This window comes from Ctenopharyngodon idella, chromosome 7 (assembly GCF_019924925.1).
Source record: "Ctenopharyngodon idella isolate HZGC_01 chromosome 7, HZGC01, whole genome shotgun sequence".
Lineage (NCBI taxonomy): Eukaryota > Metazoa > Chordata > Actinopteri > Cypriniformes > Xenocyprididae > Ctenopharyngodon > Ctenopharyngodon idella.
Genome location: NC_067226.1, coordinates 4,789,122 through 5,077,479, shown reverse-complemented (window position 1 = coordinate 5,077,479; position 288,358 = coordinate 4,789,122). Strand labels below are relative to the sequence as shown.

The 288,358-nt window shown below is 38.4% G+C and overlaps 4 protein-coding genes across 13 annotated transcripts; 2 read left to right on the top strand and 2 right to left on the bottom strand.

Annotated features, from left to right (window-relative positions):
• Positions 1-21,854: 21,854 nt before the first annotated feature.
• Positions 21,855-52,196, top strand: lmo1 (LIM domain only 1). 3 transcript variants are annotated; one of them, XM_051899071.1, is made up of 5 exons: positions 21,855-22,498; positions 38,596-38,655; positions 41,905-42,118; positions 49,708-49,833; positions 51,627-52,196. In XM_051899071.1, exons 1-5 carry the CDS (start codon positions 22,477-22,479, stop codon positions 51,730-51,732), a joined length of 528 nt encoding a protein of 175 aa, XP_051755031.1. In that variant the 5' UTR covers positions 21,855-22,476; the 3' UTR covers positions 51,733-52,196. The 3 variants fall into 3 exon arrangements, with proteins under 3 accessions (XP_051755031.1, XP_051755033.1, XP_051755032.1); XM_051899073.1 differs by lacking the exon at positions 38,596-38,655 and having other exon boundaries at positions 21,858-22,498; XM_051899072.1 differs by lacking the exons at positions 21,855-22,498; positions 38,596-38,655 and adding an exon at positions 22,740-22,894.
• A 55,939-nt stretch (positions 52,197-108,135) lies between these two features.
• On the top strand, positions 108,136-117,344 carry ric3a (RIC3 acetylcholine receptor chaperone a). The gene is made up of 6 exons (XM_051899059.1): positions 108,136-108,394; positions 109,046-109,254; positions 110,013-110,091; positions 110,718-110,805; positions 112,784-112,929; positions 113,020-117,344. Exons 1-6 carry the CDS (start codon positions 108,277-108,279, stop codon positions 113,856-113,858), a joined length of 1,479 nt encoding a protein of 492 aa, XP_051755019.1. The 5' UTR covers positions 108,136-108,276; the 3' UTR covers positions 113,859-117,344.
• tub (TUB bipartite transcription factor) lies at positions 114,780-231,168 on the bottom strand. Of its 5 annotated transcripts, none has more exons than XM_051899049.1 (12): positions 230,745-231,156; positions 150,287-150,338; positions 139,780-139,942; positions 136,696-136,830; positions 130,482-130,658; positions 129,758-129,879; positions 121,240-121,431; positions 120,574-120,686; positions 119,983-120,097; positions 119,611-119,709; positions 118,386-118,557; positions 114,780-118,150 (listed from the first exon to the last, which is right to left on the bottom strand). In XM_051899049.1, the coding sequence occupies exons 1-12, from the start codon at positions 230,804-230,806 to the stop codon at positions 118,017-118,019; spliced, it is 1,536 nt and encodes a 511-aa protein (XP_051755009.1). In that variant the 5' UTR covers positions 230,807-231,156; the 3' UTR covers positions 114,780-118,016. The 5 variants fall into 5 exon arrangements, with proteins under 5 accessions (XP_051755009.1, XP_051755011.1, XP_051755012.1 ...); XM_051899051.1 differs by lacking the exon at positions 230,745-231,156 and adding an exon at positions 159,149-159,707; XM_051899052.1 differs by lacking the exon at positions 136,696-136,830 and having other exon boundaries at positions 230,745-231,168.
• Positions 231,169-239,265: 8,097 nt separating this feature from the next.
• On the bottom strand, positions 239,266-287,542 carry rras2 (RAS related 2). 4 transcript variants are annotated; one of them, XR_007930820.1, is made up of 7 exons: positions 287,167-287,542; positions 252,169-252,256; positions 248,401-248,503; positions 245,821-245,929; positions 245,101-245,219; positions 240,313-242,491; positions 239,266-240,199 (listed from the first exon to the last, which is right to left on the bottom strand). XR_007930820.1 is itself a non-coding variant. In XM_051899068.1 (6 exons), the coding sequence occupies exons 1-6, from the start codon at positions 287,266-287,268 to the stop codon at positions 242,404-242,406; spliced, it is 609 nt and encodes a 202-aa protein (XP_051755028.1). In that variant the 5' UTR covers positions 287,269-287,542; the 3' UTR covers positions 239,266-242,403. The 4 variants fall into 4 exon arrangements, 2 of the variants coding, with proteins under 2 accessions (XP_051755028.1, XP_051755029.1); XR_007930821.1 differs by having other exon boundaries at positions 242,138-242,491; XM_051899068.1 differs by having other exon boundaries at positions 239,266-242,491.
• Between the last annotated feature and the right edge of the window lie 816 nt (positions 287,543-288,358).

The following is a 288,358-nucleotide window of genomic DNA, read 5'->3' as shown; positions in this document are numbered from 1 at the left end:
GGTGGGTTTATAACTCTAATTATCATGCACAATTACAGTATATCAATTTTTAGTAGCCTATTGTACGCCTGTAATACATCATGTAGACAGGTGCCTTGGCTATGGAGTATTTGTCTTGCAGTAGACAGTAAAAAAAACAAAAGTTCACAGAGATGTAATGTCCTACCCGTGGGTGATAATGAGGAAGGCACATCGCGATTTTAATAGAGTGGCATAAGGGGCGATAGAGCATGTCTGTTGTAATACAGTAAGTCACAGTCAGGCAGGACAAAGACATTCCATTATTTTTTAATAACGCTGAAGGTTTCTTCAGTTTAAACATGATTAGGTCGAGAGTATATGAATATATAAATATATACAGGGAAGAAATCATATGCATAACCTTGAATGATTCAGCTCCTTCAAAACCGGATCCACTGATTGAGTCAAGAGGGATTTTGAGCTTAGCTTGAACTTTTAAGCTTAATTTGAGTTTAGCTTGAGGAACTGCCAGATAAATAAACCTAGTCCTAGTTCTGAGCAAGGCGTTCTGTACAAAGTCGGTTTCAGCCCTTAACAAAGCTGTTAATGTTCTGCAAAGAATGTGCAAATTGCAAGTGCCAGTCTGCAGTACGAAGCCGAAAAACACTCCTGCTACTTAGAGCCAGTGATGGAACAAATTTGGTCAAATTGGTAAAGTGCCCAAAGGGAGGAGGGAGACGTTCCACGGAAAACCAATTCCAAGCTTGGGTGAGCCCAGCATTGTTTGGAAACTCTCCAATCTGAGAGGCCCAGCATTGAGTGTTAGGCATAGACTGTTAAATAAGATTAGAACAACGGGCTGTCGGAGCAACCCCCAATACTAGAGAGAGGGGGATTTCTGTCACGATGTAGTAAAGTCATAGTCTCCTTGTGCACCTGTCATTATAACATTTGGAAAATGTATGTGTGCGTTGAAAAGCAGAATGCTGCTAAGTGGCCATTGGGCGATACAGATTTAGAGGTTGCTTTGTGGATGCTGTTCGGAGAGCATCCGGTTTCCTGCTTTGATATATTCCTGGTAGCACCAATTAAGCTCAGCCAATTCCTACAGGAGATGAAGAGAGGGCTGATGGATCTGTCATGGGACCACATGATCAAAGCACACAGAGTGAAGAGAGAGGGGGAAAACACATCACATGCAATTTCACATTTATTAGAGACTTTAAGAGGCTTGTTGTGCGCCGTGTAGCCAGTATGAAAACAGTGCTACTTAAATCATAGAGAACACAGCGTAATTGAGACCTTGGAATAACGTGGCAAAGCGGACATGCGCGCTTTCCTAAGATAATGGCTGAGAGAGAGCCTTCAAGCCTCCAGATTACCCATGATGCCACTTCTACCAAACCTCTCAACAAACCCCCCCTCTATCTCATGTGAGAGTAGCTTCTGATTCATAAAATCATTATTAAATCCCAAGGTTGTGTCACGAGCCTGCTGCTTTAAAAGGATGCGTTTTAAGCGGTGATAAGCCCAAGGAGGCTTTCATTGTGAGTCAAAATGTAAAAGCATGTACATTATTTGGCCACATGTCATGATTATTTAAGAAGCTAAAACATTTTCTTTGACAGTGAGGCAGCTTCAAACCTCAATAATGAATAAATCCATAAAAGGTCTTGTTAAACCTTTCAATTCCACATTTGTAGGGATAAAATATTGTTCAAAATTTTGGGTTTGAAGAAGCCTCATATGCTCAACAAGTCTTTATTAATTTGACAAAAATAAATAAATTAAACAGTAATATTGTGAAACATTATTACAGTTTAAAATAACGGTTTTCTATTTTAATATATTTTAAAATATTATTTATTCCTGTGATGGTAAAGCTAAATTTTCAGCACCCATCGCTCCAATATTCAGTGTGACAATATGCTGATTTGGTGCTCAAGAAACATTTCTTATTATTATCAATGTTGAAAACAGTTGTACTGCTTAATATTTTTGTAGAAACCAGGACTTTTTCAGGATTCTTTGATTAATAGAAAGCTCAAAAGAACAACATTTATTTGAAATAGAAATCTTTTGTAATATTATAAATCCTTACTGTCACTTTTGAATAATTTATTGACTCAATGTTTAATTTAATTTCTTTCTTTTAATTAATTTCTTTAAAAACAAACCGTACTGACCCTGAATTTTTGAACGGTAAATGTTTAAATCACTCAAAAATGAAAATTTCTAAACCTGTATAACTTTATTTCTACAGTGGACTTTCATTGTATGGACCAAAAAAAAAAAAAAAAAAGGTTTAAAACCACATGAGGGTGAGTAAATAATGACACTATCACTTTAATTAAAGGGATAATTCTCCCAAAAATGAAAATTATCCCATGATTTACTCACCCTCAAGCCATTAAAGGTGTATATGACTATTTATCTATCTTCTTTCAGACGAACACAATCGGCCGTACACATCGAGTTACGGCGGAACCTCTGACGCGACAAATGATGTATTGACAAACGTGGAAGCGCAGAGGATATAGCAAAACACTGGTCACACAAATTTACACAAATTAGAAGTCTAAAATTAAAGCTGCAAGCAGCGAAGGGCCCTCGCATCCGTGCCACCGCCACCCAGTGGCTTGAAGAAAACAGAGCATGTGGGTAATATGCATTTAAGTATATAAATATAGAAGGACAATGTCAGTCATTTGTATTTGCCACACTTCCTGCTACCAGCTGGTGGCGCTATGACTATGACTAAATTTTGGCATGTAGATGTCTTCAGGCCAGGGCACTTATCAAACATGTGAAGTTTGAGGCAGACTGGACATTGTCTGCTCGAGTTACAACAACTTCCTATTTCATGACGATAATAGCATGCTTTAGCACTCAGCTAAGTGTTGCTAGCATGTTTTAGATTGTTTCTAGCATGTTTAGTACTCAATTGCATATTTTAGTATGTTGCTAGTAGTGCATCACAGTGTTAAACATGACACTTCCTGTTGCCAGTGGGTGGCGTTATTACTATAACTGAATATTGTCATGTAGATGTATTCAGGGCAGGACTCTTTTCAAACATGTGAAGTTTGGGGCAGATTGGACATTGTATGCCTGAGTTACAGCAACTTCCGGTTTCGTGGCATACTTTAGCATCGCATACTTTAGCACTTAGCCAAGTGTTGCATGATTTAACGTGTTTCTAGTATGTTTGGTACTTCATGGCATATTTAAACGTGTTTCAGGGAGTAAATTACAGTTTAAAGTATGTCATTTCCTGTTGCCAACAGGTGGTGCTATGACTAACTAAATATGTCCATGTAGATGTCTTCAGGCCAGGACTCTTATCAAACATGTGAAATTTGGGGCAGGTCGGACATTGTATGCCTGAGTTGCAAAAGCTTCCTATTTCATGGCGAAACATCAGACTTTGTCAGGCCGCCACGGACACGCTGTTCAACGAAAACTCAAGATATTTGCAATTTAACATCGCTAAGGCCTTAAGATTATACTGACCAAATATGATGTTGTTCTGGTTAAATCTCTATGAGGAGTTAATCACAGTGTAAAACATGACTTTTCCTGTTGCCCGCAGGTGGCGCTATGACTGTAACTGAATACTGGCATATAGATGTCTTCAGGCCAGGAAGTTTGTGAAGTTTGGGGCAGATCGGACATTGTATGCCCGAGTTACAACAACTTCCTGTTTCATGGCCGCCACGGACAAGCCCTTCAACGAAAACTCAAGATCTTCACAATTTAATGTCGCAAAAGTCTTTAGATTAGACTGACCAAATATGATGTTTATCTGATAAAATCTCTAGGAGGAGTTCGCAAAAATTTTGCAGAGAAATTTCAAAATATCTCACTTCCTGTTGGGTTTTCAGATTTTGCACCCAGGGTCTTTTTTTGTAGAAGACTTTTTTTTTCTTTTGTAGATTTGTTACATGTGTCTACCGAATTTCATACCTGTACGTGAAACGTAGCACGAAGGGCGCTTAATTGAAATTTTCTAGGTGGCGCTATCGAGCCATTTTGCCACGCCTGATTCTGAAACCCATATCAGATGTAAATTTTCACCACTTCTGACGTGTGTGCAAAGTTTCATGAGTTTTTGAGCATGTTTAGGTCCTCAAAAATGAAGAATAATTGACTAAGAAATTACAATAGGGTCCTCACACCATCAGTGCTCGGCCCTACAAGAATTTTTAAAGAGGAATGTTGGAGAATTTCGATATAAGAGAAGAGGAGCTTGAGTTTGTTGCCCAGCCCTATTTGTTTGAACAGCGAGATGTGTCTAAGCTTAAGCAACACCTACATCTATACGTCCTGTCCTGCGTTGAATCAGGAGTTACTCTTCCGCCGTAACTCGACTTGACATCACTTGACTTCAGAAGGTCTTTATTAACCCCCTGGAGCCGTGTGGATTACTTTTATGATGGATGGATAAATTTTTTGGACTTCAAAATCTCGTCCCCCCCTTCACTACCATTATAAAGCTTGGAAGAGCCAGGATATTTTTTAAATATATCTCCGATTGTGTTCGTCTTAAAGAAGATAGTCATATACACCTAGGATGGTGAGAGTGAGTAAATCATGGAATAATTTGCATTTTTGGGCGAACTATCCCTTTAAAATGGCAGAAATGTAAAAAGTCTGACTAATGTGTATTTGAAATGCTAATATGCACTAAACTAAAGAATGACCCATACTGAACTGGTCCAGAGCATTAGTCCTGTTCTCTGTCCTGTCTTGCCTGACTAGGACAGATGGGGGAGGTAAATCAAGGCAGCTGAGTGGAGAGCGCTGGTGACAGTGCATTAAGGCCTTCTCCCAGAGAACTGTCACAACTGAACATTGGGGGTGGGGGGAGTTTGATCATACGTGGCTGCCGTCCTGTCAGACATCCTTAAAAGCAAATGGGGCCTAAGTGCAGTTCAGCTCTCTCACTGAGACGACCGCCACTGTGTACAGGAGCATCTGCTCTCCCCACTCTCCGCCCTTCATCTTCATCGCACTCCTCTTCCTCCGTACATTACTCACAGAGGACAATGAGGTGAGAAGTGATGGCGGAACCGTCTCTGTGCACTTTCACCCTGCGCCCATAAAAGCCTCTGACAAAGTGTCAGTCTTCAACATCATCATCATCTCCAGCCCCGTCATTAAGAGCCAGAAGAACTTTTATGCTGTCTTTGCAGACCGTCAAACATACAGGCCACTTTTAACTCCCCCTCTCCAGCCAGTACATTTTCGTGCCAACACTGGGAAATCTAATTGGGAAAAGGTACTATTTTATTCATCAATATGGTGGAGCTCCAGGGGCCTAGCTGTCAGAGATAAGGTTTGTGTGAGTGCTGCAGTGTGTTGCAGGCCAGACACATCCTGTATGCTTGCACATACATGGACGTCTATGGAGGTCTCTAGAGGTTCAATGACCCTGGTCAGTCTTACGACATCGTGCTTTAAATCTAAATAAAGCTACCCAGATTAGGCTGCCTTTTGACAATTTTTGTGGCCCTTTTTCTATTGTTATTGATAGGACACAGAAAGAGAACCACACATGATAGGGAGGAAAGGAGGTGTGTGTGATCAGAAAATGTCAAACTTGTGTATAACACAATGAGTCGGAACATCATTAGGCCACTGCTCCAAAAACAAAACAAAACAACAACAACAACAACAACAAAAACAATGTTACAGTCAGTGTTTGGAAAAGTTACTTTTGCGCTACTTTTTCCTGGGCTGGGCTTACTTGTTTGTTTTTTAATAACAACAAAAAAATTCTATTTTTGTTAAATGTTAAGGCCCTTTCACACCAAAAGTGAAATGAATAAGCCTCAGGCTGAAGGAAATGCATATTTATGCCTGTACATTAGAGGGCGCAGCTCAAACAAACCTTTCAGCTGTGCTGCCATTCTGGGTTAAAGAAGAATAGGATACAGGAGAAGGAAGTTCAACACTCTTATTTCTAAATCTAATCTAAAGTAATTTTTGCTTATTAGTATGGTTGAATTAGGTCATTGAAGGTCAGCAGCAAAGACATTGGTTAATAAAGTGAGATAAAGTATATTTGTGTAATTTATATAGTTAATTATTACAGGTTTGCATAAAATTCTGAGATTGCATTTCACTGTTTTTATTCATTTTGAGGAATACTGAATGTTTTCGTGCAAGTGATATGAGTAAATGCATGTTCACATTTAGTCTAGAACTACAATAACCATCATGTTCACACAGCGCATAACACCTCTGCACTTTATTTCTCTCAGCATGGGGACAGGAGAGCTGTCAGTCAATAAATGTAAAAAAGTAACTTGCGTTATTTATTTGAAAAAGTAACTTAGATATTTTGTTGTAAATTGAAAAAGCAATGCGTTACTTTACTAGTTACTTGAAAAAGTAATCTTATTACATAACTCAAGTTATTTGTAATGCGTTACCCCCAACTCTGGTTACAATATGTTGCACTGTAAACATAGATTACTGTAAACTTTTAATATGCTTCTGGTAAACAGAACACATTTTATGACTTGATAGTCCATAGGAAATCATTTCTTTCTTAGAATAATAGTGTGCAAGCTTATCCTGTAACCTTTAAGTTGCGATGTAACAGAAGTAGCTACAGATCTTTTCTTCCATATTGTACTGTACATTCGAGTGAACGCATTAGGCTATTAAAAAAAAAGAAAAGAAAAAAAAAAAACAGGACAGAGACTTGGTATATCCATCGGTTGTTGCTTGGATGAAGGCAGATCTGAATGCAAGTGTCCAATCAATTTTCAGAAAGGGGCAGGGTTTAATCATACTAAATGATTGGAGAAGTCTGGCATGTCACTAGACAGAAGTCTGTGGTTTCAGTGGAAGAGAGTAAATTAAAAAGATGTGGTAAAAAAAAAAATTACAATTAAACAAATGCATGGATGAATCGTACACAATAAGATTAATAACATGCATTAAGAAAATAGATTTTAAGACTTTAGGAAATAACAATTGGGCCCCTAGTGGCCCATATTTGAAAATGCATGCTAATTGTTTAGAATGCTAACTGTTGGCTTTCCAGGGCACATCTACTATATGAAAAAAGTTGACTGAAACTGAAAAAAAGAAAAATATGCAGAACAGTTTACACATTACACATTGCAACTACATGTCAACTAACTCTCATTAGAGTATTAGCAGACTGTCTGCCTAATATCTGCTAACACTTTATTTTGATGGTCCCCCCAACAGACATTTTACTGACTATAAGTAACTGTGCAACGACATGTCAAATTATTTTACCAACACGTAACCCTAACCTACAGTCTACTAATTCTCTAATAAGAGTTAGTCGAGATGTAGTTGGAAAGTTAGTACAATGTCTAAAGTGGACCATCGAAATGAAGCGTAACCAAAAAATATTGTTATTCACTACAGAAAAAAAAAAAAAGTAATGTAGATAACAGACTAAGGAAGGCACTTTGTCCTTCAGGGCTTCTGTACATCTTGCACTTATTATGGAAATAACTGTATAAATTCCAGAGACCACAAATGACATCAAGTCGGCCCAGGCCACCTAACACGATAACTCCATAATGCTGCATATTATAAACAAATCTCTTACATGAGAGCAAATGTACAAATGGCTCCCCAACAAGTCCACCCACTCCATCTTTAATGAGTGTCTAAGACCACACACCAATGAGAGGAACATGTTTACAGCACTTCAGTCCTCCTCCTCTAAGTAGCTCCATGGTGTTTGCTACTTCACTCTTCCATTTGGCCCGGTGTGTGGATGATGTGCCCACTGTTTAGCCTGACTCAGAGGTGCTCAAAGCTGGATGCAGCCGATTCCCCCATCTGGCTGAAATCCACTTTCCTTTCGTCCCTTGCGGACCTCTACAATATCCAGGATGCAAAAACGCACTCCTGTAAGTGCCCGCCGCAGATGAGGAACACAGAAATATTCAAACATAGATTGAACTTTGTTGTTCTCCACCAATTTGTTTGGTGGGGGGTAGCGAGCAAATGGGCTGTTTTTCAAACTGAGCGTTTTAGATGCTAAAAAATTTACTAGATGTATGTGTAACACTTGTACATTGAGCATGGGATCATCATTAAGACATTAAAAATGCACACGGTTCCAGAGGCCATTTAGCGTCCCAGTGAGCACATTTTTGGGGTCTATCTGAGGGCCCTGAGGGATGTGAGCTCAGTCAGAATGAGAGGATGAGATCACGGGCCGGAACTTTCAGAGAAGTACAAAGCTGTAGATTTAGAGATACTTAAAAATGTTTATGCACAACAAGAAGATGTTTCCAGGATATAATCCCGAGCCTGGTTTGAATTTGTAGCCATTTTTTTGGCTAATACCATTTAATACCGTTCAACTATTTATACCACACATCCTTCTGAGTTTCATCACTAAACAAAAGCCATCATTTCTGAAGCCTTTCTAGACACTCGAAGCTGGTATGTGGTACTTTAACCATTTTTTCTGAACTCTAACCAACGGCCATTAGGTAGAATTCAACTGGATGGATGAGTGCTTGACAGGTCCAATTTCAGTGAAAGATGTCATTATATACTATAAAATGCAACATTGGCACTTTAAGGTTATACTGCCTTACGCTGAAGACTCTGCACTCTGCTTGTCTCGATGTCTCTTTGCTTTTATCTAATTGTGAGCTATCATAATCCATACATTAATTCTAAAGAATCTAAAGAGATTTTTTAATAAAAATCAATGTGAAAAACATAGTTTGAAAATTAATTCATTGACATATACACGTTCAAATCCATGAGAATAATATAAAGAGTTGCTAAGTAACACAGCTTGTACATCATTACATGACTACCACAGACTTGTTAGTTGATAACACATATATATATATATATATATATATATATATATATATATATATATCTCACTTCATCACACCAAGCCATGTGAAGTCCTTGGAAAAAAAAAATTGGAGCTGTTAAAAAGCACATTAGCGTTACACCATTCAGGGGACAATTATATTAGTGGCAGGTCTAATCGTGGCATCTGTTACTTCATTTTCTCAATGTCAATATGAAGCACTATCAAAACAAGCAGCTCCCGACTAGATAAGCCTGCTCAGCCATACAAAGTTCTTATGAAGGAAAAAAAAAAAAAATCGATGGGCTTGTTGCAAAGCAACTTGCATGTTGTCTTATTCTTACGCTATATCCCCCCAACGTCCACCCTCTCTCTCCCCGTTTTTTTCTGAAAGCCACCCAAGAAGAGATTAATCATGAAGGGAAAACTCAACTTCACCCTCTAGCTGCAGGTCACAGTTCTTATTTCGTGTGGAATTGGCTTTCGGAAAGCAGAAGGCCTGCCTGGGGGGCAGGGACCTGATATGAGAGGAATTTGAGAATGAGGCAGAGGGGATTGATTAGCCCACTTCATATCCCCATACTCGCTAAGCACACTCCAGCTGCAATCTAACACACCGCTGAGCTGAATAGACAAGAGAAATTGGATTCCTTCCTAATATTTAACCTTCAAGTCAGCTCTAACAGCTGTTGATGGGTTGCTTTCCCAGGTAGTTACAGAGCAGACTTTTTTTCCTTTCTGTGTTGCTGCATAGAAGGCGAAAAGGATGAGCAGAGTTTTTTTTATGTGTGGGTAAGTTATTCAATTACAGCAGTGAAGGAGCGAGAGCTACTCTAAGGTTAAGGCGGCTGTATTTCAGCAACTTATGATCTAATGTAATGATCCTTATTCACTCACACACACAATCAGATGACAAAAGATGTGACCTCTAATGGACGGACACAATAGTGGTGCTGACCCTGAAACACAGCTCAATTTTAGCTCTGGCTGTGGAAAAATATATCCAGTAACGCCGCATTCCAACCAATCATCAGATGTCACTGACAGATGTCAGAACAAAGGCCGTTGGCATCAATCCGCTCACTCGCCCATCTGAAGTACATCCGTACAGGCATCTTTTTTTTTTTTCAGAAAGCCTTTATGACTGTGACTTTGCACTGGAATCCAACTCAATTAGCCTGATCGGGAATGCAATTAGAGATCTTGTTGGTATACGGTAAAATATAGAGCTCCATTCACTGCACTGGCAGGAACTTGTACGTTAGCTCAAAAGAGGCACTTTCTATTCATATGCCAATCACAGAGCTTTTAAAAGGTTGACGGCAGTGGCAGGGATCCATGTGCTCTCAAATATTTAGCAGTAAAGAAGGGGACAATTTATTTCCTAGCACAGTCGTTCGATGGAGTTGACTAAATTGTGAGCACGTTTATGATAATATGATGCTTAGATTTGCAGAATATTAAGAGGGTCTCATTAGTGGATTCACACATTTTTATATTATCACTATTTCAACTCCAAGCCTGCCTGAAGACACCCACACAAGCACCAACTGTGGCCAACACCTGCATAAACTCATATCTAATGGCAGCGACAATCTATTCACACTTGAATCACAAGTATTTCTGACGCGACTGAGTACATTTTAATCAGAAGTTAATAGATTTTCTTCACCTTTCAAGTCGGTGATAGAAAAAACAACAAAGCGGCACTATAGATTGTTCTTGTGCAAATCTATATCTAAATGTTGCTTCACTTTGAAGAGCCGTTTGGAATTCAAACTCGACTTCTTTGTTTGATTAAGGTCTCTGAGTTGCTTTTATTCATCATGTTTTTTTGTTTTTGTTTTTTTTCTTAATCATTGATTGATACTTGAGTAGCATTTCACAATTACAAGATTGTTCTCATGTCCAAGAAGCGGTCTGGTCTTGCATTTCTACTGAGCCTCTGATTACTGTATTCTATGAACTAATGCAGTTGAATTCTAAGGAAATATCCTGATTGCCTGGATCAAAGGGTTGAAATAACTTAAAAATGTCCTGCAGCATCAGTAATTTTCACTGTAGCAAATACAGTAACAACTTACAGTTGCCATCAATGTGAAATCTTCAGTATACGCTCCATTGTTGAAACTCTGCCCGAATAGGAGACTTTGCATTCATTGCTTCAACCATGAGGTCAAAACATTGACAAATACATCACCTTGAGTCATAATGCTGCAGAAACTAAATGCAATCGAGTAAATACACAAATATCAAAACCGCAAGGGAGCTGGCAACAAGAAAAGTATCTCACAACACCAATTAACTGGGAAAAAAAAAATCTTTCATTCCCTCAAGATACCCTTTCATCTTATAAATAGTGACATTTTTTTCTGCTTAAACAACATGGCAATGCTGATAATACCATTCGTTGAGCTGGTCTCTGGGGAATGGCAACACAAAGCCTTGTTGAGAACACTGTGGGTCCCAACATGAGTTGAGACTGTGGCGCACCGCACCTAGAAACCGTCGCAATTTGCATTCCTAGTGTCTCAGCACCACACCACCTTGTCCCAAAGAAGCCACTCAGAAGAACGCATAATTAGTCTTCCTTACTTCCCCTCTCCTCCCTCTTCTGCACTATAACTCATGCTCTGGTTCAAACAGAGGAGAAATCCACATTCAACTTTCAAGTTACTCCCTTTTAATTACTTTTGCTGTTTACTTTTTCCTGAGGCTGATGGGTAAATCAGAGTGTCCTCTTTTATGTTTAGATACATGTGTTTGGGTTGGGAAGAGTATGTAGAATACAAAAAATGAAGTCACGCTGACATTAACTGAGGCTATTTCTCTGGTGTTTATAAGTTTACAGCCACTGGACTTCTGTATCTATGAGATTTGAAGCAGAATACACGGTGATCTAAGAATTTATGGCAAATGCTAATTCATTTGCACTGTCCTGCCTTGGGAGTTGAAAAAAAAAAAAAAAAAATCACTCCGCACACTCTTGCCTAAACTGCAGTCTCACTTTCTGGTGTTCCTGTCCATGACATGTCTTTCTCTCTTGGGCACATGTCTCACTATCTCTCTTCCACCTATTCATTTTTCTCCTTGTGTAACCGGCTATACCAATCGCCATCTTTTTTTCTTTTTCTAATTAAATATGTTTTCTGAGCCCTTTTAAAAATCCAGTTTCATCCAAATACACAATCTAATTTTTCATTTGCTTTTGTAGATGATATAAGACATCAACTCAATAATTTATTAAATTACTTTTCCCATTCATTTCCTTCTATCTATAATTGATCTTCTCAGTTGAAATTTCTGTTGTTCCTCTCACTCAGGCTGACTCGCAGAGGGGCTGGTTGACATCGCTGCACAGGGCTAAGGAGTGTGGGTAGATACCCACTTCAAGACCAGATCTTTCTCTCTCAGACACACTCACTGCTATCTGTCACACCCCTCCATCACAACATGAGCGAATGAGGTCTTCTGATATGTCAGATGACTGAGGTCTATAGCTGGTGAACTGTGCAATGTCTGCGCCACTAGAGGCGCTAGACAGAATTGCAAAAGTAATGGCAAATAACTTTTGACCAACTGGACTGGCTGTACATTATTATATCCTACTTATTACATAGCTATTCACCATATAAATTAATATGTGGACATGAAATATTGAGGAGTTATTATAAATTATGTTTTATAGCCTTAAATCGTTTTTCCTGTCTGTCACAATGTATAAAACAATTAGCCTAGCAACAAGACAAATAACATATTACAGTAATATTAATACTGAAATCCTATTAGTCCATTTTCACTACAACTGATAATTGAGATGCACAATAGTGACAGCTGCATTTGTATGAAACAAGCAAGAGCGAGTTTGCGGTGTGATACTAGAGACATAAATGCAGCGCCGCTTTCAGTTACACGGAAGAGTGGTCTGATATACAGCGTTGCCATGGAGACAGTGAATAACTGATTACTAGATCGCGTAACTGACCAATCAGAATCAAGTATTCCAGAGAGCCATGTAATAATCAATGCTAATGCTGAACACATGTCACTGTCACTACAAAAACAAATAAAGAGTTTATCAACACATAATGGATGAATAAAGACTGGTTCTTTTCCTTTACCTTATCAACAATATAATACTCAAGGGAAAACATTTTTTATTGCTGTTTCTCGTTCTGTGCTTTCAATCAAAAATATAGATGATTTCTGTATACAAAGTCAGATAAAGTTATGTGATAAGAACATAAAAAAAAGAAAAAAAGAAGTCATCTAAATATATTGAAGGTGTGCAGCTAAATGTGCTCCCTTTGGTTCTCAAACACAGGATAAAGACAGAACAAAATATTTTATGAAATAATCACGCTGGTTGTGAATGAAAGCATAGAGAATTAAGCTCTCTTCCTGATCCTCTTTTCAGCAACTCACGCTGAGTGACTGTGAAGAAGAGGAAAGAATAATAAGTCCAAAATAGAAAGATGAACAAAGAGAAAAAAAAACTAACAGTCTTGGCAAATTGAACCATAATTAAATGCTTACAAAATTCCATGCTTAGCTCGTTTCAAAATCAGGTGGTTCTTTGAGGCAATTTCCTTTCTTTAATTACAATTTCCTGTGTGGTTTGACATTTACAATACAATCTTCTAGGAGGACCCGTTTATGATTTATTATTCGTGCCTCTATCACAATGTCAGTCTGCAGAAATGAGTTTATAAAGCAGGAGCTCAAATGATTATGGCCTTTGACCAATAAAGCAGGCTCATTATTGCAGGCCACAGGAAAGATTAACATTTCTGACAACCAAATCGAGAAAGATTAGCGGGGGAAGAGATTGTTTCAGTTTCTATTAAATAAGCAGTTGTTCTTATTCAAAACTTGATCTTCTTGCCGTGACTGTGAGAAAATACAGAGGGAGGTTTCATAGATTTCATAGGAATCCACGCAAACCAAGTCTAATAACTATAGTCTTAATAACTCAAAAAGCGGCTGCTTTTCAGGGCACAGAAATGCCTAAAAGGACAGACTCATAGCAACACAGAAACAGACAAGTTAAAAAGATTCACTCGCATCTTTTTGCTGAAACTGCTTATTAAGTTTCATCATATAACAGACATTCTTTCCGAAACTGATTACAATCAAGGGAATACAAAACATGTTTCTTGCAATAGCCCATTTTCTGCATCACTTTCCCTTCCAGAATAACATTTCCTACTCAATAAAACTATATTTGCAGCAAAAGAAAAGAAAATCTTCCCATCTCTTCATCTCGCATCCCTTCGAAGGCTTCCAGCAAATTAGCACCGCTGCCTGATTCCTCCAATCACTTCCTGGTCAATGGATCATGTTTTAACACCATCCCTGATCCATCACCATGCTGGGAGTCAGTCAGTCATATCAATACTTTGCCATTTTCCCCATTTGTGGAAGATGAGCAGATCAATTCATTTATAGCTAGTCTGTGCCTGACATCTGTTTGGGAGATTAGAACTTATTGGCTGCTTGTCTGATAGAAGGCACAAGGTTCATTAAGTCAATGGAATCCTTAATCAATGGGAAAACTTCAAGTAGCTCTCTTGCCATTAGAGCTTCATCTGCTCTATGGAGGCACTTACGATACATTTAAAGTAAGGCCTGTAGTACAGATTGTACTGTATTGCATTTGACTGTTCTCAGCAATTGCAGAAGTACTGCAAAACGCAACAACGTTCTTAAAGACATGGTACTGTATGTTACGGTTCATTACATTTTGTGGTAAAGTCTACTGCACAAGTATTTCTGCTTGGGTAAATGTATTTTGCTTTTTTGCAGAGCTTTGTTTGTCTGGTGTATTTAAATTGGTAGGGAAACAACAGAATGCCTGCCAATCCCAAAGACAAGCTCTTCTCATCAAGTGCCAGCTGAAACGTACACTGACTCTTTGAAGGTCATGCTCTCAAACACCATTCAAAACAAAATATCAACTTTCAAATCTCCCCTATTATAAATAATGACCAAACATTCACCAAACTGAATACGAATAGCATGTCCTTGTCCACTACAACCCTCCCTCACTCTCCACTCCACCGCTGATAGGGGCTCTCTTCCTGGTGATTCTTAAACACTTCTGACCACCTGAATGGTTCTCCAGCTGAATGCGTGTGGTGTGTAGGACGGCCTCTGTATGCAGTTGGAAATAGGTCTGGACCTTGCTGATTGATCGTTAAGTGTTGTCCATGAGCCCATCATGTGGCTCCCACTTAACAGCCTCCACCACAGAAAGCAATCAGTGGATGTTACTGAGAGTCCCAGTGGGAGCAGCTCTGCAGTGATTGATCTGCAGTAGACCTCCAGGAGGAACATGGACAAATCCGTCCTCTACTACAACCCCCGTGTCCCTGCATGATCTCCACACAGCAACGGCTGATGGACCGCCCTCAGTCTTGCGAGAACTTTATGTGACATCCATGGAATCCATGCAATGTTCAGTGAGCAAGACGTGGTGCTTGTGATCACTTGAGACAAACCTCTACATAAAGGATTATAATAAAATCAGCTCATTATTGCTAAATAAATCAGTCCTGTATCACTCACAATACAAATATATATATAATGCGATAATGACTGGCTGATTGTTCATTAACCAGCATATTACATCAATCGTCCTAGCAACAAGACAAACACTGCAACAATATAAATACTGAAGTCTTCTGAGGTTATGTCATGAATAGATAAATGAGATGCATGATGATGCAAGCGTCGCTCTCCGAAATCTGATTAGTCAAAGTCTATGTTTATATATGTGTATATATATCTTCAGTAACGAAAATGCAGTACCAGTTCTTTATTTACCTGTGCATTGCAAACAAGCAGAGACGGTCCAAAATGTGTGGAGGCACTTCATTCAGACACAGGCGGAGTGGAGTTATGAGGTTTTGCTGACAGTTTGAGGATCCAATGGAGGTTTAGTCACAAGATTTTTTAAAATACTTTTCATTTGTTAAATATTTGTAAAATGCACAGACAGATGTAAAGGGTGACCAACAGTAATGATTTATGAAAAAAAATAAAAATGGAGATACGAGGTTTCTGCCCCAGTGATGATATTTTAAAATGTATTAATTTATAAAGTAATTGTCTTACAGAGTTTTAGCATTAGAGTGAAAGAATAATAATAAATTAAAAAAATATATTATTTCTCCTCATTGTAAGAGAGATATGCCAGCATAAATCTAGCCCTGATCAGATGGTATGTGGTTTAATCCACGAAAAGATGTTAACGCACACCATATTTTCAAGTTCAAGTCCACCGATGTTAATCTACTAAATCTGATTTGTTTGTCAGACAAAATAGCAGATTCTGCATTATGATTGGTCAGGTCACCTGTCAATCAAACTCCCGGCGAAGAGTGAATTGTGGCACTCAGCAGCCAGATATATAATATTTCAATATATGATAATATATTATTCGTTGTCGTCAATGGAAAAGCTGTATATAAGACAGAGAAAAAGAGATATACAGCATTGGCAGTGACCTATCAGAATCAAGTATTTCAGAAAGCCCCGTAATAAATATGTAGAATATATCTACACTGACTGATGATGATAATGCAAATATAAGTTGAACAACAAAAGTATTCATCACAATAGCAATCTACATGGTAGATGTCACCAGCTGTTCTGCAGTCTATATTGGCCTGCTCTTCAAGTAAAGGAAGAAAAAAAAAAAAAGGAGTAACCTAGATGAGAATTTTGTGCTTCAGTGGCTATTGAAAGATGAGGCAATAAACTGCTAAACTTGAGTAATCACACTCTCCCCAAGGAATGTCTCAAATGGGGATGGTCAAAAACCTTGAAATTTGAGCCCCTCGCACACGGCCCGGCCCGGAGCATTTGATGAGATTCATTATTGTAAGGGAGCTGAATACAAGTGTCTTCTGATTACAAGATCCTCCATTAAAAGTTCCCACCAGTGTGCATTTCCATGCCACAACGTCAATGGGATTAAAATCTCAATTCAGCCCCAGTCAATTCTCCAGTAACAAGATTTCATTAAATGAAGGCAGGGAGGCAAATGGACTCGAAAGCATCGAAACAGCTGGCGTATAAATTATAGAAATGTGCTTTCTGCTAACTGAACACACCTTCTTCTTGCAGACGCATTATTATTTAATGTTCGGAGAGTCTGATTTTATGTAAATTGGAGTCATCCTTTTTCTCTCTCTAGGCCCCTTCTCGGTGCCAGGTACTCTGAAACCAGGCACGGGGAAAGATTATGCAAACCAATTAACATATGAAAATAACATATTAATATACTGTCTGTGAACTGTGTCCAATCAGTTCCTTTTCACTGGCGTGTGTACAAAACAATTAAAATTAAATTTATACCGCTTTTTCCTTAACGTATTCCGTCTCGCGAATGGAATCACTGAGCAAGCGCTGACAGAAGTTTTACAGGCCTTGCGCTCTCCCTTAAAGGCACACAGACTTCTCAGGGATATTTACAAGAGCCCGTGCTAATAAATTCTCATCTTTTGTTTGCTCCTAATGGTGTGCACATCTAAAACAAAGCAGCGAAATCCATAGTGGTACCCGTGTGCTAATGAAGGACGTACATTATGCTGGCCACTAATTACCGCCTTTCCATAAATAAAACAGAAGACAATCAATTAGCCAAGAACGTGTGTCTTTGTTAGTCATGGGCAGCAGGTTCCTCTGGGCAAAAAGAGCTTCTGCAACACGAGGGTCTCTTCAGGGTGCAATTTCGAAATGGCCAGGAAGAGGACAGATAAATCACATTTCGAATGTTGTTCCTAAAAGCTCTTCAGGCAATCCACTTTGACTCACTGGGATTACAAGTAAATTAATACCTATGCAATTTTCCAACCGCCAGCACCGAAATATTAATGCAAAGAGCAGAAATGTCTTTCTCCATGGGCGAGTGCTAGGCAAAAGAAACCAACATGTTATTATCGTAACCTTTTAGAGCAGCTCCGCTAAAAAGCTCTCTTTCTAATTCAGAAATGGTGACTCTCTTATGATGTCCCACATGCTAGCCGACTGATGTATCACACTTGATGCTGACCAGACCAGGGCAAATCAGTGTGCATTAACAACAAACCTAAAAAGATTGTATCCAAATGATGGGAACATTATGCAGGCTATGGGCCAGGCATCACTGACTACCATAATGCATAATTTGAGCATTAATGTAATTTACATTTTAACACAGGCCCCTGAGTAAACTGATTAGTAGATGCTTATCTCCTAATGTGAAGGGGGTTGTTGCGACAGTGACATGTGAGGGGATATAGGCAGGATTACAGCCAGCCAGGTCTGGGCCTTACTGGAGCACAGGACCGCTGCGTCTGGCACACTCTAAACGTTGTCTTCAAAATCAAATGGCTGTCATTCAAGATTGCCCGGGAAGCAATTTCGTGTAGCGGGATCCATCGTTGCTTTTTAGCTTCAACTACCTTTAAAGAGATGGTACCCGCAGCAGGAAGCCTTTCCTATAAAGACACAGTAATGCAGGTATCCTGCTCACATTGGTCACTCAGTGAGAAAATGAATCTGAAAATAAATAAAGTTTGGAGAGCAATTATTCATCCGGCATTTGAACATTCAATAAAAGCACATTTTCCTCCATCAAATGTCTTTTATCTGCATCCCAGCAGACTTCTCTTTTTATGGGACAAATTAGCGCTCGGAAAAGATGGCAGAAGCCCTTTAAAAAAAAAGTGCGACAAAGTTGCAGTCCCATGATGCAACGCTCCCAGTGGTTACATCTGCTCCACTCTTTCATCTCGCTCTATTGTTAGGTGGGAGCTGTCACATTAGGAGGAGAATTGGTGGCTCTTTCCCACCCCCAAGTCCTCCTTTTCCCCCATTCCAGTAGTTGGCAGGGTGGCAAACCCCATACAAAGGCGAGTGTACTGGGAGCATGGAGGGGAGCGCCGTTAGAGGGAAAACAGTTTGGGAATTAAGGTCATTAATTTTCCACTTTCAAGGGCTGCCACACAGACGGAGATAAAGTCAGCATAAATATTCTGCACAAGTTTCTCCTGTTTTTCTCCTCTCCCCTTTTCTCTCTCTCTCTCCTTCTCTCTTTTTTCATCGGCAGCCCATTTATCTCCATACTGTCAATTAGAGGCAAAAGCAAAGAACTAATTAGGAACTGTGCAATTTTAATTAGCTGTTTTGATAATTAAACTAATTGGTTCCCTTGTGTTTCTGCAATGTGCGCCGAGCACTTTTTTGATATCTGGGCTGCAGATTTCCCATCCGTTGGTTAATTAGTCACTTTTGCATTAAAAAGGAGCCTTTCTTAATAGCCTTAATTTGCAGTTGAAAAGAGAATCTACCATCAATAATTTGTGTAATTGGTAACCGTTTGATTGTAATTTAGAGGCACGGCCGGACAGCTCTGCATGTCTAATTCTTAATGACTGGGATTAAAGTTGGATTAAATGTTTGGGAAGAGGATTCTTTGCCCCCAAATGACACCTAAGCTATTTTTGACTAGTCCCATTTGGACTGAGTAGGTGGACTGCAAATTGCTGTTTCGTGCAATCAAACGTTGAGGAGCATATTCAAGTGGTAAGGCTCTCTAAGGTCATAGGCAGTTTCTTGGATTATAGGCTACGGAATATATTGTTGTAACAAGAAGGAGAGCTGAAAAAGGACCTTGCTGGTTCACTTAAAAGTGAACATGCATTTTGCAGCCACTAGGAGGGGCTACGTAAACTGTCAGAAGAATAAACAAACAACTATTGACCACTGCTTCAACCTGATGTGGTCCTGTGGAACATTAAAATATTGCATTGTGATATTAAAAAAAGGTTACTGCATCCATTACACAACACAAAATTAAGATCTAAACTGAACTCACTGCCAGAACGCAAAGGATGTGCTCAGAAAGTGGGAAAAAAAGAAGAAAAAAAGACAATCACAATTATAAGATAAATATCTGTGATGAAGCATCATTCTCACACATGAAATGAACATCTTAAGTGCTGCCCATCGAATGAAAGAAAGCGTGGATAACTTTCAACTAGTATTTGAATTCATTTAAGACAATGTAAGCAAGTGCCATCTATCATGTGCATCATTTATCTCATTTATCCAGATATCATCACAACAGGCCTCTCCGAGTCTTTCCTCCAAGCAGGACTTTCCATTGAACGCAGTTAGAGAAAAGTACCATGTCTGATATTGGTTTATAATCAGCTTAACCATTATGAAATATAGGAGAGGCTCGTGTTCAACCTCTCCCTGACTCCACCATCCACTGATTGTTTGCCCCAGGATAAATGGGAACCCAGCTCGGCTCTATGCTATCTGATTAGGTAGGGTTAATTACTGTGCTGTGTTTTTGAACTGGCTGTATGTGAGCCCCAGCAGTAAATAGATGGGCCTGCTTAATTCCCAATCAAAAATGAATTTTAATTAACTCAGCAACACAAGGCCCACACTCCAGGATGGTTTCCAGTCACTGCTGACCCCGTATGCAATGTGCCATAGAACACGGATACACTCCAGGCCTCCTAATAATAAAGAAACAATGGATCGCTCGATCACTGACCATCAGCACAGAAGGGAAGCATGATACGTGTCACTGCACTGGTGGAAGTAATTCCTAGTGGGCTTCATAAGAAGCCAAAATATTCCAACCTGATGTTTCCCAATAATGAACCACTCACTGTCAGTCAGAAAATGACCCTTAAAATATAGAACATCATTTGTGTTCATATTTAATGAGATGAATCTTTCTCTTTTTTGTAAGAAGTGTCTTAACAGCATGGCTTTTTAAAACACTTAGCAGCACTTAAAAAGACCGGCCATGTTATTGTTTCCCCATTTAACTGTCAGGAGGCCTTTTGTAGCCCAGCATTCAACAACAAGGGGCCACGCTTTCCTTGTTCCCTCAGTTTGTTGTGATTGGATTAATTGGGTGTCATTCACTTCTGCAAGAGGTCAGCAGACATACATTTGTGGTCAAAAGTCATCCATCTATCACACTGCAGAAATGAAAAGTCAGACATGTCAAGCAAGAGAGGCAGAGAGCAAAGGCTCAAACAATGGATTTTAGGGGCATGGCAATGTCCCAATCTGCTAGGGTTGCGACAGCCTATAGTTTGAATTAAACTATAAATGAATGTCTGGGGGCATAGTAGGTTTGCACCCTAATGTCTTATGAGGAGATATGAATTACGATTTCATAATTTATGTCTATTCATCACCTTCAGGGAGATCCAGATCTCAAAGACATTAAACGAGGCACATTTTCATCTCTACTTTGACAGGGATGTACAATAAAAGTAAAGGAAAACTAGTACGCCAGATTACTTGCTAGCAAACAGAGCACTTGTACCCTCTGCATTGCCCCTAATGGTTAATCTCGGGTGGATCTCTGCCTTGATTGGTTAAGAGTCTCCGCAGGGCAGGTGAAAGCCCCACCAATTGCCCACCATGAAACAGTAACACTTTTATCAGTGAAGTAACAGCTAACAATTATATTACCAGAGCCAAACGCGGTCTCCTATCTCACCGCTAATCAAAACACAGCCCATCTGTTGTGTTGTTGCTCTCAAAATGACTGTTTATCTGAATATGGAAAGTGAGTCGTCTAGCCGATCATACACATCCAGTGGAAATATTATAACGACAAGAATGAAGAATATGAACAAATTAGATCATGAGCATTGTTCAAAATGTTTTTAAAAGCTCAAACCCTCTTTTCTCTATTTATAACACACATCACAATCACACAAGAACACACATACACACACATCCCCCTGTGAGCACTTCACATAAATACTCACACACACACACACACACACACACACACACAAGGGAAACACACACTTTCCCTTAGCTGTGCTTTTGTGTTTTGTCAGAATTAATGAGAAAAGTTCCCTTGCCCTAGGGGTAATTAGTGTCCTTGGAGTTAAATAAGCTAATACTTAGACACCTCTGGCACAAGCAATTATGTTTGTGTATTGAATAATTGATTCAAAGAGGGGGGAAGGGCTGCTAATCAGATCTGAGCATAATGAATTGATTTAATTAACAGGGGAATCCGTGGCTCTCTGGGAAGCGCGCGCATTTATTCAGTAGCAGGAGCGCGCGGAGCGCATAAATTGGGTGAGAAAGGCAGCGTGAGCATGCTGTTAGGAGTTGTCAGCCTCAGAATTGGATTTTTTGAATATAGTTACAGTTTCGGAGCAAATGAGAACTGGGAGGAACACGTTTCTACTCCGAGAATAGCTTCTTCGCGGCAGCTCAATTTAAACGGCTGTTTAAATTAGATTTGAGTTAGTGTAGTCGTTTCATTTTCGCATGGAATGCACCGTGGCGTCTCACTTTTAGTTTTAGACATCGTTAATTGCAAGCGTGGATATTACTGACGCGCTGCGCACGCGAACACAACTGGGGGGACATCGCTGCATGTAATCTCCGAAATACATTAAACAATAGAATAACAGACACACATATGCTTCTCTCTACATGGCTTTCCGTCTCTGAACAGCGGAAAACCACACAGACGAGCTTGTATAATTAAAGCTTGTGGCAGCAACGCGGACGATCATTATTTTGTTGTTGCAAAGCAATTTCTTCTCAGAGACGCGAGCGGCGCGCGCAGAAGTGTGCTGGAGCCGAGAACGGATCGCCTGGAGCCGGACACCTCGCTCCTCAGGACGATGGTGTTAGACAAGGAAGAGGGTAAGTGCACGGATGATTATTAGTGCATTCATTTGCTCTCTACGACTATGAAGAACGCGGGACAGTAAGGAAATGCAGCATTTAGCGTCCATTTTCTCTCCGAACGGCACTTTCATGCTCCAGTTCGTTTGTCATATCAAACGGACACGTTCGTTCGTCAGGATCACATGAGGGGGAAAGCGCGTACGGTACTCTAAAAGACTTCGAGTCGGGAGAGACATGCAGAATGCGGTGTACTTCTCTACTGTTCCCGTGTATGAGATATGATATTATCTGTTTAAAAGACGTAGATAGAGCTGAACCAACGTCGCTATACTGCGGTGTATCAGTTAGCGCTCGTGCAAATCTGTGAAGTTACGGAGATGTTTTATTCGCAGCGGCTGCCCTCGCTCACAGGTGAGAGCATTTGAACCTTAACCCTACTGATAAGTCTAATCGAGAACTATTTTATCACCAAATTGATATCAGTGTATTCAGTTTGTAAGCATTTTCGTGTTTTTACAGGCATATGAACAATGAACGTCTCTGTATATACGCTGCACTCTGGTTCCTATGGAAACCGTTTATAAACTTTTCTTTTGGAGCTTGTGGTGCTGACAAGTTTTTGGTGAAGCTGTATCCGTTTTTGTATTTTGATATGTTTCTTTAATAGTGTTGAGAGAGGAAAAAATCCCTACAAAGCGTCTTTGACCTAAAAATGCCGTTCTTGTCATCTTTCATGGAATAGTGTCATCACACACACATTTAGTTTTAGCCAGGGGCCCTTTCCCCTCTAAAGTAATGGCTTGCATTTCAGGCCCATATTTATGTTTGAAAATGGATATTTCATATCTCTTTGAGCCAACCATCCTTTCACTAACCCATCTAAAAACCAATAAAGGGATTGCCGTAGAAACATAAATTGGTCTGTCTCGCTCAATCCATGTTGCGCTAATGTACCCAGATTAACTCAACTGTAAATTGTCTCCTTTGGATGTCTGTCCTGCTAAAAGTTCCCCATATGATTCATGATTGAGATTGCTTTTAACAGCTATTGGCTAAGCAATATGGTAAATGTACAAGGTGATGCAAATGGCATTAGTAAGAGAGGATGCACAGGAGCATGTAATGCAGTCAATACTACATTAACTACTGATGCCCAATTACAGAAGCAGGGAGAGTGGCTTTTAGGAGCATTAGGACTTACAGAAAAGCTTAGATCACCTGCTGCTCATTGCCTAAAAGCTTCACCCTTTGCTTGCTGGTGCCGACCAACTGCGCTGGCATTTTGGCAGGGATGGGGAGGCAGCTTGGATCTGCTCTCTTTCCCTCTTTCTCTCTCTCACACACACACACTCTCTCTCTCTCTCTCTCTCTCTCTCTCTCTCTCTCTCTCTCTCTCTCTCTCTCTCTCTCTCTCACACTCACACACACACACACACACACACACACACACACACACACACACTTTTAACTAAGACGGGAACAGGCTATGTTCAGATAAGTCTGACTCTAATAAAAGGCTGTAGTCTGAATCTAAATATATCAGTTGAGGTATAGTATCATCATAGTTCAGTACATCTTGTACTGAATTCAAAGTGAGGGAAGCTAATGAATAAGATGAATTGTACTGAGCCTTGTGAAAAAAAATATAACCATATGCGCAACCCTCATGTTCGCTCACGTCACCCATACGCCTCTGTATAAGTCACCAGATCCTCTGTAATTATGAACTTGCTTATGCATTGTGATATTTCAGATTTAGAAAATATGTTCTTCAAACAAAACATTTTATAATGCGGTTTTGTAACAATTCTGAAAATTACAGTCTCAGCTCTGTAGCCTATTTGGTTTCCATAAGTGAACTTTCAAAGAGTCTCAATGTGACTCTGTGAAATAACAAAGTCCGGCAATACAAGAATTATCCTGTTACCTTCTTCCCGACATCCTCAGAAAAGTAGGATACAAAGTAGTTTTTACTATTTTTACTATACACTCTAAACTTGCTTTAGTTTTCTGACCTAAAATTCACCCTGTGCTATTAGGAAGCTTTATTAAGAAGTTTCAAAATATGTAAGTTTTTCTATGTGAAATTTTGGGTCATATCTCTGTTCTGTGTATGCGATGATGTATTAAGCGCAGGAGGTTGAAAGTAGAGCGATGTGGGGCTTGTGAGGGATTTTTGCACACACTCGCTGTTGTACTGCTATTACACTGCCTTCCCAAATGATCAACACTTTTGCATTTTAGCATCGTAGGCCTTGTCATCAGTGGTCCTTGCACTGTATTTGATCCTTGCAAAAATGCCGTACTGCTTTCAGGCCATGACACAATACCATACAGTACTTGCTCTTGAACTTTCTTACCATGACTTGGAGGAGGAAGTGGGGAAATGTTTTAAGGTACAGAACAAGCACAACTCCTTTTCATGACTACCTTTAAATAAAAGAAGTTCTCGGTTGAAGTTTAATTCTCTCTGGAGAAATACGCTATTCAGCCATTTTCTTTCCCTTCAAGGTATTTAAAACTATCTGGATTGGGAGGAATAATTGGGTCCTCATTGTGGACTTGTTCAGGATTGATCATTCGCATCGCTGGGCTTCCTAAGAACCTGGTGAAGAGAAAAGAACACCATTCTATTCTTCATCCTGATGATAAATTCTTGGTTACCGTTCGCCATTTAATTTACGAGCCATGCATGCCGACTGACCAATGAAATCTGTTCGTTTGTAATGCGTGTATTTGAATGCAATGTTTCAAATGAATACTAGACCCCTGATCTGTCTGCCGCTGTAATAAAACTCGGGGCTTCAGGCACCCGTTTTTATGTTGAAAAAAATAAGAATTGCCTCATTCTTTACTTGAGTTACCATGGTAATTCTGTCTCATAGCAATTTTATATTGATTTAGAGAGTGGACAGTAATATTTCTTTTCTGTTATTCGCCTTTCTGTGGGTTGATTTCTAATTTCCACTTGGAGATTACTTTTATACATTCCTTAAGTCTTTTCACTTTTTTTCATCCTGCAAGGTAATTTTCTCTCTTGTATTTGCTATTTTCTCAGCTTATTGGCTTGTTCTTACTCTAAATTAAACTTGCCAATTTCAAATATTGAAATTACATCAATGTTTCTCTCGCCCTGGGTCTCTCGCAATATTGCGCCTGGATTCGGGGCCTAATGCTTGTGTTCCTGCCACTTATATTGCTTCAGCCTGAAGAAATTCCTACTTTATAAACATTTCCTCCTGATGCAATTACAGTTCAATATATCTGCAACTGATGTGTCCTCAACGTAGAAATCCATCATTGCTGTGTGGTCTTAAATTGGCATGCTTTTTTTTTTTTTTTTTTGGATGATGGTTTTGAATGCATGATGGTCTGACACATTTTGATGATGTTGAAATGTTAAACATTACAAGGTGATGCATCCTTTTCAATAGTACAAAACTAGCTGGTTGTACAATTTTATTATAATTGCATGCAGGGTCGTCGCTTAAATCCTGGGGACACAGGACCAGATTTTATGAGTCCCCCCACCCCCCATCGCAGGACCTGGGACAACGTTTAAACCCCGTTGACGAGAATTAAACTGAGCAAAAGAGAGAATCCAGATCTTATGCGTACAGTTCACCAAACTCATTTCTGTCTCTGTCCCAAGGCACTTGATCACTATCAAACTTGTGCTTTCTCACATCAGTGACTACAGATATATATCATTTCCCATCATTTCACCACAACTCAAAGGGGACCTGAATAAAGACGAAGGTGAGAGAGAGAGAGAGAGAGAGAAAGTTACGATGCACCTGTCTATGATGCAAATGGTTGCGTTCATCAGAACCGCTTACTAGCTCAATCAGTTTCCCTTCCTGTGTTACGTGCAAACACTTTTATTAAACTTTACACCCCAGGATGTTTACATTTCTAAACACTCTGTCAGACATCAAGGGAGCTTGCTAAGGTTCATGTTGCATCCATACGGACTGTCACGACAGAGTGTTTCTACGAAATCTTTCCCAGTCTTGCTTCTACAATATTTTCCTGTGTAAAGATGTAGTTATTGGCAAGTTTTTAAATAATTTCAATAAACATGGGATTTTTGAAAAGCTCCAAGGACGTACAGTCCATCACTGAAGCACTGGGAACACAGAAAACCTTTTATAACATCCTCAGACATGCTGCCAGTGAGATGAATCGTCATTTTTAGGCTACCTTTTAAAATGTCTCGGAGCAACCTTATCTTTCACCTTGAGTCCTGAGATGAATGCAGACAGGTGCAGTGTTCAGTAAAAAAAAAAAGGAACATGAGCAAGAGAGGTGCACAAAACAAAGTCAAATATCAAAGTGTTGTGTATATGGTATGATGTTTACTCAAATCGGGCCCATCCAAATCTAACTTTATCTTAAAAACAGAAAAAAACACTATATAAATGTTACACTTTTGCTACAATGTCTGTACAAATGTGTGCCTTTTTTCTTTTCAAATTTCTTTCTGCTCTGGAATTCTCTACAATACTAGCTTCCCCCCAGTGGACATGCTCCAAGTAATAGTACATATGCTCTGCTGAAAAAGGGATATACAGCTACATATTGATGATTTTACACTAGGTGGTTTTTAATTTACTTTCCTTTGGTCTTTAGACCACATGTTATTCCCTTGTGTCACCTTGTCGCAGCACCTCACAGTAGCACGTCTCGTTGCAAGGGTGAGTTGCTTCGTCTATTGCATTTGTGTGCGATCACTTTCTCTTTCCCCTCACACACACTCTGCTTCTCTTGCAGCAGGTCGTCACACTTGGCTCCATTTCATCAGTCCCTCTTCCATTCCTGTATTTATTTATTTGTTTATTTTCCCCCCTCCTCCCTTCATCTCTCATCTTTTGCGCCAGTTGTCCCGTGAAGCTCTAGGAATGTTACTTTACCACTGACTGTGACCTATAGCACTAGGTAAAGAACGACGCAGTGACCTACAGCTTGACACGTGCACGCAATTTTCCAAGTTCTGCTGCTGCACTTTTGAGTGTTACTTTTTGATGTGACCTTCTTGTTTTAAAAGATTCAGCCTTTCAAAAAAAGTACAGGTGGCCATGCTAATGAAATAAATGACTAGCATACATTGCTTAAGGTCTCATCCTCCCTGCCAGCTCTTTCCGTCCGCCAGAGACACTTTTATAAACTCCTCATTAACCTTATCACATTCTGTAACTTGATAAAAGCTTTCCTAATGATACCTACACTGATATCCACATTTGGCTCTAATGAAGTTAGAAAGTGCAGCTCGAGGTATCATAGCCGATCATTAGTGTTGCCTTTTTATATATTTTATTATATATATATATATATATATAATATTTCACATTATGATTCTGCACACCTCACCTTGCTGTCTTTATCCTGTAAATATCAACAGATTCACATATGATGAAACAAGGAAAGATACCAGACATGAGTTGTGAAATGTATTTAGACACAGAAAGGGAAAGCATTGTGAATGTTTATGAGGGTGCACTATGCAGTTATGAATGATTAATGTAGAAATAGAATCTTGTGGCATAATTGTAACGGGGTCTATTTATGCATGAGAGTTTCCATCTTGTTATACATTGATCTTCCATTATGCCTATTAGTTGGAAGGCCTTTTTTAATCCCTTCTGAAATGTTCCCTAGATACATATTCGCAAGAGTGTGTTTACTGGAGAACTGCATGCACACACTGATAACTGTTGTTGTTTTTAGGATGGTGTGTTTTCTTGTAGGTACAGGGGTATGTAGGCATGTGTGCACACCTGTGTGGGTACATGTTTACCATGTGCATTAGTGTGCATGTATACGTGTGTGCGCAATCGTTTTGCGTGTGCAGAAAGTATTTACTGTGTATGTTTATAACACGTTTGAATGCACACACGCAGCATGTCTCAGGGTGCCGTTGAAGTTCTAGTCCTCATTATAGCTGATGTGCATCTGTGTTTCGCAATGGAGCTGTTGAAGATTACTGAATGGTGGAGTGCAGCGAGAAGTATTTTGAATTGAGTAATGATACACTGTTCAATGTATGATTCAATTTGTCATTCCTGGAGTGAGGAAGATAGTCAAACTAATGCTTTAATGTTTTTGGAGATTGTAGCCTCTTGACTCACCTCACAACACTCACTCACTCACTCACTCACTCACTCACTCACACACACACACACACACACACACACACACACACACACACACACACACACACACACACACACAGTCTCTCTCTCTCTCTCTCTCTCTCTCTCTCTCTCTCTCTCTCTCTCTCTCTCTCTCTCTCTCTCTCTGCATGTATAAAACATATATTATGTATATTTGTTTTTGAAAAGTCTCTTATGCTCATCAAGGCAGCATTTACTTGATCAAAAAACATATTATGAAATATTATTACATTCTCAAAGAACTACTTTCCACTGTCCATATTGAAATTTTAAATTATTCTTGTGACGACAAAGCTAAATTTTTACGAACCATTACTCCAGTTTTTGTTTTTGATCTTTCAGAAATCATTATGATATGCTGATTGGGTGCTCATGAAATATCAAGGTTTTAAACTTGTGCTGCTTAATATTTTTCTGGAAACAGTGATATTTTTCTTTTCAGGATTCTTTTAAGTACTTTTTTTTTTTTTTCTTCCCAAAAAAAAAAAATGTAAAAAAAGAAAGGAAAGGGAAAAGTATTTATTGTCTTTTTATTTTATTTTTATCATTTTAGTGCATCCTTGCTTAAAGAATGTAAAAAATGCTTACTAACCACAAACTTTTTAACGGTAATATTGTATTCATTTTAGATAGCTAAGTATACATGTTTATTATTTTTTTTGTTTATAACTTAATGCAGTCATAGGTTATTATAATGAATAATAACACTGTCAAAGTTTGTACTCTTTGCTGTTAAAGGAGAAACCGAACCATTTATCATAATACCTTTATACACTTTTATTTATTTATTTATTTTTTAAAATCTAGGGATTCAATTCATCAGTATTTGAAATGCTGACTAGGTCACTGTTATAAATATAGGAAACATGTAGGCCAGAGGGTTTTTCTTTTCTATTGGGACAACATAATGAAAACTCCCCCCAGCTCAATAAACTTTCCATATATATGCCACAAACCGATAATAACAAACCTCATGTAAAGTACTTAAGAAAATAGTTGGGGGAGAGAAATCCAATATAGCCTGTGTAAACACATTCCATCCAAATATTACATGGATATTAAAATCTATTTCTTTTTTTAATAAAAAAGCCACAACATATAAGGGACGACGCTGTTAGAGAAAGTGCTGGAGGGAGGCTGGCAAATAGAAACTCAGTCCACTTAATGAGATACTAACTTCCACAACTCATTGGCCGACCTTCGATAAATCAGATCTTGAATACCTAATTAAAGGCAGTGATTGCAGGTTAGTTTGTATTGTTCCTTAAAGGGGAAGGACACAGTATTGGTGAGGATGATTTAATCAATGCTCAGCGTGAGGGTTCTGATCCATTAGAGTGGCAGCTGTGGTCCAAAGCACTTGGCCACTCTGCTCGGCTTTAATTGAAATTGGAAACTGAGCACAGGCTGAATAATGCTGTCCAGCCCCCTTTTCTGCCGGCCGCTGATTTTACCCTTTCTTGACACATTTAAACATGACAGTCTCCTGTGCACGGTTGGAGCCTATAATGGAGTGGCCGTTTGATTTAATTCTTGAATTCTCCAGCAACATCAATAATCTTGTATGGTGTGGCCATTCAATCATAGTGCTCTCAATGCTGCTATGGAAAAGGTTAGAATACACACCCATTGACGTTGCAATTTTGAATAACGTGCAAACTTTGCGCAAGAGTTATGCCGGTGAAAAGTCCTAACCTCGGTCAGTATTCACTACAGAAAGTGAACGTAAAAAGTGACGGAGCTGTCTGACGCTGCATTATGCGAATTTCAACATAATATGGTGATAACAATATATAACAGTCTTAATTTATTCCATTATTTCTCTTGTGGCCCGTACATATAGTGAAACAAATGAGAAGAATAGTATTGTGTGTTAAACAGGGTTTTTTTTTTTTTTTTTTTTTTTTTTTTAAGTTGGTGCTTGAAGTAAAGCTGCTCTTAATTTTCATTGATGACTGCAGTGTTAGGAAATATTATAGACTGTTAATTTTATTTATAGGCCTAATTCATTGTATAATAGAACTAAAAAATGTTTAAAACATTTTCAAAGAGGAACTAATAGCCTAATCTTTTATTAACCTCACAGCATGTCAGTTATGCGGTGATGCGCTATGAAATTATTGCGGGGCAAATTTATTATAATACTAATTTAATAATAAAAGTAGCCTAACCTAATAGTAATAATAATAGACTAGAAGAATGTAACGGGCCTACATTAAGTGGAAATACCAAATCCTCTTTGCCATATATTTTATGTTTTTAACAATATCTCTGGCTATCGTCAATATGATCATCATCTGTTGATGCAACCCAGCACGGGGGTTATCGCGGGGCCCCCCTCCTGCAGTGCGTGCCCTGTGTGCCCGTCCACTATTAGACATTTAAATAAAAGAAAGTTAAAATACACAACACTAAATAGTTTGTATGATACAAGTACACTTTTTTTGCATCATAGTATTATACTGTACAGTATAAAAGATTTATGACGGACATGTACACGGACAGCACGGATGCAAACTACTTGTATAACTAACTATGTACTACGTGTGTGCTGGGGTCTGCTCGCTGGACGTGTTCCACACATGCACAGTAGTTTGGCTTGAACCGTAAACAAACATGGATTATTGCACATCATTATTATTGCACATCTGGCTGTCTTTATATTGTTTTAACAACGGATTGTAGAGGTGTGGATATGAACAGATTTCGTCACACAGCCTCTCTTCAAATTCGAAGTCCATGTTGTTTTTCCAGCGCATGTGAAGTTGGTGCTTTTGTAGCCTAGTGACCGCACATACTTGTCCGCATGGTCACAAAAAATGGGAGACACACAGATGGCTGAAAAGAGCCTCCGCGTACACAAATCTATGCCATAAACTATCACTATCCTGAATATGGAGTTAATCTAGATCTTCTAAAATCTAGATCTTAAATGCGGAAATTCAATTTCGGACTATAAATATATATTTTATCGTCCTATACAGATACATTAAAATATTGCAAATAACTGTCAATATTGTGCACCAATAAACATTGATACCTAACAAAGTTTACCCAAGTAAAACCACAAACTCAAAGGCTTGAAATACTGTAATGGTGTACTGATAAGAATAAAAAAACAAGAATCTGATCATTTGTTAATGAAGACATGAAGCTCTGAAGTTATGTTCACCGATGACTTGGAAACTGTAGTAACTACAACTTGTCAAATGACCGCTAATATAATACGTAATGTTAATGTTCACCTGATTAAGCCTGTACAGCCTGTACAGTAAAGGCTGGTCCCCAATGTAATTTGCAAAAGGCCTGCAAAAATGAAAATGTAACTGTTGCAATCCAAACCCTGCTTCATTATTTACCCCATAAGGAAATGGGCATCTGAGACAGTGTTCGAGTGACAGAGGCCCCACATACAAAACAAATACCCCCTGTGGTGGATTTGCATTATTCAGCTCTAAACGGGGCCCAAATGGAGTTGTGCTGCATGCCGTTTCCTCCATTTTCAATCTTCCAGCATGGTTCTGAATGGCACACCTGTCTCCTGGCATATCTTTTGAAACGCTAAATGTGTAGTAATTGCCGGGAAAGGGGAATTTCATACATCACTCCCTAACCTTGGGAGTGACACAAACTTTAGAAGGCCTACATTTATGCCTAGCCAAATGCATTTTTAATGTTGGCTAAAAAGTGTTGGGGCATCATTGTGCGACGGATGGCGGAAAGAAGCTTCGACGGTGCTAATGGTTACATTCTTGCCAGAAGTCATGAAGTAGCAGATAAGATTGTCCTCCTTTTTTTCCTCAAAGACTGAAAAGATCTGGAGGGAGAATAGATGGATTTATTCTTTTATTCAGATGCAAATGCAATCTGTGGGAAAAGAGGGGGAAAAATGAATTGAGTTCATATATATATGAAGAGTCATTCATCAGCGGGGGATATTGACAGTTTATGCCTTCTGGTGGAGTAAATGGGTAGGCTGCCGTCTCTGAGCTCCGTCTAAATGAAGACCCAAAACAAACGCACACTCCAGGCCTACTGCCGAGAACAACTTCCAGACGGGTGACGCTTGATTGGCTAAATGTGAGGTCACACACCTCCCTATTCTTTCTCTATCAAGCGACTGATTGTTCCTCTGAAACTCTTCTAACCCCTGAGTTGGACGTGTTCTCCCTCTCCTTTTGCACAAGCTTTTCAGATTCTGGTCTGTCGACAACTCACCTTCCAGAGCTGTTTTCTCACCATGCTAGCGAGCAAGCACCAAAGTGTTGGAACAACTTGCCTCTTGCAATAACACTGCCAGTTTTCGCACGTCTCCAAAATAAGCAGTAATGAATTTAATTAGATAGCTGTTGCATATCTCTCTGATACATTTCTTTTAATTAACCCCATGTGAATAAATTAAAATTAATAGGAGAAAGAAAAGTGTAGAGCAAAAAATAAATAAAACACACACAAGCTAATGAAGTTATCCGTTAATTGGAATCGCATCTGTTAGCCAAAGCTTTAGCAGGGCACCAGGAGCTAACAATGTGTTTAGTAAGCCTCTCAATCTCCTCATCAGACAGAGAGAGAGAGAGAGACTGAGAGAGAGAGACTGAGAGAGAGAGACTGAGAGAGAGAGACTGAGAGAGAGAGACTGAGAGAGAGAGACTGAGAGAGACAGACTGAGAGAGACTGAGAGAGACTGAGAGACTTGGATCCTAGCGGTGACTGTAAGTGTAAGAAATGCACCTCTGACGTGATGGAAATGACCGCCAGGGCTTGGAGAAAAGAAACCCCCTGTTTCCCGGCCCTGCTCTACCAAGACTCCCCACACTGCTGTGCTTGAAGCCGGGCCAGTGTTATTGCAGGCCTAATGCGGCTGCCTCATTTGGGCCGGATCAGAAGTAATTATGCTCGGGGAAAGTGGCTGCCGACCGCAGGGGTCAGGACACTTGTAACATGTGAAAAGAGCAATTATTCCCGGAGACAAAACCCTCCCTTATCCCGGGCAGTGCCAGGGTCACTGCGAGGGAGCAGCGCTGCTCCGTTTCACCGGGGCTTATTAGCGGCAGCAGGCTGCTAAAGTTTGCGAAAGTGCATCATATTAATGAACGGTACTCTCGTTCCAACCGCACTGGTTGTGCCAGCCCTGATCTCTCACTTTTTTTCTTCTTCCTTCCTTCATCTTTCTCTGTCAAATTTACTCCCCATCCAAACTTTTCTGGTGTGTTAATTATATCATAATCATAGCAAGCAAATTATTTCATGCACAGAGCAGTCTTGAAAGGATGTAATTGCATCCACAACTACTTTACCTTAATTTGCTCACAAGCTACAACTGAACATATTCTATTCTCCTATTATGTGCTGCATCATGTCCATCAAACACATGAATCAATATGTTCCAGATCATTCTGCACTGGGCTTATCAACTAGTATCAAGCTCTTTATTCATTTGTCTGTGTTTCAGCTGGCATATTCTACCTGACATTATTACCAGATGTGTTTTGTCTTGGCAGTGAAGGAGAATGAGCGTCTACAGGCTCAATTACAGTAATGATGTGGACTGATTGAAAAGAACTTATTCACACAGACAATGGCAGGACATCTGCCTTAGTTCCCCATTAACCTCCACGGTGGCTGGCTGACAAATTCTAGTACACATTGCCATGGCTGCAGCGTTTACAGAGCTTACACGCTGACAGAACCAGCTCTTACGTACAACTGGAGCTAGCACAAAGCTTTGGTTTACGATAAAGTCTAACTCAGTTGCTAGTAGCTAGTAACTTTAAATACTTTTCACGAGTTTTAGAACAGTGACATTAAAATGCATCCGCCTTTAAATAAGTGGTCCATATATAATATTTAAATAGTCCAACTTTTTAAAACATTAAAGGGATAGTTCACCCAAAAATTTAAATTGTCATTATTCATATCAGTTAACCTGTATGACTTCTGCAAAAAAAAAAAAAAAGTTTATGAAAGTAAGCCATTGCCTAAAAGTAGTTTTGCCCATCCCTACTGGGTACCATTTAATTCCCAAAACCTCAACCAAAATATCAACACCATCCATTCAATAAGAAATGTATAATTCAGGACTGCATCTGCCCACTCTCGGGTAAGCTGCAAGTGCTTATCAAGTCCACAGAGATCATCTTCATCACATGCCTTGGAGACATGCAGTTAATATCATCACAGACCTCTCCCATCCCTGTCACCACCAAGACTCCCTTCTGGCAAATGGTTCAGCTCAATCAAAGACTACAACCTCCCATGGCTTGATCAGCTTTCATTTGTCACACTGTGGCCTTCTGGTCCAATCTGTCTCAACCACCGTACACTCTCCAACATGCTCTCCTGCCTCTTTTCAGAGTACTACCTTAAATTTATGAGTGTCTCTAATCTTACATCGCTTTTGGAATAAGACCTGTATTTAAACTAGAGTGCCACGATTCTGGATGAAATTGGAAATCGTTATTTTTATTTTTATTTTATTTTTTTTGTTGTTGTTGTTTCAAATAGAGATCGCGATTTGAATGAATGATTCAATGACTCATAAATACTTCACTTGTTTCGTGACTGGATGAATCAGCATTTTTGTACAAATCTCTTGAACGAATGAACAAGTGACTGTTAAGCCCGGAACACACCAAGTCGACGGTTGGCCGTTGGGCAGTTTTTGTTCGTCGGCCGACTAAGATTTCTCAGTGTGTTTCGCACCATCGGCTGAAGTTGGTCCTCGTCTGCTTTTTTTCGGCCATTTCGACATGTTGAATCGACGTCGGAGCTCGTCGGTCAGTCGGGCCATCTGATTATTCTGATTAGCTGTTCAGCTACTGCCCCCTTCTGGTACGGAAAGGCATGTCTTCTTACGCAGGCACAGAATGGACGTGCTACTTGGCTGTTTCACTGAATCGATTCAATGACAAATCACATTTTTCCAACAGTCACTTTTCACCATCTACTGGTGTAACGATGTAATTGATTCAGTCTTTATTTGAAGCGCAAGTTACTTTCAAAAGGTGATTTACTCTGTTAGCTTCCGTAGACATCAGTGTTTATATCTGAACAAACTTTTATCCCAGTACTTCTATGATATTTTAAATATTTGTAACACATAAATAATAATACTGTTTGTGAAGCTGTTTCATACTTGTACCTGACAACAGTTCTCTCTGGCTCAGCAGCGCCAACGCAGACCTGAATGTTCCAGTGTGATTTTGTCAAAGGGTTAATAGACATAGGAGAATCGTTGTCATTTAGGAATAAGACTGTGTGGGTATTTAAATCAAGATTGCAGTCTTTTAATGATTAATTGTGCAGCTCTAATTTAAACTAAAGAATTTGTTGCATCTTTTAACTAAAACTCTTTTTGTACATGCAAACTCTCCTGTCATTGAAAACAGTCCAGACACTTTTCATTCACTGCTAGTGTTTAATATTTTGGAGAACCCTTCTGCTCCATGCATGCATTAATGCTGTCATACATGAAAAATCATGCCAACAGCTTTGCGACAGATGACTGCCTGTAATCCCTCATACATCTGTAGTTCAAGTCTCCAGCACTTTGTCCCTCTAAATTGGTCCCTTTCTCAGATGTTTTGAGGTCATGGCCATGGTTTATGCAGTTGAGGTTCATTTAAGGGCATTGTGGGATCCATATGCAGACCCTCATAAAGCACAAAGCCATGTTCATACTTTAGTAAGAGTGGCTTTTGTCTGAAATTCATACATATTATAATTATTGGTGTTACTGAATTTGATGTGGCAATGGACATCTTCCCATAAATTAAGACATTCATTATTTACTAATGTCATTCCAAACCTGTATGAATTTCTTTTTTCCCATGGAACACAAAACAAAAAATTCATAAGACTGTACTAGTCTTTTTTTTTTTTTTTTTTTCATGCATTTATAATGAATGAGGACAGAACCTTTCAAACTTCAAAGTACTGTAGAATGTTTCATAAAAGTAGTCTGAGCTCTATATTTTAAGTCACACAATAGCTTTGCTGTAAATTTTTAGTTGAAAAATGTAAGTAATTAAAGTGCAAGTTATTCAGTGATGACTTTCACCTCTAGTTGGCCTGTTATCTGCTCTAATTTGTCAGCTGAACTTCAGTCTAAAGTCAGAAATCTGATTCTGAACAAATAATTCAAACCCATTTTGTGAATCGGATCAACCAAAAATTCATAAAGATCTGACTCAAACGAATGATTCATTCGCAAATCACTTCAGACAGGCAGAATTAGAATTAAGAAAAACTAATAAAAAGTGACTTAATGTATTTTAACATTTTAAAACTTTAAGGGCCAGATTTACTAAACGGGGGAAATTAGTGTGAGAGCGCAATTCCACAAATGCGCTGATGGGAGTGGCAAGTTTTGCACGTGATCTGCTGAGCTGATGCTCATCAGGTGCCGGTCGACACAGGCGCAACTTGTTACATGTAATCTGACAAACAAGTACACATGTACACGTACACACACACACCTACACACACATACTCTTTGTACTCTGCGGTGTCTCCTAGCAGCAACAATTGCAGCCATGTCACAAAATGGGTTAAGACATGTTTTTTTGGGCGTTAAATAATGTCGCAAATACCAGTGAAATTGATTAGAGCAAACATTAGTAAATTGCGCTGCGTGATTCATTTAAATACTCTCCTCCCATAAATTTTGCGTCTGAAAGGGAAACTCCTAAGTGCATATGCAATAAGGTCAGCCGCAAAAACAACTCGGCCCACGTCTTTTCAGCGCTGATTTTGCACTGCGTGTCTTTAGTAAATCCCGGCAGTAGTTTTTTAACGGCAAAAGAGGGTTAGCGCTGGTGCAAGCTGTTAGTAAATCTGGCCCTAAATCCTAAATCTGTTCTTCACATAAAGCATGTCTTCAGAAGTCATAAGGACCATCTTCATGGCTCTTTTTTGTTCCTTTTGAAGCTTGAAAGTTTCAGTCCCCATCCAATGTAAGTGCATGGAAAACAATGTTTGAAATGTCTTCATATAAGTTTATAGAGTGAGTAAATTGCGGGGGGGGAGTTTTTTTTTTTTTTTGGTGAAATATCTCTTTAAGAGTATATCATAGCATGCCTTTTAGAATGGCAATACAGTTCTCAAAAGCACGGCCCAATCAGTCACTTTCTTCCTGATCTCACATTCAAGCCTAATACCCTGGCAGTCCCCTTCACCTGCCCCCATGGAGGGGCCTCACACTGAGGTGTCCAGCTAATTGATCAGATCTATTAACAGTGACCCTGCATACAGTAAACTTTACATCATTACTGGCTTCTACTGTGTACTCATTAGAAGACACAATAAAGGAAAAAGACTCAGACTATAAAGACAAACAAATCCTTTTCTCCTAAATTGTGATGTAATGCTTTAAAATGATTCCTTGACTTTTTTTCCCCTCTTGCTCTAAACCTTAAATACATCAAAAGGGTACCACAATGATTTGAATTTTTTTATATATATATATATATATATATATATATTATATATATATATATCCACAAAAATGGAACTTGAAATGAAGGCCTACATAGAAACCGGATCGTATCTTTATAATGGAAAGTACATGGTCTGACAGTTTCAAATGCAAAAACGCATCCGTACAGACTCGACCGAGATAAGGTCTTTAAAGGGTGGATGGGTGGAAGAGAGGCAGATGACAGGGCACACACCAATTACTAATAGCGAATGATTTTCTTCCCTCCCTTTTATTTGTTTGGGAGAAATGTTTGACAAGGCAAACGCTGCCTCTTGAAGGAAAAAACGCATCTACTGTTAGGATATGAATCAAGTGGCAGATAGCAGGATATGCTTTTTTGTGACATGGAATGACACAGGAAGGTCAGAAACACTTGTATCTGTTAAATGGATTGGATTAAGTGGGAGCTGCCTCCTCAGTTTGCGTCTCCGTTTATAATGTTCCCCTTTTTTGTTCTGCAGGACAGAAATGGGGGAAGGGGCTACTACCGAGATTCCAAGCTGTTCAAAGAATGATGACAGGTGCACTCTTCTGTATAAACCCCAAAATACCAGTTTGCTGATGTCAGAGTCAACATTATGTACTTTTATTCAGTCATTTACTCTGTCATTTCAGGTTTAAAATGTGCTGAGGCTATATAGGGCTTCTAAAAGCATATCTCAGCTGGCTCTTTTTTTGGAAAACAACAGAGGTTTCTCAGAGATGGCAGAAACAAGATGATTAGCTCAGACAAAACACAGCGCTCCTCACATCAACTAACTCATCCTGGAGATTGCTCTAGCCCGGTGAGACAGGAAGCGTTAGCCGGCTTAAATCTGGGTTAGGAAACCTGTCACAATGTGACGTGTCATTCAGTCACTCACAAACCTGAATTCATCCAGGTAATTACAGAACGGGAATGCACCAAGGTTTCTGGTATATGGCTTACTACAGAAAGGGTTAAGCTCTTTACGGTAACTTTTTCTTCAACCAACGTGCGTGTTGTTAAAAGGTGGGTGGAAAGTGTAAGGGGGGGTGGCCTAAACCAATTATGTGTGGTTCTCCAGAGGTGGGGGAAACGACCTTTGTGTATAATTAGTTCTCTTATTTAAAGCAAAGATTTTGAATAGAATAACTAATTAGCTGTCATAAAAGGCAAATTAAAGATTTTTGTGCCATCCCTTGGGGAACTGAAGGAGCCTGATTCCCAAGCTCGTTTCCGTCTCGTACGCACACTCGCGTACAAACACAGACACACTTTTTCCTCACAGACGAGCTCTCTCTCTCCTCATTAAGACTGTTTCTAGTTCCGTAGAAGGCTGACAGGAGAGCACTGTTGGCATACCTGCAGAGTGCACCTCTAACAAGCCATGAAATGCAGGTAGAAAACGACCGCCCTCAGCTAGTGTGGCTTCAATTTAAAGGCTTTTTACCTTCATTTATACTGAACATTGGTATTTATAGCGAGTTTTGTGATCCTAATGCGGCGGCTTCAAGGGGCCCGTATTGGGGCCGGAGGAGGGATGGGGGAGGAAGCTGGAGGGAGAAGCACACCGCTAATTGATGGCTCCCATCAGTGGTGCTAGACCAATTAGCTTCCCTCTTTTTCCAGTTCTGATAAAGAAATAAGATGGTTGAATACCACCAGAGCTCTTATTCACATCCAAGTCATAAATTTAACTAACAAGCCCTCGCTCTCCTGCCCTCTCTCTCTTTCAGTCTTTCCTGAGTGCTCTCACATTTTTACCTCATTTTATAACCAAGGAAATGCTAATTATATTATATTCATAGCACCACTGATGTGTGGACAGTCCAGAATCATTGAACAAATCTGAATCCAATAAATGAACATGTGCATCACAGAGGGAAAGTGTGAGAATGAGCGGGTATTAGAGTTGTGGCTTTTCAGAATTGAATTAAGAATGCAGTTTAAATTCCAATTTAGTCTCAGAATTTGAATTGAGGTACCAAACAAGATGCAGAATTGCAATGCAAATAGTAGAATCAAATGAATGTGTAATTTTTAACTATACAAGTTTGTCAAGACAAAAAATTTTAATATTGGCTTTACAAAGCCTTGTCTGAAAGTTTGGAAAGATTCAGAAATTTGTCCAACCCTGCCGTGTACTAAACTAAACCTCCCTTGAAAGTACAGTGCAAGGTTATTCCAGTTAGAGGAGGATACACAAAAAAAAAAAAAAAAAAAAAAAAAAAAACATAAATATGCTGATAGTTGCATGCGGGGTAACGGATAATGGAGTTCATGCCCACTGGCGTACATTTGTTGATCATGTACAGTAGAGCCATTACTGGACATTAAAGCTGAACAAGAGCTGCTGCCTGTGACCTCTGCCATCAGGATACTCTTAACGGATACCTACAATGTACTAACAATCAGCTAAGCACAAGCATTATAAAGCATTATAAAAACATGGTGATACTTGGAAAATATAAATTTAAAGGGATAGTCCAACCAACAACAAAATCAATTCTGTCATTTACGCTCATGCCTTTCCAAAACGTACTATTTTCTGTGGAATGCAAAAGTTGTTGTCTATGCAATGAAAGTAAAATGGGACCAAAACAACACTGACATTGTATTAGTATGGCCAAAAAATGACATTTGTCAAAATATCTTTTGTGTGCCACAGAAGAAACAGTCATACAGGTTTGAAACGACATGAGGGTGAGTAAATGACAGAATTTTGATGGGTCTGTCTCCATACAGGATTGGGGGCTTTTAATGGTTTGACCAACCGGGGCCCAATACACTGTTGAATGGCAGCGGAGAAGATGTGAAGGTGTGTGTGGTGTGGGGTGGGGTGGGGGTGTCAAAGAGGGCATCACACAGGGCTTTCTGAGAGAAATGTGTTTTGAAAGCAGAGAGCAAAAGAGAGGTATAGAGAGAGGGAGAGTGCCGGTTTAGCTGCGCGTTCTATTAGACGGATCAATAGCTCAGTGTGGGAGAGAGTGTCTTAAGAGCTGTTGTCCTGCGCTTTCAGCTGTGGCAGACCTGTTAGTGCTGGCAGAGGGGTGCCGAGTGCCAGTGTTACCAGCTCTGGCCCGGGGGCGGCTTTTAGTCCACACACAAATGTCAGACCGCAGATAGACTATTAGTGTTTAGTGCAGTTATTAAATGGACTTTATTTGTCCTTTAGGAGGCTAAAAGGCATGCTTAAAGGGGGAGGCTACATGACAGCGCGGCGATTTAGCCTGTTTGGTTACTCTTCACTGGTCGTGAGTGTAAAAGGAGATTGGGCTGTGGCGCGTGTGTGTGCGCGTGTTTGGAAGGCACTTAGGCCATACCGTATCTCACTGGAAGCTGAGAGCAGCCTTCTTGCGGTCAACAGTGCTCTAAAAGGTTAATGTTGATCTATACCAAACAAAGCCCACGGGAGGCTTTTAGCATGGCCAACAGTTCTCATACTGATGAAATAGGGCCACGGCTAATCTTCCAAACAACATAAATACCTCTGTCAGCTATCTAAATAGAGATGGTCCTGGGGCATCCCAACATAGAGATGCATTCAAGCCCCAATTAAACGGTGTATGTCACTTGCCAAAAATAACATCTGTTCTTCTGAGCGGGGGCAGTGACGGATGAATGCAGTCCAAAGTGACCCATGCGCCTGTCTGCGCGGAAGAGCGTCCTTGGCTAATGCATATAAAACATCGGCCCGAGCTTCGGCGATGTCGCCACCCTTATCAAAGAGCACGGAACATGAAAAGTCACCGGTTTAACCAGACAGTAAATCACAACACTCTCTGTGTTTGTCTCCCTATCGCCACAGGTGTGCCGATGCTCTCCGTCCAGCCCAAAGGAAAACAGAAGGGATGCGCCGGCTGCAACCGCAAGATTAAAGACCGCTACCTGCTCAAGGCACTGGACAAATACTGGCACGAAGACTGCCTGAAATGTGCCTGCTGCGACTGCCGCCTGGGGGAGGTGGGCTCCACCCTCTACACCAAAGCCAATCTCATCCTCTGTCGCAGGGACTACCTGAGGTAAGAACACGCTCCAGTCAAAGTGCTGCCAAAGCAGAAAGGGCTTGTTACACCTCAGGCTACATGACATTCAGAAAAGTACACCCTCATCTAACAGCCGATGATTGCCACCCTGCCTGTCTCATTTCTGGCCGTCCTCTGTCTCTCTCCTGTTGCATTTATCTGCTAACTTGTGGGGTTAGAAGATACATTTTTTTTTTTTTTAGCTTGTAAATTATGTTTTCTTTGAGGCTGTTACAGAAGATTAAGTGCTTGTTCTTTCTTCATCGCAGTGTACCGACCCAGACTCTGTGTGTTCCAATTAAATCCCAGTTGTGCAAGTGAGCAAATAGCTTAGAGTGGCATCTTGTAGTGACTGTTTATGTTTAGCTGGGTGAGGTTTTGCATGTTTACATGAATGTGATGTCGCCCATTTTCTAAGTTAAGTGATAAACTGCTGCATATGAGTGCATGTATGGACTTTCAGCTCACCCCAGGCAGCTGAGTGGCAGAACCGCAGGTCTAAGGATCTGTTTTGCCTCCTATCTCTGAGCCATCTGCTTGCTAAATTAAACATGATTATTTCCTGGGCGTTAAATCCCAGTCCCTGGGGTCTCCCTACCAGATCTAGTCATTTATCCCCAAGCTGCTCTCCCCAAAGAGCCCCCACTGGTTGGGCCCTTCTTACTAAGACATGCAGTTCAGCATTGTCGTCATTACCAGTGTTAAAGGGATAGTTCACCCAAAAAAAACAACAACAAAAAATCATAATTTACACACTCTCATGTAGTTCCAAACCGGTACAACTTACTTTTTTTTCTGTAGAATACAAAAGAAGATATTTTGCCTTTCAAAGAACATCAACAGGGTCAAAACAATCAAAGCATGAAAAAATTAACAATAGTTTTTAAACAGAAAAATTTAGAAAGAATAATGTAGAATAATGATTGAGCCACTTGAGCAGCATGAGCTGAAGCTGAACAGTGAATGAATGCTGGTACCCAAACACATCATGTATATATTAATCAGATATACTCAAAATGCACAAAATGTAATGAATACACAAGTGAATTATATAAGTGAATTTGTATAACTTACAAATTCTAACTAGCATGTAACTTGTATTCTGAATATGCTTTTCTGTAATGCACCAGAAAAATGTCAAACACACCTAAAACGGACAATAAATAAAGCATAAACAAATTCACAATATTGTACACATACTGTATGTTACTTCACAAACACGATTTTGTGAAGTTATCTTTAATTTAATATAATGTATAAAATCTTTGAATATTTGGATTCATATTTCACTCGTCAACTAAAATATTATTTTAGACTAAAATTAGATGGAAACTAAATGCAATGTATGTTGTCAAGTAAATGAAACAAGACAAAATATTGACTAAGTTTGAAAGATATTTTAATCAAAGTCCAAAAACTATGGATAAAACAAAAAACGTCTAAAAAATTAACATTGGCCATTACTCAATTTTCACATCCAGTCACAACTGTTACAATACTGTAAGAGTAGCCTGACAAAGTACCCAATAGGTACACTTGAGCATGTGAGGTAATGAAATGAATGGTATAAAAATCTAAATACCAAAATTTTGGCAGTTACGCTTTTGTTTGGTAGAATAAAAGTATGCTTTTCTCATCTTTATTCACAATTTGGATCAACTTGTTTGTGGGCAAAGGCCTGAAAGTTTAAACCTGGAAAGCAGTGCAGCTTTGTACACTTTAAAAACAGACTATGCATTGTTTGATATTTAGTTTGCTATACAGAGTTTAAAAATACAGCTAAGTATAAAACCAGTAAGATTTACTTTAAAATTACAAAGAACGTTAAATTGTTAGTATGGGTATCCCCCATTAATATAGTGAGCTACATGTTTAAGATTATTCATGTAATTTTACATGAATTTGTATGCAATTTAAGAAAACAGAAAAAAAATACTGTATAAATACAGTAATTTTACCGTATTAAAAAATGAGAATTACTGTAATTTGTCATTAATGATATAATCTGTAAAATAAGTCAAGTTGTTAATTTACAGATATTGTTTATAATTTTACATAGTTTTAAACATAATTTAAAATTACAGAAAAATACTGTAAAAAATTGAGTTATTTTCCATAAAATTAGGATTTTTTTTTTTTTTTTTTTTTTTTTTTTAACAGTGTAGAGGAGGGAGAAAGTGCAAAAACAAGCTTCCTGTTGCCACTGTACTGGCTCTGATGTCCTAATGAAATCTAGCCCACTCATCTGCTCTTCAGCCTGTGACAAATGTGTGCTACTTAATGCCTGGAGATGCTGGATATGAATTCTATTAAGGAACAAATTAAGTAGTATCCCTCTCCGTGCAGACAGAGTGAGGCAGCAGTGGTGCATTCGCTTTGAATGCGAGTGATTGAGACTCCACACAGGGCGTCCCACCTAAACTTCACCTCCAGCGCACTGCTGGAGAATCAGCCCGCTTGCCTTCAGTAATGAAGCTGAAATCTCACCCAGAATTAGCCTCCCATACAGGGAGGCACTTCATTAAAGACAGGCGGGTGGATCAAACGCATTTCTTTTATTTTCGGTTGGGTTTTTTGGAGCCCTGCCATGCGCACATTAATTATGAGCTGCGCTCCTTCTGCGTTTTGTCCTTCAGGAGTACTGTAGAGCCATAATGAACCCCCACCCTATGAAAAAACACAGCCCCACCACTGCACAAACTAGCTCAAGCTACTGTATTGCATTTGACCGTCTCCTTACGCATGACGGAAACGTGGGATTTATAAGCTTTCAGGCCATACTCTTTCATTACAGCGCACAGAAATAGATTAATCTGTTTTGCTTGGGTCAAGAATCCTCTGACCTCATGACCAGAGAGCAAGACTGCCTCTGTGTTTGACTGCGCTCACCCCAGACCTGAAATTATTTTTTATATCTGAACCATTGCATTATATTACGGGTGACACATCAGTCATTTACTAATCAAAGAAGGGTGCTTTTAATTGAAATATAAAGTAGATTACACCCCCTCCTAATGATGGCACAGCATGAGAGTATGATTAAAGGGCAGAGATAAGTCTCAGCAATCATTCAGTGCATTTTGATGTTAAAATAGTCTACTGTGCAAGCACGGCTATTCCTGAGGTAAAAAGAGACATCGGTCTTATTGTTTGAGTGGAAACACAATCCCAATGTCAACCATATCTCACTTTGAAGATTAACTACTACGCCTAAACACACAATACAGTGACCCCTGTCTGTAAGAAAAGAAAAAAAAACCTACAGTGGGGTCCAAAAGTCTGAGATCAGTAGTGAAAATGCATCGGTTTCAATCACAAATGATATTATCAGTATTACAATTTAAGATAATGGTTACTGTAAAATAAACAATTTCAGTTATTTGTCAATCTTTTACATAAAAATGCTTTTGTGTGTGTATATTTGTGTGTGTATATAGATTCAGCTTTTTTTATATAGTGAAAATCTCAGATCTTATTGTGGTCTCACACTTTTGAACCCCACTGTATTCAGAACTTGTGCAAATTCACACGTACAGTATTGAACTACAGTCTCTTTGAACGCAAGTAAAGGACTAGAACAGCTGAAGTCTAATCACAGAGAGACATTAAAGGGAAGGAAGCTGATGCCGGCTTCAGAGGAGTTATGAAGAAACACCAGAAGAGAAACACCTGTCTACACAGAGCCACGGGGAATCATAGAGAACAATGAGCAAAGGCTTTCAGCTTTAATACTAAAGTTTAGTTAAACACAAACAAGATTATGAAGGGAAAAGCTCTGTTCTCCTTTCCTTTATTGTCTTATGAATTTGTCTCCCTATTCAGTGGATTTGGCATGCTGGGGACTGTAAGATTTTTAGTTTTTCAAGGCTATGATTACATTAAAGGAATGCTACATTGAGTTGAGTGCTCATTAATCTTATCACCACTATCTGTTATTGAATAGACTGCTTTGTTTTCAAGGAAACAATTAAAAAGTTTGGTTACAAATGGTAATTCATATAGCAAACATTATGCATAATAGACGTTTTAGGCCTGGAAGTTCTTGAGTACATTTTGCTTGGAATAACACATTAAATGGCCTTGCTGATAAAATGGTTTCACTTTATCTTGAATTATATTGCCTGAAAATCCAAGCCATTGTATTCAAAGTTTGCTGGTGACCTTCCAAATGAGTTTCTGTAACCTCCTAATCCACTTAAATTAACCACCAGTAAAGTCTCCATTTTGAGCCGGGCCATCATAGTGCTGCAAAAACCTGCAATTAAACCACCGCAGATTTCTTTGCAGAACCCTGGTTATCTGTCACTGGGTGTGTGTGTGTGAGAAAGAGAGAGGAGTCCCTTCTCTTTTAAGAAGACTGTTGTGCTCTTAAACCATCAAGAGGTCCCTGAATTTTCACAAGTCAGTGACAACCCTCTCAAACTGCCATCCATGTGCTTTCTGTGACCTGATTTAGAAAAGAAGGGAAAATGGGTCTTGTGATGTGATCTGTAACACCCTCTACTGTGCAACATGATGGACATGAGCCATAAGAAATTGTTCAGGGTCCCCAGGGACTCTGACCACCTTTTCAGTACCAAGCCAGGATAACACAACATTGAACTCCCAACTCCAGTTACTTGCTCCAGCATTAAGGCATGACATTTGAAATGTGTTCGACCACAATCTGTGTTCTATTCCCTTTTAGAGAACACGGTCCTTCAGACAGATACCTTAATCCTTCCCTCTGCCTCTGACCATGTTTGTGTGTCTGCAAACATTAGGATTATGTGGCCCGCCATTCGAGAACTTGCCAAGATCGAAGAATGACTGGTAGATCTCAGCCAACTACAACTGGCATTCTCACCATTAAGGGTTGTCCTGTCAAATGCTGTGGCAAATTATTTGGCATAGTCTCTTTAATATGCTGCCAAAGGCCCTCATGAAAAGACAATTCTTGGACAGCTCTATCTTTGTCAAAAAGGTGATTTTTACCAAGCATGAAATACCAATACATAGGGCTGTGTAAAAAATATAGATTTTCCAATTAATCACATTATTTATTTTAATAATGAATCTTCAGCACCACAGCAAAATAAATATTTCACCTGAGTTGTGTGCATTCACAGTCTGAATCAATGTGATGCAATAAATACTGCAAAATAATGGCAAGGAAAGACTTTCTATTGAGTTGTCCTCACAGGCTACACACAAAAACAAACATGCAAGTAGTTCAGTGTAGTCCAATTCGTAACCTAATTCATGAACAAATGACTCTAATGAGCCAGTTCTTTTACTGGATCAAAAACATACAGCATGACTGGCATGGGCGACTACGATTTATTGTAGTCATGGAGTTTCCCGATGCGTGCCATCAGCTCCGCTACCATTTGGAGCATTTAAGGCCCGGGTATACTTCATTTTTTACTTCACTTCTCGATTCTCGAAAATACTTTTAATATTTTTTTCACTATGAAAATAAATTTGATTCATCTCTCATCGTCTCTAAGAGAATATGTGCCGTTAATGCAGCATCAGATGCCAAAAGCTTGTTCAGTTTTTACTTTCAGTTTCTGTAGTGTGATATCTTGTGTGATATCCACTGGCTCGCCTTCATGGTTTAAAATGAAATTATTTTAAATATTGCGACATGGCATTTATCTTTATAAACAATTGCTCGCAAAACGATGATGATTCACATTTTGTGCGCATTTTTTCCTCATTATAATAAAATTAAGTAAATTTAAATGAGTAAACAAGTAGGTAAATAAACAACAAGCAAACTTAAAGTCGTCTGCTTAATTTCTGCAAATAATTTCCTGATGCTGATACATACAAAAAGACTCTTGATTTTTGTTTTCTTTTTGACTAATTTTGTTTGAATAACGCCTTGAATAATTTACATTAGCCAAGTGTTCTGACATTCAATTCTGACATTCAAGTTATATTCTGTTGTATGTCAGCAAAATGCACATTTTAACTGAAATATACTCAAATGAATAAGAATCATAATTAAGCTTGTGAATCAAAATTTCAGAATCAAGGCATTTGTATCGATACCCAGCCTTATCAATAAAAAATAATTTGGAATACATTAGTTTTCTTATTACAGTGATGCACTAGACATACAAAAAAACATGGATAACAATTTTTTTTTTTTTTTTTTTGAGCAAATTGTACAATAAATACACTTACTATGATTATGTGTAATGTGTAACAGACACTAATGTAAAGTATGACTGTAAAATGTAAAGTATAAGCAGTATATATGCAATTATTAGTTAGTTTCTTGCATATTCTGCGCTGACCTTGGAACAGAGCTGCAGTCGAACCATTATTTTAATAAGCTGAACTCTTTTGTGAGGCAACACCTCGCTGGGGTTGCACGGCCTCCTCAGAGTGTCAGAGTTCCACATAAACACATTTTACTGGAGCAGTAACCCAATCTAACAATGGCTCTTTTTAACACCTCGCCTATCTGATATAACAACATGCCCTCTCCCACCACAAGACTCCTCTCTGCTCGGGTCTGTTGCTCTAATTAACAGCAGGGTCTGCTGGATAGATGCTAGCGGTGACGCAGGGCAAGCAGTCGAGAGAGACTAATATGGACTCGCAGCAACTTTGTTCTGTTTCCTTCCCTTTCCAACCAAGTCCTTAACTTTAGAATGTTTAGCATACTGCCTCATCCTGATCCTGCCTTATTTTTCCCCTTTTCCTCCCCCTGTTCTTCTCCGTTTGCTCTTCGTGTGTGCATAGCACCCCTGTTCTGCAAAATGTACATCTATATCTCTGACTCCGAATCTCCAAATTAAACATTGGAGCAAGGGCTTTGAAAATGAAAATGTAAATCCAACGGCGGGTGTAGTGGAAGAAAGTGATCTGCCTCGATGCCTTGTTCTGTTTGTGACCTTGGTGGTTTGCATCCCATCTAATAAGCTTAAACAAACAGCGGAGAAATGTGAGTTTTGTGTCCCTTTCTGTGCTCCAGTGGGCATCTACTTACCTCTCCAAGGTTACACACCACACCAACACTCTCTCTACATCTCACTCTGTTTTTAGCAGGTCACAGAGAAATAGGGAGAATGAGAGGAGAGGTACGGAGGATAGGGGCAGTATCCTTGTAAGGGGAATCTTTTGAACTTTTGACTACATTATAGTATTTAGCCTCTTGTGTAAAATCCAGCTGGCTTTGGTCTGAGCAAAGTCTCATTAGTTACTCCGGATTTAAAAGAGAGGGGGAAAAAAACTTTGAGCAGTTCAATTGCTCGCCTCAGACCTGTTTTCATTGCTTTTGCAGTGTGCTAGGCAAAAACTCTTTGAAGAAGGGGATTAGAACCATGTGATCATTTTAATTAGATCATTAGCTAAGAATTAACATCTAGGTTTGTACCCTCATTAACAAAAAAATACCTAATGTGTGCCAAGCTGGATTCACGTATCGCATTAGATGTCCAATGCTTTTTTTTTTTTCTTTTTTTTTTCTTTTTTCTTCTCCCTCCCACTTCTTCAGTTGTTTTCTTGCCTTTTTTGGTTTGTTGCACGATTTCGTAAAGGCTAAGAAAGGTATAAGTGAGTAAATCTGCTTTTTGTGTTTTCTCTCACAGGCTCTTTGGTACAACGGGGAACTGTGCAGCCTGCAGTAAACTGATCCCAGCCTTTGAAATGGTTATGAGGGCCAGAGATAATGTTTACCATTTGGACTGTTTTGCCTGTCAGCTTTGTAACCAGAGGTAAGCAGAGAAAGAGATCGCAACAAGCCTACAAGATTGTCTTTCTTTCTATCTAGAAATGCAGAAGAACTTATTAGCTCACACACAAATTAATTAATGACTTCTAGCATTGCGACTTTACACACTCCAGTTGGCCTGTAGCCCTGCGTTTTCGTCTCAAACCTACGTTTTTTTTTTTTTTTTTGTCCTGGTTTGTATTTGTGACCAGAAGCGGGATTATAAGCTCGAGTTGAGTGAAATTAACCAGCGCTTCAGTGGAGATACCGTTGGCAGACCAATACCAAGCCTGATCAAACTGTGAACGCCTTATTGAACACAGTCAGACAGAAAGCTCTTACTCAATACACAGCCAAGCTGAGCACGTCACCACTATGTGTCTCGCCGAGGGAATTAAGCGGCTGGACGAATGAACTTTTCAAGGATCATCCTTCCAAACATTCCTGGGGAGCATAGGAGTGTGACAGTGTCTTAAATGTTCTAGTGTGTGACCTACTTCTAAAAAAGACTTTTGTGTCATTCCCAAAAGCTGCTGCATTCACACGCTGCACTTATTGAATACTACAGTAAATACAAACAAGCTCAAACTTCATTTCAGAACTGATGCCGCAAATACAATATTTTTCAGCTATGTTGTAACTGATTATGCTCCTCTAAAAGATCTAGATGTTGGATGAATCAAACAAAACAAAGCATCTGGTAGGAATAAGGAATAAAATGTCAAGTGGCGTATTTGGTGAGAACCAGGAGAGTTTGGTGAGTAAAGCCCCAACGCTGAAGTATGGCATACGAGGAGCACAGTTCTATTCCCCCGCTTTATTCCTTTAGCAACGCAAAATATTGGTGTGGCACTGATTGATAAGAGAACATCACTGGCAACGCTTTCATCATGGCCGCTCTATTGTCCATACAACATTCATGGCTTTCATATGCAAACTTGGTAATGTAAAAATGCAGTGCACACATGGAATGATTTTCTCTTTAATTGGCATGAAATTTCATGGGAAGTTTTTAGAGGCTAACAATTTATACTTTGGCAAGCATCCCCAACATGGGGGGGGGGCGGCAGTGGGGTTTCCTTGGAAACTGGTGCGTTTTTTTTTTTTTTTTTTCCTGCCAATGAAAAGAAATGGTGGCATGCTTTCATTGGATGCCAGCCTTGTCCTGCTTTGAAAAAAAAAAAAAAAAAAAACTGCTGGTTTTAAAAACATTTAGTTAAAGCTGCACCTTATTGCTACATCACAGGAGACTTTGAAGCCATCACAGAAACAGTAGCATTCTTGATGCCACTGATGACAAAGACGGTCCACTGCATGTTTATTTACACTATTACCTATACCAAAAAACATAAAAAAAATATTAAATTAAAGATAAAACACTTAGATTAACATTTAGATAAAAGCTAAGCTTTATTTCCCAGAAACCATTATCAAAATTTTCTTTGAAATACAAGTCAGTAAATTCCTCTTCCTGCCATTTATTTGATTCTGAATGTTCTCCAACTAAACCGTAGTGTTTCAGTGTCAAGGTCTGTTCAAGTCTGACCAAAAAATTCACAAAAGTATTGAGTCTGATTCTGAATCATCATTATTTCCTGAGAGACCCAAATGATTTGTTATCCCAAATATAAATGAAACGACAAGAACAACCTAGCTGCAGAATAAAAATAAAAGTTCAACATAGTACAATATTTCAGACTTGGTGTGAAGGAGTTGATTTTAAAATCTGTTGTGGACTTGATGTGAATAAGCCAAATAAATTTGTATGTTAACCTATGTGTTTATTTTTTTCTTTAGGTTTTGTGTGGGTGACAAGTTTTTCCTAAAAAACAACATGATTCTGTGTCAGATGGACTATGAGGAGGGGCAGCTCAACGGGAGCTTTGAGACACAAGTTCAATAGCCAATCAAACGATGGCAGCGGCAGCTCTCGGTCCCCACACACAAACACGCGCTTCTGTGCGACGGATGTTCTGCTGCACTCAGAGAGAAGAGCATCGGTCTGCTTGCCTGCAATACTTTTTACAGTAAAAGCCCTATTGGTCCCTGAGGACTCTATTGTAAATGTACTACTTTTTGGCCCTTCCTGTCCCCAACACTGAGCAGTTACACGTTTTGATGTACAGTTGTGCCTGCTTAGCTGAGCACTGTAATGCCTGTATGGTTTTTGTGATGTTTTTCTGTTTTGGTCTCCAGCTCTTTCTCACTCTCACTCTCTCTCTTTCTATTTCTCATTCTCTTGTTCTTCTAATGCTTCTCTGAGGGTATGTACAGTCGGTTTTCTGTATATATAAACTGGAACATTTATTTTATGAAACTGTAATGCAATTTTATTACCAGTGTGAATTAAACAGATTCTTAAATGTTCATAGTTGAGTTTGTTTTCTGATCCCAATGCCAAAGTTTGAAGAGGCTGGCCCATGTATCAACAAATGTAATTATTGAACTCTCTTAAAATGGCTAAAGCTTCAAAAACGTTTATCAGACTACTACAAAGAAATAATAAATTATGACAATTTTATATACAGAATGGCATAACAGCATATTTTAATTGCTGATGGACTAAGACAAGTTGTTTTCAGATGAATTAAATACGGTCTTATTTCGAATAAAGCAAATTAATTCAAAAACTTGTTGTTGTTGTCGTAATAACATGACATTGAGTACCGCTACATCGGTCAAGTCTGGTCATGCAGAGTGTCTGATTCTGAGTTTGAGTCAACAATTTTCCTGTTTTTCAAACACTCACTTATTAAACTAAATCTTATACTTACCATTGGTGACTCAAGTCTTGATCAAATTACCTTTTGGGTTCATGTTACAACTCTATGAAAATATCTCAAGGCCTCATAATGAACTGTTGTCTGGAGAAAAATAACAGCATGGTATTTGTACGCAACACATACAGCGCAATTTATCGTGCCACCTTGGGTTTTTCAGTCTTTTTGAGGCATTGTGAGCGTTAAACTGCTCTCTCAAAAGCGCTGCATTTCCGAATGGCTTTCATGAACAAAAGAAGTGCAATTAAAGGATTGCGACTGAGGTGACACAATCTTCTGTCCCATTACTTTTGATTTTCATCTGTTGGTGGTAATTCTTGTTTCTATGAGCTCTGAACCACAGGAGAGCTGCTTCACCGAGGATCTGCCATTTAAAGCAATTAGTTTCATTCATTGTGGGTAAGAAATGGGAAGGGTATCAGTTGGGGTCTTACAGCATATTGAAATTTCATTTACAGATGTCCAATACTTAAAGCAGACTCTCCGGTATAATTTTGCTAAATGGAGCCTTTCATGCTATTCATACGGAAAACTTCTCCCAGTTTCCCAGAGTGCTTTGAAAACTTCAGACTTAAAAGAGCACAAAGTAATTAAAAAAAGTACAAACATAAACTTAAAACTGAAATGTTTTTGTTATAAAGGCTGTCTAATGTAGGGGGAAAAAATGTGAACTACAAAATGTCAATTTTTAAGGCGCACGTATAATATCTGCGAAGACATTATTATATTGTTTCTTATTATATTCTTACTTGCTGCGTAAACGCTCATATTATAGTTTTTTTTTTTTTTTCCAAAAATGTGTGTATCTGTGGCTGTTTACACCTGATATTAAGATTCTTTTTTTATTTGATTAGATTACAAGTCTACGAAGCTAAATACAGGTGTAAACGGTGTCTAAAACGTTTTACGCTTGTCCACTTTCGACCACTTCCAGAGGTAGTCGCAAACACATTCGACTGGATTGCTTTCATAGTGTAGATGCTCATATGGTCGGATGTGTTCAAACAGCCACCAAAGACTGCCTACTCTTCGCCTACTGACCTAATTTGTAAACATTATGGGAAGCAAACTAGCCAGATGGGATTTAAACTCAGTCGGCTGAAGACCCAAGTTTCGTTGAAAGATGAAAATCTTACCAAGCACATTGTTCTCTCACCATTCCTGATTTCTAACACGCACTCACCACGTTCGGTGAGGTCTTGCGGCTATCAGAGCAGAAACGAAAGCTGCTGCTCTCCGGACACATTCATATGTAAATTGTGCAAGCTTATTTTGTCTATTAGATCGAACAAACTTAAAAAAATCCATACATTTACCTAACCATAGTCCCTCCCCTCAAAGAAATCAGGCCAGAAGTGGATGAAAGTGGACAAAAGAGGTGGATTAAAACACCAGATGTAAACGGGTATGTATCTCCCTCATCTACTTGTGATCCGATCACCAATACACATCATAAAGGGTTAGTTCACCCAAAAATGAAAATTATGTCATTTATTACTCACCCTCATGTCGTTCTACACCCGTAAGACCTTCGTTCATCTTCGAAACACAATAAGATATTTTTTATGAAATCCGAGAGCTCAGTGAGGTCTCTGGTGCCAGCAAGATCATTTCCTTTTTCAATGCCCAGAAAGCTACTAAAGACATTTTTAAAACAGTTCATGTGAGTACAGTGGTTCACCCTTAATATTATAAAGTGACGAGAATACTTTTTGTGCGGCAAAAAAATATAATAAAATAACTTTTCAATAATATCTAGTGATGGGCGATTTCAAAACACTGTTTCATGAAGCTTCAAAGCTTTACGAATCTCGTTTCGAATCAGTGGTTCAGAGCGCCAAAGTCACGTGATTTCAGTAAACGAGGCTTTGTAACGTCATAAGTGTTTCGAAATTTCAATAGTTCACGTGACTTTGGCAGTTTGATACGCGCTCCAAACCAATGATTCGAAACAATAGATTCATAAAGCTTTGAAGCAGTATTTTGAAATCGGTCATCACTAGATATTGTTGAAAAGTCTTTTTTTTTTGCCGCACAAAAAGTATTCTCGTCGCTTTATAATATTAAGGTTGAACCACTGTACTCACATGAACTGTTTTAAATATGTCTTTAGTAGCTTTCTGGGCATTGAAAAAGGAAATGATCTTGCTGGCAATAGAGGCCTCACTGAGCCATCAGATTTCATAAAAAATATCTTAATTTGTGTTGAACGAAGGTCTTACGGGTGTAGAACGACATGAGGGTGAGTAATAAATGACAAAATTTTCATTTTTAGGTGAACTAACCCTTTTATACCAGATGTAAACAGGGTCTTAGTTTAGCCACACAGGTTTTCACCTGGTATTAAGATGTGTTTAGGTCAATTGGATCACAAGTAGACAATTTTTTTTTTCATATCATTCGATCTAATGTACAAACTAAGCTCGCACAATTTACATATGAATGTGCCCGGAGACGACGGAAAAACATACAGAGAGCCCCAGCTTTTGTTTCTGCTCTGATAGCCGCAAGACCAGAACAGAGTTAGAACAGTGTTAGAACAGAGAGAACACTGTGCTTGGTACGTTTTTCATCTTCAGCTGACAACGTTTAAATCCCGTCTGGCTAGCGCGCTTCCCATAATGTTTACGCATTAGGTCAGTAGGCGGAGAGTAGACGGCCTTTTGTGGCTGTTCGAACACATTCGACAACATGAGCATCTACACTACAAAAGCATTCCGGTCGAATGCGTTTTCGACTACCTCTGGAAGTGGTCGAAAGTGGACAGGTTCAAAACGTATTAGACCTCGTTTACTCCTTCGTACACTTGTGATCCGATTGACCAAAACACATCTTTATAATACCAGGTGTAAACAGGGCCTAAGCCCATAAGGTAATTTCAAACAATGCTACCACAAAGCCCGAAATTATACGAAAACAAACATCAAGCTAAACAAAAAGACTCATTTCTGTAATCAGTGCAACAGTGGTAAAACTGCTTGTTTTCACAGGTGCACACACACTGAGTGCATGTGAATATAACAGGCCATCAAGTCAAGGAATAAAGGCGCCCAAACAATTGCAAAATCACCATAAACTTTTAATGTTTCTCCCCACCTGCATCGGCGAGACGTTTATAACCACACATGGACAACATGTGGGTTTTGACCTTTAGGCCAGACATTCATGTGCACATTTTCACCTAAAATGTGGAGAAAGTATCCATACTGTGGATGACGGAAGGCTTTCATTAAAACACAGCTCCAGTAGGGAAAGCAGACCAGCCACATCATTTGCTAACAAATAAATCAAGTGTACAATGTGCATTAATTAGAAATTCATTAAAAATTCAGACTTACCGGCAGGTGTGCAAATAAAGGATTAGCGAGACAGCAATTACACCACATAAGAGTACCTTTTAATTGCAGCTCCTGGATTGATTTACAGAGGGAGACAATCAGGCTCTGTGCAAGATGCCTGATTGCTCATTTTCTAGAAAAATAATGAGGGAAAAGACCACATACACAACCTCACAGACACACACACACACGTATCATCCCCAGCTGCAGCATTACCTCACACGCACAGGCACACACACGACTGCACATGTACTTACTGGTGATTTAAAGGTGAGGTGTGTGTAATTAAAACTACAGGTGCCTTGTCTGTGCTACAGTGCATTTCCCTGGGCAGGAAAAAACTGCAATACACTGCATTTGAATGGTGGTCCAAACCAACTAGTATAGCATGGGAAATCATACTGGTCTAAGCGGGTTGTTTAAGCAAATATACTTCTACGCAGTGTTTATAGCTTTCATGGTGCACATAAATATATGGTAAAAAAGGGCAGCTGTGCATGCCAGAAATTTCACTGTACAAAAATATGGTGCTTTTATTGTTTAGAGTATCATTAACTGATGTTATTATATAAACTACTATACACTATAACTATATACAACTACTAAAATCTTCTTTGTATCTATATACTAATCACCATAATAATAAAACTTGTAAAACAGAGCAGAGAGTTCTTGATAAGTGGCCTTTCCGGACAACACAAAAATAAAAATAATTAAACTATAAAACGTAACAGAAAAAAAACCCACATACATAAAACAAAATCAAGAAAAAAATAATAATTCAATTTAAATCAAATGTGATGCTTCACGAAGGGACTTCAGGGAATGTCCTTTCACAGTTTTTCACCATAAATTATAAAGAAAAATTATATATTTTTACAAGCATAAAAACAATGCTTTACTGTAAAAGTGCATGTTTTGTCTTGCAAAATAAAATACAGATTTTCACCATAAACTGTATGATAATACAACTTTTTAGAAAACTTAACCGCCAAGTAACAGGTTTACAGTAGCACAGTCAAACCAAAAATTATTCAGACATTTTTGATATTTTTGATATATTTTTACTAGTGGGTGCAGGACACTATAGTTCATTTATGTAAATGAGGATAGCAAAATAAAGTAAACTTTGACATATTATACCCAAAAATTCTTCATACAGTGGACTACCAGTAAAACTGATAAAAATTTGGAACCAAAAATTATTCACTTTGACCTGACCATGTTTTGCTTAAGTGTTATTTGACATAATTAAGATTATTTTTTTCTGACACAGTTTTACTCTGAGATCTTGTCATATTTTATTACCTTTTTTTTTTTTTTAACTATAGTGAATAAACTGTATTAATGAATGAAATGTTCAAGGTGTCTGAATAAATTTTGGTTTGACTGTATATTATATTATATTATATTATATTATATTATATATGATTTCCCATGCTGGGTTATATATTATATATATATACCCAGAAATAGAACAGATTCATCATATGTTGTCCCTTCATCTACATATATAATCTATAAAATAAAGAATTTTATTTCCCCCCCCCCAACCTACACATTAGTTCCTGATATGCTCAGTTATGTCAAGTTTTAAGGGATCAAAAAATGAGGAAGGCATTCTACATCAAAGACATAAGTTATTAAAAGTGGTCAGACTGAGACTTCGTACTTCATTGTACAATATGTTAGCTTGATAACATACGCTGTATAGCAAGCTGACCTGCTTGTGCACCCCTGGGTGAAATTATTCCTGTTACACACTTCCAAATGGACAGACTGCATAAGAGCCGAAATAAATGCAGAAATACATACACTTGCCCCCGCAGCATTTTGCTTATTCTATGATCTCATTCTTAAATTAAACCAATTTGCCTAGAAATTGGTTTTAGGGTCTACACAAAGTGTTTTGTACTCTAGCCCCTGCACACACACAGAAGAAATTTCAGTCACATTCCCTCGTCTCTCTCCCCCCTCTCCCTCGCTGCAAATCATGTTTGACTTTGAAGTGCTAATTTTGGAAGTTTAGCCAATTTTTATTTGCTGCTTTGAAATGTATCCTCTAAGCTGCTGCAGCAGCAATGCAATATACAGCCTCTCTACAATGAGGGATAAGTGACCAAAATGAGAAGCGCCTGTTTCTCTCCCAGTACATTATATAACTGTGAATAATCTGCACGGTGCACTTTTCCTGCTCCATATGCCGGCTCAATTTATTTCTTCTAACATTAGCCACCCTCCCCCTTTCAGACATCCTCAGTCCGTATCCTATTTGAGCTAGATGGGCACTATTTTGGATGCTGGCGATGACACATTTGGGCAAAATGCATGGCAAAAAAAAGGAACATGTATCTAAAGTCAAGTCATAGTCGCTTTGATGAGGCTGTACAGAGACAATACGCTTTCAATCCTGTAGGACAAAGATCTGCTCAACCAGACGTCTAGAATCCAAATCCAATAATGAAAAGCTCATGAATAGCAGGGCCGTATCAGTGGACCCACTACACAAACAATACAATGAAATTATCATTTTTCTATTCCAGTAAATGAGCTCAACAGAATAATATGATACAGCTGTAACTGGGAGACAATTTGTCTCAAAGCACAGGCTAGGACCTTTTGTTCAGAGGGGGCAGGGGACAGGTGAGGCCTATTTATTGGAGCACACTGGCTATGTATTCCAATCAGGGAAATGTCGGGACTGTTGTGGTGGGAAAATATCATTATTGCAATCAGCCTTGGGTTAGAGAGGGACTCTGCTGTATGGAAAGCAGTCGGGAACAATGAGAGGCGGCCTCGGTAATGAAGGAGCCTTGAATTCCACTTCATTTGCTGCTCTAATGGATGCAGGGCTGACCCCAATCACAAACTCCTTTTTTATTTTCATCAGAAGACAAAGAAATCCCAGAAAAGTTGAGCGCATATGGATAAATAAATATACTTGCACATGGAGACCTACGCATACACGCTCGCACCTGGCCAATAACAACACGGCAGGCAAAAAGGTAAAAGAGAGAAAAGAAACCCCCCCTGTTCACCCCCCAACACATCTCTGCTCTGCTATGGTTTTGGACTTGGCAATAAATTGCTTTGGTAATCAGCTTTCTGAAAAGCTTATTTACTGCTTGTTCTCTGTTTATTGTGCTCCTCAGAATGAAATATAAAATTGGATTTCATTAGATGTGCAATTTTCTCTTTCTCGTAAAGAAAGGAAGAGAGAGAGAAAATCACCTTGTTGGATATAGAGAATGGATTTGGGGAGCACTGTATATATTACTGTTGATTAAGTTTCTCTCCGGGCTGACGTGGTCCTCTATTGCTCTAAGTACTGATACGAGCCAGAGTGCAATGTGAGCTTGGGCAGTTACAGTCAGATATTTCATCCGCTAATCCAGCGAAAGACTCCTCGCTTAACGTCAGTGCCAGCATTGTGCACTAGAACCGAACCGAGAATGGCATTTAGATTCCAATTCAATATGTGAATTTTAACTGATGTAGCAAACAAGATACCGAATTGCAATTCAAATTAAAATAAATTGAAATTTATATAACATATAGATTCATAACACACGCTGATTCATAATGCTCCAAAGCTTCCTGAAGCAGTGTTTTGAAATCGGCCATCACTATATAAGTCGTTATTTCGTTTTTTGGCCCACCAAAATATTCTCGTCGCTTTATAATATTAATATTGAACCACTGTACTCACATGAACTGATTTAAATATGTTTTTAGTACATTAATAATCTTGAGAGAGGAAATGTCATTGCTGGTTATGCAGGCCTCACTGAGCCATCGGATTTCAACAAAAATATCTTAATTTGCGTTCCGAAGGTTTTACGGGTGTGGAACGGCATGAGGGTGAGTAATAAATTACATTATTTTCATTTTTGGGTGAACTAACCCTTTAAAGACAGAACGATAGAATGATATATGATAGATATAGAACATTAGATATAAAGCAAATAGAAAAATAGACATAGAAAAATAGAACAATAGATATAGAACAATATAACTAGATAGACTGATAGATAGAACCACAAACAGATAGAACAATAAAATGATATAGATAGAACGACAGACAGACAGACATAACGACAGACTGATGAAACGATAAAATGGCAGAATGATACAGATTGTTAGATATTATAAAACGGATTGTTCCGGCCTTTGATTCTGATTGGTTGAGCCACGTTCAAAGCCGTTGTAAAATTCACGAAAACATACAGCTGACCGCATTATATAAGTATCGCTGCGCCACTGAACGTGTATGTTGTTGCAACAGTCTTAGTAACCACTCTTAGCAAAGTAAACGTTTGTTCTCTATTGATTTTGTTCATTGAAGTTTACCGCATTATGTAAAAGAGTATTGTGAGAGAGAGAGAGATCTAGTGACCGAGTGTATTACCTGCATTCAGATTTAGCATTTTCCTTCAGGTCAGTCCTATGTTCATAATAAAAAAAATCTGTTTAAATGTCCGCTGCGATCTTGTCCTTTTAACATTTAATGAGTTTTCCCATGCCCTGCTGACACTGACAGCGCTAGTCAAAGCATTTTCCATTTGCATCTTGTTCCGTGTTCACAACAAGTTTCAATATAAAAGTCTTTGCGACTGAGTGACTCGCTCATAAAGAATCTTTGCCGCCATCTAATGGCGTAATAAAGGTAACTTCTGTTGCTGTTGACGGTCAGGGACTATTTTTTTTTTCCCCAGCAGAAGGAAGCCTTATAATGATTTTACTTCATGAAAGTTGCATTGATACATATATTTTGGCTTTAATATCTGTATTGTGTGGTAACAGTTTTATAAAAGCAATAAGCCCTAAGAAGCCGTGGTTTTATATATATTATATATATAAGTATATATAACAGTATGTATATGGGTCACCGACGAATAAGGTTTTTAAGTGTAAAAAACATAATAAATCTTCAAAATTAATTATATCTCCATTAAGTATTAACAATGAGATTATGTGGTTTTTAATGATCAATTAACACTGCTTTTGTCATTTTTTACAAGATGGACAAATTTGGCACCAAAAAAGTCATTTGGTTTAACCAAAATTTCGGTTTTACTGAATGACTCTTTTGATTATACCGAATGACAATATTTGACAAACAATGCTAACAATGACAATATAATGACAAACAATGCTAACACGTGGATATCTAGCTAGCTAGCTAGCAAAAAGACAATCAAACATTTTATATTTAGTACAAGTTTTTAAAATATTAAAACATTTTCCATGTTTTATAGCGAATGACCTGATGTTTCGGGACATGTGTATGAGCAAGTGAAAACATGAATTTTTCAAATAGTTAAACGAGAGTTATTTACTTTGTTTCATGACCATGTGGTCCTTTGCAGGTGTCTGAATGATGTCCCATCCTGTTACATGATATTGACTGCATGACTTGATCCATAATGGTCCCTTTATATTGGTTACTCCAAATGACATCAATGAAATTAATTTTTCTGGACATTCTTTCTCATAACAAAGCAATGACTTCTACACATAATTTTAATACCAGTTTGCACTATGTTGATATATGATGTTATAAAATCATGCCAGAATAAAAAATATATACATTTAAGATATTTTAATCACAAAGGAAATTGCTGTATTGGCCTTTGGATGGTTAAACCGAATGACATTGTGACACTTCAAAATCTTTAAAATACCTTTATATGTAGCAAAATATAATTAAAACATTTTGGATTCAATAAAAGAGTTGTAGTACCTTACATACTCGTCATATCTTTGTTTTTTTATAATTATTAAGGCCTTTGGACAAAAAAATGAACCGACATCATTGACCCATATACTGATCAGTCACACCATTAAATCCACCTGCCTAATACCATCTAGGTCCCCCTCGTGCTGCCAAAACAGCTCTAATGTGTCAAGACATGGACTCCACAAGATCTTTGAACGTGACCTGTAGTATCTGGCAGCAAGACATTAGCAGCAGATCCTTTAAGTCCTGCATTTTGCAAGGTGGGGCCTCCATGGATCAGATTTGTTGATCCAGAACATGCAATAGTTGCTCAGCAGGATTGTGATCTGGGGAATCTGGAGCTCAAGGCAACACTTGAAGTCTTTGTCTTGTTCTTCAAACCATTCCTGAACAATTTTTGCAGTGTGGCAGGGTAAATTAATTATCCTGTTGAAAGAAGCCACTGCCATAAAGGGGTGTACATGGTAACCACTGCATACCAGGAACCCCACAAGACTTACCATTTTGGAGATTCTGACCCAGTCATCTAGCCATCACTATTTTAACAATTTAATCAATGTTATTTACTTCACCTGTCAGTGGTTTTAATGTTGTAACTGATCAGTGTATAGAGAACATTAGATATAGAATGACAGAACTACACAACTACAGATTTTAGGAAGAACTTCAGATAAATAGAACAACAGAAAGAATGGATGATAGAACGATAGATAGAACAAAGAACAGACAGAGAGATAGATAGTCAATAAACCTGAATGTGAAAGTGATTCCAGGTATGGTATTTTTAGTGTTTTTTACAGTAAATTGTTTGTAAATTATTTCTCAGAACTGGGGTCATGGCGTGCCTCGCTCCTGAGCCGGCTATAATTGCATGTGTTGCTGCTGATTGAGTGAGCTTTAATGCAACATTCATTTAACCACAGCTGTACTTTGCTAATGCACAAACAGTGTACTCAATCACTGCAGTCCTGCAGCTCCTTAATAACACAAGCACTTCTGCTCTCTTCCCGCCCTCTGGGGTCTTTAGTTTGTTGATGTTTTCGTCAATATCTGATTCTATGAAAAAGAATAGCCACTGACACGTTCTGAAAGCTCCCTTTGATGTTTAGACTTCGTGAACAAGTGTTACAGCTGCACCTTTAAGAGGACGTATTCAAGATATAAGAAAATGATGGTTGTAAACCTCTACTGTTGGTATGGCACAAACTAATAGAGTAGCCATTTGACTAACCATATCAGCCAGACATAGACAGGGCTTATTAAGAAGTGTTAACAGTAAGACAGAGTGCAGAATTGAGCACAGGAACTGCATTTCACACCACCATCCTTTTTAAAACAGCACCATCTGCAGGGTACACGTTGCTTCCAGGAGGGGTAGAGGTAGAGTGCTGATAGATCACAGGAGATGACTACAAGGGATCAGATACATTACTGTTGTATAGGTTTCATTTCCATACGGTTTAGCTCAGGCAGCCCTGAACTATTAACCTATTTTTGTTGAGCTTTGCTGGAATTATGAGACAAAGAAACTTAGTTCATCGCCAATCTGAATAAAGAGAAATGGTGGTAAAACTACATCTGTATGCGTGAGTGAAGGGAAAAAAAAAGTGAGGGAAAAAAACATTTTTGCATTTGTGTGCATGCCACACTATCAACAGGAGCACACTTTTTGACAATTAACATTTGCATGACCCTGCTCACAAATGTTAATTTGGTCAATCACACCAAAGTATGATAAGTATAATAATTAAATTAGCATCCATACTGATGGACAATAATGGTCAGTTTATTATAAGCGCACACTGCAGTTATGATGATGTCTGTCGCTTTAAATGTTTAAGCTTTAAAGTTGGGTGGGTTTTGACTGGCTGTTATGGTGTGGTCATATTAGCGAAATTGCTGCGAAATTTTGTGAACAAAAAACAGTCCATTGTCTATTGTTAATATTGTAAAGACATATGAAGCATTGATGACACAGAGGAACAACATTGTCGAAATCACTTTCAGAATGAGTTCTGTTGGAATGACTGAGCAATGGTAAATGTGACTGCACCTTTAATGTTCTTATTGCTCATCAGCTAGGAAAAAAATAATTCTGAAAGTGATTCCAGTGATATTGTTACTCTATGCCATTACTATTATTACAGTTGTTTTTGTGTATAGTTGTGGCTATCCTTATCAATTTTGAACAATTTTTAAAACTTCTTTATCATTATAGTTATTGTTCTTGGTGTTAATGGGCCTTAAAGGGTTAGTTCAACCAAAAATGAAATTTCTGTCATTACTGACCCTCATGTCGTTCTACACATGGAAGACCTTCGTTCATCTTTGGAACACAAATCAAGATATTTTTGATGAAATCCGAGGGTATCTGAACCACACATAGGCAGCAACGTCATTGCACCTTTTGAGGTCCAGAAAAGTAGTAAAAACATGGTTAAAATAAACAACGTGACTACAGTGGTTCAACCTTAATGTTATGAAGCGACAAGAATACTTTTTGTGTGCAAAACAAAATAAAAATAAGTTTATTCAACAATTTGAACCATTGTCATACGTAGTGAACTCAGTGCAGCGCTTCCATGTTTACGTCCGACTGCCAACTCAGTATTGGCCGAAGCTGAACACGTGAGCAGCACAACGCAATGCTAACACAAGAGCCGGCCAATAATGGGTCAGCGTTTGGACGTAAACAAGGAAGCGACATGAGAGTGAGTAATTAATGACAGAAATTTCATTTTTGGGTGAACTAACCCTTTAAGCTGTTTGGTTTAAACTGGTCACATTACTGTTCCACTAAAACCAGCCAGTATACCAACCTGACCAGGCTGGGAAACCAACTAAGACCAACAAACCAGCTTAGCCTAGTTTAAGATGTTTTTTTCACCGGTGGAGTCCTTGCTCAGAATGACAGGGCCACCCTGGCGTTAGCGTAGGGCAACGGGTCCAGACTCAAGGGCCCACACAGCTGCTGTTTTACAACATATCCATCTCTCTCCCTGCTCCAGGCCTCATGTCCACATTCATTACCCTTACTTTTATAATCCTTTAAACATACTTCATAGTGCTTTCATGGAAATTTAATTACTTTTACAAGGTGACAAGACTTTCCAAAGTAGTTTGATTACCTGGACAGCAATATATACAGGAGTTGCAAGACGGCAAAAATATGGTAGAAACATTGTCGCCATATGACGACCTGCAACAATACCTCCACATCAGCTTCCAACCAGTTCAGTCAACCACAAACAAAGCCTGCAAAGCAATAAAACACATGCAGCCCTTAAAATGCAAAGCGTTTTCTGTGGAAAAGTGTAGATTCACTTCATCTCATTATCCAGAAGTCTCTAGATTTAAAAAAGGTTAATATGGACGGTTTGTGAGATCTTTAAAAGGAGTTGACATTTTCCTATTTTCCCTCAAAAATGCAGTTCATCAAAAAGCTCAACAAACCAGAGACGGAAAAGTCTGTTGACAGGCGCTTTTGCATTGATATTCTCGCCGTCAGTGAATTTTACAGGCTAATTATAAAATAATGTTTGCTTTGAAGCAGATATGCCTTTCATTTTTTTTTTCTTACAGAGAGACGCACACATAATGTGCATATCTTCTGTTTTTATATCCCTCAGGTACACGACTAACGGGCCTAAAATGAAATTCAAGCCATACATCTAGGGTAAGCACCAGCAATGTTATTCAATGAGAGCCAAGTCAAATGAGAAGCTGTCAGTCAGAGGGGGATAAGGAGGTTCAAAGGCTGCACGCTGCCGCAACTTTTACAATACAGTTTACCAAGCACTAACTACGCTTGGCACTTTTCGCACAAATGAAAGAAGTTTTTTAACTGCGGGTCTTTTTTCTGTAGACAAATACTGAGGTACATCGAGATCCAAATTAGATCTCGGTAGCATTGACATACTTTCTGCTCACAGGTACCGGATGCTTCATATATGATTAATTAATCGAGGCAGGCTGCCATCTGTGTTTTAACTGATTAAATAGTGCACAAAGTGGGATACACCTTTTGATGTGATCCTTTGGGGAACCTGTGCCGGCTTTGTGTTTCTACCTTGATTAAGCACAATACTCCAGCATCTTCCTCAGCCAGTTCAAAGTCTCTTTAATTTGCGAAGAAAGGGCACAGAGGCATTAGAGATGCTTTAAAATCCTGCCCATCTCCATCGGCTCTGGTGGATTCCTTTTATGAGAGCATTTTTCACAGAGATCCGGGCTATTCTTTCACTCGCTCATGCATTCATTCACTTGCTCACTCTCTCATTTGTTCGTTCATTTCCTTTTTTGTGCGGGGGCCTCCATCTGGCTGAGTATAAAAAATTGATTCCAGTAAAATCTCACCTGAGATCTGTAATGGGGAAAGGCTTTTAAAGGTCACACGTGTAATAAGTTCCGATGGTCTCACTCACTCAGATAATGGCTCTTTAGTCCATCTTGCATTGCTGCTGTCCTGAAATAATGGAGCAATCTGTAGACCATTCAGTACAGTAGTGCTTAAGCTGTAAGGCAGCCAGGCATACAAGTTGGCTTGTGCTTGGGAAACAGTAACCCCAAGAGGAAGCATAGCTCTGGCCCAACACTTCTATTCCTTCTGCATTGCTATGGTTCACTGATACTCAGTTGCTTTACATGATCCTCATTCAGTCCCCGCATTGAGTGAACGAAATTAGGATAAAGGGGTGGAAAAAACTTCCAGTACAGTGCTAAATGATGAGCTCCCCGATAATTGTCCTCACTGCAAATTAATTAGCTTTCAATAGGCGCCCAGTATAGTCGTAAACCACGTTCATAATCGAATGGAAATTGTGCCCTGATTGCTCTAAAATAGAATCACTGTGTGATGATATATTCCATTTTATGTTAATTATGAGGGATAAGCTACCATTCTTGATGAAGTCCATAATTGAAATGTTAGCCCTAAATCCAAGTGTATTGCTTTCTTCCCCCTCCCTGATACTTACAAGGCAATGACAGAGCGACGATTGTGTAGCAATTCCAAATAACGTTTGGATCAGTGATGCACCGATCATGATTTTTCATGGCAAATTTATTTGCTTATATTGCTCAAAATTATGCCACAAATGCTATCGATTGAGCTTAATTCTAGTGAATTTGGAATATTCCTTTAACAAGGCCTTAGAACTGAATCTCTGCACCAACGTCCACTGATAACATTTAACACATACCAGCTGTTTGAATTAATACTTAAATTCAATTTAATATAGAGTGTGGGCTCATAATTAATTCTTGGTGCATCCTAAAGGCATAATTTCTAGGGTCTAATATTAACCCAAAGGTTGTGCCAGAACACTGTGGCATGGTGAAGTCAGGAATTTACTGGTCCCAGCAATACATTTGGCAAGACATTCCCAAGTTCGCATTGCAAATTACTGGTGGAACGTTCCAATGTCAGCCAACCAGCACAGAGTGCATGAAACTGCCTTATATAGCTCTATTTGCCTTCATACTACAATCATGACCTCAGCCAGAGTATGGACATTTCTTTGAGAGAGCACCAGAGCCACAACAGACATCTTTAAAAAAAGAACAACATAGTAATTCATTCTACATAATGGGACAAAAAAAGCCCTGTTTTATCCTCATTTCCTCTACTGAGAGGAAGCCTGCATTATAATCACAACTTTGAAGCTCAACTACTCCATGTTTCACTGTTCCCTATGAATATATTGTATGATATTTGAAAGAGGGTTGTTTAGCAGACTGTACAGAATGTGAAAAACTGACAAAAGGGTGAAATGTATTGTAATTGATTGTTACCAAAGATTACTTTCTGTGAGACAACATGTAATGATTGCAGAACTGCATCTGACTGCTGGGAGTGTTGTGTGGAAGAAAGCACCGCTTTTAGCATCACACATTCCCTCTGGCATTCAGCTCGAAAAACAATTATTGCACTTTGTTGTTTTGTCTCCAACTCTTGACTTGCCAAGGTACAAGCTTTGGTAGCTCTTCTTTCTAGACGCACGCTAAAAACTCTCTCCTAGCTCTAGCAATTACAGCCAAATTTTTAGACACCTTCTTCAAGTGATTTCACATCAACAGCAGATGCATGTCATCGCTCTCACCATCCGCTCCTCATCGCCCAACACAAAGAACTATGACAAACTGTCATAAACCAAGCAGCCTTCTACATGGAAATGAAGCAATTAAAATAATGCCACATTACGGATTTTACTGAGGACCAGCATCTGGTGATTTAAGCTTAGACAATGGCTTACATGAGCAGGGGCGGTTCTAGACCCCTTTTTTAGGGGGGCTTGTCTGTCGTCTCAGCCCGTCTAAAACTATAATCTGAACAATTGGGCCAGAGATGCTTCCTTCATTTTCACAAGCCTTGTTGTCAGTTTAAACATTTAAGTGATTTTAAGTCACTCTGTGATGGATCACACACACCTGAAGCGTGCACACAGAAAGCTGCCTCTCTGACAGCACACAAGTACCGAATTGAGTTCTCTTTTACATCTTCTTGAGCAAATACACACAAAATTGTGTCAAAATGCCCTTTTAAATTATATATATATATATATGATTATATATGACCCATAATAATATTTCATAGTATTACTGTTTTTACTATAGTAGATGAAAACAGAACAAGAGAATTAGATGAGAGAAAGACTACTGTGATAGCTGATGGGAAAGAAAAGAAAGGCTACCACTGCAAATCAGGTTTAACAAAAGCAAAGCTAGAAACTCTAATGTCTATGGAAATCATGAACAATCAGAAATGATTTTTTTAATCAGCTTCGTCTATATGGTTGATTCATCAGAGTCTCCTTTTTTAGAGGAGACACGTGAAGCCACAGGGCTGGCTGCTGCAACTTCTCAACCTTTTTGGTGACAGGTTTTATGAGCCTAATGCAGTTTGTGATGTATAGCATAATAACCTCTCTGACTGTAGGGCCCGGCTCCTAATATCAGCTGGCTTGTGTATCAGGCAAAATTATTGTAATGAGAGCCTATTTCCATATAACAGTGAAATGAGTTCATTATTCTAAGTTATATTGGTGGAGTAACCGAAAGAAATTGATGCTTTTATTTGGGTGGAATTGGATTCTGGGCATAAATAGAATTAAGTAAAGTTGCAGATAGAAAAAAAAAAAAAGCAATAATAATTATATTGTAGTTATCAAAAGGTCATCACCAGTGGCCCCCCTCCCTCACATGTCCCTCCAATCTCTCCCCGCATATTTCAAACGGAGGTGCGCTTGTCAGAACATTTGCGATTATTCCAGTCGCTATGCCCGTACAGTTATTGAAATTCTGTTGCATGTCAATTTCACCACAAAAAAGCAATTGTTAGACTGTGTCCTTGCATCGAACACCATTTCAAACATCTCCTTTGAAACACAAAACATTCGCATGAGTATGCCATCCATCACCGACATGCCGACATGAGCAAGATTTGGTGGATTCCACGGAAGGCTTGCGGTCCCCCTTTATCACCTGTGTTGATCATTCGCATTCCTAATTGCATTTATTTCTTTCAAGGTAACCTTTACATCAACCCGGTGTGTGGCTGCAGCAGCACTATTCAAAAAGCCCGTCGAGAGCAGCGCTGCAGTGTATCCTCTTCATCAGCTGATTATGCTATCTATCAGCCACAGCTGTCAATGCTCATTTAAGAGCCCTGCCAGACCCTCCGAGTGATGCAGTCGAGTGTAACCCCGCTGATTGCTGTTTTGTAATCCAACACCTCACCCTGTTCCTTCCTGGAACAAACATTGTAGCCCCTTTAAATACAAAATTCATAGGCCTAAGCTCTGCTGTTGAAGATGGGGGGGTGCAGGGGGTAAAGCCTAATTACAAACACATTGCCATCGAAGAAAACATTGTTTTTGTTGTTGGGGAAAGAAATGAACAGAGTGGAGGAGGAGAGAGAGAGAGAGAGAGAGAGAGAGAGAGAGAGAGAGAGAGAGAGAGAGAGAGAGAGAGAGAAAACAAGTCCAAATTCTTTTCTGTGTTGCCAAGGCACGCTTGGGATGCTGGCAGCTACAAAGATTCAATTATACAAAGTGCAAAAAATAATTAGAAAAAAATAATAGCACTTAAAAAAACAGGGCCCCTCTAGAAATTGCGTAGAACAATAAATCTGTTAATTAGCTCATTAATATTCAATTGGGGTCAGTGGACTTAATGGAACCTTTTTCATGGGCCAAGGAAATGTTTAACACTCAGTTCTTCCTCCGCTGGCTCCTATTATCAACTATGCACAGGCGAGTCTTATCAGCGCTCCAGATGGTGGAGAACAATGCCGACCCATTATCGTCCCACCGCAGCGTGTGTGCCTTGTAACCGGTGTGTGGTTGAGACAGTGAAGTATAGATACTGAGGCATTTAGTGTAATTGATATGTGGTATATATCGTATTGTTTAGGCCCTGTTTGTTTGCTCCGCCGCTATTCGAGGCGAAAAGGGAAGGCGAAGATGGATTCTCAGCGCTGCGTTTTCGGGGGCTCTCTCTACAGGTCACAGATAACTTGTCAACACTGAGGCTGGTGTAAAATGCATCAAAGCTAAAACTCCTGGGCGCAGAAAAGAGTGAAAACGAGAGAGAGACAGAGTAAGGTTTTTGTTTGTGCAAAACAGAGAAGCCGTTGTCAGCCATTAGCATGCGCTCAGCCTGATGTTTTATTCAACAAGTGTGATGAGGAAAGTTGTCTAGGTGCAGATTGAGCTCCTCAGCGTTGTTGAACTGTTTTAAAGGCTATTATGAGCTTATTGTCTCCCTTCCTCTTAGTCAATCACATTGCGCACCAACGGCAAAAGGTCAAAGGAAACGTAATAACAGTGCCGAAGTGACGTGAAGCGATTGGATGCATCGAAAAGTAATATTTTTCATACTCTCTGCTTATGAAAGCTCTCCTGATGTCTCCAGCATGGAGACAAATCTTTGAGAAAACGCAAGCTAAATGAATCAATAAAGGCCGAGAGCACAACCGGGTTAGCTGACACATATTAATAGCAACTGGTTATTTGGTGTAGGACATAAAAAAGTCAGACTTTCGCACAGCTCAATAAACAGCTAATGTAGAAACAGAGCATCTTGTTCATTATTTCTGATGTGAGAATATGAGAAGGCTATGAATTTTCTTATAAACACAGCGGCTTCTTTCAATCAGCTCTGTTTCTTAGTCAGGACAGAGAACTATTTTTATCATTGGCTCTTCAACTTGACACTAAAGAGAGAAGGCACAATCATCAAATCTTCTATCTTGCCACCAGATAGTACAGGTAGATAACTAGTCTTTGATGAGGTCACTTTCTGTGTCAGGTGCTCTGAACTCATGAGGACCTTCACTTCACTTTCACTTATTAAGAGCTGACAGACTCACAGCACTTGAAGTGTGTTTGCAGAAACCTTTGTGATCCCATTTCATATCGAGCTGGGAGTGTAAGCTTCTAATATTTGGTATTCTGTCATGTTTGATTAGACATGTAACCACCTTACACCACTAACTGTATCGCCATTAACTAAATGCACTGAAGGAGTGTTGTAAACACAAGGCGAGTTCTCTAATTTGATGTTTAACATGGTCCACACATGCTACAAACATAGCATGCGTGTATAGATCACACAAAGATGTAACTCTAATACATAAACACACAGGAGATCACAGGAATATAAGCATAACACAGGGGTCAGCAACCTTTTTGTCATGAAGAGCCATTTTTATGGTTTCTGAGTTAATAGGCTTGTTCGAGATGTACGGATTATGTGTACATGTCTAACCAAAATCACCACTGACCAGTGATTTCTGATATGTTATGATTCATGTACATTCAGATGTTCTTTGTCTCAAAATCATTTATTGTCAGTAAGTCAAACCAGTGACTAAGCGGTAAACTTCACATTGTTTCTCTTAGTAAATAATCTGTTATTTAAACTGTGATTAAATTGTATATAGAAAGCGATCAAAGTACGCTCCCTTTACAATAGCTGGAGCTGTCAATCAAACAGCGCGAATTTATCAGTGACTGAGTTCTGGACTCTGCAAAACTCCCGTTAGAATCAACAAATCTCTTATTTATATTGTGTTTGCTCTGTTATTTATGATAAAAGCATTTAATAGTGTGCAGAAATTGAGTTACAATGACGAGATCATTGCATTCATGCACTCAACATGTCTGTGATCTATTTGGATCAAATTGGTCTGCATGGCTGTCGTCCCAGAAGGAAGCCTCTTCTAAAGATGATGCACAAGAAAGCCCGCAAACAGTTTGCTGAAGACAAGCAGACTAAGGACATGGACTACTGGATTATTTACACTGTTATACAAGCTGTACACTCACTACTTTACATTGTAGCAAAGTGTCATTTCTTCAGTGTTGTCACGTGAAAAGATATAAAATATTTACAAAAATGTGAGGGGTGTACTCACTTCTGTGAGATACTGTAATACAGTTCATGACCCCTTTATTTAATAAAATATTATGCAGTAACATATCTTCAAAAATAAAGATAAAGATTAATTGGTTTTATCTTACATTTGACAGAATTCTTTTTAATTTCTGAATGTGTCTGAATGAGATTTGAGAGCTTTCGGTTTCTCCATAGACCGCAGCTGAAAATTTGAAGCTCGAAAAAGATCGTAAAACTAATCCATATGAATTGAACGGTTTAGTCCAAATTTTCTGAAGAGACTTGATCACTTTATATGATGAAGAGATTTAATTTAGCCTTTGATTCACAAATAAACATTGATTAGCGAATATAAACCGAAGCTCAACCGAACCTGCTAGATGCGCGAGAGCAAACCTCTTATGGACACCTTACAAGCTCACAAGTGCTTCCATTTACCACAACACACGAGAACGAACCTCATGGTTCTCGCACGTCAAGCAAACGTGCTTAAGCTTCTGTTTACCACAACTGAGTTGATGAATGTTTAATTTGAAAAATTTGGACTAAAACGCTCAATTGGTATGGTATAGTTTTACGATCTCTTTATGAACTTTTTGAAGTGTCAAAGTGTCAGTTGCGTAGCTATCTATGGAGAGACAGAAAGCTCTCAGATGTCATCAAAAAGATCTTCATTTGTGTTCCGAAAATCAATGGAAGTCTTATGGGAGTAATTAATGACAGAATTTTCATTTTTGGGTGAACTATCCCTTTAATACCATTGTTTTGATGTAATACTTATATCAACTTTGTATATGATATATTGCTTTTGCTGATGTCTGACACAGAACACAGACTCAGGATGGTAAGTTTATTAACAAACAGGGTGAATGAGATGATGGCAAATGTAGTGAATAACAACAACCAGAGTGGATGAGGAATGTAACAGTCCAAATAGGTAAGTTGCACCACACACCCCTTGATGATCACTGAAGATGATGATAATGTCTCTTATCTTTGTAGGAGCAGAACAGACGATAATGGAGGAGATGGGAATCCAGGGAAGCTGGATCACAGATGAATGGAGCACAGGAAGATGATCCAGGTAAGTAAATACAGGTAAGCAGCAATTAGCAATATAGGCAGTCCAAGACATAGACAAAGAAACAGTCCAAGTAACAAGGATGAGACCAGACAAGGCCTGTGTGTGTGGTGCTGGCATTTATGGACAGTTTATGAGGACGATGGCAGATAGATGTGATTGAGAAGTGCGTTCATGTGATTACCAGGGAGGATTATGGGAAATGTAGTATGTAGAGGAAACAGGCATGGTGACTGGTGAATGTTGATCCTGGAGCCGTAGCAGGTGATAGGCAGGTGAATGGGGATTTACAGGCAGGATAGGAAACCTCCAGGATGGCACCGCCAACCTAGGGGATCAGGGAGGTGACGGTAGTTCAGGGGACCATGGTGGTGAAGCCAACTCAGTGGGCCATGGCAGTGAAGGTAACTCAGGAATCATGGCGGCCTACTTGGCCGCATTGATGGAATTTGGGGAATAGGAGATCATATCGGCCTCTGTGGCTATTACCAGGAAGCTAGGAGAACAGGAGATCAGATCAGCCTCCGTGGCCGTTACAAGGAAACTAGGAAACCAGGAGATCCCATCGGTCACTCTGACCGTGGCGATGAGGGAGGAAAGGAGTGTTAACATAGTGAAGAAGTTTATCACTACCCACCTCCAAGCCCTCCTGGAACACTTTAACAGGTATTTCCCAGAGGAAACAGCTCCAGAATAATATGACTGGATAAGATCACCATTCACTGTAACAAGGGCAAATCATCTGACATCCGACATGGAGGACGCATTGGTTGAACTGTCAAGCAACCGCACCTTAAAGACAGCATTTAATTCCAAGACACTGGCTGAGTTTTGTGCTCCAAGCATTGTGGCCACCCATGTAATTAGGTGAGGTTAATGTTGAAATGAAAGTAATGAGTGAATTACTATAAACTAATATTATGGTTGTTAGACTGTTCTGTTGTAATTATGCTCATGTTTGGATAGGCTTATTAGTGCGTGTGCACTGTTGCGCGCAACTTTGTATACTTTAACTACCTCCAAGGATAGTGGGAGGTCGTAAGTCACTGGAACCATTATCTTGGGGGTCATTGGTTGAAAAGTTTGGGAACCCCTGGGTTAGAGTATCCTCTAGAGCAGACTCTTGGTCTGGGATAAACTCTGGTACAGAATCTAGGACTGCAGGGGAATTGGGAGTAGACTTACAGGTGGGTGCAAACTCTGGAGCAGATTCAGGGGTTAGAGTGGGCTCCGATGCAGACTCAGGGGTTAGAATGAGCTCCAGTGTAGACTCAGGGGCTGGAACAGGCTTGATACTGAACTCTGGGTCTGGAGCAGACTCGCTACTAGCTTGGGGGCTAAAGCCATCACTGGGCTGTACTTAGGGGCTGGAGCCAATAATAGGCTGCGGTAAGGGGCTGGAATGGGTTTGTAACTCTGGGACAGGAACGGGCTTATGACTGTACTCTGGGGTTAGAACGGACTTGTGACTGAGCTCTGGAGCTGATCAAGGACACCTTGATGATCCTTGAAAATGATGATAATAATGTCTCTTATTTTGTAGGAGGAGAACAGATGACAATGGAGAAGACGGGAATCCAGGGAAGCAGGAACACAGATGAATGGAGCACAGGAAGGCAGTCCAGGTAAGTAGATGTAGGTAAGTAGTGATTAGCAATACAGGCAGTCCAAGATATAGACAAAGAAACAGTCAAAGTAAGCAAGGACGAGACCAGACAAGGCCTGTGTGTGTGGTGCTGGCTTTTATAGAGAGTTGATGAGGATGATGGCAAATAGGTGTGTGATTGAGAAGTGTGTGCAGGTGATTACTAGGGAGGATTATGGGAAATGTAGTGTGTAGAGGAAACAGGCATGGTGACTGGTGAATGGTGATCCTGACAATGTCCAATAAAAACCTTTATTTACATTTATTTATTGGTCTGTTTTGTTACATTGTGAGAAATCCCTGTTAGGTTACATGGCACAAGATGTGGGCCTCTTATGCCGTATATGATATGAGTGAAGGACAGTGGGGGCCCATATCAATAGTTTTTCAGGGGGCCCAGAATTTCCCAGCTACAGCCCTGAACACAGGCAAACAGGAATGGAGAGAAAACTAAACCTAAACAAAACATACACATTACGTGTTAAAAAAAATAAAAAAATAAAAAAATAAATAAATAATGTCTGATTATTTAGAGAGGGTTGTAATGCTTTCCAATGTAAAAAAAAACATCAATAGGTAGAGAGTGCTAAAATGGTGGAAACAGTTATAAGTTCATGGTACTTTACGGAGAGGTCACAAGGGATAAAGAAGACTACCATACACAAAAGCCTTTCGGAAAAAGCCTTCTTCAGGGAAGTTGAAATATGCTAGCATACTACTCTTACTATTTATGCCTTTTCTATGTATGACAGAAATAGTAAGAGTAGTATAATGGCAGTATGCAATTGATACTATCGAGTATCGATAGTATCGAGTATCGATAGTATCGAGGCAATTCGGCCGGTACCTAAAAAGTATCAAATTCGATACCCAGCCCTAGGTCCCAGAGGCTAAATAACATCTGCCTGACTGAAGTCAGGTGTGTCGTGTTAAAGGCTCTGACACATGTTTACACCAGGCTCCTGAAGCTGGACTGATGTTGTTTTTGGTAGTATGTCATTAATATTAACATCTGCCTTACTGATGGTTCGAAACAGGTGGATGGTTTTGAATATGCTGTCTGGCACCTGGCAGTTTACCAAGTTGTTAGGTTCTCTCTCTGAGACTCCTTAGTTACTGCCTTTACTATGGAGCATTGTTAGGCCTCCTCCTCAGAGCTCCACCTGGATAGCGATATCAAGTAGTTGGGCTTTCTGATAGCCTCCTTGGTAAGCTGTCCTGGGTGTTGGACGTAGTTAGGCCTCCTCTCACTTTAGAGAGTTGTCATGCTGAGGCCTCCGTCCTCAGAGCTCAACCAGGTGGTAGTGCTGAGTTGTTAGGCTCTCTCTGAGCCTCCTTGGCCACTGTTTGTGTTTGGAAATGTGGTTAGGCTGAGGCCTCCGCCTTCTATGTGCTCCCCTTGGATAGCATTCTGAGTGTAGGCTCTCTGTGAGCCTCCTTGGAAGCTGTCCTGAGTGTCTGGTGATGTTAGGCCTCCTCTCATTTGAGAGTCGCTATATTGAGGCCTCCGACTCTAGAGCTCTACCAGATAGTACTACCATGCTGTTAGGCTTTCTTTGAGCCTCCTTGCCTATTGCTTCTACAGAGGAGTGTTGTTAGGCTTCCTCTTGCTGGAGAGTTTTGTCTGAGACCTCCTCTCCTCAGAGCTCCACCTGGGGCAGCAGTATCAAGTTCTTAGATGCTCTGTGCACCTCTTTGGTAGCTATTCTTAGCGTTAGACATGGCAGGCCTCCTCATTTGAGAACTTTAGTTGAGGCCTCCGTCCTCAGAGCTTGACTGGGTAGTGGTGCTGAGTTGTTAGGCTCCCTTTGAGCCTCCCTAGGGTGTACTCACACTAGGCACGGTTGCCTTGAACCGAGCCTGACCATGATTGTCCCCCCTCCCCACTGCCCCACTGGCCTGAACTCACATTGCTGTTTTACGTTCCGGGCCGGGGCATGCTTATGTCATATATGACAACTTTTTGTAAGTGAGAAAACAGGAAGAAAAGCACTTTCGCTAAGATACTGCCTAACAGATTTATCATTTATGCTGCACAGCGATTTTCACTTGCATGTATCAGAGGATAATTACGAAGGCAGCTGACATTATTTGGAGGAATTTGCAGCTTTAAACGCGCTCGGGCATGGTTCAGATTGCTTAGTGTGAGTACACCCAAAGATACTGCTTTATTTAGAGCATTGCTAGGCCTATGGCTCCTTTCAGCCTCCTTGGAAGCTTCCCTGAGCACAGAATGTCATTAAGCCTCCTCTCGTTTTAGAGAGTCGTCTTGCTGAAAAGAGTTTTTTCCCAAGGCTAGTGTATTTTTCCAATTGTTTTCAATGGGTGCTGTGTAACCCTTGTGAAATAATTGTTTATGAATATTATTATTTATTATAAGATTGCTTAAATAGATTATTATGACATGACTCTGTCTACGGATCGCGCTGCGCAGTTCAGGTGAGAGATGCAGAGCAACTGAGAAATCTGATCTGACGTGTGAGTGTTAAAATGCGAAAAATATTATTCCTAGACTGAACAAATTAGAGCTTAACTTCAAGATATTGGATGATCCAGCGTGATTGTGTCGATTGGGCACTTCAGAGTTTACATTTTGACTCAGGGGGTTTACCAATGTTATAATTAGCCTTAAAAACGAATGACAACACATTAAATGTTGTAGTATTTTATTTGTTTCATGCATACGAGACAAAATGATGTTGTATTGTGATATTGTATGAGTTGGATTGTTCATTTGCAGTGTGATTATGTCAGACCGCATGGCGTATTGAGTGTTCACTGCTGTTCGCTGACACCATTTTGGTTGCGCGTGCCTGTGAAAGAAAAAAAAAAAAAAAAGGAGAGAAAGACGTGAATGGACAGGTATTTGAATATAATGTCACTTGTTATGATGATGGCATTCCTTTATGTATTTTATTTGTTTCTAGTGTTATGTATAATTGTAAATCATTATTGATATACAATATTTAATGCATATTCTGGTCTGTGATCAGGCCAGGTTTTTTTTCCTGTGTGAACATTTTTCAAGTTGGATTTCCCTAATCGATGGCGAGCCTCCCACTTCGACCCCGAGATGATCACGAACCTAGACGAAAGGACAATTTCTCCATTCTATTACTTTTCTTCAGACAAGTAAGAGAACACATTTCCAGAGACTGGTTCCTTGTATTTTTTTTTTTATGGGACTAATACATTTCAGGAGTACAATTGGGAAAATTTAAGACTGATCAATCTTCCAATTGATAAAAACTTTGAAATTGAACACTGATTTCAGTGTGGATTACATGTGATATCACTGGAATTTGGTTTCATTTATATTCACATTGATTGGGATTACTGTAAAGGAAAAGTAATTTAGAGGGTGCACCCAGGGTATATATATAGTTTATTGTATTTTCTGTTTTTGTTTGTTATTCTGTGATCGAGGTAAAAAAAAGAAAATACTAAAGAAAAAGAAATCACTAAATATTCAAAGTAAAGTTATTATTGATATAACTTACCTTCTGTCTCTGCCTTTTGCTCAGTATCACCGCTGCCTCCCCTTATGTACCGTGCAGTCTTCTGATTGTATTTCTCTGGTCCATTAGTGAGTGACTTAATACCCGCTACACACACACAAATCAGCTTTTGATTTTAATAGGCACAAATACCTTGGATGTTCTCTACGAGCAACATTCGAATGTGAATTCCCCAACGTACCAACCATCTTCATTTGGTTACAGAGTGGTTCTGAGGACACTTGAGACAAGACGGAAATAAAACACAAGTGGCGTTCTTGGTCATGTGCGGTTAAAGAGTAAATACCTGAGGTCATGGCTGCAGACCAGACTGTAGTTGTGGAAGGTTCCGTTGCAGTGCCCTGTGGGGTTGATAAGTGTGTGGTGGTAGATCATCCATTTAATTCATCTTTGCCTGGTGGGGTATTTGTCGAACGCTGCCTACTTACCTTTCCGAAAACCAAGCCTTACCTTTTACCAGTGGTGCTTACGAATGAAACTGAACATGATATAGCAATCCTGCCAAGGTGTACAATAGCTGAGCTTCATGTGGTTGACTCTGTACTCCCTCCACCAATCACCCCTTCACAAAATAAACACTTACCTGTGCAGGAGCTTGATTTCACCTTAAATTTTGGTGAGTCACCACTACCACAAGAATGGAAGGACCGTATCACTAAAAAGCTCAGAGAAATGCCAGAAGTTTTCAGTCAGCATGACTTAGACTTTGGGCACACCCAAAAGGTGAAACATCACATAAACCTTAATGACGAGACTCCTTTGAAACAAAGAGCACAGCCAATCCATCCACAAGATGTTAAGGCTGTCCGCAAGCATCTGCATGACCTTTTGAGCGGAGTCATTCGAGAGTCTGAATCACCCTTTTCCTCACCCATAGTGGTGGTGAGAAAGAAGAACGGAGATGTGCGGCTATGTATAGATTATAGAAAGTTAAACCTCCAGACGGTAAAGGACGCATATGCCCTTCCCAATCTTGAGGAATCTTTCCAGCTCTGACAGGTTCCAGATGGTTTTCCGTACTTGATTTGAAATCTGGATACTACCAGATAGAAGTTGAGGAGTCAGACAAACCCAAAACTGCCTTTGTCTGTCCACTGGGGTTTTGGGAATTCAATCGAATGCCCCAAGGTGTCATCAACGCACAAGTACTTTTCAAAGATTAATGGAGAAACGTATGGGGGACATTAATCTGAAAGAAGTACTGGTCTTTCTGGATGACCTGATAATATTCTCTGACACCCCAGAGGAACATGAGAGACACCGTTCGTCCTGAAACAAAGGATGAAAGAAGTACTGAATTAGGGATGAAAGAAGTACAGAATTCAAATATTCCACTCAGACGCTCTAGTAGGCAGAGAGAGGAACCTGAGAGACTTACCTACTTTCAGCTTGGAAACCCCGTTTTTTGTTCAATCTTTATTCCAGGGGCTAAGCACTGCCCTTGTTAGCTCCCTCAATGGTGTTGAAAATCCACGTCCCCTTTCCAATTTACCTGATGCTTCACCAATTGTAGTGACTAATCAGCCACTCAGAGCATGCAAAGGGACTTGCATGATTTCAGCTGTGTTTTTAAAACAGCAGGACCGTAGAGGCGCTGAGCATCTCATGCTGAAACACTGATTGCTCAGTGTTTTTTTTTACTGATCACCGAGAGTTGAAGAATGTTCAACTTTTGGTAAAACGCAGCGTTCATCACTGTCACTTTTTACCCAGCTGTCCAATAACAGTGGAGGAGGGGAGGGACAAATACAACACTGACCATCCACCACATTCTGCTTGTACAATGTCAACAGATGACAACAACAAGAATAATAATGGAAAAAAAATCATTTAAAACAAGAGCCAGGGCAAATACACATTGTTTCGATATTATATATATATATATATATATATATATATATATATTATATTTATATTATATTATATACATATATATACACATAAAAAAATACAGAAACAAACTATCTGTGAAATGAGATACTAGTAACACTTCCACGGATATTACGTATCATAGCAAGCAAAGAGTCTCAACTGAAAAACCCACAACTAGGCATTTGCAGCAAATCACCTGGCGTTTTCAGCTGACCAAAAACAGTTTGGTGGACACCCGGTCTTAGAGCTAAGTTAGGCAGTAGTACTGAGGGAGTTGTAGGCTCTCTGTGTGAGCCTCCTTGGTGCCCCTAGGTGGTGTAGGACATAGTGCTAAGGCCTCTGTCCTCTAGTCAGCTAGGGACCAAGTTGTAAGGTTCTCTCAAGCCTCCTTGGTTACTGCTTGTTAATGGAGCACCTTCAGGTGTACTCACACTAAGCATGGTTGCCTTGAACCGAGCCCGAGCGCGATTGTCCCCCCTCCCCACTCCCCCGTTGGCCTGCACCACTTAGAAGAGGTGGGCCAGGGACGGTTAAACAAACCCAGGCCCGGGAGCCCGGGCACGGAACGGAGTGATCACACTTGTCAAACGAACTGGGCTTTGGGGGTCAAACGTGCTCGGGTATGGTTCAGAGCGCCTAGTGTGAATACACCCTTCGACTCCCCTTAGCTCCGCTTGCTATTACTATAGGCATAGGACGCACTGCTGAGGCCTTCGTCCCTAGAGCTCAGGCAGGTAGTACACCAGGTTGTTAGGCTCTCTGTGAGCCTCCTTGGCCACTGTCCTTTAAGCAGAGTGTTATTAGGCTTACTCTCCTTAAAGAGTCATTAGGCCTCCGCCCTGAAAAGCTTTGCCTGCCCAGCTAGATTAAGTTGCTAGGCTCTTTGGGGCCACCTTGATAGCTGTTCTTCTTAGGGCATGGTTAGGCCTTCTCTCGCTTTGAAAGTCAGTTTCTGAGGTCTCCACCCTTAGAGTTTCTGCTGAACAGTAGTTCCGAGTGGTTAGGCTCTCTCTTGAGCCTCCTTGGAAACTGGCCTAGGCATAGAACATAGTTAGGCCTCCTCATTTCATCCTGTTGAGGCCTCCATTCTGGAGAAGCTCCAGTCTATGACAATATTCCCTTTAAGGTGTTCCTATGAATACCAAGCTCTTGAGCTTTGCCTAGCTCGGGCTCTGGCCATAGGGAATCAGTCATGACAGATGCTGGCGTGTACCTTGGGATGGGGAATCCTTTGAGTCTTTGACTTATGTCAGCCATTTAGGCACTCATCCCTTCAGCATGGTGGAGTGGGTAATCCATTCCCATAGCACCCTCTAGGGGATGCAGCACGAGTTCACATTCGAAAGGTTACATCTCAGGTTATGCATGTAACCACGGTTCCCTGAGAAGGGGAACGAGACGCTGCATCCCTTTGCCATGCTTCAGGTACTCCTGCACACGTTTCCTTCAGACAAGAAGTGGATGACGTTTTTCACAGGTGCGCTTTTATACTCACAGTCTCACCTGTAGTGACGTCATCGGCTGCCACCAGCCAATATTAAGTTTGCAGCATCTCATTCCCATTCTCAGGGAACCATGGTTACGTGCGTAACCTGAGATGTTTTTCTACATTATTTAAAAATAAAAATAAATATAATGGCTGACCAGACTAGGGGGGTTGTCAGACTTTCCCATATACTTCTACTGGTCCCCCTAAGATTGCATAAAATGTGACATTTGACAATTGTGAGTGACTAACATGCACACACAAACAAACACATTGTCTGCTGTATGCATTTCTATATTTGTTTCTAATTTAACTTGCTGTTTTAAATGGAAAAGTTTCCTATTTGTTTACCTTTTTTAATTAAAATGTTTGAAATCAAATAAAGGTTGGGAGTGGTGAACGGAATGGAATAACAATGATTTTGAATTGAATAGTTTTGAATTGAACAGTTGAATAACAATAAATAACAAATTCATGCAAAAAATGAAAGCAGCTATGTTTCCCCTTATAAGGCCTCCAGTAATGGTGTAGCAATCTTTGTACATGACAGTAATTTACAGAGAAAAATTCAAGTTGTACCAGACAAATGTGAGAACTGGACTATTTTTGCTTCATTTTAAAGTATAACTAAATAAAAAAGCATTTAATGCTCTTAATTATAAGCTAAATTATAAGCTAAATACATAAATGCACGTCCATTCCTGCCATGTGATTATAGTTGTCCTGCCGAGTGAATAAACTGTTTGCTCTGTAAGATTAGCATGACGCTTACTCTCTATTAACTTCTCTTTCCTCCATCCCTCACATGTGCAAGATAAATGTCAACCATAAGAAGGCATGCCTCTCAAATCCCAAATGGGGTCTCACTTTTGAGAAAAACAAGGTGAAACATAAAAGCAACAACCACTTTACCTCTGTCTCAGCTTGAAGTAAAGACTTTATGGATTTTTCACTGAGATAAAAGCGGGAGCATTTTGTTCTAAGCATGCTTGTTTATTGACACCGTTCAGCATGCACAGTAAGATTATTTCAAACTGTATTATCTTTTTAGTCGCTTGTAAAATTTCAATTTTACTTTGCTTTATCTCTGTGGAGAATATCTATGAGGGTTGCGCAGAGGGTGAAGGACTTAGTGGAGATTTTCGCTCACCCTTTTGCTCAGGCAGCTTAGTGAAATGAAATACAAAAACAACAACAGGGAGTCAGTGGGCATGGCAGTGACCAGTAATGCAGAGGCTTCTCTGAGGAAGATTGAAGTGGCCTGCCATTGCTTTATAACTCAGATATGATGGAGAGATACCGCTCACACACAATGTGTTCAATCTAGTGTTAGCACTGAGAAAAAAAAAAAAAGAAAAAAAAAAACATATTTACTCAGTCCAGTGGATTTAAAGTGGGAAAAGTCTTTCATAAGCCAATTTAATATTCTAATGGGCTAATATATATATATTATTTATTTATTTATTTATTTATTAGGGGTGTACACAAAACAGTACACAAAAACGGTGGTTCGGTACATACCTCGGTTTTAAAGTCACGGTTCAGTACAGGTTCAGTACATCAGGGTGAGAAAACTAAACTTTTTCTCTTTTTTTATTAAACAGTGGTTTACTGAACAAACTGTGTCTCTGTCTTTAAATACATTCAATTATAATTACAATTTTCTTAAGGATAAAAAAAAAAAAAAAAACCTCTACCTCTGCTAATGATGTAAACTATATAGGGAGCCCTTACTTGCACATTACTATAATATTAGGAAAGGTTACAATTAACAACAGAATGCAAACTTATTAAATTCAGGTGCTATTTATTTTTAGATATAATCATCAACACTCAAATAATAATTATTTAAAAAAAATTATGTAATCATGTAAATTGCACATAAGGCAGTTTTTGCATTAACTAACTAAATCTAATTATAAAATTATGTTTCTCCAATTTGTTGTTGAAATATAATCATTTACACAGTGGCTATCATAACTTGTTTTCATAAGGGATTTATTTAAACATACACTAAATAATTAAGACATCACTAACGGGTTAAGTAAAATATAATTAATATATAGGCTAATATAGCGCATATATTTAGCAAGAGTTCATTTCTCTAGTGAGCTAACAAGCTGTGGACACTGAATGGCATTTCTGAGGTAAATGTAATACTACATGACATTGTTTACAAGCAGTTTTATTGATGTCTTTCCGTGGTTAAAACACTGGTTGAGCGATTACACAAGTTTCAGTAAGTTGTACTTTCAACACACCTTCAGATGTTCATTCATGTTCATTCTGTAACTAGTATTAAAGAGGAAGGGATACTCGCGCTCCACTTGAACTGAGGGACACCTATACAGCGTCTTTTATGCCACATTAAAAAGCTTCAAAACAGCATTTATTGTTTGAATTTCATGATAAAATCCACAGATTTTGAAAGATGACACTTTGTTTCAAAAGTAACAAAACACAGAGCTTAATGCGATTAGACATTTATCACAGTGAAAATGGTGTATCGATTCTTCTGGTTATGTATATTTTCAATGTGCTGTAATCACCTAGTTGAATAAACGCCTCTTAAAATGAGCATCCACAGGATGATTTCAAAATCCTGACATTTTCAGAGACAGGAGAATAGATATTCCGATGATTACTGTGTACAGAATTTTCCAAACTCAACGGAACTTGTAGTTTCAATCCAACATAAGCTGATCTGAGAAAGCAGTGGCTCTTAAACATACGTGATTATTTCACCACATGGTGTCAGTGGTCGTATAGTGACTGCGACGCTGCAGTGTGTGTGAGACCTGATGAATAAGATCAGAATGAACATATTACAGTTTTTTTTTTTTTTTTTTTTTAAACAATCGCTAGGACACATTTCTCAATACTCAAACTCTTCACACAATTCTCCTAACCAATTTTCATCTTGGCACAGCATTTAATTTCACATTCAAAGTGCACTAAATCTACTAAAACACTTCATTCATGTGTTAAATCAACTCATTCTTCCAGAACAGCAAAGGTTTTTACCCAGCAAACACACTTTGTCAGTCATAAAACAGACCTAAAAACCACTAACATCAGGTACCATTATACAATGTTTTATTTTGTAAAAATGTCTTAAGTCATTATTCTGTTATTTTTCATTGACAATCATTTCACTGTATGTAATATGCATGTCAAAATTCTTAACTAATAGCCTATTCAAAGTCACGCTGTCAACGCATTACTGTTTAAGATTAATTGTCCTAAATGTTAAACATTGTTACATTTCTTTAAGACAGTTTCCACGTATTCATTCATCTATTTTAATACTGCTCTTATGAAAATTAACCATGGTTTTGCAAAACCATAGTTTAACCATGTTATCTGTAATAAAACTGTGGTGATACAAATGGTAATCTGCAAAAAACAAACAAAAAAAAAAAAACATGGTTACTACATTTTTACTATAATAAAACCATGGTTAATTTTCATAAGGGTGTTTATCAGTCAAATTCATCTAAAAAAGTAAATTATAAATCAGATAGTTCTGGCCTTTGATTCTGATTGGTTGAGCTATGTTCTAAGCCGTTGTAAAATTCCCGAAAACATACAGCGGACCGCATTACATAAGTATCGCTGCCCCACTGAATGTGTATGTAACAACCACTCTTAGCAACGTAAACATATGTTTGTTCTCTATTGATTTTGTTCATTGAAGCTTACTGCATTATGTAAAAGAGTATTGTGAGTGAGATATCGAGTGACCGAGTGTATTACCTGCATTCAAATTTAGTATTTTCCTTCAGTCCTATGTTCATAATTAAAAATCTGTTTGAATGTCCGCTGTAATCTTGTCCTTTTAACATTTAATGGGTTGTCCCATGCCCTGCTGACACTGACAGCGCTAATCAAAGCATTTGTCATTTGCACCTTGTTCCGTGTTCACAACCAGTTTCAATATAAAAGTCTTTGTGACTGAGTGACTCGCTCATAAAGACAATCTTTGCCGCCATCTAATGGCATAATAAATGTAACTTCTGTTGCTGTTGGTCAGGGACTATTTTTTCCAGTGGAAGGAAAGCTTTATAATGATACATATTTTTTGGCTTTAATAGGCTTTGTATTGTGTGGTAACCATTTTATAAAAGCAATAAGCTCCGAAAACAAAAGCCGTGGTTTACAGTGAATTTATAACAGCTAAGGGGGTTTTAGGCACTCGTAGTTCCAAACATGTATAATTTTCTTTGTTCTGCTGTACACAAAGGAAGATACTTGGAAGAATGTCAGTAACCAAAAAGATCCCGCCCCCCCCATTGACTACTATAGTATTTATTTTTTCCTACTATGGCGAGATCTGTTTGGTTACTGACATTCTTCCAAATATCTTCCTTTATGTTCAGCAGAACAAAGAAATTTATACAGGTTTGGAACTACTTGAGGGGGAGTAAATGGCGACAGAATTTTCATTTTTGGGTGAACTATCCCTTTAATATTTTTTTTTTTATAATCTGTGATACTTTTGTTCAGGATTTTTGATGAATTAAAAGTTAAAAAAGAACAGCATTTATTTAAAATAGAAATCTTTTGTAACAATATACACTACTGTTCAAAAGTTTGTCAGTAATTATTTTCTTTTTTTTAACAAATTAATACTTTTATTCAGCAAGGTGTTACAGAATGACAGACAGATGGACAGTTGTCAACATTTTATTGCAGTGATGAGCAAAATGAAGTAATGCAAGTATTATTGCAGTTCAGAATATAGATTGATAGAGAGGTAACTGGTGTTTACTGTCTTTGCAGGTGCTGGAGAGATCATAGACGTGGAGATGAGGAACCGGGAACCTTAATTTAATTGCCATAAGTATCGATATGTAAAGCTTGGGGCTGCTAATTAGCCTGACATGGCTGACTTGTTTTGATTTAACGTTGTAAATGTTATTTCTCCCAAATCAAATGCTACTAACATTACCATTTTGCCATTATATTCACTCACTTGGCTGGCGAAATTTATGTAATCTATACAGATTTAGCGCACATACTCAACTCATGTGTCAATATGAATTATAGCCGAATTGAGCAGCACCTGCGCATTTCTGGCTTACTTCAACACAACCGTCACTAAGCAACAATTAAAGACGCACTGGTTTGTTTGCTTTGAAAGGAATAGTGCAGACCCAAGAAACATAATAATGTGGGGTAACTAACCCCGGTGTAAAAAGGAAGGGGAAAAAAAAAAAAAAAAAAAAAAAAAAAATCACCTTGCAACGATGAAGCACATCTGCCAATTTTTTGCAGACCCTGACCAGATATAAACACTGATGTTATGGCAGCGATCAAAATGAGTAAATTACCTTTGAAGCTTCAAATAAAGATTGTATTACATTGTTATGCCAGTAGGTGGCGACCAGTGAATGTTAAAATTTATTTGATAGCTATTCGTTCAAAAACTCTTCTTCAAAAAACAAGTCTTAATTTATTAATTTCAAACAATTATTTACATAATGAATGTATTTAAAATAATACATTTTAACAGACCCATTTGTAACATTTTAGACATTTATTAATAGACTCATTTATAACATTAAATAGAACATTGTCAGAACCTAAAGTAAATTACATGTTATTTTGTTTAGTTGTCTACCGTTTTGTTTTCAGAATCGTGGGAAAACCGTGATCTGTATTTTATTTTTTAAATCTAGATTATCCAGAATCATAAATTAAGCTTAAAAGGATGTATAATATATTTGGCATCTAACTTATATCATTAGCACTGTATCTAATATTAAAATGTACAATGTTAAAGACTAGGATGAAGTCTTTATGCTCATTAACAAGGCTTTGGGACAATCATAATGCATTATAATCCATATATATTATATGTTGTTATACAATAAAACAACTGCTGAATAAAACAGAGCCAATCATTCCGTCATTACCCAGGGACCTCTGGTTGAGCTTACGGATTGGATCTCATCATTAAAGCTGTGTTTTCAGTCTCTCTTCATCTCCTAGCTCACTTTCACCTTTTTGACAGCAAAGCCATTATCCAATCAATCCTCTGGTGCTTCAACCCCCAACATACACACACACACACACACACACACACACACACACACGCACATTTAAGATCCAGACACAAGGGCAACCTAGAGAGCAGAGCTGTAGGCAAAAAAGGAGACCTCCTCCTGCTGAGTGCAATTGGGATTTGAGAAAGTTAAACACTTCAAGCAAAAATTCCAGCCTGGGCAGCAGTGCGGAGATCCCATTCTCCTCACAGCACACTTCGGCCTACCAGGTCATCTCCATCACCAGCACTTCTCTCAAACACACACTAACGTATACATAGACTCTTCCTTGCCTCCCTGCTGGTCTGGTGGTCCTGAGCCCTCAAACACTGCTGTCAACACTTTTACAGCCGCCCTTGACTTTCACACGACTCGCAGATGCTCAAGGAGTTGAGAGACGGAGATGTCAAAATGAAAAGGTGATATCAGACGGAACATATGAATGGCAGAGAAAGGATACATGGGGATCTAGTGTTATTACTTTGGGAATGAATAATTAGAGGGTACAGGTGATTCTTACAGCATAACACATCAGAATAAGGGTTAAGTTACATTAATTGTGCATGACAATCACCTCTTCATTTTAAAACAACAAACAGAGAGAATGAGCTAGAAAACAAGGTATAGAGAAACTGGTAGACTGGAGAACCCAGTTTGTAAAATAAGGTAGGATCAAAGGGCGGATTAAAATCTATTTCTAAAGGTCAGGCAGATGCTAGCATGCTTTCAGTGGCTACTTTCACTGTAAAAATGTTAACCTAAAAATGTGTTGTTTCATGTGGTAACATCAATCAATTTAATTAAAATTAATTTAAGTCAAAAGGTTACCACTTTTTACAGTGTTCACACTCAGTAAATACAGTTGTGTCATGACAACTCTTGGAGTGTTTGACATGGTAATGGGTATGACGATGATATGTTTGGTCTTGGTGAAATAGATCTGTTATGCTGCTGCTGCTTTTATTGCTGCTGCTGTAGAGCTAGTACGGGACTTGCTACTCCCAATACATACACGACACACTGCTGTGAGCAAGTAAGACATGCTGCTGCTGTACAATATAACGTACATGAATTACCCGTAGCAGATCTATACAGGTGGAGCTGGGGAAGGTGGAGGGTTTCTGAAAGCGTGCTGCACTGGCAATGCTACCCATGTATTTAAGTTTGAGCACACACACTCATTGGCTACTGACAGCAGGAACCAATCAGCTGTGCCCTATAGATAACGATGTGATTACGAGCAGGTTGAGTTAAAGGACATATAAGCCTGTGCCATCTAGAGTTTCATGACAGAACTTTGTATATATCAATCCTACACTACCTTTCAAACTTTTGTGGTCAATAATATTTTTTAAAGAAATTTTGGCAACATTATACAATAAGGTTTAATTAGTTAACATTAGTAGCCTACAGAAATTTTAGACTTTTTATTTAGCAAAAACATATTAGATGAATCAAAGGTGACAGTATGTACATTTATAATGTTACAATGATTTCTATTTCAAATAAATGCTGTAATTTTGGACTTTCTATTCATTAAACAATCCTGAAAAAAAAAAAAAAAAAAAAATTATCACGGTTTACATATGTACTTGTAGATGTGTACATTGAAGAGTAAAGTAATGGCTGCAGAAAATTCAGCTTTGCCATGATGCCATCACAGCAATAAATTCCATTTTAAAATACACTACAATAGAAAACAGTTATTGTAAATTGTAATAATATTTCACAACAGTACTATCTCTATTTTGATCAAATAAATGCAGTGTTGGTGAGCATAAGAGACTTTTATAAACATTATGTGTGTATGTACAGTCAGAATTTGACAATTTAACATCCATGTTTACTATAATAGGTGTGACTGATCATTTGGGCAGGACTGTCTCAGAACAATTTCAACAAAGTCAAGCCTCATTTCTATTTTCTTTTCTTGTGATAGCTGTGAAGAATAACTGCAGCAATAATGACAGTGATTAAAGTAAATAACAAATATGGCAACTTCCTTAACACTGCCAAATCTCATCATAATTTTTATTATATCCAATCAAAGCACAAAGTTCATGCAACAACTAACCCACAACACCTGGAAAGCTTTTTAAAATTTAAACTCCAGTGGAAGACAGCGACTGGATCTAAAAGCTTAGGATAACAAATCTCCATCTGTGTGGGCTAACGAAAGTACAAATAGCAACTCACAAGAGACAAACACAACAAAAATGATGAATGGATTGGTCCGTTTAACATTTTACAGCCAAAAGCTGACAAGTCCTTGATGTTTTCTATATAATATACAGTATGCTGTATGTGGCAAGCAAGGCAGTCACCTGCACACCACACCGGTCTCGAGTGCCACGGAGGAGCAACGGAAGGATAAAAGGACCGTGAAGGGGGAGAAAGGACCAGCCCTGAACTTTAGGTTGTTGTTTTGTTTTAGTTTATGCAGCAGTCGTCCATGAGGTGCTGCCTCTTTACTTTTGTTTTCTTGTATATTATATATATATATATTTTTATTATTAAATTTATGTTTAGTGTTCGCTGGTTCCCGCCGCCTCCTTCCCTGAGCTTGAACTTTGTAACAATATATAAACCAGGCTGTCACAATCACTCTGTTCTCTCTTCATATACACTCAACTCATCTGAAAGGTTTACATTCCTTAAACTGTATATCATATAGCATTTTAATATAACCAAACAACGCACTAGTGATTTTTAATTTATGAATGAACAGCCCTTGAGAGGACCATTGCCCAATTTTACAAAAGGCACCACATTTTATATCGAATAATCACCATATTCAAGTATCATGGTATTTACGTTAGGTATGCGTCTAAAAATGGAAGTACCATGGTACCACATTAAACAAAACGTGTTAGTACCATGACACTATGTTATTAATGACATCAGTAGCCTCTCATTTAATGGAGGACAGAAGATTGCCTGACGCTCTACTTCAATTCCCATTGTCTGCTAGCTTTAGGCTTTCCCCTCAGGCAATCTGATCGGGTCTTGCTATAACATATCACTGTTAGCCCATCACACCTCCGTGTGTACAAACCTGTGCTGCTCCAGCAGAAAAATCTACATAGGAAGGGGGTGGCATTACTAAAACAAAGAGAAGCGTGTTTACAAGTACAAAAACAAGCACATTACATTCAAACAATGCCACATCAGCCCCAATCCCCCTGTCAAGCTCACTCTCCCCAGCACATGCCCCTGGGGGATCCCAGACCTTCTTTCATGTTCAAAGATTATCAGTTAATCCAAAATGTGCCTGAAATACAGCAGCAAAAAAAAAAAAAAAAAAAAAACAGGAATGGGCCAAGAATCAGGGGGGGAGGGGGGGCTCATGTGGAGGCACAGGGGTGTTTGGACTTTATTTATTTGTTGGCTTTCATATTAATCCATTGGAACAACACACCATTTTTTCTTTTTTCTTTTTTTTTTTTTTGGGGGGGGGGGGGGGGGGGGGGGGGGGGTAAATGTTTCAGAGCCATTAAACGGGAGATGAAAGTTTCAATGGATAGCATGCGAGAGTATTAATTGTAAAGGCCATTATTTGGTGTCCATGAGGCTGAATCAGCTTACCCACTCCATTCCCCCATTTGCATACAAAATGCTTTATTTTGGCAATCAATGAAAGTGCTGCACTGTATGTGTGGCTTATCACATGCTTGCAGGGAATGGATTCCTTCGCCATCTCGTTAAATTCTGTTGATGCAGAACAATTTGAAACATGGCACAGGCTGCAATGACATTTAAAGATGCCTCGGCTTAATTATATTTTGCAAACATTTGGGTTGTTTGTCCTCGGGGATAAAGTGTCTCCACTACAAAGTTAACTTGTTAATAATTGCGTGAAGAAGCGCTCTCTCCTTCCTTCTCTCTCTCTTTTTTTATCTGTTATTTATTCCCTCTTTTTTGTGAAGCACTAATCATTATCACCTATTAAATCTGTTTAAGGCCATTCAAGGTGCCTGCCGTACACGAGGAACACACCAATGATTTTCTGTTCCGTCACTTTCAAAATAAGGGCTCAGATGACCGTTATCCATCAGAGGCATGACTAAAGCAAACGGTCAACTGAATCAGCTCTCCTAAGGTGTGTGACAACTGAACCGGCTATGTCTATTAAACTTTTGACAAGTACGATCACAGCGAACATTTAAATCTGCTTTGGTGCTGCCGCTGACCCAGAGAGAGCAGTTGTTTTGTATGAAACAGCTTCACAAACAGTCTTTTCAACCACAGTATCATTATTTCTCTATTAATTAAATCGATTGCAGCAGTTAACATATTGTTAGAACCTCTAGTAAATTACATGTTATTTTGTTTAGATGTCTAAATCGTGATCTCTTTATAAAAAAAATAAATAAAAAAAAGATACAAAATTGATCCTTTTACTTTTATGGTTTAGATATATATGCTTGTTTAGTATGTGAATCACACACTCATTTGATTCATGCAGAAATTCACTTTCTACGTTGTAAACTTTTAATGCCAAAACAATCATGTCCTGTTCTATTTATTAAATAAACATCAAACAGTATGCATGCAGGAATAGAGCTTTTACATCAGAAAGCCATAAAGTGAGTAGCTTATATAAAGCCCTATGTTCAAGACAGAGTGATTCATGATTTACGTTAAACATTAAAACTGCCTCTGGTTGCTCAGTCAGAAAAGAAGGACATTCTCAGGACAGAGCTTGTGCAACAAATACTATTCACTCTCCTCTCATTTGTTTGGGACGTTGTGTTTACAAGAGAAATGATATATCACAAACATTCAGCCAAAAATGAAAATGTGAAATTGTCAATCACAACATACAATCAGTGACAGTTCATACTGACCATCCTGAAGCCATATGATAGCTTTGTCAGGAGAGCAGACTAAAATTTCAGTATTTCCCCTGTAATCTATTTTTAAAAAGTTATTTATAAAACAATATGCATTTTTTTACTGTTAAAAACTATGAGTAGAGAAAGTGTACGGAGATTGTAAAAACATTTGGTAACTGAACATAATTTCATTAGCGACAGTACGTTACAAGTTAGAAGTCACAACAACTGGTACTGTTTTTTTAGGGCTGGGTATTAACACAAATTTCATGATTCGATTCCAATGTCAATTCAGTTCAATTAAAAATCATTTTGATATAAATCAGGTAGGTACAGTACATGTTAATATTTTTCAAGGAAAGAAATTTCTGAACAATGTCAGCTGGTACATTGCTTAAAGCTTAAAAATAAAAACTGACTGATACTATTGCATATAAGGCCATTTTTATAATAATAACAATATAATAATGACTTTTCCAGGGGTTGGGGTTGGTCCCTAGGACTACGTCCCATTCATAGACTGTAAAAATATTATATACTATTATATAAATAAATATATACTATTTTCTCATTTAATTTGCATTTTCTTATTATTTTAGTGGGTAGAATGAGTAAAGCTGTTTGTTGTTGTTAGGATGACAAATGTAAAAATTGCGTTCTGGGGGTACAAAACCTTCCCGCGGTAAAAGTAGGCCAATTCCGCTGGAAAACCGCAGACTTGGCACTCCAGACGCATTAAAGTGCACCGAAATGGTATTGTTTGGATTTCTTAAAAAAAAAAAAAAATTGACAAAATTTGAAAGGTGAGACTTTGTTTAATATCAAAAGTAACCTGCTCTGACTTTGTTTGTTTGTTTTCACTCCCTGTGTTATTATACCAATTTCTGTTACTTTATTTAACAGTCTTCCTGTTTAAGAGCAGGACAAACCAGCAAAAATATTTTTAAAAAAAAATATTTACTAATACTTACTGATGTTTGTGCTGTTGTATTCCCAGCCGTTGAAAGACAGAATTGCGACATGCTTTGATCTCGCGGTCACATGGTTCATGGAGCTCTCAGGTGTGTTCACATTAGGCTTGTTCGACTTGATGCAGCGCCGTACAGACCGATCGGCGGCTGACTTGAAGCAGTGCATTCCGGTAAGAAATTTTGTCTGACTTGAAACAGCGCCGACGCCATGTGACTGTGACGTATGGCTTCAAAGTACCGCGAGAGCGATTCGAGATCAGCCGCTGGAGTCAGCCAGCGCAGTTTCTCTTTTTTTTTTTTTTTTTTTTTTTTCCAAAATTATTTATTGTACAAATTTCACATATATTCAACAGATATAAATGTTTCACAGATAATGCTCTGATGAGTTTCATATCATCATGAATCAATAACACTTTTACCTTAGTTATTATATATTGCGAACAGTAACATTCATATCAAAAATATTAAAAAAAAAAATATTTCCAGAAATTAGAGGAAAAAAAGAAAGGAAAAAAAAACAAACAAAAAAAAGGGTATACATGTATATTTAAATTAAAGAAGAGGAATTTAAGTCTTTGTAAATGTTTATAGTTCTGCCAGCGCAGTTTCTCAAGAGGAGCTGCACGAGCTCTGATGACGACACAGCTGTTCCACGATTGGCCGGATTCACCGCATGACAACGATCACGTGTGTTTCGTGTTTATTGTCACGCCTTCAGTTCCATTAATGCTCACAAATCTGTATTTTTATAACAGTTAAAGCTCTTTTCATGTAGTCGCGATGTTATTTATGTGTGTCATGTTTATCAAAATAAAACTGATAAAAAACTTAGACCCCACTACATTAGTTTTTAAATAGTATATGCTTATATTGAACTTTATTCTTGTAAAAACAGAAGCTGTAAGCAGGACATAAAGTACTGAATGAAAATGTCTCTGAAACATCACTGTTTTAGTTAAATATTGCATTTATTTCACTTCAGCTGTGATAAAGTATGCAAACGCAGCGCGAGCGTCACTATGAGAAGCAGAAAGTGTCCGACTTCACGTCTCCGTTTTCAGCTCCTCCCCGCCTGCACGCAGCTACTCTCGCCGATCAGTTACATCCAGCCACAGCCGATGTCGAACACACCTATTGGCTGCGGCTGGATGCAACTGATCGGCGAGAGTAGCCGCAGAGATTGTATATTATAGGGAGATGAGAGGGTCTGTATCTCTTACCATTGGAGAAAGCGTAACGGCTAACTTAATCAAGTGCGGCATCTCTCAGCCTATCATGTAATGCCTCTGCTCTCCTTTCCTGCGTACCGCCACAGCCGGAGCGTTAGCATTAGCCATTACGTTTTTTTGGCTAAAGGTTACAGGCTTGCCTTCCAGGGGCTTTGGTAGCCGCATCAAAGCCACTGGAAGGCAAGCCTGCAACCTTTAACCAAAAAAGCACAACGGCTAATGCTAAGGCTCCGGCTGTGGCGGTACGCAGGGAAGGTGTTTTGAACGGCGGGCACTGATGTCACTGCCATTACACGATAGGCTGAGAGGTGCCGCACGTGATTAAGTTAGCCGTTACGCTTTCTCCAATGGTAAGAGATACAGACCCTCTCATCTCCCTATAATATACAATCTCTGTTCTCAAGTCGGACAAAATTCCTTACCGGCATGCATTGCTTCAAGTCAGATGCCGATCGATCTGTGCAGCGCTGCATGAAATCGAACAAGCCTAGTAATTTCAAACAACTCTGTGTTGTCAATAATGCCTGCTAAAGACTGCGATTTTGGCAGTCTAATAACAAACTATATGACATGGATCTAATAAACTAGACTGTATGACGATGACACCTGAATCGTAGGCTACGACGCAAGATAGTAGAAGAATAAAACGTCATCAGCATGCACTAGTGGTTAGGTAAACAAATAGAGCATGAATTGCACTTTGCATTTGTGGTTTTTATGTTTGCTGAAAAAAAGAGGAGGAAGCAAAAGACAAGAATATGAATGCGGTAATGGCTAGGGAAAAGAGTCCAACTTGGCATGCCAATTTTTAAGGTAAGTAGTTTTAAGTTTTAGCGCCATGTCGCCTTGATCAGTGTCATTTCTTGTTGCAAATTTATTGGCTACTCAGTAGACGTCTGATTATCGCAGGCTATCTTTGGTCGCAAGACCGTGACAACAGCTGTCTTTGAACCTCTCTCACTGTACAATGTAGGACCACCATTTAGGAGCCACAACCACAGAAATCGCCACGATTGGCCATCTTTCATCTGGGACAGCCCAAAATCGTACAATGTGTACCCGGCATAAGCAGGATAGACAGCAGCTTCACTATATTTGCAGCAATTCTTGGTACCTGATACCACCCGGTACCAATCGTGTTTTTATTCTGTTAATAAAAAATATTAGAATTACTATTTTCTCATTTAATTTGCATTTTCTTATTATTTTAGTGGGTTGAATGAGTAAAGCTGTTTGTTGTTGTTAGGATGACAAATGTTTTAAAGTTAAATTTTTAGGCTTCTCTGTCTCAGCAGTCTAACAGCTTTCCTCAATGTCAAAATGATCGAGGCCAATCAAATCAAAGAAGGCGGGTCTTGTTCTCTGAAGACAAGTGCGAAAGAGCGGTGGCAAGCAGCTAAACATTTAACATTCGACAACTGTTGTATAATGACCGACAGTAATATCCAGTGATGCAAACTATTAAATTTTTTTATGAAATTTCGCCGTTTTGAATTGAACATATACTATCACAATTCATGTAGGCTAATTCATAAGTAAATGTGATGAGACAAGAAACATTTTGCATTTTTGGCATATTAGACATATGAATAAGAGTGAATGTGTGCATATTTTAAAATAAATTATTATTTTGCAAATAGATTAAATTGATTACTGAATAACTACAATTAGACCTAGGTTTTTACTTTATCCCCCCAATAAACAATGCAACCAATTGCATTCATCGAAAACTCTTTATTGTATAATATATCCGGTGAGGAGTTAGATAAGCTATTCTTTGAATGAGCAGTCTGTCACGAATGCCAGCGAAGTTCCCTCGATCGGCCACCGGAGGTCTCACTCTCCTGAGTACTAACTGGACTACAAATCCCAAGCGCCCACATACGTGGCCTGATTAAGGCGCACCTGTTTCACGTAAGCCAGCTATTTAAGCCACACTCACACTCCTTGTGAAGTATTGTTTGCCCTGCAACAATTTCTGAGTGGTTTTTCCCTGTTTTTTTTTTTTTTTTTTTTTTAAATAAATCTGCCTGTGTATTGACCTTGTTTGGATTACTGACCTTGGATTGTTTGCCGCCTGCCTGTTACCATTTGTTTGCCTGGACTGCGTATTTGATTGTTTGCTGCTTGCCCCAATCTCTTGCCCGGTTATGACCACGATCATAGGACTGTCTCTGACACTGTTGTTTACCCTGGTGATTCGACCCGCGCCTGCCTGTACTGTGAGTTTGCTGTTTGCTAATAAACCGCTTATGGATCCCAATCAACCTGAGTCTGCGTCACAGAATACTTCGCCACAAACCGATCCAGCGGTCCTCGTGCACTTCTCTAATGAGTTATCAGCCCAAGGGAATTTGCTGGCAGCTCACCAGCAACAATTGGCCCGACTCACCACCATAACGGAGGAGCTGGTGAAGTCTCTTCAAAGTCTGCACCAACCCGCATCTGATCCAGGCCCTTCAGCGACGTTCTCCAGCTCAACGCCAGCAATGGTGTCTCCGACCCCTGTGAGTACCCATCCACTCCTCGCTTTCCCCGAAAAATTTGATGGCACACCAACGCGTTGCAAGGGATTCCTCATGCAATGCTCCATGTTTATCACTCAGCAGCCCACGCTATACCCCACAGATGAAAGCAAAATCTCTCTACTGTGCTCCTTACTCACCGGGAAAGCACTGGACTGGGCTACGGCGGTGTGGGCCAACCAAGGTTTGAACATCACATTTAATGAGTTCATGCAGCGTTTGAAAGAAGTGTTCGAACACCCAGAAGGAGGAAAGAGCGCTGGGGAACAGCTGTTAGCGCTGTGGCAAGGGATAAACACAGCCGCTGAATTCGCCCTAACTTTTCGCACGCTCGCTGCGCAGACCGTATGGGTGGAAGATACACTAAAGCTGCTGTTTCGACAAGGATTGAATATGGATTTGCAGTCCGAACTTGCTTGTCGCGACGAGGGGATGACGATGGACCAGTTCATTGAGTTAGCCATCCGTTTGGACAATCTGATATGTTCACGTAGATCTACCCGCGTCACCAATCCTCTCAGCCAAGCGAATCTACCCCCCGAAGTCGCTGAACCCATGCAAATCGGACGCACACACCTCTCTGCTGAAGAGCGTGAACGCTGCATCAGGAATCGCCTTTGCTTATACTGCGGACAAGCGGGCCATTTGAGAGCTGAATGCCCGACGCGTCCTCCCCAAGCGCCGGATCGCAGGGTGAGTTTACTGATTTCCTCCATCCAAACTACCCATTGTATTGACGTACCTGTCCAACTCACATTCCAAGATAACACACTGTCTACTAAAGCATTGTTGGACTCAGGGGCAGCAGGCAATTTCATCGATGAAAATTTAGTCAAAGTGCATAAAATACCACTAATACCTTGCAACTCTCCTTTGGCAGTGGCAGCGCTAGACGGACGCCCCCTAGGGACCGGTCACGTGCAGCACACCACCTCTGAACTCACCCTGCAAGTTGGAGCACTACACACTGAGAAAATTCGCCTGTTTGTCATCCACTCCCCACACAACCCAGTCATTCTTGGTTTACCCTGGCTACAGGATCATAATCCACTGATATCATGGCGGGAAAAACAGATCATTCGTTGGGACCCTATCTGCTCCTCCACATGCTTAAAGTCATCCTCCCCACCCCGGTGAGGAAAAACCACAATAACCAACATTACCAATTCTGGCCCCAATGTACCCCCTGAATATTCTGATCTACTGGAAGCATTCAGCAAAACTAGAGCCTCTCAACTACCACCACATCGACCCAGCGACTGTGCCATCGACCTCCTGCCAGGTACCACACCACCTAGGGGCAGAATCTTTCCCCTGTCTCAGCCTGAAGCTGAAGCCATGAAAACTTACATAGCGGAGGAGTTAGCCAAAGGTTTCATTCGCCCATCCACCTCACCGGCAGCAGCAGGGTTCTTCTTTGTGGAGAAGAAAGACTGAGGCCTTTGTCCTTGTATCGATTACCGTGGGTTAAATGAAATAACGATCAAGTTCAGATATCCACTACCCCTGGTTCCAGCAGCATTGAAACAGCTCAGAACTGCCAAAATTTTCACCAAGCTTGATCTACGATCTGCCTATAACCTAATTCGCATCCGGACAGGGGATGAATGGAAGACCACCTTCTCCACCAGCAGTGGCCACTACGAAAATCTTGTTATGCCCTTCGGGCTGTCCAATAGTCCGTCCGTGTTCCAATCTTTTATAAATGACATATTCAGAGACATGCTTAATCAATGTGTAATTGTATACACTGACGACATCTTGATCTACTCTGACACCCAGGAGGAGCACGTCAAGCAGGTCAGAGCAGTCCTAAAACGTCTCATCGAGAACCAACTCTTTGCTAAAGCTGAAAAGTGCGAATTCCATCAAACCTCTACTACGTTACTTGGGTACATCATCAGCCCGGAGGGGGTGTCGATGGATGAAAGCAAGGTACGGGCAGTGCTAAAGTGGCCTCAGCCTACTTCAATAAAAGAGCTACAAAGATTTTTAGGATTCGCTAACTTCTACAGAAGATTCATCAGGAACTTTAGCTCCATCGCAGCTCCACTCACCTCCATGGTAAAGAAAGGGAATGCCAAGCTTCACTGGTCCTCTGACGCCACTCAAGCCTTCAACGAATTAAAGAACCGCTTCACTTCTGCACCCATCCTCCATCATCCCGACCCAAACACCCCATTCATAGTGGAGGTAGATGCTTCAAATACAGGCACTGGTGCCATCCTTTCACAGCGGCAAGGTAATCCTCCTAAACTCTTTCCCTGCGCCTATTATTCACAGGAAACTTTCTGGCGCTGAACAAAATTATGACGTTGGCAACCGCGAATTACTCGCCATAAAAGCTGCTTTTGAAGAATGGCGCCACTGGTTGGAGGGAGCAACACATCCATTCCTGGTTCTGACAGACCATCGCAACCTTGAGTCCCTGCGCTCTGCCAAAAGACTGAATCCCAGACAAGCCAGATGGGCTCTGTTCTTCACTTGATTTAACTTCTCAATCACATATCGTCCTGGATCAAAAAACACCAAAGCTGACTCACTATCCCGCCAACACGAATCCACTCCTCAGAACCCCTCTCCAGACTCCATTATTCCGTCCTCCTTGACTGTAGCTCCGGTACAGTGGGATATCATCTCTGAAATAAACCTGGCAAACACTCAAAACCCACCCCCCCCAGACTGCCCGCCCAATCGAACGTATGTTCCGCCCAATCTAAGAGAAGGTAATTCGGTGGGTACACTCTGCCTCAAGCTCCGGCCACCCAGGTATTATGGCAACAGTACGTCTGCTGCGGAACCAGTTCTGGTGGGAAACATTACAAGCTGACACCAGAACGTTCGTAAACTCCTGTCACATCTGTGCCGCAGCAAAGTCTTCCAAGCTACCACCAGCAGGGCTACTACATCCACTACCCATACCACAACGAACTTGGTCACACATAGCCATCGACTTCATCACCGACTTGCCTGTCTCACAAGGTAATACCACCATATTAACGGTTATTGATAGTTTCTCCAAAGCATGCCGGTTGATACCCTTACCAAAACTCCCATCAGCCTTTGAAGCAGCAGAACACCTTTTCCACTACGTGTTCCATTATTATGGTCTCCCTGAAGATATAGTTTCTGACCGGGGCCCTCAGTTTACATCAAGGGTTTGGACGGCCTCCTTTCGTTTAATCAACGTAAACATAAGCCTCACCTCAGGCTACCACCCCCAGTCAAACGGTCAAACAGAATGTCTTAACCAAGAAATCACCAAATTCCTCCGTATGTACTACCAGCAGTACCAATCCGATTGGAGCCGCTTTCTTCCCTGGGCAGAATATGCACAAAATTCTATTGTCAAGCCTTCCACGAAACTAACACTCTGTCACGAATGCCAGCGACGTTCCCTCGATCGGCCACCGGAGGTCTCACTCTCCTGAGTACTAACTGGACTACAAATCCCAAGCGCCCACATACCTGGCCTGATTACGGCGCACCTGTTTCACGTCAGCCAGCTATTTAAGCCACACACACTCGCACTCCTCGTGAAGTATTGTTTGCCCTGCCACAATTTCTGAGCTTTTTTTTTTTTTTTTTTTTTTCTTCTTCTTCTTTCTTCTTCTCCTCCCTGTTTTCTATCTGCCTGTGTATTGACCTTGTTTGGATTACTGACCTTGGATTGTTTGCCGCCTGCCTGTTACCCTTTGTTTGCCTGGACTGCGTCTTTGATTGTTTGCTGCTTGCCCCGATCTCTTGCCCGGTTATGACCATGATCATAGGACTGTCTCTGACACTGTTGTTTACCCTGGTGATTCGACCCGCGCCTGCCTGTACTGTGAGTTTGCTGTTTGCTAATAAACCACTTATGGATCCCAATCAACCTGAGTCTGCGTCACACAGTCTTCATAGAAACTCACTCGACCTCCTACAGGGAGAGAACGATTGCAGAAATTCTAAAAACTGTTGTTAAAATATGACCACTAACATCTGGTTGTGGTAGCTATTGAAGTGTTACTGACATTATCTAAATACAGTTAATGTTTATCATTAGATAATAAATTGTTAAACTATAACTAGAGCGCTACATAAAATACTGCTACTGGCTAGATTACTGAGAGGTCAACTAATGTGTTAAAGTGCTTGAGAAACACTGAAATGAATGGGATTCAATGCTGGAAATATTGGTTGTTTTGAACTAGTTGCTCCACAACAGGAGTTTTCAAAGTCAAAGACAGTGGGCCTCCCTTCTAACACAACATTCCCACTCTTTCTATCAGTTACTTTCCAAAAATGGATATTTTATCCATTAGACCTATGATAGGAATCATGGGACATGAAAATACCATTCCATGCATGATCATTTGGTTTAAGATCCTGGATTCATTTAAGACCATTTTAGTATGCACCTTTAGAAAAGGGGTTGGATATTGTCTGTCTGATCCTCTGAATTCATGGTGAGGCATCTACTCTGAGTCAGCCCATGTAAAAACAAACCGCTCTCTGTCACACTTGAAGAGTCCACATGTATTTGAAGCATTTACATTCCTCACAGTGAGGCATGTGTGCACTTGTGATGCCGACTCGCCTGTGGCTGGCTTTCTGCTAATATGCTTGTCTGTGTGTTTATGCACAAGTGTGTGTGTGTGTGTGTGTCCGGCATTTCAACCATGTGCAACTGAACCTGCAATTTCACAGCGCATCTCTTGCTGTGCTGCAGTGTCGTGCTGGTGAGGCACCTTAAATAATGTCATTTCCCCCCTGCTGTTTGAGATCAAAGCTTCTATCAGCTGAACCTCTGCGCCTTCTCCACCCTCACAGTGGCCCTCTCCGCCTGCCCACACTCTCTCCACCACATACAGCGTCCACAACAAAGATGCGGCGCACTGGCAAACAACTCTAGATGTCAAACAAAGCCAATCAATTGCTTGTTTCCTGTGTGAAAACACAATCGGTTATGGCTTACCTTTAAAACGATAGGTCGGGCCACATGTAATTACCTTGCTGGGAGGAATTTGCACCACGATTTTAATACACTGACATTTGTGCCATATATGTAGTTTGTCACTAAGCAGTTTAATGAAAACTGACACTGGCTTCATAAACAACCATTTCAATGCAAATGCAGCACTAGCTGTCGTAATTATTATATTTGTTTTCCTCCTTGAATAATGTTTGTAGTGTATGCGAGCACTCAGAAATATCTGAAATCCACAAGGGCAATATAAGCGAGACTGGGGCTAGATGTCACAATTTTTGAAAATGAATTACTGTATAGGCATGTACCCTAAAGTATTATATACACTACCCTCAAAAGTGACTGACTGTAAAGACATTTATAATGTTACAAATATTTCAAAGGAATGCTGCTCTTTTGAAATTTCTATTCATGAAAGAATTCTGAAAAAAGCATCACATTTTCACACAAATATTAAGCAGCACAACTATTTTCAACTGTGATAATCATTTAAAATAAAAAAAATAAATAAAAAAAGTTTCTTAGCCACCAAATCTTGGGCATATTAGAATGCTTTCTGAAGGATCACAAGAATAAATTATATGTTAAAGCTGCAGTCCATAAGTTTTGCCTCTTTGTCGCCATCTCTGTTTGAAACCTGCAATTGCAGTTATTTGCGGAATTATCATCTTTACGTGGGCTGTGCATCGGCACAGTTCCTCAGCGCAGATGAATCTAATGTTTGCTGTCAGTCACCACATCGGTGTGGATACTGTACTTCAGAATCACAGATTCTACGTTTTGGAAGTATGACCAAAATAAGAATTTTCACCAGAAAATGTCATCTGAACAAGTAGGTAACATGACTGCCACTTTTGTTCTGACCAACTGAGAAAAAAAGCATTGCAATGAATAGAGCTGCCAATGGTGATTAAATCTAACGATTGCTTAGCTTGGATCACGTCAAACCATGCAAATAACTATTATTGTTATACTTTGTTCTCAAATTGTTAATGTTGACAACATCAGAATTGCGTGACTATGTGTATTTAGTGTGTATTAGCGTTACCTGTAGATTTCAATTTCTGTAGCCACTCCGCAGTCCGAAGTCCTTGACTATGGGTGAATCTCCAGTTGTCTCTGATGATTGTTATTTGGACCTTTCTGGATTACAATCCGCCATCAAAATTATAAATTTAATTATTCCAGCTGCTGTGAGAAAAGGCTATAAATGATCTGCTACCAGCAGCATCCTCACATGTCATATAGCCTACTAGCTGGGACTCATTCTTTATGTAAACAGTGACGTAATGATGCAAAGATGAACGGCTGCATGCTCAAATTTCATTATTACATTATCATATATACATACAATATTAACATTATTACAAGCTTACCGTTGTGAATCGGGCTAAGGTAAGGAGATAGTTTTGAACACTGGCTGGTTACGTACTTGCTTAAAAATTGATTTAGGATAATTTTTAATCAAAAAAAAGTTACAGACTGCAGCTTTAAAATATATTAAAATAGAAAACAGTTATTTTAAATTGTAATAATATTTCACAATATTACTGCTTTTACTTTTACAACCCGAATTCTGGAAATGTTGGGATGTTTTTTAAATTTGAATGAAAATGAAATGAAAACTAAAAGACTTTCAAATCACATGAGCCAATATTTTATTCACAATAGAACATAGATAACATAACAAATGTTTGAACTGAGAAATTTTACAATTTTATGCACAAAATGAGCTCATTTCAAATTTTATGCTTGCTACACGTCTCAAAATAGTTGGGACGGGGGCATGTTTACCATGGTGTAGCATCTCTTCTTCTTTTCAAAACAGTTTGAAGACGTCTGGGCATCGAGGTTATGAGTTTCTGAAGTTTTGGTGTTGAAATTTGGCCCCTTTCTTGCCTGATATAGGTTTCCAGCTGGTCGTCTTTGACGTATTTTTCTCTATAGGTGAAAGATCTGGACTGCAAGCAGGCCAATTCAGCACCCGGACTCTTCTACGACGAAGCCATGCTGTTGTAATAGCTGCAGTATGTGGTTTTGCATTGTCCTGCTGAAATACACAAGGCCTTCCCTGAAATAGACGTTGTCTGGAGGGGAGCATATGTTGCTCTAAAACCTTTATATACCTTTCAGCATTCATAGTGCCTTCCAAAACATGCAAGCTGCCCATACCATATGCACTTATGCACCCCCATACCATCAGAGATGCTGGCTTTTGAACTGAACGCTGATAACATGCTGGAAGGTCACCCTCCTCTTTAGCCCGGAGGACATGGCGTCTGTGATTTCCAACAAGAATGTCAAATTTGGACTCGTCTGCCCATAGAACACTTTTCCACTTTGAAACAGTCCATTTTAAATGAGCCTTGGCCCACAGGACACGACGGCACTTCTGGACCATGTTCACATATGGCTTCCTTTTTGCATGATAGAGCTTTAGTTGGCATCTGCAGATGGCACAGCGGATTGTGTTTACCGACAGTGGTTTCTGGAAGTATTCCTGGGCCCATTTAGTAATGTCATTGACACAATAATGCCGATGAGTGATGCAGTGTCGTCTGAGGGCCCAAAGACCACGGGCATCCAATAAAGGTCTTCGGCCTTTCTCCAGTTTCTCTGAAGCTTTTGATGATATGCACTGTAGATGATGAGATACGCAAAGCCTTTGCAATTTGACGTTGAGGAACATTGTTTTTAAGGTATTCCACAATCTTTTTACGCACTCTTTCACAGATTGAAGATCCTCTGCCCATCTTTACTTCTGAGCGACTCTGCCTCTTTAAGACATCTCTTTTATAGACCTGATATCAATTAACTTAATTAGTTGCTAGATGTTCTCCCAGTTGAATCTTTTCAAAATGTCTTGCTTTTTCAGCCATTTATTGCCCTGTACCAACTTTTTTGTGACCTGTAGCAGGCATCAAATTTGAAATGAGCTCATTTAGTGGATAAAAGTGTAAAATTTCTACATTTGTTATGTTATCTATGTTCTATTATGAATAAAATATTGGCTCATGTGATTTGAAAGTCTTTTAGTTTTCATTTTATTCAAATTTAAAAAATGTCCCAACTTTTCCGGAATTCAGGTTGTACTCAGGTTGTCCCAAACAGTATCAATAAAACAATTAAGCACAAAACAATTAATAAAAATGACAAAACATATAACAATACAAAGCAAATATGTCAAACAAATATTTTAATAAATGTATAAAATGACAACATTTAAAATAATATCAAAAGTGTCGTGAGAACACAGTTCAACCTTCCACTGACATCATCTTAATAATATAAATGAACCTGGACTGATCTCTATGCCAGGGTGGTTTTAGTGCATTCACTTCTTTACCTGAGTGCTTTAAAAATATTTTATGATCATTGGAGGATAAAATTCACAAAACGGTATTCAAATACTGTTTAGAACAGGGGTGTCCAAACTCGGTCCTGTAGGGCCACTGTCCTGTAGAGATTAGCACCAACTTGCCTCAAAACACCTGTCTGGACGTTTCTCGTATGCCTATAAGACCTTGATTAGCTGGTTCAGGTGTGTTTAATTGGGGTTGGAGCTAAACTTTGCAGGACAGTGGCCCTCCAGGAGCAGGACTGGACACCCCTGGTTTAGAACTAGGTGTTTGAAAGCAACATACTGTACAAAATATTTGCCAACAATCATTCATGCATCCTTTTAAACTCTGGCAGAATCAGGGGTGCAGCAGCGAGTAATGTGATGTCTTGTACTGGTAGGACATCGGTGCTCTCTGGCCGAAACCCAAGCTGCTTTCCCACACGCACGGCGCAGCTACAGATCAGATTACTATTTACACTGAGCTTCAGCCTTAATCAGGATCCCCATCTGCTTCCTCTCTTCACCGCATAATACATCATCAACACATTTGCAGTACTGTCCAGTTATGTTTTACTCTTTAACGCTCACACACACATGTCTGACATCACTTCCCCATTCCACAAAGACAGGTTGAAGGTCTGGCAAGCATTTTGACTCCGATTATTAATCTACTTTTGAGGATTCATTTGACAATATATCAGTTCCAGAACCACTCCAGATTATTCAAAGTCTCATATGTGCCATTCTGCTCTCCTCATGGTAACAAATGGAGGATGACAACTGGCCAGTGTCTCAAGGCCTCAGCTTCCTCAGGTCCACATTAATCCAGCACATTCACTCACCATCTCTCTCTCTCTTCCATGAATATAAAGGCCTCTGGATTTGAAACAGTATGTCCTTCACGACACTCAAAGCCAGCTTTATTCCCATCAATATTAAATAAAAATTAAAGCCCACTCGATATATGGGAGTGTGCATTGATTTAATATTTCACCCCAGCAGGGAAAGAAGCCCTTGCTCCTGCACTCAACTTGCAATTTGGAAATAAATTGACTGATTTAGACAAAGCCAGAAAGAGAGAGAGAGCGAAAAGGGGTTCGATGTGAACCTGGTCCGCCACCACTGAGTAAGGTGACATTGCACAACAAATCACTTGCATGAATATAGAGAAAGAAAACGATTGCTATTTCTGAAAGCAATTTCGTTTGGTGAAGGTGTGTTGATTGCCATGTATGTGAATCTATTGCTCACTCGACAGGAAGGGGCACAAGCATTTCATAAGAGTCAATGGCATATTTTCCTGTTAGCATAAACAATATGAGGACTAAGACTTTCATAGAAAAGCATTTTTTTCCTATTGAAAATAAAACTTTATTTACAGACCTTGTGTCAGACACAGTGCGACTTTTGTGGCAGTGCATCTGTTGTACTTAAATTGAGCCTAATGAAGAATAATTAGGTAGTTAAAACGTTGATAATAGAGCAGCTCAGTAAACAGATAAAAGATGAGCTGGCCTGGAGAAGAGTTTGAGCTCTGCAGGAAATATCAGTAAACACACAATCATCACCATTACATCACCATGCCTAACTTTTCCAATTTCCTCAGTTCCTTTGAAAACCGGAAACGCTTTTTCCACAAGCTCATTAAAACTGCATGTGGTAAAACTCAAAACTTTAGTTAGGAATTATTGGAAAAGTAAATGAATTTGAATATTTATTTAGCTTAGCATCAAGGTATTTTCACATTAAGGTAGAGAGTGTTATGCGCTCAAAGGTCTTAGAGAGTGTCATGAACAGATTTTTTTTTAAAAAACACAGAAAATGAACATAAAAATTGAGCCTTTTCAAGACTGGTTCGACATAATATAGCAGGAAAAAAGAACTAGAATTAGATCCTTAGTACAATATTTACATATCTTATTAATACATCTAATTAAAATGTAATACACACACACACACACACGTATTACAGTATGCTGATATGGTCTAATTATTAGCTTTGTCTTATGATGTGGCAGAAATGCATCAGTAGATCATTGTTAGCACAATAATAATATGTAGGTACATACCATGTGGTGACATTTAATGTTTTCTTTTACACTTTAGAAAAAATACATTTTCATTTTATGCTAAATAAATTGATTTTTTTTATTAATTTAATTACAAACTAGAATATATGTCATACTGAGACACGAACTGTCCACAACCTATACAAAAGTTCTATGAATTCCCTCGTCTTTAGGATCCTTGAGATTTCACAAGTCTTTTATTGAGTCCTCATGAGCGCTAAAATCATGACAGTACTGCCATCTACCGGACAAATAAGTGAATAACAAGAAGAACACGAACAACATAACATTTGTGAAATTTAATTTTGAAATATTTTTTACGGACAGATCTCTGTATTCATGTAAAGGCAGATAAAGAGTATATTAAAGAATAAAAGGCTAAATTATCTAATAAAACAGGTTAATAACAGGTCACGAATGCGATTGATGATTCTGAGTGAGCTGATTTAATGAGTCATCAGTCTAATCTCACCCGGATGTCGGATTAATGTTTTCAGTCATTTCCGCTTCGGCGAACCAACAGGAAATTTCGTAGAAGTGATGTCGTGATGTTGACGCTTGTCATCATTTGTAGTACAGCATCTTTTTCCTCTCACGTATCGATATGGCTATTTCAACATGTCAGAAGATCACCTTCGTCTCTTGCATCGTCCTCTGTATGTCTTTATTCCTACCCAAATTATTTTTACCCAGAGTGAAGAAAGAAACAGTGCAGTCGGAGGGTAAGATGATAATGAGACATAAAAATAATCCCTCAGCCCCCATTTACTGTTTCAATAATGTCAGTGCTGATTTGACCATCCCTGTGATCTTTGTGCTCAGGTCCCGTTATAACCTCAACCTCTTCCCCGTGCGTGCCTTCATAATGTGAGGATCACTTTCCCAATGTCATTTCCACAATAAATGTATCCTAATTTATCCCTGATGACATCTTTGACACTTTAGCACGGTAGCCATAGTGACAATCCATAAATGATTTTATATATACATATATATATATATATATATAAACATTTAATGCCAATGTGGGGACATTGAAACATTAGCCTATAAGGAGCTTTCAGAAATTTGTTTAATTTCTGTTCATTTATTTATGTATTTATTTATTTTTCTGTGATTACAATGATACATTTTTTATCTGGAATGACACTGATTATTTAATCACGGTTCCTACAGTCATGGAAGTTTTAAAATTGACTTTCCATGCCTAAAAAAAAAAGGGGAAAAAAAGTAATATAAATTACTATACTGAATGTTAAATTTTCAAATTATGTTTAACTGACTAGAAACATAACTTTTTGAGTGCAGCCGCTATAAATTATTATATTTTTTTTTGTATCTTTTTTATTTTTAATTTTATTTTTGCTTTGAAGTTGGGCCAGGGCATTTTCCTCCCTCACGACACAGCCATTCATTCCCTGAAGATCATGATCACTGGGACACAGACTCTCATTACATCAAGAATTACGATCCTGAGGCAATTGCCAGAGTCAAGGGTGTTCGCAAGCCAAATCTGCTGGGCCAGGTCATCCCTGTCTATGGCTTTGGGATTTTCCTTTATATCATCTACCTGTTCTTCAAGGTGAGTCTTATCAGAAGCTATTTGGGCATCTGCTGTGTTCAGCAGCTCTCCTGTAATAATACTCCCCCTGGAATAAAGATCTAACAGGTGCTTTAATATATACAGCACACTACCATATGTGCCTCTCATCTTTTGAATGGTACTGTAATCCAGTATACTACCAAATGTTTGGTAAAAAGAAGTCTCTTATGCTTATCAAGGCTGCATTTGTTTGATCAAATATACATTAAAAACGTAAAATTGTGAAATATTATTACAATTAAAAATTACTGCTTTCTACTTAACATATTTTAACATGTAATTTATTTCTGTGATGGCAAAGCTGAATTTTCAGCAGCCATTACTCCAGTCTTCAGTGTCAAATGATCCTTCAGAAGTCATTCTTATTATAATCAATGTTGAAAACAGTTGTGCTGCTTAATATTTTTTGTGGAAACCGTAATACATTTTTTAAGGATTCTTTGATTAATAGAAAATGAAAAAGAACAGCATTAATTTGAAATAAAAATCTTATGTAACATTAGAATTGTCACTTCTAATCACTTCTAATATCCTTGCTGAATAAAAGTAGTATTCATTTCTTTCAAAAAAATATCTGACCACAAACCTTTGAACAGTAGTGAACATCTGCTGTGATATATATATATATATTTTTTTTTTCTTAAAGTATTTTATTGCCATTATTTTTTAATGTGGTTATGCTTATATATCTTCTCTCAGTAGCAAAATCAATCATGTTTCCCTTGATCTTTCAACAGCTGACTTCTAAGGACAAACCTCATCGACAAGGGTGCAGATTCCCTATACCGCAGTTAGAATGCACATTTGAAGAGATGCGTGAGTTTGCATATACATTAACCCAAGCTGGATGACATTATATATCTAACAAAGATTGCACCATATTGCTAAGATATGACCCTTTTTAAACCACATTTCTGTTTTACTCTTCTTACATGCATTCTCAGCATATCAGTAGTTAAACGACATGCAACTCCAGATATGGTAGATTAAGATCCTGTATAAAACCTGGCAAGCTTTGTTCTCTCCCTTTTATTCGCCCCGGATTAGCAATCAGAAGTAATGTTTTATAAGCCTAGCAGCTCCTAATACCAATTAACTGCATGTCTTTTGGATCAGTAGTAAGAGGTTTAGCTCTATTTATCTAATGGATGCCAAAGGGTGGAGGGAGCAACCGATAGAGCATTAGCAGCACTCACTCCCTGTACCAGCATGTGTATGAAATGATGAAAATATTTTTACTAATTCTGTGGAGTCAAAAAAACAAAACAAAATAATAATAAAAGGATTTTGTTATTTATAGTTTGTGTAAAAATATTTCTTATTCTCATGCATCCCAGTTTTGGGCACATGCCACTATGAGACTGCAAAGTGTGGCGGCCACGTTTGAGTGAATCTCTGTATCTAACGTGATTCTAAACCTCATTCAATTGTCTCCCTGGCAGCTACTTGTCAGCTGGTGCAGCTGCAGGCCAGAATGAATGAAAAAGTCAGAGAAAAGAGAATATCTAAAGTTGTCCACCAATCTGCCAGGTAAACAGATCATATTTCTCTCCTTCCACCATCCATCATCTTATTGATCAAAGAGCTGACATTGCACTGATATGATCTGCATGACAATCTGAAATGGAATCCATTTTAAAAAAGGAAAAGAGCAAATTCACAGCCTTATCTGTCTGTGATTATCCTTCAGCTACTGTTTTAACTGTAGCTTATATATATATATTTTTTTTTTCTACAAAAAAAAAAGAAACATTCTTGTAGCTCAGTCAGTAGAGCATGGTGCTAGCAACAGCAAGCTCATGGGTTCGATTCCCAGGGAATGCACATACAACCCGAATTCCGGAAATGTTGGGATGTTTTTTAAATTTGAATAAAATGAAAACTAAAAGACTTTCAAATCACATTAGCCAATATTTTATTCACAATAGAACATAGATAACATAACAAATGTTTAAACTGAGAATTTTTACACTTTTATCCACTAAATGAGCTCATTTTAAATTTGATGCCTGCTACAGGTCTCAAAAAAGTCGGCACGGGAGCAACAAATGGCTGAAAAAGCAAGAAATTTTGAAAAGATTCAGCTGCGAGAACATCTAGCAACTTGATATAAGTTCTGTAACATGATTAGCTATGAAAGGGATGTCTTAGAGAGGCAGAGTCTCTCAGAAGTAAAGATGGGCAGAGCTGTGAAAGAGTGCATAAAAAGATTGTGGAATACTTTAAAAACAATGTCAAATTGCAAAGGCTTTGCAAATCTCATCATCTACAGTGCATAACATCATCAAAAGATTCAGAGAAACTGGAGAAATCTCTGTGTGTAAGGGACAAGGCCGAAGACCTTTATTGGATGCCCGTGGTCTTCGGGCCCTCAGACGACACTGCATCACTCATCGGCACAATCCGCCGTGCCATCTGCAGATGCCAACTAAAGCTCTATCATGCAAAAAGGAAGTCATATGTGAACATGGTCCAGAAGCGCAGTCGTGTCCTGTGGGCCAAGGCTCATTTAAAATGGATTCTTTCAAAGTGGAAAAGTGTTCTATGGGCAGAAGAGTCCAAATTTGATATTCTTGTTGGAAATCACGGACGCCGTGTCCTCCGGGCTAAAGAGGAAGGAGGCCTTCCAGCGTGTTATCTGCGTTCAGTTCAAAAGCCAGCATCTCTGATGGTATGGGGGTGCATAAGTGCATATGGTATGGGCAGCTTGCATGTTTTGGAATGCACTATGAATGCTGAAAGGTATATAAAGGTTTTAGAGCAACATATGCTCCCCACCAGATGACATCTATTTCAGGGAAGGCCTTGTGTATTTCAGCAGGACAATGCAAAACCACATACTGCAGCTATTAAAACAGCATGGCTTCATCGTAGAATAGTCCGGGTGCTAAATTGGCCTGCCGCAGTCCAGATCTTTCACCTATAGAGAAAAATACAACAAAGACGACCACAAACTCTCCAGCAGCTAGAAAACTTTATCAGGCAAGAATGGGACCAAGTTTCAACACCAAAACTCCAGAAACTCATTACCTCGATGCCCAGACGTCTTCAAACTGTTTTGAAAAGAAGAGGAGATGCTACATCATGGTAAACATGCCCCCGTCCCAACTATTTTGAGACCTGTAGCAGGCATCAAATTTGAAATGAGCTCATTTTGTGCATAAAATTGTAAAATTTCTCAGTTTAAACATTTGTTATCTATGTTCTATTGTGAATTAAATATTGGTTCGTGTGATTTAAAAGTCTTTCAGTTTTCATTTTATTCAAATTTAAAAAACGTCCCAACATTTCCGGAATTCAGGTTGTACTTGTACACTTTCAATGCAAAGTCACATCTGCCAAATGTATAAATGTAAATAGTGTTCGTATATTCACAGAAAATATTTCTTGCACATTTTAGATCCAATAAAGTAAAATTTTCTAAGATGTGGGTGTGTTTTAGCAGTGGTTGTGATTTGTGATTTTGATTAGCTGTTTTAATGTAGTCTCTGACTTGTTTTGACTTCAGGTCACGCAGGAGCACACGGAAGCGTGAGGAGAAAAGGCTCAAACAGTTGAAGGAGATCACCCAAATGATGAAGGAGAGACAGTTGCGAGAGGGAGCCACGCCGGAGGAGGAGGCTGAGGAGGCGCCCTACACTGCAGACTGGGAAGGTATACCTCAAGGGTTTGTGTTGGGTCCACTGCTCTTTCAATTGCTCGTTAACTGAATTTTGTGTCTAATTTTTTTCACTGCTTCCCAAGGATATCCAGATGAGACCTACCCAGAGTATGGCCTGCCCTCCCGCAGGCGCAGACTTCCTAGTGTTATTCTGGAAGAACCGGACCAAGCTATTCCCACAGCTGAGGAGCTTGCTGAGAGAATGGAGAAAGAAGAGGAGGAGGAGGATGAGCTTGCTGATGATGCATGTATTAACGAGGATGTGAAAATGGAGAATAATGAAGGAGAAAAAGAAGAGGACGACAAAGATGAAGAGGAATATGAAGATGATGAAGAGGAGGAGGAGGAGGAGGAAGAGGAAGATGATGTTGGAGAGGACCAGCCCTGCCTTCCTAAAGAAATTGATGAGGATGATGACACACTAGAGAGCCCAAGTGAAAGAGAAGAAAAACAGAAACCAAGCAGGAGAAGACGACAAATCACTTTCAGCGATCACAGACACGTCTTCCATTATCCAAAGGGTGGCGCTGTTGGATGCAAATATGAGGAAGAGGAGGAAGAAGAACATGAAAGAGAAGAGGAGGAGGAGGGAAATGAAGAGGAAGAAAATGTTGATGAAGACTGTGAAGAAGAAGAAGAGGAGGAAGAAAATTGTGATGAAGCGGAGGAAGATCAATGTAATGAAGAAAGGCAGGGTGATACAGAAGAGAAGGAGGAGGAAGACCCATTGATGGAAGCTGAAAGCCTGGGATTTAATGATGATGTGGAATGTGATCCCGAGGAACAGGAAGTAGACCTCCTTGACTTCCTACAATCATACCAACCTGAGGTAACCGTCATCTCCAATAAGTCTGAGTCTCCCACAGGTCAAGCCTCTGGGACTCTTAGAATGCGTCACAAGAAACAAAAGGTGAAGAAGTGACCCACCTGTCAAAATATACAATTGTGTTCTGTTTAATAACCCTCTAGACCAGTGGTTTTCAACCTGTGGGCCGCGGCCCACGAGGGGTCCTCAGTGATCCTCCAGGGGGGCCACGAGATAACTTAAAATTTATTTAAATATATTAATATAATTCATTAATTTAATTATTAATATGCTACATTAAAAAAGATAAATTAAATTAATTAAATACATTTAAAAAAAGGCACCACCTCTCTCGTAGCTACGTATTCTGTGATTGTTTCGGATCTCCCAGGCCGTTTCTCATCGTGCTGCTGTGAAATACAGACTGAACGGTGGCTCAAAACGCAAACTCTCTTAGTTGGATAAAGAAAACCAGTGTCACTAAAAAGGTTTTGATGGATGGCGATTGTAATGAAGGTAAAGATGATTACAGTGACATACAGGAGTCGTGCATAAGGCATGCGCGAGTCCGCACATTTGCGCTCTCGACTCACTGATCGCTATAACATCGTATCATGTCTGCAATGAACACAGTTCAATATATTTGTGTAGTTGTCAAAATTAATGTAGGCTACTGTGAGGGTTTTATAATGGATGCTCGCCGAACAAGCGTGTTTTGGAGAAGTTTGATATAATTTTGAATGGATCCGTATAGTATTGGCATAAAAAAGGTTGGGAACCACTGCTCTAGACCTCTGTATAAACATACCTTACTATGAATCTTTCTCGCTTTGCTTAAGGAGGCTTAAGGAGTTTCTCTGTAACCATTCAGGCTTGTCTAGTAAAAAAAAAAAAAAAAAAAGATCACTTTAATACATTTCTAAGAACAGCTAGAGAGCATTTTAAGAGTAGAAAATCTTTTCCATTAAAATTTTGTGAACAGATGTGGCTTTGTATGGACATTATTTCATGAGCATTGAAATACAGCAAATACAAAGATTGATATTAAATATTTGAGATGCGAAAATTCACATTCAGATTTATTTTTTTCATATCTTGAGTACTGTATACAAACACTGTATATTGACCAATGTACACATTTTACAAAACAGTGTGACATAACAGTTATCCATTATCACTTTAACACAAGAGTGGTGAGACTTTTTCAAACATATAAAAAATAGCAGAAAAACATTAATTTTCAGTGTTTTTAACCATTTAGAGCAAACCCAAAATTGTTAGAGCATTACATAAAGTATAGAAAGTGCTGGAATGGTATCACGAGGCATTTAAAAAACAAACTTTAATAACTTACACATATTTCTTTGCAATTTGGCCAAAGAATTTAATATACATGTTATATTATTCTCTAAAAAAGTAATATTAAAAATACTTTTCTGGAGGGAAAGATAAATTTCAAAATGTGATGTCTGAAGCCACAACATTAATTATGACCAAAGAGAATAGTAAGAAAAAAGTTATGCCATTTGCAGCACATTTCCTGCCTTTATCTTGGATTGTTTAAGACATACAAACATTCTAAATATTAGTAGATGCTTTTTAACTTAAAATGCACTGTTTTGTGAAATTAAGAACTTTTTTTTTTTTTCCTGTGTGATGGACAACAGACGTGAAGGGGCACTCAGCAGGGAACACAATTATGATGATTTCATTTCTTGAAAACATTCTTTCAACATTAATGTTATCAAATTTTAGACAATGACAAAAGATTTTCATTTATCCAATTTCCAAGACTTTGTTGAGACATTCAACTGGAATGAAAAATGGCATGATAAAAATTCCCGGCAAGGCATGCTAATGTGTAATAGAGCAGAGTTAGTAAATCAGTGTGGCCATCTGAAGACTTCTACAATGCTTTAAAGCAGTGATGGGCAACTTCGGTCCTGAAGGGCCACTGTCCTGCAGAGTTTACAAAAAACTTCCCCTGCCTGTAGCTTCCTAGTTATCCTGAAGACCTTGATTGTTCAGGTGTGTTTGATTAGGGCTGGAGCTAAACTCGGCAGGACGGTGGCCCTACATGACTGAAGTTGATCCTGCTTTAAAGAATAGTTTGGCTTTAAGGGCAGTTGGTACAGCAGGTTTTTGGATTTTGTCAGTTCAATTTCCTTTCTTCATTCATCAGCATTGTTTAACAAAGACCTAGAAGTGTACAAGCTATAGTACAAATAAGGATGATGATTTGAGTTGTGTAAATTCCACTGACACCTTGTTCGAGCCACATTTTTCACAACTATCTTCATGCAGCAGGAGATTTTATAGATGACTTGAACAAACTGTTGCTAAGCATGTTCACATGCACAGTTATAATCCAACTACAATCACATTATCAAGGGCTATTAGTCTGACTTTGCAAAAATCAGACTGGTGTAACATCAAAAGTGTTTACATGGCAAATCATCATTTTAGGCCGACAGAAATCGAACTTTTAAAGTGTATGTAAACATACTTGCTCATCTCAGTGTGTCAAATAAGTAGTTTTTTGTGTTCTGGAAAATCATCTACTCCACAAGCAGGCAACTAAACCTGATCTTTCAGGAAATATACAGCTCAGTATACTGGAAATATACAGATACGACAGAAGCATATAAGTAGCTGCATGATAAACAACACTGGCTGAAGAAAACAATGTAGCATCTCACCAACTTCAAGCATCACAAGTGTCTCGTCCAAAGGCACAATATTTACAGCTTTCCACCATTAATCTTTGAATAAAGTGCTCCAATTAGTACATTCCCCTACAAATGTAGTGGGTCAGTATGAGATGATAATGTACTTGCCCTGATATTGACCCTCACATAAAATACATATTTACTACACACTTCTGCCACCATTTAGGACTTTCACACTAGAGCTACTGGTGTGGTGTGGACCTGGTGAACCATTCATTTTGGTTAGTTGTATTGACATTACAACATTTTTAGAATCTCATGTCCACTTGAGATCAACTGTAGATAAACTGTTTTAATGTGCACCTATTATGCTTTTTCGTATATTACCTTTCATGTAGTGTGTAATATAGCTGTTTGTAAATGTAAAAGGTCTGCAAAATTTGCATAATCTACGTCTATTCAAGTCTATAGTCTTCACTGGCTGCCTGCGAAAACTGATGCCATCATTACTGTTCATATCACTGTGTATACAAGAGCTGAGGAAGCCTCTGGAGCTGAAATTCAGATATTGTAATGGGTGTTTTGTCGGGCAAATCCTTCATTGAACTGTTTCAGACAGTGTGAGAAAAGAGGTATATTATAGACCTATTATAGGAGACCTCCAAAACAAAATTAGGAATCTTTAAAATAGCATAATTGAGGCAGTTTAAGTACAGAAGGACATGAACTGATAATGGTTACATCTATTTTGTGGAAATGGCACACATTCATCAGTTAAATTGTAATGAATCCACACCAAAAGCTCAGATGTAAAGGCGCCCTGGTCAAGCTTTGTGCTTGAAGCTCAGTGAATTATGGGCATGGGGTAAGACACAAGCAGTAGATGGTATGGACATTTATAAATACATAAATAGTGGACAAATATGTCAGTCTGTCATACTTCATACTGGCTCTGGAGTCCTTGTGAAGCATGAATCGAAACATTAAATGACATGTATGACACAAGTGACATGTATAACTGAAGTAATGTCACATTTGAAAAAGTTCATTAAATCAAATATCCAAACTGTTATAAATCACAGCAAAAAATTTTTGTGAAAAATCATCATTGAATGGTTAGTGAACATTAATTAATTTTAGAATTACGACCATAGCAAGATGATGTTTGTATTTAATCTTAGGGACACAAGTACTACTGTAAAAGATCCTTATTTTAACATTAGCAAAATGTTAGTGTTACTTTGTCGATTAAGTAATGAAAGCTACAAGGAGATTTTTGACTGTCGATTTAAATGAATGCATCATCTTCCGATAATCTCCACCCACTTGAATTGTGAAGTCTTTGTGCTTTCCCCCAACTGTGATGCCCTTTAAAAAAAAAAAAAACCCGAAACCTCGCTCACACACATTCCTAACACACACACGCCTCGTTCACACACATTCACACAAAGACACAAACTCTAAACTCATTCATGTCTCCAAAAGAAGGATCTTGAGAGAGGGACCCTGCTGCCTTGGAGTTCACCGCAGCCCTTTACGCAGTGATTCAGAATGTAAAGCAGTCTGGCTGGGTTCTTTCGTAGTTGTGGCTGGCAGAGACAGACGGCTACTCACAGGCTAGCTTGCTGTCAAAGCTGGACAGAGCAATAGCAAATGCCTGCAGGGCACACATTGGGTAGTTGTAGTCCATTGTGAAGACGTCCTCTGCTACGCGACCAAACTGCATTACAATGTAATCCGCTGTATAGACAAAAGAGCGAGAATACAGAAAAATTAACTGATATTCTTTAGTGCAGTAAAGAAAAAATAAAATCCATCTCTAGAGTATGTAGTGTATATATCTCCAGATATATAATAGAATGTATCTTTTTTTAAAAAAAAAAGGAACACCTGAGACTTTACTTACTAGATTTTTCATCTTTCGCAATGTAATGCAACTAGTACAAAAAGCTAAGAAGAATTTTTTTTCACTCACGGTCATTGTCATGAATGATCTGAAAATTTTTGACAGATGCTTGGGTGACTCTGCCATGGAAGTTGAGCACATATGATTGAGTATCATCATTCCACACAGGCGTCTTGTTGTGGAGCTCTATCACACTCTCAGTGCTTTTGTTCTGCCATCGAGCCAGTAGAGACTCATGGTCCTGCGATAGACAGATGAGGAGGGATTAGCTTTCCATTAGAGCATGTCACTTTGCTGCTAATGCTAACATCTGTATATATAAATATAGGTCAATGTTTATTGGTTTCTTTGGACTATTGTTCTGCACTGGCCTACAACAGACATACAGTACATTACATAATATATTATCGGTCATGTAACATAAATGACAAATGTACTGTAAATTAACAGATAATTGATTTAAGTACAATATAAATATCTTCAATGATATTATCATGTACACATTTGAACTGCCTCTCCTTCTTCCTCCAATATATATTCCTCCTATATATATATATATATATATATATATATATATATAAATAATATTTCTACAATATTAGTATATAGACTACAATATTAACTATGAATTAAATGGTAACACTTTACAATAAGATTCATTAGTTAAACATTATGTATTAACTAACATGAATTAACCATGAGCAATACATTTGTTACTGTATTTACTAATCTTTGTTAACGTTAATGAAAATACAGCTGTTCATAGTTTGTTCATGTTAGTTCACAGTGCATTAACTAATGTTAACAAGATTTTAATAATGTATTAGTAAATGTTGAAATTAACATTAACAAAGATTAATAAATGCTGTAGAAGTGCAGTTCATTATTAGTTCATGTTAACTAATGTAGTTAGTTTTGAGGTAACCTTATTTTAAATTGTTACCAATTAACTATAAACTTATAGTCTGTTAACAATTTGTAAGTACTTTATAACAGTACTTATTATACAGTGTTACCTATTTTTGGTAGTGCTTCCTTCCTTCCTTCCTTTCTTCCTTCCTTCCTTCCTTCCTATCTATCTATCTATATTGCAGTAGTGATTATAAATGATTTATCCGTGCACATCTTGTGCCCACTTAATTCCTGATGGACAAATCACGTCCCACATTTTTTCTTGTTCGAGAAGCCGTTTTACTCAAATGCCCATCACAATAGGGACTGTAAGACTATCACTGCTTCTGTTTCATGCTGACTATTTATTGGATTATGCCATTCTAAAAAGCCCTGCACTCACATTTCGAGGCCTGATGGAGACTCTTTCATGGTCCATGTTCATTCCAGGAATAATGACACTCATCTTTCGAGGCCCCTTGAACCCTAAAACGTTAGTTTCCTGTAGAACAGAAGACAAACAATCATTCACATCTAAATTAGCCACAATGTTTATATACATGTGACTCAGTGAAATTCTTAGAAATTATTTATCAACTTGAAAGCATTTTACTTGCTGTTTTCCCTTTCTCAGTGGTATTTCTATGTTAAAAAAAAAAAATAAATCAACCAGCAGAGGTCAGACTTGGCTCATCATTGCTTGTGGCTCTACGATCCAGTGCCCTCAGGGCTGGGTGCTGGCTCTCTGCTGGCCACTGACCAACACCAAACTCACATAGCAGATTGCTGCAAGCTCCTGTCGTAGATTCCCTGCTTCTAGGCTGGAGGTGGTCTTGACTGGATTCACACCACTGTCATATACTGTAAACTTGGTACCCATAAGGTTTGATCTGTGGGAATGACATTGTACTTATTGTAGAAATTCTCACAATTAAGACTGCATCATGTCACAACAAAGGTGAATCTACCGAAGACGGCCAAGAATATGTCCATGCCATATTTCACCCCAAAACCAAAAGAAGAAAAAAAAGACAGAAAGGTATTTTTCTACTAATTAAGAATTATGGCATTGTAACATATTTAATATCAAAAGTTTGTTTTTAAAAGTACTGTAATGAGACTCAGACATCAACATGCATGCAGCTGCTCACTCCTCATATAAATGAGGACACTCCAGCACACCAGCAATGAAACCAATTACAGTTTTAAATAGGTTCAGCAGTGCACACATGCACACAAACTCATTAAAGCTCCCTGTCGAGCGTTTAGAAAGAGACACGTGTTTCTTGTCTCTACAAGAACAGCACAGATTTAGGTTACGCTACCTTATGAATCACATGACACGATGACTCATCTTTAAATATACCTCAGTTTGCCAATAAAGCTCTCGCCACCTCGTGATAGGTCAGTTGGGTCGATGGAGATGAGGTAATTGGATGTTTTGCTCTTCTTTCTCTTCCTCCCGGCTAAAAGGAAAACCTAAAGTGTGACAGAATTTAATTGGGCACCGAACAGCAGCACAAAACTGACAGCAAAAAGATCAGAGATTGAGACCATACATAAATATTCTGAGACAGTGACTCCAAATTTTGATAATTGTGTTTTGAGGAATGGCATAAACAACTAATAAACAAACAGCTGTAAAATGATCAATCTGTATTTTGAGGATGGAAATAAAACAGGCTTTTATCTTTACCATCTGAGGGAGTGCTGAAATTGAGACATTGGCTGTATGTGTTATTCTTATTTGGTAAATAAGATGCATAGAACACATTGTTTTTATATGTGATTTATGATTATATTGTTAGGATAAAAATTTGCCCAGTGCAGCAATATTATGGTTAATTGTCATTTAGCTAAATCTCCTTGTGGGCTGTATTTGGTTCCTTTCATCAGAATCAATCATTTCAAGCACTTCGGCAAATTGGAGGAATGGAGTATCACTGATTAGCCTTGACTGCTGGTGCACAACAATGATGAATTCCAAATAAGCCAAAACTCTTTAGAAATAATCAGTGTTTCAGTGTCTGACCTTCTTGCCGTCCTCCCTCTCCAGATGGAGGTAGTAGGTGGGGTACATGCCCCTGTCCATGCCCTTCTTATCTCTTGTGATCCTGCATTTCACGGTCACCCCTTGGGGGGCGGGTCTGAGAGTGAACTCCTCCAGGTCATCCACATCGATGGATGGCTCATTGGCCAATGGGGTGGAAGCTGAGGTTGCCTCCTGTAACATTGATTAAGCAGAAAGAAAAGGATCCCGGTCAGTTATAGATTGATTGTAGTTGAAAGAAGCGTACATTTGTTGATTATTACGAATACATAACCATATTTATTTACAAGCATTTAACAATAAAAAATAAAGAGATGAATAAATCCAAAAGTCAGAGACGCTGCAAAATTTATTTAACCCAGGAAAATACAAGAAAAAAATTATGATGCAAAATGAGGACAAAATCGGATGGATGGATGGATGGATTTCATTGAAAATGTAGATTTTATTTCGAAATATTTTTTTATTATTTAAGCCTAAAAACTAAATTGAAAAATGTAAAACAGAAAAGTTATGATGTAAAATAAGGATGGATGGATGGACAAAAACAATAGATAGATCAGACGTTTGGACCCCATTGTAAATGAATCAAATGTCCCTGTGGTCTGAAATGTAAGCAGCACAGCTGGGATTAAAACCGAAATGTTAAAGAGCAACAAAGCAGCCCAGTGACGTTAGCAAGGTCAGGCCCAGGAGACATGGATGAGCCACTACACACCCAAATAAATAACAGATACATTTAAACTTGACTCAGGTTTACTGGAATATCTTGGAGAGCTGACAAATAACATGCACAGGAAAAGTTTTTCAACATTAATATTGTAAGTTAAAATGTATGTATATGCAAAAGTGAAAAATATTAGTGGTCACTATTTCTTTCAAGTTTACCATGTTAATAATATTTGTTTTTATGCATTTCTATTTATTGGTCACACTGCAGGAAAAACATTATATAGATTTATAATATAGATATAATATTATAAATAAAAGTGCAAATAGTCTGTTTTCATGGACTCTTATTTTGATATTCTTTTGTCTTGTTGTGCTTATGTTAATTTCCTGTGTATTTAGTTCCTGTTTCCCTTGTCTCCTTTGTTATCTTGGGCTGTGTTCCACTCCACTTTTAGACACGCACTCGCAAGCTTCCCTAAGCACTTCCCCCGCCGCCATTTTAAAGTGCGTTCTACTTCATGAAGTGGACGAGGGAAGTTTATATGGACAGACACTTGTCCCCTCGATTTTGACCTAGGGAGCGAGTCTACTCTGATGTACACTTCAAGCAGCTCTATATCCCACAGTTCAACTTGATTGTGACAACACAGCAGATCGCGCTCAGCTTTAGTGTATTATTTTGAGAATGAATCGCATAATAGTGTATAAATTATGTTGAGATTTATTTGCATAATACTTGTAGCTACCTTATGTTCACAGTCAAAGTTTATACTATTGATTTTTTTTTTTTCTCCAACAGAAACTGCGTTTAACTCCACTTTCAGACATACATTCGCAAACTTCCCTAAGCACTTCCCCTCGGGGGAATTCCCACCACCATTTTGAAGTGCGTTCAACTTCGTCAAGTGAAAGAGGGAAGTTTATTTGGACAGACCCTCAGCCCCTCGATTTTGACAGAGGGAGCGAGTCTACTCAACATACACACTTCTGGCAGATCCGAGTGAAAGAGACAGAGGAAAGTTAGCGAGGGAAGGGCATAGAAAATTGGACTTAAACACAGCCCTATTATTTTCCATATAGCGCTACGGCTCGGTACAGCTTGGTACAGCTCACTTTTGGGGAGTTTTCCACTGTGTACAGTGTACCTGGTACTTTTTTAGTACCACCTCAGTTGAGGTTCCAAGCGAGCCATACTAATACTAAAATGTAATGTGTAAACACTGCAGATCACTGATTGGTCAGAGAGAATCGTCACTACCAGCGTCATTGGATTTGTGACATAAGACACCAAACCCGCTAGATTTAAATCGTCAGCAACAGCCACTGCAGTATCATTTGACTTTTTTAAACGACTTGCTTTAAATGACCGTCACACACAACTTGAAAAAGAAATGGCTGTATCGTGGTCAGTAGATGAGGTGGCAGCGCAACTATAATGATCAGTTTATAATCCCACCCACTTTGAAGCAGTACTAAACTGCAGTGGAAAAGGAAACCGAGCCAAAGTAAGTGCCAAGCTGAGTTGGACCACGCAGTGGAAAAGCGTATAGTTCCCCTTGGCTGCATCCGAAATCGCATTCTTTTTTGAGTAGGTACTTACTTTGAATAAGTACATACTTTGTGAGTGCTAAAAGTATGTTATATATAGTATGAATGTGTGTAGTATGAATGTAATCTGGACGTACTACATTCGCCATGTTGTCATTATCATGTGACGGACCAGCGTCAGTTGTGTCACTTCACTGCTATTCATAAATCCTCTCCCGTGGCCTCATGGGATAGTAAATCTCACCAGAAGTAGTAGGTTTAAATCAGTATTCAGAACAAAACAAGAATGAAAAATATAAGTAGCCTATAAAATAAACAAATTATAGTGGCATTAATTACAAATAACATTTATTTTAAACAAATTTATTTAAAGTGAAACTGAAACTGGAGTTGGGCTCCTCTCTCATTTGGCAAGAATCAAACTGTTTCCATATTCGCATGTATTTTCATACTTAACTATTATTTATTATGTTTATTATTATTTTTATTAAGATATAACTGTTGTATGAGAACTCAGGAGAGCTAGACGATGACATCACTTAAAATTTAATTTAATAAAACCGCTTAAAATGTATACAGATAAGAGTAAGACATCATTCAAAACTGTAAACTCTATTTCTGTATACATTCAAAATAACAACACAACTTTGTGCTTTTGTAAAATAAAGAAAACAAACAGGATGCAATTTCTGCTGTCTCTGTGAACTGCTTTATGGAACATGTCACAAAAATGAACTGAAACTTGTATACTTGCCTTACAGACATTAGAACTAAGTCCTTTAAGTGTCTACTTTTAGGGGCTGTTCACATATCGCGTCTTTTGTGTGCGCAAATTTGTTATTTCAAATGTAGCCGCGTGGCAGGCGCGCTTATAACGGAAGCGACGCCACGGGAGCGCAAGCGCTTGTGGAAAGGAGGAGAAAGCGACGCGGCCACGCGGCCACGCTTTCTACGCGTTTTTAGGCGCGATATGTGAACGGTCTACATTTTGCTTATTTGACATTAAATGCATTATGTAAGATACTTTGAAATATAAGTCACAGTACGTTTCAGATTATTAAAAACATGACTGAGAAAAAAAAAAAATGGAAAATACAGTTTAGAAAATTATTTCACGGACCCCCTGGCTATTGGTCGAAGACCCTCAGGGGTCCACGGACCCCACTTTGAGAACTCCTGACATAGTCCATGTAGTCTCTATATATAGTCCATGTATTCTCCAAAATCGCACTGCACAACACTACAGGTATTCTCCCTATTTGGCTTATCTACAAATACGTGAATACATAACTCCCCATGAAAAGCGAGATCAAGTACATTAGGGCCTGGTTTTACAGACAGGGCTTAGATTAAGCCAGGATTAAGCCTTAGTTCAATTAGGACATTTAAGTAGCTTTTATAAATGTGCCTTAGAAAAAAAACATTACTGGTGTGCATCTTGAGACAAATCAAAGGCACTGACATATTTTAAGGACTAAGTCTAAGACTAGGCTTAAGCCTTGTCTGTGAAACCAGGGGAAAATGTGTTTAATTAATAAACGACATACAACTATAGCAATAATAATTATACATTTCTATAAAATAACATACAGACAGATCACCATTGAGACATTGGCAAGAACAGGGGCTTCAAACAGGCATGGTTTCCATCAAGTTATTTTAAGAAAGTAATCATTTCACTGTTGCCATAGGAAACAACAGGACTATGACCCTCCATTTCCAGCATTGTAGGCTTTGTGCCAAGGTAGACACAAGAGAATACATCCTAGCATGACAAAACACAGACTGCTTGTGTCAGCACTGTATATGTAAGACAACTGAGGAGCTCACATTTGGAACTAACACACATAGACTGCGTAAAATAGCAGTCAACCTTCAATTTGAAAATCTCAGAAAAGACAGGAATGAACAAGCAGTGACCTTCACCAGCACAATGCAAAACTGCTAGTTGGCAAATCAACAAAAAAAAGTTACAGATACAGTTGACAATGCATCATATACTGGGGGTGTGGTGGTTTAATGAAGGGGATAACAGAACATACATTAAAATCATTTTGGTGCTGAACTGTGTCTAATCAAAGGGACTTTTGCTGGCCAAGGGCTTCATTGTCAGGGTTCGTTCTGTTTATTCTTGGTTTGGTGACAAGCTCTGACACTCCTTCTGTCTTGTCATTGTGTGCGTGCTGTTCCAAATTCGCTGGGCTGTACGCTCTTCTATCCACGTGAGTCTTGTGTTTGAAGCGTGGTGTTCGGATCCCAGCACTTCGGTCTAGTTTGGTTTCGGTTCTGTGTCGGGGTTCGTGCATTCATGCTCTGTGTGTTTGTCTTCTGTTGTGAGAGCACCAGAGGAGCATTCGCTCATTCTCTGTGTGCTCTGTGTCATTGTGTAAGTGTGCGGTTGCGAGTTCGCTCAGGCTGTACGCTCTTCTGTCCATGTGTGCGTTTTGTTCTGTGTAGCACGCGGTTTGTGTTTATTTCGGCCGCAACCTTTCTTGTTGACTTCAGCTGTGTAGCATGTGGCTCATGTGTTTCATCGGCCGCATGCTTTCATGTTGTCATGTTTTGTGTGAATACGTGGCTTGTGAGTGCTCTCATTAGCTGCGTGTTTGTGTTTTGTTTTGTTTGAGCACGTGGCTTGTAATCTTGTTCGCTGGCCATGTGCTCTTGTTTTTGTTTTGTTTAGTGTGAGCACATGGCTTGTCATGTCTGTTTCTTTGTGCCATGCCAACACTGCCCTTCTTGTTATCTGATTATTGGTTAATTTGTCCTCCCTCGTTACCTGCCTTGGTTGCCTGGTTGCCTCCTATTCAGGGTCTGTTTACACAACACCATTTTCAAAAAACGGAAAAGTTTTTATGCGTTTTGGGCATTCATTTACATGACAGCGCCGTTTTGGTGGTCTGAAAACGCAAACTTTTAAAAACGTCTCCGTGTAAACAACAAAAATGCGAATCTATAGTGTTTCATCGCCATCTAATGGCCTGCCAGCAGAATACAGCGTTTTTAGTCATTTTCACGGCTTCGTATGAATGGGGATCGTTTGGACAATGGTGTAGTCTGTACGCGGAAAACTCAAAGGAAAAAGCTCCATTTTAAGCATATCGTTGTCGTGTAAATGTACCCTTATTCTCCTTGTGTTTGCAGTCCTGTGCCAGTTTGTTGTCAAATGTTCCAGTCCTGTGCTGCCTTGCCTGTTTCTGCCCTGCCTTGTCGTGTCCTGCCCAGTCAATCTGCTGGTCATTTTTTCCCCCAAGGGGTAGTTTTTGTTTGCTTTGTTTTATTTTGTGATTAATACAGCCCATCTCTCTGCATCACTGAGGTCACATCCACACGAAGCCAGAGCTTTCCCTATCTGATCTTTTTTTATCTTGTCTCAAAAAATATCTGCGTAAAAACGATGTAGTATACATGCCAGATCAGTATGTGGCGCTGTAATTCTGCCACAGAGATACACTAAAAACGGAGAATAAGACTTGGAGCATGCGCATAAATCTTACGTGCTGTATACAAACTTTAGTAAAGCTTAGAAATAAAGCTTTACTTTAGTAAAGCTAATAGGCTCAGTAGCTTCTGTGGCACAAACACAAGCATGTAGTCCGCTATTGTTGTTGTTGTTGTTGTTGTTGTTGCTGTTATGTGACGCAGCGGTGTCTGACTAGGGTCGGGACGTGGGGTGATGACAACATCATTTCACAAAATATATGGATTGGCTGTACACACAAAAACATAAGGGTGTCATTTTCAAATTTATCCACTCTGGGACCTGGTTTCAAAAAAATAGTGGTTTCAGGCTCCCAAAACGCTGGATCTGTCTGGACGAAACACCGATACAATACAAAATTTTTACGTATACATCTAAACGCGTTTCTCTGAGTCCTTGTCTGTTCTCTCAAATCTAACCCTGACACTCTTGGTGTAAAGAAACTGAGCACTGACCTTCTGTAACTTATTGTAAAAAAAAAAAATGAATGTGTCATACTGAGCATGGTCTATTATGACTTGCATGTAGTACTATAATAATGCATTTACATACAGTTGTGGTCAGAATTATTGGCACCCTTGGTAAATATGATCAAAGGTGACTATAAAAATAAATCAGCATTGTTTATCTTTTTGATCTTTAATTCATAAAATTAGCAAAAATCTAACCTTTCATTGAAGGAAAAGAATTGAAAGTGGGGGGAAATATATGCGCGAAATAAACGAAATATGAAATAAATGTTTTTCTCCAAAACACGCTGGCCACAATTATTGGCATCCCTATAATTTTTTATGAGTGAAATATCTCTGAAGTATATTCCCATTCATATTTACATTTTTTTAGCACACCAGAGTGATCATGAACATGAAATTGTCCAGCCATGACTTCCTGTTCCACAGGAGTATAAACATAAGGAAACACAAAGGCCAAATTCCCTTAATCATTCATCACAATGAGTAAAACCAAAGAATATAGTTCTGATGTGCAGCAAAAGATTGTTGAGCTTCACAAAATAGAAAGTGGCTGTAAGAAAATAGCTAAAGCATTGAAAATATCCATTTCCACCATCAGGGCAATAATTAAGAAGTTCCAATCAACTAAAGATGTTACAAATCTGCCTGGAAGAGGATGTGTGTCTAAATCGTCCGTAATGCAAGGTGAGGAGGAAAGTTTGAGTGGCCAAAGACTCTCCAAGGATCACAGCTGGAGAATTGCAGAGATTAGTTGAGTCTTGAGACTCAGAAAGCCTAAAAAAAGTGATCAAACAGCACCTACATCACCACAAGTTGTTCAGGAGTGTTTCAAGAAAAATCCTCTGCTCTCATCCAGAAACAATCTCCAGCATATTCAGTTGTCAGACATGACTGGAACTTCAAACGGGACCGGCTTCTATGGTCAAATGAAACTAAAAAAAAGAGCTTTTTGGCAGCAAACCCACCAGATGGGTTTGGTGCACACATGGATAAAAAGTACCCCATGCCCACAGGTTAAATATACTGCTGGATCTTTAATGCTATGGGCCTATTTTTCTGCTGGAGGTCCTGGACATCTTGTTCAGATACATGGTATCATGGATTCTATCAAATACCAACAAATAAAAAAACAAAACCTGATTGCTTCTGCTAGAAATCCTATAATGGGCCAAGGTTGGATCTACCATCAGAATGATCCAAAACAAACATCAAAACCAACACAAAAATGTGTCACTGAGCACAAAATGAAGCTTCTGCCATGGCCATCCCAGTCCCCTGACCTGAACCCTATAGAAAATGAGTGGAGTGAACTGAAAAGAAGAAGCACAAACATGGAGCTGGGAATCTGAAGGATCTGGACAGATTCCGTATGAAGGAATGGTCTCTGATATCTGGTCAGGTGTTCTCGAAACTCATCAGGCATTATAGGTGAAGACTCAGAGCTGTTATCTTGGCAAAAGGAGGTTGCAAAAAGTATTGAATAAAAGGGTGCCAATAATTGTGGCCAACGTGTTTGAGAAAAACATTTATTTCATAATGTGATTTCCCCCCCACTTTCAATTCTTTTCCTTCAATAAAAGGTTAGATTTTTGCTAATTTTATGAATTAAAGATCAAAAGGATAAACAATGCAGATTTATTTTACAGTCATCTTTGATCATATTTACCAAGAGTGCCAATAATTCTGACCACAACTGCATGTTATAATGCTTACATTGCAAACCTATTAAAATAATAATATGTATCTGTATTGGATTGATGTACAGAGTCATATACATGTTTATAACATTTTAATTTGACCTAATTTGAATGGATTTAAATAGATTTGATGCAAAAAAATATCTAATGTTGGACAATGAAAGATTTATTTGAATTCTACCTTCTTAGCTGTGGCTTTGGTTAAAGTTAACTTTGTATTTATATATTGCATATTCTATTATGATTGATCTATTTTTATTTAATGCATTTTTTGAAATATGCTGATTTGGTGGTCAAGAAACATTATCAATGTTAAAAACCTTTGTAATATTGTAAAAGTCTTTACTGTTGTTACTTTTGTTCAATTTAATTCATCCTTACTGAATACAAATATTACTTTCTTTTAAAAAAAAAATCTTACCGACACCAAACTTTTGAATGATAGTGTATATTAAATATTTCTCTTTATTTGCCTCAGAGCAATGAATTGGTAACTATGGTAACCATGTTTTGTTTCCTTTCATGCCTCCTTGCAGTCTGCATCTATAGTTCATTGTGTAAAAATGAAAAATCAACTTAATTTACTGAAGTAATTAATTAACACTTCTAAATAATCAGAGAAATGCTACCTTGCTGGACTTTTTGCTGGTGGCAGAGCCAGGTCTTGTGTTGCTGTTTAGCTGAGATGAGCTTGAGCTGACCAAATCATCTTCATCCTCCTCTTCATCGAAGTTCATGCTACTGGAGATTCCTTTAAACAAGAAAAAATATTGATGTGCTAAACAAATAGTGCATCAATAGCAGAATATGAGGAGAGAACAGCAGCAGGCATAAAGCAATCATGGAGGCATTATGCAGTGCAAATGACACTGCTAATAACTGCAATCCGATGCCAAAAGAGCATATGGCATAAAAAACAAGGAGACGCAACAAGCGGAGTACTTTTGGATTAAAAAAAAAAAAAAAAAAATCTTCACTCTTAGTTCAACAAATTAGCAGCAAAAGAATTGCAAAGGACAAATAATTGTCCACAGTCCAGTTCAGCTCATACCAGCTCTAAAAAAAGTCATGCAGACAGTAAACACATGATCTAATCCAAATATTTCACAGAAGGAGGAGAGAGAGGCAGACACTGAATCTAAATGCTATAGCATGTAAGTAGATCTTAAAGTGTTAGTCGGCACATGATGTTATTACATAGGACATAATGTTTTTTTGCATGTTAGGAGATCAGTAATACTGAAGAACAGTATGCAAATCTGCATGGCTTAATCGTCACGATCATAGTGGCCTCTCCATCTGTCTCTCTCTCCACTCTTGTTTGCGTTACACCGGGGACTATCGCTGGTGTACCTTTCTTCAGCATGGTGACCCGTAGGTCCTGTTTGCCCTGTGACTGTGTGTTGCCCACTGCCTCACCCTGGCCCTCTGCCTCGCTCTCCTGGGCAGGTGAATGGCCCACTGTCAGGATCTGAATCTGGTTGCCCAGCTCCTGACCCTCATCCTGGAAGGCAGCGGGCCCATCAATTCCTGTGGTACCACCACAACACAGTAACACCGTTAACTCAACTATATCAACCGTGCTTTATCCAGTTGGTGTCACAAAATAATGGTGTTCATGGAAATATGGAGACAACCATTCAAATCTTAATGAGTGAATGTATGCGACCTGCGCATTTAAAGTATGCGCAGTTACAAAAATCCGGCAGTGCGCGAACAGTAAACGCATACTTTTCTGATGACGAAATTCGAGTCACGCACACTGTACGCTGACCCTCGTGCACACATAAAAAGTGAAGTATATTTTAGGCTTTATGCTCACCAAGGTTGCATTTATTTGATAAAAAATACAGTAATATTTTGAAATATTATTAAGATTTAACCCCTGTTGTTGTTCGGTCATTTTAGAAAAAAAAAAAAAAAAAATTGTAACTTCATCAGAATGGTACAAAACATGGTGATCACAAAAACAAATTGTGGACTTGATTTGAAAAAGATAAATGCAGTGAAGGGGTGAAACTCTAAAACATCAAGAGTGCAAAATAGACACTCACTCATACACACATACTTATATACACACCTATGAACTGGTGTGACTGTAACATAGAGAAAAGTTTTAAGGATTTGTAAAATAAATTAAATTATATGGGGTAAAACTCTAAAACATCAAGAGTGCAAAACAGACACATCCACTCGAAAATCCACGACGAAATCTTCCTTGGGACCATCCACTGAAAGGCGTGCCTTAGACCGGGTAGCGAGTTTGGCACGCTCGTCCCAGGTGTGGTCTTCCAGTGGAACGTCTCCCTGCTCCAAGCAGAGAAAAAAAAAAAAGGGGGAAGAAAACGCTGCCAAAAAAAAAAAAATCTGTATTTGGTTGTGTGTGTACAGAACTGCTACTACTGTACTTTTGTGCACTAATGTCATCATTACGACAGCAAATATCTTCTATTACACTTGAATAGTACACTTTCCAATTAATTTAATTAATTTGAGTATTTTTAGCAAAAGTGCTTTTCTTCCTGTTTTCTTCAAAACAAAAAGTTGCATCGTAAATAACGTAAATGAGCTCCGGCCCGGAACGTTAAGTGTAATGTGAGTGCAGGCCAGGTAGGGGAGTAGGGATGGTGGTCAATCGTGGCAGGGCATGGTACAAGGCAACCGTGCCTAGTGTGAGAATGCCCTAAAATACACACAGGAACTAATGAGTTAATTAATTGGACGACAGGTGATCATAATCATGGGAGCAAACTGGCACGCACTAGGAAACTAGGTCACACAAGGCAAACCAGAACAAAAAGACAATGAGACTAAATCAGAGCTTACATGTTAAATTGTAATTATTAATGTCTTTATTGTCACTTTTGCTCAGTTAGGTTCCTTGCTAAATAAAAGTACTTTAAAAAAAAAAATACCGCAAACTTTTGAATGGTAGACTTTTGAAAAAAATTAGCAGTTTTCAGCATGTAATGATAAGTTTTTTGAGCAGCAAATCTTCTGAAACTGAAGACTGGAGTAATGACTGCTGAAAATTTAGCTATGTCAGAACAAGAATAAACTACACTGTAACAAAGGAACACATTTTAAATTGTAATATTTTAAAATATTACTGTTTTTACTGTATTTTGATCAAATACATGCAGCCTTGGTGAGCATAAGAGACTTATTTCAAAAACTTTAAACAAATCTTCATTATTCCAAACTTTTGAAAAGTAGTGTATGCAATATAAAACCTTCTCAGTGAACATGTGCTGATGCTTTTAAGTGCCCTTGGGGTTTCAAGAATTTGCCATCATCTATTTATAGATGCTCTTATGTCAGTCTGGGTTTTGTATTTCATCCAATTAGTCACCATCAGGGGAAGAACATGTTGTCCTATGTCAAGCACAGAAACATGCAACTGTCCAAATTACAGCTCCCATTCATTCATCCATCCATGTATCCATCCATGCATCCAACCAGGCCAAATCAAGTCATTATAGCTACAGAGACCCTTCATCACCCCTTCAGGGATTCGTCTGCTAAACAATGTCAGAGAATTAGCTCTGACTAGATGGCCAAGCGGCATTAGTGCTCGTGATTGCAGAATAATCAGTAATGCATTTAGACTATGATTGTCATTGAGGTTAAAGTGACCTGTGATGGGGCTCCTTAACAAGGTGAGTAATCATCAGAGAAAGAGCCAGAGAGAGAAAATATCGATCAATGAATCAAGAATAGTCTTCATATATATATATATATATATATATATATATATATATATATATATATACACACAGTATCTCACAAAAGTGAGTACACCCCTCACATTTCAGCAACCATTTTAGTATATCTTCTCAAGAGACAATACTATAGAAATGAAACTTGGATATATTTTAGAGTAGTCGATGTGCTGCTTGTATAGCAGTACAGATTTACTGTCCTCTGAAAATAACTCAGTATACAGCCATTATTGTCTAAATAGCTGGCAAAAAAAGTGAGTACACCCTAAGTGATAACAGCTGTACGTCTTTTAACCATGCAAAGCCACATGTCCTATTCATCATGTTCATGTTTTTGTCTGCTTGACAGGACCATACAAATTTGTGTATCTTGTATTAGAGCAGTTAAAATTTGGTGCTTTGAGTACAATTCTCTCATAGTGACCACTGGATGTTCAACATGGCACCTCATGGCAAAGAACTCTGAGGATTTGAGAATTAGAATTGTTACTCTCCACAAAGATGGCCTAGGCTATAAGAAGATCAGTAACACCCTGAAACTGAGTTACAGTACAGTGGCCAGGGTCAAACAGAGGTTTTCCAAGACGGGTTCCACTCGGAACAGGCTTCGCAAGGGTCGATCAAAGAAGCTGAGTCCTTGTGTTGTGCGTCAGGTGCAGAAGCTGGCTTCAAAAAACAGACGCATGAGTGCTGCCAGCATTGCTTTAGAGGTTGCAGAAGCAGGAGGTCAGCTTGTCAGTGCTCAGACCATACGCCATACACTGCAACAAGTTGGTTTGCATGGCCGTCGTCCCAGAAGGAAGCCTCTTCTGAAGCTGGCTCACAAGAAAGCCCGCTAACAGTTTGCTGAAGACAACCTGTCCAAGAGCATGAATTACTGGAACCATGTCCTGTGATAAACTTGTTTGGCTCAGATGGTGTCCAGCATGTGTCGCGACACCCTGGTGAGGAGTACCAAGAAAATTGTGTCTTGCCTACAGTCAAGCATGGTGGTGGTAGCATCATGGTCTGGGGCTGCATGAGTGCTGCTGGTACTGGGGAGCTGCGCTTCATTGAGGGGAACATGGATTCCAACATGTACTGTGACATTCTGAAGCAGAACATGATGCCCTCCCTGCAGAAACTGGGCTGAACGGCAGTTTTCCAACATGATAACGACCCTAAACACACCTTGCTGAGGAAGCTGAAGGTGAAGGTGATGGAGTGGCCAAGTATGTCTCCAGACCTGAACCCTATTGAGCACCTGTGGGGCATCCTCAAGCAGAAGGTAGAGAAGCGCCATGTGTCTAACATCCAGCAGCTCCGTGATGTCATTATGGAGGAGTGGAAGAGGATCCCAGCAACAACATGTGCAGCTCTGGTGAATTCCATGCCCAGGAGGATTAAGGCAGTGCTAGATAACAATGGTGCTCACACAAAATTTTGACACTTTAAACACAGTTTTGACATGTTCACTTAGGGTGTACTCACTTTTGTTGCAAGTTATTTAGACAATAATGGCTGTATATTGAGTTATTTTCAGAGGACAGTAAATCTATACTGCTATACAAGCTGCACATTGACTACTCTAAAGTATATACAATTTTCATTTCTATAGTATTGTCCCTTAAGAATATATAATAAAATGGTTGCTGAAATGTGAGGGGTGTACTCACTATTGTCAGATGCTGTATATAAAAAAAAAAAAGAATAGTCTTGAACAAGACATTTGTATCAGCTTATTCTTTCAAAACTTTGGGTCCATTAAAAGCATGTTTGATTTGATGATATCATTTGTGAGTCACAGATCTGTGAGTCACAGAACATGTTATGTCGCATATAAACCACCATGACCTGTGTCGAGGTTTGCTACATGAGTGCGGGGGAGATAATGATGGTTTAGCTGTCGCAGTCTCAGAAGACGACTAGCAGAATCGTAATAAAAGAGCAAAATGTGTAGAAATGGCTGTGTTCAGACAAGAAGCAAAACGTTTGTTTATAGCCTAACGTTGGCTTTTTGCAATTGTATTTAGGCTTCAAAATTCATAAAAGTTGTGTTCATTTGTGAAGATTTTCTTGATGGACAAAATGTGCAAGAATACTAAACTTTTTTTTCTTTCTTATTTTCTGCAATAATCCAAAAGCCAATAGACAAATCCTCTTGGCTTTTTGTCAAGGGAACCAGGGCAATGCTAACTTCCAGGTTGACTTATTAAAAGTGTTATTCCTGCAGTACTCTATTAAACTCAACTTCACTCATTTATTGTATAGTAGGCTAGTTTTTAGCCATGTCAGCTGCTCAACTAAAAGTCACACCTTCAGCAAATGAAAAGCAAAAAATAAATTCGCCCCCAAGAAGAATTCCAAATGCTCCCTTGTGTGAGTCTTAATGGTGCTGATGCATCAACTACTGCTGCCACTTCATGGACTGTGCCCATGTGTCTAATATCCAGGGCATTATAGAGAGACAGCATTTGTTTGTTTCATGAATATTTGTGTCTGGTATTGATGAAGGCTGCAGTAGGTCATCTCAGAGCTGCTCTTGGCAGGCGGACAGCAGCTGCTCCTACAGTATAAACAGTATTAGAGGGGATTTTGTTATTCCTTGAGAAAGGATTGGTAGTAGAGTAGCAATTTGGTCTCTCTCCAGGAGCAGGTTTATTAACGATGTGTGCCATGCTATCATTGATGGAGAAAGCTTGGACTTAGATGAGGGGAAATAAAAAAATAACAGTGTGGAAAACATAAAGGCATAAGAAGATTGCTATAAACTATACCACAGCTATATCCAAACACACCACATGAGAGATGGCAAATTACAGTATCTGCTGTTTGACTGGAATTATGTGCTTTTTATAGGTTTACTTTTTTTCCAATTAGAAAGCAAATTAACTCTGTTCCATCCATTCTTGGCTTTCTTTCTTCTGTGGAACAGAAGAAGAACATATTTTGAAAGTCAATGCGGTCCAATGTCATCTATACAAAATACAGACAAAAAAAACAAAACAAAAAATTCAATATACAGTATATTCTTTTGTGTTTCACAGAAGGAAGAGTCATACAGGTTTGGAACAACATGAGAGAAAACAATGACAGAATTTCATTTTTGGGTAAAATGTCCCTTTAAGCCAATGTCATAGTGTAACAATTCAGCAGGAGAGTTCAAAACAATAGCTAACTGCATTGCTGTTTTATGTCAACAGACAAAGGGCAATCACACAACCTTTATGTGCATGGCAACAAGGCAGTGTTGAAATTGATGTGAAATCGAGTGTTGAAATTGATGTGAAAATTATGAAAAAAGAAAAATAAATGAATACATTAATATTGTTTAAAGAGTCAATAAGATTTTTTAAATGTTTTTAAAAGACATCTCTTATGCTCAGCAAGTCATTTATTTGTTCACAAATACAGTAAAAACAGTAATATTGTGAAATATTACTACAATTTAAAAATAATGTTTTGTGGAAACCATGATACATTTTTTTCATAATTCTTTGAAAAATGTAAAAAGCATTTATTTGAAACAGATTTTTTTTTTGTAACATTATAAACGTCTTTACTGTCACTTATGATCAATTTAATGCCTCTTTGCTGAATAAAAGTATTTCTATAAAAAAATCTTACTGCCCCAAGACTTGTTGAATGGTAGTGTATATTCATAAGGAGCAAACAATGCTGTCATGACGCATGTGTTCATCCTTAATCTATTTTTTCTCTCCAGAGCAGGTAATGCTGATCATGACACAAACTGAATCACTGGATGACACAAATGTCCTTCACACACTCAGACACAAGCACACACACACACAACCAGATTTTCGTGCACATGCTGAGCCTGACGGTTAACAGGCTGCTCAGCTGACCTTTGTGCTTGCCCTTTTTCTCCTTCTTGGCGCTGCCAGTCTGAGGAGTGGAGGTAGGTGGCTTGGTTTTTTTAGCCGAGCGAGGGGCCTGAACCTCTGCTATGGCTTTAACTTCTTCCTGTTCCGCTTCTTGTACTAAACGAGGAGGTGCAGGAGGAGCCAGCAGGAGCAGAGAATATAGTGTGAGATAATACAAAAAAAAAAAAAAAAAAAGGAAAAATAAAGAAAAGGGTTAAAATGAATGAGAGGAGGAAAGAGAGTTAGCAAAGACACAAAGCAAAAACAAAGCTTACGTTTTCAACGTACACACAGGAGACGGCTGCAAGCACAAAAAATGAAACATCCCACTGCTCTCGAACACCCCTGGATGCAATTTTAATTGAAGGGGATTCAGCGGCTGTCAGTGCAACTGTGAAATCAAAGCTTTGAGGCAAAATTCATTCCTTCTCACAGCCTGCTCCTTTTAACTGTCCTTCGAGGCTGTGAACTGCTGCGCTTTCTTTAAGCAACAGATCTGTGAGGATTCCTCTAAGTCTATGCACTCTGACAATACTCACGAAAGTGCATAACACTGTCAGTTTGAAGCTTGTCGATAGATGGAGTACATCACTAACACTGAAAGGCTTAAAAAGACAAGCCTGTCAGACTGAGTGAGAGAAAGGTGATCAATGGTTTAGTTATGGAAAGAAACAACAGAGACATTGACTTGCTATTTTTAAAAGAGGTAGTGACTCAGAAAGAAACAACGTTATTTTTTACTACTCATGCTTTGAGAGACTGAAGGTATCAATTCACAGGTGAGTAAAGCTCTCCACTAATCAGGCATTACTTGTCAGCATGAAATTATGTAAAGACGCAATGCTGCAAAAATATGCAGCTTTGACCCACCCAAGTCCCCAGTATTAAAAATGGCTCTGATTCTGCTTTGCTTCTGTGACAACAAACCCTCAAATGTTTTTCCTGTCACTATACAATTTATAGGGCTTAATCATTATCAAAGCTTAACCAGTCAAATCACATCATGCAAAGAAATATTAATGCAAACACCAGTTGAGGGCAGCATTTTTACACATGTAAGATTATGAAGTGTGAAAAAGTCGATTAATTAATACTAAATGAATATTATATCATTACATTATAAATTATTATATTGTGTTTGCATTTTCCATTAAATGAGTGTCATCCGCACAAATTACTAAACATAATAATTACACAAAGACCTTCTATTTAGCTTTCTTGGAACTGATTACGACAAAGCTATGCGATTAAATTTGCGATTAAAACATTAGAATCACAAATGAAGGAAATAATATGCACAACACAGTCAACTACAGTTTTACAATTCACTGAAGCTCAGACTGGATGAGAGCCAGAGGTGCTCTCTTTTTGATGAGACAGCACAACACTCAGGGGGGGACACAGTAAATTATTCATAATACTGTAAACCACTAGTATCAACAGACATTCCTTTCTTTCATAACACAACACAGGCTTGTGAGGATTATTATAGTCCCAGAGTACAGGTGATCAGTATCAAGTGAATGATGATTTACTGGAATGTCTAGGAATCAATACAAGTTAAACTTTACTGACAGCATCTGTGGCATCATGTCAGCTGAAAACAGTTTTGATGAGTCCCTCAGCATGTAGTAAAAAAAATAAATAAATAAATTTAAAAAAAGGGAAAGGGAAAAACTCCAATTGGTTCTTCATTAGACATAGGACAAACTTTTGACACGGTCACTTGCATATCAAAACAAGCATTTAAAGACTGCTGACAGTGTGAACAGCAGTGTTGTAGTTATGAACTAAAATTAAAATATCAGAATCAGAAATAAACATTAGATGAAAAACCAAAACTTGTAAAAACCAAAACCAAAACCAAAAAAAATGTACATGAAAATTCAGAAAATTAACTGAAATAATAATAATAAAAAGTTTAAATTGCAGTAGTCAAACTGGGGAAAAAAAGGCAAAAGCACATAATAAAATTATTTAAATTAAAGAGCTGAAAATATAAAAATAAATTTTAATTCAAAACATTAGAGAGATAAAACTCTATGATGTAGCTCTATAACACACATAAAAGTTCATTCTCTTCAGAATAGGCTATTTCATTGTGTAGAGCTTAGCCATAATGCCAAAAGACAATAGCTGCTTTTCCACTGTCGGGCCGAACGGTTCTCATTGCATTGCTGGTACGGTTACGTTTTTTTTTTCCATTGTGGGGCTGATAACGGAAGCTCTTTGGAATGTAATACAAAAGCATCAGTCGTTGCCTTGGTAACACAACGGTTTACTGATGATGTGAGATGTAAATAGCGACTGCGTTATGGAGGATGATCAGGTATTTCTTTTAATTTTTTTTTTTTATTTGTGTTTATGTCGTTTAAATAGAGCGCTTAGCCAGCTACTGAGAAACCGGTAGCCAGGCAACAGACAAGTGACCAATCCTGTGTGTCGACATCACTTCATTCTACCAGCAGGATTCAGCACGGTTAGACAACCATGCCGAGAATTCCGGGCCGAGAACGGTTAGTAATCGTGCAGTGCTGTACCAGGCTCAAGTGGAAACACAACTGGAACCGTTCCTTACCATTCTAAGAACCTACGGGGAAAAGTGGCTAATGATACACTAACAGCTAAGGATAATGTTTGCTCACAAGTTGAACAAAACAAAGAAAAGGCTTCTCATAGCTCAAAGGAAAGACCCCTGACACTAGCAAATGTTTTAATATAGATGATTGAGGGTTGCAGTGACATTGTAGGAAGGGTTTATCTAACACTGAGCAGTCTGGGACAGAGATCAATAGAGTAACTCAAGCCAGTACCGCTGGCAGTGCGAAGAATGGCAGCATTGTTTGCCGAACAATCAGCAAACAAGCATTTCCATTTTCAATCACCGGCCTTTGTGGGCCTCTCTGTTTGAGCAGCTTGGGTCGATATTGGCAAGTCAGTGTAATAACAGATTGGAATAACGTCTCATGCCCTCGAGAGTGAACGTGACCCTTGAGTCTCTGTGGCACTATGGTTATTTGAAATTTTATGTTTTTTTTTTTTTTTTTGCTATGTGGCTATGTGTACCGTGGTAGATGGTGCTGCTGTTTCCGCTGAGGTAGCTCTCCACGAGGGGAGCCTGTTCCTCCGATTGCCGGGTCCTACGCACTCGAGACCGCCCGTCCAGGTTAGACTGCACCATCAGGGGCTCCTGACGTTTCTTTTTCTGCTTCTGTTCCAGTAAAGCTCGCTACAAACACACATTAACAGACACACACACACATTCTTTAGTATACAGTCAGTGTACATGTTTTGAGATTTTAGTTACTTGTGCTATATGATACTCTATGCAATACATAATCAAAGAACAAAAAAAAATGTTCAAAAACTGCAATGGAATAACATATTTATCGCTTCACTTCAAAAAGATGCACAGTGTGAAGTGAAAATCAATCCACGACCACATGTAACTTCATCTCTTATTTCTTTAAGCATAAATATATGTAGAAGAAATATTGAAATGTGAATAACTGGCACAAATAACTGGCACAAAATATATTTATTTTTGAGAGAACGGCCTAGTAGTTGAGGTTTAATTCCCATCTTACCGCCAAAAAAAACCACAAAAACAAAGAAGCATCCCCAAGGCAAATGACACACAAGCGGACATGAGTACAACAAAAAAGTTGCCCCAAAAATACTGCAGTATTACAGCAAGTATTTGTATTATTGGAGGGTTTTTTTTTTTACTTATTTTAGGGGTGTGACGTGACACTTAGCTCATGAGACAAGACACAAGGTTGGGTCAAAAATAAATAACAGTCTTATTAAGTGCAAACAATAAATGCAACCATAATCAAAGTACTCTCTCAATATTCAAAGTGCAAACAGAGACCAAAACAAAGACCAGAGCTAAGAGAGGGTTACAACTACACAGCCCAGCCTAAGATAGGTTTGATATTGGGAAACAATCTATTGTATGTAGCCTAATTTGCGCGCATCAGGGAGCTTGCGTTTTACTTTCGCTTTCTAATTCACGATTGCACATACTCTGTGTATAGGGTGCTGAGTGCGCATTCTATAAGATAAGACATTTATCAGACAATGCAATGAATTCTGTTGTGCAACGCCATGGTATTCTCCGCCATGGTATTCTCCGCCATGGTATTATCAGTGATTCACATGAACTGTGTGCGACTCTGCAGCTTGTGCTGGATGAACATTTACAATAGTTTACAACTGAAGCGATCATTATCCAACTGAATTAAATGGATTTATTTCTATAAAAAAAGCAAAACGACAGTGAAGGCGGTGCTGCGATGGGCACCGTAATGTAAATGTAGCTGTGGCATATTCTATGCTAATCTCACCCTCACGCTCCGTCATGGCGATATCGCGAGTCAGCTTTCAACTCGACAAGAAATCTTATCACACTTTAATATCGCGAGATCTCATGGCACGTGTTTCTTGTGTTTTTTTTATTTTTTTTTATGCATTTGTTACTTTATTTATTTGCAAAAATAGAGCTGGAGATGAGGACAGGATGCACTTCATGTTTTAACCTCAGGGATGCATTTTTCTGTTGTAATCTTCTATATAAATAATGCAGATCTTTCAATATCAAAAACCCAACAATTTTGCAGAAGGAGACTGCGGATCTGAAAACCAAAAAATCAGTTAAGGAAAGTTAAGGAATAAGGATAAGTTAAGGAAATCTTAATAATAATCGTAGTACTTACCGTTCATGTAATAAATGTATCCTCATCTAAGTCTTAACTGAATATACAAAATTATGATGGGAAGTAAAAAATAAAGTAAATATATATATATATACAGTGGGTACGGAAAGTATTCAGACCCCCTTAAATTTTTCACTCTTTGTTATATTGCAGCCATCTGCTAAAATGATTGAAGTTCATTTTTTTTCCTCATTAATGTACACACAGCACCCCATATTGACAGAAAAACAGAATTGTTGACATTTTTGCAGATTTATTAAAAAAGAAAAACTGAAATATCACAGGGTCCTAAGTATTCAGACCCTTTGCTCAGTATTTAGTAGAAGCACCCTTTTGATCTAATACAGCCATGAGTCTTTTTGGGAAAGATGCAACAAGTTTTTCACACCTGGATTTGGGGATCCTCTGCCATTCCTCCTTGCAGATCCTCTCCAGTTCTGTCAGGTTGGATGGTAAACGTTGGTGGACAGCCATTTTTAGGTCTCTCCAGAGATGCTCAATTGGGTTTAAGTCAGGGCTCTGGCTGGGCCATTCAAGAACAGTCACGGAGTTGTTGTGAAGCCACTCCTTCGTTATTTTAGCTGTGTGCTTAGGGTCATTGTCTTGTTGGAAGGTAAACCTTCGGCCCAGTCTGAGGTCCTGAGCACTCTGGAGAAGGTTTTCGTCCAGGATATCCCTGTACTTGGCCGCATTCACCTTTCCCTCGATTGCAACCAGTCGTCCTGTCCCTGCAGCTGAAAAACACCCCCACAGCATGATGCTGCCACCACCATGCTTCACTGTTGGGACTGTATTGGACAGGTGATGAGCAGTGCCTGGTTTTCTCCACACATACCGCTTAGAATTAAGGCCAGAAAGTTCTATCTTGGTCTCATCAGACCAGAGAATCTTATTTCTCACCACCTTGGAGTCCTTCAGGTGTTTTTCATGTGTCTTGCACTGAGGAGAGGCTTCCGTCGGGCCACTCTGCCATAAAGCCCCGACTGGTGGAGGGCTGCAGTGATGGTTGACTTTCTACAACTTTCTCCCATCTCCCAACTGCATCTCTGGAGCTCAGCCACAGTGATCTTTGGGTTCTTCTTTACCTCTCTCACCAAGGCTCTTCTCCCCCAATTGCTCAGTTTGGCCGGACGGCCAGCTCTAGGAAGGGTTCTGGTCGTCCCAAACGTCTTCCATTTAAGGATTATGGAGGCCACTGTGCTCTTAGGAACCTTAAGTGCAGCAGAATTTTTTTTGTAACCTTGGCCAGATCTGTGCCTTGCCACAATTCTGTCTCTGAGCTCTTCAGGCAGTTCCTTTGACCTCATGATTCTCATTTGCTCTGACATGCACTGTGAGCTGTAAGGTCTTATATAGACAGGTGTGTGGCTTTCCTAATCAAGTCCAATCAGTATAATCAAACACAGCTGGACTCAAATGAAGGTGTAGAACCATCTCAAGGATGATCAGAAGAAATGGACAGCACCTGAATTAAATATATGAGTGTCACAGCAAAGGGTCTGAATACTTAGGACCATGTGATATTTCAGTTTTTCTTTTTTAATAAATCTGCAAAAATGTCAACAATTCTGTGTTTTTCTGTCAATATGGGGTGCTGTGTGTACATTAATGAGGAAAAAAAATGAACTTAAATGATTTTAGCAAATGGCTGCAATATAACAAAGAGTGAAAAATTTAAGGGGGTCTGAATACTTTCCGTACCCACTGTATGTATGTATGTATATATATATATATATATATATATATATATATATATAAAAACTATTTAATTATAACTATATATCTAAATATATCTATATATCTAGGGCCAAGACAACTAAATAGGTTGTAAATAGCTTTCTCAGCCACTCAACTGAAGCTCTGTGACTCATGATACAGCACTGAAGAGATTTCCATTTTATAATTTTCCCTTGAGAAGTCTCAGATGAGGTCTAACTGACCTCAAGGCAAGTCACATTTGCTCTAATGAAGAAATTCGGCTCTTCACAAAGTAAAAATGTGACATGTAACACAACACATCTTCAAATCTGGAAACTTTTGAGTTGTGACAACAATGGAATGGAGCCACACAAAGTGTAACCTGGAGCGCAGGGACTGTGTAGCATCTTCATAAAACTTTCAGAGTCCTAGACCTAAAACCAGCCACTACAACATGCCTTCCCTTCACACACGACTGCATGTTCAACCCAGCATGGGTTTCCCCACACAACATTCTTCACTTTCGCAGCAACCTAATGTTATGTAAAGCTATAGCCAATAGTTCTGGGGAGATCCCAGCGCAAGAGTCTATTAAACATTAAAGGAATCTGTGAGCAAATAGTGGGCTTGAGACCAGGTCTGTCCAGTCAAGCAGAAAAAAAACACCCTCCCCTCTGCTAGTAGGTGCTGTGCAAATGGAAAATCTTAAATGAGAAAGGAATCTATTTTCACAGATTATGCAAGCAGAAACATGCCATTAGCTGCTATAAAAATCCATAAATAAAAAAGCCTTTTCTTAATTTTCATTAGAGCTGGGCTGACATCAATTTTAATCATTCTTCATTTTGATGAACCAGTATTGATTCTTAAATTCCAAAATCAATCTTTTAATCTGTGCTGTTTTCTGTTTATGTGTGAACAAAGCATTATACTTCACTAAACATTAGTTGTAGCATACCTACTGTCCAATATTCACAATAAGCTTTGTGCTTTGATTGTTTTGTTCAGCTTTCACATTCTGTCAATTTTTTCACAAAATGTAAACAATTAATGTGGTTTTAGCACTCTTTAATGTGGTGTGACAGATTGCTGAAGCACCTCAGTTCAAGCGGCAGCGTGGAGCGCGGGTGAATGCTATAAAGATCGGTCAATAAAACAGCTTGTAAACAATGTCACAATGCTAGATTTACTTCAGGAAAGCCATTCAATGTCTAGAGCTCGTTATTCAACTAGAAAAAACAACTCTAGAGGTGCATTTTGATAAATATATTTCTATCATGAGAACTCTGAAGATTTTAACATGGTAATGGATATGACAATGTTAATGTATTTGGTCTTGGTGAAATCGATCTGCTATGCTGTTGCTGCTGAATTTCTGCTGCTGTTGATTATTGCTGTAGTTGTAGATTATTGCAGCTGCTGCTGCTGATTATTGCTACTGCTGCTGCAGAGCAAGTACAGGAACTTGCTACTGCCAATACATACGCTGATACGCTGCTGTGCGTATGCAAGACATACTGCTTCTGCACAAATAGCATATATAAAATTACCCATCACCCAGCTGATCTATACAGGTGGAGCTGGGGAAGGTGGAGGGTTTCAGAGGAACTCTGAAAACGTGCTGCAAACTGCTTTAGTGAATGCTAAACCACCATTTAAATATTGTGAGCAGCAAGCTCATTGGCTGCAAATGCGACATGAACCAATCAGTTTGTGCCGAATAGTTAACGCTGAGAATATCATCAGTTTCTGTTAAGGACCCATCAGCCTGCGCCATCTAGAGTTTCATGACAGAGCTAGGCATGCACTTTATCATATATTAATTATATTTTTACTGTTAGTCTTATTTATTGTATCTATGTTTTAATAAATCTGTCATGAAAATAAGTTAGCCACCTTTTAAATGTTGTACATTCTGAAATGTAGAAACAATTATATCATTAAAAAGTTAAAATAAAAATTAAATGTTTGTATACAACTTGGTTCTTTTTTGAGTGTTGATCATTATATCTAAAAATAAACAGAATTTGAACTTGGACTTAATTTTTATATTATAATAATACACAGCATTAGTTAAGAGATTGTTTTCCTTAAGACATTGACATACACTTGCACTGTTCCCGATATATATATATATACACAAACAAATCAATATCGAATACAATGAAAATGAAACCGGAATCAAGAGCTTGTGAAACAGAATCAAATTTATTTGTAAAATCAGTGTGAATACCCAGTCCTACTTCATAATGAGATCATAGAGATTGCATTAAAACAAAAAAGGTTCAAATCCTTTGATTTGACACACCTTGTGATTTGTTAAGCTATAAAATTTGTCATATTCACATAGAGACACAATGAATTCACGTGTTTTTAACAATGCTTCATGTCCCTACAAGATTGCATTTCCCTCAGGGGTTTCTATACAAAGCTTGTTCTATTGGCGGTACCTTGTTGCTTGGGGAAACATGCCTTTGTGCTGCGTGCACAGATCTCCATATTGATATTCTAATAAAAAGTTGTTCATCTGCGCACACATTGCCTAAACACATTCGCCGTCTGTGCTCTCCTCTGTTGTCAGACCTGATGCGCTGCCAAATAAGCCATAACATTTTCAGTATCATTAAAACAGATCGCTCAGAATATGTGCTCACACAGCACCATAAAATTCATTGAAATGCAGTGGTCAAAGACTCCTGAGGCCATAGAGAGCACAAAGAGGCTGGCTAAGGTGATGCTCAACAGTTTCAAGCTTGGCTCCTTCAAGGTTATTATGCAAAGCAGACAGGCAATAAACATGGTAATTTGGTCTCATGGTCTTTTGAAGAGAGTGGGAGGTTCATTAAAGAGCAGCCGAGCACTGAGGGCTAAACCTATTGGCTTGAGTCGAAATTTGGAGCAAATTATGCTTGTCTCCCTATCTAGCTGCAGGAACCACTGGTGTTTATAGCACAACAGCAGACAAACAGATGCAAAGCACCCTCGAGGAGATATCCTTCTAACTCCCATACTGCAGAGGCACATAACATGGAGGCTTGCGTTCCTGATATTCGCAGCTCATTAAAGTCCTATCTACCATCTACAGCCCATCTCTAGACATTTTGGACAGCTGAAGAGAACAAGGACTTTGACAGACTAAGAATTCTGCCATCAAGGCCATCAGGAAAAAGCTATCAAGGTTGAGGCAGATGCTCTTTCTGTCTCCTCTAACACCCTAAATCTGTCCCAGCTCTGCTCTGATACTCTGAGAATGCTTCACTGATTCTTTCTATCTGTCTGAAATTTGAGAGTAAACAGCTAAATCTGTATGAATAACCCTGATTTCAATACTGCTAATTGCAAGCATTTCACTGTCAAAAGTATTTTGAGATGCATTTATAATTAAGTTGAATTATGAACTACACCTCATGATAATCATGTTAAGTTATAATATTAAGTATACAATTTTTGTAAAATAGCTAGCGACTGACTGTAGTAAAAATGGCCTTGAAGGATGTCCATGTTAATTTTAATGTATACGGTACCATTTAAAAGTTTGGGGACAGTAAGATTTAGCTAAGAAAAAACTTTTGAAATTTAAAAGCTCAGGAGTCCCCAGTTAAAGCAAGAAAACGTCCCAGGTTACACATGTAAACATGGTTCCCTGAGAAGGGGAACGAGACACTGCATCTGAAGACACTTTGGGGAATGTCTCCGGCATGACGATGTCTGAAGTACGTGTATCAAACGCGGTAATGACATTGGCATATAACAGCCCGTTATGTCACTCTATTGTAACCGTGAGTACATAAGGGCACCTAGATTACACATCATCAGCATTTTTGTCTGAAGGAGATGTGACCAGGTATACCAGAAGCATGGCAATGAGACACAGAGTCTCGTTCCCCTTCTCAGGGAACCATGATTACATGCGTAACCTGAGATGTTCCCTTTCAAATGGGAACTCGCACTGCATCCGAAGACATTTTGGGCCATTCAACATTCTTCAAAATATCTTCTTTGTGCTCAACAGAAGAAAGAAACTCATACATTTTTGGAACAACTTGAGGGTGAGTAAGTGACGACAAAATGTAAATTTTTCGATGAACTATCCCTTTAATTCCTCCTTACAGGGGCAAGCGTATCAGTGCCCGCTTCAAGGGCAGAGCTCAAAGGTCTGGTAATGCCAGTCTACCTGACAGGCATTACCTTTAAGAAAATTAAAAATTAAAAATGACCTTTACTGGCAAAAAGAAACCTAAGTTCCTTTGCCTGTCACTATACTAGGGGGATCTGGTTCAACCCCTAAAAAAAACGCAGTGGAGCTGTTAAAGAAATGCTTAACCCTGCCTGACTCAAAGTCAGCATCTCTGGGCCAATATTATCTAATAGGGCTCGAGACAGGTCTTAGGAGAGCAGAGGCCTCAGCAAAACTACTCTCTAAAATGAGGACCAAACAGCAAAAGCACCTCCCACACCAACACAAACAGGCTTTCTCTGAACCATCAGAATAGGGGTACGAGTCAGCTCACACACATCCCACTAAAACATCATGGGTTCAGTTCAGGGTGTGATGTAAAGCATGGAAAAAAGCTCAGTCACCCCCCCACTCAAGGTTTTAGAAGGAGGAGGGAGGGGCCGGAAGGAGGGGGGAGGAAGGGAGATATTATTTCCCATTAGTGTGGGGAAGATTTCTGTTGCCCACACGATTGGTTTCAGAAACCTCCCTTAAATCCTTCTTAGCTCTCATCATGTCCCGCCTCTTCTGTGTCTTGCTCCTCACATCAGGAGGAGGAGTCCGAGTGCTGAGATACTGCCTCTAGGCCTGTCTGTAGTTTGCAGACCCAAACGGCCCCCGATCCCCCGAGCTTTGCGACGGATGTGCCTGAAAAGCTCAGAAGGCAAGAGTGACCCATTAATTAGAAAATGTTTCTCTTTCTCCTCGATGTCGGGCAGATTACTCCACAGATGCCTCTACGTGGCCACCATTGCAGCCATTGCACAAACAATCACGGCAGCTGTCTGTCTGGTGGCCTGGAGAGCAAGATCCGTGGTGTGGCGCAGCTCGGTCACTACTTCAGGGGACAGACCCTTGCCGTCATCCAGGTCTTGCCTGCAACACTGACATTCTGTGCAGAGCCCCACCCGCCTGACCCGCAGCCACGTATGCCCTGCCGTTCAGCTTTGATGTCATTCTTAACAGCTTTGATGGCAGGGTTGGAGTCTTCATCATCAAAGTTTCGCCCATTGAAAGATAGTTCACAAATGTATCCTCAATGGGAGGCATCGATGCATATGCCCTCCACATTCGCATAATTCACATAGTGAAAGAGATGAACGTGAGCCGAATATGGTTTCTTCCAGGACCTCTCCACCTCGGCGTGAAGGTCCGGCAGAAATGGAAGACTCGCTGGAACTGGGCGGCCAGCCAAGAAACACTTGTCTATTCTGCCGTGAGCGATCTACAGCTTCTCACACTTCCAGGAAGATTTAATCTCTCTGGATCAGATGATTCAAGTGAGAGAACATCCAGCAGTTCACTAGTGTCGGTGGCAGAGGAACGAGAAAGAGACATACCTTGCTCAAAATCCTCCACCAACTCAACCTGCGAGCCCCAGAACCACGAGGCGCAATGCCTGTCTTAATTTCTATTGAGAAAATGACAGACGCGATCAGAGCTTCTTAGTGGAAAAGCTCTTGCAGTGTGCACATTCTGCTCCTTCGAGAACAGAACGCGCATGATCCTCACCAATACAGAGAGCGCACAGGTCTTGTGCATCCTCTGACGTCAGATAGCGCGGGTACGGGGGAGCACATTTCCTGAAACACTTGTCAGATCACACCATATTAAATCACCTTACACGCTTCAAAACAAATGGTCTGCTGAAGACAAAAAAAAAGCTGATGACTCTAGGTGCCCCTTTGTGCTCACGGTCGCACCAGAGTGACGTCACAGGCTGTCACAGGCCAATGTCACTGTTGCCATTTGATTACACGTATTTCAGACATTGTCATGCAGGAGGCATTCCCCAAAGTGTCTTTGGACGCAGTGCAAGTTCCCTTTTGAGAGGGAACTAAAACTTTGGTCGGAAGAACAACAAACTAATGTTAGACATAAATAAAGAATTTAAAATAGAGGAAGACACTGAAGCTAAATATGTTAACTAAAGCAGCTTAAAAATAATTAAAATATTTAATAATAAAATAATTTATAGTATTGTTGCAGCATTTGTCTTGTTGCTAGGTCGACTCCTTTCTACTGTATGTTGTAATGGACTATTTAGTTTAAGATTTAAGTTAATATACAATAAAGACATTAAAATACTTTGAGCACAAAGAAAATTATGCCTTATTTCACATTTTGTCTGAAAATCCTTTCTAAAGAAATGTGTGGTAATGATAATCTTGTGGCAAAAAAATAATTAACAGTTATGATTAAAGCTAGGGTAGGCAATTTTCGGAGAGGCTAGCAATAGCGAGTTAGCTTTGAAAGCATAAGAATCCCACCTTCCCTTCAGAGCGTCTCCAAAACAAAAACAAAAACCTCCTCTGAAACACATGAATGCGTACAGCAGGGAGCAAACAAAAGTGTCACGAGACAGCATTAAAATACCTCTTGTCTCAAAGCACATTACAATAATGAACATAACTTAAAGAACACTGACCTGTATCACCTGACTAATGCAGATTCATTTCGGCGTTGTTAGTGTTGCCATTGAAATGCATAAATTCGAGTCACGAACCGCTATGAGTATAACATCATGGGTTTCCATCTCTTACAAATTACGGTAGTTATGGCGTGAACGCAGCATAAGCTTGCTGTTTGGTTTGCGCGCTCGGTGACTGACATCTATCTAACTCTGCACAGCATGAAATGAGCTGATGACGAGTTAACTGAAAGGAGGACAATCTTGGCATAAGTTTTCAAAGCTATCTGGGGCAAGTCTATTGAAGTAACAACACATAATGCAAGATAAAGGGAGGAATGGCATATGGAATCTTATCAAAGGCATTTTCTTTAAACCGTCTTGAGAATATGTTTCTGTGATGTGATTCCTCAGTGAATGGTTTCTCTCTCATTGTTCTTCTTCTGCTTATTTTTTTTTTCAATTTATCTCATTTCCTTTGAGCAGAGCCTTCTGTACACAGTGCTGAAAAGAAACCAAAGGAGGACTCACCTGTCTGTCCAGCTTCTGTTGTCGCAGGTTCGTGCCCTCATCATCCAAGGTGCTGCAGAAGAACAAAAACAAGATTAAATGGGAAAAGCTCACAAAAAAGATGTGCCACAGCAAGAGTAGCGCCAACAGAGATACGATTCAAACAAGCTTTTGTGTACACAAAGATTCAGTCCAATATCAAGAGAAGATTACAGTAAAAGAAAAATATAATGTAGTATCAATGATTTTACACAAAGGGGTCTTAACAGATACAATTCCCTACTGTTCATGTCCTTCACTAAAGTCTGCTGTACAGGACATGACATCAGTTTTCAGTATTTAACTTAGATTATCTCATACAGTACATCATTAAAAGAGCTGATGTCTAGTGACTCCAGTATAATCATATAAATAAATCACAGCAATTGGTCTCCATTTACTGGCCATTAAATCCAGATTATGGGCTGAAGAACAGTATATAAATGGTATATATGAACATAATTTTTTCAAAGGACACAGACAGTGCGCTGCTGTGTTGATCATGCCTATGACTCATTGTCCTCTTTCAGGTCCTGTGAGAAACGAGGTCTTTGGTGAGGCCTTTGTGCTCTGCCTGTCCCTCCTCTCATTCCCTTTAATCAGCTATGACACATTCACTCCAGATCCCCTTATGCATTTATGCCGCCTGATATTGCTAAGCCAAAAGCTGTGTTAATTAAATGGCAATGGAGGACTTCCTCTGTAGCTGTGGTGGATCATGCAGAGAGAAGAAGTGTGACAGATCAAGGGTGGTGTGGACAGGATTTGTGCTCTGTGATCTGTAATGCACAACCAGGGTGTAGCTTTTAAAGGGTTAGTTCACCTAAAAATGAAATTTCTGTCATTAAGCACTCACCCTCATGTCGTCCCAAAACCGTAAGACCTTCGTTTGTCTTCAGAACACAAATTAAGATATTTTTGATGAAATCCGAGGGTATCTGATCCACACATAGGCAGTAACGACATTGCACCTTTTGAGGTCCAGAAAGGTACTAAAGACATCGTTAAAACTGGCAACGTGACTACAGTGGTTCAACCTTAATATAATGAAGTGACAAGAATACTTTTTGTGCACAAAAACAAAACAAAAATAACGACTTTATTCAACAAATTCGTCTGTCCCCTGTCATACTGCTATGCTATTTTCATTGCAGAGCTTCAGTGTTTTCAGTGTTGTGGATCAGATACACTCGGATTTCATCAAAAATATCTTAATTTGTGTTCCAAAGACAAACGAAGGTCTTACGGGTTTGGGATGACATGAGGGTGAGTACTTAACGACAGAAATTTCATTTTTGGGTGAACTAACCCTTTAACATCTGGCAGGAACATATTTTACAATCAGAATGGAGAGACGCACATGTACATATACTGTATAGAAATCAAGAATTCTGTTTTGATTTGCCATTTCCCACTGGATGTCATGAGACAATACAAAATCATTATAAAAAGATTTACAGCAGTTTGGGTTCAGAACACCACAAGAATTTTACTCATTATCTTGTTGACATTACAAAACACACACACAACATGCTAATCAGATGCTCCTATTTTTTATAAGTATTTGTTCTTTGATAGCTTGTTTATTTTATACATAATATTTTATCTATTGGGGCAATTGTTATTTGCACTCTAAGTAACACTACAAAAAGGTATATAATAACAGTAGATAATAATAGTAAGCTGCATAGTCCAAAAACATATTATATAGTGTTTTTGAGAGAACAATAGAATGACATATAGAACAATAGAGAGCTAGAATGGCATACAGACAGACAGACAGACAGACAGACAGACAGACAGACATCGAGACATATGGAGAGAGCGACAGACAGACAAACTTACAGAAAGATTAATAGATAGAATGACAGAACAATAGGTGGAATCACAGGTAGAACGTAAGAACAATTAACAGAACGACAGACAGACAGACAGACAGACAGACTACATATTAGCTGTGTAAATGTATTCCAGACAGACAGACAGACAGACAGACAGACAGACAGACAGACAGACAGACAGACAGACAGACAGACAGATAGATAGATAGATAGATAGATAGATAAGCAGGCTACTTTCAAACCAGTAGCATACTAACCAGCATGGAAATTCATGTTGCTCTAAGCTTGTCTTTTCAAGAGGATTATTCTTGTATACATTATCTTTCTCTCTCTCTCTCTCTCTCTCTCTCTCTCGCTCAGAAGGATCTTCCAGCACCCAACTCTAGTTTCCTATTTAAAACTGAGAAATTTCACTCTCTATGGACTGCCAACACTGACACCATTTTTATCACACATGCACATGGGCACGAATATACATGCCCACGAGCACACACTCATTCAAAAATACAGACACCTAATTCAGTGCACTCACACCGCAGGATACAGAAATAGTAATGCTTACTTGCACACATTCATAATCACCCTCCTAAAGCTAAAGTACATAAATGCACAAAAGCACAAAGCATAGTGCCTAATGTCAACAGTCAAGGGTGTCAGTTCCCATCAGATTGACAGATAATGACATAAACAGAGCAGTTATAATGAGGGTCAACAAGGGATGAGAGATAAATTGATATGTGCTGACAGCTGCCTGCAATGTGTGAGATAATTTCTCTCCCTCACCATCAAGCTTCACTGATGACAGTGACAATTCACTTTGTGTGTATATATGCATGCGGGTGTTTAACTGTATGAGTGTACTGGAATCAGCAAATGTTTTCTGATTTGTATTCTTTACTTTTACCTGCTAATTCTCAAAAAAAAAAAAATACAAATGCAATAGAGCAGGGTTTCCCAAAAGAGGTTCATTATAGTTGATAAAAAGCTAATAATTAAATTAAATGTAAAAATTAAAATAAATAAATGTGGCTGCACAATTAATCGAAATAAAACTAAAATAGTGATATAGCTTAGTGTGATTATCATACCAATTTGTTTATCCAATTTAAAGTCGGCATGAAATCAAAATTGACAATTCTTATTTTTTTATAGAATATTGTAGTATTTATTATCAATAATTTATCTGTGCACCTCCCCCTCAAAATGACTCATCGTGCCTTCCTGTCACATGCTATGGCTCGAGGGCGGAGCTATCTGGAACCTGCAGCAGATTCAGTGATGTAAGGGGTAAATGCTGTCGCTGGTTTAAGCTGAGGCTTCACTTTATAGAAATCAATGCATTAACCACTGCTGATGCCAGTCATTGGTGTGTACAGTACCCTCAAACATTGAAAGGAACCTGATGGAGGACACAGTCAGTCAGGCTGTGTGTCCACTGGAGCAGAGGAAGTGACCAGAGCATTTTTAGATTCAATCCTATGGAAGTTGAGGGTCACGCTTAACTTGCGCGCAAGCGTGAGGCTCAACTTCCATAGGAAGGAACCGAAAACGATCGCTCTTCCCCGCTCGCTCCGCGCTAACGGACACGCACCAACAGTCTCTCTCGCGCGCACGCTCTCTTGCTGTTTAGTGCCGTTGACCGTCCTCATCATCCTCAATAAATAAAGTTCTTACAGTAACATGAGGGTGCTCTCAGTGAGTCCGGTGGAGAGAAATCCCCCACAACTGACTGCAAACTGGCATTCAGATCTGCCTCCATTTTGTTAGCAACAACCAACTTCCAACGATTCAATCAATTCCTGAAGGACAAAATCAAGTCCCGCCCTCTCATTTCAGATGCTGTTTCACTCGGATAGATGTCACAGTCAGTGTTGCCAAGTCCGCGGTTTGGGCTGCTTTAACACTATTTCCGTGGGTTGTTTTTCATGTCCGCATGTTGAAGCGACCCTAAATAACATAATATTCAGCTGGAATGCGAATTTTTACCCCGTCAAAAATTCTATTTTTACTGGGGGAAAATGAAATGCAATTGGGCTAGTTTTGAGTAGCAATTAGGAGGGTTTTGTTGTGAAAACCTGGCAACCCCGGTCACAGTAGAGAAGAAAAGACAATCGCAACTTCCATTTCATGCCGACTTTAAGTATATACAGTCTGTTGTGCTGCGTGTTTCAGAGTAAAGAGCGGCACTTACAAAACAAAATAATTTCTGTCTTGTATTCCAGTAAAAACATCTAAAAATGCTTAAAATAAGATATGAGAAGCACAATTACATGAGACAGAATCAGACAATACTTGTTTTCAGAGACTACATCTTAAATTAAGTTCACTTTTCTTCTACTAAATATCTTCTTTTATGTTGCATGGGAAAAAAAAAAAAAAAAAAAAAAAAAAACTCATACAGGTTTTGGGGGAAAGTGATGACAAAAGTTCATGGATCAATTCAAAGCTCTGGAAAATTGCATTTTTTTCCAGTCTATCCAAGGACATTTTGACAGGAAAAACTTGAAACACTATCTAATCTAATATAATAAAAATGCTGCTATTTAGAGAACATTTGTCTGATCTGGACAAAATTCTTAGACTGTAGTAGTATGTGGAAATTGTAAGGACTCTTGTTTAAAAAAGCAAGTGTTCTTTATGTACGTGCATGCTAGCATGACAGCACTCAAATGGAAAACAGGCAATGGTATTTATCTTTCCATGTTTGTGGATAACAAGGTCCTTAACCCCCAGCGAGCTCTGTGTATGCGTGTGTCCATGTGTAGGGCCTGTGACCTACCAGAGCAGAATGGCCCTCAAATAAACTGGACAAGGCTGTGAAATTAGTGTTTGTGATGCAGAAGGTCCAGCTGAGGCAACCTCAGCTCTGCTAGCACGATCTCTAACTCCATTCATTTTTCATTGTAAGTCCCATCTGCAGGGGAGGAGATGCTCATCACACCAGGGAAAAAAAATGCCACGAAGGGCCCAACGGCCCTGCTGACTGAGGGAGAGATAAGAGGACACATTTGCTGCCTGCACTCACTGCTATCACAAAGGCCGAGATCCAGATCTTTCTGCATTACCAATCTGCCTGTAAGCAAGACACTTAGATCACCCCACCGCTGCTCCTCTAATTATTGACCTACTTTCTTTTTTGGATGGAAATCATTGCCTGAAATTCACTTATAAGTCATTTAAATGTTACTTTACAGCTAACCACAGCTCTAATGTACAATATGGAAGACACACAGTATTTAATATATGAGCCATCACCCCTTCATTTATTTGGCAAGAGATGATCTGGCCCACTGACAGAGATCCAAGGATTTTTCCCCCCTCCATTTCTCTGACCTGATGGAGCTTGGGTTCCTTGCCACTGTTGCCTTTGGCTTGCTTAGTCAGTGTTTAAAATAATATTTAAATTAATATTCAGTAATCAGTAGTTAGCGATTTGACTACACTTACACTATCAGATAAGAACAAAACTTGAACTGAATTAAACTGAATAAATTACACTATTGTCATTTTAGAGCTGCTTTGTCACATATTTGAGTTTGCATCACTGATTCAGTTATTTTTTCTGTTTATTAAGCTGCTTTGAAACAATAAATAAATAAATAAATAAAGCGCTATAATAAATTTGAAATAAAGTGCTATAATAAAGGTGACCTGACTTTGCAAGGCTAATCTCTGCCCGATTCCTATTTTATGAGAAAATTTATAAAACAAAATAAAAAAAAGAAAGATTGATTATCAGTATTTTAGGAAATCATCTATCAAAATACCTTCCTAAACTTTAAGAAACATAAACACAGGGAAATTGCTCATACATAGGTTGCTCTTTCATAGCCAAGGACACTTAATGAGGTTGTCAGTTATGTTTCTATAATTAAAATAGCAGTGGTGTAAAGTATTTGAGTAAATGTAATTAGTTAATGTACAGTACTTAAGTATCTTTTTTGGCTACCTTGTAGTTTTACTGAGTATCAAAGATATTATCAACTTTTACTCTCTACTTGGCTACATTTTTGAACAAGTAAATGTACTTTTTACTCCAATACATTTGTGATGAGTAATTATATTTTGCATGACACCTAACTTTTTCTGCAGCAGTTTGTTTCTGCTATAAAGAAGCGATATCGCCATCTAAGGGCATTGAAGGTACTATATCTTGTGTGTTTTACCTTTACTCACCCAAACTTGTCAACAAGGCTACTTTACATGAATGCGAGTGCATTAGCAGGTAGTTGCTGAATCGCAGGTGTTTGATCTAGGAAATGAGGTCATGACTGCAGCCGCTGATGAGGCCGAAACCAGCGCATCTAGTGCAAGTAGACTTTGACTATTTAATTTCACTTAACATTTTTTTTATCCGCTATATTGAAGAGAACTTTTTGAAGGATATTGGTTTACTTATGGCCTTTTTGTACACTTGAGCTTTACTGAGACTTGAGTGTTTATAGATGTTTAAGAGATTCGACCTTCATTTATTGCAATTTTGAGGTGCTCAGTTTTATTGTGATTTTAGAAAATAAAAATGATTTCTTATCTTACAAATTCAATTGTTTCTTATTTTAACTGGTATGTCTCTTAGTTGTCGAGGGCTAGTGCATCTTTGAGCCTACATTCAGTATGAGTAAAATACTTAAGTACTGTTAAAATCAGATACTCTAAGACTTTTTCTCAAGTCGTATTGGAATTGGTGACTTGTAACTTGTAATGGAGTCATTTACGCTGTAAGATATCTGTACATTTACTCAAGTATGGTTTTCAGGTACTCTTTACACCTCTGTAAATAGATACAAGTGAGACAAAAAGACTGTAAAACTGCATTTAATGTTGATATCTAGAATCAGTTGATCTTGGAATGTGATGAGAAATATTCATAGTGAAATCGCTGACTAATAGCAGTCTTTGGTATGTTGGCAAAGAACAACAGATAGAACGGTTTGAGGCGTTAACATCTCTCAAGAAGATACAAGGACATTTCTAGGGTCATTTTCTCAAAAATGAAAATTCTGTCATTATTATACACATCCTTGTTTTATTCAAAATTTGTATGACTAAACCATCCAATGAAAGCTATGCAGTCCAGTGTTGTCAAACATCTTGTTCTGTGTTCCTCAGAAGAAAGAAATTCTAACAAGTTTGGAATGACATGAAGGATGACAGTATTTTCAAAAGGTTCAAATCACACTCCTTTTAATCCCACTAATGCATATGAGAAATAACTGAGAGATGCTGTTTTATTTGAGATTTTCTTTTTTACCGGTACAGATAAAACAAATGACTCAAGTATGCATCTCTCAAAACAAGAATTTCCATTATGTTTTCCTTGAGCTCCTTCAGTGCCAAAAGCTTGTTAGATTGCTCAGATCCATTCAGTAACAATCACAGACCTCACACACAGGAAACTGGGGTGTGGGAGAGGGCAGATCTTCACAAACAAAACACACTCCCATAGAGACAGGCTTAGACCCTCCAGGGTAGGTCGAGCGGTACCTTTAGCTCCCTGCAACAAGCGGCAAGTGCTCCCTTAAGTAATCTTTCAAAGAAAGAGTGGAGGAAAGTAGGCTTGTAACTTATAGCAACCAAGAGCCAATGAGAGAGCAGAGGAGGCAGTGCAGCCATGATAATGGGGCAACAAGACAGCCTCCAACAGCAAATATAAATCAAAAGCATTGCTATGTTATCTTTTCCAGTGATAATCACTGAGCATACAAGATGGAAATACAGTAAAAATATAAAGCAAAATATATGCAAAGAATTTTAAATGATGAGAAATGAGCCATACTGGGGAAAAATATTATTTATTTTATTTTCTGCATTTTTTTTTCTTCCATTTACAATCTAATACCAAGGTTTCATCAAGAATGGTCACAAAGTCAGTGAGCAAAAAAATAATACGCATGCTGACATTAAAACTGCAGCTGTATCTGCAGTATATGAAACTCAAGATTTGCCATGTCAAAAATAAAATAAAATATAAAATACTATTGTTATATGTTCCATAAAAATATGAAACAAATATAATAAATATTTACACTACCGTTCACAAGTTTGGGGTAACAATTTTTAAAATATATTAATAATATTCAGCAAGCATGCAATAAACTGATAAAAAAGTGACAGTAAAGATGTTTACAGTGCTATTAAATAAATGCTGTTCTTTTGAACTTTCTATTCATCAAAGAATCCAGTTTTCACAAATATTTTAAGCAGCACAACTGTTTTCAACACTGATAATAAGAAATGTTTCTTAGGCATCAAATCAGCATATTAGAATGATTTCTGAAGGATCATGTGACACTGAAGACTGGAGTAATAGAATACATTTAATTTTAAAATATATTAAAATAGAAAACAGTTATATTAAACTGTAACAATATTTCAAAATATTACTCTTTTACTGTATTTTGATCAAATAAATACAGCAGCTATATTTATTATCAAAGCTATAAATTCATAAACACACCTTTTTGGAAAATATACCATAACAGTGCAAAACATAACTGAAACATTACCCATTCTAACTCATACTTCAAATTCTCACAATATCAACATAATCTCATATTCTAGCCAGCTAATTAGCATTACCTTAGTGACAAAAAAAGGTTCAAAAAGTTCTCAAAGCATAAAAAACAAACATATACACAGCCATAAGACAAGGTTCAGTGACAATGCAGCAGTGACAGTTACGTCAACTGGCTCCGGTAGCCATCGGGCCATCTTTACCATTGAGTCCTGTATTAGATGTTATTTCAGACCAGCTGATATAAACAAACCCTCAGTAGCAACTACACAATTGGACACTCACATACTAGCTCTGAGTGCTGCATGAGAAGCCCAAGAGAACAAGAGATAACAGACAAGGACAAGAGAATCACCTTTGTCACCTTTGCACTGCAGCCCTGCCAGCATTATCCATTCATCATCCTCTATCCCCTATCAAATACACCTGTCTTCTCCAACCAAACACACACACACACACACACACAAGCTCACCAATAAACTGATGTACCTGTAAGGGATCCAGTCAGATGAGTGTTTGGAGCTCATATCTGTGCGTGTTGAAAGGGTTTCGAGCGCAGCAGTGTAGGACAGCAGCAACGATGCCAACAACAGAGCCCATGCAGCCCAACCATCCCCTGCACTTCTGTTTCCGCTATCTACAGATCTAGTGTCTCTTCCATTCACACAACCCTGCCTGCAGTCTGCAACGGATCCTATTCATCATGAGCCGGACTCAGCTGCCTTGCTGTGAATCCAGTTCTCCCGTCATGTGCCGTTTTTTTTCCTTCTGTTTGTTCACAATCCCTCGTGTTTTATTCTTCCGTTCACCTTCACTGCGTGTCTCTCGTCATCGTTTTATACACTGCTCTGTATACTGTGGCTCTCGCTCTCCTCAACTGCGCCTTGTACCGACTGCCTTCTTCCCTCCCTCCCTTCTCTCTCTCTCTCGTTTGTTCTCTCTCTTTCAGAACACTGTCATTATAACCTTACACACAGCCCTAAGAAGGGGAGAACATATAAGAGTGAATCTCTTTTGTCTAGCTGCTTTGATGTTCGTCGCGATGCTCCGCTGGTCCATCAACACACACACACACACACACAGACATACACACGAGGCTCTGAAAAGCGGGAGCCTCAAATGTGTTTTCTAAACAATGATTTATTCATCCCTTCATTCAGTGCTGGGCTCATTAACATGGGACAGAGCAGCGCAGTTGTAATTGTCTTTGATTTAACATGCTGAATCCAAACTCAGCACACCATTTTGTCTTTGTTTATTGGCTTTCCGCTTTTTTTTTTTTTTTTTTTAGTCCTCTTGGTACTTCACTCAGCTAAATGAGGGTCTGACTTCATATACATATTTTAATATTAGCATTATCACACCACCTTTATTAGCTGCTGCCAAGAACAAATGTAAATGAACTTATCACTATCGTGGATGTTGTATTTTAATGCTAAAATGTCAAAATGATATTCAGAATTCAAGAACGCTACATGACTTCTGCTGCAATATTCATGCTAATTTTAAGTAAACATAATGCAATGGTTTCTTTAATCTAAATGACAAACTCTTTTCTTCAGCTTCCTGTATGGTTTTAAATTATTTGTCCTTCCGTATTTATCTCAAGCGCACTCTTGCAAACCTCAAGAAGCCTGAAGCATATTCTGTTTTACTGTATATCAGCTTTCTCATCTTTCCTCTGGACTCCCTCATCTTTCTTAATGTCACATTCAGTCATGTTGATTTAGCGCATGGCTCAGGCTCTTCCTTGACCAAAATGCCCTGGTGCTTTGTGGGTGTGTTGTTTTTGCTGCTTATATGAATCAGAATATAAGTAAAATCAACAAGGAAACAAGTAAAACTGGAGCAAATTTTTTCAGGAAAGAACCACGCTTTTACACAAGTCTCATGTAGTAGCTCCTTTGACTAACTGGCAAAAGGTCTGGTCCACATCGCAACTTATTCTAGCCAAAAAACGCATGCTCAGACAGGAAGAGTATGATGTACAGAGCTGGGTAGTAACGGATTGCATGTAATCTGGATTACATAATCAGATTCCAAAAATCAAGTATTCCAAAAATCAAGTAAACTACTTTTTAAAATACTCGTAATCAGACTACAGTTACTTTTTTATGGATTACATGATTACATATTACATATTACACAATGGCAGTAAGTTGTTCACAATTCATTGATTCTCCTAATTTTTGATTTTTTTTTATTATAAACCTGCCGCTTATATACGTTCGTGATTCTTCGAGTTTTTCTGGCGGTAAGGGGGAAATATAGATGAAATATATATACAGTATCTCAGTGAGTACACCCCTCACATTTTTGTAAATATTTTATTAGGTATGTTCATTTTGTAAATTGTATTGTAAATATCTTTTCATGTGACAAACGCTGAAGAAATGACACTTTGCTACAATGTAAAGTAGTGAGTGTACAGCTTGTATAACAGTGTAAATTTGCTGTCCCCTCAAAATAACTCAACACACAGCCATTAATGTCTAAATCGCTGGCCATAAAAGTGAGTACACCCCTAAGTAAAAATGTCCAAATTGGGCCCAATTAGCCATTTTCTTTCTCCGGTGTCATGTGACTCGTTAGTGTTACAAGGTCTCAGGTGTGAATGGGGAGCAGGTGTGTTAAATTTGGTTTTATCACTCTCACTCTCTCATACTGGTCACTGGAAGTTCAACATGGCACCTCATGGCAAAGAACTCTCTGAGGATCTGAAAAAAAAGAATTGTTGCTCTACATAAAGATGGCGTAGGCTATAAGAAAATTGCCAAGATCCTGAAACTGAGCTGCAGCACGGTGGCCAAGACCATACAGCGGTTTAACAGGACAGGTTCCACTCAGAACAGGCCTCGCCATGGTCGACCAAAGAAGTTGAGTGCACGTGCTCAGCGTCATATCCAGAGGTTGTGTTTGGGAAATAGACGTATGAGTGCTGCCAGCATTGCTGCAGAGGTTGAAGGGGTGGGGGGGTCAGCCTGTCAGTGCTCAAACCATACGCCGCACACTGCATCAAATTGGTCTGCATGGCTGTCGTCCCAGAAGGAAGCCTCTTCTAAAGATGATGCACGAGAAAGCCCGCAAACAGTTTGCTGAAGACAAGCAGACTAAAGAACCATGACCTGTGGTCTGATGAGACCAAGATAAACTTATTGGTTCAGATGGTGTCAAGCGTGTGTGGCGGCAACCAGGTGAGGAGTACAAAGACAAGTGTGTCTTGCCTACAGTCAAGCATGGTGGTGGGAGTGTCATGGTCTGGGGCTGCTGGCACTGGGGAGCTACATTTCATTGAGGGAACCATGAATGCCAACATGTACTGTGACATACTGAAGCAGAGCATGATCCCCTCCCTTCGGAGACTGGGCTGCAGGGAAGTATTCCAACATGATAACGACCACAAACACACCTCCAAGACGACCACTGCCTTGCTAAAGAAGCTGAGGGTACCTAAACCCTATTGAGCATCTGTGGGGCATCCTCAAACAGAAGGTGGAGGAGCGCAAAGTTTCTAACATCCACCAGCTCCGTGATGTTGTCATGGAGGAGTGGAAGAGGACTCCAGTGGCAACCTGTGAAGCTCTGGTGAACTCCATGCCCAAGAGGGTTAAGGCACTGCTGGAAAATAATGGTGGCCACACAAAATATTGACACTTTGGGCCCAATTTGGACATTTTCACATACTCACTTTTGTGGCCAGCAGTTTAGACATTAATGGCTGTGTGTTGAGTTATTTTGAGGGGACAGCAAATTTACACTGTTATACAAGCTGTACACTCACTACTTTACATTGTAGCAAAGTGTCATTTCTTCAGTGTTGTCACATAAAAAAAAAAAAGATATAATAAAATATTTACAAAAACATGAGGGGTGTACTCACTTCTGTGAGATTCTGTGTATAATATATATATTATATATATATATATATATATATATATATATATATACACACACACACACACACACACACACACACACACAACCATACATTGCACTTTAAAAAGAATCTGTGGAGGCTCTTGTTGGTGAATAGAATACAATTTTTGGAATATATTTTTTCTTTGTATCTGTCAAAATAGGACAAGATTATCCTACAATATATGTGACATCAAATAAGGGTTAGCACAAAAGTAATCTAAATGTAATCCAAAAGTAGTCAGATTACGTTACCAAAAATGTGTAATCTAAGAGATTATATTACTGATATAAAATTTTGTCATGTAATTTGTAATCAGTAACTGATTACAATTCATAAGTAATCTACCCAGCTCTGATGATGTATGACATGTAAAGCAATCAGTCACAAATTGTTTAGAGTACATTTTATGCAATGTAAAGTGCCGGCTGACAACGATAGATTGATAGAATTTCTCCTGTGCGGTTTACTTCTCATAAAAGGAGCTCTAACTGCACTAAGAAACATCAGTTTCCCAAAGGCTTAATATAGAATAATAGGGATAATATTCCCTATTATCAGAATATGAGACCATGAACACATAATATGTACAATACAAGTCTATCTGATTTTAAACATTTGACTAAAAAAAAGGAACTAAAATCAATGCAATTATTTTGACTTGGGCCACATGACAATTTTATTATATCACTCTAAAAGAAGGTCACTGCTATTTTGCTTTCAGTCAAAAGAAATGAAGTTAAAGATCAGCTCTGAAGCCAAACATAACATCTGCCATGCTTTCAACTGGTGCTCAAAAAAAGAATCTGATACTATCATGTCACATATTTGGTGGCCAAAATTGTTCATCAGAGACCTGCAAACCGTCCCTGCAGGGGAACCGAGGTCAACATTCTTCCTAGCAGCGGTCAAAAACAGCGAACACGGTGGGATGTTGCTGGATCATACGCACTCTGCTACGCTCCAGCAGAGGGAGAGCAGGTGGAAAAGCAGCATGGCTGGTAAATATTTGATGGTACTGCAAGCCGTTTGAAGTCACACTATACCGAGCTCATCGCCTGGGCAGATCCATTAGTGAAACCTACGGCCACAGTGCCTAAAATTATGTAGCCCACCATCAAGCTGTGCTAACAGCAAGCACACGCCACTAACTCGATTGGCCAAGTCCCAAAAAGAGTCAATAAAGTGTGACACTGGCACAAATGCTAAGTAGTTATTGGCTTTTTTGATGGACTGTAGCGCTTCAGTGCTGAGAAGAGCTATGACAGGGGGTCTCTGTGTAGCATGGGGCTAGCTAGCATTGCCAAGGCCGGCGTGTGGGCAGCTGCAGAGCCACAGTATGAAGAGCTTTGTTAATAATGCAGAGACTCCATTAGCCATGCAGGTCACGAGGTGCCAACGGTCGCTGATGAATGAACATAAATCTACACTGCTTTGTGTGTGGACGAGTACGTGCAAGATCTTTCTTCATTATTCTGATCAAAATGACTGTCATTAACAACCGAGTATGTGTGTAGCAAGCGTTTTTATGCTATTTTGATTGTCAAATGGCAAGTTACTTATAAACCAAAAAATAAATAAATAAATAAAATAAAATCACATTTCACATATTCTAGCCTCTCAGCATTGGCTACCAGTTAAATTTAGGATTCATTTAAAGATTTTGCTCTCTCTCTTTTTTTAAAATTCAAAATTGAAAAGTATAATTTGTACAATTTAATAATAATATTAATATACATTTGCAAATCTTCATTATTATTTTGTGTTATTATCAGTGGAATTTAATAATAAGTCATGCGGTTCTGTGGTCTTCTTGAATCTGCGGACAAATTATTTGAAATAAGATGGTTACTGTGCAGAAGGACAGAAGATACAGTAAATAGGAAAGTGAAAAGTCTCTCACTCTCATCTTGAGTGCTAGTGAAGTGATTTTGCAGGCAGCACATCTGACGACACACCCTGATGTCCCCTTTGATTACATTATATATTCCTGCTTCTGCACACTATATTAAACCAAACCCAAGGTTTTCCATTTTAATTGGGGGATCAGTTAATGTTCTATTCTCTCCTAGGTTGCATTTTTTAATGAGCTCAGGGACGTAGATTCACAAAATTACATTAAAATCACAAGAAATCAATACAATGTAAAACCAAACCTCCATGATACTCTTCAAGGCATTCTGTCTCCTCATTTTATGTCAATGGCTCAGAGATTCAAGCAAAAACTGGATCACAGAAGCACAAGCGATTTCAAGCCCATCAGTTCTAATCTAAAACAGTCTGGTGACCTCTTCATTAAAAACCAGTCAGGTTCTTAATGAGATACAGACCTTTTGTCATTACGGCCACAATTGTGAGGATAAATATTTACTGACATCTAATTGAGATTGCATTAGCACTGGCTGGAAATCTCAGATGGGCAGCTGGGCAGTTTGTAGAGGAGGGTCTATGCAAACAGAGGAGTCTTTTATCCAAATGGAGGAGTAAATCTTCATGTATTGAAGAAGGGAGAAAGAGATGGAGAAAGGCAAAGAGGAAGTGCGAGAAATGTTGGCTGATAGTCTGCATTGATTTCCCATGACAGAAACAACAGCTCGCGCCTGAACGGACTCATCTATAGAGTGACATTTAGATCTCATTCACAGATTACTCAAGATAAAAGAGAGACAGACACTGGAGGTGTAAGCAATGAAAAATACAAAACCCATAAAAAGGAAAGACAGTATTTCAGTCCAATTGCTCTGCACTCTAATTTAGATCACTGATTCATGTCAACTAAAGTTGTGTCCCAATTCAGGGGCTGCATCCTTCGAAGGCTGGGTCCTTCGATGCAGGACTTATTAAAATGGATGATATAGCCGATTGCGTCACCTCGGCACAACAAAGGCTGTCCCAATTCGAAGGCTCCTTCAATTGCGGCCAACAAATGCAGCCTTTGTTTCCCGTGAAATGAAGGATACAACAGATGCAACATTCGCGGCCTTGCCTACCCCAGAATTCATCACACGATGGTGACGACAATTTATTTATTTATTTTTTGGAGAGAAGTTGCCAGATTACACTTTTAAATGTAAGTATTGGGTTTCGAATAATTCAATGTATGTAATGATACAAATGAAAAAATACAATAAAGGTTCAAATGTTGACTTATATGTTACCAACATGTGATTTTATATAGTTCTTCCCTTTATTATGTACATAAATAGACCACGGTGAACATTTTTAGACAGGTTTTCAACCCTGTTCTGCTTTTAGGCAGTTGAATAAAACTTTAAAAAGTCCAGTACAAACGTTACTGCCGCTCATCAGCGGCAGCTGTCACAGTTGCTAGGCGACAAGAACAGACAGTCCTATTGAACAACTCCCGGGATGCAGTTAGCAACAATTTGTTAATATTGTGACAATAAATGTTGTTAGTTTCATTTTCCAAATAACCAGTGGTGGAATGTAATAAAATATATTTACTCTGTATTTAAGTATTATAAATTTGAAATACTTTAGATATTTAACTCCATTTCATCTCAGAGGCAAATATTATACTTTTTATGAAAAACTGACTTTTTACACATGGATATTAGATTCGTCCTGGAGGGCTGCTGCAGGTTAGCTCTGCAGTCATAGAACGGTTTTGCATGTTAAAATACACTGCTCAAAAAAAAAAACACATCAGATCTTAATGGGGAAAATATCATGCTGGATATCTATACTGATATGGACTGGGTAATGTGTTAGGAACGAAAGGATACCACATTGGAAATGAAAATGATAAACCTACAGAGGACTGAATTCAAAGACACCCCGAAAATTAAAGTGAAAAAATGATGCAGCAGGCTAGTCCATTTTGCTGAAATTTCATTGCAGCAACTCAAAATGGTACTCAGTAGTTTGTACCACGTGCTTGTATGCTTGTATCTCCTAATGAGATGACGGATGGTGTCCTGGGGGTGTCGGATGGACGAAACATAATGTCCCAGAGGTGATCTATTGGATTTAGGTCAGGTGAGCGTGGGGGCCATTCAATGGTATCAATTCCTTCATCTGCCTGCATACTCTCGCCACATGAGGCCAGGCATTGTCGTGCACCAGGAGGAACCCAGGACCCACTGCACCAGCGTAGGGTCTGACAATGTGTCCAAGGATTTCATCCCAATACCTAATGGCAGTCAGGGTGCCATTGTCTAGCCTGTAGAGGTCTGTGTGTCCTTCCATGGATATGCCTCCCCAGACCATCACTGACCCACCACCAAACCGGTCATGCTCCAAACCCTTTCACGTCTGTCACATGTGCTCAGGGTGAACCTGCTCTCATCTGTGAAAAGCACAGGGCGCCAGTGGCGGACCTGCCAATTCTGTGTTCAATGGCAAATGGCCACCCTCATGAAGTCTGTTTCTGATTGTTTGGTCAGAAACATTCACACCAGTGGCCTACTGGAGGTCACTTTGTAGGGATCTGGCAGTGCTCATCCTGTTCCTCCTTGCACAAAGGAGCAGATACCGGTCCTGCTGATGGGTTAAGGACCTTCTATGGCCTTGTCCAGCTCTCCTAGAGTTGGACTAGCAGGGTTGATGAGTGCAGTAATTGCTGACAGGTGGCAGTAATCAATACTGACTATAGTTTCACGCCATGTTGAAATTACTTGTAAGGCGTTCACGTTCTCGTAGAGCTCGTAATTACAGCTTGTAAGATGGGACTTTTCTGAGAGCTCCTACGTGTACCACATGACCGCTGTACCACCTGACCGCTGCAGATTCATTTAGCCATTCATAGTGGTGCTGTAGAAATGCATAATACCCAGTTCGAGGACGTGAACAACTCCGAATAGAACATCACGTGCTGTCATCTCGAGCCTACGGTAATTATGACATGACTTGAATGCAGCATGACGTTGGAGCCTGGTGAATCCATGACAGTTTTTTAGCATGGCTGCATTAGCTTCTGCTGATAACTACATAGTCTGGCAGCAAAAAAGCATCACTCTGCAATGACGAATATTCAAAAGTATGTCTTCTGCTGAAATGAAACAAAAATTTCATTATTCATCATATTTTTGCCAGTACCTGATTTGGTTTACCAGGGCTCTTAAACTGTGTGAACTTGTATTTTTGCCTGTCTGCTAAGTTTTACAATACAGATCAGGATCAGAAAGTCACAAGAAAGCATGTTCACATCTAGGAGTCTCAGGTCAAGTTACATATGTTTGTCACAAGTTCAAGTTAAATCTCAAATTCCTTTTTGTCAACAATTTTCTACACGCTGCAGTATCACAAAACCTTAAGGCACTTAATTTCATTTAAAAATGTATTATTAGAGGAATTTGATCATTAAATTATACTTATTCAAAAGAAAATACATAATTTTTTGCTTGAATCAAAAGAATTTTATCTTTAATACCATTCACTATTAAAATTAATAACAGCCACGCAACCATTGAAATGAATGAGAATGCCAACAAATACTTCACAGATGATGTACTAAAACTTAAGACCGAATTTTTTTTAAAAGAAAGTTTTTAAATTAAATTAATTTCTCATCATTACTTTCTTTACATCACACAGTCAGATATTTCATAAAGATATAACGGCACATATTTCACACACTAAGAGTTCAACAAGTTTGCAAATTCTCTGGTGAGATTTATATCATTTTAATCATGTTTTATCATTTTTCATCATTTTAAGCAACTGCTACTGCATTTAATATGTGTGATGTGCCTAATATAGTTATTTTGTCATCACTGTAAGATTTCTGACTGGTGAGAATTCAACAAAGGATCTACATTAACTCTCTTAATGAGGCCAAGTCTTTATCCCAAATCACATGCTCCCTCATTCATTTCATTTAGTGGAGCAGAGCTTCAGGTTAATATGCCCAGATTAGAAACATGTTTCAGCTCTGGAGAGTGCTATGACATGGCTAATAAGCTGGAGATGTTCCTTAAGGAAGTGAGTATGAACAGACTATTCAGTATTGCATTTTAAAAAATCATGTAAATTCTGTCATCATTCACTGACCATCATGTGATTCCAAATTTGTATTCATATAACTGATTTTCAAAGAAGGTCATGGAGATTTCAGGTGATGTACAAGCTGAAGACCCAATAAAATGAATGCCAAGCTAAAGCAGTGCTGGGATTCTCCCAGGCAAGTAACATGAACATTCACAAATACAAGTACTTCAGTGCAGTAGTTCACACAAGGGGAAGAGATACACAAGGATGGCTGGAACCTCAGGGTTAATGACTGCGCACAAGCACTCGCCCTAGTTCTGCAACAGAACTTACGTAACGTGTATGAATGAGTGTTTACGCTCGAAGGCAAGTATGATGCCATGAACTCTTATGGCCGGACATCCATTCGTGCTAATGAGGGGTGAAGCAGAAATAATCATTCTAATATGCTGATTTAGTGCTCGAGAAACATTTCTTAATATTATGAATGTTGAAAATGTGGTGTGCTGCTTAATATTTTTGTGGAAACCATGATACGTATTTTTTCAGGTTTCTTTGTCAATAGCATTTATTTGAAACAGAATTTTTTCATACAATTGTAGATGTCTTTACTGTCACTTTTGATCAATTTAATGCATCTTTGCTAAATAAAAGTATTAATTTCATTAAATAATAATAATAAAAAAAACTTAATGACCCCAAACTTTTGAAAGGTAGTGTATTTTCATGAACAAAGACACATTTATGCGATAATAATAAAAAAAAGATTAGAATTATCTAGATTTGGAAATGCCCAATTTACTAACATAACCTCGGTTCCCTGAGATAATGGGAACTAGTATTGTGTGAATCACACTTTGGGGTAAACTCCGTTTTCTCAGAATACTGAAGCCTCATTTGTTAACGTTTGTGCAGCTGCACAAACCTATGGCATTTCAGCCTGCCAAAATGGGCGGGGCCGACTGCCTATATAAAACGGCGCTGAATGCCATTTCATCAGAATCTTTCGACTGAGAAGCAGCAGCGTCGACCCGCGTGCAGCTGCCTAACATGGCAGAGCAAGCAATGCTCATTCCAATTATCTCAGGGAACTGAGGTTACATTAGTAATCGAAGTGTTCCCTTTCAAAACAGTCTCTCACATTGCATGAATCACACTTTGGGGAACGATATACCATAGCTCTATAAGCACAGAACAGATGCTGTCCTACGAGCCCTGTCCTAGGGCACTACTACAACGGCCCTAGGAAACATAGGCTAACTAGAGGGGCTAAGGCCACGAGGCTGGAGGAGGCTGGCCCACAAAGAGCTGCTCTGACTGCTGATACTGGCTAGAGCGCTCCACAAACGTTCTGAGGGCCCTGCACGTCCTCTGAGGTGGGGAGAGCTAACAGAGTAATGACCTGCACTCTAAACGAAGTAGAGAGCACTTTAGGTACGTATCCATGCCTGGGTTTGAGGATGACCTTACAGTCATTAGGCCCAAACTCCAAACAGGAAGCGCCCACCAAGAGCTCCTGCATGTCGCCCACATGCTTGACCAACGCTAAAGCTAGCAGCAGGGCGGTCTTTAGAGATAGAGGCCATTGACAGGTCCAGAATTTGATGACTAAGTTGTTCCTTCCAACAGACTGGCCAGCCCCGAGGGCATGATTCACCGTGATGGCCACCATGTATACTTTGAGCATGGAAGGGGTACACCCCTTATCCAGCAGCTCCTGTAAGAAGGACAGAATGGCCGATATATCACAAGAAGATGGGTCTTCATTTAAACCATACACCAGTTGGGGAAGACAGACCATTTAAGGGTAAAGAGGCGTCTTGTAGATGGTGCTCTGGCCTTCGCCATAGTGATGGCCACCCTCACAGGGAGCTGCAATGGCTCCCATTGAGGGACCACAGATGTAGTCTCCACAAATCAGGTTGGGGATGCCAATGGGCGCTTTGAGGGGAAGGAAAGCCTCTACTTTGAAAGACGCCACTAGCCGCTGAATACTCAGTGAGCGTTCAGGCGCGAGTCAGGCTCGCATCTTGGCCGAGTCGATAACTGCCCACCCAGGAATGCAACTCATCTGCTGGGAGGCAGGAAGCTCTTGGCTGAGTTAATTCTGAGCCCAAGACGCTCCAGTTGACTGAGAAGCAGGGACCTATGAGCACAGAGGTCGTGCTCCAACCAGGCCAACACTGGTAGTTCATGACATGGCCAGGATGGGTTCCCACGCCTGAAGCCTGGCAGCAAGGGAGAGTACAAGAAGATTTAAGAACTCATTCATACCAACTGCTATTTCTATGTTAAATCACCTGTAATCATGGGTAATATGCTGCTACCTGAATTGATGGTCAGTGTAATCCCCCCATCTATCCCTTATCTTTTTATTATGTCTTACTCATGTTTTTTATTTTGTTTTCTTTAATGAATGTTTATGTGTGTGACTGTAAATGTGATGTGGGGCATCTGTGCAAACTAAATTTCCTAACGGATGAATAAACTGAACTGAACTAAACTGGGAAATGTCTACTCCTACATGTTGAAATACTAAACTGAAAAAAAGAGACAGATGACTGAATGAGTTTTAATGGACCTACCATTCTGGTAGCAACAGCCAAATCAGCCTAAAATTCCTTTTAAATTTCTACATGGTCTTTCGAGCCGGAGAGCCTGCTGAAATGGTAAGGAAAGACACCAAGGAAAGACTCTGGAGACGTATACAATATTAAACGACGGTTCAGAAAAAAACATGCCCATTTCTTCTGCTGCAGAGAGTTTAGGTCTTAATGGGGCGGCAGGATCATTGGTTCTTCGAACCATTCGGCAAGGCACAGAGAAAACTGAAGGTGGCACTGTGTCCTTTTCCATTTCTCCAGCTTCTCATAAGCAAAGCAAAGACCAGATACAAGGTGCCTTTACTGCTCAAATGCTTGATTTACCTGAACAGACTTATCCAGTGCAGATCCTCAAGCGACACTATCAACATCTAAGAGGCATCCCTCTGGAGGAGTTTCAGAAGGTTAAACCTATGTTACTAGTGGGAGCTGATCATCCTCACCTTCTTTGCTCCAAGGATCGAGTACGTTTTGTTCCTCCTGGAAGTCTAGCTGCTTTGCATACTCGACTGGGATGGACACTGTAAAGACCTACTTCTTTGGGTAAGAAGACTAACTCCACAACCCAATGTTTCTTCCAGGCTTCCCTTTCCATGGATCAGTTGTACAAGGATGTGAAGTTATGGCAAGTTGATGTACTTCCTTTCTCTCAGACTCCGAAGCATGCTTGTGTTCTAAACAAGATAAGGATGGTCTCGAGTACCTAGAACAGAAAACAAAGTGTGAAGAAATTAATAGAATCAAGAGATATGTGACTCCTTTACTTCGAGTTAAGAATGCACCTGTTCTTAAAGCATCCCCAGAGGCAGTAATGCCAGCTTTGCATCAAATGGAGAGAAAGCTGGCTAAGGATCCAGATCATGCAGCTATTTATAAGCAAGTGATTCAGAAACTCACTGAAGCTGGATGCTTTAAAAAAAAAAACTGAAGTCCAATGAGACAGAACTCAGTGATGAATCTTGATATATTCCCCAGCATCTTGTGGAACATAATGGCAAGCATCGTGTGGTACTGAATTATTCTTATCAGTATCAAAGTGAGAGTCTTCTGATTCACCTCTGCTATGCTTCTTATGGCGAAATATGAGAAGAAATGATGCAGCCGATGTCTATGAATGGCAGGTTTTTCCTTTTGGTTCTACATGTAGCCTTGGTTGTGCCACATATGCTCTCCAAAAATGTGTTCAGAGCCTTTGTTGAGTTTCAAGATGTTCAATCCTCTGTCTTGCATTCATTTTCTATGGATAATTGCTTGCAAAGTTTTCCAACTACTAAAGGGGCCAAGGAGATCCTTATGAAATTGCTTTCTTTTTTAGGTAAAGGAGGATTTGAGATCTGGCAATGGGCTAGTAACCACGTCTCTGTGATGGACCACTTACCAGCAGAAGTTCGTTCAGTAGACACTGACCTGTGGTTAAGTCATGACTGCACAGATCCATGTGAAGGTACCCTTGGACCCTTGGCATTGCTTGTAGGATACCTTAAGCTACAAGCATCATGTAGTAGAGTATACTGTCCTAACGCTGTGGGTTTTATATCAGATACTTGCTTGTCAGTATCACCCTCTGGGTTTCATCATTCCATTCATGACACGTAAATGGAGTATACTGTTCTAACGTTGCAGGTTTTATATCGAATACTTGCTCGTCAATATGAACCTCTGGTTTTCATCATTCCATTCATGACACGTGCTAAAATTCTTCTGCAACAGTTATGGATGAAGCCTACTAGAGGATGCGATAATCCAGATATCCCAGAGGGAATCAAGGCAGCCTGGATGGCATGGGAAGGAGAGTTTCCAGATTTGGTTAAGATCCAAGTACCTTGATGGTATGGTCCAAGAAAGAACTGGGAAGATCCAGTCATCAGAGAGCTTCACATATTCTGCAACACATCCGAAAGGGCATATGGTTCCGTTGCCTACATGCGTCTGATTGATGGAAATGGTAAGATTTCTATATCTCTTGTCATGGCTCGCTCAAGGGTAGCACCAAAGAAGACAATTTCTGTTCCACGTTTAGAACTGTGTGCTGCTCTGACTGGGGCTCAGCTAGCAAACCTGTTGCAAAAATAGCTCAATGTCAGGGATGTGTGTGTTTTGCCTTTGTTTTTGGATTTGTCTTCTGTGTTTTCCGTTTGACCCAGTTTTCCCCATGTGTTTCATTAGTTGATCCCATTCACCTGAGCCTTGTCAATCACCTCTTTAATCATCTCGTTTGCTCATTAGTTGCCTGTGTATATAAGCCTTCAGTTTGAGTCTGGTCTTTGTCCTGTATTGATGTTGTTGTAAGGTTAGAGTGTGCTATTTATTTCTGTTTGTTCTTTTCATGCCACTGATTCGATTCGTAAAGCTCCGAAGCAGTGTTTTGAAATCGGCCCATCACTATATTGTTGAAAAGTCGTTATTTTGTTCTTTTGGTGCACAAAAATTCTTATTCTTGTCGCTTTATACGTGCCGTTTCAGTGTGTGCCCTTTAAATGCAAATGAGCTGCTGCGCTCGGCCTAAGAGGGCGGAGCTTCAAGAGCTCGTTCTATCCTGTCAGGATTCAGTCAGGACGCACTACAATGACAGAAACTGCGAATATATGCTGCATGGAGATAGAACAGGTCTAGTTTAGTTTAATTACGGTTATAACTTATATTCTTGTTTTTATCCACTATATTAGTACAAACCAGTATACCGATGAGTTTTATAATGTTTATTGTACTTCACACAAAAGATGAAGCGTCTGTTTTCGCTCTAGAAAATCTCTGTAAGAGCTTAATAAAACACAGTGCAAGTGTGCATTAAAATATTATCGATAAACTCTCTCTCTCTCTCTCCCTTGCATTATCATCAAGATACACAGCAAAGTACACAGAAACACCCGTTACAACTAACAGTAAACAAATATAAAGACCTTATGCCTTTTCGGGTGATGCTTAATAAAATGGTAAACTTTATATACGTAAATCAACTCAGATGAACTGTAATAAAGTGCTCTCACCTTTATTACTGCCGTATCCAGTATCACTCTGGAGACCATATGTTTTGTATTGTCCCTTTGTATTGACATTGGTTCACAAAGCAGTCCGGTGTGAAATGATTCGCGCAGACATAAATGAATTTCGGTAGAGTTGAGGGAGCATTTTCTTCGAAAACAAAATGAATCCACCTCTTCTTCAGCGGCTCAGATTTGGGGAGTAAATGGAGAGAGCTATGTGGATTAATCCATCCAGCTAGAACACCTAAAACGTTTGGGAGACATTCTCTTCAGTGCAGCAATGGCGGACTGTACAACTTGCTGTGAACTCGTTCAGGGCGGTTCTATGTTAAAACAGCAGTGTCTGTCAACATCCGTGGGCGGGGCCTGTGGCTAATGTGACGTCACATTGCCAGGGATCTGGAAACGGCTTGTTCTGAGACACTGCTTATGATTTATGGGGATTAAAAAAAAAGAAGTGGTATAGGGTGGTTTTGTACACACACTGCCAACACACATTTATGTCCAAAAACCATGCAAAAGTGAATTTTGCATAATAGGTCCCCTTTAAAGGGACCATCAAAATAAAGTGAAACCCAAGCATGTTTTCAACAGCAACCATATAGTCTTTAGAACAAGCATGTTTTCAATAACAACTAGATATGCTTTAAGAAAAAGAATGTTTCCAACAACAACTAGGTAGAACAAGCATGTCCGATACCAGACAGAATCAAGACTGAACTGACTTCAGCTGAATAACTACTGTTTACTATGTCTTTTTGGAGCTGCGCTACAGCAGAAATGATTCAGTTTGCCGCATGACTTGTTATTTCCTGTCTATCACAACGAAGCTGTTTGAATCTGTGCTGTATAAGTGCTATCAAATAAATAAAGGTGACTTGACTTGATAGGTTAAAGCACAGCACGTTGCAGCGACAAGCCTGTTGCCAATGACAACAGATAAGTAACACACATTGCCAATATGATCGTATAAGCCTAGCACAAGCATTTGACTGAAACAACTAGATAGCTTTAGCAACAAGCATGTTGCCAATAATCTGAGAGCATTAACACTCAGGGGTCGGCCATCGCACTGGCGATACCCCCTCGGTTTTTCTTACCAGTGCGAAAGAGACTCAAAACACTCCGTCAATTTTGGACATACAATTAAGAGTTATACACCATTCTAATCTCTGAAATAAAGAAAACTAACATGATGCGTGCTCTGTCGTCTCTCTCTGAATGAAGTACATTCTGATAGTCCTCAGAAAATGAACTGTAACTTAGTGTATACTAATCACACAAACATGAGACATATGTCTAAAGAAACGTTGAAATGTCAGGTTTTAAATCATGTAAGAAAACAAATATTCTCTGTTTATGTAATCTGTTTGAAAAGAGAGAGATGTCAGTTATTCGCGAGTCATCTCATTATCCACTAATGCGGCCATGCCCACAGAGATCGTGCAGCATAATAGAAGATCTGCAAATTCTGAGGCGATCAATGCAACAGAGTGAATGCCCACATCAGCTCGAAAAAATGTATCAAGCTTAGTCAGATTTATCTACTTTTCATCGTTTTGAGATGCAGTGAGGAATAATTCTAAAAGAATTTACCTCAGAGGAAGAGTGTGACTGGTTTCAATACAATTTCGAGGATCAACTTGATCAAGCCGAGGATTGTGAATGGTACGTTTTTTTTTATTCCTAAATTCTTTATTCTAATCGCGAGATAGACAAGGGTCTGTCAATATTAAGCTGCAAAAAGACTGTTTAAATATGAATCCTGCATGTTCTGTGTCTCTGTGTGAAATGATTCGGGCAGACGCATGGTTTTGTTTAGCTACTACACATAACATAGTAAACATGACTTGGCTTTTCCCAAAAAATATTGCTATACTGAGATGAGTGGAATCAACTGAAATATGTAATAAATACTGAAATAAAATGTGTTAGCAACATATTAAACTGTACATTAACATTTTGTCATGAATCCGGTCTATGAACTTCTGTTCACTCACCACCATAGGTCACCCGCTTACCACATGGACTCTTGCACTACACTAACTTTTGTACTTCACCCCGGACTACAGTTCCCATGATCCATTGCACTGATGACACACAGCTGTATGCACTGATTGCACAACTGATTCCCATCAGACATGCTACATAACCATGGACTTCCTCTTTCTTACTGCCGAGTATTGTCTGCGCATATCGCTATGTTAGTGATAGCAACGTTACGGAGCCCTCTCCTAGTTTTGTGTAAAGTTCCTAGTTCTAGTCCTGGTCTAGTTTTGTTGTATTGCCTCGTTGACTGATCTCCTGTTTGCCTTGGATTCTCTTGCCTTGTTGTTTGCTCCTTGCCTAGACTACTGCTTATATTATCGGATTACCTCTCGTCAAGCCCTCTGGATACTGTTTGCCGATCGAAGACCCACACCAGCCCTAGGATTATTCTGTCAAGCCCTCTGGATACTGTTTGCCGATCGAAGACCCACACCAGCCCTAGGATTATTCTGTCAAGCCCTCTGGATACTGTTTGCCGATCGAAGACCCAAGCCAGCCCTTATTCTTTGCCTTGCCTGAGCTGTAGCTGTGTCGTTATCTGACCCTTGCTTGTTTTCTGACCATGCTTCTGTAATAAAGCCTTGCACATGGATCCGTACGTCTCCTGCTCTGTTCAATCCGTAACAGAATACCCGGCCCCACAAGGATCCAGCAGCTTTTCTGAGGAACACTGGCTAGGTATGGACACGGCAAGAATTTTGTTAGCCCTTAGACAAGGCCAGCGATCATTGGAGAACTATGTTCATGAATTTTTAGCCATTGCAAACTTTTCTGATCTACCGGACTGTGTCTTGATAGACTTTTTTTTGTGATGGCATTAGTCAACCTCTACAATCTGAGCTTAGATGCGAGGGTCTGCGTTCATCATTGAGTTGTTTTTTGGATTTTGCTTTGTTGACTGTTGGCTCTCTATTCACTGTGGGTGTCGCGGAGGAGGTACGCGATATCGCGTTCAGGCCAGTAATGGTGGTTGCACTTACATAATGGCGGCGACAGCAGAGCCCGTTGGCAAAATGGCGGCGACGATGACGCCCCATCAAGTCTCAGCTGATCGTCCTGAGTCAAGTCAAGTCACAGTTGATCTTCGTGAGCCAAGTCAACTTACAGTTGATCTTTGTGAGTCCAGTCAAGTCACCGTTGATCTTCGTGAGTCAAGTCAAATCACTGCTGATCTTCCAGAGCCTCGTCACGTCTCAGCAGATCTTCCAGAGCCTCGTCACGTCTCAGCAGATCTTCCAGAGCCTTGTCACGTCTCCGCAGATCTTCCAGAAGCCTCGTCACGTCTCCGCAGATCTTCCAGAGCCTTGTCACGTCTCAGCAGATCTTCCAGAGCCTTGTCACGTCTCAGCAGATCTTCCAGAGCCTCGTCACGTCTCAGCAGATCTTCCAGAGCCTCATCACGTCTCAGCAGATCTTCCAGAGCCTCGTCACATCTCAGCAGATCTTCCAGAGCCTCTTCACGTCTCAGCAGATCTTCTAGAGCCTCATCCTAAGATGGCTACCACGCCTAAGTTCTCAGACGAGATGGCTGCCACTCACTCTAGCCTTTTTTTCCCAAACTGATTCCCCTGTCTGAAGTACTTCCCATGATGGGGATCTCTTTTTGGTGTGTTTGGGCTGCATACACCACCCCAGAACTCCCAGTGGTGGCGGCGTCCATTATGAAGTCTCCAGGAGTGACGGCTGACGCTGCAGAACCTCCTGAGGTAGTGGCACTCGATGCTGTGCCTCCGGAAGCAGCGGTGCTCTCTTCAGCTCCTTGCGTGGTGGTGGCGCCCAGCAATTCATGTCATGTCATGGTCAAAGGAACCATTGCTGAACTCTCCCTGTATTCTGATGGTACTACTGTAGAACCTCCAGAGGTGGCGGCATCTGCTGCAGACCCTCGAGAGGTGTCAGTGGTACCCACTTATGAACTCTTGTCCTGTCCTGTCACAGCAATGGAGGCCATCTGTGAGTTCTTTGTCTGTCCTGTCATGGCTACGGAAGTCACTTATGATCTCCTGCCTTGCTCTGAACCGGCCATGGAGGACAATTATGAACTTTTATCCTGTCCCTACCCAGCCAAGGAGGCTGACTCTGAACGCTCAGCCTTGTCTGTCACTTCCGAGGATGCAGTCTGTGAATTTCATGACTGTTTTGCTACAGCTACAAGGGCCATTCATGACCTCTCTTCCCTACCAGTCACTGCCTTGGAAACCTTAAATGAGCTTTTCATATGCTCTGTTAATCCTGTCATTGCTAAGGAGACCATTAGTGAACAGTCTGTCTGTCCATGTACAGTCAGTGATCTTAAACCTGAACAGTTTGTGTGTCCAGTTTCGATCAATAAGTCTGAGAATGAACCGTCTGTCTGTTCTATGTTAATTAATGAGCCTGAGTATGATTTATCTTCCTGTCGAGTTTCTGTCTTTCAACCATCTGTCTGTCTAGCCAGCCCAATTCCCATCAATGCTCGTGATTCTGATTTGGGTGTCAATGTGTCTGATGTTCTTGTCTGTCCAGTTTCCACCAATGACCCTGTGGGTGAATTGTCTGCCAGTGAAGTCCCAGTTAACTTATCTAATGTTATGCCAGCTGCCAATTCTGTTTCAGTCTATGAGTTTAATTACAAACTGTCTGCTCCTCCAGCTCTCCCTAAAGTCTCTGATTTTGATCTGTCTGTCCGCTCAGTTATCTTTAAGGAGATCAAACCCTTTGTGTTGCCTGCCTCGGTCCTTGGGGCCATGAATACTTTGTCTGTCTCTGCTCTTCCTAGGTCTCAGTCTTGGCTATGGTCTTTTGATCGGTTTGCTCCGACCTGGTGGTCTTCTGCTCCGTCTGCTTCACCCAGGTTTCCTGCTCTGCTGGTTCTACCCTGCTCTGCCCCAGTCTCCGGTCCCTCCACTGCCACGTGGACCTGGCCCTCCATCCCTTCCCCTGTTCTGCCTCTGCTCCACTCCTTGCCTAGACTACTGCTTACATTATCGGATTACCTCTCGTCAAGCCCTCTGGATACTGTTTGCCGATCGAAGACCCACACCAGCCCTAGGATTATTCTGTTTGCCATTCTAAGACCCACGCCAGCCCTAGGATTATTCTTTGCCTTGCCTGAGATGTACCTGTATCGTTATCTGACCCTTGCTTGTTTTCTGACCATGCTTCTGTAATAAAGCCTTGCACATGGATCCGTATGTCTCCTGCTCTGTTCAATCCGTAACACATTTATAGGCTCTATAATATAACAAATAAGATAAATAAAATGTCATAGCAATATGATTGTTTAGACAATATTTCTTTGGCCTGTTTTGGACAGCTTTTGAATGGTTTACTGTAAAATAGCCTATATAGTGCCACATCAATGAAGCTTTTGTTCGCAAGAAATTATGAAAGCTTTGCATCACAGAAATAAATTATATTTTAAAGTATATTCAAATAGAACACCATTATTTTAAATTGTAATATTTCGCAGTATTGCAGTCTCTGTGTTTAAAAAAATTATTTTGTATTTTTTCATGAGATCACAAAAATCATGTTTTCTGTTAAGAGTGGACATTATATTAACATTAATACAATAGCTGTTATGATCCTGTTATCAGCATGATAAAACAGAGGGTTTTTTCATTTATCTCACAGATTTGAGAATCATAGTGACCAGATATTGGCCCACATTGGACTGCATGCATATGATACTGAGATCACTGACTGAAAGCAGGAAAGTTTTTTTTTTTTTTCTTGTTCTTTTTTTTTCTTCTCCAGTGCACCAAACACCAAATGCCAGGTATGTGATGTTCACTTATATCTTTGAACAGGATTTATTTCCGGGTATAACTGTGTACTCAAAATGTGTCTTTGACTCTCATTTATATAGTTACCTATATTCTAAATAAACTACAAACAAAAAATATATATTTCTTTTGTCATTGCATTCTTTCTTAGTTCACTCAGTCACATTCCTGAATGAATGGCTCATTATGCGGCTCATTAGGGGCAGGGTCTTAATATCCTCAGGTGTAAATCACAGCACTGTTCATGAAGATTCACGACTCCTTGCATATGGCCTTCCTAAACAAAAAGTGTCTTCGAAATTTAAAATCAATACATTGTTTTATGTGTCCGGGTAGGCAGAATGATTTTAACATCACTTTGAAGCAAAAACTCTAGACTAAAATATACAGTTCCCAAAAGTCTTGTGAAAAAATGTTTAGTATGTGTTTTGAGGCCTTATTTCAGTGACTTATTATTTATTTATTTTTTTTTTTTATTTTTTTTTTTTTCAAAAACCATGCATATACGTAATTCTCAAAAATACAAACATGTACATTCCTGTTGCTCACATATTATTGTAACCTAGTTTGTGCTGAATACAGTGTAATGAGACTTTTGTCATTAATATGTTTAGAAGCAACTGAAAAAAGCACAAATGTCAGGGCATGTAAAAACTACTCCAGGACCCCAATTTAGCCTCAGACCCCAGAGGGTTAAAAAAGGAACTTAGCTTAGCTTTGTGAAGACATTCAGAGATGAATGGAGAGTGAAATATAGCCAGCTGTGATGTGGATGCTTGAACTTCTCTTGATATCCTCCTTCTTGCAGGGAGCGCAGATCTCATCCTAATGGTTAGTTCATGTTAGTTAATTCTAAATATTAACTAATGTTTAACTAATGAACCTTAATGTAAAGCGTTACCAGTATAACTTTAGGGAGTCCATGTCAATAATGCAACAATGCGAGAAGCAATGCTAACTCAATCACTTCCAAATCAGGCAGCTTATGATCAATGCAGCAGATTCGTATGTTCAAGTTCACAAACTTGAATGAATCTGAGATGAAATCCATGTGGAGAATGAATTCCTCTCACTAAATTCCAGATTGCACAATTCCTAATGAGATGATGCGGTTTTGCCTGCCAAATTTGCCATTTAATTAGCTCCTGAGCAATGCATCAGCTGCTGATAATAGTACCGAAGGACCTTATATATGCTGTGATAGGTAGGTAGACGTGGATCAGCTGAGAGTCAGCTGATGCAAGCTTGACGTGACCTGCCAGAACTAATGCTATGCTTGATTTAGTTATAATGCATGTAGCCAATTTGATTAACTCCTAAGTAGTGCTGAGTGTTTATTTGCTGATAAATAAAAAAAAGTTTTCATAATTTGTACGTGTGCGTGTGTGTATTTTTCTCTCTCTCTCTCTCTCTCTCTCTCTCTCTCTCTCTCTCTCTCTCTAAACTTTCCTGTGTGTGTGTGTGTGTGCGCGCGCGCGTCTCTCTCTAAACTTTTTTATGGATTATCTACCACCCTCTTGCCACCCCTTTGAAAACTCCTGCTGTAGAGTTTCACAAGAATGCCACAAACCATGCTCAGATTTGCAAAGAGATCAAAGTTCAAATGTCTGAGATTTAATTATAAAATTCATAGTCATACTCATTCAATAAAAACATTTCTCATCAAAAAAGTCCAATGAAAAATAAGTTCTGTGCTATACTCTTTATGTATGATGTCAACAATTGTCTCATTTGTTTCTATTTTCATTTCTCTTAAGGAATTTCATGAAAAACATCTGAGACAAAGCTGATACCTACAGTAAAAGAAACATAACTGATTGAGTCTTCTGAGGTATGAAAGCAATAATAGTATTCTGATCCAAATTATGTTCGTCACACCTAACATCCTATTTCTAGTAAATGTAACCATACTTGGCTTTCTTCTCTAATTCCAGTGTCCAGAATGTTCAGCATTTTAAATGAAAGTTAATTTCCATTTCATCAAAGGAGCAGCATAACACACAGCAGCTGTGCATGAACCAGAAGGCACAAGGTGATTCTTGTCTCCAAGTGCCACACTACTCTCCACATGTTTAAGCAACTCAGCCTCACTGCGGTCCACAATTCCCCAGCTCCACTGCAGCACCAGGCTGAAATGAGCGCATGCATCAAAAATGATGTAAGGTTAAAAAGGTTAGCATGGTAAAGCCACTGATGCAGTAGACCTGGAGAGATCCTATCTGTCATTCTGATAACTGTACCTGTAGAAACAGATGACTAAACAATGTGGAGCCAAATGTGTCTTATACAAGATTTTCTTGAAGGATCTGCAGTGGCTCAGTGACGTACTGGTAGTTATAAAAATTATAAATAGAAAACTAAAACATGTTCAGAATAACAATAATGCCGAGTTCTATACCCAGCTAGAAAATCTATTTGCATGGGGTGAGTGATGAGCATTGTGTCATGCATCATTCACGAAACTATCTTTAGTGTAGGAAAACACTCACAAAAATCTACCTTAGTAATATCATCTGACAGTTCAAATACAACCACAGAGCTCTTCGAAATGGCACAGCTAAAATCAACTTCATTTTTTATTGTCATTGCAATCCACACAGGATTTTATTTTAGGCCTATTTGGATTATTTTTGATCTTGACTTTTAGATTAAACCTCATATAGCATCTCATTAGTGAATGATATAGTGATAAAGTGAGGTGATGAACAGTGACCTAAATAACTTGTGCTCAAAATTTCCAAGTCAAAATCTAAAAGAGGAAAAGGGACTATAATTGTGCACTTATTTGTCTCTGGTACTGCTCAATCAATCAACCAAACATTTTTGTTCAAAGCAATATCACACTCGATATATCAATATGAGAATGTGATGAATGAAATGTTCTTCTAATCAATAATACACAAAGACAGTATCCAATTACAATAGATAATGTGATTAATTTTGAAAAAAAAAAAAAAAAAAAGTATAAATTGCCCTTGCTTGTCTACCTTGTGAACCTTTTTTTTTTTTTAGCTTGGCTTGGCAAGTACAAAGATGCACTCCAAGGTGCAGCTAATTTTAGTTACCATGGTAACATATATGGGTGCATGGTTGTCAAGGTATTTGTCATTGCATCAAACAAAGTAGGAAATGAAGAACAAAAAGAACTTTATGAAAATAAAACAATTGGGTATTTGATTATTGTGATGTTGAGAAAAAAAGGAATGATGATTCAGAGAAGCAGATTATTTTACTGAACTATGAAGGTCATGTTAAAGATTAGTAATAATATTATTTTCATTTTTACTATGATCACAGTATCACCATTAGTAGATAAAGTTAAGACAGTACTTTAAAATTAAGTTTGTCATCTTCACAAACACTACATTATGTGTTTCTCCACATAAGTAGCTTATGTGAATATATTTCTAGCACCCCATGGTGGACAGTAAAGTCTGTTACAGCCCAACTTCACTGTAAGGAGGTTATTAAAAAAAATACTGACATGACACAGCTATTTATTAACTATTATAGTATTTATCATATTTTGAATTAACATATATATTTAAATTTTCAGTTTTCATTTTAATTTTTTTAAGTTCTAGTAATGTCGTTTTGTTTTCTAAATAGCTTTAATTTATTTTTATTTCAGTTTTAGTAATTTTAGCATTTCATCTTCAACTTATTTTATTTCAGTTAGTTACCAAGGCAGCATTTATTATTTTGTTTAAGTATTTCATCTAATATTTCTATTTGATTGCAATTTTAATTTAGTTACCAAAACCTTTTTTTTGTTGTTGTTGTTGTTGTTACCAATAAGAACAGTGACATGCAACCATTATAAATGAGCAGGATGTCACCCTTTGTTTTTGTTAAAGTCCATTCACATTTGGCGAGATAATTAATATCTATGTCTAAATTAAATTTTTTTCAAAACATGCTGCTTCTGGTGACACGTCATAGTCTTTAATTACAGGACCAAAACACCACATCTAATCCTTCTTAAATAGCACTGAATGAGGGCTAAAGAATCCCAATTATTAAACCGCAGCAATATTACTGGTTACTTTTTGACATTTCTGATTACGCACGCTTGTCTGTGAGTGTGTCTGTGTTTCACACTGTCGCGACTGCTACTAATGAGATGACGTCATTGCAACGTCTGGCTGCTTCATCTAACACAAGCACTGCAACACTGTATCCCACAACCATAGCAACAAGTGACTAATTACTGCCAAAAAAAAAAAAAGCCAGAACAAAATGGAACACAGTGTCAGCCTATGAAGCACATCATGTGCAGCCATCCGCTCTGCATTGTAGTCGTACTCACATACGCAGATGAGCTATGAAAGGTGATGCCTTATCACTACACTGCAGAGAGGCAACACGAGAATGGAGAGAAGAGCGATGCAGAGCAACATGAGTTTAACTGCCCATGCTGATATAAATGTGTCTGTATTTACAATCTATACATTATATTTTCATATAGATAAAATAAAAACAATCATAGATATAAAAACAGATCAGTTTTGGAAAGCATCCAGGTTTATTCCTTAATTCAACAAGCCACAGCCTATGGAGTTTGATGAACGGATTTACACTGACATCTAGTGGAAAATAATATGAAATGACCTCATGAATCATCAGTTTTCTGCTAAATTAACATTACACCATGGAATTCAGACATATCAATTTATGTATATGATAAACATACACTACCGTTCAAAAGTTTGGGGTCAGTAAGATGTTTTTTTGTTTTTGAAAGTAGTCTCTTATGCTCACCAAGGCTACATTTATTGGATTAAAAATACAGTAAAAAAAAAAAAAATAATAATAATAATATTGTGAAATATTATTACAATTTAAAAGAACCATTTTCTATTTTAATATATTTTAAAATGTAATTAATTCCTGTGATGGCAAAGCTGCATTATTACTCCAGTTTTCAGTGTCACATGATCCTTTTCTAATATGCTGATTTGCTGCTCAAGAAACATTTCTTATTATTATCGATGTAAAAAATTGTGTCTTATTATTATCAATTCATCTCAAAGGCTGTTGTCCATTACCCTGGATGAACAGTATGTAATTTTAATTCTGCCATCATTGCTCATGGGTCGCAGGAAAATTATGTCCTGACATGCTGACAATGCTGATTCATTGATTGCACGACAAGACTGCATACAATCCCAAGTGACAATGCTGAGCTGTGATGTGACAGGCAGCAGACTGGCTAAGTCATTTTCGTGCTATTAAGATCCCACAAAAAACAGTCACTCACTGAAAAAAGGTTTACGACAATATAAAGAAATACTGGACATTTAAATGTTGCTTTTAAAAACAAATAGCAAACATGCTAACCAGCCAAACACAGGCCTATTGATTTAAGCTACTGTATATAGCCACAAGATGGAGCACTAGTCTTAAATAAAAGTCTCAGCAGTTTCACCAGTGTAGTACATTCATACAAAAAAAAAAAAAAAAAAACACATCCGATATTCTTGTTTCCATCTTTTCATTCTGATATAGGCTATAATACCACAATAACATGTATAATATTTATTTTAGTACAATTTTTGGCCTCAAAGGACAAAAAAATTTGAATCAGAATCCCTTCCACACAGCCACAACTAATCACAATTTATATAAATGCCAGAACATCTTGACAGACAGAAAAGATTATGGTTTACAGTTCATATAAATTGTGTCAGTTTATGTAATCAGCAAGCCTACTAACCCACTTATAGCCTACAGCTTTACTCAAAAAACATCCATTAATCGCTGCTCTATGCCTTCACACAAATGCATGCAGGAAGCTTTACACCATACAGCACCTGTGGAGTTCCTTCATTTAAATTCATGGGGATGTGTGCCGGTCTATAAGCTGCTCTGCACATAGTACAGAATGTACAAGTAATCTATGTGAAATTCTGCCCTCAGAGTCTCCATTTCCTGGGAGCATATACATGGCGGTTTTCTTTGTTGTAAATCTACTCTTAAAACCTCTAAAGGTGCATGTAGTGTCATAATCAAAGCATATTCTTTCAACTCAGTAAGGATCTCTGAATAAAGCAGTGGTCTCTATGAGGGCCAGTGCTTCAAACAGCACCACATGGTCTGTTCAAAAAGAAATCATCTCAGCTTTCAATGGCCATCTTACATATTCAACTAACCTTATGCATTATACACAATAGCTGAGTGCATAAGAATCTAAAAAATCTTTCACTCAAAACTCACAATCAAAAACACTTAAAGTTCATTAGTTAACATTAACTACATTAGTTAACATGAACTAAACACATTTCTGGGTTTCTCAGAAGCGGAAGTCGTCATAGTTGGGGAAAATTCCATAGCGGTAAATGAGAGAATACATTAATTTGTGTTCGCATTTGCTCAAACAGCAAAAGAAAAACTCAACAACGTTTTCACAACTTTCAAAAAGAGGAAAAAAATACAGAGAGATTGATGTCAACTTTACCATCACTTCACATAGCCACTGTATTAGAAACACCCTCACAGCAGTGTTAACTAGTTTTTTGTAATTTGATGCAAAGGTAATATAATACTAAGCATAGTGTTATAAATGTGCATGCAACATTTTGTGAAAACGTCTGTGAAAAGGGTCTATAATGAACTGCACTTCTACAGCATTTATTAATCTTTGTTAATGTTAATTTCAACATTTACTAAAATATTATTAAAATCAAGAGTTGTATTTGTTAACATTAGTTAATGCACTGTGAAGTAACATGAACAAACAATGAACTTTTGTATCTTTATTAACTGTCATTCTCACAAAACCATTAAAACACCACAGCACTAATGATTTTAAATATTAAACATGTATTTTAGTAATATATAGAAACATCATAATAAAAACAATATTGTTCTCTACACTGAACAAAGAGTAATTACAACACATAAATGAATTATTTTTGTATTTTACTGCATTTTCAGCTGAAATGCTAATTACCGCAATGCGTCCAGGTATGTCTGAATGTATGTTGTGTTCTAATTTAAACAGAAAAAAAATGAAAATATTCTAAAAAAAATAATATATTATATATATATTATATATATATATATATATATATATATATATATATATATATATATATATATATATATATATATATATATATATATATATAATAATTATATATGGATGTTACAATAGATGTTTTCAAATGACAGAAAAAATATTAAATGTACCATATATAATAATAATAATAAATAGTGGGAAAATGAAGTATCCATGACTGATGTTCTCATCCTCCACAACATTTTTTAAGGACATTATGTACATTGAATAAAAGTTGGCTAAATCATCACGGCTTCTCTGAATTTAACAAAATATGCTTAGGTACCTCATCCTCCGTAATGCTATTCTCACTTACTGCAACAATTTAAGGCCAGTTTCGGTAGAGAGAACTTCTGTTTCGGTAATGAGAATTTAATCATACAGGCTATTTTTAAATATTTATCATGAGCTATTAAGTTAAATAATATTTACTAACTGTTGGAAAACTTTAGCAAAGGCTAGGGTGACAAATTTCAGAGAAAGGGTTTACAAAAAAAGAAATCTACAGTGTCGGGAAATCTACACAAATGTGGATGTTCACACACATGTTGGCACATCTATCATTATAAAGACTTTCCACAGCCGTGATTATTTTGTATACTAAGCTCATATTTTCTATCCCTTAACCTCTAAACACAACTCTCACAGAATACTTTTGGCCATTTTACATTTTTAATAAAACATTGTATGTTTATTTTGCCATTTGATTTACGAAGACAGCTCATAATGTAGTGGTAGAGACACTACATTATGAAGACAGTTAGTCCTCACAAAGCAAGTCAAAACAGTAACTGCACAACTGTTAATAATCAATTTTTAAAAATGTGAAAATTATTAGGTTTCCATATGGTATTGACATTTGCAGACTGTTGTGGTAATGAGAGTTAAGGACTTGTTTTGGAAAATATGTTCAAAAAGGTGTTACATTGTCAGTAAAACCTTTAAAATTAATGATCACAAACACTTCAGACCTTGCTCTTAATGTCTAAAAAGGAAATTTGTTGAAATTTTTTTAAATTTTCATGTTTGAAATCTTCACCCAACTAGGTTAACAATGATTAACAAATACAGTAACTATTGCTCATGGTTAGTTCATGTTAGTTAATACATGAACTAATGTTAACATTTGAACGTATTCCTGACGATTTTAATAGGACCTACACATTAAAAAAATAAATAAATAAATTCTCAAAATATAATAAATATATAAGGAATGGCACATCCCGAAGAGAGAGCAAGGGAATTTGTAGATAGGTTAACTGTTGTGGGCAAGTTCATTGCTTATATTTTCACTCCATGTGACTTTTTGCGCTTTGATTCTTTATGCAGATGGTGTTTAAATTCGTTACACAGATTAATTTGAGAAAACATCAGATTATACATTAAGAAGAGTTGCCATTCAGCATGCATTTAAACACAGTAAACATGTTTTCTGTGACTTATTTTCTGCATTTCTGACAAACTTGAGAACAGAGGAAGTTGTTGAATCTGTGGATAATAATAATAATAATAATAATAATAATACTGAGATAAAAGTGATATTTAGGTTCCAAGCAATGCACCACGATATGAATAAATGATCCTGATCGATTACTATGTTATTGTTTTCATTTATACAATTGTTGTATTTGATGTCAACCTTCAGTTGTTTTAGTGAATAACTGATAAAATCATTTGGTGACAACTAAGTGCTCCGTTTTATTTATATATTGTGTTTGGTTGACACTAGAGTTGCCACCTTCAGTGCAAAATATGGGACACCCATTCAGGGGTGATTTTAAATTTACACCATTTTCCAAAACACACTTAAAATACAAGGCACTCACACAAACACACAAAACAATTTTACCAATTAAAAACCTTATTTCCAAACTCGCTCATTGTCACTAATGCCTCTCTTACACCCCACCTTATTTTGAAAAAAAGTACACTATCAATTTATAATATGCAAATTAAATAGCTACCCTAAATACCACCAATGATTTAAAAAGAGACAACATCTTGACCCACATAAAAAAAAAAAAATACAAAAAAATTTAAATACACACTGTTTGTACCACAACCATGGAAACACCAAAGACGCTTTAATATTTACATGTTTTAATAGGCACGGGAACAACTGTTTTGATATATTTATAGACAGAAAACTAATTATTGTTATATAGCTCAACACGTTTAGTTTATATAGTTATATAGTTGTTATATAGTAACACGTTTAAATCTAATTTTCTTGATTTTTTGCGAGTACCATGCTTTACCATGCCTCAGAACAAAACACTATTTTGTCAAGTAGCTAACATAGCATAATCAGAAGCAGCTTTATTTTTATTAACAGTAATACAGAATTTTCTTTATCATACAATACGTTTTAAAATTAATTGCATGCCATTTATCAACACAAGCCATCCAGCATTTAACATGATATTTTAATATCGATCTAGCTTACTGCAGTGTCTCTCAAACAAGTTTCTCACAGCAGCCACTGAGCGAACACACGGAGTAACGTTATAACATTTTCAACACACTCAAATGTATCTAATATGATAAACAGAGCTGTGTTATCTCATACTCATGACCAGAAAAGCGGAAGCGGCGCCGGCGAAAAGTTCCGCTGCTAAAAGTTCCGCTGCTCACGGCGTGTTGCGCAATCGCTCCAGTGGCCTCGTTCAGTTCCCACAACACTCGGTCCTGCTCTGCTTCATACTACAGTAACGTTAATAATCGCATCCATGAACATGATTTCTTCCCCAGTCCTATCCCAATTCTTTTCCACTAGCCGTTGAGGTGAAGACCACATGTCCCAAGATTCCGCGCTCAAACTTGGCGTCATCAAGCTACGCCTTTGTTTTGAATAGGCCTCTAGCGACCTCTAGCAGACAGAAAATATTACATATTGCACCTTTAACTAAAGTAGTTAACTAATGAACCTTATTGTAAAGCGTACCAAAACTTTATGTACACATTTAAAAAGAGTACAACAAATGCAATACCTGCACAAGCACAACTTTCTACTTCAGTCGGTGGAAAACTGACATCCTTTCACAAACGTTAGATGAGGCAGACCAGAAGAACTTTCTACGACAGAAAACAACCATATCTTTTGCCATGAAAACACAGATCTTGCATTCGTAGCCAACTGCTAATAGTGTGTATTAGTGTGTTATTAGTGTATATTAACATCATCTTGCGGTATATGCACTTTAACGCTTTCATTTTTAGTCTTTGTAAATGCTGCCAATCCTGCATTTGAATGAGGATGGGTCATCCTTAACATCAGCGCTTACCGCTGCTGCGCTTGATGCTCGACTTGCTCGCTGCTCGACTTGCTCGCTGCTCTCGTGCCTGTAAAGCACGTCACAGTAATCAGCTTCAGTGACAGCACCCCTGTGGTTTAAAATGTGTATCGCGATTCGTTTAACATCTCAACCGACTTGAATCGTCACATATTTTCATCGATTTTCAACCGATTCGCGGTGCATCATTACATCCCTACTAAGAACCAAAAATAAACAGGGTATTTGTAAAAGCTAATCTCATTAATTAGTTTTTCCAAAAGTACAAAAAGTGGAACCAGCCTTGAACATTTACAAAATAAATAAAATACAGTGTCAGAGTTACAGAAAGAGCATTCAGGTAAAACCATTCTATTAAATTTAGAAACAAAGATATTTGTAGCCAACACACTGAATTATTTTCCACTGTAGATCTTTATATTCTTAGGAATAGGAGGCTTATACTGTCACGTCTGTCAGTTTTTCACCATGTTCTGTTGGTCACATGTCCTCCTTTGTTTAGTTTTCCCGCCTTTAGTTAGTTGTCATGGTTTCTGATTTGATTAGTGTCCTCGTTTCAGGTGTGTCTTGTTTATTATCTCATTAGTTCCCTCATTAGTTCCTGTATAAGTACTCCTTGGTTTGTTCACTCTTCGTCCTGTCACTGTTATGTTTTGGATGTGCCTTACCTTAATTTTGAGTTATTATTAAACCTTTTGTGTTATTTGGAAACCTGCTCTCCTGCTTTCTTCTGCCTGTGGTGATGCACAGTTACATATACAACAGCCTCTATGGGGGATTTACATCTCTGGGCACAAACAGTCCTCTATTTAGTATCTATCCTTTCCTTTAACTGACCAAAGCAGAATCTATAAATTAATGAATACAGGGGGGAAAGAAGCTTTAAAGCTCATAACTACCCCTTCCATTATTCTCACTGACCTAATCCCAACCTGGTCAGCAAGTGACTAAATCGTTCACCACTGACTTCTTGTTATATCGATCAGGTCCATAACTCTAGTTATTCCAGCATTTAAAACATTTTGATTACAGAACCTGATAATGTAGGCTGTAGCTTAAAAAGAGGATTTAATAAACAAAGGTTCTGCACACAATTTATCACCCATTCGTGAGAAACTCCATGATAGAAAAATTGATACATAAAATTAAAAAATAGAACAATATACATTTTCAACATAAGACTTTCTCAATTAAAAATACCTCTTTGTCTCAAGGTCTGTCCCTCCAAGATCTTTAAGAATGTGCAAACAATCAATCCATGGCATGCAATCAAAGCAGTACAGCAGTTTTTGCAATGTTTGTAGTCTAATTGCTACAATTTTTGATTAAACATGTATAAGGCCTTGACCTCCCTCTGCAACGGGAAGATAAAGCACCCCAGGAGGAAGTCAATGATGGCCATTCCAAAAAAAAAAAAAAAAAAAAAAAAAATGGGGTGATCTAACAGTGTAACCTTATGCCACAGCATTGAAGCTGCCAGATTATTAATTACCAGGCATCTTCCTCTATATGAGAGCTGTGGGAGAATTCACTTCCCCTTTTGAATTTTACCAATAGCCCAGTCAACCACTCCTTCCCAGTTCTTTTCCATATACTGGTCAGTTCCAAAATAAATGCCAATTACTTTTAAACCATACTGGGTCCATTTATACTGCTTTGGCAACTGAGGAGGTCCTGTACTATGTCATTCCCACATCAACAAAGTAGTAAATTTTTTCCCCAAATTATACATGCTGAGGTAGCTTTCTGAAAAATCTTCAAACGTGAAATTATATTATAAATATAATCTGCATTCCTAATTATCAGAGTTACATCATCTGCTACAAGTTTTACTTGGGGAATTTTAGGGCAGCCAGGGACACCAATAACACAGTCTTTTTCTCAGTAGACTTAAAAATAGGCTCGGAGTAAACCTGAAAAACAACACATTTGTCTTTTTCCTCTTGTCACTAAAAAGAGCCCTGTTAATGTGCCATTTACTCTTAAAATGCTATAGGGTCATTCCGTTTCAAATCAATCAAATTTCGGAAACTTCCCCAGCTCATATTTTTGATTTTGTTAACATTTTTTCTGTAGAAAGACAAAATAGTGATAAAAGTCAAAGTATTAAATATCACAGATGATTATTTACTGAGTAATCCGCTATTTTGTAGAGGCAAAATTACAATTTTGATTTGGAGTCAAATTAGAGGGGTGTAAAATTAACTTTAGAAAGATGTTAGCGTCATTATTTTATTTTTACACAGAGATTGGTAGGTCTATTAGTACAATCTGTTGACTTTAGCAATGTATTTTTTCATTATATGCCAACAGTGACAGTTTAAAAATGGGAAAAAGCACTTCTTGTGTTTTTACCTCAAGTTTGCATGCCTGTAATTCAATAAGTATTAAAAATATCTTAATATCCTTTTAGATTCTGGTTCTTAAACTTTCTGTCACGAATGTGGCTCCCTCTGCTCTTCCTCCGGACCGCCGGAGGGAGCCATCACCGGAATACTGATCAGTTCTCTTTCGGACTACGTTTCCCATGGGCCCTCATTCCTGGGACTGATTGCACACACACCTGCACCGCATCACACTCACACTATTTAAGACACACACACACACATTGCGAAGTCTTGATTTGCCTTGGTGATCATTTCTGAGCGTTTTTCTGTGGACTGTTTACCTGTTATCGTTTGGACTGTTTATTCCCTGTGACCCTTTGCTGCCTGCCCTGATCTTTGCCTGTTTCCTGATTCTGTTTGTCTGCCGCCTGCCTCAACCATTGCCTGTATCTGTTTATGCCTCTGCCTTTGCCCTGTCTGCTCTATAAGTCCTTTTAATAAAATAGCTGCAAATGGATCCACATTCTGTCAACCCATCATTACAGAAGACTTGCCCAGGCCAACCAGCTAGCGGTGCATTAACATCAACTCAACCGCTTGACTTCCCTTACCGAAGAGCTGGTGAAAACGCTTCAAGGCCTCCGATTCAGTCCTGCCGAAGCCACCACGCCGCCGCCCGTTGCTCCCGCCAATCCAGGCTTCGCGGCCTCCCCTGCAGGCAATCCTCCCCTAGCGCTCCCTGAAAAGTTCGACGGCACTCCCGCCAGGTGTAAGGGGTTCCTTCTCCAATGTTCCCTGTTCATCAACCAGCAACCGTCTCTGTACCCCACCGAATCCAGCCGGATATCGTTTGTGTGTTCCTTGCTCACTGGCAAAGCATTGGATTGGGCCACCGTGGTGTGGAGAGATGACAGCCCCGTGTTCCCCACCTTTCAGGATTTCTTGCGAAACTTTAAAGAAGTCTTTGAACATCCCGAGGGAGGCAAGTGCGCTGGCGATCAGTTACTTTCTCTCAGCCAAGGTAAACAAACAGCAGCCGAGTACGCGCTGAACTTTCGTACTCTGGCCGCTCAAACGAACTGGGTTGAGGACACTTTAAAGCTGTTGTTCCGAAGGGGCCTAACACTGGAACTGCAAGCCGAACTCGCATGCCGGGATGAGGGTAGCTCGCTCAATGCGTTCATGGAACTGGCCATTCACATTGACAACCTGTTACGAACCCGACGCCCAGTCCGGCAATCCGCCTCAGCCAGTCCCGCTCTGGAACCCATGCAACTCGGCTATACCCCACTACTTCCCGAAGAGAGAGAAAGGAGACGACAACTACACCTGTGTCTCTATTGCGGTCAGGCTGGCCATGTCAAGATCAATTGCCCCGTACGACCTCAGTCCTCCAATACCAAAGCGGTGAGTTCTCCACATCACTCTAACTACTCTTCCAACTGCTTCAAAATTCCCATTCAAATTACCGTTAATGGCCAAAGCCTATCCACTCACGCTCTACTGGACTCTGGAGCTGCTGGGAATTTCATGTCAGACTCATTCATCAAAGACCATAACATCCCTTTAACAGACTGTAATTCCCTGTTGACAGTGGAGGTGCTAGATGGGAAGCCCATCGGCGGAGGCAGAGTGGTCCATATCACCGCTGAGCTCGCCTTGCAAGTAGGAGTCCTTCACCATGAACAAATCCGCTTCTACGTCATTCACTCACCCAACAACCCTGTAATCCTTGGTCTACCATGGCTCAGAACGCACAACCCTCACGTTTCCTGGAAAGATGGCCAGATTGTGCAATGGGACGCTAACTGCCGTAAAAGTTGCTTGAAACAAATCACTCCCCTGCCACTTCAAGCTGCTTCACTCCACGATTCTGACTCCGGAAAACCTAACATACCCGAAGAATATGCTGATCTGGCTGTGGCATTCAGTAAAAACAAATCCACCGAACTACCTCCTCATCGTCCCGGTCACTGCGGCATCGACCTGCTGCCTGGTACCACGCCTCCCAAGGGCAGGATCTTTCCCCTGTCACAACCCGAGTCAGCGGCAATGAAAACCTACATTGAAGAGGAGCTAGCCAAAGGATTTATCCGCCCGTCCACATCACCAGCAGCATCCGGGTTCTTCTTTGTCAAGAAAAAAGATGGTGGGTTAAGACCCTGTATCAATTATCGTGGATTAAATGACATCACCGTAAAGTTCCGGTACCCCTTGCCTTTGGTTCCTCCAGCCCTTGAACAACTCAGACAAGCCGCATACTTCACCAAACTGGACCTCCGCTGTGCTTACAATCTAATCCGCATCAGAGAAGGGGACGAATGGAAGACAGCCTTTTCCACAGCCACTGGTCACTACGAGACCCTCGTCATGCCGTTCGGGCTGTCCAACAGTCCCTCTGTCTTCCAGTCCTTCATTAACGACGTCTTCCGTGACATGCTCAATGGCTGGGTCATAGTCTACATAGATGACATCCTCATCTATTCCAGCTCTTTTGTGGAACATGTCCAGCACGTACGGGCGGTACTTCAAAGACTGATACAACATAAACTGTATGCAAAAGCCGAGAAATGCGAATTTCACCAAACCTCCACAACCTTTCTGGGTTATGTTATCAGTCATGAGGGCGTGGCCATGGATGACAGTAAGGTGAGGGCGGTACTGGAATGGCCACAGCCTCGCACATTGAGGGAGTTACAACGGTTCCTGGGGTTTGCCAACTTCTACAGACGGTTCATACGGAACTTCAGCGGCGTTGCAGCCCCATTAACGTCCATGACCAAGCGGCAGTCCTCACGTCTCATCTGGTCCTCGGAGGCAGTACAGGCTTTCCAAGAGCTAAAGGAGCGTTTCACCACAGCACCCATTCTCCATCATCCGGACCCCAAACTCCCTTTCATAGTAGAGGTGGACGCCTCCAGCACGGGCATAGGGGCCGTCCTTTCCCAGCGCCGAGGTAACCCAGAGAAAATGTACCCCTGTGCCTTTTACTCAAGAAACATTATCACATTATCACAGAAATCACACATGCTAACGAACAAACCGCTCCTCCTCCAACATGTCCACCGGACCGCACCTACGTCCCAGCACCGCTTCGGAACAGACTACTTCATCACGTGCACGACTTCCCAAGCTCAGGTCACCCGGGTGTTACAGCCACTCTCCATCTGCTACAAAACCGGTTCTGGTGGGACTCTATGCTATCCGACACCACCCGCTTCATCACCAATTGTTCACTCTGTCAAACCACCAAAGCATCACATCAAGCGCCAGCTGGATTGTTACAACCATTACCCATTCCACAACGTCCCTGGTCTCATATAGCCATTGATTTCGTCACTGATCTCCCAGAATCCCAGGGCCACACCACCATTCTCACAGTCATCGACCGCTTCTCAAAAGCATGCAGACTTATACCACTGACCAAGCTACCCACAGCATTCGAGACAGCCGAGCTTCTATGCAATTATGTGTTCCGCTTTTATGGACTATCCGAGGACATTGTGTCAGACAGGGGCCCACAGTTCACATCTCGAGTCTGGTCATCCTTCTTCAAGAACCTCAACATCAACGTCAGCCTCACTTCAGGGTACCATCCAGAATCCAATGGCCAAACAGAGCGCATGAATCAAGAGTTAACCAGATTTCTACGCACCTACTGCCAACGCAACCAAACTGACTGGAGTCGTTATCTCCTCTGGGCGAAGTACGCCCAAAACTCCCTACAAAAACCTGCCACTGGAGTCACACCCTTTCAATGCGTCTTGGGCTTCCAACCTCCATTATTTCCTTGGTCTGGGGAACCATCCAATCTACCGTCTGTTACTGAATGGATGCAAAGAAGTGAGGAAACTTGGGACCAAGCTCACCATCACTTACAACGCGCCGTAAGAAGGCCGGAGATGCAGGCCAATCGTCACCGACGCCCCAATCCCCAGTACGCCGTGGGACAATGGGTTTGGCTGTCCACTAGAGACCTTCGGCTAAGACTTCCATGCAGAAAACTCAGTCCCAGGTTTGTAGGGCCCTTTCAAATTATCAAACAAATAACTCCAGTATCATTTTGCTTAGATTTGCCTGCTAATTACCGTGTCTCTCCCACTTTTCATGTTTCGCTGTTGAAACCCTCCGGGGGTCCGAGAGGGGAGCCAGAGGAAGCCGAGGTCCGCTCCCCCCCACCCTTGATGATCGAAGGTGAGGAAGCCTATCAAGTACGAGAGCTGCTCGACTCCAGGCGCCGGGGTAGGAGACTACAGTACTTAGTCGACTGGGAGGGGTACGGCCCGGAGGAGCGATCCTGGGTCAATGCAGATGATATCCTGGACCCCTCACTCACAGAGGAATTTCATCGGACACACCCGGAGAGACCGGCCCCTCGACCACGTGGTAGACCCCGGCGTCCGCTTCCTCGCGTCTGGAGCCGCTCGCAGTGGGGGGGGCTCTGTCACGAATGTGGCTCCCTCGGCTCTTCCTCCGGACCATCGGAATACTGATCAGTTCTCTTTCGGACTACGTTTCCCATGGGCCCTCATTCCTGGGACTGATTGCACACACACCTGCACCGCATCACACTCACACTATTTAAGAGACACACACACACACACACACATACATCGCGAAGTCTTGATTTGCCTTGGTGATTATTTCTGAGCGTTTTTCTGTGGACTGTTTACCTGTTATCGTTTGGACCGTTTATTCCCTGTGACCCTTTGCTGCCTGCCCTGATCGTTGCCTGTTTCCTGGACTGTGATTGTTTTGCTGCCTGCCCTGATCCTTGCCTGTACCCTGATTCTGTTTGTCTGCCGCCTGCCTCGACCATTGCCTGTATCTGTTTATGCCTCTGCCTTTGCCCTGTCTGCTCTATAAGTCCTTTTAATAAAATAGCTGCAAATAGATCCACATTCTGTCGACTCATCATTACACTTTCCTTTTGGTCTCTTCATTTCAAAGACCCTCAATGGTTCAATCCCAGAGATATGGAGATCTTAATGCGCCTCCATGAGTAAATTATACACATTTTCAGTGGTCAAAAATCAAATGTGGGTCACTTTAAATACAGCTGATACTTTTTTTTTTTTTTTTTTTTTTTTTTCTTTTAAAGAGGAAAATCTGAAGAATAATGTTGAAACTAGAAATGTATCTTGTTTTTCTATCAACTCAATTTCATAGAACATACCTGTCTGAGTGCCATAAATATTTTCTAAAGTTTGCATGCCTGTAACTCTAAAGTATTCAAGATATCTTAATATCCTTCTAGATTCTCATTCTTAATAAGCTTTCCTTTTGAAATCTTCATTTTCAAGCCCCTATTTAGTTTAGTCCCAAAGATATGGAGATCTCAAAGCAGCTCCATGTTAAAATTGTTGAATTTTACCCATTTTAGTGATCAAAAACCAAATGTGGTTCAATTTGCACACAGATGATACTTCTTGCATTTAAAGAGGAATGTCTGAAGAATAAATAATGTTTAAACTAGAAATGTATCTTGTTTCTTTCTATCAAAAGAATTGCATAAAACACACCTCTCGGAGTACCAAAAATCCACTGAAAATGGAAATGTGGAAATGGTTAAGTTGAGGCACATTAACTTGGTCTCAAAAGTATTTATAATATTTATTTATAAGAATTTATATTTGAATAAGTTTTAGGGATATTTGGAAGAAATTATTTTGTTCATTTTAACAGTGTCACGAATGCTGGTTGCAGCACGAAGGAGAGACGTCAGGAACTTCGTGCAGCAGCTTCTTTATTTAACAAACTCAAAAATACTTTACAAAACACTCAGAGAAACATGGAGACAGGAACAGAACATTTTTGGCACTCAGAGATGTGTAGTGTATTCAAATGATTCGTTAGAGGGAAACAAGACACATTTGTAGTTTCAGTGTTTTTTCGTTCTTTAAACACAATAACTATCAACTGTTAAAAATTTACCTACATTTGGTTCTTGACCATTGAAAATGGGCAAAATTCAACAATTTGGACATGGAGTCACATTGGGGTCCCAATATATATGGAACTAATCTATATAGGGCTTTAAAAATGAAGATTCCAAAATAAATGTTTATTAAAGCTGCAAGCAGCGATGAAAGGGCCCTCGCACCTGTTAGCCTTAGAAAAACAGTGAACAGTGGGCGACATGTAAGCATGTAAGCAAGTAAATACAGGAGAATTATGGCAAAGTCATTTCAAAGTGCCACACTTCCTGCTGACAATAGGTGGCGCTTTGACCATAACTGAATATTGCCATGTAGATGTCTTCAGGTCAAGACTATTATCAAACATGTTAAGTTTGGAGCAGATTGGACATTGTATGCCTGAGTTACAACAAATTCCTGTTTCGTGGCGTTTATTGCATACATGACCACTTAGCCAAGTGTTACATGATTTAATGCATTTCTAGCATGTTTGGTACTTTGTGGCATATTGAAATGTGTTTCTGAAAGTGAATTACAGTGCAAAGCATGCCATTTCCGGTTGCCAGAAGATTGCGCTATGACTAACTGAATATTGACATATAGATGTCTTTAGGCCAGGACTCTTAGCACACGTGTGAAGTTTGGGGCACATCAGACATTGTATGCCTGAGTTACAACAGCTTCCTCTTTCATGGCGAAACATCAGAATTTGTCAGGCCGCCACAGACACGGCCTTCGGGCAAAAACTCAAGATCTTTGCAATTTAACATCACTAAGGTCTTAAGATTAGACTGACCATGTATGATGTTGTTCTGGTTAAATCTCTATGAGGAGTTAATCACAGTGCAAAACGTAATTTCCTGTTGCCCACATTTGGCGCTATGACTAACTGAATATTGATTATTCTGATTAAACCTCTAGGAGGAGTTCGTTAAAGTACAACGTCTGGAAATGGCAAAAACTGCAAAAATTTTGCAGAGAAACCTCAAAATATCTCACTTCCTGTTGGGTTTTAGGTTACATGTGTCTACCGAATTTCATACTTGCACGTGAAACATAGCGCAAAGGGCGCTTAATTGAAATTTTGTAGGTGGTGCTATCGAGCCATTTTGGCACACCTAATTCTGAAACCCATATCAGACGTAAATTTTCACCACTTCTGATGTGTGTGCAAAGTTTCATGAGTTTTCAAGCATGTTTAGGCCCTCAAAAATGCTATTCATTTCGGAGAAGAAGAAGAATTGACTGAGCAATTACAATAGGGTCCCCACACCATCGGTGCTCGGGCCCTAAAAATGTCATGACAATAATTACAATGGGGCATAAAGCAACCCACCACATTCGCTCGCAACACTTTTCATAACATTATCAAACGCGAATTTAGACCTTTTCTAACTGCATCAGAAATTTTTAAAGCCTGTAACGTTTTGGTTGACCAAGTTCCTCCAAAGTCACCTTTCCCATAGCAATAGCAACAGACTCAACAAAGTTCAAAATCAGGAAAATATTTTTCCAATTTGGGTTCTCTCTTATTCTTTAAGTCTGATTCTTAACAAATTGCTCAACTGTTGAAATATGTAAACAGGAGGCTTTAAATGGTAAGTAAGATGATTACCCACAGAATTTCCTTGTAAATTTCAATCATGTTCATTTCCAGTATCTGGACATTCATATTCAGAGTCTTTCTCTGATAAGTAATCATTAGTTCTCTGTGACAACAGGTCCATGTCACTCTGTAACAGGCTGATGCTTTGTACCTGTGAGTTTTCAAGCTCACTTTGCTTTTCAGGGCACTCTGAATCACTAACTACCTGGCAATAATGAGTTCCTCATCAACTTAGACTTTCACACTTCCATTTACATGTGTATTGATGACGGAAGTACTGTCCGTATTTTCAGTGGGACAATCTTGTGCAAGACATTAGAACCCTCTTTACTGGGTAGAGCAGCGGTTTCGTCTTGCTCTACGTTATCAATATTTTCTGCATTACTTATTATCCAGAGCAATAGTCACTTGTTTTGTTATGAAATTACACTCATTCTCCTTTTCAGCCTCCATATTCAAAGGACATGATTGTTTTCCGCAAGTGAAGCATTTCATTGAATCAACAAGGATAAAGATCATATAATCTTTCCCATTTAATGTCAGATTTACAGCAACTTTTTTGAGATTCAACATTTAAAATCATGTACATGTGATGTCTGAATAACATGATATGTTTTAATTCTGTTTTTTTTTTTAAACCAAGCAGAAATCATTTTGATCGGTCCCATTAATTTTCCATAATGCAAAAGAATGCACTCAAATGTATCATTTGGAATAAACTGAGGTACACTGGAAAGGATAACTTTTTTCGAGTGGTTAGACAGCGGCAAAACTGGAATTAATACATCTCTCACAGATAAACCTTGATCAACCAAATCATTAGCCATAGATGTTTCCTTTCAGTGCTTGAAGTGGAAAAATAAAAGAGCCGGTACTACTGATTCACAGTTCTAAACGCGTTCCTGAAAAAAGGAGGGCGCAGCAGGCTTCCGTACATGCAACATGTCGGAATTGCCGGTACACACGGAAAACTGGTGGTACGCTAAAGGTAAAAACAGTGCATATTCAAGCACTGTTTCCCTTATAAAAATAACAGCTGCCTTGTTCATTATCGATGCGGACAAGATGTTCAACGCACCAACAGCATTACTAACAGTAATTAAACAATCTTCCACTGACACCATCTCATCTGATAAACATTTGCACCCATGGGGTGCAGTAAAGGATGCAAAGCCATCAGAATTCGATCCCATTGCTCTTCTCTTTTGCCGACAAGTCAGCAAATAAATATCAGAAAACTGCCATTGTTTTAATAATCTCAACCAGTATACCTTAATCTAATAAGAGGAAAGAAGAGAGAGAGAGAGAGAGAGAGAGAGAGAGAGAGAGAGAGAGAGAGAGAGAGAGAGAGAGAGAGAGAGAGAGAGAGAGAGAGAGAGAGAGAGAGAGAGAGAGAGAGAGAGAGAGAGAGAGAGAGAGAGAGAGAGAGAGAGAGAGAGAGAGAGAGAGAGAGAGAGAGACCCCTATACATACATATCAATTAATCTATTCCTATGCTCCTTTTAGAAGATGTAATACAAGTCTCTGGTGTCCCCAGAATGTGTCTGTGAAGTTTCAGCTCAAAATACCCCACAGATCATTTATTATAACTTGACAAATTTGTCCCTATTTGGGTGTGAGCAAAAACATGCCGTTTTTATGTGTCCCTTTAAATGCAAATGAGCTGCTGCTTCCGGCTCGCTTTCCAAAAGAGGGCAGAGTTAACAGCTCGTGCTTCGGTTGCTCAACAAGAACAAAGCTGGAGAATCTCACGCAGCCAAAATAACGATTGTCAGTAACGGTGTTCAGCTTTACATTATTCAAACCGGAGACAGACACTGATGGAGAGACTCAGGAAGAAATTGCAACTGGACATCTGAATGGTTAGTGGATAAATTTATGCAGTTGCTGTGGAGTTGATTCAACTCATCGACTAGCATGTGCCATCATGTTAATGTTTTGTGCAAATCCAGTGTTGAATTGACCCTCGTTTGTGAAGCAGTCCGGCGTAAAATGGCGGCATGGCAACAACAGTTCCTCTTCTCTAAAGCAGCCCAACATGGCCTCACCCCCTTTGTTGCATGTTCTCGGGGGCAGAGTTTATGTAAATTCTAGGGTTAGTGATGTCACATACATATACATATATATATTATATATATATATATATATATATATATATATATATATATACATATATATATTATATATATATATATATATATATATATATATATATATATATATATATATATATATATTATATGCATTATTTTGGGTGAACTATACCTTTAATGTTTTTTTTTTTTTTTTTGTATTACTATGGAACATGAAATTATTTAAGGAAATTATTCTCTAAATAAGAAACTGAAACTGCCAGTAGGTGGCAGTAAATGTCTTAATGATTAAGTCATTGAGTCATACATTTCTTCATTTGATGCTCTCCAAACTCTCTCGTGGTACATTGATGTCATAGGCTGAATGGTCTGCGCAGTGCTGTTGCATCTCGAATGAGAGCGATTAGAGAGCAGACAGCTCCGTATGGTTTTGAATCGTTCTCGCGGATTCAGAAATGAAATGCCGTTGTGTGTTGCACGGAGATGAACAGTTCTGCTTTGTCTTTATATTTTCGTTGGCAAAATTTAGCAAAGCAGACAATATTGTGTCTAAACTAGCAATAACTTCTTATTTTTTGACCGATCTGAGTATGACATCAAAGTACCGCAAGAGTGTTTGGAGAGCATATGACTCCTTAGGATTTTGAATCGCTCTTGCAGTACTTTGATTTCATTCGCCAATCTGTCTGTGCAGCGCCGATGCATCTCAAATAAGCCTAAAAACTCAAACGGGGAATTTTTTGCCCCATATCTTGAATTTTAGGGACATTCTAACTGCATTATAGGCGCCATCACACAGTGAGTTGTTGCCCTACATCATATCTGTCATCAATCAACTCTGAAATGTAAGATGACCTATGTAGGTCTGGGACGGGGCAAGTGTATTAAATGTATTAATAATTTTAACGTGTTATTTTTCACTGTAATTAATTTTGAATCTAATTAACATGTTATATATATATTAGGCCTGTCGATTTAATACGTTAATATCCATGCCTGCCAAAGCTGAAATTCAGTATTTGAAATTTTAATGATGCAGTTATGAAGACGTTCTTGGCTCTTGACATAATTAGCTCTCTACAGCAGCATTCATGACTTTGTATATTTCTCTTTTTTAATATTTTCCTCTAGTGTAATATGCATACATCCTATCAAAAATGACCTATTTACAAAGTATTGCAACGTCAAGCTCACATATAAAGCTGTCACAATCCGTCCCTTTATACACCTCAGTGCTGAGAGTGGATTCTAATTACTGAAGGCAGTATTATTGCCCACAGCCGTGCTTCCTCCTGTCAACTCCTATCTCCACCATGATTGTTCACCATAGCAACAAGCCACATGGGTTCCTCATGTGGGCCAGAGCTGGTGAGACCGAGGAATGCAGTTCTCTTTTTAACCATTACATTTGGTAACTGCTTCTCAGTTCTCAGACCTCTCTGATTCATCATCAGAGCAGTGATGAAATGGCACTGCCACCTACACCACTCATTTCAGGAATCCTGTCAAGACATGGAGAGCGGTGAAGAGGGTGTTACTGCGGAGGTTTTGCAGACAAAAGACATCTAATCAGTGCCAAGGGAGGCAGATCGGCCACAAAAATTGACCTTTGAAACAAGAGCTTTAGCGCTTAATTAGACCAACCCTTCATGTACTGTCAAGCTACGTAATGTGCTTAGTAAAATCCCAAATGTCAGAACCGCTTTGCACTTTGGCAAACAAACGGAGGGGAGCATGTGTTTTCTTTGAGTATTTTTAGAGTTCAGGTAAATTGGTCTGTGCAATTCATCTATTCTATGAATGCATTATCATGCTTTCGCAAAGACGATCTGCAATACAGAGAAGCACTTTATAAAATGTTTTCACATATAAAATAAAATATATGAGATGTCAGTAAGGGTAGCCCTTATTTAAGTCTGAACAAAACAAAATAAAATCAAATAAAATAAATTAGGTCACATGAGGTCTTTATAAATCAGCACACTCGATCCTACAGAATCCTACAGACACTGATGGTCTATGGTCATAAATTACCTGAGCTGCTATATTGATTTAAGTGCCGTTTAGACTAAATTGTGATGAATGTCAGATGACGTAGAACATGAATAGCTCCATTGGAGATTATCGTGACTGAGAGCACTTTAAGCAACGCCCTCATATCAAAAAGCTTGTACAAAATGAAATTATGTTGCCCGCGGTGCATCAAAGAGAAATTAGAAAAAAAAGTTAATGGGCATGTAGTGTCTGGACAAATCTTAATCTGTTATTTATAAGGCCATGTTTGACACAGAAGTCGTGTTTTTGTTTGAAAGCACCTCTGAATAACATGATCTAGAACAAAGTCAAGTGAGCTTTAGAAATAACCAAGTGAATATTAAATGACATCAATGTTTATTTCTCATAGCAATAAAATAGTAGTTAAAAAATCGAATATAACTATATCTTTGTAGCATTTTTATACCACTGACATGCACAGACAAGATTTTGGGTTATCATATGCAGCGATGGATACTACCAATGATGTTGTGAAAAAATATATAAATTATATGCATTATGTGTAAAGAGATGGCTGAGCTAATGAAATATGTATCAACACATAAGCATTTAAAGCTATTACCAGAATTCCAAACAGACTTTTTCAAGAAACACACCCAATAGGGGTGCGACGAGATAATTAACTCATGAGACGAGACACAAGATTGGGTTCACGAGAACGAGACGAGATTTTTGCACAGTATTTTTAAGAAATCCTCAATGACAAAATTCATGACTGGAAAAACAGTCCGTCATTGAAAGACAACAATACTCAAGCACGGTAAAAGGTTTTGCCACAAACTCAACTGACTGGCTTCTCTCCTGTATTATTTCACATGAGTCTCTTCAGACCTTACTGTACATGAATTATGAGCTTCCAGAACTTCTGACTGAGGCTGTGTGTGATCTCCTAATTGAACACCTTTCCACAAATTGAACATAGAAATAAAAACAAAAAATAAATAACACAATCTTATTGAGTGCAAACAATAAGTGCAACCATAATAAAAAAGTACTCTCTCAATATTCAAAGTGCAAACAGAGACCAAAACAGTGACCAGAGCTAAGAGGTGGTTACAGCTACACAGCCCAGCCTAAGATAGGTTTGATATTGGGAGACAGGCTATTGTATGTAGCTTAATTTGCACGCATCAGGGAGCTAGCGTTTTACTTTCGATTTTGAATTTGCGGTCGCACATACTCTGTTTATACGGACAGCTGTGCTGAGCACACATCCTACAAGATAAGACAGAATTGATCAGACGCTTAGTCTCTGTTGCGCAACAAATCCTCTGCCGCCAATGTCTTGTCAGTTATCTCCCCTTACTCTTGTCACGTAAACTGTGATTCCTGCTGCACTGCAGCTCGTGCTGGATGAGCAGAGTATACATTTACAATAGTTCACAATTGAAGTGAACGTTATCCAAAACGACAATGGAAGCAGTGCCACAGTGGGCAACATAATGTAATATAAACGTAGTGTTGGCATATTCTATGCTAATTTCACCCTCACGCTTCATCATGGCGATATCGCGAGACAGCTTTTTACTCAACGAAAAAAATCTCATTTTGATATCATCACACCCCTAATAACCAATATATCTTGTCCAGTCTCATAACATGTTCACGTTAGAGAAAGCAGAGTAACACTGTAACAGCAGGCTCACCACCCAACCTTCACTGACTGCTGCTGCTGAGGATAAAATATATGGTTAAGCTGAATAACACATTTGTTATTGTATTACTGCACTTACCAGACGACTGTGCATTCAAGGCCTATAGAAATATTATCAGAGAGACATATCAGCACAAATGACTAATAAGTTCGACCTAATTTTGGATATGATTGTGGTGAGGTTGCATTTGATATTATAAGAAATTAAATAGAATTAAAGGACTAGATTTAGTTCACCCAAAAATGAAAATTCTGTCATCACTTACTCACCCTCATGTTGTTCCCAACCCGTAAGAATTTCGGTCATCTTCGGAACACAAATGAAGATATTTTTAATAAAATCGGAGCGATTTCTGTACCTCTGTTGACAGCTACGCAACTACCACTTTGACGCTTCAAAAAGTTCATAAAGACATCGTAAAACTCAATCTTAATTGAGCGGTTTAGTCCAAATATTCTGAAGAGATATGATCACTTTATATGCATAACACATGAGAATGAACATCATTGGTTCTCGCACATCAAGCAAACATGCTTGAGCTTCCATTTACCACAACTGATGTGTGCGTTGATGAATGTTTATATGTGAATAAAAGCCTAAATTAAATCTGTTCATCATATAAAGTGATTGTGTCCCTTCAGAAAATTTTGACTAAACTGCTCAATTCATAAGGATTAGTTTTACAATCTCTTTATGAACTTTTTGAAGTGTCAAAGTGGTAGTTGCGTAGCTGTCAACAGAGGTACAGAAGTCACTCACATTTTATTAAAAATATATTCACTTGTGTTCCGAAGATGAATGAAAGTCTTACAAGTTTGAAACGACATGAGTGTGAGTAAATGATGATCGAATTTTAATTTTGGGGGGAACTAACCCTTTAAAAAGAGTAAAATACAGAAAATATAAAGAATATAGAATAAGTCATGGAGAAAGTACATTCCTCTCTACTTATATATGCATTCAGAAGAAACAAAATAGGAATTAACTGATGGAATAAAGTCGGTTAAAAAATAAAATAAAAATAAAATAAGGCAATAGGGGAAGTGAGCCAGAACACAATCATTTAATTTCAGTCCTCTACTACAACCCTTGAGACTTCTGGCAGTCAATTGCTTCTGACTGCCAGCTGGTACCTGATTGAGAGCTAAAAATCAATCTTTTGAAGTAGTGATACACTTGATTCGTCAAGCAACAAATCATTTCTGGATGCAAGAACAAAAAAAGAAAAAGAAAAAAAAGGTAACAATGCTTAGGGCAATGGCTTTTGTGTCAGAAATGGGATCTTAATTTATGCTGCAAGCTGTTTCCACGACTAGACCTCTCAGTTTTGTTTTTCTCCTTTTCCTGCTTAGGAATTCATAGACTTGGATTTCTGTCTTAAACAAGCAGATTTTATTTCTCTTAGAAATGCACTGGACAATTGATTGTATTGTTGCTTTTATCTTCTGACAATGATTCACAAAATTGTAGTACTTTTCAAGTGATTTCTTATACCATGATTAAAGTTGACTGGAAAAGCAAGTTCATTAATTTTACTAAGAGAGAGAATAAGTGAGAAGATCTAACTTGAAGATCTGTCAAATACCTATTCTTTCCTGTTAAGACTGTCTGTAAAAGGGACACCATGTATTGTAAAAGGGACACCATGTATTTGTACATGATATTAAAGTAAACAGTTTTCACAAAGAAAAAAAGCTTCAATCATTAATACTCTATTAGTATCATCAATATGTTACATTCAAACGTATTTGACAAATTAACAGTCATCACTCATGCCAATTAAAGGCATTTTGTTACATTTGTATTGTTTCATGCACAGTGTTCTGTGCATTGAGTGTTACAATTATATCCCCCTCTCCCTACTGCAAATCACATACACAAAAAAATAAAAAATAAATAAAAATCATCACTTCACAAATGTAATTTAAAGGCTGTCGCCATGGGATAAATGGTTACTGTGATGTATAATCCCATTTTCCAGGAAACTTTTTTTTTTTCCTTTTGAGAACATTTCCTATCAGCAGCTGTGCATCATCGTCACAGCAGCATGTGTCACCTTGAAAGTAATGAGCAGCAGTAGGCACTAGGATACTGAATCAGAGCTGTCCTAAGGTCAACTATCATGCTGCACTCTAATGCAGTCTACAGTGTGATTTATAGTGGTCATAACCAATGAAAATAGGTTCTACATTATTCTCGACAGGCTTCTATATAATTTGGTTTAAATGTGAAAAATGACATTGTGGTGTGATTGTGTAATAGTGTTGTCAAACGCATCAACTTCGGTGCCGAGTCGGTACTGAAATTTTAAAAAAACTGACGATACCAGCATTTCCCCCTAGCATTTTGAGCACTGTTGAGCGGATTCTTAAACACCTCTGATTGGCCATCGTGTTCACACGCTCAACAGATATGTCTGTGATTGGCTACAATGATCAACGCTTCAAAAACTTGTTGTAAATAGACATCTGTGATGCTCTTCACCGAGCGCTTACACAGATACACATGGGAGCGTTTGAAAGCAGGCGTCTAATCAGCGGATCTGTCTATCAGTGGATATATTAGGGATGTTTAAGAATCCACTCCACAGCACTCAAAATGCTAGGGGGGAATTGCTGGTATTGTCTAGTTTTAAATTGCTGGTATAATCAGTTATTTGATACTTTTCAATATTTATCAAAATACACTATATTGCCAAACGTTTTGGAACGCCTGCCTTTACGTGCACATGCACTTTAATGACATCCCATTCTTAATCCGTAGGGTTTAATATGGAGTTGGCCCACCATATGCAGCTATAACAGCCTCAACCCTTCTGGGAAGGCTTTCCACAAGGTTTAGGAGTGTGTTTATGGGAATTTTTGACCATTCTTCTAGAAGCGCATTTGGATGCAGCTGCTCGGCCATGGAAACCCATTCCATGAAGCTCTCTACGCACTGTTCTTGAGCTAATCTGAAGGCCACACAAAATTTGGAGGTCTGTAGCTATTGACTCTGCAGAAAGTTGGCGACTTCTGTGCACTGTGCACCTCAGCATGCGCTTTGTGATTTTACGTGGCCGACCACTTCGTGGCTGAGTTGCTGTTGTTCCCAATTGCTTCCACTTTGTTATGATACTACTAAATATTCCACGGTCAACTGTTAGTGGTGAGGAAACTTCACAAATGGACTTATTGCACAGGTGGCAACCTATCACGGTACTACGCATGCCTATGTGCTTGATTTTATACACCTGTGGCAATGGAAGTGACTGGAACACCTGAATTCGATGATTTGGAGGGGTTTCCCAATACTTTTGGCAATATAGTGTATATTATCACCATTTGTCTTGTCTGCCATTTTGGAATTTTTTTACACTTTGAATTGTCACACTGCATTATGGACTTGCCTTCTCCATTAAATTAATAATAAATAATCATGATTAATTATTATTATTATTATTAATAAATAATAATTAAAATGGCTTTTGGATCAGCCTATGGCAGCATGTTTATGATGCTATAAAATGTGTCCTCAATAGAATTTGGAACAGAGCTACTGAGAAAATATTTTCACTCAAAACCATATCGATTTGGTATTGTTTATTAATAAGACCTGATCAAACATTCACAATGCCATCAATTTTTCCTCAATGTTTCATATTGAGCAAAAACGCCTAATTGGTCCATCTGCACTAGCAGAAAGTCTCCATATGCTACATAACCAAACATAACCAAGTACTGTGTCTTCAGAAAAAAACCACATTGCTCATGCATCCGTCTTCACATGCTATCATACAAGTCTTGATATATGTGTTGGGGTATATTGCACCATTTTTCAACGAGTAAAGCTACAAGTAGCCAAATTTATTTGATAAATAAGAAATAACTTGCACATTATGCTCAACCACCATATCATCTATGCAAGAATAGCATATTCCTGCACTTGGAAGAGACCCCCCAAAAACCAATTTAACCCTCTGCAAATCAGTTTAAAACATTTAGTATTTACCACTATGACATGGCTGCCAGTCCCTCGCCATGTTTAACAGCTGCTAAAAGTGTGTGCTGAAGGCATCCTTTGTTTTTCTGCTAAGATAAAACTGTCTGAATGTAGAAAATGACGTGATAGATGACTCATCAGACTACATCACCATTTTCCAGTGCCCCGGGCTCCAAGGGTTTGTTCTCCTCACACCAGGTCAAGAATCTCTATAATACAAGCACTTTCTGAATAACAAATTCTAGCTTTGTAAAGCTCACAATGTTCTTCTTAGCATTTATCAGCTGTTTGTATCTCATGTTATGACCACTGTTCTTCTTTACCAGTTTATTTGAGTTTGTTATATAATAATCATTATTTCAGGGGCTGTTCTCATTGACACAATGCATAATTTTGTAACTATATGGCACATACAACCCAGCCACCACATCATTGCACATTATTATTATTATTATTATTATTATTATTAAAGCCACCATATTATACATGCTTTTGCTGCTAACTGTGATTCAATTGAGTTGCCATTATAACTGTACTTGCACAGATATTTCAGTTTTAAAATCTTTTTGCAATGGTGTTTCCATTACTTTTCCTACCAATTCAATAACAGATATAATTACATATATTCAACCAAACCTAGACACAGAATGAATTTATTTTTTCAGTGACTCAACTTAGTGCAGGTTCAATGTTATGTGGTTAAATAATAAAATATTTAGGCTAATAATAATAATAATAATAATAACAATAATAATAACAATAATAATAACAACAATAACAACAACAACAACAACAAACTAATGTAACACTGGTGTGTGTAGACAGTGTTACATTAGAGACAAACGAGTGGCGGGAATCAATAAACAAAAAACATAAATTAACTGAACATAATGCTAACAGTACACCCCCCCGGCGGGAAGGCGCAACCTCACGTCGTAACAGAGGCGGAGAAGAGGAAGTGATGGTGGAGGCTTTGGAGGTGGCCGAGGAGATGATGCAGAGATGGAGAGAAGGGAAGGCAAAGGAATGGCAGAAGCAGGCAGATGGAATCGTGGAGGTACAGATGGATGTTGCCAGATGTTGCCGACTCAAAGCGCGACCAGGACGATAGCCCACGGTGGAGTGGATGGAGGAAGGAGCCATGATGGTGATTTGATGGGCATCATCCTGGTGACGATCGACGGACAGGCAGACACTGGAAGAAGAGCCCCTCGTACAGACGTAGAGCCGAGGAAGCAATGAAACGCCGATGACCTAGGCGACTGCGACAGAGTCGTAGCGACAACCCCCCGAGAAGGAAGCGGGAATCCTGAGGGCTGAGGACGAGCCGGTGTGACCAAGGGCGGAGGTGACGACAGAGGGAAGGAGGAGCTTGCCGGAGTAGAAGGGCAACAGACGGCCCGCAAGTCCACAGCGGAGGTGTGGCGAGCTCTGACCCAGTTGGATCCGACAGTTCGAGGGAGCCCGGTGAGGTCGAACCGCCGAAGGTCAGTGCTGGAGTCGAGGGAGGAAGGAGCGCAGCCGCAGGAGCTAAGGCAACGGGTCGAGGTGGGTCTGAGCACTTCGAGGCTGGAGGCAGAGCCATAGCCTCAAACTGCCCAGGAGGGATTGGCTCCTCGCATGTCCAAGGTGGAACCGTGCCACTGAGAGGAGATGACACTGAGGGACCAATGGGAGATGATGACAACTGGGTGGTAACAGTGGTTGAGGACAGAGGACGGGCATAGAGAGACGAAAACAAAGTGCTACCAACAGCAATAAGGAGAGGTGGTGGGAGAGGGAGGCTGGGCGGGGTTAACATGACTAAAGAAGATGACTGACCTACAGGTAAGTTCATGGGGTAAAAGGGATACAACTCTCCACTCTCTTGAAAAATGTCCATAGAGTCTAGCTGGTACTCACTCTTTTCACTTCCATTCCCTCAAACTCCACGAGGACTCCCACAGCGATGGACGGTGTTGCCGGCTCACGTCCCTGGTCAGACTCTCCGAGACGCTTTGGCTCTGGGGTGATAACGGGTGCTATCCTCCTTTAGTTGGGTTCTGGCTCACATATTGCGGCAGGCGGAATTAAATACAGCGATTTCATAGGGGAAACAAATGGCGAGACGGCAAAACTCCACAGTAAAGTCCAAGATGGTATGACTGCTTCTGGCCAACGCAGCAATCTTCACTGCAAAATCCATTATTTGGGTCCAGTCTTCTGTAACACTGGTGTGTGTAGACAGGCAGAAGAAGACGAAGACGAATAAAGTTCCAACACACAGTTTAATAGAATAATCCAAACAGGTACAAATCTAAACAGGTGGCAGGGTACACACACATAACTTGAAACGAGACCAGACAACTAAGAACTAAAACAGAGTGACATAAATACAGATGGTGATGGGTTGAACACAGCTAAAACAAATGAACTAATAATCACGGTAACCAAGGAGACGAGGAAACGAGTGGCGGGAATCAGAACAAAGACACCTGACAAATGAAAACAAACTGAGAGTCTGTGAAAACAGAAACTAACTGAACATAATGCTGACAACTAATTGGGATGTTCAAGGAAGTTCAAGTTCCTAGTTTATTAGAAGTGTAATGGTGCATTTGCATTGATTTTGTGTCTTGTATTGTGCTGCATTGTGTTAGAAGACTCATCAGCAGTGAAATCCTTATATCTTTGTATATTCACATTGGAATCAAATTTGGTTTTGACAGACAAACTAGAGGTCATCTGGCCCAACAGGAAATTTATGTACTCCTTATGGCTAGTCCATCCCAGAGCTAAGGACATTACATTGAATTGTTGAAATGTTTCATCAGCCTCTTATTTATGAGCTTTATTAGAGCTTCTCCATATGTTGATATCTAGCAATTTATGTCAACAGTTACACTACCAATTAAAGCTGCAAGCAGCAATGAAAGGGCCCTCACACCTGTGCCACCGCTACCCGGTGGCCTTAGGAAACAGAGCACAGTGGGCAATATGCATTTAAGAATATAAATATAGTCTGTGTCAGTCATTTGTATTTGCCACACTTCCTGCTACCAGCTGGTGGCGCTATGACAAAAATTTTGGCATGTAGAGGTCTTCAGGCCAGGGCATTTATCAAACGTGAAGTTTGAGGCAGACTGGACATTGTATGCTTGAGTTACAACAACTTCATAACGATAATAGCATGCTTTAACACTCAGCTAAGTGTTGCTAGCATGTTTTAGAATGTTTCTAGCATGTTTAGTACTCAATTGCATATTTTAATATGTTGCTAGTAGTGCATCACAGTATTAAACACGTCGAGTGCCACGAGTGGCGCTATTACTATACTGAATATTGTCATGTAGATGTCTTCAGGCCAGGGCATTTATCAAACGTGAAGTTTGGGGCAGATTGGACATTGTATACATACATTAGCACTTAGCCAAGTGTTGCATGATTTAAATTGTTTCTCACATGTTTGGTACTTCATGGCATATTTAAATATGTTTCAGGGAGTAAATTACAGTGTAAAGCATGCCATTTCCTCTTGCCAAAAGGTGGCGTCTTCAGGCCAGGACTCTTATCAAACGTGAAGTTTGGGGCAGGTTGGATGCCTGACTTGCAACAGCTTCCTGTTTCATGGCGAAACATCAGACTTTATCAGGCCGCCATGGACACGCCGTTCAACAAAAACTCAAGATATTTGCAATTTAACATCGCTAAGGCCTTAACATTAGACTGACCAAATATAATATTGTTCTGGTTAAATCTTAATGAGGAGTTAATGACAGTGTAAAACAAGACATTTCCTGTTGCCCGAAGGTGGCGCTATGACTGTAATTGAATATTGGCATGTAGATGTCTATTAGAGTCAGGTCAGGACTCTCATAAAACATGTGAAGTTTGGGGCAGATCGGACATTGAATGCCCGAGTTACAACAATTTCCTGTTTCATGGCGAAACATCGAATTTTGTCAGGCCGCCACGAACACACCCTTCAGCGAAAACTCAAGATCTTGACAATTTAACATCACAAAGGCCTTTAGATTAGACTGACCAATTATGATGTTTATCTGGTAAAATAGTGATGAACCATAATGAACTCTAGGAGTTCATTATGGTCTTCGGGGTATTTTTGACCCCAAATGACGTTTGCTAAAAATAAATAAATAAATAAATAAATAAATAAATAAATAAAAGTTCTCTGTGTCCAAATGAGACTTATTGTCAACACTTTCTAAATCTACAAATAAAAAAATAAATTGGAGTGATATCTGTTTTTACGTTAGTGTGAAAAAAAAAAAAAAAAAAAACACACTTAGAAAATGGACAAAATTCATCCTCAAAATCAGAAACAACGCAGAACACGCATAGACAGAAATGAAGTGGAACACCTCCAACAATGCAAAAAACATCCACAATGCAAAATGATCATGCTCTCACACACACACACACACACACAGAATCCATGTGCTTTATTTGCTCATTTGTTATTGCTGTTCAGTTCATTGCATTTCATGTCGTGCATTTGTACTCAATATGTAATATAACTTCATTTCTGTTAATTTTTGTTCTGTTACAGTTAATAACTGAAGTGTAGACTAAATTTGCAGAATTATATACTCCAACTTTTGTCTTTGTAACATCTTGTTCAGGTTTTATTCTAATCATAATGTAACATTATTGAAAAACTGATATATTTTTTTTTTCAGTACAAAAAAAATAAACTTTTTTTAAAATAAAGTATTTTTATTGTTATAATTGTGATTTCATAATATGCAGGATATGAATCCAACTGAAAAAAAAAAAATTGTGAAAAGATATCTTTCAGTTAGTCAAATAGCAAATAGTGGAGCTCTGCAGCCATCTACTGGTTAAAGTGATAATTTTTTTACCTTTAAAGGGTTAGTTCACCCAAAAATGTCATCAATTACTCACCGTCATGTCGTTCCACACCCGTAAGACCTTTGTTCATCTTCTGATCACAAATTAAGATATTTGATAAAATCCGATGGCTCAGTGAGGCCTGCATTGACAGCAAGTTAATTTACACTTTCAAAAAGAAAGCTACTAAAGACAGAAAAAAAGACGCCCAGAAAGATACTAAAGACATATAAAACGGTTCATGTGACTACAGTGGTTCAACCTTAATGTTATGAAGTAACGAGAATACTTGGTGCGTGTCAAAAAAAACAAAATAACGACTTTATTCAACAAGATCTAATGATGGGCGATTTCAAAACACTGCTTCATGAAGCTTCGAAGCTTTACGAATCTTTTGTTTCAAATCAGTGGTTCGGAGCGTAAAAGTTACGTGATTTCAGTAAACGAGGCTTCTTTACGTCATTAGTGTTTCGAAATTTCAATGGTTCACGTGACTCTGGCAGTTTGATACATGTTCCGAACCACTGATTTGAAACATTTGTTTAAAAAAAAAACAAAAAAAAAACAAAACAGAGTCGTCCTGCTATGGCCTTTGCTCTCTTGAGCTCCAGTCAAAACAGTGATATCGAGTGTTCGGCCTTCTGTGAGGCCACCTTGATAAACTGTTTTTTGGTTTGAGTACGGTTGACCTCCTCTTGTCTTTTAAGAATCATTCTGCTGAGGTCTCCGCTCAAGTGGGCTCCAGTTAGACAGTAACACTGGGCGTTTGGCCCTCTGTGAGACCGCCTTGATGAACTGTTTTAAAGGTTGAGTCTGGTTGGCCTCCTCTCGCTTTAGTGAGTCGTTTTGTTGAGGCCTCCACTCACCTGAGGTCTAGCTAGACAGTGATATTAAAAAGTTCTGCCTTTTGTTAGGCCGCCTAGATAAACTCTCACTTTAGTGAGTCGTTCTGCTGAGGTCTCCGCTCACCTGAGCTCCACCTAGACTGCGATATCAAGAGTTCGGCCCTCTGTGAGGCCACCTTGGTAAACTGTCTTTATGACTGAGTAGGTCTGGCCTCCTCTCACTTAGAGAGTCAATCTGCTGAGGCCTTCGAGTCAGGCAGGGTTGCACATTTCTTGCAGCTCCCCTGGGGTCCTCAGGGGTTAAATCTTATCCCCCCTAGATAGTGACATGGCGAGAAAACTCTAATTTCTCCTTTCCTGTATTCCCTTTAAGGTGATGCCTGTCAAGGAGACTGGCATTACCAGACCTTGAGCTCTGAGCTTGGGTTGTGGCCTTAGGGAATAGTGTCACTGATAGCTCCGTGTTTGACCTGAGTGAGGGATTGGTCTCCGGCATCTAAGTCCGTTGAGCCATTTAGGCAGTTATTCCCTCAGCATGGCAGAGTGGGTACTCATTCCCCAAAGTGTCTTTGGACGCAGTGCGAGTTCCCATTTAAAAGGGAATGTCTCAGGTTATGCATGTAACCATGGTTACCTGAGAAGGGGAACGAGACACAAAAATGCTGATGATATGTACTCTAGGTGCCCTTTTGTACTCACGGTCACACTAGAGTGACGTCACGTGCTGTCGCAGGCCTCAGTCTCGTTGACTCGGATGTACGTCATTTGCTTATGTTGCACAAGTGCCCACTACTGGCGGAATCCTTGCAATGGGCTGAATTGGAACATCCTAAGCCCTTGATCGTGTGTCTAAAAGTGGAGTGGAACGCAACCATTGTCGCATTTTTACACGTACTTCAGACATCGTCATGCCGGAGGCATTCCCTAAAGTGTCTTCAGATGCAGTATCTCATTCCCCTTCTCAGAGAACCATGGTTACATGTGTAACTAGGGGTGGGGAAAAAAATATCAATAGGGTGATATACTTAGGCTTTTATACCATTTATGTGACAAACATAGACATGTTTGACATTCTTCACCGAGCGCTTACACAGATATACACGGGAGCGTTTGAAAGCAGGCATCTATCAGCAGATTCATCTATCAGCGGATATATTAGGGATCCGCTGATAGACAAGAGTTCACGCGCTCCCGTAAAGCGCTTGGTAAAGAGCGTCAAAGGGTCTGTTTACACCTGGTCACTTCATGCATTTTCTCTAATCGGATAAGACCGATTGTGAAAAAACCAGGTCTAAATGCCCCGAAACGCATTTGGATTTAAATGGATGGATTTAAATCCGATTGCTCAAACCACTTCTGGGACGCATTCCAGTCAAAACAGTCTCTGCATCAGTCTAAATGCATCTGGTTGTTGAAACCACATATGTAAATTTTACTCCTCCCAAAAATACTAAAAAATAATTATGTGAGAGCGTGTTACAGGCTAAATAATGTTATAGTCAGATATGACAGCACTACTGCATCACGCATCGCCGCAGATGAGCAGCTCAGTATCTGTTCAGCAAGCCGACGCACAGACTGCCGCACATGAGACTGAAAGTAAGTCGCAGATGCTCAACACACAATTATCTTCATTAAAAGTAACGAGACTAAATGATCTTTTCAGTGCTGCTGTCGCTCTCTCCTATTGCGGGTTTATATCTGTTTTGCAGATAAAGAGAGAAAACCTGCACTTAACCTTTTCTCTGGCATTTTGTTTTCATAGACAGATATCGTGATGTATCATTATAGGATTGCCTAGCAATATATCGATTATCGCAGAATCGCTGTATCCTGATATTATCGTTATCATGAGCCATGTATCGTGATCGTATCATGAGGTTCCCTGCAATTCCCACCCCTATGCGTAACCTGATACGATTTAAGGATTTCACAGCTGATGAGTCTTCTAACATCATGTAGTACAATACAAGACACAAAATCAATGCAAATACACCCTTAAACTCATATATATGTATGTATGCATGTACATGTATTCATCCCGAACCATACGGTATGGACGTCACGGTTCGGTTCACGCAGTTACACAACGAATACAGTCAGTCACAGGCGATCCACACTCCAATCCAGAAGGGGGCGCACGCAGTAATGCAACGCTGTTTGCCAATTAAATGCACAGAAGAAGAGACAATCAATCGGTATGGTTATGTAATCTCTCAACCAGTGTTTCAACTGCTGAAAGATATCAATAAAACAGCTTGAGAATGACCACGTACACAGTGACAAAACGCTCGTTATTTTCAGCAATTTAACCAAACACACTAACACAGTCGACGGAGGCGTCGTGTTTTGTTTATGCTTGTACAGCCCTGTTTCACACAGAGCGCGCTCTTTCTGTGTTGCCATGGTCACTCATTATAAGCGTATTTGGGCTTGTTGTTTAAGCTCGTCTCATAAAGCAAACGGGTTTATGGAGTTATTAAAGTGAGCAGACATGAATTGCGATATTTTGGTCTTATTTTCAGCATAAAGCATTTGGATTTATTTCGGTTTATTATGGGCTTTATTCTTGTTTGCTTATTTTTCTAGCAAGATCTGGCAACACAAATGAGTTGAGGCTCGTGCTTTCCCTTTGATTTGCCACGCATACACGAGAGACACACATTACACTGGTGCATGTTAACAACTCAGTCATTAACAACTAGTTGTTGAGTTCGGTTCCGTACACACTGCATAGAATTTCTGTAAATGCGGTTGTCACTACCTGTATTTTTCGGGAGTTAATTCGGTTGTAGAAAGCATTTGTCACTCCCGTATTTTACTGAACTGTGTGTGTACAGAACGCGATTAAGCACTAAAAGGTGAACTGACAACCAAATTTTGCTGCAGTGTGTACGTGGCCAAAAATATCTCACGTAGCATTACATTTACCTTGTTAGTTCACTAGAGAAATGAACTCTAGAGAGGAGCATTTAGTAAATGCACTATATTAGCCTATTCATTATATTTACTTAACCTGTTAGTAATGTCTTAATTATTTAATGTATGTTTAAATACATTTCTCATGAATACAAGTTAAGACAGCTGCTGTGGAAATGATTATATTTGAAAAATAATTTGCAGTAGAAAATTAACTTTATAATTAGATTTAGAAGTTAATGCAAAACCTGCCATGCAATTTTAATGTTATTTATATCCAAAAAATAAATAGCAACTGAATTCAATAATTTAGGCTCTGTTGTTAACTGTAACCTTTAATATTATAGTAATGTGTAAGTAAGGGCTCCCTATATAGGCTAGTTTACAGCATTAGCTAAGATAGATTTATTATCTTTAAGAAAATTTTAATTATAATTGAAATTATTTTAAAAACAGAGACACATTTAAGTTCAAATTGAGTTAAAAAAAAAAAAAAAACACCGTTATTACAATTAAAAAAAGCTATTTTATGTTTAGTTTTCTCCCCCGCTGTATCAAACTTGTACCAAACTGTGACTTCAATAACGAGGTACATACAGAACCGTCATGTTTGTGTACCATTACACCCCTAATGTACTGTATATGTATGTATGACATGCAATATGTCTTCATCTCTAGAATTGCTACTGTAAATCTAGAAAACTAAGCTCCAAAACATGACTGTGATTCATCAGCATTTCTGTGAGAATCAACTGAGAACCTCACTGAATGGCATGTCATTTTCTTAAGAGTATTTAAATGTCATTCAAAAGAAAAAGTAAAAACTTTTAATTGTGTGATTAATGGCCTTGAGCATTGTGACTCAATATAAATAAACTTTGCAAATGAAGTACAAGTTCAAAAAACATTACAGATGTAGCAGTTTTCTTTAATGTAGTCAAATATAGCCTTATACGCTTGGTGAAACAAACATAGTACACACCACTAAACTTTGTTACTCTTAAAATACCCTTCAAGTTACTTCCTTTCAGCAGACACTTTTTATAATTATTCTAATGCAAGAACAGTCTATGAGAAGCATGGTTGGGTGAGGTGACTAACTTTTGAGCACAATGGTTTACAAGTCTTAATATGGCTGCCTTATATATTGGTTTTCTTGAAAATGGTTGATAAGCGCCTTGGTTGAAATATATATATATATTATATATATATATATATATATATATATATATATATATATTATATACACACACACACACACACACACACACACACACACACAGTATATAATAAAGATGAGGTGACAGATTAAAGAGACTGCGGGCTTTTAAATAATGTCATTAACCACTCCTATAACTAGGAAGATTGATGAATGAGAAGGGTACTTTAAAGTAAACACCCACAAGGCTTATGTGAGCAATTTTACAAAACTAAATGTTTGGCTCTCACTCTCCTTTAACAAGGATAAAAGATGCAATAATTCTTCCAATGTGTCCCATTTGCTCATTTGTTTACCTGGCTTTTTCTGCAGCAAAATGACTCAGCAGTTAGTAAATTGCGAGAAAAATGTCTAACTTTTTTTTCAGCCAATAAAAGTTTTTAAAATGCACCTCTGTTTTACTCAAGGTTTATCTCAAGGAATGTTTAATGGAGTCTAGAGGAAATGAAATCCTCAAATTAAATGGAGTGTTAGAGAAAATATGAGAACAACTAATTTCTTGTTCTGAACAACTCAAATATGACTATTTTGGTAAATTGACATTGGCATGTTACATCATTTCAATTACTCACAACACAAGTCTGACTGTACTGCATTCATTTCTATAGCTAGCAAATGCCAAAAAAAATAAACTCTAAAAAAACTTTAAAAATTAAACCAGCAAGACACAAGAGTTGATTTTAGTGATTATATGTGATTTTATCACGTTTAAAAAGCAAAATCAAAACCGCCTAACATGATAAAATAACTGTAAAACATGGCTTCAAATGGCTTTTTGTGCATTTATTATTAGCAATAATCATAAATAATTCTTCTGCCAAGTGCACAATTTATTAGCATAACTATAAGCTTTTTACAGTTATGATAACTATAAAGATAACAATAAAGGTATAGTTCTAAAAATTGTCCTAAATATAAAAGAATGGCAGTCCACACCACAACTACAATGATAACGGCACCGTGAAATTATATGTTGGAATCACTTTCACAGAATGTTTTTTCCAGCTGAGGAACGATAAAAACCTTATCAGCCATCAGAATCCATCTTGCTTTAAAGAGCTCGAGCATTTAAAGTGGGGAACGACAAAACTGCAGCGCACTTAGAATAAACAGGATGTTTTAGTGTGGACACTAATATAGTTATCATTATAGTTATCTTTATAGTTATCATTCTTGGTGTGAACGGGCCTTTTTCTATTCCACTGCACTACTTTTCCATTGTTTTTCCAATGTAAACACACTCTAGTCCAGTGTTTCTCAAACTTTTTCTGCCATTCCCCACTTTGGAGGTAGGAAAGGGTTCCGAGTCCCACCTGTCCCCAATCGCCCCAACAAAATGGTAATAAACTAGGCTTTTAGTTTAACTGTTAAAATTTATTAAAATATATTTTATTAACACCACATTTTAAAAACATAACTTCAAATAACAGCATTAAAAACTTTCAACTACAGAAAATAAAAGTGCAATTATATTATCACTTTGTATGAAAAGACTTTGTTCAAAAGTGAATAAAAATAATTAGGAATTAACCCTTTCATTAAAATATTCTAGCTGAGTTTTTTTGTTTCCCCTTATTGTTTCCATGGCGACGCTTCATGCTTGTCACGTCACACACCGCAGCTACAATAACACAGTATGACAGATGTATCGCTTTTATTTAGTTTCTCCTTTTTTAAAATATTCACAAACTTGCTTACCATGTCATCAACTATCTGACATTCCGATTCTCAAATATGTGTAAGTGAGTGTGTTTTGTCATTTAAAAACCTATTTAAATGATCATGATCTATAACGCGAAATGGGCGCCGCCATGTTTATTTGCGCAGCTGCTCAGAGAATACTGTCAGTCAGATTTACAGCACGTGAATTCATCAGTTTCTACCCAAATACATGTAAGTAAGTGGCCGGCGATCTGGGAGAAAAATAGAGTAAACTTTATAGTTACTTAAACTATGTGTATCTGATATGAATAAAACAAGTCGGCAAATTATATCAGAATTGATTGTTATTGCTGCTTCCATAGACATCAGTGTGTATTTTACAAGCTCTAAATGTATTGTTTTACTAGTACTTATGGATTTTTAAATGTCTGAAACCTAAAATAAACATTATGTTGTTGACAAGCGCTGCTGAGCGTGTCCGTCTCTGGCTCTGCCCCAGCCAAAGCGCGAAAGCACACTTTGAATCTGGCAGTTATGTGACGTCACTGAACGTTCTAAATCCCATATGTGGGACAGTACTCTCAGGGGCACAGAAATAAAAATCCCATATGTGGGACCGTACTGCTCAAAAGGTTAATAGAGATGGGCACAAAAAAAAATGACCAAATTTCCTCCTGTTTGTCGCGCCCCACTTGTCATGTCTCTATTCCCCACCAGTGGGGCGCGCCCCACACTTTGAGAAACGCTGCGCTAGTCAGACGTCTTTAATCGTTGTGCTCACGTCTCACGTCTTTTGCAGTATCTCGCGCATGACACAGCCTTCATAAAAATGCGGCGCTCAAGTTAAAAAAATTTCAACTTTAAAAAAAAAAAAAAAAAAAATGCGTCTCTAGACCTTGTGCTTTGTTTTTTTCGTTCCACTGACCTCCATCTCACAACTTTAACAGCGAAAACATGTTTTGTGTGAACTGGCCCTATGTAGGTAGCTCACTACGTAATTTCAGAGCCATTGTCTATTGACTACAGCACTGTGGCTGTTTTTTTTTTTTTTTTTTTTTTTGGTAAGCTAATTTTAATAATTTCAACCTAATGGCTTTTTATTTTAAAAAGCTGTTTACTCCCACACAACTGACTACCTTCCAGCACAGAACATTAATCAAGGCCCTCAGATTTCATGAGCAGACAGGTTATGAGGTGAAATGAAAGAATAAAAAATAAATAAACAATTAACACTACTCAACATGCCTTCAGCCTGTTTTGGCTTAATTATCATCTATCATAATAATTATCTATTTTTTCCCTGTCTTACAGTTAATGTGTGGATGAGTAACTAGTCGTAATTAAATCAAAACCAGAGTATGTATAATTAAGTGGCATTCAGACAATTAGAACTGATTTTGAAGAGGCAGAGAGAAGTAGACTAGGTACTGGAAAAACGTTCCTCATATTTTACGTTGTAGGGACATTGGGGAGATCTAGCTCTCTGCTGCTGCTTTAACCAATTCTGTTTTAAAATATTCCAGCCTGTGAATGCATTTCCCTGGCGAACTCCACATCTCTGACTCCAAGACAGTAATTAGAGCAGTGCAGTAGTCTCTGTTCTGTGCCCCTCTTCTGTCCATTAGAGAGAAAGGGCTTATGCTCACACATTACAGTGAGGAATCAAAAGAATGGTGTATGTTTACTTTATGTGTTTTCCACCAACACGTACTTGGATGGGTGAAATGCAGAGCACAAATTCCAAGTATGGGTCACCATACTTGGCCACATGTCACGTCACTTTCACTTTCAATTTAAAATACCTGTTTTTTCCCCTTTAATATATTTTAACATGTGGTTTATTCCTGTGATGGCAAAGCTGAATTTTCAGCATCATTACTCCAGTATTCAGCGCAACATGATCTTTCAGAAATCATTCTAATATAGAGATCTGGTGCTCCAGAAACATGTCTTATTATTATCATCAATGTTGAATTTAGCTGTGCTGCTTAATATTTTTGTGGAAACCATGATGCAGTTTTTTTTCCAGGATTCTTTGATGAATTAAAAGTAAAAAATAGAATGGAACAGCATTTATTTGATTTACATTTTTTTTGTTGTAATGTAATGTCATGTCACATTTGCTCAATTTAAAGCATCTTTGCTTAATAAAAGTATTAATTTCTTACTAACCCCAAACTTTCGAATGGTAGTGTATATCGATTATATTGAAAAAAAAACCCTTGGATTTCATCAAAAATATCTTAATTTGTGTTCCAAAGATGAACGAAGGTCTTACGGGTGTGGAACAACATGAGGGTGAGTAATTAATGACAGAAATTTCATTTTTGGGTGAACTAACCCTTTAATATTATCTCATATTTTGGCAGCAGGTATATAGGTATATATATCACTTTAAGACCTGACGTACTGATCCATTATACTGTTATACATGGTTTCTTTCTGAACTGTGTACATTCACTTAAAACACAAATGACGGTTTACGTGGATACTTGCCAAGACAGACATTTTGACATAATTTTGTGTGTATTTGACTGTTTAAGTACAATAGGCAGTGAAAAAGAACTCAATTTAGGTGGCTTTATGTGCGCACACTCTGGGTGTGAGCATAGAATCTGCGGGAAGGAGTAAAATACACGCAGTCCTATGCCAAAATTCAAGTCCTGTAACACCAACAATATTCATCCGAAGCAAATGAAATGCATGAGTGAGGGGTGGTGGGTTTGTGTGTCAACTAGCTGTATAGAAATATTGATATTTCTGACAACATTGTCAAACTTACTTTATTATTTCAGATGCCTTTTTAAAAGGCTACGATTGAAAAATGTATATATTATATAAAATTCAACCCAGAATCCACCTGCTGGAATCCACCCGCATTTGGCGGGTTGGCAGCAATGTCAAGCCCTTGTTACCACAGAAATCATTCTCAAATGTTTCATATAGGCTGAATCTATGTCAGGAGTCACATCTCCAGGGGCCAGACCTGAGGGACAAGGACAACACTTATGTACTGTATGAGACGAAACAACAGATTTGCACCCACACATACACACACAGTAATGTGCTCTTCTTGCAGTAAGTCAGAGTTGCACTGTGAGCAGAATCAACAAAAAGCCTTATAAATCTACTCCCCTGTGCCAGACTAAGGTCTCTAAGCTCCAAAACGTCGATAGGAGGCGAGCACACTTATTTACTTAGCCTTACATAAATTGCTCTATTTAGCTGTCTGTCTGCAGAGGTTGACCGGCATGGACATCCTCTGATTAACCTGATGAGCGACGAAGATCAAAAACTTGGTCATTAAAAAAAATGTATTTGTTCAGGGTTTTCAACACAGTGTTCAACCACAAGGAAAATTTTCTGTCATGTTGTTAGCAGACGTCAAACAGCAAAAATCAGAAAGCACATCATTCTTCTGACTGTGACGATTACCTCAGCAGGCACCAATAATCAGAATCAATATGATTGTAGTGCCATCAGTGCAACCCATTTTTTGATTAAGTGGGCCTTGGGCTACTAAATCTCTCACTAAACCAACAAGGGGGTTAAAAAAAAAGGATAGTTATTATCACTTTCTCAGTCCCCGCTGGTGGATGCCAGAACTACACCATTATGATGAAAAAAAGCATGTTTCCCTGTTGACGGTTATTCAAATGTAGGCTATTTGTCACAGAGACAAACTCCGTGATTCCCTCCTCTGGCCATCAGAGGGCTCCCTCACCCGAATATTGACTCTTAAACATACACACTACATTTCCCATCAGCCCCGTACCTGGCACTGATTAAGTTGCCCAGCTGCATCTCATTCACTGGTCTATATAAACTGTCTCTTCACCATTCCTCTTTGCAAGGTCTTGTATTACTACGGTTTACATTTCTGAGCATTTAGTCCTGTATTGCCTGCCTGTTGTGACCCAGTTTGTTCCCTGTTTATGATTCTCTGCTGCCTGCCTGTTGGATTATTTGCTTTGTTTCTGATCTGTGATTGTTCTCCGCCTGCCCTGATCTACTGCCTGTTTATCGACCACAACTGTGTCTGCTCTCCGTTACTGTGTTTGCTGGTGTCTGACCATTGCCTGTTTGACCACGATTCTAATAAAAGCCTGCTTATGGATCCTACTTCGAGTGACACCTCGTTACGCTATTAATGAATTCTGATAAAATTCACTACCGGTCAAAAGTTAGGAATAATTACGTTTTTTTTTTTTTGTTTGTTTGTTTTTAAATAAGTATTCTATGCTCACCAAAACTGCATTTATTTGATCAAAAAATACAGTAAAAAAAACCACTAATATTGTGAAATATTTTGTAAAATAACTTTTCTATTTTAATGTATTTCAAACTGTAATTTATTTCCGTTATGCCAAAGCAGCCAGTACTCCAGTCTTCAGTGTCACATGATCCTGCAGAAATCATTCTGATATGAACAGAAAATAAAAAGTTCTTATAATTATATTGTAATATAATTACACAATATTACTGTTTTACTGTAATTTTTAATCAAATAAATGCAGCCTTGGTGAGCATAAGAAACTTCTTTCAAAACCATTAAAAATCTTAATTATTCCAAACTTTTTTATTTTTCCCAGAATTAGTATTTTATTAAATTATTGTAGATGTTTTACCAGTGACAGGTTTTTAGGAAGACTCTTAAAAGTGTGAAATTGACTTTCCTTATCTGAAACCTTTGATGGGTGATGAGTTACATGACAAAGTTCCAAAGATGGAAGCCTCCAGGTCATGTACTCCTTGGGCTTCATGCACAAGTCAACCAACTTCCACTGAGTGAAAATGCTAAGGAATAGCGCTCTCTCTCCAGGTAACATAGATCTTCTCTGTGGTGAGAAAATTGAGAAAATTTTCCCCCAAGCAATCTCAAGAATCTTAATGACTCACACAAATCAATCATCTGCCCTCATACAGAGAACATGGCTTTACATAAAAGTCATGCAATGGTTCCACTTATCTGTTAGATGTTTTGTGTAATTCGCTGAGCGAATCAACCCCTATTGGAATTCAGGCTGTATGCTGCAGTGAATGATTTAAAATGGGTGTGCCTCCCACCAATTTTGCACCATCTCAGTCCTCATATTTTTTTTTACTATAGTAAGATGTGTGAAATAAGGATTAGATAACTGAAACTTCACTAAGCGCCTTAACAACTGTTGCTGTCTGACATTTTCTTAGACAAGCTAAGATAAGACCATGGTGGAACTGCATGTTTGGATAGTTTTAAACTAAAAAAAATATGGTAAAATAGTGTTGGGTCACTTATAATAGTGACACTAAAGGGTATAAGCAGTATTTTTTTTCCTCACTCCACAATGTTATCTAAAACAAAAAGTATTAAAATATCTTTTGTTAATTGAAATAAAGCAGAAATTAAACAAAATATAAATATTAGATTAAAAGCTTAAACATTTAAATGAGAAATGTTAGCAACTAAATCAAGCATCTGGCATATCACATCAGTCAAGCTCGCATCAGCTGACTCTTAGCTGACCCACATCTACCTATAGGAATACAATGCCTATCACAGCATCCCTATATAGGACCCATTCAGTATTATCAGCTTTAACACGTTGCTAAGGAGCTAATTACCCTCCTCCATCCCCAGCTCCTCCGCTTGTCCATAGTCAGGACTTGGCCTTCTGATATTCCTGTTTGAAACAGACTGTCATTTATCTTGATTCATGTTGTTACATTAATTGTCATTAAGAACATTAATGTTATCTGCAATATTGTTGGTTCGGTTCTGTTTATCCTAAGGGGGTTATCACTGCACTCCCTGCTCTTATCCATGCTAGGCTGAATGGATGGGCAGGGAGTTAATATGCTAGGCAGGGAGTTAATGCTGTGTAATCTCACAATTCATTTCAGTCAATGGAAGAATGATATCCAATCAATTTTTATCACTAAATGAGCACTGAACATTACTCTTCGAGAAGGCACCAACTTCTTTTGAATAAATATTTAATTTTGCGACCATTAAAAAAGTATGTTTTATAAAATATAAATTGTAGTGAATGCAATCCGGACATACTACATATGTCATGTTGTCATTGTCATGTGATTTACAGTTTCACTGCCGTTCACAACTCCTCTCCCATGGCTTCATGGGATAGGAACGCGTTTCATTTTTCACCTACTATATAGCAGGGAAGTATGGATGTCGGATGCAGCCAGTGTTCTCAAGTTCATTCCTATGTGATGTTCTGTAAAGCTAGTCGGAATCAGCAACAGTGACCAAGCAGGCTGTGCTTAGCAAAGGGTCAATTCTGTGCATTGACTGCATGCTCCTATGACTATTATTGTAAGGGGGGAAAAAAAAGCAGGAATAAATCATCATCAGGTCTGCCTAACAGCCATTGCGAAGCATCTTATTAGCTTCCTAATGAGATCACTTGACATTTATTTGGATAATTGGAGCAGACTCCCCTCTCTTTGACAGAAATATAAAAATGCTTAACTACGTCTATTGAAGTTCGCCTGTGCCGAAAACAATCTACGCCAAACACCTTGGCTGTTATAGTGGTGTTAATGGGGACACAGGATTGATTATTAGACTGTCTGAGAGCAGCTCCAGACCTGATGAGGAAGGCTGTCAATTGTAATGCCTGCATGAGCTGTGGACTGTAATCAGCACCAGTTCCATTAAATTCCAAACTAGCTCAAGGCATCATTCTGGAACTGATCTAATGGCAGGTAGAGGCTGAATTAAATAGGTGAGGGAAATGTTCTTACTGCATTGCTAGTTGAAAGGATTACAATCAGTTGAACAAAACATTGTACTGCTTTGTTTTCATTACAGCACAACTCTGTATTCGCCGCATATCATACAGATAGAACTATGATCTGGGATGTACTCCAGCCTAATGTGCTGGCAAGGTATTGTCTCTTTTATCCATTCATCAGAGACGGTGCTCAGTGATGGATAGTATTCCCTTTGTTTGGAAGAGAAGCACCAGCTGTTCTCTGAAGCTCTGTCTTTGCCATAGGAACACTTCCTCCATTTACCTCTGTGCCCTATCACCCACATGCATCCGCAGACACTGAACTAGCCAAAAGGGTCTTGGAGGAGAGGGATGGAGGGTCAGATGCTGCGTCCAAAATCGTGTACTTTCAGAGTATATACCCCTCGACTTCTGATGAAGAGGTTTTTTTTTTTTTTTTTTTTTTTTGGTATGCAGGTGTGTATTTTTAAATACAATCCCAGACTTTCTACATCTGGCTTATGCTGGGTACACACCACAAGATAATCGGGCTGATTTTGGACCGATTTCTCTGCTTCCGACAATCCTAGGTAATGTCCCGATTATCTTGATGGCTCTACAGATTATCTTAACAGATTCTCCAGTGGTGTGAGGTGTGTTAAGAGTGACTGAATCTGCTCGGAAGAACGTTGGAGCCGCCCCGATCGCGAATCGTAAATATTCAACATGTTGAATATTTACGATCAAAAAACCTGATGTGTGGGGGGAATCCTGAGTACAAACGCGCACACGCTCTGGAGATTATCACGTGAAACGAAACAATATCTAATCAGAAAGCGAGCTGACAGAAGACAGAAGCGTAACAAAAGCAGTCATGGCGCAGCACAAAGTTAAATGAATTTGGACAGCAGAGATCAGCTTGTTGATTTGTGGCAACAGCAGGAGTGTTTATACAACGAGTCCTGTAAAACATACGAAAATCATTCCAAACACTATCAATGCAATTTCTTCTTGCCTATCGTTCTTCATGTTTATTCTGAAGTCTTGAGAGATTTTGCAAGATTTCCCTTGTTCACAGTCGGGACTCTGGTTGAAAATTTGTTTTTGTGTGGTGTGGTGTGCTGTCTTTGTCACATCAAGGCACACCACACACTATAGGAGCAAAACGGTTAAATCCAGGATTTTTTTGTCCTCGTGTTTGTGGTCGCTCACATTTTTAAAATCTTCTAAGTTTTCAAAAATCTTTTAGTGTGTACCCAACATTAGTGGCATTGTCCTTTGACAAAAGACGTACTAATAATAACAACTTAATACAATTTATGTATGCAAAGAAATGCAAGAACAAAGACCAATTGCAATTCAGTTTGCAAATATTACAGTGATGTCACCATTGTTGATTAAATTGTTAAATTGTTAAAAACCCAACTAAAAATCAGATATGACTTTTAGTCATCTATAAAGGTAATATATATATATACACATACATACATACATACACACACACTCTTGTCTGGTTCACTATCCTTGTAGGGACTCTCCATAGACATAATGGTTTTTATACTGTACAAACTGTATATTCTTACCCCTAACCCTAACCCTACCCCTAAACCTAAACCTACCCATCACAGAAAACGTTTGGCATTTTTACATTTTCAAAAAAAACATCATTTAGTATGTTATTAATCCATTTCCCCCATGGGGCCTGCTGGCTGGTCCCCACAATGTAGGTGATTTCAGGTTTTACTATCCTTGCGGGGACCATTGGTCCCTACAATGTAATATAAACCTGTACACACACACACATATACACATATTATATATACATTATATATTATATATATATATATATATATATATATATATTCAGGCACAGAATGAGCTTCATATGCTATCCCTGCCATGAAAAAATGCAACGAAGCCTCAGACTATAGAGGATCTTTCTGTAGTTCCTCTGGGGAGCAGTGAGAGAGCAGTCATAGCATACCAATCACATCCTGGGATTTGACTGAAATTGTGTCACCTACTGCAGACATGAACACCAGTATCTTCCTCTGGTTCATAGGCAGAGGCACTGAGGCAGATATCATGATGCCCTTAGAGAACTGATGCTGACAGTGGAGCTGAAGCTAGACTAATAAATACACGAGAGATGCACTGGAAAGAGCACGTGTTGAAATAGAACCGTGACGTTTGGCTCACCAAACGCAATGTTGATACGCAGTAACCGTTATTTTAAAACAGAAATGACCATTATGTTCTCCTTTGGTGTTTGACTGAAGACCTATGTTCAATTCTCCATTCAGCTGTCAAATCAGAAAAAATTCTACTCGCTGTTACAAGCGCCTTTGTGAACAGGAAAACAGAAATACACCATCAGGTTTGCAAAATATAATTCATTTTCACCAAAAGAAGCCATTTGTTGTTTTTCCTCGGACGAATTACGAACTTTGTACACAACTTCGGTCGTTAAAATCAGCGTCTTCTCTCGCCGTCATGAACTGCTGGGTTGGTTTGTTTGCTCGCGTTTCTCGTAGCGTTTACTTTGATCATACAAATTATTTAAAACGTACATGAAAATAGATTTTACATTCTGTTTACAGGCTGACGGTGTGCTTACCTGTCATAACTCCATCGACTGTATGACATACTCTTATTGTTGCTCAGTCCGTCCATGGCCATCTGCGGACAACAAATGCTCGATTATACAGCGACGCCGAGCCGTATAATATTGTTGGCGTCTTGTGTTAAATCCTCCGTCTTCGCTACAGTGAACGTCTTCAGATGTTTCTAGTGGGGAGCTGGAAGCCTTAGAAAGCCGTTTGGTTGAGGGGTTTAAAATAGGTGGACTGAACCACTGGCTGTGAGAGGGGAAATGTCAGTTGTTAACCACACGTTTAAATTAAGATCATTTTCTTGAAATAATATCACAGTTATCAGCTTTTTGTTGCCATAGTTGTAGTGGGAACCTCCCGTTTTTTCATATATATATATATATATATATTTTTTTTTTAAGAAGCAGCCAAATGACCTCTCTATTGTAGGGTAGAAGGTAAAGGGTAATATTGCTTCGAGACTGACAAATTGGGTGAATATGTCCCCCTTAAGAAAAATGAGCATTAGTGATAAACTGTAACATGTTTAGCATGTGCAGTGTACATTATGATGATGCATCATCCAAGATAATATTTGGGGAAATACGTTTAATTGTTAAAGCAGAAAATTTAACATGAAAAAGAAGCACAGCCTCTGACACAAGGCCTCCGGGTTAAGCTAATACCATCTAACTGCCATCTGATTTTTATAAAATCTATATATTAATACTACAAAACAATTTATAAATTAGTTATTTTTAAAAGGTATCAATGTAAAATAGCTACGGTAACACTTTACAATAAGGTATCATTTGTTAATGTTATTTAATGCAAATAAGCAATATGTTTTAATGTCCATGTTAGTTCACAGTGCATTAATGGTAACAGATACAACTTTTGATCTTAAAAATGTAGTAAATGTTGAAATTAACAAAAACTAAGATTATAAAATTCTGTATAAGTATTGTTTATTCTTAGTTCATGCTAACTAATGTACTTAACTCAAGTCAAATATTTTATGTAAAATTATGCATAAAAAATTAAGCGATGAGAATACTTTTTGTGCACAAAAACAAAACAAAAATAACGACTATTCAACAATTTGAACTGTTGTCATATGCAGTTGGTGTAGTGAACACAGTTCAGCGCTCCCTTGTTTATATCTGAACACCGGCTCAGTATTGGCCGACACTGTTCACGTGAGCACCACGACGCATGCGTGTGACGTAGAACACGGAAGTGCTGAACTGCGTTGGCTACATCTACTGCGTATGACAACAGTTCAAATTGTTAAATAAAGTTGTTATTTTTGTTTTGTTTTTGCGCACAAAAAGTATTCTCGTCGCTTCATAACATCAAGGTTCAAGAACTGTAGTCAGGGATGGGCAGTGTTTATGGTACGTGTATTTTCAAATACGTATTTCAAATATAAAATAGGATTTTGTAATTTGTTTTTGATAGGGTTGATGAAAATGGCTTCATATTTTGCATCAAAATACTTTAGTATTTTGTATTTTTGTAGTTTTAAAATACTGTAAAATACTTGGTAAATAATTGGTGCCTACTCAGTAGTTTGCCCAGACTTCAGAATAGAAAAATCCATATCCTCCTGACTACCAGAAAAAAAAAAGTTTTATGAATTTAGTATTTTTTTTTTAAATATATCAATTCATTGTTTAGAGCAGGGCTGTCCAACCCTGGTCCTGGTACCGCCCTGCAGATTTTAGCTCCAACCCGAATCAAACACACCTGAACCAGCTAATCATGGTGTTCAGGGCTGGTGGATAATAACAGACAGGTGTGTTGGAGCAGGGTTGGAACTGAAATCTGCAGGAAGCCCTCCAGGAGCAGGGTTGGACACCCCTGGTTTAGAGCATAAAAAAAAATGGAAAAATAAAATTTTTGAAAAATGATATTTTATTCATATGTTATGCTATGTCCTCTGTAGTGGACACCAGGACTCAGTTTTTTAAAAAATAAAATAAGACATGAATAGACATGAAAAGGCAAAAACAATGGGATCTTTTTATTAATCACCATTAAATTTTTAGGTTTCAGGATTTTTTATACCAACTTTGTATAAAGATGATTCTCAACTATGTTATGAATGATATAACAGAATGATTTGATATACCATTTTGCTTTATGCAATATGTGTGTAAAATGAATTGTTTTGTTTTTTTTCCCCATTATATACAATGTATCTACACGCTGTATGTAATTTGCATATTAATGTGTTCTTGGAGCAGCATGTAATGAAAAAAGAAGTGCAATAATAGGAGTAATAATTGGCAAGATTTTCATAATAATATCTAATATTTCATAGGAATATTAGTTTAATAATTGTTTTAATAAACTTGTTGTGTCTCCCAAAATGCCTGATGAACATGATTTAAGTCCTGTTGTCCTCTAGAGTGGACATGTATAAAATCGATGTTCTGTTTCGTAACAGAAAGTCATATTTTGATTTAAAACCCCATAACATTTTTCTGAGATGTTTATTTATGACAAACAATTTGAAAATTAGTCAGACGTAAATGATAATAACAAAATATTATCATATTTCCATAAGTGTGGTAAATTTGATCACCAAATTAATGTCAGCCATTTTTAAAGACCAAGGAGAGGGAGTGGTTATGGTGAAACCTCCGAACATTTGGTATCTCTGAAAAGCCCTGAATGTGCTCTTTACAGGACATCCAGACTGTGTAAAACTGTGTCATGTAAAATCTAGGAGAAATTCACTAAAATATAATGTCCACTACAGAGGACAAAACTCCATAGCTGGTAGTCAGGAGGATAAGGAAGAAGGTGGTCAAGGTAAGAAACGTGCAGGCTGCCAGCTTTCCATCAATTTTTTGCTATAATTTTTAAGTAAATGTTCTACACTATTAATGTGTACGTGTCCTCTATACTTCTGTGGCTCACAGTAGATTCGGTGGTTGGAGTTGGGTTAATACTCCTTGACAAGTTCTGTTGCTACTTTCTGATTACGTTTCTTGCTACATTTAAAATCAAAACATATTGATCATTTAATAATTGTTGAAATGCTAAAATGTTTGTTCTCAACTTCCAAATAGTTGTCCAATGATTGATAAATAAATATTTGATTGCTGAATATTGTACCCTAATTGAAGCAGCTGTTTAGTAGGATCATGATTTTGCATACCATTGCACGAATGACTGCCTGACACATAATATATTATATTTATGATTAATTAGTTAGAAACTAGTTGCTATGAATACAGTTGCCATCAGTTGTCTTCTCACGAATGACTTGTCATTGAGTCAGTGTCGCTGATGCAAAGTAGGCCCTTCGTTACAAAACACCAAGTAACTAAATTAGGATACAATTATGAGTCATTCGCAAACTGTTAAACATTAAACTGTTGTTTACTTATAACCTTCATCTGGGAGATCACAGGGATATGTGAATATTTGATCTGTTAACTGGTTGCATATGTCAGATTTATTGCATGACTCAGGCAGAGAAAAGCTGTTGCTATCAAAAATTGTTTAGTTAATCAAGTAATCAATCGAGTCAGTGTAATGATGAAGGGATAGATCAAATAGGCCAATAGATGGAAGGTTTGCGGAAATATTTCATGCTCCCTTGTAAAAGTATTTTTTAGTATTTTTAAAATACAAAAATACAGTAGTTTATTTTGATACATGGTGTGGCTGCTGTAATTTGTAGTTTATTTTGATACACTTAAAATGAAAGTATTTGGTATTTTATTTTAAAATACATTTTGATGTATCTTTGCCCAACCCTGACTGTAGTCACGTTGACTATTTTAACAATGTCTTTACTACCTTTCTGGGCCTTGAAAGGTGCAATGACGTTGCTGCCTGTGTGCTTCAGAAACTCTCGGATTTCATCAAAAATATCTTAATTTGTGTTCTGAAGGTCTTAAGGGTTTAGGATGACATGAGGGTGATTACTTAATGACAGAAATTTTTGGGTGAACTAACCCTTTAAAAACTGTACTGATGGAATAAATCTTAGTAATATATATTAAATGGTGTTATTTTCAAGTTGCTTGCAGTAGCTCTGTGCCTTTTCTGGAGCACCAACATGTGTTGAAATGCAAACGAACATCTATTAATAGAGAAAAAGAGAGAGCAATGGGGAGAGAAAGAGAGAGTAATGGGGATCAGTTAATGGTTTGCCTACGTAAGTGCTGCACTCGGTTCACAGCATGAATGGACTAAAAGGGCGGGAGGTCTGGAGAGTTCAACTGTTATTCAGTAAACAAAGAGACTGATTATGTGGCCAAAATCACTTAACCAAAAAATACTGAAAACTCAGTAGGCCTCAATAGGCCTTCTGAAGCGAAGCGATGTGTTGTGTTGTGTAAAAAAAATTATCCATATTTAACAAGTTATGAAGTAAAATATCTAGCTTCCGCCAGACCGCCTTCCATATTCAGATTCTGAAAAAAAAAAAAACGGAACTGGCGTCGCATCAGTGAGGCTTTTTTCCGTAAGTTGACTAGGGAAGGTGTAGGACGTAGCATACGTGTTTTGAACTGTGAGAGTTTTACACTTTCTTCGTAACTTGAATACGGAAGGCGATCTGGCGGAAACTAGATATTTTACTTCATAACTTGTTAAATAGGGATTTTATTTTTTTTAACAAAAACACATCGCTTCGCTTCAAAAGGCCTTTATTAACTCCCGGAGCTGTGTGGAGTACAGCATAACCTGATATTGCTGAGTTCAACATGTTCCTGGGTCAACATTTTTGTTGATCCTGGAACAACATTTAAATCAACCAATCAGATTTAAGGGACAAGTTTACAGATTATGTCAAGTTTAGGCTTAAAATCATGAATTGGTGCTTCTACATCAGTGTTATTCATCTATCATTTCCCTCTGATTTTTGGGATAACTTATGGGTAGGGTTAGGTTTAGGGGTAGGAATAGGGTTAAGACTAAATTTTCAGACTAGAATGTTGTTCCAGGATCAACAAAATATGTTGACTAACTCAGCAATATCAGGACGTGCGTGGAGTACATGTTTATGATGGATGGATGTGGATGGAGGCAATTCAGCTCATACTCGTTGATCCAATTCAAAGCCATTATAAAGCTCGGATGCGTCAGGCAATTTATTTATATTTCTCCGATTGTGTTCATCAGAAAGAAGAAAGTCATATTTACCTTTATATCCTTTAAAATGTTTGAAGTCTACAGAAAAAGAGCTTTGGTTCTAGTAAACACTTTGTTTTATAAAAAAAAATATATGCAAAGAAGACAAGATATGTATTTAGTATGTAAAGAAGCGCAAGAAAAAAAGACCAATTCCAATGCAGTATGCAAATATTACATTGATGTCACCACTGTTGATTAAATTGTTAAAAAAAAATTAAAATTAGAGATCATTTTTAGTCATCTGGATGCTAATGTACTCCTAAAAGAGGACAAAATCTTCTTTTAGCAAATATATGCAAAAATGTCTTTCACTTCTGGGCCAATAATATTGATGTCTCTTTTTGTACTCATCCAATAAAATTTTTGTCAGATAAACTGCTCTCTAAAATGAGAATGTCCCTTTCCCCAGTACCACATGCTTCTGACTAGCAAGTAGCAAATAATTCATGGACCCGAAAAAACCCATAACATTCTGTCAATGTAAGTCAATGTAATGTAAGATTTTCAAACTTTTGCATTTATTAAAAAATGTTAATAAAGACCAAAAATGGGTAGCGCACCTAAGACTGAAATTATCTATAAAAAGTTTGAATAGAAATTAAGACATCTTACAGAGTTAATTAAGTATATTATCTTTAATTTGATTTAACATGCTGGTATAGTTGCCAGTATCTTGTACTATGGTGAGGTCACAGTTTGCATGTAAAGAGCAGTCATCATTTTAATGTAGCCATTCTCAGGCTTTAAAAATGTTGCTATTCAAACTGGACTTAATCATTTATTCATCAAAACATAAATCTGATTTTTGCCAGGAAATGATCTCTTTATGCATCAGTGGGACTAAATAACCACACATGATAAACTAAATTGTGTGAAGGATAGTCACAGGATTAAAAAACTGAAAGATTTAGGAAAGGGTAAAATATGATACCCAATGATTTATAGGTCCCACTTTTGCAGTGACTCTTTATACTCAGTCAGATATCACAGACTTGGGCAGTATTTGATGTCTAAATAAGGCCGCTATCACCAGAGTGAAACTCACATCTCTGGTTGTCCATATATGCGCTATTAGGAAAGCTGAGCTTCAAACATGTTTGCAAGCCCAGTGACATTAAGCTGTCAATCCACCCATTCATGACTCAGATATGTTCAAAGGACACAAAGCTGTCTCCCAAACAACAGCTCTAATAGAGTCTAGCCAGTCTAAGGCACATTCTGACCCCGTAAGAACATCAACACTTTTGTCGAATACTCAATCGGGGTGACAGGATTGTTGACAAGTGTTTTAAGCTGCCATTCCAGACCAGACAAATTGCTTACCTGATTGGCTCATTGCTGCTCATTTTCATATTCTATAATAAGCTTTCATTGCCAAGAGGTGTTGGTGATTATTAAAGCCCACTTGCCATGTGCATGCATGTTGTCACCCATGGCGATGCTGACAAGTATACACAGCGCTCACCCACACACTGTAAATGGCACAACAAAAATACAAAAGAGAGAATACAATTATGTAAATCCTATTTTGAAGACTTCCACATTTGTCATATGAGGTTAAATATTTCATGCATTATTCATTTTAAGATTTAAAAACATTTAAGTCTTTCTGCACTGAGAAAAGTATTTTGGATTTACATGATTTCATCATGTACAGTACATCTGTTCCCATGAATCAATCAATCAAAATAATAATAATAATAGACAGAATAATTGATCCATTGAATTATTAGAAAATAATGCACACCCGAGGTGTAAAACATTACCACCACAGGTGTGAATTATTTTCTAAAAAATTTAGTCAATTACTCTGCATAAGCTAGCTAGCACATTAGCATTCTGAATGCTAAGCATTAAATGTTCCTTGAAAATGCTTAAATGGTAACGCAGTGTAAATTAAATAAATCCCAACTAATTAAACACTATCAAGTCTCCCCAATTTCACATGAAATATTTCATTTTTACACTTTTACTATCCCCATCAAGTCCTATAGCATGCTGGGAACTACAGTTTCAAGAGTCAAGAGCAAAAAAAAAAAAAGTTCTTGATTGCTTCACATTCACCCTACATAATTTAACATTTTAGAGAATTACATTAATCAAAAGCAAAGAAATCAAGATTTTTATTGTGTAGGTCACAAATATGATTGAGTAATCCGACAATCTGTGTTTTCCCACTTTGTCAGGATGTAAATGCTCAGAAAGTGTTTGTTCTCCAAGCCTCTGAAAATGAAGTCTTTGTCACATGTTAAAATGAGTATGATGGGAAAATTCATTTGACTGAAACAGACCAAACCAATTGATGACATCATAGTTCAGAATTGCACTGACTTCAATTCTGTAAATTTTGTACATACTGTAATATGTTAATGAAAAGGTTCTATATAGAACCTTAAAGGGTTCTGTCAGACGCTTCATATCCAGAACCTTTTAATAAAGGTTCCTATCATAGAATCAGTTTATGGATTTAGTGTTAATTAACTAATTTTGTTTTAATTCAGTTATTATTTTGATAAAATGTTATGAATTAAACAGCTTGTAAACATACTTTATCACATGAAAAAAATTGAAATATCCTGGTAAATATGAAAGTATTATGCAATCATTTAAGACATTTCCCCTTGTATAGAACATTTTGGGCATAAAGTGTTCTTTAAAACTTCAAGAACCCTTGGGATCTATATAGAACCCCAATAAACCTTTTTTTTTTTTTTTCTAAGAGTGTAGGGTGGCATCAATAAGCTTCACTAGTAGCAAAACCATCCTGGGCTGCGTTTTCTAAAATCATCACAACCTAAGTAGATCATAGTAAGTATTGGCACCAATGGCCTCTACAATCTATGCTTTTGGGAAACTCAGCCTTAGCCATTCAAGGCCTGTCTCAGAGTAAGCATTAATAGTGAGTGTACATTTACAATTGATAGTAAACAGCTCATATAAAACTGTCACATACAGCAACAACCCATATAGCTGTCGCCGCACTGATTTAATTCCATTACTTTAATTTTATAATGGTCATGACATGAGCGAACAACAACTTTTCTGAAGCCGATCCTCATTTTCTGAAGTGTGCTCCAAGATGATATGACACCCTTCTCCTTCACAATGTTACCTAACACTCACGGAAGAATACACAGCAGACTCAATAAGAATCAAAACAAGCTTGTGACATAAGTTGTCATACAGCTCATTATACTGCCATATACACTGCCCAAGAAAAGTACCGAAGTTTTACAAATCACCGGGGACATACTTAAGGACAGCAAAATAGCAATCTACTTGTCACATAGTGGCACTTGTTATTCAATGTCGATTTAAAGAACGAGAGCTATAATTTTGTGCAACTCGTTGTACCGTGTTTCCTCAGTAAGGAAAAGCAAAAATAATATATCACAGATAAATCATAGATTTTATTATAGCACCAGAGGCTATACAGGGGGGAGGGAAAGATGTGACAAATAAAACACAGTATGGGTTAGGTGTACACAGACTCTGGGAAGAGGAAGAGTCATGCACTTCTGTTCTTACTAGCTTTCGTGTTCATCCATTTTGCTGATAACTGGTATAATGGACAAGGTTTTGGGAAGGATATGAACCTGAGTCATCACAAAAGGGCATCGCCTTGAAGCATTGGCCCAGTGATCACTAATGAAGTTGCACTGCGTTTTAGGCTATGAGGTGGACAACTATTTGGGTGGGTTATCTGCTTCAGTCCACCGAAAGCAGGAAAGGACCACAGTTCAACATACATTGGCCTTTTTGCAGTTAAAAACAAAAACAAGATAATTAAATACTCCTCTTTACATATACACATTTGTGCCACGAGAGCGTTTTCACTTACAAACATATAAAAATACTCATTAACTAGTCTGATAAGAAAATAATGTATAAAAGTATATAGTAAAAACATTTAATCATGTCCATTCAGAAGATCACTTCCATCTTTTTTCTTATATTACATGATGATAAAACACAAAAACTAAAACAGTTTGTATCCCTCATACAGAAATGCACGCTGGAAAAAAGGAAGACGAAAATAAAACTTGACATGATGCAATAGTGATATGAACCCTTGGAGTATGAAGCCAGCAAGCAAATTATCACCTGTCAGATGAGAAATACCAGATTTAAATGTGAATGTCACAGAGACGCCAAACCATATTTAAAAAAATAGTCTTGAGGGAATGTGGATGTCTGCTGTATGATATAAAAAAATTGATTTTCTCTGATCATATACATTTAAAGATGCCTGTGATGTCTGCAGTTCAGCTGTCCCCTTGAAACTGAGTCTTCACACTGTTTCAGTCACTTAAATGTTTCCAAACTGATAAAAAAGAAAGACAAAATCAGTTTAAAAGTGAATTGAAATGCAAGGCCAGAAAAAGACACAATTATTTCAGAGACTACTTCTCTGTGTCATCGAACTTGGTGGGGTACCTAGTAGAGAATAGACGACCTATTGTGCACCGAGTGAGCGGACATCGTCAGCACATTGGGGAAAACACCGTAAATGGAGCAACCTGAGTCTGAAGATAGTCTGTAGAAATCTGAGCTGAGAGTCAAGGCTTCAACAATCTGGCTACATGAAGAATACATTTCACAATATAGATAGTTCAACCAAAGATGAAAATTCCCATGTCGTTCCAAATCTGTATAGCTTGTTTTCTTCTGCAAAACACAAACGGAGATTGTTTTTGTCCAAATAATAAAAATCATAACAACTGTTTTTGTCCAAATAATGAAAATAAAACATCATTGACTTTTATTCCAGCATGTAATCAGCGAAGGACAAAAAAAGAAGGAAATATATTATTATTATTATTATTCCGAATATTTATTTATTTCATTATAAAAATTAAATTAATAAATATATTACTGTATTGTAAAATACCTTAATATTAAATATATATTTTTATTTTACAGTAACACTTTATTTTACAGTGCCGTAGTTACACGTTACGACATGTACTTACTATAGTAATAACAGTAAATTACAAGTAACGCCCTAAACCAAACCCAAACCCTAACTGTAACTCTGTAGTAAGTACATGTAGTTAATTAATAGTATTCAGTACTTATTTGAGTAATTACAATGTAACTACGGCACTGTAAAATAAAGTGTAACCAATAATAACAATAATAATAATAATTTTATTTTAATAACAGGAAGAAAAAAAACACACTTCTAATATTTATGGCTGTCTTAATTTCTTTGCTTTTAGGCATTAAACAGTAGATCTTTTATTTTGGCAGAAAACCGCAAAGTTTCACACAATTCAAGTGGGTTATACTTTTCAGGTCAGAAAATATGGAAATTCATATTATATATATATACATATAATTAATATATATATATATATATCAGATCTCTATTCATTGTATGGACAAAAAATGATTGTGTTCTAAAGACAAAAAGTTGTGCCTGGTTTCACAGACAGGGCTTAGATTAAGCCAGGATTTGACCTTAGTTCAATTAAGACATTTAAGTAGCTTTTATAAACGTGCCTTAGGAAAAAAAATCATTACTGGTGTGCATCTTGAGACAAAACAATGGCAGTGACATATTTTAAGATATGTCAGTGCAAGTTGATTTCAGTTCAAACAGCTCAAACATGCATTTTAGTCTGGGACTCGGCTGAAGCCTTGTCTGTGAAACGGGGGGTTGGTTTGTAACAGCTTTGGAACACATGAGGGTGAGTAAATGAATTTTCATTTTTAGGTGAATTATCCCTTCAAAAGATTCAAATCCATACATGCCAAGAAGTCTTACAATGCAAACAAAAAAAGACAAAAAAAAAAAAAAGGCATCTTGACCAAACAAGAAGTTGGGAATCTGACTTCACTGCTGACAAAATTGGCATGTTAAAGGCTATGTACATATCTGCGAGTACATTAATGTTTTAATTCATGTCAAAACAAGCTGCTCAACCTCACACAGGGTACTCTGTGACAGAGTTTTGTCATCATAAAGGTGGCCTTAACTCACAAATCTTCACTTATGTACAATCGCTGCTTAGCATATGGAAGTAAAAACAGATATGGCACGACACACACACAAAGCTTCAGAACATCATCTCACTCTAGATCAGTGACTAAACATTGTCTGCAATCCCAATGGTGTTTCGTTTAGTCTTTCGATCTCAGCAAAAGTACAAATGTCACAAGGCAAGAGAAAAAAATCCTTCAAAATACAAAAAAGGAATTGTGTGTGTTTTATAGCAAATTTGTAAGAAGCGATGTTTAGTGTTGGGGGCACAATTACCATATTCTAGGTCACACTGATGTCAGTACTCTAGTTGAAGGTAGAATGGTGAGTTCAGTCAAGATTTTGTCAGTTTGGTTCTTCTAGTAGTGAAGTCCTAGAGGCACAAATGCCCCTGATAAGGCTATGAGAGACACTGCTGTTTTGAAGACATGCACATGTAGAAAGGCAGCGAGTTCATCCGCACAGGACGTGATGTCAGAAGGCAGGGTGGGGGGCAGGGACTGGTGACAGCAGCTGGGTGAGTGGCGGCAGTGAGAGGCCAATTAGACAATCACACAATGGCAGCCGCTCTTATCCTTCTCTTTGCGCGTGGGCTCCGGCGAGGGTGGGCACTCTTGCTCCTGGAACTTCCTGTGAGAGGATGTGACAATCAGCCAATCAGGTCTTACTCAGTGTACAAATCTTTGAGCTCAAATTAAGATCTGCTATCTGAGACACTTGACTTCTGACAGAATTTATTTCAATTTACTTAATTATTGTTAACTAAAACTCATTTTCAGGAATTTAAATAAAGCTGAAATAAAGTAAAATGTACAAATAAAAACTCAATTAAAAGGGATAGTTCACCCAAAAATAAAAATTATCCCATGATTTACTCACCCTCAAGCCATCCTAGGTGTATATGACTATCTTCTTTCAGATGAACACAATCAGATATATTTAACAATATCCTTAGTCCTCCAAGGTTTATAATGGTTGTGAATCAGGGGCCACCTTTTGAAGTCAAAAATAATGCATCCATCCATTAAAAAAAAAAAAGTAATCCATACGGCTCCAGGGGGTTAATAAAGGCCTAATAAAGGCCTTTTGAAGCGAAGTGATGCGTTTTTGTAAGAAAAATATCCATATTTAAAACTTCATAAATTCAAATAACTAACTTCCAGCGGACAACCGTACACAGAATGCACAAGTCGATTTGCGGTGGAAGAGTATCCTTTGACCCGACGCACAAAGTAATGGCGAACGCACAGAGGATAGAGCAAAACAAATCACCGGTCATGGATTATAAACTAAAACAGGTAATTTTTAAAGAGAAATTTTAGAGGATTTCGATATAAGAGAAGAGGAGCTTAAATTTGTTGCACAGCCCTATTTGTTTGAACCGCGAGAGGCGTGTAAGCTTACAATACTCCAATATCCTGCATCATACATCGCGTCAGAGGATTACTCATTTGGCGCAAGTCGACTTGCGCATTCAGCATACAGTTGCCTGCCGGAAGCTAGTTATTTGAATTTATAAAGTTTGAAATATGAATATATTTCTTACAAAAATGCATCGCTTGACTTCAGAAAGCCTTTATTAACCCACTAGAGCATGGATTACTTTTTTTTTAATGGATGGATGCATTATTTTTGACTTCAAAACGCGGCCCCCCATTCACAACCATTATAAACCTTGAAGGACTAAGGATATTTTTAAATATATCTCCGATTGTATTCGTCTGAAAGAAGATAGTCATATACACCTAGGATGGCTTGAGGGTGAGTAAATCATAGGATAATTTTCATTTTTGAGTGAACTAACCCTTTAAGCGCTAAAAAAATAAAAATTAATTAAAGCTAAATACACTGTAAAAAGTCATTCTGTGGGTTTGTAGATTTCATGGAATTTAATATGTAAACTTTATTTAACAAAATTAATTAAAATTAGTTAAAATCGTCTGTAACAAAATCTACTCAATTTTGTCGTTAAGGATTTATCTATTCTTATTGAGTAATTCCAAACAGAGAGAATATTGAATGAATCCAACATGATGGAAATGAGTAGTTTTCAACTGACAAGCATTTCCGATTGCAGTGCGCGCTTTTAAGAAATGACGTGGAGTTTCCCGCAGCAGACAGTGTGAGGACATTTCTGATGCCGCTCTTTTTGGGGGCTTTGCTTAGTTTTGTGTTAATATTAACAAAGAAGGCTAAATAAGGCAGCTGTAACCCTATTGAGCACTGCTATTGAATGGTTTATGTTCACGAGGCCTGGCTTTACTGGATTCCCGCTGACAATGTGGAGGCTGAAGACGATGACGATCTGACAACGCTACTTTTATTAACTTAATTTTGTGTTATGTCAAAATAATTTCATAAAGTAGTATTCATTAATGTAGTTTTGTTTTGTCTAATGAACCCAATATTTTTGTTTAAATTTTACTCAATTTTTTTGTGTGCTATTTGCAGTTACTCATTTTAAATGGTTCACTTTTAAGGAGCTCATTTGATTCATTTTAACTCAATTCTTAACTGTTAAATTTTAATTAATAATATTGCTTGTAATCTGTTGCCACAATTTTAAAGTGTAGAAATTAAAAAAATTACAAGCACATGACCAAACTTAAACTAAAATTAAAATAAAAACTGAACATATAAAAATAAAAGCGAATTCAACTCTATAATAGTAGATAAATAATACTAAAATAACACTGCACTGAAAATATTTGAGCCACACACATATTATCTGTTATCTGTGGCTATGTTCAGAAAACTACTAATATAGTAATTATTCAGTATGTAAGTATATAATGCTCAGTATGCAGATTTTGTTTCATATGGAATACCAAGATGCTGTGTATAAAAGAGAACACTGCGCAAAACATTTTATTCCACAATGTAATATGCCTGATTTGGTCTTCCATTTCGAGTATGACACAAAAATTAAAGTATCAGTAGTGATCTCTTTATTAACTATCTGATCGGACTGTCAAAATGAAAGACATTTTTACCCATAAAATTAAATATATATATATATGTGTGGATTTCTGAGGTGACAACTAAACAGCGCTTGCTGTATTAAATATAAAACATAATGAGGTAATGTGACAACATTGTAGCATAATACTGTTTGAAATGTTTACTGATTTACATACTTTTTTCACAAACAGTATGAAGTATGCTAGTATTCCATTCTGACCACAGCCTGCTGTTTGAATGCTGCCATCTGGTGGTTCCACATCGTATGACAGACTCACCTTATGACTCGGACCAGCTCGTGGAAAGCCTGGTCTACATTCATACGGATCTTAGCTGAGGCCTCCATGTATGTGACTTTGAGTTGTCGGGCAAGCTGCTGGCCCTCTTCCTGGGTCACCTGAAAAATTAACATTCCTCAATTAAAATCCAGCTAGGCACTGAATGTTTTTAAACACAATTTTTGGCTTGATATTAATTAAAACAGTACCTGCTATAAGATACTGATTAAAACAGTACTTATCAATTGCCATTAATAAAGTGAAGGCAATGGATGCAGTTAAATAGAACAGGCTGACATTCTTTGTTCGGACACTAGGTGGCAGTGTAACACAATCTTGAGTGTCTTTTATTGGCAGAATGTACTCAGTAACCCCATATCTTTTATTACCATCTCTCTCCTTCACAAACACACACACTCTCTGTGATATTTTTTCAGGCTTTCAGCGCTCTTCATTGATTTTCAGGACTAAATTTCATCCACGTTTAATTATCTCTTAACAGTGACATTGTGCTCTGGGTACTGCATGTATGCGTACGGTATGTTAATGTGTCATTTTAAAATAGAAACTATATAGACAGAAGCTCTGCAACAGATACAATATACTGCCAAGTCATGCTATGATTTTAGTGCAGACAAAGAGTATAAAAATGTTCATATCAATACTGATTCAGTGTAGCTCTCTGAAATTACAGTACTTGAAGAGATTCATGCCACTCACTTGTCTCTGTTGCTCAAGATCAGCTTTGTTACCCACTAGAATCATAGGAAATTCATCCCTGTCCTTCACTCTCAAGATCTGTCGTTGAAACTTGTAGATCTCTTCAAAGCTGAGGAAAACAAGGTGATGCATAGCCATTAAAAAAGGTCCAAACAAACAGCTTGAAACTTGAAACATTTTTTATATATTTTACTAGTGGGTGCAGGACACTATAGTTCATTTATGTAAGTGAGGATAGCAAAATAAACTGTGACATATTATACCCAAAAATTCTTCATACTGTGGACTACCAGTAAAATTGATAAAAAAATTATTCAGACACTTTGACCTGACCATGTTTTGCTTAAGTGTTATCTGACATAATTAAGATTATTTTTATCTGACACAGTTTAACTCTGAGATCTTGTCATATTTTATTACCATTTTTTTAACTATAGTGAATAAACTGTATTAATGAATGAAATGTTCAAGGTGTCTGAATAAATTTTGGTTTGACTGTATATATATTATCTTCCTAAACTTCTTTACTGTCACTTTTGATCAATTTAATGCATTGTTGCTGAAAGTATGAATTTCTTTTTCATGAATTTCAAAAAAAAAAAAAAAAAGTTATTGATCCCAAACAAGTGTCATTTATTTATTTTAAAGACATTGACTTTTGTTAGGTTTTGAAATATGAATCAATAAATATATTGTTTAAAGTAGAGACAAAAAGTCTTGGACACTTTGTAGTTCTTCAACTTTGTGGAACATTTTTAAAATACTATAGAATCCTCATGTATTGTTCTATAGCTCTGTATATTTCTATGGCATCACTGCCAAAGAGTAATAAGCTGGTGAAGTGGATTTACTTATTGTAGAGTTAACAAAAGTTATCATGAGCAATGTAATGTTTGAAGCAGATGTCATAACAAATGTCAGTAGATGGAGTAGTTCATTCATAAATCCGTAAGATCTTACTGTCGTGCTGTGGAAATATAAACCGGAAGACAGAACACAAGTGCAGCGCTGAAGAGGGGCGGGGCTACATGATGTCTATAATGAGTACACCAGTGGTTATTCTGCTGAGACACCAGGTGTGTCAACTTGAGGGGAACTAATAAAAAAAATAAAAAATCTCTTCGTATTGGCTGATAACCCCTATGGTACCAATATATCGTGCATCCATAGTGAGGGCATTTTCACATACACCCAAAGCAGAGCTCTTCCTCTCCACAAAACCTAAAGGGAATGCAAGCCCACCCTTCTAGATGAGGAGCGGCTCTCTCTCTGTTTTGGCCCACAGAACTGCATTACAGTACACAGGATGACACAAGGTCACTTGGTTCTCATGCCTTTGCAATAAACTTTCCAGTAATGCTGTAAGACGGCTAGAAGCCATCATATGGAGAACAGTGTTTGTGTGCTGGGGAGGAAGGACATTGATATGAGGTCTCTGTTGATTCTAACAGTTCGAGCCGTTTAAATGTCATGCAGGAGGAGGAAATGCTTGTCATGGGCTCTGGAGAGACTGCGAGAGTGTGTGTTCAGAGAGCCCGGTGCCATCGGCTTCGAGCAGGGTAACGTAAACGAAGGAAGGAAAGACTGTTTACAGCATAAACACAAAGTGGGAAGGACCCTAAGAGGGCACAAACACTCCCAAAACGGCTGATCACACACCAAATTCCTCGAGCATATACACTGCAATGTGTGAGAGATCTGTTTATTTGCATGAGAAGACAAAACCTGGGGGCATATTACAGAAGCTTTCTATCTTAAGTCTTAAGTTAAGATCTGACATGTTAATATAGGATTTTTCACAAATTTGTATTACAGAAGCAATTCTTAACTTGATTTAGGATTCTTATTCTATCTTACAAAATCTCATCTGTAGTTAGGAAATCTTAAACCGCTCCATCGAGTTCGGTAATGAACTCTCAGAAACAAAATAGTTGTGCTTTTAATTAAAAGCTGCAGAAAGAGAAAAGCCTATCACTGTATTTCATGGGAGTCTGTAATTATTTATCAGTGTTTTGTCATCAAAGTGCAGCACATTTATTTGGGTGTTCAAAAAGTCCACCATCAAACATTGCTGTTCTTCATCTTCAATCATTAATAAATGTGACGCCATTCTCAGGCGGCTATTGTTATGTGATTTTTACAGTTAACTTTCAAATAATTTTGAAGTTAGGACACCAGTGGGGTTGTTCTAAAGTTAAGTTTTCAGTATTTTTTGTCAAGTTAGGATGCTTCTGTAATACCCTTTTCCTATCCGTAGTTAAGATAAGATAATGCACTTAAGAAATGTCATTCTGTAATAGCTTTTGTCCCTAAATGAGGTTCTATCTGAAATTGCCATGGTTACCAAACAGATAAGATAGCATTCTAAAGTTAGGATCTTTCTGTAATATGCCCCCTACTGGGGCGTAAGTTAGCACGCCTCTAATTTTACAGTTACAGAAAATGTGAATGAGTGAAGGGAGGGGAGCATTAATAAAAATGGAAAAACAAAAACAGAATGAAAGTGAAATTGAGACAATGTAGGGGAAAGGGGAAGAAAGAGAGAAAGTTGAGAGAAAACGTGAGTGGAACATTGCTCACCTTCCCCGGTCAGTGACAGAGAAGACGAGAAGGAAGCCCTCCCCTGTCCTCATGTATTGTTCTCTCATGGCTCCAAACTCTTCCTGTCCTGCTGTATCCAGGACTAACAAACACAGAACAGCCATGTTAGTCACCCACAGACTTACTTTAGCCACATCACCATTACTAATATTTTCAAAGTTGGCAGTTGATTTTATTGCGCCACCACTAACTTATCTTTTTAATCTTACTTTATCTGCAAATGAAATTCCGGAAAATCTGGAAACTGATTATGTTCTGCTATCATTATAAAGGGGGTGATCCAACTGTACTAAATAACTACAGGCCTATTTCAAAATTGTCTATTTTAGCTAAGGTTTTGGAATCGCTTGTGAATGATCAATTTAAAAGATTTCCTATCCTAAAAATGTTTTATCAGATTTCCAATCCAGTTTTAGAAAAAAATATACTACAACCACTGCGATTTTAAAAATACTAAATGATCTAAAGGTTTCATTAGATACATAGTTTCGCTCTTTTTATCCTTTTATCTAAAGGTTTTGATACTGTAGATCATGAAATTCTGAAGCAGAGAAACTTAGTGTAGGTTTATCAGTGAACGCTGTTGGATGGTTTTTTAATTATTTATCGGGTACAACTCAATGTATAAATATTGGGGGGCTCACTTCTAGTACTTTGAATGTGACTAACGGCATACCACAGGGATCGGTCCTTGGGCCATTATTATTTATTTTATATTAATATCACATTCATATTTTCATTTATATGTTGACAATATGGTGATTTACTCCTCTGTGTCAATGCAGGATCATCTTCAATTTGATTTCAATGCAGTTCAGCATACATAGAGATTTAAAACTTGTTTAAAATTATGTTTTCAAATAGAAAGCCTGCACTCTCAAACTCACTAACCCTACTCTTCAAGGTTCGATGCTTGAATATAAATATCTATATTTCTCAATATAAATATCTAAGATTTTTAATTAATGATTCCCTCTCTTTTGGGCCTTACGTTCAGCACCTTGTGAAAAAACTAAAGTTGATTTTTTTTTTTTTTTTTAGAGTTAAGTCCTGTCTTTCTTTTAAAGCAAGGAATTGATTGGTAGCTGCTACTTTTTGGTCAGTGTTGGATTATTGTGATATTATTTATATGCAGGCGCCTAAGCATTGTTTACAGGTGTTGGATTCTGTTTATCATGAAGCATTAAAGGGTTAGTTCACCCAAAAATGAAACATGATCCTTCAGAAATCATTCTAATTCGCTGATTTTGCTTAATAAACATTTATCATTAATATCAGTGTTGAAAACAGTTATGTACATTTTTTTTTTTTTTTTTCAGGATTCTTTAATGAACAGGAATCTATAGGAATCATGAATAAATTACATTTTAAAATACATTAAAATAGAAAACAGTTATTTTTAATTGTAATAATATTTCACAATATGTGTTTTTTTGTTTGTTTGTTTTTTTTTTTTTAATCAAATAAATGTAGCCTTGGTGAGCAGAAGAGACTTCTTTCCAAAACATTAAAAATCTTACTGATCCCAAACTTTTGAACGGCAGTGTAATGGCAACTTTCACAGTGTTTAGGACTGACAAGTGTATTTACTAACAGATGTGAGTCTCAAACAGCAGACTGAATTATATATGTATGAACGTAACCTAAGTCGGCACCTTTCTTTTAACATACAACAGCCTTGAGTAATGCCAAAAATTAAAGGCCTCATTTGTTTTCAGAGAGGATCACATTAAAAGACTTATCCAATCATTGGTTCACTTAAACCCCATCCCTAAATGCTCACATTCAGTCCTACTTCAAACAAGACTTAATTTTATATAACTTAATTTTAAGTGTTTTTTTTTTTTAGCATTTTAATTTACATAATAGTTAGATTATTGGTTGCACTTTATTTTACAGTCCTGTTTCCCATGTACATACAATGTACTTATTATAATAATTACAATAACTTGGTAATATCTAGGTACTAACCCTGAACCTACCCTAAACATAACCTTAACCCCTGTAGTTACCTAAACATACCCAGTATTTTCTTAGGTAAGTACACCTACTGTAAAATAAAGTGCAACCGATTATTTATATATAATAATTTTAAATTGTTAATTGAAATATTTTTAAGTCATCCTGCGGCTCCCTTGGAAGTTTGTTAAGGCCGCCTCATGGGTCCCGTCCTCCTGGTTGTGTGGACTACTGCTTTTAATGAACCCCAAATTTAAACTTCTGTCATTATTTACTCACCCTAATTTCATTCCAAAACAATACGAATTTCTCTTTTCTGTGGAACACAAAAGGATATATTTTGAAGAACGTTGGGGTCCAAACAAAATTGAATTTCATTGTATGGACCAAAAAAAGGGATATTTTTATATATTATAAATATCTTCTATTGTGTTCCACAGAAGAAAGTAAGTCATACAGGTTTGAAACAACATGAGTAAATGATGACAGAATTTTCATTTTTGGTGAACTGAGATTTTAAATTAGGCATGAATGATCTATTGGCCACCATATCGGTATCGGCCGATATATGTTAATTTTTAATGTTATGGTTATCATCCCGATAAGAAAATTAGGCAGATATATTAAAGCCGATAAATAATAAATTATTCCCTCCAGCTGAGACACTTCAGTGCAACATGTGCAGTGCAAGTCTGTCTTATAGTCTACATAAAATTATAATGAGAACTCTACTCTAAAAGAATGTTGTAAATTCTTTGTAACGGTAAGAGCGCATCCACAATGGAGTTACACCTTCATGACTGACACAGTCAAGTTCACTTATGCATTCGCAGCCTTTTGTGAATTGTTGCCATATTATGTATATAAGTATATAAGTAAGCCATATTTGTAAGTTGCCATATTATGTATATTTGTGTATATGCTTTGGTTAATTTAATAAACATGGTAGTAAAGCGCTTCAGTTTACAATGATCATCTTTAACTTCAGCCACGCAGCTCAAACAGCAACACACAACATTAATAACTATGATTGGGACTGTCATAGACATAACATCATAATGAGAATGCTTTTGTAATAAAACATTGTGAATTCCTTGGGTTTAGTTGCCGTGTTTCAGCGCGTTGTTACGGGAAGAGAGCATCCACTACAGGAGTTTCTAACTAGCGTGTAATTTTGTGCACATATAAGTTGTAACATTATGTTTATGTTGCATTAATATCTGATTAACTATATTAATAAATATCTGCTAATAAATCGCTTTAGTTTAATGGCGAGTCTTTTGTTTTTGTAATCAGGCTCTCAAAAAAATTACAGTATATATCAACATTTGGATTTAGATTTATCGGCCAAATATATCGGGAAAAAAATATACCTTCCAAATATAAAGATTAATCGGTTATTGGTATCAGGCAAAATTTTCATATCAGAGCATCCCTACTTTAAATTTTCTTCCTAGAAAAAAAGGTTACTTTTAAAGTATTTCAAGACTTTCATTAGAGGCCATGTATAATATGTATTCTGAAGTAAGTAGTCATGTAGTATATGCTTTTATCCAAAGTGACATTACAGCACATTTATTTTACCTCCACACCACTGTACAAGTATGCATAATACACAGAACAATAATAAAATGCACTAGTTCCTCTATAATTTATCTGATCTCTATGATGTATTATTAAATCATGAAGTGATTCATCTTTGCTGTCGATTAGCAGTATGTTGTTTCCCTACATCCTGTGAGATTTGTTTGACAATCAGGCTCCCTCATCCATCTGCAGCATACTTACTGTCCAGCCGCGCAGGCCTCTCGTCAATCACGCACTGCTTTGTGTAGGAGTCTTCAATCGTGGGGTCATAGTCAGTGACGAAGTATGACTAAACACAAAAGGAGAGAGAATATAAACACAACAAAGGTCAATATCACATCAGATAAAAAAACATCACATCCTGTCTACCAAAATTCTTTAATCTAGTCGTATTTTGATCGTATAGATGTCCCTTCACAGCCTATAATATCCCACAGTCCTGTGCATGTGGTTTGACAGATTTGTAGTCATCAAAAATGTGCTTGTTTATATCTAAAGCTCACTTGAATTCATTTTAGATCATTAGACATGATGTTATTGTGCCCTGGAAGTTTGTCTGAAACCAGTTTCTTTTTTGAGGAACCGTCATATAAAAACATCATTAAAAACATCATTGACTTCAGCTTTGATTCAGGGATCTACATGCATAAAAGAGCACTTGTTTTGAAAGCTATGCTAAATGAGGGCTTATACTTATAACACAATCCAACAGACAAACTGTTCTGTCTCTTTTGAAAAACAAAAAAGATATCCGCCCTTATGTGTACAGTGCAAACACAGACTTCATGTCAACATTGTTTGTGTAGTCCTCCGTTTGGGGTTGATAATTACGGTTAATTAACCACAAACTTTTTTGTTTGTTTGTTTCTGGAGGCTACGTTTCTATGCTAATCTGAACACAGTATCAGTTTCTAATGAAAGGGGGAGTTGTAAAGAGGCATTTTTCACATTTTTCCCATATTTTCTGAACCTCCCCTCCCAAGAGGCTGTTTAAGTGACGACAGCTGTACGTTATGTTCAGGCTTGTCTTTGTGTCAACTGAACACATGCTCATGCTCACACACAACAATGCCAAGCAGTAGCTTCCTATTTTGAGTTTGACTATTGATGTTCCTGTAACCGCTAGTCGAGTAATCTGTTTTTAGCAGTGAAACGAGAAGCACTCCAAAAATGAGAGTAGATCTTTGTTCTCCTTTCCACATCAACCATTCACAGAGGATGGTTTTAACTTCTGACATAGGAAACAAGATTACACTGCAGAGGATATAAATCGCACTTGAAATTAAGACTTTTTCAAAGAATGTCCTGTATACTACTTTACTATTATTCTAAATGATTTATTAAGTAGAAAATGGTAAAGAAAGTAGGTTACTTCTGACTGATGGTATATACATTACCACACAAAAGTTTGGAGTCAGTAAGAAAGTCTCTAATAACAGTACTATTGTGAAATATTATTATTGCAATTTAAAATAACTGTTTGCTATTAATATATTTTAAAATGTAATTTATTTCTGTTGGCAAAGCTGAATTTTCAGGATCCATTACTCCAGCTGATGCTCAAGAAACATTATTATTAGCAATGTTGAAAACAGCTGTTCTACTTAACTTTTTTTATGATCAAAATTTTATTTAAATTCAATTTCCCATACCAGAACATATATCAAAGCTCCCACGAACTATATACAGATGATGCCATGAAAACTGTCCACATGTAAAAAGAATACATGTGGGGGTCTTACTGACCCCAAACTTTTGTGCAAGTCTTGTGTTCAGTTGGCTGATTTTTCAATAAATGTATTAAGGGCTTTGCGTAAAACAAGCAGAAAAAAGCTGCCAGTTAACACTTTACAATTTACACTAGGGCTGCATGATACTGGTAAAAACTGGCATTGCGATATTTTCTTTTTCTGCAATATATATGGCAATAAAAATAAAAAACTAAAAAAAAAAAAAATCTGCAGATGACTGGAATAGCTCTTCTTGTCAAGAATTAATCATTCTAGAAAGATTGGCGTGATTTTGTAGGGAAGTGAATTTGCATAGAAAATAAACAAATTGCAAGCATAGATAAATACAATATAACAAAGATACAAATGAAAAGACTGCTTTAGCTTCAATATATAAATTAAATATTAATTAAATATTAATATAAATTAATATTCGTTACAACTACTAAAGTGATTTTCTTTTTTTTTTGTATTTTGTTGTTTGATTAACATTAATAACACAGAGAGCAGCAGGAATATTAGGCTGCTGTCACTGTAAGAATGCACAGATCCAATATGATGATCTGCATCACTTTTTTTCTCAATCGTTACATTCACATAAGCCAAAAGTGACTGTCTGTGCAAGCACAAACAGATGCGAAAGAGAGAACAGAATTCGGTGTTCGTGTTCTGTCTGCGTGGCTCTGTGTGTGCGCACAGAGAACAGCGAGCAAGTTCAAAATTGAGTTCTCTTTCGTGTCTTCTTGCACTCAAATGGTTTAAAATCAACTGACCGAACAACTCTGTTGGTATTATTATTATAATTACTATTATTATAATTATTGTCGTTGTGGTTACATTTAATTTATTGCCACACTTTAATATGTAAATTACACAATTAGCTTTGTCAGGCTTTTATTTGTGCTTAATGCATAAAACAACGGAGCTGAGCACTCTGGTTTATTTATGGCTCTGGTTTATTTGACCTGCCAAAAGAAGAAATTTTTTTCCTGAAACAATCAGAGAAAAGCTTCAAAGATTTAAAGGTGCAATAGGACATTTTCGGAGAGGCTGGCTAGCAATAGTGAGCTAGCTTTCAAATCATAACATCCCACCCTCCCTTCAGAGCGCTCTCCAAAGCCACACCTCCTCCAAAACAGATGAAGGCGCACACACACGCAGACACACACACACACACACACAGCTGCTCTCGGCAAAGTGTCACAAGCAACAGTGTTAAACTACCTCATGTCTCAAAGCACGTAACATTACAATAATTATAACATTATTACAAATTAGAGAGCTTGTACCTGACTGCTGCCGATTCATTTTAGTGTGGATACTGTTGACATAGATACACATAATTCTGAGTCTGACTGAACAGATCCGGTTAGAACATCACTGGTTGCCATCTCTTAATTATGGTAGTTATGGCGTGAACGCAGCATAAGCTCATTGTTTTGATTCAGTAGGAACTGTAAAAGGTGGCTGCTGTTTGCGGTGCTCCGTGACTGACGTCTGTCTACATAAACTCTGCATAGCACGAAACGCGCTGACGACATATGATGTCTGCACGAATAGGGTGCGTGAGTGTATGTAAAACATGCGTTGACAGGCAGGTAGGACATCATATTATTTCATTCGGACCGAATATAATGGTTGGATGAACATTTTATGGTCCTACAACTTCCACAGATGATTTATAAATATACATTTAGACCGTTTAACATAGTGATTGCTATCAGGATATGAGGAGACTTTCAACCACTAGTGTAACAAAAAATGTTTCTGTAGAGAATCACCTATTGCACCTTTAAGTGTTACAAAGGAAAAAGGACCCAAAAGCGAAAGCAGGTTTCAGAGATTTATTTAACACCAGCAAACGTCAAATAAGGCAGTCTGCCGGTTCTCGGCCGTCTTTGGCAGGCAGAACTGGTGAAGGAAACTCAAAAAGGAATGGCTGAAATCAGACAGGACGTTGAGCACAGGTATCAGCAGTCAGAAAGTGCGCTCGGGAGACGACGAGCACTCACTCCTCTGGGCAGATACAGCAGCGCTGTACAGCAGACTTGCAGGCAGAATATAACAGATGAAGGCTCATTCTGGACACACTCACAGGACGGGACTGGACTAGACAAGTAGAGGTAGATCACAAAGAAAAGCGTCTGTAACGGGCATGAAAGGCCAAACAATAAACTGACAGAGAGGTAAGATGAAGACGAGGGCTGCGTCCGAAAACTGGAAAATGCTGCCTTCTGAGGACACATTTTAAGGTAGGAAGGCATAAAGGCACGTCCGAATCCAATGTTAGCTTCACTTCCTGTCTCCTGAGATACCTTCATCTGGTCGATATTTTAAGGTAGCATAGATGTATCCTTCACTGCCTTTGACATCCCACAATCCTGTGCGTTCCATTCTGTGACAGTTAAGCTAGAAAAATAAAGATGGCGTCCGAAAGTTGCGTTTGCTGGTCAGTTTGTGTGTAAATGTATGTTTTTGACCAACATTTTCCACTTTTGATGTCATTTCTAGCGAGAAATTACTACTGTAGTAATTAAATATTTGTTTAGTTCTCACCAAAGCTTGCGCTATATTTTGTGGTACATCATTAAACTGTTTCGCTGCCTCAGAAGTCTATCTGAAATCAGTTTTGTGAGGTGCCTTCATTCACAAACGCTGCCTTACAAGTCATTGCCTGTTAGGGCAGCAAGGCAACAAGTCAGCTTCCTAGGTTTTCGGATGCAGCCTGCATCTAAATAACAAGGAAATCAAAGCGAAAGGAGAAACAGGCGTGAGATAAAGGAGCGAGGGCGCAGGCGCGAATGCTGATTGTGATAGCGAACAGCTGTGCAAAAGTGCACGAGCAGGAAAGAGAAAGAGAGAGAGAGAGAAATCAGCTCCTAGCTCCTGACATTAAGAGACTTTATTTTTCCATTTTTTTTTATGTGTGGAAAAAGCGCCAATTAAACAAAAACTAGCCAATCAGATTACTTTTCACCCATCCCCCACCCCTTTATTTTTCCATTTTTTTTATGTGTGGAAAAAGCGCCAATTAAACAAAGACTAGCCAATCAGATTTCTTTTCACCCATCCCCCACCCCTGCACGCACATACACACATTTGACTTTACAACACACAAACGCACACCTTTATTTGTTCTCATTCTCTCTTGCTTTATCAAGATGTCATGAGTGTACATAGACAGATTTATAATCAATTTAAAAATTATGTCAAAAATTAAAACAGCATTATTTAGCGCCTCCTCATGGTACGCACAAGTGCGTACAGCCGTATGGCTGCAGGCACCACTGCGTTTCGAACCGTGGTGCCTGGTCTGTACAGATCAACTACAATCCCTATACTTGAGATCGCACATCCTGCGATGTGACTATCACTGATGCGCACATCGCGATATTGATACTAAAACGATATAACGTGCAGCCAATAATCGGTCGTACACTCAATAATTAAGATGCATTCTTTGAAAACAAGTCTTGTCTTACATTTGCTTTGAAGCTGCAGTAAGATGTACAATTCATATATATTGTAGAATTATAAAAAAAATAATGCCTTTTCCAAAAAGTTTGGGGTGGGGGGATTCCTGCACCAAACTGCCAAGTTTTCTGACTGACTTGTACAGGCTGTGGTCAGATTCTTTGTCGGTCACAGAGACGTGATATAACAAAACATCTATTTCAGTGATAACTGTCAGGTAGAATAGACATTTTTCTGTTCTATTCTAAAAAAAAAAAAAAAAAAAAAGTAAAAAGAATAGGATTATTTGCATTGTATTTCTAAATTTAAAGTGCAGCCAAACTACATTTGCAAATGTTTTGACAGTGAGCAAAGTCTTTGTGCACTGACATAAAGAAGCCTGTAACCACTTGCTATTTTTTTCTTGACATCAGTCATCCTTTCACACAGTGGCTCCTCTGTATGCACTGCGTGCAAGACTCCATCACGTCCATTTTCCACTGTTCAATAATTCATCAGCAGTGCTGCATATGCAGTCGACTTCATTGCTCACTCGTCGCAGTGGGGTTACAGGCAGAATGAGGTGAGAGAGAGCAAGACAGATGGACAGACAGAGAGAATACCTTCTGCTAATTCTAACAAACTCACAATATTTTAAGCACTGCAACTTGCATTTCAGTCACGCACATGTGTACACAAGATTTCGTGATAATGCTACAGTCAATTGAGAGTGAAAGTGACACGTTGATGAGTAAGATAGAAAGAGAGTTGAAAAACATCAGTCGGCACGTGATCAATCCAAAACCTTTAGTCATGTTGCAACATGGGGGCTAATACATTCCACAGAGTTTCCTGTAGAGCAACATCTTTCAGAGCTTTAACTTACAGTATGGCACTGCCCTCATGCCAGGCAAATAATGTACACACACACACACACACATACACAGAGACACTTACTTGCCTACACCACAGTTTAAAAGTTTGATTTCAGTTAAATTAATTTGATTTCTCACTAAATGCTCACCAAAGCATTTTTTTAATCAAAAATACATTAATAACAATAATACTGTAAAATATTATTGCAACTGAAATAACTGGTTTTCAAATCAATTGAATTTTTAAATGTACTTTATTCCTGTAATGGAAAAGCTGAATTTTCAGCAGCCGTTACACCAGTCTTCAGTGTCACATGATCCTTCAGAAATCATTCTAATATGCTGATTAGGAGCTGAAGAATTATCAAAGTTGTGCTGCTTAACATTTTTTCCCCCAGGATTCTTTTCTTTACTCTTGATAAATTTAATGGATCCTTGCTGAATAAAAATATTTATTTAAAACATTTTAATGGTAGTGAAGCTATTTAAATGATACCATGAACCTAAAAAAAGTGCTAAAAAGTTCATAAACATAAAAAAGTCCCAAAAAAGTCAAAAAGGAGGTTTGGTCAGATTTAGTCAACTTCTAGTGACAAGCCAAATAGCTAAGTAAACCCACATATAGTCTGCTTTGGTTGGGAGGGAAGGCATAGAGGGTCTGTGGTTGAAATGCAAGCTTTGTTCAAAGTCAAACAGTAGCTGCGGGTAGCTGTTCAGTAATGTCCACCTGTACGCATTGCCAACCCAATGCCCACCTGTCCTACCTTTGCTCTGCATGACAGCACGTCCCAGTTGACCTTCATCAGATGTATGAATGACCAGAACTAATGGCTACCTCAAACAGTGGGGGGTCCATCTGCTTTGGCCCTCACACAAACACAAACACACACACACACAAACTCTCCCACAGAGAGTGTTTGTTCTTAGAAACAACCATCCTAAATGCAAATCACAGCTCTTCCTTTCAACAAAGCTACTATCTAGCCCACACAATTCAGCAGAGCTGTTGTTGTCATGTGTGAAGAAGTGCCGCTCTGTGACTATACCAGTGCAGACGATGCCTGCTATAAACACTTCAGTCATGTAGTTCAGCCTTTTTTTTTTTAGGGGGGCCTCCAAACTCCCTGACTGCTCTATAAGTGCTCTCTGTGCCAAGGTATACCAATTAAAGAGTGCTAGCCAAAGTTTCCAAGTGTGTCATATAACTCGGCTGCCATAAAGGGTGATCTGAGCCACCTGACGTAAAGCATTCTGGGAGAGCAGAGGAAAAGGCCCACCCCAGTGAGTCGAAACCAACAGGGCACCTCCAACGTTTGGCCTAAAGGAAGGAAACTCCACCTACAGGGCTAGCAGCCAGCAAAGTACAGTCCTCTGGGTGGTGATGATTTCACAAAAGAGATATTCCCGTTCCGCCCACCCTCCCACCGCACACAAGGAACCTCCTTTCCACTTCAGTCACTTCTCTTTCTTTCTGCTTTTCAACACCCACATATCCCTCCATCCATTCATCCATCCTCTATCCACCCAGTGAATTCATACCTTTGAACAGTAAGCCCTTGTTTAGGAAAAAAGATGTGAACCACAGTCAATGCGATGAACAGCAGTCAGACTGGGGTGTTTGTAGTCTTAGGCTGGCCACACACTTGAAGATTTTAAGCCCGATTTGCTTCTAGGCTTGTCGGCAAGCGATTTTTTGTCCAAAAAATCCTCTATTGTGTGGTGACATTACGATTATTTAACTGCTCCCGATCGAGACGGAGCGTCCCCGTTCTCAAATCATAAATATCAAAAAAATGTTTGATATTCACGACTTGATCAGGCTGCCTCTGACGTAATACCCGCAATAGCCAATGAGAATGAGCAAGCATCACCTACCGGATGTTGCGTGCTTCTTTAGCTAAAACTTTGCAGCCACAAACATGCCTCGAAAGTGGAGTATTAAGAAAGAAGATCACCCATATTCTTTTTTTTTCTATTTTGTTTTTCACTGTAAAGCATAACGTGTGGCAGAAGAGCCTGCTGACAATGTTGATTGTCCTCCATTTGTTTTTCTTCTCAAGTCACGTTTGATCTTGCGAGTCTCTGTGAGATCTCATGTCACTGTGAAATCGTTCCTGACGTAGAACATGGAAGCCTGCACTGTCTATACAATGTAAACGAAATTGTTGAATAAAGTCATTATTTTTGTTTTGTTTTTGCGCACAAAAAGTATTCTCGTCGCTTCATAACATTAAGGTTGAACTACCGTAGTCACGTTGACTATTTTAACGATGTCGTTACTACTCGTCTGGACCTTTGAATGTGGTAATTATTTTGCTTTCTATGGGGGATAAAAAAAATCTTAATTTGTGTTCCGAAGATGAACGAAGGTCTTACGGGTCTGAACTAACCCTTTAATACTTTTATTAAGCAAGGACACATTAAATTGATCAAAAGTGATAGTACAGACTTACATTGTTACAAAATATTTCCATCTCAAATAAATGCTATGCACACTGACATGGCTAAAGAGGCTCTGAGCTGTGGCAGGAATGAAGCAAATCCATCACACCTATACCTCTGTTTCTCACTGTGTGCGTATATGTATATATGAGTATGTAGAGTAAGGGGGTGTGTATTTAGATGAGAGAGGTGTATGGCTCAGAGTTAGATTCAAGGAGATCCTGCTCTGAGTGCTGCTGCTTTAATTAAAGCCAGGCTTTCGTTGTGCAGCCAAATCACATCCACCTCGAGGGCATCACGCCGGGCCTTAAACAGAAGCACCCACTTTCTTTTAAATTCATCCATCCAAAGTGCCCCTATATATATATATACTTGAAATAGAAAATATGACATAAATATAATGTATGGCCTCTGAAGACTTGGAATATTGTGAATGGGTGAAATTGACTCAAATTTGTACATAAATTTTAGATTTTTTTTTTTCTCAGCTGGTTACAATCACTCAAGACAAACTTATAGAAAAGCACCAGCATTGAAATTCTCGATAACAATAAGATGATAATTTTCATATAATGGTCAGTAACCAACAAATATTCCTCCACTGCATCGACTTTTCTGCTGAATTACACATCAATGCAGGATTGTCATCTAGTTTACCATTCAATACAGCTCATTACATTTAGGATACATGCTCCCATGAGACGGAGCTACTGCTGGGAAGGTTAAAATTAAATTAAAAATGCCAATGCCAACTGGTTTTCATTTTTATGGGCTCCAGGACACAATGAGAGAAGAAGAGACATATTCATCCAGGAATTAATTCATCACAGTAGCTGACCACTGCAAACAGTGCCAGCTTACAGTCTGAGACCATCTGCTACAAGAAGAACCCTTGTCTTGTAGATAATCATGATGAAAAATAGGACAGTAAAAGAGGTCAGGGACATGTGACAAATTGCAGTTACGCAAAATTTTTTGAATGATTACCTGAAGCCATTGACCCTTAGGCCATGTTTGTAGCACTTTCCTGTAAACCAGTCAAGCATATCAATCATGCTGAGCAACCTGTAACCAACAATCTCCTTATTCAACTTTTACCATGACGACCTCTCAACATTCATAGGTCTTCGCACAGCTGACATCCACACAAGCTAGCGGACGAGCTTGGCCTTTGGCAGCTGTCAGTAATCACGGGCAAATAGCTGTGATGAGAAGGTTAAGATGAAGCAGATGGACTGCGTGGTGTCCACACTGTGAGTACAGGGCCTGCATTTCCCTGCAGTACGGACTGGCTAGCACACAAAAGAGCCTCCATTTCCTGGGGAAACGCCTATTTTTCCCATGAGCTCATGCAACAGCCAAAAAGGTTCATTCAATAATAACAATATGAACAAGAACAAGGAGTGTATAGGGAGTAATTGTTGAAAGAATACAGGGGATCGTAATGTTTCTGGTAAATGTTCTCAATAACGATGTAGTGTACCATAAAGTTAAGGTTAAACGATCAGAGTTGCACAAAGAATCAGATCGGGCTCCATTTAAATTCAGTTGTAACTTGAATTGGCCACACCCCACAGGAAGTTGAATTAGAATTTGAATTGAGATGACCCAAAGAGGAATTCACAAAATTGAAATTCAAAGAAATTCAATCAACACATGCCCTGCGTCTGAGCATGCCTACTTCCCTAGTATATATTATGCAGAAAAAAAACGTGAAAATGACCAACTACTTCCTCCAAGACTCCAAAGTGGACATCTGATAGACACTTCACTATACCATGAGGCCACAGGAGAGGAGTCGTGAATGGCGGGGGAAGAGACAAAACAGATGTCATATGTCCAGATTGCATTTATACTACATATATATACTTATAGAACATACAGAACATACATTTAACAGTCGCAAAGTTCTTCAACAAATGTAGTACCTACTGAAGTACACGATTTCAGACACAGCTATCATTTCTTTTAAGACTTTTAAGACTACATTTTAAGCTATTTTTAAACTTTGTGGAGCCAACATTCAACTTTGGCCAACAAACATTGCTTTGCTGGATAGAAATAACAGTCGTATGAATTTCTTGAATTTCGATTAACTGTATTTCTACTTCCTTGCATTTCAAAATTTCGAATCTGCATTAGCTACCTCAATTGAAATTTAATTTGAATTCAGTAATTTAATTCTCACTGCTCGCATCTTCTGTAACTTATCAATTGGGTAACCTGAGGAACAGTAAACTTCCTGTTGACATCATGTGTTTCAGATAATGAACTGGCTCAAATTTGAATTTCAAATCTGCATCCTGTTTGGTACATCAATTCAACTTCAGGAATTGAATTCTCACTGCTTGCATCTTCTGTAACTAATCAGCTGTGGGACACAGTAAACTTCCTGTTGACATCATGTGTTTCAGATAAGCAAATGCATTTCCATGCATTTTTTCATCACATGAACTGCAGCTGGAGGCTGAAAGTTGAACCAACAGAACGAATAAGAAGACACGACTCTTTATTTCCGCAAGTAATCAAGGATTCTAGCAGGGTCATGGATCATTCCCAGCAGTGGTCTGAGCAAATCATCTGAAACCCCTGGAAACTCCTCAGAGCAGCTGGTCAGGCATCAAAACCCCCATCTGTGGGTGAAGGAATCTACAGGTGCCCTGTTATAAAGTAAAAACTCACATTAAAGTCACGCAAAACCACATAAACAACATTGGGCAAGTCCAAACCATCACAGATGTCTGTGTAGTGAGGACACCTGTGAACCTGTGTTTTTGAAGAGGAGCTTCATAAACCTGAACTAGTTCAATGGAGGCCTTGCCAACATGAGGAGCATCCCTGCAGAGTTTAAAAGAACAGAGAGACTGAGAGAGCTGACCAATAGTTTCAGGGCTTCAATCATGCGGCAAAAGAACAGCGTGGTCTAAACGCTCTGTTTGAACTCTCCGGGGGGTCCTAAAAGAGACACGACCAGCAACCGCCCCACTCAACACACTCAAAGAGCTCTTTTCACGCAACTGACTTTTAATTGACGTCTGACCGCTCTACGTCATGGCCTATATATTACCGCAATTTGAGGAACTGGTTTACAGTTGTGTAACACACTTCCTTGTCACCAGCGTATTTGGCTTTGTTTTAAATCACACCAAAATGAGCAGAAGCACAGCAACACTCATCAAGCACAAACACTCTCAGCATCCCTGAGTGCTCCAGCTCCAGAGTTTAGTCACTAATGTTGCTAGGCTGCCACTGTGGCCTCTGATTTTGTTGTTGCGAAGAGAAAAACAGACTTTTTGTTTCGGTTGGCTTCAGTCCCTAAATGCAGGGACTATGGTATTCTCTTTTCAGTGGCACAACAAGATAAAGTGGAATACACTTCAGTTGCCGTTGCTTGGCTAGCCAGGAAAACCAATCAGTCATGGACCATGGTTAAAATTAACTATTTGACCTCATTCATCACATGTAAGTTGGTGACTTCACTAATGCAGTAAAAATATCCTATGCTTGAGTGATCTAATACATCTATTAATTTCCATGTGATGTTTTCAGAATAGCAGAAAAGCCACAGAGGCTTTCAAGTTAGATTCAAGATACTCCTCACAAGTAAACCAATACTGAGAAACATTCACAAACAGAAAGTTGACTTTTTAATGTGACTTGACTCGTCAACACAATGATAAGGTTGCCAGAGCATTGTAGCACAAACAGTGTGGGATGAGTTATGCACCAAAATCTAATAGTTTGGATTAAGAGTTTGTTCAAATTCTTACCTCTTAAGTATGAGCAACACTAATAGTGATACTGGCCTTGGCCAGCAGCACTAATTACCGGACCGCTTCAGATTCCAGGAAGTACATGACACAGAGTTGGATGAAGTCATGTGTTAGCATACCGCAGTCATTACATGCTTGGAATGTGGAACGAGCCAGCCGTGTCAAAAACGACTATCAGCAGCACAAGAGGGCCGAGAGCTGCGACCCTCTCGACCCCCGCCCAATCAAACAGCCTTCTTTTATGGTTGCTCGACGTTAACCACCCACACGGTCACAATTCCACTGCCACCGTGGCTTTCTAAGGACAAAAGAGGAATCTTCTGATCAAAAAAAAAAACCTTCACACAGCTTTCTGGCAACGTAGTATTACAGTATTTTGGAAGTTAAAGAGAGGCTTGTGTGTTGTTCCAGAAAGACTAACAGAATGAGATCTTTGCTTGGCAGCCTGACAGAAATACAGCACCATTACCGTTTTAGGCCAGCAGTCTCCCAACACACAGAGAACAGAAATGCTATTAAAGCACCAGACTGCTGCTAATAAATAAGAACTAATGGCACTACGCACCAACTGTCCTCATGAGCCCTCCTTCTTGAGAAAGAGAGGAGAGAGCAGTACAATTCTTAACCAGACACCATTTTTACACCCGGGGCGACTAATATGGATCACGCTAAATCAAAACGCTCATCCTTCTTAAAAAACATCACTCTATTCTGACAAAGGAATTAGATCCTAATCCTGAAAGAATGTTTTGGTTGCTGAAGATTAGAGTTGGATACCACAACCAGAGACATACGAGTGCAATCTGGGGTCAAGTCCTGCAAAACAAAAATATCAAATGCTTTGGATGGTTCTGCCAAACGTTTATCAGACCCACTTGACATGTGTCCTCAGAGGCCAAGTGGTTCTAGAGGGCCACATGTTCTCCGGGTCGTGAAGCAGGCTGTGAGACACACGTCTGTCACCTGTCGAGGAGCTCTACATCCCCCTTCTTTCTATGCGACAGCCTTGCAACAGCTGCGCGGTCTAAACTGAACCTGTCTTGCTCGCTGACAACTGGGCTGCCCAAGTGGACTGGACCCCAAGATTCAGCAGACTGGGAAGATCTCCTGCAGTACAGTGATACAGATCAGTTGGATATAGATGACATTTTGAACTGGATGATGTGTGCTTTAAACAAGCAGCAGAACTGATTACACAAATACCTATTATATTAAATGATTATACAAAATATATTATGAAAAGTCCTCATTTGTTGCTCTACAAAGGCCTTTGGCTGGTCACAGGAAATTGGATTATTAGAATCACTGAGCCTGGATTTCTAAAATCCTCAGTTTCTGTCTACTCCAACGTGAATGAATTTCAGGAAGCCATGGCATTGGATTACCATCAGTTTGTCTGAACTCCAACAGTAAATAGCTAACAGCAAACATGTGAGCTTGTAGTCGATTATAAAAAAGGGGCAGGGTTTATGTGGATGAAATGATTAGAGTCTGCCATATGTCTCAAGAGAGAAGTCTGGGGTTTCAGCAGAATAAAGAGTTATGATATTTAAAATGACGTTAACATTTCAGCAATAGCGTGTAACGCAGTCACTCCTACTAGCCACTTTGGCAGGGTGAATTTCATATATAATATATACATTTTTTTAATTGTAGTTTTTGAAAAAGGCATCTTGAATAATGAACTAAGTGCAATGTAGTGTTAAAATATCGATTTTTCAATACATATCGACACTGAAATATCTGAAACGATTCCAATACTCATTTGCCACTGAATAGATACACAATACCAGCTGTGCTTTCTCGCTCTCTCATCTCTCCGACACCGAGTTGACACACAAACCCGCCTTCCCTCACTCACTTGTTTCATTTGCTCCAGATGAATATTGTTGGTTACATGGCTTTAATTTCAGTGTAGGATTGTGCATAACTTTACTTTTTTGCTACTTATTAGGCTTAAAGGGCATCTATTATGCCCCTTTTTACAAGATTTAATGTAAGTGTTAGGTGTCCCCAAAGTGTGTCTATGAAGTTTTAGCTCAAAATGCCCTACAAATCATTTATTATACCATGTTGAAAATGCCAATTTTTGAGTGAGAGAAAAACTGGCTGTTTTTGTGTGTCTCTTTAAATGCAAACGAGCTCCTGCTCCCCACCCCAGAGGGCGAAGCCAATAGCTTGTGAATTCTCTACTAAAAACTAAAACATGATATCTGTTTGATTTTGAGTTTGAGTTTATCATCTGCATGCGTTTTAGGGTGTACTCACACTAGGCGCTCTGAACCATGCCCGAGCGCGTTTGACCCCCAAAGCCCGGTTCGTTTGACTAGTGTGATCGCTCCAAACTGTGCCCGGGCGTAGTTCGTTTAGCAGGCCCTGGCCCACTTGGAAGAGGTGGGCCAGAGCGCGGTTCAGTACCGTCAGCTGCCTTTGTAATCCTCTGATACGTGCAAGTGAAAATCGATGCGCGGCATAAATTATAATATATTAGGCAGTATCTTAATGAAAGAGCATTTCTTCCTGTTTTCTTCCATTCAAAAAGTTGCATCGTATATGACGTAAGCGTGCTCTGGCCCAGAACGTTAGTTGCAGTGTGAGTGCAGGCCAGCGGGGGAGTGGGGAGGGGGGGGACAATCGCACTCGGTCTCGGGTTGAAGGCAACCATGCCTAGTGTGAGTACACCCTTAAATCCATATCAGTCTAAACTTCTGATATGTGGTTTTCTGAGCACGCACACACCCAACGCATGTGCTAAGAGAGCTGGATGTCAAACAGGGCATCCCTTGAGTGTTAAACTAAGTTGTCTTTCATGTGTTATTGCGATTAAACTGTCAAATAAACACAAGGTTATTTCAAAAACTCAGATCCATTTTATCACACTGAGGACAACTGAGGGACTCAAACACAACTATTAAAAAAGGTTCAAACATTCACTGATGCTTCAGAAGTAAACACGATGCATTAAGACTCGGGGGGTGAAAACTTTTGAACAGGATGAAGAGGTCCAAATTTTTCTTATTTCGCTTGAATATCATTTTTTTTTCATTTAGTACTGCCCTTCGAAAGCAACAGAAAATACTTTCATGTTTCCCGGAAGACAAATTAAATACAATTTACCTTGATCTTTAAATTCCAAATGTTTTCACCCCCCGTCTATTAATGCATCATGTTTTTTTCTGGAGCATCAGTGAATGTTTGAACCTTTTTTAATAGTTGTGTTTGAGTCCCTCAGTTGTCCTCAGTGTGAAAAGATGGATCTCAAAGTCATTCAGTCACTGCTGGAAAGGGTTCAAATATGCAAAAAATGCTGGAAAACTGAAGAATCTGCAGGACCTGGAGATTTTTTCTGAAGAACAGAGCTCAGTTTAACTGCTCAGGACAAACAAGGGACTCATGAACAACCATCACAAAACAAACAAACAGTCGTAGATCATTCAGGTAACCACACACAGTATTAAGAATCAATGGTTCACATACTTATGAATGGGGTTATTTTAATAAATTCAGCTATTTGTTTGTCTTGTGGATTACATGTAAACATCTTTTATGTAAAATATCTTACTCAGGACAGTACTAAATAAAAAATAACTTGCATTTTTTATTATCTCCCTTATTTTGTTAAAATTATTAACATTTTCACAGATTCTGCAAGTGGTTCACATACTTTTTCTTGCCACTGTATGCTGTTAATATGAATCAAACAACAAAAGAAAAACAGAAAGTCACTCACTGCTCTTGATTGAATTAATTTTAGTAGCTTTATTAAGAACACATTTCTTACTTGAATGCTGCTTGAACACCACAGCTGCTCGAGCACAGAGAAAATGGCGGATAGCGTCCAACTGGTTGTGGGCGGAAACTATGGTAATGTTACGTCAAAATGCCGTTCTTGGTGAGTATTCACATAAACACATTGTTATGTTTTAAGTAAACAAACAGTTGAGAAAGAAAAAGCATGTATAACAGTATAATGGGTCTGTGTGTCAAGTCTTAAAGTGACAGCAGCCTATATACCTGCTGCCAAATTATGAGATAATATTAAAAATATCTATATGGCAGTTTTTTAGTTTGCCTAGTAACTTTGGAAAACCACTAGTAGCCACAGTGGCTGTTGAGCAAAAAAGTTAATGTCCAGCTCTGTGTATATACAGCCAAAAATAATGGCTGGCTCGTTTATGATCAATAACATGCATTTAGAAAACAGACAAGGTGAATTTTCATTTCATGCCAACTTTAAATGGTCTGTGATGGTCAGCTGAAGTTGCTGGGCTAGGGATAGACTGGGGGACAGAGTGAGGTATGTATGCATACTGAGGGCACATGAGGAATGCAGGGAAGGGGTGCCGATTCACTGGCCAGACTTCCGGGGGAAGGCGCCATGAGCTCAGTGACTTACTGAGCAGCTGAACTGTAACTTCATCAAAGCCCACTATAAAGCCACTGACCTCGTGGCACGTGCCTGTGTGGAAAATCATCAGGGCAGGCAATGCCAAAAGGCTTAAACATTGCTCCACAGCACAATGAAAAAAAGACTAAAAGAGAGTGGGGGGGTTGAGCAACTGCAATGGTCTGGGGGTGTGATATCAGGTCAGCACTTTCACAACATCCCTCCTGCGTGCGATTGTTCCACACTTACTGCCGCAATAGAGACTTGCATTGTGACCCACCCAGCTTCAGAAAGCAAATAACTTTTCAACCAGCTTGCAAGAATAGAATAGAGAACCGTTACTACGGCAGATATTTCGATCGTGAGTCTTTAAGCACTATTTTAGTATGATTAAATATAAATATACACACATAAATTTACGTTTTAATATTTTGAGATAAATAATAATAAATAAGGTAAAATGTTTTAAATGTTTTTGAAATAGGTCTCTTATGCTCACCAAGGCTGCATTTATTTGATTCAATATACGGGGGAAAAGCAACATTGTGAAATAGCTTTACAATTTAAGATAACTGGTGTAACTGTTTTCTATTTTAATATATTTTTAAAAAGTAACTTTTACATGATCCTTCAGAAACCATTCCAATATGCTGATTTGCAATAAATCATTTCTTATAATTCATTTTGAACTGGTTGTTCTGCTTATTATTTTAGTGTAAACCGTTATTCTGTGATGAATAGAAAACTGAAAAGAACAATTTATTTGAAATAGAAACCTTTTGTAACATTATAAATATCTTTAATTTCTCTTTTGATCAATTAAATGTCATCCCTGAATAAAAGTACACATTTCTTAAAAAAAAAACAAACAAAAAAAACAATCTTGCTTCAAAATTTTGAACAGTAGTGTATATATATTCCCTAATCAGAAATGGTCCTACCATCAGAGCAATTCAAGCTTAAAGTATATTTTTGCAATTTACACGTTTTAGCATTAGAAAAAGCGGTGGACGTCCGGTAATATAATGCAACAGAAAACAGGTGTCTAAAAGCATGTTTTTAAAAGTTGAACTACTTCTGAACTTAATGCAGTGTATATAAAAACAGAGATCCTGATGCTGAAAAAAAAAAACAGTGTCAGTCACATGTACATAGAATAACATTAAAAAAAAAAAAAAAAAAAAATAGTGTAGACCGGAAGCAAGAACACGTCCTGTGTGAACACATGTCTACCTTGGACATACTGCCAATCTTTACTGCAAAATGAATTGCTGTGGTCAATTATACATTAATAAAACAACATAATGATTCCAAAAGTTACTTTTTGTAAGGTCAGTTAATTCACAATTACATCAATCGAGTATTTTCTCTGCAAACACTGATATTGCAATTATTTGTTACTGATTAGATTAATTATCAGCATATCATGCGATTAATGTTATAACATTTAATTTTAAAATTTTGAATCAACTGACTGTCTTACGTAGAAGTAAAAAATACCATGTTTGTTGTAGAACAGACACAAATTCCAACTGATTAAAGAAACCTTCTGAGACTTTTGATTGTAATTGAATGTCAGATATATCTATAAGCAGATAATAAATCAGATGTCAGACATATGAATATGCTCAGCAGATGCTGTGCAGACTGCTCGACATGACAGATCTCCTTTTATTCCCCTTACTTAAAAACTAATAAACGGTTAGCGTAATAGAAATACAAACTTTTGATAGTCTTTTTGGAAGAAAAAAAAAACGATTCCAAGTAAAGCATTGTTTAACTTCAAAATCTACTCATACAAACATACCACAGATTACATGTTTGTTACGCAATGGAAATGTTGTTATTTTTCTTCTAGAGTAGAAACATAGAAAAGGTGTGGTATAATTTTCAGAGCACAGCGTAAAGCAGACAAGGTGTGAGTTATGATTCAGTCAATAGATGTTCATCCAGCAGTTAGCAAAGTAAACAGGATACCTCAGAAGAACGCGAGCCACATAAAAGCCACAGAAGTTAACGAAAGAGGCGGTATGCGAGCGAGAGATGTGTGTGGGCGCCACTCAACAAACATCAGACAAACACAGACGCACAGCCTACATACCCTCCCCCTCTTGTGAAGAGTCACACAACTCTCTTTCAAAAACACGCATACTCAAAACGTATGTAACCAAAACTTACCACTTCTGCAAAACTGCTACTCTAACCAGTGCAGAGCGGTGTTTTCAGTAGTAAGGCAAATCAGAAAAGAGTGACTTCATTTAAATGAGGGCTGAAAAACAACCAAGAGGTATATTATTAGATGAGCCGGGCGTGTGTAACCTACAATAGACAGGCAAGTAAATGAGGTACGCCATGTGCTCCATTTCTTATGATGAGGTGTAGCCTCCTGAGACACTGCGATGAATTGGCCTGTCGCTGTGCTTTATTAAAGAACTGGATAAGTCAGCACAGCGGTGGATAAGCTACAGCTGGGACGAAGCGGAACCCCTTTAAGAAGTTCTTGCTTACAGCATCTGCCTAATGAGCTAGTTTGAATCAATGGATTTATATAAGGAAAAAGATAGGAGGATCATGGTGAGGCGTATGGGCCTTTTTCTCAATTTAAATAAAGCCAGCCTGGTCTCATTGTTAATATGTAGGTATTAACACGTAACTTTCAAAGACACAAAATGTAAATTTTTGTACGTTTGGATATGTGCTGAAACGTACAATATGGACGTATTGGCAGCATTTAAACGTAGCATTATTACGCTTTTACAGCGAAAAAAATGTAAAATATTTACGAATCTTTCATGTTGTCATAAAGATATAAGTATAATTTCCCTTTTATCATTTTATAGATAAATGTAAGATAAGTTCCCTAAATCCCGAACCTAAACATTCCCATTTTATACAGAATATTAAAAGAATAAAACATAATGGATGTGTAGGAAAATGACAAATTTAGTAACAATATAGCATTAAAACGATATTTTGAGCCATAACCATTTCTTAAAACTACGCACTGTTATAAATAAAAGAACAACAGACAAACAAGCGTACTCACAATAATTTATTTATTGCGAAAATGTCAAAAGTGGTACCAAAAATAGTTCAAATGATAATGAGTCGCAGTCCTCTCTGGAGGTAATAGTTTATGGGTTACAGAGCAGAATTTAAGTTTTTAATCCATGAAAATATGAATCCGGCTTCTGTCGTGAAGGCGCACGCTCATTTCAAATGTCAATCCACTGAAACACGGCATGTCGCAATCTGTGATGAAGCAGGTGAGAGCCAATGAGCGCTTCGATATCAGTGCCGTAAACCATGTCGTAATGCATCTCGAGGACACAACTTTCAAATTTGAATCATAACGAGTGTGATGGTCCCTGCTGAGAATGAAGGTGAAGATCGCCGGATAGAGGGCTGAATTTGGATCTGTTCCTTGCAAACAAAAGATTTGGAGTACAGCGAACTAAAACAAATAAACATTGATGTGATTTGTGAATTTTTGTTGTGTTTTCTTATGTATTGTCAGTCACTGCATAGGAGAAAACACCTTTTGTGTCTCACAGCAAACAAACTAAATATTACAAAATGGTTAAACAATTACAGAAATGTTATTCATTTCAAGGTTTTAAAGTGTAGTCTTGTTTAACATTATGTAATCCTCCGAAATGAGTCACAAACAGAAATGTTATATTAAGTAAATGAATAAACTGCATTTAATAAATGCGACTAAAAACATGTATTGATGTGACAATTGAATACGACAGAATCAAAGCAATGCCACGATTTTAATATTAATACATGGGAATTCATACACATTCACACTTGGAATTTACGTTTTATTGCTGTCAATACGTCAATATTGTACATTTTCCTGTGTATAAACTTAAGTAAATGTACGGGTGGTAGAACCACACTTTACGTAAAAATACACACATATTCTCATGAGATCATGTTGATAAAGCAGAGGCCTCATGTAGCAGTTCCTGGCTCTGGTCTGCTCAAGATACTATTCATTAAAAAGAGGTCCTGATATATATTTTTATGATTTAATTTTTCCACTTAAATCCATTTAATTCAATTCATTTATTGAATTAAATAATGCTTTACATGTGAGTGCTGTGCTCCAGATCTAAAATATCAGTTTGTGGGTTTGTTATTGTGTCAAATAAAATTTAAAGTATAATTAAAGACAGACAGGCAAATAGACAGATGCATTCAATTGATCAAAAGTGACAGTAAAGACACTATCCCAAAAAAAAAAAAAAACACACAACTATATTTTAAAAAAAATGCTGTGCTTTTGAACTTTATTTTCATCAAAGAATTCTGAAACGTCAAGTGTCTCATGGTTTTCAGTAGGAATGGGCATTTTGGTAATTTTTCATTTCGAGTACTGATAGGTCTCAAAAACGAGTATTCAAATACTCAGGGGCGGGGCGTGTGCGGGGGACGGGCCATGTCCGTCATGGCGATAATAAAAATAAATGTTGAAAAATAAAAATATGACATGAAAATATGTCTATGAAAATATGACTAGAAAAATAACACTGCTAGATTAACAGTAATGCATCAATTTTCAAAAAAGAAACTTCTAAAAGGAATAGCTGCATAAAGTGAAGCTGAAGAGTTAATGAACATCAGTAAACTGAAGCCCAGTCTATATGACACATATGAGATTAATCAGGTATACCAAAGACTATAGATATAGAAAGACTGTTCACTCCTATTAGTTATGAATGGGAGAAACTGCAACGTGCAATATGGCGGAATACGTCCCGCCTTCCAAGTAAAAGAGCCAATCACTGATTGATGAAGTCATTGTGTCACTGCAGCTGTTGTTAGAAGCTCCGGTTCCCATAGAAACCCGAGATTCGCGCTTAGGACTGCACATGCGCACTGGCTCGTCTAGCCTGAAAAATACGCTTTTTTAACTCTATTTGAGCATAAGAAACAACATTTATGGAAAAGTTCATGTCAGATTTTGTTGCCTATTTGAAATTTGTCATTTAATTTTGAGTTCCCCAAGCAGTTTTTGAGATTTCAGGATTCCTCCATTCAAATAGACAGGGCTTGGCCGGAGGCATTGCAAATATGGCCGCCAAGTGAACAGACTTTCCTTGAAAGGGACTTTGGGTATACACAACATAAACCTAACATTATAACTTGTATCTGCACAAAAGGATGCAAATGCAAGTGAACGTGAACTAAGTTACCTGCTAGCCAGAAACTGTTACTCCTGTTGTGGATGGACTCTTCCCGTAACAACGCGCTGAAACACAGGCAACTAAAGCACAAAGAATTCACAACATTCTATAATGTTGCCATTATTGGTGCTGCACATCTTGCACTTAACTGTATTTGCATCTACTTTATCAAGTAATTACAGCCACATTCCTTTGCGTTTTCGAAGCCATGACAAGAAACTATTTTAATAGGCCTACTGTTGAAAATAATGATGAGAAAAAAATAACACTGCTGGATTATTAATAATATCATCTAGAGTTGTCACTAAAGATTGTTTCAGTAATTGGTAAATCGGTTGATTATTTTGATGACTAATCAAGTAATTTTTGGGTGAATTGTCCCTTTAAAGAATTTACAACATCCTATTACAATAGTGTTCTCATTATAATGTCATGCAGATTGGCGCTGCACATCTGTCACTTAACTGCATTTTCATGATCAAAGTGATTCCAGGCTTCACTGTACGCTATTTCGCTGGTCTGGACGGCATGCTGTCCTAACCAATCAGACCTCAGGTGCCGCCCAAAATGCTGTAATAACCAATCAGAAAAAAAAGAAATATATTTTTTAAAGTCACTGCGATCATCGTTTTCTTGATCGCTTGTCCCTCGTTGGTGTCAGTGGTGACACCAGAATAAAAATATTCATGATTCTGAAGCTGAAACTCAAATTTATTTTAGACAAATATGCTTGCACTCTGTCACTGACTAGATATATTTAAAATAATGTAGGCCACTTTTTACTGGTAACACAAAACATTAGGCATTATTAGGACCCACACATATTCCCCCATTACATTATTATACATTATATTCAACAGTATATATAGTAGTTTAATGTAGTACTGACACTAAAACTCTGTAAACTTGATTTTTTTCCCCACAGAGTAATTTTCATTTTGGGTGAACTATACACAATACAGATTGTCACTATCCACAATACATATTGTTGCATTTTTGTATTGCGATGTATTGTGACACGATATATTGTTATACCCCTAGTATTTTGTGAATCACCATTGACTTTTTTTTATCCATACAATGGAAGTCAATGGGAGCCGAAACTGTTTGGTTACCAATATATCTTTTTTAAGTTCCACAGAAGAAAGTAGTGTTGTCACGGTACCAAAATTCCAGTAGTCGGTACCAATACCAGTACAATTTTACGGTTCTCGGTACCAATTTCGGTACCACAGGAAAATCTGTTGGAGCTATTTTACTATTTTATTTAACTAGCCTATTTTTAAAAACATATTAAATATGATGGTAATCATACATATAAATATTTGAAGCATGTGTGTGTATGTTTGTTTGTGTGTGTGTGTGTGTATATACCTCAATGAAATAAATTTTGAAATATAAAAAAATAAATAAACAAATGCTTAAACATCCATTTTGTAACAGACGTGCGTGTTTATTTTAGCTATTCCTTCAATGAAACAACACCGTACAGCCTGTAAAAATATGAAATAAATATCAGTAAATAATGGTAACCTAAATAATAAGAAAGTTAAGTATTATTCTAAAAAACATTTGTTTAGTCATATAGCCCACCGCTCTGCGCTTTGAGAGGGATGTGGGACACAAGCAGGAAAGAGACTATTTCTCTTTAATAATATCTTCATGTGATCTCCTGATGTTACAAGCAACTGACATTTGTTGTAAAAGGTCTGAAGAGCGAGTTTTATCTTCAGACATTCAGGCTATGTTTGATTTAGCGCTGCCAGAGAAAGCGAAACTACAAATCACTGGTATGTGTGAAACGCACTATACAAATAAACTTGACACGCCTTATGAAGTCTAATAACAAGCACAAACTGTGTTAAATAGAAATTGACGTGCAAGCAAAAAGGTTTCTGTCCTACTGTGTTTTTTCTACTTTACCACAATAAAGAATGCAAATATAATAGGCCCATGTTCAGTGGAAAAACTAATGGAATATTGTTAAATTCTCTGCTAATCGGGTGACCAGATCGCGATTCGCAAAACAGAATACAAAGCCGACAAAGCTTAAATGTATGACGTACCTCTCTCATTCGGCATGAACCAAAATGTTTCCATGGCTGCGATGTCACATTTATTTGCTAACCTATTAGCCTATTTCTTCTGTAAACAAAGCTTTGCGCTTCACTCGTGTCATATTCATGTAAAATACTGGCACAGCCCAATTAGTGGGAACCGAATGTACCTGAATACTCGGTACTCCCGGTACTACAGAAATGCTGGTATCAGGTATCTGGTAGCTGGTATCTGTAAATTTCAGTACCGACTTGGTACTGAAGTAACGGTACTTTTGACAACACTAGAAGAAAGTAAGTCATACAGGTTTGGTGAGAAATTTATAACTGAATTTTCATTTTTAGACAAACTATGCCTTTAATCTAGATGACCCAAATCAAGGCCATAAGAGGTATCTTGCTACAATGTTTCTGTAATCATCCAAATGTGAGCAAGTGACAAGTCAACAACAACCCACAAAATGTCATATTATTAGTGTGACACACTAGATAAGAAATTATATGGGGAAAAGAGAAAGAACACCACCAAGATGACCAATTTCCATAATGTGCTAACGTGCTCACAAGACAAACAAAAACAGGCCCCTTACAAACTGACAATCACATTTTTCAAAATTTTCTGTGCTAAATGACAAAGTACGCATACAACTAACATTATTTAGCTAGTGCACTTGTTGGCTTGAGCTGACAACCACACCAGAGAGTGTCACATCAGACAAGTAGACATTAACTATGATTCAGCTCATAGGTGTTTGTGGGGTTCCAGTGGTCAGAGACAATTCTGTTTATCACTGTGATTCCTTATCGATTCCGATTCTGTCCGATTCCACTTCTGCTTATCGATTCTAAAAACTTAGAAATCTTTCACATTTATTCTAAGTCTTATTGCAGAACATTTAATTGTAGCTGAATAACATGAACAAAAAAATCAACAGGCTAAAGAACACTTACACAAGGAACTTATGGTTTAAAAATACCATGGCAAAAACAACTAGCCTAACTAATAAAAATTTCAAGCATTATTAAAGACAAGCAAACACTCAGTAATGAAAAATGATAAATAAATTAGCAATCACACAAATAAATGCAACTGAACAAAGATACGATTGAAATAAGGTGTTTTAAGATTTTTAGGTATTCAGGTACAGAAACTAGGGCTGGACGATTAATCGAAAAGTAATCGAAACCGAAATTCAGAACCATAAACACTCATACAGACAGTAGCTGCACATCACGTAAAGATTGCGCACACAGAGAGGAGCGCTGTGATTTATTATTAAAGTACCTTAGAAATTCAAAAGTTATAGCATATATTTTTCTATTTTTGAAGTAACTACTTACAACCCACAGCTTCACAATTAATGGAGAGACAGTATGACTAATTCACACACGCAATCGCTCTCTCATTAATGCATTCAAATAAATGTACTGGTACTGTGCTAATTTATCTGTATCTGATTTACAACGAGCAGAAATCTGTAAGAAACGTTACGAACCATAGGCAAAATAATTGCTGAAAGTGAGCTGTTATGTGAGAGCACTCTTTCATTAAGAAAAAATACCCCACCTTTAATAGTCAAGCATATTTACAGTACAAACCTTGTCTGTAAACTATGAGGGCAAAAAAAAAAAATCGTTCATTAATCGTAATCGAGGTAAAATGTTCAATTAATCAATATCGTCCAGACAGAAACTGTAATCAAATATAAAATAACGTATATACCCCACCTTTAATAGTCAAGCATATTTACAGTACAAACCTTGTCTGTAAACTATGAGGGCAAAAAAAAAAAATCGTTCATTAATCGTAATCGAGGTAAAATGTTCAATTAATCAATATCGTCCAGACAGAAACTGTAATCAAATATAAAATAACGTATATAGCTAAATTACATTCACTTAAGACATAACCGACTGTGTATATGAGGATATTTTTATATATTTTTTGTGTATTTATAAACAGATGTGGACGAGAACTCAGTTCAGTATTGCGCACTATTTAGTATGAGAGGCAGCTTTCTGTGTGCACGTTTTGGATGTGTGCGCAGCACAGATAACAGCACAGTCTTCTTGCGCTTGTTCAATATTTATATTTTTCTTCCTATATATCGAGCATCCCGAACAGTGAGTTTGCTGTGCCTGGTACAGTATTTTCTCTACTTTTTGCATCCATCTTCAGCATGTCCTGTCTCTGGCCTGTGTTAATGTCCTGACCTCTGTTTACAGACTTCGTAATATTTCCACACAAATTAAATTTTAGGAAATGATTGCGATGCAATTTGTGTGCAAGTCCGGAATAGAGATCGGCCAAAATAAAACTAAAAAACGGTCAAATGGTGCATAGATAAATTTTAAAATGTGATTTACTCCTGTGATAGCAAAGCTGAGTTTTCAGCAGTCATTGCTCCAGTCTTCAGTGTCACATGATCCTTCAGAAATCATTCTAATATGCTGATTTGGTGCTCAAGATTTCCTATTATTATAATTGTTGAAAACAGTGCTGCTGAACATTTTTGTGGAAATCATGGTCATTTTTTGAGGATTCTTTGATGAATAGAAGGTTCAAAAGAACAGCATTTATTTGAAATAGAAATCTTTTGTAACATTATAAAATTATAAATGTCTTTATTTGATCAATTTCATCCATCCTTGAATAACAGTATTTATTTCTTAAACTTTTGAAATGTTGAGAAGTTATGGGAAAGCTGAGAGATCCTTATATAGTAGCATGTTTATCAGTACAGTCAATGTGTGTGTTTTTATCAGTACAGCAGTGTGAGAAATCACCAGGTGAGTCTGCAGTCTACAAAACAACCTCTAGCTATACTCTCACTTTTTTAGCTGCTTCATTCAAACACACAGCCTCCCACACACTGGCCTTCACACTTACTACTGTCAAACCAATTGTGGGGACATAGTGATTTGCTTAAAGGAAAAGTTCACGCAAAAAAATATGAATAATAATAATTTCCATGAACATTTGAGTCTTTATTTCACTGACAATCTTCCCCTCCAGTGGGTTGATCACCACTGAGACAGGAGCAATGAGTCAGCAAGCTGAATTTGCATTAGTCGAAATTCAGGCATTCAGACATTCATCATTCAGACCTGTTTTGTGAACTACACCATCCGATTTAATAAAAAAATAAAAGATCTGACTTAAATGATTAATTCACAAATCAAAGATCACTGCTTCTCTCACGAATGCAACAAGGAGGGCTAAGGCTGGTTTTAAGATTTTCAGAGAATAACAACTTAAATTTCAGTCTGTTTGTCACACAAAGCCAACCCTCTACAGAGTACGGACACACTGAAGCTCAAGTTGCCATTGGCTAGTAAAGTCTTTATTTTACTCTCCAGACTTTTTACATGGAATGCAAGAACAATGGAAATTGCCTGTTCAAGCGCAAGACGACGTAAAAGAACTCAATTCAGTATTTGTGTGCTGCGCCTGAATGTTTAAATTGGCAAAGCTTAAAAACATGTGCAAATATCAAACTTTCATGACGATACAGCATTGGCCCGATCGGGGTAGTGACAGTTCCGTCAACTCTTGGCCATCGGGCAGTCCTTATTGTTGAGCCCTGCATTTATATCTAGCGCATCAATTCTCTTTACATGGCTTAAGCCTCTCTCTTTCTCTCACGGTGAGCGCGTGTGTGAGGGAATGCGACAGAGGGCTCTCAATATATTGGCTAATTAAAGACATTTTTAGTCCGCTAGTGTGAAATTTGGTCGCATATGCGAGCGATTTACTCGCATTGTAGAGAGTTGAAAGCTATCCTAACACTTCAAAAGATATCAAATATAGTGTATGAATCAAATAAACCACGTTTATGGTGCTGTTATCATTTTTTTAAGCTTGAAAACCTCCCTAAATGATCAGTATGATTTTTCTTTTGTGGCCTAGAAGAAAGTAAGTCTGTACTGGTTTGCAACAACATGAGGGTGAGTAAATGATGACAGAAATTTCTTTATGAAGACTTTTCTTTTAATCCACAGCACACGATTCTAAATCTAAAAGAACAGCTTAAAGTCACCATGAAATCAAAATTTGGCTTTTAGTATGGATATGTTAGCCTTAAGATTATCTATTAGACTATCAACAATGACAAAATTTAGAAGATATAAGCATTCAAAACTTACAGTCTCCTTGCACTTCTGCCAATATGGATCAACGGTTTTGATGACATCACCCTGCACTTCAGCTTCTCATCAGATTTTCTGACAAATCAAATGCTCTCTAGAATCTAAAATGTCCAGCCCCCTACATTATAAATAGACGCTGAAGCTGCAGCTAAAATCGGTCACTTGCTCACACATTTACTATTTTCTATATGGTGAAAGGCACATAGTGCACTATATAGGGGATAGGGAAAGATTAAGACGTAAGTGTAAATATGCTTTCCATTGAGGCGAATGAAGTCTGGTTTCACGTTAGTGTCACGCGAACCGCCGCAGAGTGCACACAGTCTGCTCCGGTCCAAGCTCAACGGCTCTGGCCGAGCTGTGATATAAACTAAACGCTTGTCTTCCTGTTTCAGTGGAAACTACGTCAACACACTTCGACACTTCAGTGAGCCTTTAAGGAAATCAACCCCTTTTTATGTGATGTTGTGCAGATACAGCTGAATATCAAAAAATCCAAACAGTTAGCATCCCTCAACTAGAGCTGCACGATTAATCGTAAAAAGATCGCAATCTCGATTCAAACACCCACGCGATCTTATTTATTAATGACAACGAATCGCCTGTGTCTATTAAACCTTTGACAAAAATCCTACCGGAACATTCACATCTGTGTTCGTGCTGCCGCTGATCCAGAGAAAGCAGTTTTGAACCACACAGTAGTTATTTCAAAGACTATATAGAAAGACGCTTCACTCCTATTAGTTATGAATGGGAGAAACTGCAATGCGCAATACAGAATATGTCCCCCCCCTTCCAAGTAAAAGAGCCAATCGCTGATTGAATAAAGTCATTGCGTCACTGCAGCTGTCGTTAGAAGCTCCGGTTCCCATAGAAACCTGAGACTCGCGCTTAGGACTGCACATGCGCATTGGCTCGTCTAGCCTGAAAAATAAGCTTTTTTTAACGCTATTTGAGCATAAAGAAACAACATTTATGGGACAGTTCATGTCAGATTTTGTTGCTTTTTTGAAATATGTTATTTAATTGTGAGTTTGCCAAGCAGTTTCTGAGATTCCAGGATTCCCCCATTCAAACAGATATAGGACTTGGTCTTGGATGCCCGAAATAGCTGCCAAATATTCAAATTATCACAGAAGTACTAAGATAAAAGTTTACAGTTAGGATATAAACACTGGACATCAGATAGCGATCAAAATAGAGCAAATCGAAACTAATGTGGCACTTGAAATAACTGTTGTATAAATTACCTTGTTACGCCACTAGGTGGCAACAAGTGAATTTGTCATTAAATCATTCATTCAAAAAGATTCGTTAAACCCTGATTCATCCAGTAATGAAACAAGTATTTATTAATGAGTCATTCATATATTCAGAACAATTTTTTAAATAATTCATTCAAATTAATTAAAAATTTTCCGGCAATTAGTCCAGCAAATAATATTTTGTCAGAACCTCTACTAAATTAGATGTTTTTTTTTGTTTTTGTTTCGATGTCTATTCATAATTGTGGGAGAATCGCGATCTTTATTTGAAACCAAAAAATCGTGATTCTCATTTTATCCAGAATCGTGCAGCTCTACCCCAAACCAACACATACTTAAACTACCGTTCATACGTTTAGGGTTGGTACCATTTTTAAAATATTTTTAAAGGAAATAAGTCACCAAGGCTGCATTTATTTGATCATAAACCACGTATCACCAGTAATATTGTGAAATATTACAATTTAAAATAACTGTTTTCTTTTTTAATATATTTTAATGTAATTTGTTCCTGTGATGGCCAAGCTTCATTATTAGCAGCCATTACACCAGTCTTCAGTGTCACGTGATCCTTCAGAAATCATTCGGTGCTCAAGAAACATTTTTTTTTAGGGTTATAACAGTGCATGTATTCAAACCAAAAAAAAATTCCGTACGGATCTTCCAGTTCGGTGTGCATGTGGACTAAATGAATACAGTGCTGATTTAACTTCTAGAATGGGACAATATTCTTCTTTATATCGATTTACTTTGATGTTGATGATGTTGTGAACACATCAGAGAAATAATGATTCGGCTTCTGCCAAATAAGTGCATGATCCAAGTTGTCTTAAACATGAGACATGCTTTAAATTAAGCTCTTCAAACTAAATCATAAACCTACATGGCTTGCCGCCCTAATGTCAGATGCGCATGTTGTTTAATGCATTTGAGATGCGTTTTCCTCAGTGCTTGTTTAGTTTCAACTTACAGCTGTATACTTGACTGTAAATGTTACAAATTCACACAAGTATTTCCATTTCACATAAAGGATTATCGCGTAACTTCACAGACTTCAATGAACGAGTGCCAGAGCATGCATGCACATCAAATAGATGGAGCGGATTAGAATGGGAGTGCAATAATTATAAACTTATTGTAACATATTTTATAATAAGCACTTCAGTATAAGCACTTCAAATCTCTTCCCCCAATTACAAGTCTACAACAGCAGCATAAACATTTTTTTTATTATTTAATGACAAACATAGTTTGTTCAATAAACCATTGTTTAATATAAAAAAAAAAACATGTTTTTTTTTCCCCCCCTGCTATAACCGTGACTTCAAAAGCAAGGTATGTACTAAATCATCATTTTTGTGTACTATTACACTTCTATTTATTAAAACAATTGTGCTGCTAAATTTTTTATGTGGAAAAGTCTTTAATATCACTTTTGATAATTTAGATTTACTAACAGTTTTGATAATTTGAATAATTTGTGTCGTTAACTATTCATTTCTTTAAAAAAATAAAAATAAATTTACTGACCCCAAACATCAAAACGGTAGTGTATATACACAGATCACCATCATCACCACAACCTCAGTAAGTTCAGTAAAGACCTGCCTTGCTATCGTTTACTCTTATTCAATTACAGCTCCGTACAGCATTTCTCCTAAATGACCTCACATATTAGCAATCAAATCTGTCTACCATGAGCCTCTGAGCTGGATGTTGTTGTTCCTGCTTCCTCTATAGTACAGGCCTTGTTTGAAGCTAAAACACTCACATACGTAACCACAAGGTCTGACCATGTCACATTTGTAAGGAAACGGTGCTGCAGGGAGTCCGTTCTCCCAGAAATGAGAGAGCCAGTGATAAGAGCTAATATTAGCTAACATGTGATCGTGCCTTCAACAGCGCCATGCTATGCTTGGTGTACTCTGAGACAGTCTGAAGCGATAAAAAGGTCAGTGAGCCCTGCAACAATTTCACTTTCACACTTTTGCTAATAAGGAACAGCCGTTACTCACAAGAAGCTCAGCAGAGCACTAACCACCTAGGAGGCAAAGACAATTAAGTTCTTGTAGCTGTAAATAACACAGATTACAAACTACATTTACTTTATATATTTACTCTTAAAGTTAAAAAATGAAAAATAATGACAAAATTCATCTTGACCAATAGATGTAAATATATTATTAATTATTATTATTAATAATAATTAGAATATTAGGTAACACTTTACAGTAAGGTTCAATTTAAAAACATTTGTTAACAATGAACAATACTTCTTAGCATTCAATAATCTTTGATAATGTTAATTTCAACATTTAATAATAGTTTTTTTGGTAACACTTTAGTATAGGGAACACATATAAACTATTAACTATGAATTTTCCCTCAATAAACTCCTAATTTACTGCTTATTAATAGTTAGTAAGGTAGTTGTTAGGTTTAGGTATTGGGTAGGCTTAAGAATGTAGAATAAGGTCATGCAGAATAAGGCATTAATATGTACTTAATAAGTACTAATAAATAGCCAGTATTCTAGTAATGTGCATGCTAATAAGCAACTAGTTAAAAGACCCTAAAATAAAGTGCTACCGTTTTTTTAATCAAAAGTTGTATCTGTTTATTCATGAGCAAACAATGAACAAGTTAACTAATATTAACAAAGATTAATAAATGCTGTAAAACACATATTGCTCATTGTTAGTTCATGTTAGTTAATACATTTACTAATGTTAACAAATGAGACCTTATAACCAATTATAAATTAAACAATTTAATTAAATATATTATTAATTAATACCTACGACACAAAGTAAAAAAAGGTTACAAATGAAAAATGACTAAAATCATCTTGACCAGTAGATTATATTATTAACAATCATAAAATTACAATAAAACAAGAAAAATGCAATCTGGTACTAAATAATATCTGTATGAAACTCCATGAAAGGCCATATACTACACAGCTTGGACTGCATCACAATGACGTAAACTAATCCATTTTGGTCTGAGTCACATGCCTGACTGGCGCTGATCATGGCCCATGTCATGATGATGCTAGTTTGAGATCAACCAGTCTGTTTTTGTAGTGAAGTCATCGTTGTGGCACCATGTAGCCTACGACTTAGATATTTAGCAGTCAAGCAAAGTTAATGCATCAGTGCAGTTTCTTCAACTAAATTTTGACAGCAATCAATAATGTTTCCCGACTAACGAAGAATGTCATGCATGCACCTAACATACTGGCGCAAAGCGGTGTGAGTCGAGGAGGCAGCACATAGTTTCCCATACACATCCAGGAGGTCCATGGGAACCGTACAGGAGTGGAGGGACTTCCTCTTTCAGAGGCCAGATTCCGGCTTCTCCATGCCATGGTCATTAAGCCAACATGACTCAGATGAAACCTCCCTGAGTAACACACATCTGAATGGGAAAGCCTGGAGTCAGAAAACAGCTGCTGTGCTTTCGCACTAGCAAAGACTTCTAAGTTCTAGAAACACTCCAACAGGAAGGGTCTTCTTCGCTTTTCTTTGAAGTACTCTTGTTTTCACACATTTAGCATCTATGAGATTCAACACAATCTTTTTATATCCCACATGCTGAAGTGTGTTTGGTTAATGTATAATTGTAGTCTGCTTTTCATTACTATCTACAGGTGTTTTATTCAGCACATTTACTAGTAACAGATCATGATGCCAACATGTTGATTATTAAGCTCTACCAGCAGCAGTTAAGCATTAATAAAAATCACAAGAGCATAAGGTGATCGAGCATATTCATTTCTCTCTTGCTAATGCTTGCAAAAATATGGACAAAGAAGTCCATAATCAAACTAACTGGTATATGGGGAGGAGACTGTGGATTAAAAAACACAGCAATCTAGCATGATTGAAAAAAAAAATACAACACTACTAAGATAGAGAAAACTGTATGTTCTGATATTAATCTACTGTTTTAAACTCACTATGGACAATTCTTATTTTTACATGGAATATTGCAGCATTTATTATAAGGGATTTATCCATGTACGTCACTATTTTTTTATTCATTTGTCCTCATAATCTTTAATGAAATTAACTTCCCCTTCCCTTATGCAGCGACATCTCTTCTCTTCTCTGATGATGGGGCGGGACAACCTGTCACTCACATGAGATCACACCAATACTAAACAACAACCATCAAACCATCCAATCAATTCCTCATGGACAAAATCAAGTCCCGCCCTTCATTTTTTCACAATAGGGAAGACTATTGCAACTTCTGTTTCATGCTGACTTTACGTATCAGACTGATTGAGTGCAATTGTATTATTTGTATATTGTTGTTCTTAAATCCAACAAATACTCTTTAATAGCATCTTAACACACTATAAATGAATTAGTCAACCTTGATACACACCCTAAGATTTATCATTGGGTTTCTTTGCCAAGATAAAATAGTTAGGCTGGAATTTAAACCTAAAAGAAAAGAAACTCTGATTTCCTATTAAACGTTCATCACAAAAACAAATCAACCCCCTTGGGCATATAACCACATTTTCCTGAATTACACCCAAAATAGCTCATTGACATGTTGCCAATCCCACCAAGTTGTTTAACACACTGTCACCCTGTAATCTGCTGTAATGTAGCTGTTAAAAATGCCTTTGTAAAAGTTTAGGACAAACTATGAGAGATGAGACTACTTTATGAGAGACAGATTTAGACTGCGTCTTAAACATTAGTCAGTTGTCTACCTAGGCACCTTTTAGGACATCATAGGCACATAAGTCACCTAAAATAAAGTGATTAATTGTGTTCTTGTCTTATTATAACAACTGATTCTTGAGTACCGGGACAAAACAGACTACAAAACTAACAAACTTTAAAGTTAATGTATAAAGAAATTATTTTAAATGAATTTCCCAATTTCATTTCTTGCATATCACATAATATGAGTCAACAATTTAGCATTCACTTCAATGAATGAACGAATGAATGAACTGAGACCACACAATGGTGTCATAATGATATATATATATATATAAGTACATGAAGTACTACGTATTAATGGTCTGAGAAGATAAAAACATATTTGTGTTACAAACATTCTAGATACCATCTCTGATTAATTTTAATGTGTAGATGTTGCCATTTTAAAAACTTGAAGGACACATGTTTTGTCACGTCTCAAGTGTAACAATAACTACTGAACCAGGTACTGCAGTTTTTACAATAATTTGATATTAACCACACCTGTCATCAACAATTAAAATTACATAATGATTCTGAAATCTTCTTACACCCGAAATGCCATTTTCCTTAGTACAGATTTGACAGAAGAAACAATAAATACAGTAACCAAAGTATTTTGGCAGAAACATATTACATTTCTAAGGGACTTAGTCATTCATCAAAAAGAAGAGGGGAAAATGTGTCAATATTGTTTTACATACTGTTGCATAACTTTGTTATGAAGTCTTCAAATATAATTCTAGACTCTATATTGCCTTTGAAAGGTCAAACAAACAAGTCAAGCGTTTCAATAGCCTTCTATGTTCAATAATTTTTTAACTCAGTATAATATGCAACAGTTTACGAAAGTGTTTCTCATGCCTATGAACTACATACAGCACTTTCGTTACAGAGTTTTAACTATCACTACAAGCATTAACTCTTGCATTTCTCCTGATATGTTTATGTTTACGTTTAGGCAGTAATTTTCTTGAATATAAGCGGAGAGTTAAAAGTGACGCAGGCCTAGCTTGGATTCCCGAACCCCCCTTTCCGCTTATGGGGTCCCCATTTCTGTGAGCAAGATCCACCCATATCTGCTAATCACACTCACATTTTTAAAGGGCCGAAAACCTCATATCATTCCGCCATCTCTCCGCTTACCTGGATAAACTGGATAGTTAATGCTGATTTTCCGACGCCACCACCTCCAACGACCACCAGACGATATTTCTCCTGCACTGAGCCGTCCTTCCAGCCAGCCATCGGGGACACACTGCTGCTCTCGCTCCGCTGTCTAAACACACGCACACCGAGCCACTTTACTCTGTGACAGGCCTTCAGATGGAGAATTGCAGCGGGAAAATGCGATACGGCGTTTAGGCGATGTGTGAACTCAGTGGTAATCCGTACGAGATGAGAAAAGTACGACCACAGTCTGTGGGAAATGCATTCACTGCTGCCTCAAGTCCATACGCCCTCGTCTAAATCGCTACCAGGCACTGACTGCCTGTGCTGCAAGATGAGGGGAAGATAGGGCTAATCAGTTCAGCCAGTACACGCAACAGACGTTAGGGGGCGAACACTGCTATTCCCGCCGGTATGTGTAGGTTTGTTACTATTATTATTATCTCAATTACAATATATTTAAAATTGCGTAGTAAAAAGTTTAAGTCTGACATTGAAAAAAACAATATCGAACACTATTATGAATATTGTCTATGGTGGTCCTGGGCTATTTTATGGTCATTCACTGCTGAATGTCTGAATGACTACCTGAAGCCAAGGCTGGGAGACCAGTTAAGACCAACAAACCATCTTAGGCTGGTTTAAGCTATTTTTTGCTTTGCTTGCCAAACATCTGCTAAAAGAATAAATGTAAATTTGAATCCTCTAAATCAGTGGTTCTCAACCAGGGCCAAAAAAAAAATAAGGTTTTTTAAAAAAAAAAATCATATTTCTTATTTTGTTACCTTAAAGGGTTAGTTCACACAAAAATGAAAATTCTGTCATTAATTACTCACCCTCATGTCGTTCCACACCCGTAAGACCTTCGTTCATCTTTGGAACACGAATTAAGATATTTTTGATGAAACCCAATGGCTCAGTGAGGCCACCATTGACAGCAAGACAATTAACACTTTCAATGCCCAGAAAGCTACTAAAGACGTATTTAAAACAGTTCATGCGACTACAGTGGTTCAACCTTAATGTTATGAAGCGACGAGAATACTTTTTGTGCACCAAAAAACAAATTAACGACTTTATTCAACAATATCTAGTGTTGGGTGGTTTCAAAACACTGCTTCATGAAGCTTTGAAGCTTTATGAATCTTTTGTTTCGAATCAGTGGTTC

Excerpts from the sequence above, each read along its gene's own strand:
- ric3a (XM_051899059.1), top strand. The coding sequence starts at position 108,277 with ATGGCTATTTCAACATGTCAGAAGATCACCTTCGTCTCTTGCATCGTC. Across the intron at positions 108,395-109,045 it reads AGAAACAGTGCAGTCGGAGG|TTGGGCCAGGGCATTTTCCT; the intron begins GTAAGATGATAA and ends TTTGCTTTGAAG. Across the intron at positions 112,930-113,019 it reads CTACACTGCAGACTGGGAAG|GATATCCAGATGAGACCTAC; the intron begins GTATACCTCAAG and ends CTGCTTCCCAAG.
- rras2 (XM_051899068.1), bottom strand. The coding sequence starts at position 287,268 with ATGGCTGGCTGGAAGGACGGCTCAGTGCAGGAGAAATATCGTCTGGTG. Across the intron at positions 248,504-252,168 it reads GAGGCCTGCGCGGCTGGACA|TCCTGGATACAGCAGGACAG; the intron begins GTAAGTATGCTG and ends TGTGTTTGTTAG. Across the intron at positions 245,220-245,820 it reads ATCTTGAGCAACAGAGACAA|GTGACCCAGGAAGAGGGCCA; the intron begins GTGAGTGGCATG and ends TTAATTTTTCAG.
- tub (XM_051899049.1), bottom strand. The coding sequence starts at position 230,806 with ATGGCCATGGACGGACTGAGCAACAATAAGAGTATGTCATACAGTCGA. Across the intron at positions 136,831-139,779 it reads CAGCAGCACCATCTACCACG|TACAAGAAGCGGAACAGGAA; the intron begins GTACACATAGCC and ends CTCCTCGTTTAG. Across the intron at positions 121,432-129,757 it reads CCAGCAAAAAGTCCAGCAAG|GAGGCAACCTCAGCTTCCAC; the intron begins GTAGCATTTCTC and ends TCAATGTTACAG.
- lmo1 (XM_051899071.1), top strand. The coding sequence starts at position 22,477 with ATGGTGTTAGACAAGGAAGAGG. Across the intron at positions 38,656-41,904 it reads TGTTCAAAGAATGATGACAG|GTGTGCCGATGCTCTCCGTC; the intron begins GTGCACTCTTCT and ends CTATCGCCACAG. Across the intron at positions 42,119-49,707 it reads TGTCGCAGGGACTACCTGAG|GCTCTTTGGTACAACGGGGA; the intron begins GTAAGAACACGC and ends TTTCTCTCACAG.